General features: G+C 49.0%; 7 protein-coding genes across 13 annotated transcripts; 3 read left to right on the plus strand and 4 right to left on the minus strand.

Moving 5' to 3' along the window:
* Window positions 1-15,961: 15,961 nt before the first annotated feature.
* WIPI2 (WD repeat domain, phosphoinositide interacting 2) lies at window positions 15,962-43,877 on the minus strand. 3 transcript variants are annotated; one of them, XM_068146628.1, is made up of 13 exons: window positions 43,644-43,877; window positions 33,635-33,717; window positions 27,563-27,732; window positions 25,458-25,554; window positions 24,780-24,877; window positions 24,245-24,337; window positions 23,358-23,428; window positions 22,437-22,544; window positions 21,296-21,460; window positions 20,177-20,284; window positions 18,560-18,690; window positions 18,204-18,271; window positions 16,735-16,823 (listed from the first exon to the last, which is right to left on the minus strand). In XM_068146628.1, exons 1-12 carry the CDS (start codon window positions 43,715-43,717, stop codon window positions 18,231-18,233), a joined length of 1,239 nt encoding a protein of 412 aa, XP_068002729.1. In that variant the 5' UTR covers window positions 43,718-43,877; the 3' UTR covers window positions 16,735-16,823; window positions 18,204-18,230. The 3 variants fall into 3 exon arrangements, with proteins under 3 accessions (XP_068002728.1, XP_068002727.1, XP_068002729.1); XM_068146627.1 differs by lacking the exon at window positions 18,204-18,271 and having other exon boundaries at window positions 15,962-16,823; window positions 18,593-18,690; XM_068146626.1 differs by lacking the exon at window positions 18,204-18,271 and having other exon boundaries at window positions 15,962-16,823.
* Window positions 43,878-47,267: 3,390 nt separating this feature from the next.
* Window positions 47,268-66,887, plus strand: MMD2 (monocyte to macrophage differentiation associated 2). Its single transcript, XM_068146629.1, has 7 exons — window positions 47,268-47,684; window positions 61,821-61,902; window positions 62,569-62,729; window positions 62,822-62,896; window positions 63,180-63,281; window positions 63,885-63,954; window positions 64,357-66,887. Exons 1-7 carry the CDS (start codon window positions 47,638-47,640, stop codon window positions 64,558-64,560), a joined length of 741 nt encoding a protein of 246 aa, XP_068002730.1. The 5' UTR covers window positions 47,268-47,637; the 3' UTR covers window positions 64,561-66,887.
* Window positions 66,888-68,628: 1,741 nt separating this feature from the next.
* On the plus strand, window positions 68,629-96,735 carry RADIL (Rap associating with DIL domain). Of its 4 annotated transcripts, none has more exons than XM_068146630.1 (17): window positions 68,629-68,701; window positions 73,151-73,265; window positions 73,923-74,024; window positions 77,763-78,321; window positions 83,760-84,052; window positions 85,112-85,771; window positions 85,944-85,981; window positions 86,983-87,143; window positions 88,328-88,440; window positions 89,310-89,547; window positions 90,021-90,193; window positions 90,466-90,616; window positions 90,959-91,149; window positions 91,963-92,356; window positions 92,658-92,797; window positions 93,580-93,719; window positions 94,298-96,735. In XM_068146630.1, the coding sequence occupies exons 3-17, from the start codon at window positions 73,989-73,991 to the stop codon at window positions 94,401-94,403; spliced, it is 3,393 nt and encodes a 1,130-aa protein (XP_068002731.1). In that variant the 5' UTR covers window positions 68,629-68,701; window positions 73,151-73,265; window positions 73,923-73,988; the 3' UTR covers window positions 94,404-96,735. The 4 variants fall into 4 exon arrangements, with proteins under 4 accessions (XP_068002731.1, XP_068002734.1, XP_068002733.1 ...); XM_068146633.1 differs by having other exon boundaries at window positions 85,112-85,765; XM_068146632.1 differs by having other exon boundaries at window positions 68,674-68,701; window positions 73,158-73,265.
* AP5Z1 (adaptor related protein complex 5 subunit zeta 1) lies at window positions 96,494-107,275 on the minus strand. 2 transcript variants are annotated; one of them, XM_068146634.1, is made up of 17 exons: window positions 107,196-107,265; window positions 106,813-106,950; window positions 106,099-106,285; window positions 104,927-105,071; window positions 103,768-103,880; window positions 103,110-103,278; window positions 102,327-102,467; window positions 101,914-101,951; window positions 101,673-101,835; window positions 101,225-101,403; window positions 100,604-100,746; window positions 99,968-100,117; window positions 99,661-99,772; window positions 99,158-99,255; window positions 98,769-98,901; window positions 97,996-98,210; window positions 96,494-97,507 (listed from the first exon to the last, which is right to left on the minus strand). In XM_068146634.1, exons 1-17 carry the CDS (start codon window positions 107,234-107,236, stop codon window positions 97,243-97,245), a joined length of 2,430 nt encoding a protein of 809 aa, XP_068002735.1. In that variant the 5' UTR covers window positions 107,237-107,265; the 3' UTR covers window positions 96,494-97,242. The 2 variants fall into 2 exon arrangements, with proteins under 2 accessions (XP_068002735.1, XP_068002736.1); XM_068146635.1 differs by lacking the exon at window positions 106,813-106,950 and having other exon boundaries at window positions 107,196-107,275.
* A 5,165-nt stretch (window positions 107,276-112,440) lies between these two features.
* On the minus strand, window positions 112,441-169,963 carry FOXK1 (forkhead box K1). Its single transcript, XM_068146636.1, has 9 exons — window positions 169,572-169,963; window positions 142,894-143,091; window positions 130,864-131,020; window positions 128,992-129,138; window positions 127,033-127,226; window positions 125,734-125,900; window positions 124,747-125,028; window positions 121,416-121,640; window positions 112,441-119,155 (listed from the first exon to the last, which is right to left on the minus strand). Exons 1-9 carry the CDS (start codon window positions 169,961-169,963, stop codon window positions 118,935-118,937), a joined length of 1,983 nt encoding a protein of 660 aa, XP_068002737.1. The 3' UTR covers window positions 112,441-118,934.
* Window positions 169,964-198,956: 28,993 nt separating this feature from the next.
* On the plus strand, window positions 198,957-212,965 carry LOC137445154 (cytochrome P450 3A29-like). Its single transcript, XM_068146637.1, has 13 exons — window positions 198,957-199,092; window positions 201,996-202,089; window positions 202,526-202,578; window positions 203,685-203,784; window positions 204,390-204,503; window positions 204,784-204,872; window positions 205,870-206,018; window positions 207,634-207,761; window positions 208,436-208,490; window positions 208,887-209,047; window positions 210,416-210,642; window positions 211,759-211,921; window positions 212,340-212,965. Exons 1-13 carry the CDS (start codon window positions 199,022-199,024, stop codon window positions 212,436-212,438), a joined length of 1,503 nt encoding a protein of 500 aa, XP_068002738.1. The 5' UTR covers window positions 198,957-199,021; the 3' UTR covers window positions 212,439-212,965.
* A 35,331-nt stretch (window positions 212,966-248,296) lies between these two features.
* Window positions 248,297-263,434, minus strand: LOC137445157 (cytochrome P450 3A40-like). The gene is made up of 13 exons (XM_068146642.1): window positions 263,266-263,434; window positions 262,221-262,314; window positions 261,069-261,121; window positions 259,757-259,856; window positions 259,035-259,148; window positions 258,388-258,476; window positions 257,658-257,806; window positions 257,060-257,187; window positions 256,633-256,717; window positions 255,489-255,649; window positions 254,067-254,293; window positions 252,474-252,636; window positions 248,297-250,042 (listed from the first exon to the last, which is right to left on the minus strand). Exons 1-13 carry the CDS (start codon window positions 263,334-263,336, stop codon window positions 249,947-249,949), a joined length of 1,530 nt encoding a protein of 509 aa, XP_068002743.1. The 5' UTR covers window positions 263,337-263,434; the 3' UTR covers window positions 248,297-249,946.
* Window positions 263,435-274,089: the final 10,655 nt, after the last annotated feature.

The raw sequence follows: 274,089 nt of genomic DNA on the forward strand, positions 1-274,089 counted from the left end.
TCTTGCAGAAGGAGCAAACCCAGCTCCCACTGAGCTGGGTTGAGGGTCCTGGGGAGCCAGCCCTTGCAGAGCACAGGAGGATGACAGCAGTGGGAAGAAGGAGAATCATAGAATTGCCAGGGTTGGAAGGGACCTCAAGGATCATCTAGTTGCAACCCCACTGCCATGGGCAGGGACGCCTCACACCAGGTCAGGCTGCCCAGAGCCACATCCAGACTGGCTGCAAAAACCTCCAGGCTTCCACCACCTCCCTGGGCAACCTGTGCCAGTCTCTCACCACCCTCATGGGGAAGAATTTCTTCCAAACCTCCAATCTGGATCTACCCATTTCTAGTTTTGTTCCATTCCCCCCAGTCCTATCACTCCCTGACACCCTAAAAAGTCTCTCCCCAGCTTTCTTGTAGCTCCCTTAAGGTACTGGAAGGCCACAATCAGGTCTCCTCAGAGCCTTCTCTTCTCCAGACTGAACAGCCCCAACTCCCTCAGTCTGCCTTCCTAGCAGCATCCCTGCTCACACACCCTGGCTGCAAGGCACTGGGCTGTGAATGACAATCTCCCGGCAGTCGATAACCGCTGGGCTGTGGCGAGCAGCATGGGGCCGGGGGGATGCAGCCACTCACGCCAGAGGAAATCAGAGCCCAGAGTGGCTGTGCCTCTTCAACCACCTCCTGCTGGAAGCAGGGCTGGGCCAAGGGTCCCCTGCAAATCCTTTGCAGGGAGGAGGACAGGTGGAAATTTCCATCTCTTCTCCTTGGCTGAGCTGGTCTGAGTTTGGCTCAGAGCAATCCAGGCTCCGTGCCGAGCTCTGCCCTGAGCCAGGGGCTCAGCTTCCTCTGCTGCTCCCTGGATTGAGCACCTGCACAGCTCCATGCACTGCTGCAAGGGGCACTTTTTGAGCTGCTTGTTCAGCCTGAATTTGACAGTGCCACTGAAACAATCTCCAAGCACCTCACTCCTCTTGGGGAATGCCCCTTAGCCCTGCGCCAGGGACTGGTATGCCCTGCCAGGGACCCTGAAGTTGTATGAGAAAGGGGTTACTGTGGAGGGGGTCCCCTGACAGTGCCTGCTGCTGCTTGGCACCTAGAGGGTGGGAGTGCTGTGCCAAGGGAGCAGGAGAAGCTGCAGCATCTGTGCAATTGCCGTCTCACAGCTTGCCAGCAAAGCTCTGCTGCTTTGGCGCTCACCAGGCAGCATTAGCCAGCTCCTTCCACGGGGATTCTCCCCATCAGCTGATCTTCCTCATCCCAAAGGGATGGGGCTGTTGGGGGTGTGTGTGTGTCTTCTTAAATCAGCTGAACTCAGGGGAATATGAGGAACACCTCAGCTCTCAAATGTGCTTGGTGTTCTCTGAGCAGAAGGAGATGCTGCAGCCAAACACCTCGCACTGAAGAGCATCTGATTTTTACACACAACCTCTTGAGCCCCAGGTTGGGGAGCAAGAGGGATCCCTGTCTGCTAGTTCTGTTGTGGGTGCAGTGGCAGCATGCTGGGGTGCATGCTATGGCTTGGAGGGCTATGAGGGAACCACAGGGAGATGAATCTGTTGGAATGAGCTTCTCCAAGTCCTTTCTCTCTGCCTTCCCAATCCCCAAGGGCAGTATTGGACCCAAATGACACTGTTCACCTTCTCCGTGTGCCCAAGGTGCCCCCTGAGCATAGGCAGGCTGAGCCAACTCTGCCCAATGGGGCATGGAGGGGTGGTCCCTCGAGCTGGGCTCTCCCTGAGTTTTGCTGGGCTCTTCAATTTTTTAAGCTGGGCCTGAATAATTCATCTTTGATGTAGCTGGCTCGAGGTTGGTGAGCTTGGCTGCTCCTTGGGTTTCTGCTTGACCCACTTTGACAGCCACGAAAACCTGCCAGGCATGATGCTCGACATCTGCTGGGCCAAGGCTGGCCCAGGCACCCCACTCTCCATGGCAGGAAGGACATCCCCCCCACAAAACCCATCCTGAAATCTCCCCTTGCACACTGACATCCAACAGCATGGACCACAGAGCATCCCTCACCCAAACCACAGCTTTTTGGAGGCTTTTGTTTTTGCCTTCTTCCCTTTTCCTGCCTCTCCCACAGCTCCCAGCTCAAGCTGGTGCATCCCAGTGGCATTTGCTGGATTATGAGGAAGGATTTGTTCAGCTCCATGAACTGGCTAACACCCTGAGGCTGCCTTGCCACAGCTTCTTGCTATGCAGAGCCTTACCTTGCTCTCCTGGAGGCTGGTGGAACGCTGATGAGTCCTGCTGCTGGAGTGAGGCACTGATGATTCCTTTGGCTCAGAGATGTCAGGTTAGGGTGGGCTCCAGAAAGCTCCTGCAGTGGGGCTGTGCTTGTCCTTCCAGCAGAGTCAGGTTTTATTAGTTGTTGCTGCTGTGGAGGTGAGAGGAAGGAAAGACCTTTCAGGTGCCTGCACCCCACCACATTCCTGACAAACCTCAAGGCAGGGCTTTAAACTCTTGGGGAGTGCTGGAAGCCAAGGGGATGAGGGTCAACAAGGCCAAGGGATGGGTTCTGCACCTGAGTCACAACAACCTCATGCAATGCTACAGGCTTGTTGAAAAGTGGCTAGGAAGCTGCCTGGTGGAAAAGGACCTGGAGCTGCTGGTTGACAGCCAGCTGACCATGAGCCAGCATGTGCCCAGGTAGCCAAGGCGGCCAATAGCATCCTGTATTGCATCAGGAGCAGTGTGGTCCCCTGGATACAGCACTGGTAAAGCCACAGCTTGGATACTGGGTTCAGTTTTGGGACACTCACTCCAAAAAGCTATTTGAGGTGATGGAGGCAGTCCAGAGAAAAGCAGCAAAGCTGGTGAAGGGTCTGGAGAACAGTCTTGTGAGGAGCAAGGAAAGTGGAGCTGCTTAGGCTGGAGAAGAGGAGGCTTGGGGGAGACCTCCTGGCTCTCAAACTCCCTGAAAGAAGGTTGGAGCCATGTGAGAGGCAGACTCTTCTCCTATGTTAAAAGCCAAGAGGTCTCAAGTTGCACCAGGGGAAGCTTAAGTTGGACATGAAGAACAATTTCTTTCCCCCAAAAGTTGTCAAGCCCTGGAACAGGCTGCCCAGAGCAGTGTTGAAGTCCCCATCCCCGGAGGGATTGAAATGCTGCGCAGATGTGGTGCTGAGGGCCATGGTTTAGTGGTGACCTGGCAGTGCTGAGTTAACAGCTGGGCTCGAGGATCTCAGAGATCTTATCCAAGCAAACCCACTCTGCAATTCTGTGATTCCAAGTGTGCCCAATGCTATGTCCCCTCCCCCCCTCATCTTACCTGTGACTGCTGAGCAGGAAGGACCAGGCAAAGGGATGAGCCCCTTCCTCCCACACTCACAGAATCAGCCAGGAAAAGACCTTTGAGGTGATCAAGAAGATCACCCAGCACCATCTAATCAACTAAGCCACGGCACCAAGTGCCTCATCCAGTCTTATTTTAAACACCTCCAGGGATGGAGACTCCACCACCTCCCTGGGCAGCACATCCCAGTGGCCAATCTCTCTTTCTGTGAAGAATTTCTTCCTAACTTCCATCCTAAACCTCCCCTGGCACAGCTTGAGACTGTGTCCTCTTGTTCTGGTGCTGGTTGCCTGGGAGAAGAGACCAACCCCCAGCTGGCTACAACCTCCCTTCAGGTAGTTGTAGACAGCAATAAGGTCTCCCCTGAGCCTCCTCTTCTCCAGGCTAAGCAACCCCAGCTGCCTCAGCTGCTCCTCACAGACCCCTCCCCAGCTTTCTCTGGACACATTCCAGCATCTCAAAATCTTTCTTGCAGTGAGGGGCCTGCAACTGGACACAGGACTCAAGGTGTATTCCCTGTGAGCTCTGCACATCCATCTTTCCTGTTTCATGGGAAGAAGAGTCCATTCCCAAGTCTGCAGTTCCCGCTTGGAAAAGCTTCTTTAAACAGCACCGTAGGCTCCACAGCGCTTCCCAGGCTGTGCTGCCAGCACCAGGAGCATCCTCAGCAGCGCTGGCTTTGCTCACAGAGGGTGGGGATTAACCAGGGATGTGGTCTCTTGGCTGGAGTCACACTTGGGGGATTATCAGGGCCCACGAGAGGTGTGCAGCAGCCAGGGAATTCGTCCAGTGCAAGCGGAGGGGTTTGCTGCAATCGGATTGCAGGCAGACAGAAATCCCTGGTGGGGGCCGGGGCTCAGCCCTGGAGGCCATGGGGATTAACTGGGCTTTCCCCAGGCTTTGCACCAGCACTGGAGTGGGAGGAGAACTCCCTCTAAGCCCAAAGCTCTGGGTAGAAATGCTGCAGGGAGATGCAGGGGCCGAGATAAGCAGCAGCTTTGGGACACCCAGCCTTCAACCCAAGGCCAAGAACCAAGTTCTTCCACGTGGATGCTTCGATTTTTCCTGCTGGGGCTTGCTCTGTGCATCCCTCCAGCTTTCCACATCAGCTAAAGCAGCCTGGGAGAGCTGGAGAAACCCGGAGAGGATACCCACAGCCTTTGCATTTCCTCCCCCCCCCCCCCCCCCCCCTCCATTTCTTTGTTGGAAGAGATTTGCATCCGTCACTAATTAATCCAAGATGAGCTGCTAATTCAGCTCCTTGATTGCAACTTTGCATAATTGCTGCACGCACAGGCAGGATGGGATAAAAAAAGGAGACAATCAGCAGCGGCTGCAGAGGAAACAAGGGCCGGGAAGGGGCAGCTCAGCTCGCTCCCACTCACTGGGCTATTTAAAGACTCAGGTTGAGAGAAGAGAGATTTCTTCTCTTGTTTTTGCTGTGGAAGGAGAATATGGTGACAGCCACCCTTGGATGGGGCTCTTCCCTCACATGCTGGCTTCCAAAAGGGCTTCCACAAAGCCTGAACCACTCTGCAAGAGAATCACAGCACGGTTTGGGTTGGAAGGGACCTTAGATGCCACCTAGTTCCCAACCCGCCCAGAGCTAGCACTCCAAGACTCTCCCCCAGCCCTGGGTACATTAGAGCCCTGTAGCCATGAGAGCTGCTAACCTCCCACCCCCAAAACAAGGCTCAGGGAACAGCAAGCTGGTCCTGCCTGCAAAGTGCTACCTCCTCCCAGCGCAACCCAGTGGTGCGAGGGAGTCCAAGTAGCATCTCCCAGCACCATGGCAATAGGCAGAGCTGACCTAAGCCCTTAGTGGCAAAATTAAGAGGAAAGCCTCTACTTTTCCTGCCAGTGATGTGCAGAATTGTTCCCACAGGGTTATGGGGAGTGGGTAGGCACCCAGGAGCAATGCACCTGCACACCCAGTGCCCTGTGGGCAGGTGACATGCAAGCAAATTGATTCTCATACTGTCTCACTGCTCCTTTGCTCACATTCCACACAGAGACACACACACCCTCTCCTCTCCCAGTTTAACACCTCCCCCCCCCCCCCCCCAGCACCCCAAAAGCTGAGCGACAGAGCAGCAAACAGCAGCAGACAGGTCAGCCCTGCGCTCCCCCTCCCCGGCTCGCCGTGTAAAAGAAAAGAGCTACTTTCAGCTCCAGCCTTTTCACTAGAAAAATGCAGCTCCCAGCCTGGGGGCCCCTTCCCTGGCCCCATGGCGAGGGCTGAAAAGGGGGGAGGGGGGCTGGGGCAAAGCAGGCTGGCCCCGCCACCCCTCTTAATCAGGCAGGGCATGCATGAAGCCTAATGCGGTGGTGAAGATTTGGGCACCATTGACACGCAGGGCTCGTTAAACGCCTTACGGGGGATTTGCATAAGCTCGGGGAGGGAGGAAGAGTGCCGAGAAAAGTGGCGACAATGGGAAAGTAAATGCATTAAAGTGCTTAGAGCGGGGGGGGGGGGGGAATCTGATAAAGGAATAAACCAGTTAAGGGAATATATTACTCGTCGCCCAGTTATACAAATCCTGCCTTATAGGAAATCCTCTTAAAGCGATCACCTGATTGTGTGTTAAATTCCTAATTGAATAAGAAAAGAAGTCTGTATTTCTCCCCTAAAGGCGCCAAGATGGGAGCCCACGAGCACGCTTGCTACGGGGGAGCTGGAGGCAGAGGAGAGGCAGTGAAAGGGGTCCCGAGGCAGCACCATTCGGGAGGGAGGCGATGGGAAATCCAAGGCTGACAGCAATGGGAAGGGTGTCTGGGGAAGGCTGCAGTGCCTGTGGGGGCAGTGGGGGAAAAGCTCTGCTGGGAGCAGTTGAGGAATGATGGTGCTCAAGGGAAGGAAAAAGCTGGGATGGATCTCCAGGGCTCCTCCAGCCTTGGTGGCTGCAGCAGCGTGGGGCTCACAAAGGATGAAACCACACCAAAGAGGACTCCTGCCCTGAAGATGCAGAGAGCACAGCAACTGAAGCCACTCAGGATCCAGGCAAAGGACATTTAGGAGGTGGGCACAGCAGCTCCTGAAGCTGCTGAGAAGCAGAGAGGAGCCCATGTCCAGCTCAGGGTTAACCCCACTGCTGACACAGGTGCTGGACGGCCCCCATCTTGCCCCCCAGCCAGGGCTGAGAGCAGACGCCTGCATGGCCTCTCCTGCCCGCTGCTGCCCTTCCCCCCCTCTGCCTCCATTGCTATAAATAAGATTAAATAAATAAATAAAGAAACGAAGCAAGCATCACCTGGCAGTCAGGAGGTGAGGGAGAACAGCAGGACTGACATGCACCGAACCCACAGCCCGCATGGGGCGGAGAGAGGGGGAAGAGAAAGAAACAAAAGAGCTAAGAATAGCCCCGGGAGCTGCCTCCTTCCCGGAGATAATTTTTTACCCGGCTGTTTTCATTCCATAAACAGGATTATTTATTTATTTCTTCCTCATTTTACTCTACTTTTTACTCGTTTGGGGTTGTTTTGGTTTGGTTTAATTTATCATTACTTGATCCACCACCACCACCACCTTTACCCATCCCCACAGCTCTCTCACAAGCCAGTTAAACAAACAAACAGACAGACAAACAAACAAACCAACCCCCCAAGCAAAACCAACAACAAAAAATAACCCCCAACCCCGACACAAACCAGCACAAATCCAACCAACCAACCAACAACAATACCCAAAACCAAGATAAAAAGCAAAGCCCCAACCCCCTTGATGGCTCCGGCACAGGCTTGTGCTGCTGCAGCTCTAAGTAATTGAATATCCCAGAGTGCATCTGCTAATGCAAACTCCAATATAAATAAGAGGCAGCGGTGAGCTCAGGGAAGGCAGAGGCAGCAGCTGAGAAAACAAAGCCAGCAGTGCCCAGCAAGCCCCAACCCAGGCCAAGCTTGGGGCTGCCAGAGGCTTTTTATTAGGCAGAATTGAATTGGCGGGGGCCAGGCGGAGGTCCCGCTCCTGGGCGAGTGCGGGAGCTGGCAGGGAACAGGGAGGTGGTTATTGAGTTATCCTCGCTGCAGCTCCCCTTCTAGAGCCTAGCTTGCCTATGGCAATGGGGTGCAAAGCCCCCCTAATTCCCAGGGGACATCCCTGTCCCTCTTAGCACAGTTGCAGCCCCAGGAGCCCTAGAGCTCCTGGTTTTGCACCCTTTGCGTCTCTCCAGCAGTGCCTTCCCTTCAGCATCCTCCAGCGAGCAGCCAGGGAAATCAGGGCTGACAGGAGCAGTTAACTTGAGCCTGCAGAGGCCATCTTTCATGTGTGCCATGTTTTGTTTCCAATAGACTTCTAATACCTCATTTCAAGTGGTAAAAAGAAATAGGTACGTCCTGACCTCTTGAAATGCAAATTGCCTTTCAGCCTGGGAGAGAGATGAAGGGCTGGTTCCTATCTGAAACGCTAAAAAGCGGCGAGATAACATCTCCTGGCTCTGCCTCCTGCTTTCATTTTCAAAACTGTTTTGAGGAGAGGAGAGGAGAGATGCTCCCTGTGATTTCCCTGGGCTTGCTGCCCCACACAGAGCAAGCACAGGGCACTGAAAGGCCCAGGGGCTCCCCAGCGGCACCTGTACCCAGATGGTACCCAGGGAGGGGTCGCAGCACAGGGTTTGTATTTCCCTACAAACCAGACCTGCTCCAGACTTCAGAGCTGGGCTTCACCTGTCCCCACAGAGCTTTGCTGCCTTTTTCCAGGACTCAATTTTTGGACACCTTTTCAACAGTTGCAATATGATTTGTTCAGGAAAAGAAGGCAGAGGAGTGGTGGAGTCACTGGCTTAAAGACACAGCTGACACCACCACCTCTCTGCTATGGCCCGGCCCCACCAGTCCCACCAGCTCAGCAGAGCTGCAGATGAAGCTCCTTCTTCAGCCTCCCAGCAGCTTTCCCACACAAGAGGCTTGTGGCAGCCAAGAGCCCTCTGCCTTCCCAAGCAGCTTTGGCTCAGTGGCTGGGTGAGGGCAGACACAGACCATGATTATTGTTTTGCTGTCTTGTTCTGCTCTGAGTCACGGAGCAGCAGTGCAGAGAAGGTGCCCTGAGCACGCACCGAAGGTCTCTGCTGCAGAAGTAGCCAGAGGGATGTTCGTGGTGGGGGAAAATAGCTGGGATGCTAGTGGGGAAGGATCAGGGATGCTTCAGGGGCAGAAGGCTGGGATGCTGCTGGAAGAGCAGCAGGGATGTTCTGGGGACAGAAGGCTGAGATGGTCCCGAGAAGGGAGGAAAGAAGATGGATGTTCTAGAGGCAGGCAGCCAGGATGCTGCAGGCAAGGAGCAGGGACGCTCTGGGGGGAGAACGCTGGGTTGGCCCCAGGGAAGGGAGTTAAAAACATAGATGTTCCACAGGAAGAAGGCTGGAATGCTGCCGGGGAAGGAGTGAGGATGCTCCGGGTGCAGAAAGCTGGAATGGTCCCAGGCAAGGGAGAAAAGAAGATGGATATTCCAGGGGAAGAAGACTGGGATGCTGCCAGGGAAGGCGTAGGGATGCTCCGCGGGGGAAAAGAGGCTGAGATAGTCTCAGGGAAGGCAGGAAATGAGACGGATGTTGCAGGGGCAGGCGGCCGGGATGCCGCCGGGGAGCAGGGACGCCTCGCACCACCATCTAGCGGCTGCGCGGCGGCGGAGCGCGGCCCCCCCGGGCCCCTCACCCGCACTCGGGAGGCTCAGGCTGCCACAGGGACATCGATCCCGCTTCCATGAGCCGGAGCTGCCGAGGAGCGACAGCAAAGCACCAGGTTCTGCGGCCCTGAGCAGCCAGGAAGGGAAGGTGGTACCAAGGGAAGTGCTGAGCAAGTGCGTGTCACACTGGCACCTAAAGGTGCCAGGCTGTAGTTGTGGTGGGGACAAGGCAGGTCTGTTCCCCTGTGTCTCTCAGCACAGCCCCATCACAAACACAAGTCTGTCTCTCTCAGCATCTTCCTTGCCCCTGCAAAACAGTATCCAGAACATCTAAACCCTGTCACAGCCCTCCAGGCTGCTTCATGGCCTTCCCTGCACTTAGCCATCTCTGAATCCTTGATTATAGCCTTTAACTTAATCAAACTCACTGCTGAAAAAAACCAAACCCAAGCCATAACTAGATGCTGGAACAGCAGGGATCAATTTCCTCAACTCCAGTGGGCTGGGCAGCAAGGCCTCATTAGCTCACATCACACCGTTAATTAGTGAAGACTACTCTGCCAAGGACCTAGCTGCCACTTTTCCAGGGCCAGGTCAGCTGGGAGAAGTGCATGCCCGAGGACAAGGGAGCATCCAGCCAGCCATGGGTGCTGCAGGAGAACAAGCTGCTCCCAAATAGAGGAGCAGAGAAGTGCTGGTGCTTACCTGTGCCCGTGGCTCCCCTCTGCACTGCCCCAGCAGCTGTTTTCTATCTGTTTTGTTCTAAACCAAGCAAAACCAGCCCAACCCACCCCCAAACAAACCCCCAAACCCAAATCAAAACAAAATCCACAAACAACAACAAAACCCACCCAACAACAAACAAGAAACCCCAACAAACAAAATAAATCAGTGATGCTGCATCAAAGGAGGCTTGCTGCAGACCAACAAGGCTGAGGTGGGGGCAGGTCCCCTCCCTGCAGCACGCTCAGCACAGCCACAGCCCATGAAATTGGGTTGCTTACATCAGAGTTGGGCTCTTGTTCCAAGTAATTTCATCTTGGACTCGAGCCCTGCATAGCAAAGGGTCTCAGTGCATGATCATTTGGTAGGCAACCACAGCACAGCTAAAGCCCAAAGCCCACCCACTGCCAAGAGGACCCTGGGAAGGAAGATGGGCATGGGTCCATGTCTACACTTGTAATAAGATAAATAGCTGGAGATGAGATTTCCCAGTCCCTTGCCTGGGAATCAAGGCTGAATGGGCCACTGGGGAACAGCAGACACAGGAGACTGCCAGTCTGGACACAGCAGGGCTGGGTTTGACTCGATATTGGCAATGTCCACCCCCCCCCCCCCCCAGTGCTTACCAGGGAGCACTCTGCTTTGCTCTCCTAGGGCAGGAGAAGAGGAGCACTAAGACCCTCCCCACATCAGTGGGTGTGGATGACCACATCCACTCCGGGTATGGGGGACGGAGTTGTTGGCATCACCACTGCGGCTGGGAGTTGCTGCCACTCACCAAACCTACCCAGCAGCTCCTCTGAGAGCCTGAGTTTGCTCCAGGCAGAAGATGGCAAATGTCACCAGCAGCCCAATGAACAGTTTAGAGACACTCATCTGAGCTAACATAGCCAATTTTGCCTGAAGCAACTGGAGGCACACAAACGGCACTGACAGGGCAGCATTGCCCTCCAGAGCTAGATCAGGAGAGCAGTAGTCTGCAGCTTCACAGCTGTGGCCTCTCTGAAACAGCAGGCAGGAGAACAAGGAGAGCCTCCTCACTGTGTGCTCCACCATTGCCAGCAAAAGCAAAAAGGCTTTGTCCTCATCCACCCCAATCAAAGTGTTTGTCTTGGCTTTGCAGAAGGAAGGGGGGACACCGAAGCAGGAGATGCCTCCTCGCTCATCTGCACGGGCTCACTCCTGATCTCCTACTGGGCTTGAAGCTGAGAAGCAACAAGCTTGGAGTGACAGCAGAGCGAGGTGTCTGTGAAAGCACTGCTTCAGCTGCAACCCACGAAAGAGAGTGCAAAGCAAGTTATCTGAACTCACCTGAGGAGCAGGAGAAAAATGCATGAATGCAAGTCCTGAAAAAAGCAGCTTTAAGAAAGAACAAGAGGGAAAACTACATCTGCAAGCCAGATGTGCCAGGATCAACTCAGCTTCTGTTTTCCTGATCCCTGCAAAGCCCAAGCTGACAGTGCCTGTTGAGAGGAGCTACCAAGCACAGCTCAGACTGAGGGCTCATTATTGCTGCGTTTGGGCCAGAGTGGCAGCAGGCACCACCCTGCTCTTATCCAGCCCCATCTCCAAGCAGCAAACAAAAGGAAGAGGACACAGGATACTTATCACAACACAGATTTAATTTCTTAGGCAGTTATAAAATTACAAAGAGCAATGGGCTAGCAGTGAGAGCTGGACACTTGGTGAGGTGGAATGTTAAAGAGATTTTCCCACTTATCAGCACAGAGATTGACCAGAGTTAAGTGAGCACTGCAGGATGCAGGGGGATTGATTCTGGGTGGGGAAGCAAACACAAGAGCAAAGAGATCCAGGTTAGACAAAGGGTTGAGTCAACACCTGCCAGAAACCCAGAGCTACAGGTTCAGGAAGAAGTCCCCACTCCTGAGAAAGGCATTGGACACATGCAGAGGCAGTGCAGGGGAGGCAGCATACAGGTGGCTGCAGCAAGCCGCAGCACTGAGACATCTGGAGCCAGCACAGCAGGAGCTCTTTGCAAGCCAGAATAAAAGGTCCTTGGCCTTTATTTTTCAAGGCAATGTAAGATGAGATTTGCCAATTTGAAGAGTGTTAACATGAAGGCATGTCATGGTTAGAAAACCCAGGAATTGGCTGAATTCCTTCGGTTGTGCAGCTGGAATCTGAACAGATTTATTTACAGCCAGAGCCTTGCTGACTTCACTGCAAGCCTTGCAGTGACAAAGAAAGGCCTGCTCTGCACGTGTGGAGAGGACGCTCTGCCTTGCCCCCAGATGTTAACAGGTTAAACCAGGGTGACTGTCAGCCTCAACACAGCTGGAGCACAGAACAAACCCCTCCAAGCCCTCTGCAGCGATTAGCCCCCACCAACGCCGTGGGCAGGCACCTGCGGCTCTGCAAGCAGCAGCGGAGCGTCCGCAGGCACACCTGGCACGCCGAACAGCTCAGCCAGCTACCAGGAAAGAAGTTCTACATCTGACTGCACCTTGCTCTGCTGCTAATGTCATTATGAGAGCCAAGACAGCACAGCAGGGGCTGCAGCAGTGTGCTCTGCTGCTCAGCTTCTCGGGCCTCTGTGCTAACCTGCTCACTGAGCTGCTGGCTCTTCACTTCGTTCCTCCCTTTTTGCTGTTACAGGCAGGTCAGGTGCGAGTTTCCTCTGGGGAGACATCTGTTACTGCATTATGAGTCCTCTCAGAGATTTCTCTCTATTCAGGCAGATTTGAAAAGCCACAACCTTTACAGCAACCCTGGGCAGAAACAAGCCCCAGACTCGCTGGTGTAGGACCCGCAGCAGCCAGGTGCATGCACAGGTCTGATCGCAGAGGGAGCGCTCGCACCGAAGTCTTGCTGAGCAGGGCCTCAGAAGACCCAGCTTTTACCAACCTCTTTATGCTTTTCACTTCCTCCTCCTCCTCCTCTGCCAGGCCCAGCCTTTTAACTGCTAGATTTGTATCTATCACTCGTGTTTTGGAAACAGTGACATGAGACCAGGGCAGATAAAAGCTTTCTGCCTCTGAACTAGAAATATGAAGTAGGGTAACCAGATGTCGAGACAGCAGCACACTCACTACCTATTTGCACATCAAGAGAAACAGCTCCTTCCCTATGGAACTTGCTGGGAACAGATCCCACTGCAATCTAAGACCTGAGTTTAGGATTCCAAGTTTGTAAGCACTTCCTCCCTGCCCAGCTTTGGTTGTTTGTCTATCTCTGCCCCTGACCCTCTACAAAGCTTAAAAAGCTATGGAGAAGTACAGTCTGTACCTGGAGAGAGACAGAGCCACAGAACAAACACTGTCCTTCCAAGGAAGGTCAGTCTAAAATGAGAGGGGCTTTACAGGTGTTCCCATACCCTGATTGGAAGCCCATGGCCACAGCCTCCCTGGCTTCCCCTGAGGGAGTCCAGGGCTGTTAGACCATTGGGAGAGAAATGTTTCACCACCACCTGATCCATCCACAGAGTGTAACAGTGCAACTATCTGCTCCACACTCAGGTGAGGATGCAGCTGCAAACAGCATTTCTGCTATGTGTAAGATTAAAGAGCAAAACCAAACCCAAGCAAACATCTTTGTGTTACTGGGATGAAATCCCAACCTGAAAGGCTTCCAACTTTGGCAGCACACCACAAGAGGGTGGTTATGAGGGCCTAAGGCCATCAGAGGGAAATGGTATTAGTCATATTTTATCTGAGAAAAAGTTCATATCCTCATGCAATGAACTTAAGACAAGCTACTGTCACTACTCTTAACTGCCCTGTCAGTGGGGACCAGAAGCCACTTACTTCACCCTACTGGCTCCATGCTGGTCACTAGTCCCAGAATATTCAGCAGTTTTGCTCTCTACAAAGACTTTTCTTCCCCCCAGTTACAACAACAACAAAAAGATGCTTCAGCTGGTTTCCACCTTCCACTTAAGAGTGAACCAAGCAGGGCACAGCAGTTCCAGTCAGTGAGTGGTTGAGGAGCAGGCTACAGCATATGGAAGAGACAAATTCAGTGACCGTGGGATCCCCAGCTCACCTGTGGAAGGTAAGGTGTGGAACATTAAGAAGGTGAGATGAGCACAATAAATGATCTCAAGTTGATTACATGAAGGGCTATCTCTCACTGTGTAACCTGGCCTTTGTTACACCTGAGTTGTAAGACCTGTGTGCTTATCAGACCTGTGCTGCTTATGTGTGTTTACTGCTAACTCTGCTGGTGGAGTCTGTGCCAAGCCTCCAAGCATGTTATCAGGAGTGTTACCAACTTTAGACTGGAAGGAGCAGACATCTAACAGCTCCTGGGTGGTTCAGTTTGCCAACAAAGCTGACTGAGCTTGGTGTTTACTTTGAGACTTGCATTTTACTCTGCAGTCAGGAGCTCCACAGCAAAGCTGATAGCACTTGCAGTAAAAAACACAAGTCCAATCAAACAAAAGCCACCAAACCCCCAACCTAATTCCAGACTGGGGAATTTAGTTGTCAGCCAGAGCTTAAAGTCGAGACTGGAGGAGATTTTGCCATGGCTCAGTGGTTCGCTGTGAATGTGCTGGGCTCTGGAGAGGACACCATAAGCCACTCCAGCCAGCTCTGCACAGCCAAAGGTTTTCAGTGAACAAACAAGCCTGATCCCTTCTCTCCCATATGTGCTTGTCTAAAAGCATCTTCCACTTACATGGTCTAACAGGAGCTTCACCAATACAGGCAGCTCTCCTGGCAGGGGCTACCACAAGCTTCTGTACTTCTAGAGGAAGGGGAATCCCACCTGCCCACAGGGGGCCTTGAGAACAACGAGCACAGCCTGCTGTTCTCAGGAGACCTGTCAACAGTACCAAGCCCCAAAAGCACAGCACTGCCTAGTTGTGGCAGGGGGTTCACACACAGTTTCTGTCCTCCTCTCAAGGTCCACAATCTCCTTGCCTGTTTTTGCTTTTCTTTCTTTGCAAGCAGGCAGCAGAGGGAAAGGAAAAAAACCCACACTGCCACCCAAAAGGCGAAGCAGGCTCATTTTGGCAAAGGCAAGTAACACTCCCTAAGCACTCTGATAATCACTTGCTAACTGTTATCCAAGATTGAAGAGAAGGCACATTACAACCCTAAAAATAGTCTGCAGCACTGCTCAGCCTTGGTGAGCCCTTTCCAGGGTCAGGGCAGTTAAGGATTCATTCCAAAACTGCCAAAGACACAACCAGTCCTTGGAGGGGATCACAAGAGGTACTTGGATGAAAGGGGAAATAAAAACCCCAAAGCAAACATTAAAAGCAAAGCACTATGATCCATCAGAACAGACCCAGAAGAAAAATTAACCTTTCAGAATCATTTCTATTTACATAGGTATGTGGAAGATAAAACCATCCACCTTCACTCTCAGAGCAGTTCACTCAGGCCCACACTGAAGGGAAGCAAGAAGCGAGAGCTGAGCCTTCCAGCTGAGGGCCATCAGGCTGGGTAAAGAGCAGGGCTGCCACTCTCTGCAGGGCCTTCCCTCCAGCCTGACAGAATCCTTGCTTTGCAACACTTTAAAAAAGGTATAAGAAAAAAAGGTTATTGCTACTCTGCCAAGGAAATCAGACAATCTACAGGAGAGAAAGAAAGTTGCATTGCAAGTCTTCGCTAAGAAGTCCCCACAAGCTTCTCAGCCAGTGTGGACTTTGGGCACCCAAGCACTAGAGGTGCACACAGAGATCCCCACAAGCTTCTCAGCCAGTACAGACTTTGGGCACCCAAGCACTTGAGGTGCACACAGAGATCCCCACAAGCTTCTCAGCCAGTGTGGACTTTGGGCACCCAAGCACTTGAGGTGCACACAGAGATCCCCACAAGCTTCTCAGCCAGTACAGACTTTGGGCACCCAAGCACTAGAGGTGCACAGAGAGATCCCCACAAGCTTCTCAGCCAGTGTGGACTTTGGGCACCCAAGCACTAGAGGTGCACACAGAGATCCCCACAAGCTTCTCAGCCAGTACAGACTTTGGGCACCCAAGCACTAGAGGTGCACACAGAGATCCCCACAAGCTTCTCAGCCAGTACAGACTTTGGGCACCCAAGCACTAGAGGTGCACACAGAGATCCCCACAAGCTTCTCAGCCAGTGTGGACTTTGGGCACCCAAGCACTAGAGGTGCACATACACACACACATAGATCCCTACAAGCTTCTCAGCCAGTGTGGACTTTGGGCACCCAAGCACTAAAGGTGCACACACACACATAGGAATCCCTCCCAATCCTTCCTCCATTCCAGCTTTCTTCCTGCAGCAACTCCTTTTCTTCCCTGTAAAGGCACTTTCTATATTCTATATATCCTTCATGCAGGGCAACTCTTTCAGTTTTCCACCCCTCCCCCCCCACAGACCAGTCCCACAAATACACAACAACATTCAGAAGGAATTTTAATTAACAAAATGGTCCAGGAAAGGGGGAGGGGGGGAACCCCCCCAAAAAAAAAAGCCCAAACCCAAACCACCCCAACCCAAAAAGAAACCACCCCAGAAAATAAACCAGGCTGCTGCATTGGAAAGGTTGCATGTCAGTCGCCAGGTAATGCCTGCAAGCCCATGCACAGGAAACCATTTGGACCTTTTGTCAGTGCAGAACTCAGCTTCCAGAACCACTTCTCTGCTCCTTCCTTTATAGAGGCTAAATATTATATACATATATAAAAAAAATACAAACTTGGGGTTTGTTATAAAGTGGCTTCTCTCTCTCTTTCTCTCTGTCTCTCTCTCTCCTCCCCCCCCTTCCCCCCTCTCCTCTGCTTGCTTGGCACATGAATGCATGCAAAGCTGGTAGGCTCTGAGGGCTGCACAAACAGCAGGTTTTGGCAACAACAAAAAAAAACCAACCCCAACTCCAAACCCCAAAAACAAAAGAGGGGGGAAAAATAATAATTATAATAACCCACAGCTAAAAGAGATAAGCAAGATTAAAAGCCACTGAATTGAAAACCATATATTTGTCCAATGGTATAGAATTAGGACTACAGCTACGACTTAAAACTGTTAAGAGTCTGTCATCCTCTCTCCCAACTCATGTCAAAGTTCATAGCAGCATAACACGAGATTCCTCAGGAAACATCCAGCCAGTGTTCTCTGCTTCAGGAGTGAGTTCACACAGGGCAAGGCTCAGTCTGTCCGAAGGATCATGGGAGGATGCTCGCTGTCCTCATCCAATCGCAGCGAGTTGGTTTCATCTTCCAGGCAAGTTCCGCCCACGGCACCCAGCTCATCGGTATAGGCTGGGGAGAAAGGAACAAGCAGTTGGGAGATCAGCAGGGCAGACTAGGGCTTGGATCCAAAGAGAGCGATAAGGGCTGAAGTAACAAACACTGCTTGCAACAGTGTCACTGCCACCCTGAGACTGCTTTTATCATGACCTCCTTTCTCCAAGCCAAGAGCAGTTCATGATCAGAATTCAACTACCTCCCAGGCAGCCAGCACCAGAACAAGAGGACACAGTCTCAAGCTGTGCCAGGGGAGGTTTAGGCTGGATGCTAGGAAGAAGTTATTCACAGAAAGAGAGATTGGCCACTGGAATGTGCTGCCCAGGGAGGTAATGGAGTCACCATCACTGGAGGCATTTAAGGATAGAAATAAGAATAAGGATAGAAATAAGAATAAGGATAGAAATAAGAATAAGGATAGAAATAAGAATAAGGATAGAAATAAGAATAAGGATAGAAATAAGAATAAGGATAGAATAAACCAGATTGGAAGAGACCTTCAAGATCATCGTGTCCAACCTATCATCCAACACCACCTAACCAACTAACCCATGGCACCAAGCACCCCATCAAGTCTCCTCCTGAACACCTCCAGTGATGGTGACTCCACCACCTCCCCAGGCAGCACATTCCAATGGGCAATCACTCTCTCTGTGTAGAACTTCCTCCTAACCTCCACCCTAAACCTCCCCTGGAGCAGCCTGAGACTGTGTCCTCTTGTTCTGGAGCTGGTTGCCTGGGAGAAGAGACCAACCTCTGCCTGTCTACAACCTCCCTTCAGGTAGCTGTAGAGAGCAATGAGGTCACCCCTGAGCCTCCTCTTCTCCAGGCTAAGCAACCCCAGCTCCCTCAGCCTCTCCTCACAGGGCTTGTGTTCCAAGCCCCTCACCAACTTTGTGAGGACTCAGACTCAAGCTGTCCCAGGGGAGGTTTAGGCTGGATGCTAGGAAGAAGTTATTCACAGAAAGAGATTGGCCATTGGGATGTGCTGCCCAGGGAGGTGATGGAGTCACCATCACTGGAGACATTTAAGAAGAGACTGGACGAGGCACTTGGTGCCATGGTTTAGCTGACTAGATAGGTATTTTCAAAGGTCTTTTCCAACCTGGTTAATTCTACTCTATACCCTGTGTGTGCACAGTACAAACATGTGCTTTATGCAGGCTGATGCTCCCCTCCATCTCCACCCATGCACTCCAGGTGCAGCACTGCTGCTACACATGCAGGCTGGTCTTCCTCTGCAGCTGAAGCACTGAACTCAGAGCCATGCAAAAATGGCAGAAGCTCCACTAACAGCTGCAGCACTCAGTAAATTCTCCAGTTCTCATCCTCTCAATTTAACAGAGCAGCAAATCAGGCTAAAAGGTCCCAGAAAGGAACTGCAGGAGTACTTACCAAACCTTGATTAATAAACCCAAGGGGTTATAACCGAGATGCTCTGATGAGGTCTGGATACAGAACTCCTGTATGAGATAATTGTGTGAGGGCCCCTCAAGAACCACATGGCAGGTACTGCAACTTTCACTAATCAACCACAATCTGAGGCAAACTTCTACTCAGGAAGCAGCAGAAAAGAATGCTCAATCTCCAGCAGGCTACTGCACATCACAAGTGCTCTTTTCCTACTGCTCACCAACGCTCCACATCACAACCTGCAAAGCTCAGCGCTGAAGCAGACGAGCTCAGTCAGCCATCTAGAATGAAGCAACAGGCAGAGGTGCTCTCTGCCCTGTTTCCAGCCTTCTCCTTACCATGCCTTGTGGGTGAGGAAGGCACATATGTACCTTTAGTCACAGCAGCACTGTATGTCTGCACTACCAAGGGCCGGTCATGGGATGCGGACTCCAGAATTTCGTTGGCTGGCTCCATGCTGCCATCGAGCCTGGCAAGAAGAAGGGAGAGGTTAGCTGCAAGGGTGACCTGCCTGGGGGGTAATACAGCTTTAGCTGACAGCTATGGGGGAATATCTCATGAGAGGTGCAAACATAATGCATATATAACACATGCAACAGGAGGAACCTGGTCCCTCCATTCCAGAGGGCTGTCAAGAAGGCATCTGACAACTCTTCACGTTTGACACTGAAGACTCATTGGCAACATGCTTGCCTCTGACATGGCATCAGGAGCCAAATCCTAGCAGCTAACGTAAGGGAAAAAAGGACTCAAGAGGGTCATTAAAACCCCACAAAATCATTATCAATAATCAATATTATAGATAGTCTCTTGAGCTCTGCCCACAACAGAAGCAGTTGCTTCTCTTGGGTAGTGGTAGGACCAGGGGGAACAGAGCAACACTAGATGTGGGTAGATTCAGGTTGGATGTTAGGAGGAAGTTCTTCCCTGTGAGGGTGGTGAGACACTGGAACAAATTGCCCAGGGAGGTGGTAGAAGCCTCATCCCTGGAGGTTTTTGCAGCCAGGCTGGATGTGGCTGTGAGCAACCTGATCTAGTGTGAGGTGGCCCTGCCCATGGCAGGGGGGTTGGAACTAGATGATCCCTGAGGGCCCTGACAATTCTATGATCCATATATACTAAAAACCCTCAAGTGAAGGTATCAGACATTAAGAACTTGACCAAAAACCCTTCCCTCTGTGACTTCACTTCACCTACAAATGAAACCAGAGGTCACACCTTCAAACACTCCCATAACGGCATGATTTCTGAGCAGTATTACACTGACCAAGGCTGCAAGCCTGAATTATCATCAGAGTTATTGGCTTTAATTCATAACTGATCATGCAAGTAATTCAACTGTACTACCCCAGCCCTGCCTGCCAAACCTTATTAACAAAACTAACAGGGCTTTGTCATATTTTCCTGGAGTGTTCTCCAGTGCTGCTAGAGAGCCTGAGCTGGCTGGCCTATATGCAAGGAGGTTTAATAAGGACACCAGCACAGAGAGAATACAGAAAATTCAGTCAGAGTACCATCTTTATCATCTCTCTCTCTCTCTAACTGCTTCATTTATTGATGAAGAGGATGGTGTCAGACGTTTCAGGTTCTCCCCTAAGTGACTCAACTCCAACTGCCAAGTAAGAGGAGCCAAGATCAGAGAGATGACAGCGATTGATCCCTCGCTGCAATCAGACCCCGTTAAGTCCCTGCTGATAAAGCAGTGCTCAGTGCAGTAGGTACTAGAAAGGCAGGCACAGGGGGATTCTGAAGTTACTCATTCATGTCAGAGGTCTGGAAAAAGATCCATTTAAAGAAATGAACTATTCTAAGTTAGACTTTTGCAGAACAGAACTAAGTGTAAGAACAAATTGGATTTTGGGAGGGGGGGAACCCTTCAAATCCACACACCAAAACCCAAACTACAACAAAACAGCAATAAGAAGCACCTCAGCCCTAAGCTAATGTGAGCTTACTTGTGCTGCTTCATTAGTGTGCACTCTCCTCCTTCTTGGGGGTCTAGGTTGTACATGTAGAGATAGCCATCAGCAGCTCCCACCAGTAAACGAGGGATCTTCTGGATCCTAGAAAGGTTTTGGGGAGAGCAAGAGATCAGTAAGGACTTCAGTTCTGTCTCAGCACCCTCTGCTGCCCTCCCATGATTTTAAGCCATTATTTTCCCACTCCTGCTTGTCAGACAGGGAACACTGTTAACAGGCAGTGCACCTAGAAAAGACCTGTGCATAAAACCAAGCCAGAGTAAAGCAGAACCACACTCTGGGGCTATAACGGAGTACCACAGCAATCGAGCAACTCCTGTATAACCCAGCACAACAGGTCAAGAAGTTACCTTGCTGTCATCAAGCTTTGTGCAACTCCAGAGACAAAACATTTCCAACAGGAAGCATTTCCTCATTTCAGAAATGTTACAAGGCTTCATTATTGCTTAAAGGGTGCTTTGAGATCAGAGGAGTGACACCAAGTTGCTTGAGCATAAAAACCTCTAACACCTCCTTCCTCTCCTCCTCCCCAAAGAAGTTTACTAGCACTCAGCTTATGGCTTTGGTAGCTGTGCCAGATGGGATCTGCCTTTGCTAAGGACAGAATAAAGATCAGATTTAGGCCTCAAAAATTAACTGTAATGCATGCTGTGCTGGTTTAGAGACAAGCATTACACGAACTTGCCTACTTGAGTGGTTAGCCTGGGTTGCCTGGTTTTGCTATTCACTAAAACACAACACACTGCTATCACTGCCCCCAGCACTGACAGGAACAAATGCCACAATGCCAGGGGTTTGTTCAACATTCCTCTTTCACAACTAAACAAAACCCTTCAAAGCAAACACACTTAAGAGAGTCTATCCCCCTCCAAATATTACTCCTTTCCCCTCTCCCCTCCCGTGATGGTGAAGTGCTGGCTCTAACACGTTGCTCTTCAACTGGGAGAGGCTAGGCTTTGAAATGATCACAGGTGATCCACTGCTCCGTGCACTGCTCTGGGGCAGATGAGGTTATGTTCTACAGTGTCAGCCTCTCCACAGCCCAACGTGACAGCCCAGCAGGGTGGTGACCGCAGGCTCAGTTTCTTCACTCACGTGGCGAGCGCACAGATGTTCTTGTGCCCGCAGAAGGGCAGCCGGACTGTGGCGAAGGCTCTGCCCTGGTTGAACATTTCTGTCACTTGAGAGGGCAGATAGCTTGTGGAGGCCATCAGAACTTTTCCAAAGTAACCTGTCCAGGTTGTAGGCTCTTCCTGAGGTCTAGGAGTCAGAAGGAAAGAAAAAAGACCCAAACCACCTGTGAGTGACTTTGCCTTCATGTTCGAGAAAGCTGTGTCACCACTCTGAAGGGCCTCTTGTTTTACATAGAACCAATAAGGTTGGAAAAGACCTCAGAGATCATCAAGTCCACCTGCCACCCAACACCTCATGACTACTAAACCATGGCACCAAGTGCCACGTCCAATCCCCTCTTGAACACCTCCAGGGATGATGACTCCACCACCTCCCTGGGCAGCCCAGTCCAACGGCTAACAACTCTTGCTGTGAAGAGCTCTCTCCTCACCTCCAGCCTAAAGACATTAAGCAGCTATCTGCTTCTCTCCAGTTAACAGCAGCTTGGAGAACTCTAAATGCATGTCCTTTATGGTACAGGGCACCCTGTGTCCTCCCATACCCTCAGCCTGTTACTTAAGCATGTTTGATTGTAAACTGATACTTCTGCTTATAAAACTGCATTTCATAAGGTTCCTTATACAAGAGCAAGAGCTGCTGGAAGGAGCTACACTTGGAAGATTTTGTTCCCCTGTTGATCACCAAACAAATTACTGTTTCCAACAGAAATGTAAGGTAAGGCTGTCCTCTCCAATCATCAATAGAACCATTTTAGAACCTGGTGTCCTATGAAGCCCCACAGGCAGCTGGGAGGCCTTGCTGAGCTAGCTCTTTCCATTACGAGTGTCAGAAGAGGTGAGACACAAATGTAACTGGAAGTTGAAACTGCTCCACGTTCCTCTCCAGAGGATGGCCAGTTTCTCTTCAGGATCTTTTCTATTCACTGGGAGAAGAGTGTGCAGCTCAGTTACAATTGTTGATTCCTAAATGACTTCTGCCCTGCACAGAAGTGTTCAAAGGAAGTCAGTCCAGGCTTTGAAGAACTCATCTGGTTGAGTGCTATGAATTTTAAAGCCTTTTCCTTGGGAAAAAGAAAGAAGTCTAAGGCACCTCTGAAACCTACTTTTCTTTCACAGTCTCAAGTTTGAAGATGTGCACTGTCTCTGTGTTACTGGATGCAGACAGAAACATGCCATCCATGCTGAAAGCCAATGAACAGATGCTCACACACCTAGGGGAGGAGAAAAGAGAAAGGAAAACCAATTAAATGGCTCTTTTGACATTCCAGTACTGTACCAAGTGGTGTAGGAAAGCCAGCCTTAACCAGCTTATGGGAATTGGCTTCAGTGAGAACATTACTTCCCTGTTCTGATAGGCAGGGGCCTTTCTGTACATTTACCCCTAAGGAGCTCCATGCTGTTCACAGAAGCTGCACTTTGAGAGCTGTGGCTACATGGCAGACTCACCTGCTCCTCTTCTCCTGGCAGAGATTGCAGGTGACTCATAATTAGAACAGAATAGACCAGGAAAGAACAGAATAGACCAGGAAAGAACAGAATAGACCAGGAAAGAACAGAATAGACCAGGAAAGAACAGGTTGGAAGAGACCTTCAAGATCATCGTGTCCAACCCATCAACCAATCCAAGACCACCAACCAACTAAACCATGGCACCAAGCACCCCATCAAGTCTCCTCCTGAACACCTCAAGTGATGGTGACTCCACCATCTCCCCAGGCAGCCCATTCCAATGGACAATCTCTCTCTCTGTGTAGAACTTCTTTCTGACATCCAGCCTAAACCTCCCCTGGTGCAGCCTGAGACTGTGTCCTCTTGTTCTGGTGCTGGTTGGGAGAAGAGACCAACTTCTGCCTGTCTACAACCTCCCTTCAGGGAGTTGTAGAGAGCAATGAGGTCACCCCTGAGCCTTCTCTTCTCCAGGCTAAGCAACCCCAGCTCCCTCAGCCTCTCCTCACAGGGCTTGTGCTCCAGGCCCTTCACCAGTAAGAAATGGGCTTCAGACAATTGGCCCAGTAGAACTTTACCTCTTCACTCCCCTTCGGAATTCAAAGAGTTTCTGTCCCTCTGGAATGGAAAACACTCTGATTACTGTCCCCTGGAAATGACGGGGGGGAGAAAAACAAGAATTAATTTTCCCTTCCCAGTTTGTCCATTCTATTAGCTCTAGTGAGCAGAGCACAAGTGCAAGCAGCCAACCATTATGCTGTTAACTTATTGCTGCTGATGCCCAGCACACACCAGCATGAAATATTTATGGAGCTCCTTCGTAGGATGTGTTTGGAGAGCAGAGAAAACAAGAGGTGGGAGCTCCTAATGCAGAGAACAAGCTATGCATCAGGAACAGCCCTCCTTATCATCTCTGATCATGAAAATGACCACACCAGACAACAAGTGGCACAAGTACAGCCATCTGGATGTCTTTGTGCCACTATCAGATGCAATCAGCTACACCTTTCTAATCTAAGCTTCTGACTCAACCAGCTGAGGCTTCAGAGTTTCTAAGCTATAGAATTTAGATGGGCAATTTGTTCTTGTGTGCCAAGGGCTGGCAAGGCACTGCTCTCTCTTCTGCCTTTAACTGCCTTGTTTTCATTAGGAAGACAGCATCAGAACAAGACAACTAATTCAACTAATTTCTAATAAGAATCCTGCATTAAAGGGAGCAGCACTTAATGGATTGCCCTGATTACTGCCAGATTCTAAGGTCTTCATTAAAATAACCTTGTTATCCAACACTTCACAGCATGGAAATGGTGCTAAAGATCATTACCAGCTCTTCACTGAGATCTGCAAGCTGCCTGTTCTGGCACTTGGGTGTGGAATTGTGTGTGCTTAAACTTCAAGTGCTTAGAAACAAACACGTGTCCTTATTTTCTTGCTTTAAATCACAGGCAATAAAAAGCCACCTTACCTTTTCTGATGCAGTGGCAAGCTTAGTACCACTGGCATCAAATGCCAGAGCAGCCAAGGGGCTATCATGAGCTGGGATCATATTAGCAGCTCTCTGCAGGAGGGAATCAATAAAACATAACCTTAGTACATGAAAAAGCTACGTGTCTGCAGCTCAAAACTGCATCTTTGAGAGCATGCAAGGCAAATCTGGGCCTTACATTAGAGACAACAGCCTCAGTATTTGTTTCAGCAAAGGTTAAGAACACCAAATTATCAGTGAAGCATGTGCATGGAGAGTACAAGTAGCAGAAGGATACTTAAGAGACAATCTGAACAGCAATGACTTTGCTCTGCTCGTTTGCCTAACTCCACTCATCAAGTCTGAGTGTCTGTATTTCCTCTGCCAGCCTTCTGTGAAGCCTGGCTGTAAGGCATGCTGCAGACTGGGGCAGAGGAACCTAACTGAGTTCTAAGAATTCTTCTCTGAGGGATTGAAGCAGTTCCCAAAACCATGCAGCTTTAGAAGGGGAAAGAGCAGTCACAAGGATCCTTACCAGGTTGATGGTGTCAAAGACTTGTACTTCTCCAATAGTTGCACTTCCTGGGTAGGCCAGGTAGCAGTTGTCATTGTTTATTGACAGAGCACACAAGCCTAGAAGGGAAGCAGAAACTGAACTGGAGAGGGGCAGACTTCCAAGACTTAGGCAGCAAAACCTTCTGATGCTACCTTTGAGCATTACAAACCCAACTCAAATTATCCTCAGAAGGCATCAGCAGAAACAGAACTCTGGTGAGCAATCTCAGAGTCCATCTGCAGCACACTCAACTACTCCAGTTTCATATGAAGTAGGAAAGGAACACCAACAGAGCTACAACAGCTCATTAAGCAGCAGAATTTCCCCTTGTCTCTTGCCTTTAACCAGACCAAGTGCTGGCAAAATCCAGCCTGTGCCTCTGCTGCTTCTTTCTGTGCCTCTGCTGCTTCTTTGACATCTCAACACATCCACTCAAGGAGACTAAAGCCCTGGGAAGGCGCAGTTTAAGGCAGAGGCTGCTATTTGCTCTTCAAAACCTCACCTGGATTAACCAGGCTGGCTTTAAGACAACACTCATGCATTTGTCACTTTCATTTCAGAGTGGAGTTCAGAGCCTTACAGCTCCCTGCAGGAAATGTCACAGCTGACACAGAAAGCACTTCTCAGAGCTGGGCTGGCATCTGACACTACACTTACCTGCAGGATTGGGAGGTGTCTCCCTGATTGTGTGTAACACCTTCATGTCTCGGATGTTGTGGATATAAAGAGACTCTTCCAGGCATACTATCAGCCTCTAGACATGGGAAAGAGGATTAAAGGTGGCTATCAGACTGGGGGTTACAGAAACTTACATCAATCCTAAAACAAAAAAAACCTAGATCAAACAAAATGTGTAGCAGGTGCCTTTCAACAGAGAAAAGGTGGTGCCCACACAGAATCAGTCAGGGTTGGAAGGGACCACAAGGATCATCCAGTTCCAACCCCCCTGTCATGGGCAGGGACACCCCACACTAGATCAGGCTGGCCAGAGCCTCAGCCAGCCTGGCCTTAAACACCTCCAGGGATGGGGCCTCAGCCACCTCCCTGGACAACCCATTCCAGGGCTTCATCACTCTCACTTCCTCCTCACATCCAGTCTGAATCTCCCCACCTTCAGCTTCATTCCATTCCCCCTAGTCCTATCACCACCTGAGATCCTGAGCAGTCCCTCCCCAGCCTTCCTGGAGCCCCCTTCAGATACTGGAAGGCCACAATGAGGTCACCTGGGAGCCTTCTCTTCTCCAGACTGAACAGCCCCAACTCCTTCAGTCTGTCCTCACAGGAGAGGTGCTCCAGCCCTCTGATCATACTCATGACCCTTCTCTGGAGACCTTCCAGCACCTCCAGGTCCCTCTTGCAATAGGGGCTCCAGACCTGGAGGCAGTACTCCAGGTGGGGTCTCCCCAGAGCTGAGCAGAGGGGGAGAATCACTTCCCTTGCCCTGCTGGCCACACTTCTCTTGCTGCAGCCCAGGATCTGATTGGCTTTCTGGGCTGCAAGTGCACACTGAGAGCTCCTGTTGAGCTTCTCCTCCCCCAGCACCCCCAAGTCTCTCTCCTCAGGGCTGCTTTCCAGCCAGTCTCTGCCCAGCTTGGATTTGTGCCTGGGATTGCCTCGACTCAGATGATGGGAGGCAGTAAGAGAGTCTGACAGAGGATACATAAGAAACACCTCTTGAGAGGGCTTTAACAGGGCAACCCTACCCTCAGTCACTTGAGCTGACTTTTGCTTGTCTCATCCCCACCAGTGCAAACTGATTCCAATGAAAATGATTTGCATTGCTGGTTGAAGCCAGAGCCTTTCATTTAAAGCTCTTTCATTCTTATTCTGTACCTGCCCTGATGCACTTCCTCCCCTTGAGAGGCCAATTCACACGTGGAAAGAGCTGTTTGCTTTGGCTAAACAGAGAAAAAACCACACAAGAGTCTTTTAACCATTTCTAGAGCCTATTACTTGTGATTAGTTGTCAGGGGCTAGGAGTTTCTTTTAAACTGAGTCCTCCAGCATCTCATTTACACTTCTGCAGGCCACATCTGGAAGACTAACAAGATGTTACTCATTTAATGCTACCTCACTATGCCAGAAATCAAATCAGCCCCTGTTTCCCTTAGGATTTTAAACAGAAGTCTCATCCTGCCACACTTTGAGTTTTGACACAGGGATGGACACTAAGAGGATTTTTCCCCCCTCTTCTTTGAATGCCATTCTCTCTACTCTGCATGAGCTGGCTGAAGGCAGTTGTACTTGCCAAAAACCCCAGCAGCCTAGTGATGACTTAGTGACACAGCAAAGTATGGCTCCAGGTGTTTTGACAACCTCACCAGCCCAGGGATTTGAAACAAAAATGAAACACTAATTCCAATCTCAAACATACAAAAGTGGACACACAAGGTTTTAAGTTTAGGCCTGAACAGAACCTGCCAGTTCCACAAACTTCCCCACTTGGGATCACAGGATGATTCACGCTGGAAGGGACCCTGGGAGATCTCCAGGCCAGCTCAGCTTACTCTGGGAATTTCCTAAGCAGATACACAAACAGAGAACCAAAGTACTTAGCCAAAGATGAGCACTGAGGTGGCAATACAATCTAGATGATCCTTGTGGTCCCTTCCAACCCTGACTATGATACTATGAATACAGAAGCTACAGCAATAGCAATTCTGTCACCAAAAGGAAGAGAGCAAAAATCAGCAGAGGAAGTGCCAGAGCCAGATCCACAATCCCTTCCCATGTCTGACTTCCTTCTCACAGTTACCACTCACCTGTCTGTTGAGCTTGACAGCCAAGATGGTGTTGGAGTAACTGTAGTTGCAAATCTCTGTCCCCTTCTTAAAGTGACAAACCTTCAGCTTGCGTGGAGCTTTAAGGCTAACTATGGCCACCAGGCTGCTGGAGAAGAGCCTCTCCACAATGCACACATCCTCTGTGTCAGCTGAGGAACCACAACAAGGAGGGGGAAAAAAAACAACACAGAGGGAGATGTCAGGCAAGAAGTATCACAGTCTCACAGTATAACTTAGGTTGGAAAGGACCTCGAGGATCATTGAGTGCAACCTATCAACACAGACCTCATGACTAGACCATGGCACCAAGTGCCACATCCAATCCCCTCTTGAACCCCTCCAGGGATGGGGACTCCACCACCTCCCTGGGCAGCACATTCCAATGCCGAATGACTCGCTCGGTGAAGAACTTCCTCCTCACCTCGAGTCTAAACCTGCCCTGGCACAGCTTGAGACTGTGTCCTCTTGTTCTGGTGCTGGTTGCCTGGGAGAAGAGGCCAACCCCTTCCTGGCTACAACCACCTTTCAGGTAGTTGTAGAGGGCAATGAGGTCACCCCTGAGCCTCCTCTTCTCCAGGCTAAGCAACCCCAGCTCCCTCAGCCTCTCCTCACAGGGCTGTGCTCAAGGCTTCTCCCCAGCCTTGTTGCCCTTCTCTGGACACCTTCAAGTGTCTCAAAGTCCTTCTTAAACTGAGGGGCCCAGAACTGGACACAGGACTCAAGGTGTGGCCTAACCAAAGCAGAGTACAGGGGCACAATGACTTCCCTGCTCCTGCTGGCCACACTATTCCTAATGCAGGCCAGGATGCCATTGGCCCTCTTGGCCACCTGGGCACACTGCTGGCTCATGTTTAGGCAGCTGTGGATCAGCACCCCCAGGTCCCTCTCTGTTTGGCAGCTCTCAGCCATTCTGACCCCAGCCTGCAGCTCAGCATGGGATTGCCGTAGCCAAAGTGCAGCCCCTGGCACTTGGACTTGTTGAATGCCATCCCATTGGCCTCTGCCCATCTGTCCAGTCAGTCGAGGTCCCTCTGCAGAGCCTTTCTACCCCCTAACTGACCAACATCTGCTCCTAACTTGGTGTCATCTGCAAACCTGCTGATGACTGACTCGACCCCCTCATCCAGATCATCAATGAAGATGTTAAAGAGGACAGGGCCCAGCACTGATCCCTGGGGGGCGCCACTGGTGACTGGACAGTGAATGCTGACTTCCCCCCGTCCTGAGGTGCCCTGCAGGTTTGTGCTTCAGAGCAGAGCAGCTACTCCCCCTTGCCCAAGATTCCACAGAGAAGAAAAAAAAGGCACAAAGACACCAAAAATGTCCAACTCCAGAACTGTACAGTCTGATCTCTGCAGACCAGCAAAGGGGGTTGAAGTTCTGGGGCTCTGCCTGTGTGTGGGGTTTGATTTGTTTGTTCAAGCTCTACTGTGCATGGAAGAGTTTTCAGATGAACAAAACACCTTGGGGTTTCTGCATACCTTTTGATGAAGAAAGGCAGGCTGCTGCACTCAAAGCAGCTCACTGCTGTAAGACTGCTCCAGCCCCTGAGCAGCATTTTCACACACACTATGAAAAGGACTTGCCAGTCCCTAAAGCCAATCTGCAGGGGAACCACGAAGCCCAGCACGTACACACAGCCACAACCCAGCCTCACTTTGTCAAGTGTTCCACTAGGGAAGCACTGGAGGCAAAAGGAGGAACATGTCACCATTCCAAATGTGGGGGAGACAGCAGGAGGGAGGAGGGGCCAGGATTTCTGGCAAAGCAGCACTCTCAGAGCATTTGAGGAGAGTACGGTACAGGACCAAGCTGGGAGGAGTCCAAGTCTCACCACCAGTTTTTCTCTGGGCACGTGTGCTTTGCCCTCCCCACACCCTGAAGCTGCCCTCCAAAAGCCCCAGGGACACAGGGGACATAGCTTCCACAGCAGGAGAAAGCTGGGGAGAGTTTTACCACACTCTGCAGCTCTCCCACAGCTACTGGTTATGCCTGGCCTTACACTAGAAGACTGAATCAAGACAAGCAGCCTGGGCCTCTGGCCTTGGTCCATCAAAACAAGCAAGTTCTTCAGAAGTCAGTGTCTGGATTAGCTCAATGCTTAATACAATCCAAACCATAAAGCTGCCAGGGGGGTGGAAAAAACCCATAAAGCTTATTTCTGAAGGCTTCTGTTTTGTCCAAGAGACATGAAATAAGTAATGGGCACTGCTCTCATCACCAGGGCCAGAAACTCCCTGCAAAGAGCTCTGTCCAACATTCTCAGCATATGCCAATGTCATGGCTGTGGGACATGGTCTGTTTTGAAAGTGCTCTTTCTGGGCAGCTATTTCAAGGGGTGGAGGGGAAAGAAAGACCAGAAAATACTTAATCCTCCATGAGAAAGAGACAGAGGAACAGCCTCCTGATGGAAAGGGAGCAGGGCTACACTAAGCATTTTCAGTGCTCCACTCAGCATAACTGACTTTTATCTACATCTCCTATTTCCTGTGGTACTTCTCCAGAGAAGACAAAGCAGCTCACAGAGGCTTTGAAGGTTCAGCCTGCTCACACAAGAGGGATAATGCATTTCAGCAAGGACTTGGTTTGCAAGGAATTTCCCTCCATTTTTTCTGCTGCCTCACACAAGACATGAAAAGGAAACAAATAAATGAACTCTGCTTCCATAAATCCATGCATGGACTCCCAAGTGCAGGGGGTCTGTGTTCTTGGAGTCAGACTAGTAACATAAAAGCTTCTCAGATATTCTGTAGTGTAGGTTATCAGCTTCCCATCTAAGCCTGGAGCCCTTCATAATGATAGAATCTTTTTACAAGGCTCAGAAGACCTGCCCAGAGACCCAAACCCCACAGTCTGACTGCTCCCTGCTTCTGGGTGAGCACAGCTCCACTCCCCACACAGCTGCTGGGATTTGTTATTCTCCCAGGCAGGCAGAAGAGCTGGCATTCCAGAGGAGGAGCAGCAGATATTCAGATGGCAAAAGAGCTGTTCCCATGCTGCGCTGATAGGATGTGTAGGCACACAAGGAGGAGCACTTCAAGAACTAAGCAATCAGAAGGGAAAAAAAAACCCACCAAAACAACCTAAACAAAACCCAGACAACTTTCAGCCAGGAAAACACTTAAAAGGAAGAGAAAATCCTTCAGCCTCCCAATAAAAAGACTTACTCTAATACAGTTAGCTTTAGACAAAAGCATTATGATGGGCTTTTAATTAAATTCACTTTAACAATGCAGGATGCACCTCTGCTCCTTTGTCTTCTCCTAGCAGGAAGCAGTGATAACATCACTTCACAGCTGCCAAGTCATGGAGGCTTCCTAAGGAGCAACCATTTGGGTGCAACACCAGGCTGTGCTGCGCATCCTGCAGTCACCTGTCCCAAATGAATCATCTTGACCAGCACTAGGTAAGTCCTACAGGAAGAAAACCCCAACCCTCCTGTGATGAACAGTACTGCTGGTGGTGTTCTCTCCTTTACACTACACAAGTGAGCACTGCCAGAAACTCAGATTCAAAACACAGAAAGAAGAACTACAAGATGAGTTAAGCATCAGCAGGGAGGAGGGAACAGCAAATCCATAACAAGATTAACAGCTGCATAAACACAGGTATGAAGCATCACAGACAGGAGCTGGTTAGAACCAGCCAGCTGATGATCAGCTGTGCTCTCACTCCATTTTCAACCCAAGAACATGAAGCATGTTAGAAGCATTCATTAAACTTTAAAGCACCCTCCAGTCTAACAGTTATTTTTTCATCAGGGGATCAACTGAGCAGGGAGGTAGGAGATTGGTACAGCCACAGAAGTCAGTGATGGGAGCAGACAAAGGGAACTCTCAGACTGTTTCAGTTGCTCTCTCAACCAGGCAGCTGGGGCACAGTCTGTAGCTCACTTTAGATACCCACACCTGGCAAGTCAACCCTACAGAAGAGAGGGAGGGGCTCTCAAAAGCACTCACTCAAAACAACATCAAGTCTTTAGACCCACTGGAAGCAGTGGCACATATCTGGGGGGCTTCAAGACACCTTTCCTTGCAGAAAGGAGGCACCCAGCAGACAGGAAGCCCTCCACCTGCATATCAAGTTCTAGACAGGCATGGTTTGAGAGCCCAAGCCTGAAAAATGATTTAACTTCCTACAAGAAGAAAAAAAAGTAACAATTAATATCTTAAATATAGCCTAAATATTAAATATGCACATTGTCTGCCCCATGAGCAAAGGTCAAGGCAGCCTGCTGTACACAGGTCAGACCACTGAACCTACTGTTACCTCCTGCTCTGTGCTCTGTGTTTACACACTTCAGACCCATGGAAGAAAACTGACAATATCCAAGTGGTTAAGGCCATGCAGGCATCCCAGAACAGTCTGAAGACTGGAAGCAGCAGGTCTCAATCCCAACCTGGCCTGCTTTAGCAGTCAGTTGTAAGATTCTGAGCAAAGCACTTCATAGAAGGGCAACGAAGTTAGTGAGGGGCTTGGAACACAAGCCCTATGAGGAGAGACTGAGGGAGCTGGGGCTGCTTAGCCTGGAGAGGAGGAGACTCAGGGGTGACCTTATTGCTCTCTACAACTACCTGAAGGGAGGTTGTAAACAGGCAGAGGTTGGTCTCTTCTCCCAGGCAGCCAGCACCAGAACAAGAGGACACAGTCTCAGGCTGCGCCAGGGGAAGTTCAGGCTGGAGGTCAGGAGGAAGTTTTACACGGAGAGAGTGATTGCCCATTGGAATGGGCTGCCTGGGGAGGTGGTGGAGTCGCCGTCACTGGAGGTGTTCAGGAGGAGACTTGACAGGGTGCTTGGTTACATGGGTTAGTTGATTGGGTGGTGTTGGGTGATAGGTTGGACGCGATGATCTTGAAGGTCTCTTCCAACCTGGTTTATTCTATTCTATTCTATTCTATTCTATCCAACCTGCTCTTTCAAGGGCTGTCCAGAAGAAGCAGCCCTGCAAGCTTCGGCTGAGGCTCTCTTGGTATGTTTAGTCAGTGTCTCGTGTAACAGGAGTCATCTTCACTGAGTCTCCTGGGCTGGGATCAGGGCAGATACTGGAAGTGCCTAACATACTACAGAGGTCAGCTACCTAAACTCAACTGCACAAAATGGAGCTCAAGCCACCTATTAACCAGTACAACCAGACCATGACTCAGGCAGGCAGATGGAGCTGGAGCACAATTTAACCTGAGCCCAGGTGCCTAATTTGAACCTCCCAATGACTTCTCTCCATTGACTGTATCTAGGAGCAGGCTATCACCACAGGTTAAGAAGTGATCTGAGCCACGCCATTTTCAACCATCAGACATCACAGGGTCAGGTCACTTAGGGAGTTGAGTCCAAGGCCAGCTCTGTTGTGCTGCATGGTACACCAGGATCCTACTATAAGTGCTGACATCATAGCTACTGGTACCACCTGTTCACGGGGAGTTTGCACAAGAGCAAGGATACTCTGCATAGCATTCATAGTTCACTTATTAGCTGCTCAAAAAAGGGGGGGGGAGTCTGAATTGGCTATCACTTCCCTCCATTTCAGCCCATGTCCTGCTCAGCTGTGATCAGTCCTGGGAATTTGGATCAGTCAGACTTTGGGAGGTGTAAATCTGTTACTGTCACATTAAAAGTATTTTTCTGTAGGAGTAAAGAAAAACCTAAGAGTGGCTTTGCTTCCTTATTTGGCAAAGGTGTATTTGTGGCTGCCTGCCACAGTAACCAGTGTAAAAACTCCAAAGGCACTCTCACATCAGGAAATTTGTTTTTCTTAATGCCCAGCTGCTACCTAACCTGGCTGCTGGATATGAAGTTAGAAAAGCAAAGAGTTCTCCCAGCTGTTAACCAACTTTCACCACCTTTCCAGCTCCATTTCAAGCCAGAACACTAACATACAGCTTGACCCTGCCAGCAATCAATTGTTTTGTGTTTGTGTGGTATTTCATCGTACACTTAAGGTTCCTCTCATGTCAATTTCCAACAGCCTGTGAAAAAGCAAAGCAGGTCTCTTATTCTTCCCAAATTAAGCCAACTGAGGGGATTTCAAAAAAGAAAGAGGAAGAGATACTCACTGCATTCATAGATCTGCTCTAATTTGTCCACAGATGAAAGAGAGAAGAATTTGTAGCCTGATTTACTGCCAACTGCAAGGGACCTGCAAAACAAACAAGCCAGTCAGGAACACAAACCAAGCCAGCTGTGATTACCCTCTGACAGAGCCTTACCCTATTCCACAACTCCAGTGGGGTTAGCTCAGTGAGAAAAGCACCAAGAAGCCAGGCCAGATACAGAGAGCTTCCTCACCTCTGGAGAAGGGCAGCCAGCCTCTGAGCTACCCCAGGTGTGGAATCCTGCTTCATGCTGATGAAACAAAGAGTTCACAGCTTAACCTGAGCCTGCTGCCCAATTCCTCCTGGGGATTTCTCCAGGCAAACCAAAAGCTTTAGTGTGGGGAAAAAGATGATGACTGGAAGAAGGTAATGCAAACCAATTACATCACTGCCCCATCATTAGAGGTGACCTCCAAGACCTTATAAACTGGGCTGTCTGGGGATTTTCTTTGCTCTTTGTACTAGAACCTTCCCCTCAACCACCCCAAAAGGGCTTTCATATTGAAAATGGGGGGGGGGGGGGGAGCCATTAAAAGACTGCCAGCTCTGCTTTGCTATGGTTTTATTTGATGATGTTCTAGCACCTCCTCAGAACGTTGTTAGGTCTCAGCCTTACAAATACTCCTGCTGAATCTTTGATCAGAGGCACCCTCTTAAAAGTGCCAGGCACTGCTGTTAAACAGATCTTCACAAAAGCAGAACATTCAAAAACTGACTACAGAGCCTTCTCTCCTCCATTCCTCAATTTTCACACTTAGCTCACAGACCATTTAATTGCTTTTCCAGTCAGAGTCAAAGACAGGTCTTAAATTTTAAGCCCCCAAAAACCTTTAGGCTTGTCTTGCTGGTCTTTACACATCAAGGCAGCAGACAATGGCACATTCTTATTTCCCCCACCCCCTCCCCCCACCCCTCCCCACGAGGAGGATGATTTGATGCCACAGAAAAAGGAAAATTAACAGTCAGCTGGGTTGTGCAGAAATGTATTAGTCTGCTTCTGGTGCAGATATTTCTGGCTGCCAGGACATATGAAGAAAACCTAATTAAACTCCAATAAAATGTATTTCAACATGCCAAACTGTGGCAAGGCTCAAACCCAGCCCTGCCAAAATGCCCTTCTGAGCTCAGCAAGACCATTGTCTGCAATTCAGAAGCATTGGTAATGAGTTCTGCACTTAGAATACAATACAGATTCCTAGATTTCTTGCTCTTGCTGTATTTTCCTCTCATGGCTCCAAAGTGAGTCCTTTTTAAGGTCTAAGGGACCCAGAATAGAATAAACCAGGTTGGAAGAGCCCTCAAGATCATTGTGTCCAACCTATCATCCAACACCACCTAATCAACTAACCCATGGCACCAAGCACCCTAGCAAGCCTCCTCCTGAACACCTCCAGTGATGGTGACTCCACCACCTCCCCAGGCAGCCCATTCCAATGGGCAGTCACTCTCTCTGTGTAAAACTTCCTCCTAAAAAACTCTGTGTAAAACTTCCTCCAGCCTAAACCTCCCCTGGTGCAGCCTGAGACTGCATCCTCTTGTTCTGGTGCTTAAGGTAGTTGTAGAGAGTGATAAGGTCTCCCCTGAGCCTCCTCTTCTCCAGGCTAAGCAACCCCAGCTCCCTCAGCCTCTCCTCACAGGGCTTATGTTCCAAACCCCTCACCAACTTCGTTGCCCTTCTCTGGACTCATTCCAGCAAGTCAACCTCCTCCCTAAACTGAGGAGCCCAGAACTGGACACAGGACTCGAGGTGTGGCCTAACCAGTGCAGTGTACAGGGGCAGAATGACCTCCCTGCTCCTGCTGGCCACACTGTTCCTGAGGCAGGCCAGGACACCATTGGCCCTCCTGGCTGCCTGGGCACACTGCATGAGAAATTATTCCTCCAGGGGTTTATTCTCTGAGATGAAGATCCCCAGCTCTAAAAATCAGCTTCTGGATGATGGTATGACCTTCTCCTTCTAGAAGGAAAAGAAAAACCCCAACCAACCCACTGGCACAATCTGGTGAAGAAATTCTATTTGAGAAGGTTTAAACCTTCACATTAAAATATGCACCATCCAGGCAAGAGATGTTAAGCCTCCCCAGATTCAATCACCAAGGAATTAAAAAAAGGATATTAAGGGTAGAGAGAGAAAGAGGCAACTATAAAACAAAATTTGGTTGCTGCTCCTCTAAGTCACCTTAGAGATAGGGAATTTAATTTTACTCCAGACAAAACCCAGTGTGTTCAGCAGACTGAATCTAATTAGTGGCCACAAAGCTTCAGTGTCTTTCCTCAACCACTTTTATACCACACAGTGAAAATCCACATTTGGCCAAAAAAAAAAAAAACAAAAAGGAAGAAGGAATTGCAATTTGAACACAGCAAAACACAAAAGCAAGGAGCTGAGTTCTGCTGCTGGCCTCAACAGAAGGTTTAGCAAAGAATGACATTAAAACTGTCACTTCACAAAGGTAAACAAGCAGCCTGAGTTAAAAATAAACGGAGTCACACGACTCCTTGCAACATAAACCACCTACAAAAGGCACAGGACGACTCCCTCGCTGAGAATTCCACACAGCAGCTCTTGGTGAGTGTATTACTAGGCAGAACTGATTCCTGCACGGTCCTTACAGCTTTAAATACAGAATATTGCTGTATCACTGTTTGGCTGACTGTCACTGACAGCCAGAATAAAGCCCATTTTTCTTATCCTAGCCACAGCCCATCCCTCATCTAAATAAGCTTCAGACAATGGCAAAGGCGAGCTGGGCAGGAGATAAAAATCATTCGACTGAGTAGGAGCCAAATGAAGAAGCACAGAACAGACCTTTCCATCCATGGCAACTGCCTTTTGTTGTTTCTTTCAGGATCAAGGTGATGAAGCCACAAATCATTTGTTTACATAGAACAGTTCAAGCCAGTGTAATTAAAGCCAGTTCAGCATCCAAGCAGAACTGCAAAACAACCTATTCTTCCAGGACAGCATTCCTGGCTTGGAGGGTTTGTTTTCTTTGGGGGTTTTTTGTTTTGCTTGCCCTGGTTTGTGTTTTTTTTTTTTAAATGTACTCTCAAATTACTTATGAAACTGTTGGGAAAAGGCTTTTCCTATGTAAGAAGAGAACTCACTAAGCTGAGCTATGCCAGCATAATCACCGTGATTTAAATCCCTCCTCTTCTTCCCCCCCACACCAACATTACACTTAAGCCCTTGAGACACCCAATAGCTGAATGACCAAATCCTCAAAACAAGTCTCCAGCCCAAATTACCCCACCTCTGGAACACACAAAAAGGAAATGTGCAGCCATATGGGGATGAAATATGATCAATAAGCCATTCAGCTAGTGCTCTGACAGACAGTGGCCAACGAGAAGCTGCTGTACTTCATCAGGAGCTCCTTTTACGACGTGGGTGTTAGGCTTCATCATCACCAAATTTCAGAAGCTGAGGAGAGGCTCAAATTGAAAATAAAATCAATACCCTAAAAAGCAGCCTTTTCCCCCCCCCCCTTCTAGCATTATGCTACACACAGATGGATTTGTAGCTCTGTTATGTGTAGCCCCTATTACACACCTTAGACTTTGAGCTATTTCACCAGCAGGGTCGGCTGCTCAGTACAAAATTAGCGACACCACCCTGATTTATACAACTCTATTTACCCACTTCCCCCCCCCCCCCCCCCAAAGATAATACTGCAGTCTGAATCTAGATGCCATAAATCCTGAGAGTATCTCCAAGAGCAGCTGTCAAATAATTAAAACTAACCTCATCAAGTGAGGAGTCTTAAGAGATGTCTCACCCCCCCGTTTCAGGATGCTGACGCTCGCTGTGAGCAGCACTCACCTAGAGTGGGAAATCAGCTGCTTCTCAATCTCTCTTCTCAGAAACAAGTTTTTTTTTTCAGATGAGTTAGAATCATACAGCTTTTCTTTACCTCCTTTACTATACAGAGAGAAGGAAGAAAACCAGTTCCCCCCCCCCCCCCTTTCTTTTTCCCTTAACTATTCATCAGAAATATCCTACTGAGGGCAGCGCTCCCCAAGATTGAAATCAATTGCAGCTGCAGCATAAACACGACTCCTGAAGTCATTACTACTTTAAGCAACTGGTTAATTAAACCTACTTTCATTATGACCCAGTCTCATTACACTGATGTTCCACCTGGTTTCAAAACCAAATGTAAATTTCCAAAGACAAAACATTTTGTGAGTGAAGGCTTATGATGAAGAAGGGGAAAAGAAACAGCAGAGAAAAAAAATCAATGAAATGACTTAAAAGAAGAATTGCTAAGGGACTTTGCTTCATTTCCCCCCCCCCTCCCAAACCTCTGCTGAAACTGAAGCTGCAACATCTTACAGATCTAATAAATAAAAGGTCAAAGATGCCATAATTTTGGACAAGAGCCCCAAGTTCAACACATTTGTCAGCAATGCTCTGACAACCCACAGGAGATTTTTTTTCCCCCCTCACTGTTCTTATGTTAAAAAGAAAACCTCCAGAAATCTGCTACAGCAAAGGGAGACCTCACTTGCCCATTACTTAACATGCAGCAATGAACTGGGACAACAGAAAGTTCATAATCCAAGTAAGTATCACTAATTCCAGGCCAAATTCCTGTGCAAGTTGTTACAGGCTGAGGAACATCCTCCTGGCAAGCCCACCTTGGCTGCTAGCTCCACTGCAACAACAGCAAGCAGCATCATGTGGGACTCCTCCTCTCCACTACCTTCCCTGAGCACCACAGCTACACAATCACTCCTTCCTTCCTTTTCTTTTTTTTGGTGTCTATTTAGCTTTAAAGCCTGCTTGCAATCAAGAGCTCTCTTGTCCTCAAGGATCATGGGTGAATGACTCCTGAACATAGGGTGAATGACACCTGAACACAGGAGAAATAAAGGCAGAGAAGTGAATGCTCAGCACTTAACCCCTGTTCTTCTCACACACAGTTTGCCACAGAGATCCAAACATCACACAGTAAAGGCACTGGAACACAACTTCTCCAGCTGTACAACTTTAAAGCATCTGCTTAGAAAACAGAATGAGATTGATTTACGTGTGTGTGGGGGAAAGGGCAGAATTCAATCAGAAAGAACAGACACAAACTTACACCTGTCACATGTAATCCACACACAAATGAAAGCAGAAGCCTAAAGCAGACCCTGCAATTAAGGCACACATCAGGGTTTTCATTCCAAGTCCAAAGGCAAGGCTTCCTTTTGCCCTTCCATCAGCAGTCTGCTCCAAGAGTCCAGTGGCTATTGTGTTCCCAAGTGCTGTTACACCACTACTTGTGGTGATTAAAACTCCTCTGCAGTCTGCCCACCAGCACTATTTCACAAGCAGCTTCTTTGGGTCGTGTTTCTGTTATGTGTTTGTGAGTTGAATCTGAACCCCATCCAAGCTTCAAAGTTCTTCCAAAGGCATTTCTCTGGAACCATTTGTGTGAAGATGTAAAGACTGAAAGTTTTACCTATTTTATAGGCACACAGAAGCTTTCAGATCTTGCAAGTCATGCTTTGCTTCAAAAGTTACAAACTTCTGTCATATCCTGCCTTTCCCTTAAGGGTTTTAAAGCTTGTATCAGCTTGTGAGGAGAGTTTAATTTTTCATTAAGGTATCTGTGCTCAGTAGTTCTCCCAGAAGTAATATAAGCAGCAGTCAGGCTTAAGCAGTACATCTCACCAACTATCTGTTGTTACCCAGCTGCTAACACACAGCCAGCACTGAAATCACCCACAAGCTTCTGCTGCATGATTTTGCTGGGATACCCAAGTTCTAATCAGTTACTTTGCTCTCTGCAGGCTGGAGCTTCTGCCTCTCAATCAGAGAATGCCAGTCATGCTGAGTTGAGCAATGACTGATTCACTGGGGAAAAGGGCGAGCTCCAAACCAAGTACACTAACATCTTCTCAAAACGACCTTCCCTCTGTTTTTACTTAATGAAAACACACTATATCAAAGAGAAGCCACAAACCAACTGCTTCTGCTGCATTAGAGGTGGAGTGTTTTCAGGCAGAGTTCCAGTCCCAGCCAGTAACTCAAAACTCTCATGTAAATAAAGCTTAGGGCAATGTGGAATAAAGAGGCAAGACAACACTTGCCACAACGTAGACACTGTTCCAGGAGACAACGTCACCACATACAGCATCCATGAATGAACTTTAAATACATTAAAAAGAGAGGTATGTCTGGGGAAAAACAAACAACTACAGGCAAGGCAGAGGATAGCTGCTTCAGTCACCAGGGACTGCAGCAACTGGGAAATGGAACAGCAGCTTGGAAGTGCAACAGCAGCTCTTGGGTTGACAGCGTTCTTCTAACTACCAGCAATCTCATTTCCCACTGCTAGAAGATCATCTCCTTCCCATAGGAGACAATAATTAATTATCAACCCTTAATTAAGCCTAGGAAAGGCTAGCTTGTACCTATTTTTACCAGCAACAAGCACCAGCTTCTCCTAAAACAAGGCACTTGGCTCTGCTGTCTAGGCAAGCAAGACACATGGAGCACGAGTGGAGCTGGCCCCTTGTTAAGTTATGGTTACAAGCTTTAAACGCAATAACAAGGCACCCATGTCATTTATTTTCCAGCTTTGACTGTCAGCAACTTTTCTAATTACCAAAGCACACCTTAAAACTGACTGGGAAGACATAAACATAGCTTGCCTTTCATATGCTGGCTGCAAGAATATGCATTTGTTTACCTTGCCTGTCTGGAGAAAGATTCCAGCCACTTGTAATAGAAGTTGAAAGCAAGTTAAGTGCTCTGAGGGCCAGCATGGGAAAGTGTAATTCATTCCTAACCAGCTCTCTGCAGCTCTTCTCACCTGGTAAATGGTGACCTTCTAGACATATAGAATAGTGTAGGAATAAATCCAGAGAGCTGCCTTATTGTTTTCTCTGCTCAAACAAGAAACTAAGAGAGATTACAGGTGGGGGAGAAATGAAAAAACTCAACCACCTCTAACTCCAGTTTAAAGAACTTACACAACCACTACATTCTCCTCAGTTTAAGAACTACAATGCAACTTGGGGTTTTTTTGGTCACATACCTCATCAGAGAAGTGTTTTGGTAAGAAGTTGCTCGGAAAGACATCTAGAAACAAGACTTGGGGGGTTCTTATACTGCTTTTCTCAGAGAGATTTCTCTGAGACTCTATGAGAATGAAGAAGGTATTTCCTCAACATCATCTACACCATCTCATTTGTCTCCAAGTAAGTGGCCTTTAAAGCTATTCTCATAATTTTGAGGCCAAAAATATGAACAGAAGCCTGGTTTAGATTTATGCTGTTTCTCTAATAGATATCTGAGCAGGCAAAAATGTCTATTCCAAGACTCCAAACTGCAGAGACACATGGGCCAGGTCTGGCTCATGTAAAGATACATGACCAAATCAGGATCTCAGGTGGTGATAAGACTAGGAGGAATGGAATGAAGCTGGAGGTGGGGAGATTCAGACTGGAGGTGAGGAGGAAGTTCTTCCCCATGAGAGTGGTGAAGCCCTGGACTGGGTTGTCCAGGGAGGTGGTTGGGGCCCCATCCCTGGAGGTGTTTAAGCCCAGGCTGGATGAGGCTCTGGCCAACCTGATCTAGTGTGGGGTGTCCCTGCCCATGGAACTAGCTGATCCTTGTGGTCCCTTCCAACCCTGACTGACACTATGAAATCTGCTAATCTCAAGGTGCTTTGCACAGACAGAAATAATGCTAAAAAAAAGGAAATTAACCTCCCTGCACAATGGACACTAGAATGCTGAACACCAACACACACAAAACTCAGCTACAGCACAGAAAATGAAGGAGACACTTTAGATAGTTCTGAAAATGGAATGGGTAAAGCAGCAAAGCAGCACTGCACAGTTGAGGAAAAAGATAAATCCTTAGTCAGTTGTCTGGTTTTCCCCTCATAAACCACAAAGTTAAAAAGGACCATCACTGACTCTCTCCTGAAGAAAGATTTCAAGGTGGACAAGCCAAAGAAGTCCCAGACAGATTAATATTGCATTTCCTTTCATTTTACTTCTGTCTTGGGTTTGTTCTCAAGTCAAGCCTGCAACTCTCCTGTTCAAAAGAAGTTTCCTTTGGTCACTATTCAGTGATCTTTAATTCTACACAGCTCTCCACAAAGCTAAGCTGCAACTGAAACCAGGCAGTTGCTTGAAGGGAGGAGAAATATCCCTGCTTTTAGATTACCATGTTGGAGAGCAGAGGTTCATTTCAAAACCTCACATAATGACCTTTCCAAGCTGCAGAAGAAAGAGGTGACAGATTTCTGAGTTATTATGACTTGTGTTATCAAGTAAAAGGTAAAAAATGGCTGGGAGCTGAGCATTTCTCAGCACAATGACAGAGAGAGCTCTAGGCAGTGCTTGATGAATAAATGTGAAAAGCAGCTGCAAAAGTCTGTGGCTTGAATCAACATATGGATAATGATTTACTTACAAACACATAGAACACTACTGCTTCCCCCTCATCATTTACTGCAAGTTACTGTTAAAGTGTCTTGTCCCAAGTCTATCCAGCTCCACTTGTTCAACCTCCTGAACCCCAACAAAACCTAACAGAGTATTTCCTTCTGTGATGTGACCTTACTCCTCAATTCTGACAGTTCCCACAAATCATCTCCTCTTCACAAATGCCATATCAGAGTATCATAGAATCATTCAGGGTTGGAAGGGACCACAAGGATCACAACCCCCCTGCCTGGGCAGGGACACCCCACACTAGATCAGGCTGGCCAGAGCCTCACCCAGCCTGGGCTTAAACACCTCCAGGGATGGGGCCTCAACCACCTCCCTGGACAACCCATATGCTACAGCACGTGCTGAGGATAGTCAAAAGCTCTCTCTTGGGAGGACAAGACATTGTTGCACGTCATACAAATAAGTTGTTAAAAGCAAAACCACCACCACACTGGTGGGTTATGCTGTGTGATGCCAACCTGAGATCATTTCCTCTTACTCACTTCCTAAACAGAAACTACTCCTTTCTCAAGTACAAGTTCTTTTGGTCATTGGCCCTTAGTTTCATCTTTTAGGCATTTAAGACAGCCGAATCCCTCTGTAAAGGGTCTTTAGTGCTTCATTTTCACCTATTAGAGATGTCTTCAACTGAACACCCCCCCCCCCTGCTTTTTAATACTCTGTATATGCACTAAACTAAACACGTTGCAGCAGTTAAATTGTTTAAAAGGTGTTCAGCATGAACCATCTGACCATTTCTGGAACTGAAACATGAATAAATGCAATTTCACAGACTACCTGAGAAAGGCCTCTTAAAAAAGTCAAAATCAAAAGCAAGCATGGGCTCATAAAGATACCTTTAAGCCAAAGGCATAATGCCTCTGCTGTCTGGGCGAGTTTAACACAGGCAGCAAGCGAAAACAAAAAAGCTCTCTGAAAAGACAGCTAGAATGAGCTTTGCACCTCCTGGAAGACTTGGGTCTTCGTGTTACCTCAGGCCCTCCTAACAGCCAGACAGCGAGAAGCTGAAACAGCCCTGCCTCCCTTTCCCAAGGCAAGAGCGAGCAATGTCTCGCAAGCACAAGAAGGTAAAACTCCCCAAGGCACCAGTCTGGGGGAGGAAGAAGTCAATGTGCTGCAATCAGAGCTCAAGCCGCCCATTAACCCTCTGCTACGTGTCCCTACGAGCGCGGCCTCACGCCGTGCAGCTCCGCACAGAAGCTGGAGGGAGGAGCAGGGCTGTTCCCGCTCCTCTTCGCTGCGGAGATGAGGATGACCGCGGCCCTATTCCGGGGCAGCGAGGGCAGAGACTGCGACAACGCTCCCTACCGTAGGAAGGGATGGACCAGGGGGGAATAGGTGGCGGCAGGAGGGCGCGGGAAGATCCCGCCACGCCCCCTCCCCCTTCCCCAAGGCCCAGGCCTCCCCAGGGTCCCTCGGCGGGCCCTTCCCAGCCGCAGCCCCCTTCCCACGCCCGGTCCCCCCCCGCTCAGTCCAGGCTCGCCCTCAGGCCGGGCGCCGCCCCCCTTACGTGTTGTCCTGGTTGAAGTTGGCGAAGAGCAGATGGCCGCTGCCGGCGTCGCCGCTCTGACTGGCCAAGTTCATGGCGGGACGGCCCTCGCTACCCCCGTCCGGCGGGGGAGGAGGAAGGAAAGGCCTCCAGCAGGCAGCGCACACCTCAGCCTCGGCGGCCCTGGCCCCCGCCGCACACCCGCGGCCTCCTCATCCCCGCCAGCCCCTTGTTTACGCTGCGGGCATCGGAGGGACCCCCCGCGCCTGCGCCGCTCCGCCCCGCCCCTCCCGGCCACCGTACCGCCGCTGCGCGTGCGCCCGCCGCGCGGGGTGGGCGGAGTCGCGCGTGCGCTCGCCTGGTGGCGCCGAACTCGGATGGAGAGAGGCGGGGCGGTGGGAGGGGAGGGCAGCGGGGCATCTGAAGCTAAGCAGGGCCCGCTGGGGTCGGCGACTGGATGGGAAATGGAGAGTGCGGGCGGTGGTCGCCAGCTCAGCCGCGTCCCCGCTGTCCCTAGCCTCGAGCATGACTGCCGCCTTACTGTCACGGTCGCTCCAGACACGGCAGGGTCGAAGCCTGCGCCGTACCAACCTCTGCAGTTCCGCTTCGTACCACGGGAGGTCCCCACGGCTCAGCAGATGGCGCAGCGCCGCTCCGCTCCCGGACGCAGCTCGCAACGGAGTGCAAAGGCCGGGTGGTGGCCAGGGGAGCGTCTGCCTCTGGGTGTCCCCCGCTCGCAGGACAGCCGGGAATGGGCAGGAGGCAACTCCAGAGCAGGGGGCGGATTGTCAGGAGATAATGTAAATTGCAGGGGAAAACCCCAAGGCAACTCAGTTAGGAATGTCTGGGGAGAGGATGGAAATCAAGGGATTTGTCCTGAAATCAGCTAGTCTCAGGGAAATGAGCTGCCCAGGGTGCTTGAGGTCATACCTCCGGGGGCGTTCATGAGTGATGCACATGCAGTGGTGGGGAGTGATGGAGCTTCAGCTCTTCAGTCTGCTGCTCTGGGCTCCCCCACATTTAACCACTCTCTAGCTGCTCCAAAAGTCTTAAATCCCAGCAGCCCTGCCCAGCACCCCACTGCCTTGGCAGATCACTGGAACAGGCTGCCCAGAGGGGTTGCAGGGTCTCCTTCTCTACAGACATACAAAATCTGCCTGGCTGTCTTCCTGTGCAACCTGCCCTGGGTGAACCTGCTTTGGCAGGGGAGTTGGACTCAGATGATCTCCAGAGGTCCCTTCCAACCCTTACATTCTGTGATTCTGTCCACCCTGCTACAGTGGTCCACACCCCAGCTGCTCCTGCCCCACATGCTTGCCTCTGCCTCCACAACAGCTGTTGCCAACCCATCTGTGTCCCATAACTCTTTCTATCCATCCAAAGTTTCTTATGTTGTGGGGTGTTTTTTTCCTGCTAAGACAGGGCAGATCTTTATCTCAAATGATCTCTTAATGCACAGGCAAACCTTTCTCCCTAGGGAAATGCAGTTAGGGTGGGCACTGCCAGGGCTCAGAGCACTCAAGGTGCAAACAGTCAACTATTCACAGCTGGGATCCAGATGGGACCCACGACTGGGAGTAGCAGACAATACACAGAGGCATCTCCAGCTATGGAAGTCGTGCAGGGTTTGGGAGTTTGCAGATTTTGGGGAGGAACCAGTCCTGGGCTTCATGACCCATTCCTCCTCTTAAGAGAAACTCTGCAAGCTCCTCCTACCCCCTTTGGGTGCCATCAGAAAAACATCATTGCAGTCAGGTTACCCTGAACCTTGGAAACTCTCCTTAACATCACTAGAATTACCCAGATCTTTGCACCAGGAATAGAGGAGGAGGAGAAGGAAAGAAAAACAAGGCTTGGGGCCAGCCAGTGTGTGAAGGGAGCTGCCATGCATGGTGGGCACATGTCCTAGTGGGATACAGGTGGTGGGAGCGTGGACATCTCTGCAGCTCTCTGGCTGGCTGCTCCTGGCTGCCTGCAGCTCTCCAGCCTCGGGGTTTGGAGGCAGCACTGGGGCTGGAGCCATCCCCCAGCACCGTGAGCGAGGCTTTGGTTGCCATAACAACTGGATTCAGGCTTTAAAAATAGTAACTTATTTTTCATTCAATTTGCCTTTTGCCCTCTGAGGCAGATCTATTTCAGGACTGATGGTTCACTTCAGGAGTCCCTCTCCAGCACCCCTGGCTGCAGACTGGGGGCTCTGGGGGTGTGGGGGGGTTATTCTGCTAAATTAAGTGGTTTATCACCATTTTCTTTCCCTCCTCTATTTAGGCCCAGAGAAAAGATAAAGCAGGGCACACACAGGCAGCATGAAATAACCTTTGCCAAAGCCTCATCATCTAGAGGGCTGGGGAAGGAACTTGAAAAGAACCCCCAATCTTTCCAGCTACGTGGCAGAGCGTGGGAGAGGGTTTTGGAGATGATCTCACTCTGCATCTCAGCCTGGACCCTGCTGCTTTCACTCTTCCAGATAGACTGGAAGGTCCTACCAAAGGTGGGGTTGGTTTGGTTCCTCTTGCACCCCCTGGATCCCACTGTCACCAGCCTGGTTTCTGAAGGCATCTTCCTTCCACCATGGGAAATGTGCAGGAAGGCTGATCCTGCTGCCAGCCCTCGGCCTCAGGGAACTGGGATTCTTCTTGAGGACCCTCCACAATGCAGTAAGCACCTGGAGCATCACCCTTTTCCCAGCCCCTGGAAGGATGAGCTGCTTCTGGAAGAGGTTGCAAAGGGTGCTAGGATTCATTCACCTCTTGAATTAAGAGTTCTTAATTTTTTGTCTGTTTTGGCTTTTGGAAGATGTGTGTGTGTGTGAATTCCCATGGAAACGTGGCCCTTTGTGCTGAGATGTCATCAGCTTTCCCCCCTTCTTCCCACCAACCTTATTAGAGCATCAGCAAGGGGTTGTACTGGGGAGATCTCTCCCCCAAGGGCTCTCCTCCTTCAGTTGCTGCTGGGCTTATGTCACCTTTCTTGCCCCTCAGCTGCTCACTGAAGGTACCTGTAGCCTTTGGCACAGGATGGGCATGGATGATGCCCATCTGCCTGCAGGCAAGCTCTCATCATCCTTTACATCCCCTCTCTGATCTGTCTAACCTCAGATGTGTGTTGAGATCTCATTTCCCTGGTGGTGTAGAAGATGGAGAGGTGAAGACTTACGACGGAGATAGGGTGAGGATCCTGGTGTCTCCCGTCCTCGCCTTCCTATCCTCCTGCACCTCCCGAGCAGGGAGGGATGCTGGCGTGCTGGTGGGAGCCGTTTCCCCACCCACAGGCACCCTACAGCGCTGGGACAAGGGCAGAGCCTCCCGCCCCTGCCAGGGCCCCTGGAAAATAATGGAAAACAAAATAAAATCATTAAAATCAAATAAATAAAAGCTAAGCCAAACAAAGCAGCTCCCTGGGGATGCCGGGGTGGCCTGGCCCTGCCCTGGGGCAGGCAGGGATGCAGGCAGGGAGATCTCGGTGCTCCTCCTGGGGGGCCCGGCCGTGGGCAGTGTCGCCAGAGAGGGGCGGGCAGGCTGCCTGCACCCTCCCTCTCTCCCTCCCTTTCCTCCCCCCCCCAAAGTCTTTAATCACATTCTCAATTCCAATCTGCTGCTATTTGATCCTCCGGGGGTGGCGGCGGGGAGGAGTGGGGGAGGAATATTTTTAGCTGAGCTTAGAGCTGCCGGGGAGACTACGGGAGATCGCGCAGGTTGCTGTGGCCGGCTAGAGTTGGACGGGATCTCCCTCCCCTCCCCTTTTTCTTCCTCCTCACACATCTGAGGGCGGCAGCGGGGCTAGCCCCCCCATCCCGGAGGTCGCCTTTGTTTTTCCCTTGTCGCTCTCTCGAGCAGCCGGGGCGGGGTGGGAGGGGGCCAGGCTGGGCTGGGCTGGGCTGGACCAGCCGTCCCTTCTCCTCACCCCGCCGGAGCCTGCGGAGTTAGCGCGGTTCCCCTGGGCGCTGCTTTCCTCCCCGGCCCGGGGCTGAGCAGCCACCGCCCCCCAACCCGGGACCCCCCATGGCACCGCCGCGATGTTCGTGTCCCGACTCCTGGATTTCCAGAAGACTCGTTACGCCAGGTAAAACCCCCGGTGCCGGTGATCCCCGAGCCCTCCCCGGGGGCTTGCCGAGCCGCGGGACAGCCCCAGCCCCTGCCTCGACTCCGGCGGGGATGGAGCCCGAAAAGGACCTTCAAAACCTGCTGAGTGCCCCAAAGCGCAGAGCAGGTGCGGGGCTGCTCTGCTGGGAGAAGGTTACCTGCTTTTCTGCATCCCTAAGGGATTCTGAGCATCCTCAGGAGCCCTCGCTGCCTTTCTCTGGGTCTAACGTCACCCTTGCTCACCCACTGCTGAAGGACCAGGAACCCAGCTCCTTTTGGGGACAGACCCCACTGCTGGCTGCAAACCCTCCCTGGAGGGTCCCTCTGTGTCCAAGGTCCCACCGTACCCAGGTGAAGTACCGTCCGGGTGGGTCCTAACCTGGACCTGGGAGCTCCATGGGGCTTCCCATGGGATGCACGGGTGGTGGATCCTTCTGCCCTTCCAGGAACTACCCAGGGAGATTTTCCAGCAGCAGGGACTGGTCTTAAAAGCTCGAGGTGCGTTAAGGAACCTCCCGATGTTGCCTGCACGGGGCGGGGGAAACCTGAGGATCGCCAGGCACAGGTCAGAGGGCACTCGGCCACAAGCTGCTGCGGGATCAGATGTGGCCTCCAGCAGGGAGCTGGTGGGTGACGTGGGGACAACAGCTGCCTGCAGCTCTCCAGCATGCTGGGTGACCGAGGATGAGTCAGATCACACGGTGCTGGACATTTCATGGCCAGACAGGGCTGAAGGCAATGCTGGGGGGGGGAGCAGGGGACACGACATGCCAGTTGTGTACCAGGGACAGGCTTTACTCACAGCTCCCCATGATTGTGGTGGGGATATTTCCATGGCTGTGGATGGTCCCACAGGCTGGTGCAGCTCCTGGAAGCACTTGGCTCTGCTGCTGCAGACTCCCAGTGGTCCTGTTAGAGGCAGATAGCAGAGGAAAAACTTGTTTGAAAACAAGTGGTGATGGTGTTTCTTCCCTATTCCAGGCATGAGCATCCCTGAAGGATGTTTGCCTGAGCTGGATAAGGGGAGAAGACCTCTCTCCCACCCCCACAAGCTTGCAGCTCCTCTCCTCCTAGCTGTTCCATGGGAAGAATCCATACTTGCACCTCCAAAAGCTGCCTGAAATGTGTAGGCAGATGCTCAAGGACTATTTTGATGCTGTAGCTCCCTAAATACCTTTGCCTGGGAGAGATGCAGGAGGTACCCAGTCTGCACCATGCATCTGATGCAAAACTACTGATGAAAACAGAATTCAGAACTATACTTCCCCACTGGCATACAGAGGACAGGGCCAGGGGGAGATGGAGCTGGGCAAAGCTCTACACTCCCAGAGCAGGAGGAAAACCATAGCCTCTGCACCACTGCCATGGGGCAAAGGTTTCTGGGAGCTGGGCAGCAGAGCAGGGGTTGCCTCTTTGCTTCAATTCTACCCCAGCAGAACCCATCTGCCAACCTGTTGCTTTATTTATCCCCAATCAGCACATTCAAACCTTGTCAGGGTCCTTTCTGGGGATTTGCTGAATGAGGTGAGGTGTTAGGGAGTGCAGGGTGAGGGCTGCAGGGCACGGGAAGGGTCAGGTCCACTTGGGCATCCTTCACTCCTCACTGGGTGCCAAGGCTGGACAGTGAGCAGAAGGCAGGTACTCCCTTGGCTTTCACCCCAAGGCAGTTGCCAGCACGTGATGTCAACCCAGAGCTTCCTACATCACCACAGAGATCCTCTTAGCCTAGTGCTTAAAAATAACAGCTGCTAATCCCTGTCCCCCCCTGCACCCTGTACACACCAGCTCTTATCCCTGAGGAAATGCTCTGCTGTGGCATATCCCAAAGGAAACCCTAAAAGCTGCCCTTTCCTGTGTGCTGGGGAGGGTCTTTTGCTTCAACTGGACTGCAAGTAAATAGGAGCCAAGCTCTGTGATGGGGACTGGGGTGAGTAGGAGCCATGGGGCTCGCAGTGGCACACGTCTTTCAAGGCATCAGAAGCATAGTACAATATCTTCTGAGAGGATGAGAAACTCCTACTTGTGGTCATTCTTAAATAAAGAGGAGGCAGAAAGTTTACCCTGTGGTAGAAAAAGCCTGGAACAGCTTCACTTTTAATGTTGTTTTATCTAATTTTGAGCGAGGACCAAGAAAGGAGGAACTTGGCCATGCAGCCACCAAAAGGACTAAGTAAAACGAGGTGGTGATGAAAGACCTCTTGTGTGAAAGCTGCAGCAGAGGCACTGGGCTTTGAACAGAGAGATGAAAGGCAGCAATCAATGTGGGAGCATTTTGTGATCTGCCAGCAGAAAACTTGGGGCTGGAAGGGTACTGAAGTGTCCCCTCCTCCTGGCCGGGCTTCGAGAACGGAGCATCATAGCTGACGCAGAAGGGAAAAGTGCAAGGAGAGGAGGCTGTCCCTGGGGTGGGGAGGGCGATGCATGGCAATGCTGTTTGAGTAGGTTGTGGCTAAAAATGAGGCTCTTAGTGGTTTCTCCTCTTCTGTGGGGTCCAAGAGACTCTTCCACCACGGGGAAAGGGAGCTGAAAAGCACAGTTGCTGCAAGGCTTTCACCGTCACTCACAGCCTGCACACCATGGCAGGTGACATCCATCACCTGCCCATCAGGCCAAACTCACCCACAGTGCTGGCAGCAGTGACAGGGTGCAAGCAGATGTAATTCCTCCTGCTTTATCCACTTACTGGGCAGTTATCCATCCACTCTTTCTTCTCCTCCTCCTTTCCTCTCAGATTACCAAACTGACACTGGGTTCTCCACAGCACAGACTGGTGTACATAACATCTTCATCACTTCAACTCATCATCCAGGTTAACACCAAGCCAGTATCTGATCCTTTCCTTCACCTAACCACCAGCTTTTCCCCCTTTTCTGTTCAGAGGTGGTCTGCTGCCTCTTGCCCACACAGCTGCTCTGTGGCTACAGCTCAGCCCCAGCCTCCCTGTAGAACACAAAATACTCCCAAGACTTCAGCCACTCAGACCTGTAATTGAAAGGAAACATGATTAAGTGGGGAGCTGCTGTGTCTGGCCATCTTCAGCAGCTCTGAAACAGCTGGTGGAGAGGGGTTTGCTGGCAACTGCAGGCTGCACAGGACACTGAATCATCCTAATAAACTGATAACAGCTCCCAATTTGATCACGTAAAAGGTTCTATGTCTTAAAGCATTTGCTCCTCTTGCCCTGCGCAGAGCCACAGACTGGAGCAGCCAGGAAAAGCCACATTCATTTCTCAGTTATGGAGTAAAAAGGTCTCTCTAGGTGTGTGGTCCAGGCTTATCCTCACCTTCTCAGCATCTGCAGTGTAGACACTGCCACCAAGACGTGGAGATCTGAACTCTACACTTGCTCCCGAGATTGGGGGAAGGCAGCTGGGCAGACCTTCCTTGTTGCTCCCTGCAAGTACTAAGCAAGGAGACATTTGCTGACTCCTCCTCCAGCGTCTCCTGGCAATAAAGGGAGAGGAGAACCAACAGGAATAGGAGGGAGAGAGAAAACTGGGGGGACTCAGACCCCGAACACAAGAAGAACACCACCGTGTGTTGACAGCCTGAACAGAGGTACCCCACTGGGGAGATCTGGTCCCCATTTGCTTTGCAGTGAAAGCACAAGCAGCCCTTGCCTGCTCCCACACATGCCAAGATGCTTTCCAAGAGCTCTGCTTCCCCCACAACCCATGTGGGAAGAAGCACTGAGAAGGAAAAGGCTTTCAGCCTTGATGTTACAGCTCAGAGCTGCTCAAGAGACAGGGGCTCCTCACTGTGTTCCTCCCATCATCCCCACTAAGACCTGCCAGGCTGCCTCCAGCTGAGCAGATCCCTTTGCTACAAAAGGTGCTGCTCCAAGAGATGGAGATGGTATTTCTCCCCAAAACACCTAGGGAAAACCAGGCTCATCTGATGTCTCTGACCAGTTCCATGTTGTTTGCTCTGTGGGGTCAGGTTGACTCAGATACCCTCTTAAGATTCTCCTCACATAGGGGCAGCTCTCTCTTGAACCAGGTCTTTAGAAGACAGGAAGTATTCTGAGATCAGTTGCAGTGGGATATTTCCTAAAACTGCCCCTTTTCCTCCTTTGGGAGGGTTGAGGGACCTGGCAGGGCAGGCTGACATGGGGATCACCACATTGGAGCTGTGCAGCAGCAGGCAAGCCAAGCCCTGTGCCTTGTGCTTTTGGGGGAAGGACAGTCTCTTGGCTGTCTGGGGGATGGATACACCATGGTCTTTTCCCTCCTTCAGCTGGTGTTGGATGTCAGCCTGATGTGATTCTTTGGCACAGCTCACTGTGGCCAGCTTCATGAGGTATCAGCCAACACCATGCATGGGAAACTCGAGCTGCTGCCCAGAGTGGCAGTCAGTGAATGCACGAAGTGGGGCTCTGCCAGGACTGCTCCCAGGCTTGCCTTCCCTCCTCCTCTCTTCCCACAACCCCAGCTCCACAGTGAGACAAAGAGATGCAGACCAGCTACAACTCCTACAGAAAGAAAAGGACAAGAGCACAATGGCTATTTCAGTTCATTGCGCTTGGGGCGTGCTTGGCTGCAGCTGCTGAAGGAGGTTGGTAGAGTACCCAGGGAGATGCTGCAAGGGGATGGATGCTTAGGGCAGGGGCTGAGCAAAGCAGAGAAGACATGGCCAAAGACACAGAGCCCAGGTCTCCCTTTGGGGTTTTCCAGGTGTGATTTCACCTCAACATTCTCATGCAGCGAAGATCCAGGTTTGGATGGACTCAATATGATGCACTGCAGATTCTTGTGGTTTTCAGTGGTGCCCTGCAGTAGGATGAGGGACAATGGACACAATCTGGAACACAGTTTGTGGTCTGCTGCAGGTGACCCTGCTTTAGCAGGAGGGTTGGAGTCACCCTCCAGAGGTCCCTTCCAACCTCCAGCATTCCATGCTAACATGAATGCAGGAGCAGCATATTCCTGATGCCAGTTAGCTGAGCTGGGCACTGCTGACCTTCAAGAGGGTTTGGATCCAGGTCTGTGCTCCTGTTCAAGTTCCTAGTCCAGGCTTGCTGTGGCTGAGGAAAGGGTTTTATGCAGGGAAAGATCAGTAAGCCAGGGGCAAGGAGCTATCTCTGCTGTGCTGAGCAGCACCAGCTGGTAGCACAGCTCCAGACACAGCTCTGCTCTCTCTTGTAAGTAATACTGGTGGAAATCCTACTATGTGCTGGCCTGGCTGGTGAAATCCATGGCTCTCCCTCTGTGCCTCTGTGATCCAGAGACAGCTGCTGAATAATTTACAAATACCATTTGTACTTGAGTAGCATCCAGGAATCCCCAAGGAGAGCCTGGCTCTGTCTCTCAGAGGATGCTAAGGGAAGACCTTATGGACCTGAAAAAAACTGTGATGTGCCCCTGGAGTTTTACAGCCACAGTGGCAGCCAGGGATAGAGGCTGGGAAGGCTGCAGCCCCAAAACCTCAGCCAGCTGGCAGAGGGGCTGCTGGTCAGGCTCACTCCTGCCCACCTTGGGTGGTGGCAGAGTCTGAGCAGGCAGGATTTGTGCCACTAACTTCAGTGCTCAGGGCCATGCAGGCAAGGCAGCAAGGAACATTCACGATGACATTCCAGGCAAGCAAACAGTGAATAATAGAGGAATTTTAGTTCTGGAAACAGGCCTCCTAACATTAATGGAACACCTGGGACATCAGAGTCATTTTGTGACTAATCAGCTGCTGTTGGAGGTCTCATGAGTACCAAAGGAAACAAGAAGTCCCTGCTCAGAAAGTGATTTGGGAAGCACTCACCAATCCCATCTGCTGTGAATAAACAAACAGTTCTGCTGTAGTTGTCTTGGAAGAGTCAGAGATACCATCTACAGACAAAGTGGAAAGCCTGCTGGAAAGGAAAACAAATATCCCTTCATGAAGGATGGGAATGTGGACAGCTGTGGCCCTGCTGGGAATTACCTGCTGAGTTTCCACCCACCAGCTCTACATGGGCTCTCATGGGTGAAGAGAGGGTCACTACCTGCATCCAGTCTGGCCTGGAGCATCCCACACCTGTCTCTGCTAGGCTGAGAAGCAAGGAATGGGCTATGCCCTTGGTATGGTCAAGGAAACAGCAGAACACTGGAACAGGCTGCCCAGAGAGGCTGTGGAGTCTCCTCCAGAGGCTTTCAAGACCTGTGTGTGATTCTGGGCAACCTGCTCTGTGTGGCCCTGCTCTAGCAGAGAGATCAGACTAGATGATCCCCAGGGGCCCCTTCCAACAACCACCATGCTGGGATTCTGTGACATTGCCTCCTGCCAGGCTTGGCCCCTTGTGTACCCAACTCCTGTGGCAGCAGGATGTGCTGGGGGATGTCTTCCCTGTCCTCTCATGGGGGACATCTGTGCCTGGAGTTTAGAGCCAAGTACTGCATGGATGCAGCTGAGCACATGGTCCCTGTCTTGGAGCATCCCTAAGTTGGCAAGCAGACTCATTCAGCATTTCTCATGGCATGGAGGCTGTGTAGTGCCAGGGGATGGTCTACAGCCAGCCCAGGATGCTGCCACATGTTAGAGTGCTGGGAATGAGCAAAATCAGGGTGATGAATGATGCTCAATCTGCAGCTTTGTGGAAGCAAGGCTTGCACTGCAGCATCTGGACAGGCTGCTCCAGAAGTGTGGTGATCAGCTAATTTAGAACAGACTAAACCAGGTTGGAAGAGACCTTCAAGAGCATTGAGTTCAGCCTCTCATCCAACACCACCTAATCAACTAAACCATGCCCCCAAGCACCAAACCAGATTACCCACAAGAAAGAACAGAATAGAATTAACCAGGTTGGAAAAGAACTTCGAGATCACTGAGTCCAACCTCTCACCCAGCACCATCTAATCAACTAAACCACGGCACCAAGCACCCCATCCAGTCTTATTTTAAACACCTCCAGTGATGGGGACTCCACCACCTCCCTGGGCAGCACATCCCAAAGGCCAATCTCTCATTCTGTGAAGAACAACTTCCTCACCTCCAGCCTAAACCTCCCCTGGCTCAGCTTGAGACTGTGTCCTCTTGTTCTGGTGCTGGTTGCCTGGGAGAAGAGACCAACCCCCACCTGGCTACAACCTCCCTTCAGGTAGCTGTAGAGAGCAAGAAGGTCTCCTCTGAGCCTCCTCTTCTCCAGGCTAAGCCACCCCAGCTCCCTCAGCCTCTCCTCCTAGGGCTTGTGCTATGAGGTTTAGATGAAAAGCCTTTCGTGTTCTGTGCCTTACCCAAGCTGCCAGCTCTCTGCACAGTGCCAGGGAGCAGTGCAGAAAACACTGCCCTGCCCTGTTCCACCAGCCCTCCTGCTCCTTCTCAATGGGATGGGCTGGGGTCAAAGGAGCAAACCTCCAGAGCTGCCCCTTCTCCCTCAGAGCCCAGGAAGCCAACCCACGAGCTTACAGCACACACAGCTTGGCTTCCCAAACCAGGAGCTCCATGTGTTTGTGTAGGAACATTTGGGCCCTGAGGAGCAGGCATGGAAGTAGAGGTTTGAGCTCCTGCTGGGGTGCCACACAGCCACACACGTGCCCGTGGGGGTGGCTCTGCAGATGGCAATGCTGGGCAGCAGCAAGCTGAGCTGTTGCATTTCTGCTTCCCAGGGGCAAACACTCCCCTGCCGACAGGGAAGAAGGACAAACAGAATTCCCTGTGTGCTCCTGAGCTTCACGAGGCAGCTTTTGGGCACTATAGAGCCTGAGGGCTCTGCACTGGGACAGAGGGAAGGGCTGATGAACCTTTCCCATGTCACCAAATTGAATAATTGATGACCTGGAGTAGAGAGGGGACCCTGAGTGGCCCTACTCTGTCTCCTGTGGCTGTTCCCCATGAGTAAGCAACACTTTGGGTCCTGCCCCACAACACCACACACCACTCCCAGGGACTGAGAGCATTACAAAGCACAGAGGAACCCAAGGGGATGAAGCTTCTACCAGAGATTACCAGATCATGGGTCAGAGGCAGAGTACACAGCAAGCCCCAGCTGACAAGGGCTGCTGCTACCACAGCAGCTCACATGTGAGCACAAGCCTGAGGACCAAGCCCCAGCATCTGCACTGTGTGTGCAGCCTCTGGGCTCATTAGGGCAAATCCAGACCATGCACTGGAGAGGGATCTGGAGCCAGCCTGCTCTGCAGGGACACATCTGCTCCATCACTGTCACCCCAGGCATCACAACATTTGCTCTACAACCCAGAGGGCCCTAGTAGGACTTACCCCCACTGCCAGTCAGCATCCAGCAAAGGCTTTCTCCTTCCTTCCTTCCCCTCTGACAGGAGCCATCACGAGGATACAATCCTTCTCTGTTACTCTAAAAGCAGTTGTGACACCCAGGCACAAAGAGAAGGAGAAATCCTCTTCTTTTGTAGTCAGATTCCTTGGGGGCAACACAGCCTGGAAGTGCCTCAGCATCCTGGGCAGGAGAGTAGACACCCAGCAAGCCACCAACCCCCCTGCAAAGACAGCAAGCAGAGGCTGGCCAAGCCCAGCACTTTTATAAGCCATTTGCAGGTGAAACCTGTAGCCATTAGCTGGCCTGGGGAGATTCACATCACCTGGGAGCAACCTTGGCTGGAGAATCACAGAATTGTTTCGGTTGGAAGAGACCTTCCAGCTCGTGGAGTCCAACCATTAACCCAGCACTGCCAGGTCACCACTACACCATGGCCCTCAGCACCACATCTACACAGCTTTTCAACCCCTCCATGGATGGGGACTGCCCCACTGCCATGGGCAGCCTGTTCCAGGGCTTGACAGCCTTTCTGGGGAAGAAATTGTTCCTAATGTGCAACCTAAGCCTCCCCTGGTGCAAAATGTTGCTGTTTCCTCTTGTTTAACCACCATGCCAGCTGCTCCTTTATCCCCACAGCACTCAGCCTGTGGTGCAGCACACAGCTCTGGTATTTAGTGCTTCAGGGTTGTGAAGGGGATGTGTTGTCTCTTCAAGTGCCCTGGCCACAGCCTCAGCACTGTGCAGGGGGAGCTCAGTTCCTCAATGCACAGCCACACAGCCACGTGTGGCCTGACTCATAGCATGGTTGGGTTGGACCAGCTCCTTCCAAGGACTGGGAGGAGCTGCTTGGTGGGAGCCCGACTCACACCTCTCCATCCATACCTTAGTGGTGATTTTACACCTTCCTCACATTGTTCTTCCACTGGCTTGCCTAAAGGATGTCACTTGGAGGAGGGGAAAGGGGGCAAGAGAGAAATGATGTACCAAAGGCCAGCCAGAGAGTTGGTACTGAAGGTAGGACTAAACACCCTCTCTCCCAACTTGCAGACTAGCCTGGGTGCCCATCAGGGCTGTTGCCCCTCCATGTGTGTGGAGGACAGCTTTCCCCCAAAGTGCCCCAATGGCTCTGCCCATGTGAGTACTTGGTGCCCAGGGAAGGGATGATGGAGGTTGTCTTGGTGTCCCCAGGACACCTCAGGTGCTCACACATGGGCCACTCCCAGGAATATTTCAATGTATTTCCCTTCTTACCTTCTTCTGCCTTGCCCTGGCAAAGCATCAGCCAGGCAGATCTCCATGATTTTTGAGGTCAGAACTTTGTTCTTGGATAAAAGTCTTAAAGAACCTCCAAACTCTAAAAAAAACCCCACCCCAAAGTCACAAAAAGCCACAAAATCCCCCAAATAACCAACAAAACCCCCCAAAACCACCAAAAACCAGGGTGGGAGAGGGAGGAGGAGAAAGGAACAAGCCTGGGAAGCTGGCTCTGCACTTTGCCCTGGCTGCCTGGGACAAGGGGCTCTTTGTTTCCCTGGCCAGAGCCCGGTGCACTGGCCCTTTTCTGTCTCTCTCCCTGGGAAAGGGGCCAGGGGGAAGCAGGCACAAGCAGGGCAGCAAAAACCCTGGGGCTTCAGTGAATAACCCCTGCTTGGACTTCCACCTTCATATAGCCACTCTGTATAGCAGCTGCCAGAGCTAACCCTGGGAGAGGGAGCCTGGGAGCTCCTTGGGTCACTGCTTCCCATGCACCATCCCTGAAGATGCACATAGAATCATAGAGTGGTTTGGCTTGGAAGGGAACCTTTAAAGGTCACCTAGTCCAACCCTGCTGCTGTCAGCAGGGACACCTGCAGCTGGAGCAGGTTGCTCAGAGCCCCAGATGACCTCACCTGGATGGGGCATCTGCCACCTGGGACAGGGACTCACCAACCTCAGTGTGAAAAATTCCTTCCTCAGATCTGGTCTAAATCTCCCTCTTGCACTTCAAACCCATCACCCCTTGTTCTGCCACAACAGGGCCTACTAAAAAGTCTGTCCCCATCTTTCTCATTGGTCCCTTTAAGTACTGAAAGGCCACCAGAAGGTCTCCTTGGAGCCTTTTCTTCTCCAGGCTGAACAACCCCAACTCTCTCAGCCTGGCCTCACAACCAGAGGGGTTCCAGCTCTCTGCTGATTTGTGTGGCCTCCTCCAGATGTGTTCCAACAGCTCTGTGTGCTCCTTGTGTTCAGGAGTCCAAAGCTGGACACAGCACTTCTACAGAATACAGAATTAACCAGGCTGGAAGAGACCTTCGAGATCATCCAGTCCAACCTCTCACCCAGCACCATCTGATCAACTAAACCATGGCACCAAGTGCCTCAGCCAGGCTCTTCTTAAACACCTCCAGGGATGGTGACTCCACCACCTCCCTGGGCAGCACATTCCAATGGCAAATCTCTCTGTCTGCAAAGAATTTCTTCCTAACATCCAGCCCAAACCTCCCCTGGTGCAGCCTGAGACTTCCAAACCTGCTTCACTCCTGATGTGCAGGAGGTTTTGAAAGGCTCTGTGTCTTTTGGACTTTGCAGTCCTAGAGCACCTTCCACAGTGCTTTGGAGCACTCAGCTGCTGTGTAACCACCTGCCTGTGGTTTCACAGATGGAGTGGGTTGAGTGAGCCACATCACCATAGCTTTGCTTGGTCCCTGGGCAGGTGGCAGCATAGGCTGGAGGCTGTTTGGACAAGTTGCTCTTGTCCCCTCCCACCCCAGGGACGTTGCCAAGGTGTCCCCAAGCATATGAGCACAACACAGAGCTGGCAATGGTTATGAATTCAGCCAGCCATGGAGGAGACTTTTGGAGAGGTGTATCCCTTCTTCTCCTTATTTTCCTGCTTTGAAAACTCCCTGGAGCTCTCGCTGGCTGCTAGCAATTCACCTTCTCCCGACCCCAGCCACACAGAGCTGGGGCTGGGAAACACACAGCAGCCACTCCCAGGGCTCTTGGCTTTCATCAGTTCTAATAAGAGCTGCAGGTGCCCTCTCCAAGTGTGTCTGTCCCACCTCTCTGGGAAGGAGCTCAGGTCTGAGGCTCATTTTACACACTGATAGGGAAAGCTTCTGCAAGCTGGGGCCGATGCAGAGCTCCTTGTACTCTGCCCTGCACCCGTGCCAGCATGCACAGGGATGACATGAGCTGGGTGGTCACTTGGCATCCCAGGATGGTCACTTGGCATCCCAGGATGGTCTGGGAGTTGAGGTCTCTGGAGAGAAGAGAAGGTGAGGAAATGATTGCCTCCTCTCCCCTGAGGAGTGAGGGGCTGCAGGGAGCCAGGGACTCATCCTGCCCTGCCAGATGTGCAGACACTGGCTGCTCTGTGCCTGCTTGCACAGCACTGCTCTTGAGCATAGAGGACCACAAAAATGTGTCCAACTAGCCCCCAAATGGGGCTGCTCCTGGAGGGCCCTGCTCTACCCGGGCTGGCTCAGCACTTCCAGCCAGCTCCCACATCTGTGATGCTCCATTTCCCATCCTTCATGGGATGATGCTTGCTAGAAAGCAGGGCTGGAAAACCAGAATGATTTTTTCCCCAGCTCAGAAAAAAAACCCTTCCTTCTGAAGGCTACTTCTCCCCCTGGGAAAATCAGGTACCAGGCCTGGGGGCACACATGCTGTTTGACCTCATCCCTTGGAGGCAGCTGGGGTGGCCCTTCCAGGCTTCTCCATGCCTGTGCCAGAGCTAGGGAGCATAGTTGCACCCCAGGGACCCCTTCCTAAAAGGTCTGAGTGTTCCTTGTTCCTAAGAGGGAGGTGAGGGAGGGAAGCTGGCCCCACTGCTGCTCTCTATTACTGCTCTGAACAGCACCCAGCAGGCTGGAGAGGAGATGATGCATGGCTTTGGGAGAACAAATAAATTCAAGGAAAAGGCCTGGAACAGGTTTCCTCAGCAACCATGACGTCACGCGGGGGGGCTGGGCCCCCCCTCCCCAGCACCTTATCGTTAAGGGCAGAAGGAAGGGAAGCAGAAAGCGGAGGGGAGCTGGGGACAGTGTCCTGGCAGCCCAGGGGACGGTGATGTTCTCCTGCCAGGGGGACGTGGCTTCAGCACTGGGAGCCTGGCCAGCTCTCCTGGCGGGACGGGGAGGGCATCCCTGGTGTCTCCTGGGATGGAGGTGGCAGCATGCTGGGCACCACTACATCCCCGGGGATGCCTGGCTGCTTCCCAGCCACAGCAGCCTTGCTAAGCTTTGGTTCCCCTCGATTTGCAGGGCAGGGGGAGTTTGACCTCTCTATTTGCCCCAACTGAATTCAAGACATTTGGGGTGAGGATGACCATGCAGGGTCCAGCAGTGCCAGGGTCCAGCAGCGCCAGGGCCCAGCAGCAGGCAGGGACTGGGGAGGTGCCTGTGTGGGTTGTCACTGGCTGGGGAGCACCTCACACACCTTTTCCTGCTGTGGCCACACTTCTCTCCACTCAAACTCTTGTCATTTGAGGGATTCAATCCATCCTGGCTCACTTTCAATGGACTGAGGGGCTCAGGTGGTGGGGCTGAGCATGCAAGGGGAGACAGGGGAGTCCCTATGGATGTGGGTGGCTTGTGGATGGGGAGAAGGGACTTCTGCTGCCTTTCTCAGTGTCCCAGACTGAGGGGTCACTCTGTGCCCAACAGCAAGGTCCTGCCAGACCTCAAACCCCTTCACTGGGCACAGCTCAGCTGTGAAACATGCTGCAGATGGTGCCAGGGTGAGAGCAAACAAGGTCAGGAAACAATTAGCCCAGGTCCTGCAGGACAGCCCCATCAGTGCCCACTGAGCTTGGCTGTCCTGATCTGAGCCACAGCAGCAGTCTTCAACCCCCTCAGCCCCAGGAGCAGCCAGGGCAGGATCATTCTATTTCCCCATTTCTTTCTCCCTTTCACTAAGGCTGGCCCCTGTCAAAAGAGGACACTGGGTGAGGCAGCACTCAGCTCCAACCTGTTATCATGGATGCACACTTAATCTGGCTCTTTACAGAGCATTATGTACCCAGCAGTGTCCAGCCAAGCCCACACTATTTTTCACTGCTGTGTGTGGATCTGACAGGGGCAATCAATACGTTCCTCTGAGTGCCAAGAGCAAGCTGATGCCACAGGCTGAGAGAAAGAGAAATAAAGATGCAGGTGCCCCCAGCACCAAGCCCTGCTGGCAGGAGGTAGATGCAGGTGGTACCCAGAAATCAAAGTCATCACAGGGATACAGTTGTTGGAGCCAGGGATGCTACTGTGACATAAGGGTGTCACTGCTGGGTGGACTGGGGACAAGCAGCAGGTCCTTCCACTACCCCTTGTGATAGTACAAGGAAGCAAACTGGAACACAGGAAGCTCCACCTCAGCATGAGGAAAAACTTCTTGACTGTGAGGGTGATGGAGCACTGGAGCAGGCTGCCCAGAGAGGTTGTGGAGTCTTCTCTAGACTTTCAAGACCCATCTGGACATGTTTCTCTGTGACCTGCCCTAGGTGATCCTGCTTTGGCAGGGGGTAGGACTTGATAATCCCTGGAGGTCCCTTCCAACCCCTACCATTTTGTCATTCTGTGGTACCCCAAGTGCCTCCATCCACTTCTGGGGCCCTTCCCACCACTGCTGTTTCCTGTCCTCTCCTGCTTGCAGCAGTGGGCAGAGCTGGCTCCTGTCTTCTGTTCAACAAGCAGCTGCTGGGAAAAGCTTCACCCTGAGATGTAGCTGAGCAAGAGCAGAGGTCCTGGCTTTTAGGGCCAGTCAGGTGGACAAGCCGTGTCCAGTGCTGGGGTCACATCTGCAGGGCAGCTGGAGCAAAGCTGAGCTGAAGTGGGGACCACTCTGGGGGGCTGGTGGGTGTTCAGTGCAGACTCCTCCAAAAGGACTTTCCCCCACCCTGGTCCCTGAGAGTGTTTCTCTTACTGCTTCTTGCTGCAGGTTTATGAACCACCGTGTCCCCTCCAACTGCAGGTACCAGCCAACCGAGTATGAGCACGCAGCCAACTGTGCCACCCACGCAGTGAGTCCCTGTCCCCAGCCCAGGGAGAGGGGGGATGGTGTTCAGCTCTCTGAGGATCCCCTGAGGAATCTCAAGAAACACCTAAAGTGCCTGTGTTCAGCCATGGGGCAGCTGCTGAGGCTGCTGGGGCTGCGATGAGGCAGATGTGCCCCAAGGGCTCCCCAGGGAGTGAGGATGCTCTAAGCCCTCTTCCTGCCTTGGGCAGCTGATGTTCATCTCCCTTGCTCTCACCCACCATGGGCCTATGTCCCCAGAGGTGCTGGCTGTGGGCTTAGTGGTGCAGGAGTGTTTTGTAAAGCTCCCTGAAAATGGAGTGTTCTTCACAGGAGGAATGGTGGCAGGCACCCATGGGGCTGCCTGTGTGGCAGGGGAAATGAACACTGCCCACATCAGGGTTTCCCTCAGGAGCTGGCAACTTCCACTCCAAGCCCTGGAAGATGACTCACAGGTAGACTCTTCCTTGTGCCTTTCTTCTCCTCCTGGAGAATCGATTTTGGAGCTGGAGCATGCAGTGAGAGACCCCTGCCTGGCCAGTGCAGGTGGCCAGCCTGCCCCTTATGGGTGGGAGCTTTGACCAGAAACACCTAAAAGGAAAAGCAGAAACTGTATGGCAGCTGCTCAGTGGAAACACAGAGAGTCAACAGCAGATTTGCTTCTCCCTTCCAGTTCTGGATCTTGCCCAGCATCCTCGGCAGCTCCATCCTCTACATCCTCTCTGATGACCAGTGGGAAACCATCTCAGCCTGGATCTATGGCTTTGGCTTGTCCAGCCTCTTCATTGTCTCCACTGTCTTCCACACCATCTCCTGGAAGAAGAGGCATCTCAGGTACCAGCCAGGGTCACTCAGGGCTTGGAAAGAGGGAGAAGGTCTGGAGGGCCTTGGTGCCACAGGCAGTGACCCTTCTGTCTGTCTCACAGGACCGTGGAGCACTGCTTGCACATGTTTGACAGGATGGTGATCTACTTCTTCATTGCTGCATCATATGCTCCCTGGTGAGTTGCCAGCAGGTGGGGACCGTCACTTGGCCCCAGTGGTGGGGAGAAGATCAGCCTGGTTCCAACAAATAGGGTTTCCTTCTCTGCCTTGGAGCAGTACCCTGCCCCTTGCCACAAAACCTTCCTATCCTATAGACTTCAGCCCCTTTAAGCTGAGGTTACCAGCTGGGAAGACCCATGGATGGGACAATCACTGGGGTGAGGGCAGCATCTCCTTGGCTTGCAGCCTGGACCAGGGTGCTGCCCTACACCTACCTCACCACAAACACGGGTCCTGCAGGCTGAACCTCAGGGAGCTGGGTCCTTGGGCCTCCCACATGCGTTGGATCATCTGGATCATGGCTTCTATTGGGACTGTCTATGTCTTCTTCTTCCATGAGCGGTGAGTATCTTCACCTGGCCCCATGCTGGGTATTGCAGAGCCCAGCTCAGCTCTGCCAGCCCCTCCTGCTGTCTTGAGAGCAAGAAGGATGGCGATAGACAGACAGATAGGTGGGCATGTAGGCACAGCCTCCTGGTCAGCTGGCAGCGGCGAGCTTCCTTGGACCACGTCTTTCCCCATCTGCACCCTGGGTTTAGGAGTTTCAGTGGCAGGGATGCGGGAGGAGGGATGCGGGAGGAGGGATGCGAGAGGAGGGATGCGAGAGGAGGGATGCGAGAGGAGGGCTGTGGGAGCAGGGACGCGCTGCCATGAGTAGCTTCTTCCACACGGTGGCACCAAATGGAAAGCCAAAGGCCGCAGATGTCTCCCCTAAGCCCCGAGAGCCTGGCCCTGAGCTGGCATCTCCCAAGTCAGGGTTGGGGTCCATCACCCTCGGAGCTGGTGCCAACTTCACAGCGGTGGTGTGGCTTACACATGAGGACATGCGACCTGCTGCGCTGGCACCTCTGCCCCTTTTCCTGTCGTGTGGCAGTGGGCATTATAAGCACAAAACTTGACTCTTCCTCTGCATCTGCCTCCAAGTAGCTTTGCTGTCCACTGCAGGTACAAGCTGGTGGAGCTGGTGTGCTACGTTATCATGGGCTTCTTCCCTGCCTTGGTCATTCTCTCCATGGTAAGCCACTGCTGGGAAGCACATGGACTCAGGATGAGGGACAAACCTCAGCAGGGTTGGTTTGTCTCTAGTGCATTGGTGTGGTCCAGGCTGTGTAGTGGATGAAGCCATCCTCAAATATGATGTGGCTCAGCTTGGCTTTGCAAGCGCTTTGGGTGCCCAGCAGATACCACCTGCATCTCCAGCAGACCTCCTGACTGGGCTCCATTGCACTGAAATCCTCCTGGCAAAGCTGGGCCGCTGGGCCCTCGCTGCCTGGCTGGAGGGGAGGGCGTAGCAGAAGGCAAAGCAAAGGTCTTGCCCAGGGCCGGGGCCACGCTTCTGGTCTTGGTGGAGTGGTGGTGGGGGAAAGGCAGGCATGCCACGGCCATCACTGAGTCCTGCCTCCCTGCCTGCTCCCAGCCCAACAGGGATGGCCTCCCAGAGCTGGTGGCCGGAGGACTCTTCTACTGCCTGGGCATGGTCTTCTTCAAAAGCGACGGCCGCATCCCCTTCGCCCACGCCATCTGGCACCTCTTCGTGGCCATCGGGGCTGGCATCCACTACTACGCCATTTGGAGGTACCTCTACCGGCCTGGCACGCTGGAGCCCAAACCATCCTGGTAGAAGCCTTACAGACTTGTGCCAGCTGGCACCTGGGGGCATGGAGAGGAGCGGGGAGCCAGCCAGAGCCCCTGGGCTCACCCTGAACCACCCACGCGCCTCACGGGCAGCGGTGCCTTTCCCGCACAGCCAGAGGAGCCTGGAGGTTGATTTTAAACAGATTGTCCTTTTTTAACCTGGGGAACTGTTTATCTCTTTAGGCAAAGGTTTCAGGTGGTGGTGGCTGACTGATGGACTGCAGGTGATGGGAAGTGACCCCTCGCTGTGGGCCTTGGGGAGGCTTCACTCACCTGCTGAACCTGAGCATCCTACTGGAGCAAGGGTCCTGGCTCACATGCCTCTGGCTAGTAACACCCTGGGTTTGGCTACCTTAGTGAGGGCCACCCAGGGGTATGGAGGTGTTTGGGTAGGGGCAGAAATCCATCCCCTTTTGCCCTGCCTGGTTGTGTGTCTGCCCCAGCTTGGAGGGGGGCACATCAGTACCCCCATACCACCCAAAATGGTCCTAAGTCATGTCAGCATCAACTGCCCCCCCCCTCAAATTCTTGATGGAAAGGTCCAAAGTCGACAAAGCCTTACATGAGATTGAAACTTGAATCTCTTCCAGGGCTCCACAGAGTCTGGGAAGCCCTTTCTCTAAGCCAGTGTTCAGTGCACAACTTGGTACATCCCTCCTAGATGAGCCCATGGAACCCTCGTGGACATTATCTCCCTGGGGTGTTTTGTTTTCATCTCCAGTCCCAGGGCCAGCAACAGCCCTGAAGCACAGCCCTGCTTCCAGGCTCTGCCACATGTGTGCCTTTGGTGAGGAGCAGAGCAGGGACCTGGCTCCTGGCCAGATCCTCACTGGGATCAACCCATTGGCACCAGGGGATTTTCTCTTTCCTTTTGAGGGAGGGAAGTGAACCTCCTTGGACTGGGATCCCAGGGCTGCCTTCCTTCTCCACTCCTGTTTTGATAAGGATTTAAATCCACTTTTGGGAGGAATTCTGACATCCCTGGGAACACCACAGAGAAGGGATGCCTCTGTGTGATCTTCAGAGGAGAGCTGTGGTGGAATGTCCCTGTCCAGGGCACCACAAAGCAGCTTTTGGGCTGGGACATCTCTCAGGGTGAAGGGCAGTTTTAGGGACAGGGAGTAAAGGACTCAATGTGAGCCCAGTCTCTGCTGCTGCCTCTGCCAGGCCCTCAAGTCCCAGTCTGTGCTCTGTCACCTAGTGCAGGTGGAGGGGTGGAGGAGGACAAACTGTGAGTAATGAGCAGTTGGTGGAGTATACCTGGGGTTAGAACAGTGAGATATGGGATCCCAGAGCAGGAGATGCCATTTTTTCCATCTGGCAGGTCATGACCCTTCTCCGTGCCTCAGCTTTCCCACCTGTAAAATAGGGATGAAGACATTGACCTACCTCACAAGGCTCCTGTGGGGACCCTGGGAAGCACTTGGAGGACAGCCAATGCTCTCAAACAAGTGCTTCAATTTTCACTGAGTCTGGGGGACCAGATTCCCAGAGCCACCACAGGGTATGGTGACAACTGCAGCTTGTTCTGCCTGGGCTCCCCCCCAGCTTCTCCATCACTGAATTCCACTGGGGAACCACCCTGGGCTCAGACCATGCACACAGCAGTCCCAGTCACTGAGCAAACATCCTCTATCAGGGGCTGAGGATGCTCAGGGTCCACCATCATGTTTTGTCCATGGGCTTCATCCCAAGGGATTTTTCTTAGATGCCATTTTACCATTGGAGGCTTTTGGCCCTAAATCCAACCTGGGGGCTCCTGAGACTCAGGGAGGTGCAAGAAGAACCTTTCTGAGGCCTTTTCATCTCATCCTCCTGCTGAAACCCAGGGCAGGGCAGGTGGGAATGGGTGGCCAGGCTCTGTTGGAGACATCACCACCCTGCCTTGAGCCCAGATTTGCCAAGTGGGCTCCTCTGTGATTACAAAGTCCCCACTCTCCTCTTGCTTCCTGAATCCTTCCCTTGCAAAGCAGCAGCGGTGGAGGGGAAGCACAGGGCAGGTTGTCAGATTGTCCTCCCTCTTTTATACTAATTTCAAATGACTCATAACATTCAGGGTGTCTGTGGAGGAGGGTTTGAGGGATCTTTTTAGCATCTCATGTCTTTTCAGCACCCATTCTGCTGGGGTGAGTATTTTGTATTTAACAGAGTGTTGGGTCAAACAGAAGCACCCGTAAGGATAACCCTAGTGAACGTCGCTTCCCGTGTGACTAGGACTGAAATAAAACCTCGAGATACCTCACTGTTGCCTGCTCATTGAATCAAAACCAGTTTTCCCTGCAGCACCTGGAAATAAACTCATTTCCTCTCTGCCTTGCCTCTCCTGGCATCACTCCCCGCTGAGGAGAGGAGCCACTCAACAGCTGCAGCGAGGCCCCGCTCGGCGCTGAGCACCGACTCTCCTCAGTGCATGGATGGCCTTGCCAGCTGCTGGCTCATCTTGCCGGGGGGCCCAGCACTGTTTTGCCCTTCACACCAGCTGCATGGTGGAAATTCAGGAGGTTGGGGGGGCATGGGGGGATGGGTTAAGCTCCAAGCTGCAGAGTTTCCTTAAAAATAAAGGAATTGGTGAGTCTGCCCTCAGCAGCCCAGTGCTCGGTGCTGGATGAAGGCCTTGCCAGCATCTCCCCAAAGGGCTTTCAGCATGAAGCCCTGCTCCTTCTGGCACTGCCATTTTCTGTCCTGTGCTGGTCCAGTTCATGGCTGAGGTGGTCAAGCCTCAAGGCTGGCACTAGGGGGGAGGAAGGATAGACCCAGGGAGAAAGAAAACCTGTGGTGGACCAGGCAGAGGATAAGAACTCCTTACTCTGGCCACAGAGGGTAAAATCCCTCCTCACCACCCATCCACTCTCACCAGCCTCTCATGGGCACTGGCTTCTCTTGGAGAGGGAGGATTTGTCCCCATCCGTGGAGTGCTGCCTGTCCCAGGCTCTGCCCAACCCCAGCCTGCTCTCTGGCTCACACCTCTCCATCATAGCTATGCCGGGGCTGGGCTGTTCTCAGCTAAGGCTGTAATGATCGGCTGCTTTCCCAGAGAGCCAGAGAAGGTTCCCTGCTTCCAGGGGCAGCTGAACTCATCCCAGAACCTGACCCACAACTTCCACCTCGTTCATTATTTCTTTGCTGCTAGTGATTGGTCTGGCCTGGGAGGCCTCCTGACTTCACTTTGCTTTTACTCTGTCACTCCCAGAGGGCGTCTGGCTGGCAGACTCACCTTCCCTCCCAAAGGGAAACCCATTGGGTTAAGAAACATTGCCTTTAACCAAGAGGAGAAATCAAGAGAGCATCAGTGCTCACTTCTTCTTGAACAACTCCCAGGTGCAGCCATAGAATCACAGAATCGTTCAAGTTGGAAAAGACCTCCAAGATCATTGAGTCCAAACATTAACCCAGCCCTACCAAGACAGCCACTAAACCATATCCCTCTGCAACACATCTACATGGCTTGGAAAGCCCTCCAGAGATGGGGACTCCAGCAGTTCCCTGGACAGCCTGTTCAAGGGCTTCACAGCTCTTTTGATGGAGAAATTTTTCCTAATATCCAACCTAAAAGTTGCCTGGTGTGACTTGAGGTCATTTTCTCTTGTTTTATCAGTTGTTTGGGAGAAGAGATCAACCTCCACCTTGCTACCACCTTCTTTCAGGCACCTGTAGAGAGTGATAAGGTCTCCTTTCAGCCTCCTTCTCTCCTTTAAATCCATCACCCCTTGTCCTGTCCCAACAGGTCCTGCTAAAAGGATTTTCTCTCTGGTTTTCCTCTCCCCGACAGGCTCAGACGATCAAACCTGTTCAGCCAGCGCCAGCCGCTGCCTGCACAGCGCTTCCCGCCTCTCTCCCCGGCATTTTAACCGAACACCGTGCCCTGGCCCCTTGGGAAGAACCGGCCAATGCCACTCACAAGGGCCGGGGAGGCGCAGCCCTCCCCCGCCATCCGCACCTTCTCCGCCCGTGGGCCCGTCCCGGGGTGGAAGGTTCTGGCGGCTGGCCGCAGGGGGGCGCCAGAATGCCGCTTCGCTGTGCTCTGCTGCGCTCCGCCCCGGCGGCGGGACCAGCCGCACAGCCCCGGCGGCTCCGGGCGCTGCAGCCGCCGGGGGCCCCGCCGAGGCTGCCCCGCCGAGCCCCGACCGGTGAGTACCGGGGCGAGGGATGCGTGTCGCGGAGGGTGGCTGAGACAGACCCCACCACAGGTAGCCACTATTGTTTTTTGTTGAGGGGGGGTGATGGTGGGGAGGGCAGATCTCCCCTGTACCTTCCCGAGACACCCCCGCCGCTCGCTCCGCGCTGACCCCCCGCACCCGGGAGCGTCTCCCTGGGATGGGGCCGGCAGGTTTCACCCCACTACCTTGCTTGCTCGGACAGGAATGTTTGTTTCTTGTCCCCGTGGAAAGTAGAGCCAGGAGGAAAGCGGCAGCTTGTCTGGTTGCCGTTGGCGACCCAACCTGCCCTGCTGCCTGCCGAACCGCACCGGGCTGCGCTGGGGGCACGCTGCACCTCGCGATCCTTGTCCCATTGCCAGACACCTGGGGATCCTTCTCCAAATGACTTATCCTTAGCATGCTTATCCCATTGTATACCCCCTGGGGTCCTTTCCCCATCGCACATCCCTTGAGATCCTTCGCCTAAGTGCATACCCCTTGAAATCCTTCTCCCCGTTGCATGACCCTTGGGACCCCTGTCCCATCGCTCACCCCTTGAGATCCTTGACCCATTGCAACCCCCCTGGGATCCCACTGCTATCCTACAAACGCTATTTCACCTGTATTCAGCGGCTTGTGGCTGTGGTGGCATCCCAGGCTTTAGCGAGGAGTTGCTGGGATGGTCCGTCCCCGTGAGGCTGGAGCCGTTTCATGCTGAGTTGTAACTTTAGTAGAGAAAACTCAGGGGAGTTTGCTACTTGCTGGGGAAGTGCTTATTTTCAGTGCTCTCCAGGATCAGTTAATTATCCCTGGAAAAAAAAAAAAAAGAGAAGAAAAGGGAAAAAAAAATTGCTCAGATCTTATAATTAGGCAACCTACAGAGACTCTGCTGCTCAGAAGGCAGCAGAAAGCAAATGCTCTTTGTGAAATGTTTCTCTGTGTGTGTGTGTGTGAATAGAGCTGCCTGGGCAGAGGGCTGGCATTTGTGCTTGTGCATTACCGGAGAGCTGCTGCATGTTGGCAGCTCAAAAGACCCTGTGAAATAATGGGGGGAGGGAAATAAGGCAAGAAAAGAAAACCTGCTAAAAGGACTCCTGTTGTCCTGGCAGAACTGGGTCTTCAATCATTATAATCTGTTTGTGGAGCTATAACTGCCTTTAGGACAAACTGTGAGTTCATCTTTGCAGGACCAGGACTGACTTTATATCCTGTTTGAATGGTCCCTGAGCCATGGGGTCCAGGGGGCTCCTGCACGGTGCCTGCTGCTAATAATAACTTGGTAAGGAGTTTAGTGGCTCTGAGCTGGCTAAAGACGGCACTGGGGCAGGCACTGACATTATCAGCCTCTGATCTGCCCCTAGATTAGGTGGATAAAACTCCCACAAGAAGATGTCAGGCTCTGAAGTGGAGACTTGATCCTGAATGGAATGGAGGGGGACTCTGATTCAGAACAGAGGCTTTGGGCTCTGCCCTGGCAGCCTGAGCTGTAGGGACAGGATCTGCAGAGGGGCAGGATTTGGAGCTGAGGAAAGCACGTCAAAGCCACCGTGTCCAGGGTGTTCTCATTTCCTTTGCTCTCTGAGTTATAATTTGTTCCACATTGCAGTACTGGGCTGGCCTCTCCCTCCACCTCCCAGCATCCAGGCTGTGGCTGCTGCCATTAGTCTAAGGCTGCCACTTGAGTGGTTTCCATAAAAAAAAAAAACCAAACCCAAACCAACAACCCAAACCAAACAACTCAAAAGAAAACCTAAAGAAAGAGAAGAAGGGAAAGAGAGGAAGGGAAAGAGAGGAAGGGAAAGAGAGGAAGGGAAAGAGAGGAAGGGAAAGAGAGGAAGGGAAAGAGAGGAAGGGAAAGAGAGGAAGGGAAAGAGAGGAAGGGAAAGAGAGGAAGGGAAAGAGAGGAAGGGAAAGAGAGGAAGGGAAAGAGAGGAAGGGAAAGAGAGGAAGGGAAAGAGAGGAAGGGAAAGAGAGGAAGGGAAAGAGAGGAAGGGAAAGAGAAAGGAGAGGAAAAGAAAAATAAAAGAGGAAAAAGAGAAAGAAAAAAAAAGAAAGGGAAAAAAGAGGAAAAAGAAAGAAAAAAAGAGAAAAAAGAGAAAGAAAAAAGAGAATGAAAAAAAGAGAAAGAAAAAAGAAAGAAAAAATGAAACAAGAGCAAGAAAAAAGAGAAAGGAAAAAGAGCAAGAAAAAAGAGAAAGGAAAAAGAGCAAGAAAAAAGAGAAAGGAAAAAGAGACAGGAAAAAAGAGAAAGGAAAAAAGAGAAAGGAAAAAAAGAGAAAGGAAAAAAGAGAAAGGAAAAAAGAGAAAGGAAAAAAGAGGGAAAAAGAGAAAGATAAAGGAAAAGAGAAAGAGGGAAACATTTCAAACAGAGATCTGGGGAAACAGATTTTTCTGGTTGCTGTTCTGGGACGGTTACTGTTGAAATCTCACCACCCATCCACGCAGAGCTCTGTCTGCACCAGGACAGGCCCTAGGGAAATTCCAGGAGATTAAAAAGTGTGTTAATAGTGTTGCTGCTCTTCCCAAAAGGGAGTGAGATGACCTGGTAGCTACAGGTTGATTGGCTTGATAGCATCCCTTGGGGGAGAAGAGGGAGAAACCTGGCTCAGGCTTCAATTGATTAAAGACTTCAGCACCAGTGTGGCTATATGGAAAATAACTCCTGGCAAGCAGAAATGGTTTCAGCAAGAGGTGACTCTGGCTGTAATACACTTCTGTGAGGCATTTGAGTTATGTGAGGTGATTGTCTTGTAAAAAAGACAATGCACTTTCCAGTATTAAAAAAGTCAGTCCAGTCCAGTATTTAGAGCTGACATTAGACAGTGTCAAGAAAGGCAGCATTAAACAAACCTGATTCATTTCAAAGGCAGTTATCAGAGGAGATTATCACAGCTGGGCACTGCTGGCTGGTAGCATGCCCTCAGTGTTTCACTGCTTTTATCACTAATCTGAAAGGAGATAGAAATGATTTCTGGAACAACCTGGGGCTGCTCCAGAGCAGCACCACTGCTGATGGTTTGTGCAAGTCTGGGAGAGCAAAAGCCATCCTAACTGGAGCAAAATGGAAAGTGGAAATCTTTCTGCACCCAAAAATAATAACTGGAGTTGCCTGTGCTTTCCTGTCCCTAATCTGGATGATAAATGTTCAGCTGGAGCTGCTCACAGATGCTGGGAGAGGAAGCACAAGGGGCTCGGCGGCTCCCTCCTCCAGTGGGAGCTGCCTGGAGGGGTGGGGGTGTGTGTGTGGCTCTGTGTTTGTCCTGATTTCTGTGCTGAAGAATTGCAGGGTAATGGGAAATTTTCCTGTGAAAAAGAAAGAGAGAGAGAGAAAAAAGCACAGTGATTTGCATTTTTGATTAGGGCCCTTTCAGAACTGAATTTGGGCTTGTGAGAGCCAAACCCAGCCTTGCCTTTTCACTGGAGGGAATGAATAGAATAGAATAGAATAGAATAGAATAGAATAGAATAGAATAGAATAGAATAGAATAGAATAGACCAGACCAGACCAGACCAGGTTGGAAAGGACCTTTGAGATCATCAAGCCCAAGCTATCACCCAACACTATCTAATCAACTAAACCATGGCACCAAACACCCCATCCAGCCTCTTCCTAAACACCTCCAGGGATGGTGACTCCACCACCTCCCTGGGCAGCACATTCCAATGGCCAATCTCTCTTTCTGTGAAGAACTTCTTCCTAACATCCAGCCTAAACCTCCTCTGGTGCAGCTTGAGACTGTGTCCTCTTGTTCTGGTGCTGCTTGCCCGGGAGAAGAGCCCAGGCCCCACCTGGCTATGACCTACCGTCAGGTAGTTGTAGGTCTCCCCTGAGCCTCCTCTTCTCCAGGCTGAGATACCCCAGCTCCCTCAGTCTCTCCTCACAGGGCTTGATGTGGGAACTGAGGGGCTGCAGAAAGTACCTTGCAAATGAGAGCTGAGACAGGCATCCAGTTAATAAATCAAATCAAAGAGGAATGAGGAGGGACTTGATTTAAGCATCTAAATACACTCATAGAGGAGAAAATACATGGTAGCCAAAAGCTCATTAATTGAGGAGAGAAAAGCATGACAAGAATCAATGTCTGGCAGCTGAAGGCAGACAACACTGGAAATAAGGCATAAATATTTAACTGGTGGGAGCAATTAATCATGGGAAGAAGCAGTGAGCAGCAGAGGTGGCTTCAAACATTTCTTTGCCTTTCCCATCATGCCTCGTTGCCTTGTGGAAGTTTCTCCTGTATCCCCCAGCAAGAGGGGCTGGATTGAACCCACCCCAGGACCTGATTAGTTGATTTAATCACATGGTGTGGTTGTTGTTAATCATGGTCAAGCCAGGGGGAAAAAAAAAGTCTTTCTTGTGCAGTGCCAGCTCATTCCAAGAAACTCCCTTGCAATCACTGCAGGCCCTTTGCAGGTACTTCATTTGGCTTTCTTTTTCAGTTCCCAGTGGTCACAGCCCCACAGATCTGTGGTGAAAGGGCCAGGGGATGGTGCTCTTGGTGGCTCTTCTGAACATCCAGCAGAACAGGCTGAGATTCAAGAACAACAAATCTTGGTGAGCATCCCTGCATGATGTGGCTGCTGGGGGAAGGAGCTGGTGCATGACTTGTTGGCCACCCATGGACAAGAGAGTCCCCAGCCTGGGCTCAATGGGGTTGGGAGAGGGGGGTGATCACAAGACAGTGTGGGAGAGAAGAAAGGAGATAAAGGTCATGTGGTTGTTGCTGGTCCCATCTCCTCCCCTTCACCTTTCCTTTACAGTAGTGTTTCTTTTCCTACAGCTGTTCTCTCCCTGCCTCTTTATGGTGGGATAGATGCTCTTGGTGGCCATCACTGTGATTGGGTTTCCTCCATCTCTCTCCCAAGGCTGTCTGTTCCTGTTGTGATGGAGCCTGTACTTGGTGCCAGGCTGTTTTTCCCCACCTACAGCCTGTGTCTGGCTGAACACGTGCACACACACAACCTGCTGCATGTCCTCTGTGGATGATATTCTCCTTCCATCCTGGGTGTCAGCACCTCTTGGGTTGAGGCAGGAGGAACACAGTGAGATGCTGAGCTATAGAGGGTATGTGTGTGGCTTAGTAGCCTGCATGCAGACCTGGTGCACATCAGGAGCAGAGTTGCAGCATCTCTGAGCCCTCCAAAGCCACTGCACTGTGAGCAACTGGTATCTGTGAGCAGCCCAGAACCACTTCTCCTCTTCCTCTTGCAGAGACGTGTCAGACAGCCAAGCAGGACAATGCACAACACGTGGGAAGGTCCTTTCTGAAGACAATGAATGGAAGGCAAAAAAGCCCATGAGAAGAATGGCAAGGTAAGGGCAGGCTTTGCATGGTAGGAGCAGGAACCTTGGTGCTCTCAGGAAAGTCCTTGGGCATGGCTGTGGTAATGGAAGGACACGTGGTGGCCATGTGAATACCAAAGGCATTCATCATAGCTCTGAAGAATGAATACAAACAGCACTGGCCAGGGGAAATAACAGGTTTTGGTGTGGTGAGGCAAGGCATGTGAGGAGCTGGAGGATACCTGATGGAGATCCTGCTGGGAGGCAATCACAGGCTTTTGGATAATCACCTTGGAGTCGTTAGCAGAGGTGTCACTGAGTGCTGATAAAAGAGACTCTCTGGGAAGTCTGGACCTGCCTCCCTAGCTGCAGGCATATGACACAGCTGGGGAATGGGGCTGCCTGTAGTGAGGAGAGGGCTTGGCCAGGCTGGGGAAGTCCAGGAGCTTGTGTCCCACTGACCTGCAGGTAGATGTACCCAAATCATTCGTGCCTTTGCAGGCTTGTCCACAGGTAACTGGGTCCATCTGGAGCATCCCTGCCCTCACAGCAGGACCAAATAGTATAGCACATTGCCACCAGTCTCTCCTTCGCCTCCCCAGAGCTGCCCACCACGGCCAGTGTGCCTGAGTGCACGGACGCAGGGAGAGCCAATCTCGTTATCATCTTATCACATCCAGTAGAGTCCTCAGGGGGATTAAGACCCTGGGTTACACTCTCTTCAGGAGAAGGTTGTGATTTCCCATGGGACCTGGGCTGATGCCTGGTGAAATCATATCTGTCTTGCTCCAGAGGGTGAAAAATGGAGTGACCAGGCTGGAAGCTTCTCCTGATCCAGGCTTCTTCTGTTTTCCCCTTGAAACACCTTTGCCCCTGCACTCCCTAGAAGCTGTGTCTCATAGAAAGAGAAGCAGAATAGCTGAGCTATAAATAACACATTCAAAACCAGGCAAGGACCTGCAAGAAGCAAGGATGGTGTCCCCATCTGTGATGTGGGCTTGGAGAATGTTAAAAGATTTCCCACCAGCAGATGTTAAAAGGCTTCTGTCTGTGCTGGAGATAGTTCAGGGCAGAGCAGATTAAACCCATGAACTGAAAGCAGTGATTTGATGACAAAGTGTTATCTTTTGCATCCTTGATAGCAAAGTCTCATAGGGACATGGGGTAGTTTTACTTCTGGCCAATGTTAATGAGGGGTGGTGGAGCCCTACTAACAGCCTGAGGAAACTGCTCTTGAACCTGATCCTCTGCCAGTGCCCTGACCTGTTCCCCAGGTCAGGTCTGCCCCAGTGCTCCCAGGAGATGTCACACAACAGACACCGAGGGATGTCCCCAGCAGGAACAACATCTCTAGGTTCAGCTGGAGGAGGAGCAGCAGCATCAAGAGAGCCATAACTCTAACCACATCCCTGCTTCAGTTTCCCTAGTTGCAAGGTGGAAGCACAAAGAGCCTTCCCCAAACCCAGTTTGTTGCAGTGAAGATCTTGGGGGGCAATGCTTGCCTGGTGAGATACTTGGCTGGCTTAGCAGCAGTGGTGGGATTGCAAGCTCTAGGCAAGCAGTTGGACTTGATGATCTCAAAGGTCTCTCCCAGCAGTTCTCAACAGTTCTAGGGTTCTAAATCACAAGACACTAAGCTCTGCTTTCCAGGTTGATGGCTAAGCCCAGTATCAGTAAGCCAGGCAGAAGCGATGTGCTGGGGCTGGGGGGCTGCCAGATCCCCTTCCTGCCCCACAGCACCTGGGCAGTCAGGTTTGGAGGCAGTGGGTTGGGGAGAAGGACAAACTCCATCATTTTCACACTCCTGGTGGGCAGAAAGGGATGACTTGGGGTGTAGCATCACTAGAGGATTGCAGAGTTCCCATGAATGTCCTGCAGCCTTAGGGTTTGCTGGTGCCTCAGTTTCCCCATCTGCAGCCTCTGGTCCTGGGATGGGGAGATGCAAGCCCTGCAGAAATCCTCCGTGCATAGCAGTGAGGTGGTTTCTGGGTTAGAAGGTGACCTCTTCCATTAGCACCAGGGACGCTGCTGCTTCTTGAATTAGATGGTGGTTTGGAGGCTTTCCAGGGCCAACATCATTCTGCCTGATAGTGCTGGGGCTGCTCTGGTGGTGAGAACCTGCCTGGGATCTGCAGGGCTGCGGCTGCAGAAAGCTGCTGGCACCTTGTGTCTTCCTGGCTGCGCACAGCTGGACCGTGCCAACAGCTGCATCCAAGCACTCCGAGAGCTGCTGATGGAACATTTTGGGTCATCTGTGTATGCACCAAGTCTCTCACCAGGCCTTTCCCCTGTTCATGTTGTAAAATCTGGAGGTGAGGGAAATTCCCCTCCTGCCCATGCCAGCAGTGCTCAAGTTCTCCTTCCGGCCCTTTCCCAGCAGGGGTTGGTGGTGCAGCCGGTGGCGTTATCAGCACCGAGCAAGCCCTGGGTGTTTGTGCATCCAGGATGCGATTTCAAGGCTGGCCCCAGATGTTGCCAGTGACATTAAGCAGGACCACTAGCTACCTAACAGGACCATTACCTGCCCAAAGCCAGGAAAGCATCAGACCCCACCTGGAGCACTGCATCCAGTTCTGGAACCCCTAGTACAGGAAGAATGTGGATGGGCTGGAGCATGTCCAGAGAAGGGCCATGAGGATGAGCAGAGGGCTGGAGCACCTCTGCCATGGAGACAGACTGAGGGAGTTGGGGCTGTTCAGTCAGGAGAAGAGAAGACTCTGAGGAGACCTTATTATGGCCTTCCAGCATCTGAAGGGGGCTACAAGAAAGCTGGGGAGGGACTTTGTAGGGTGTCAGGGGGTGATAGGACTGGGGAGAATGGAAAAAAAATAGAAAGGGGTAGATTCAGATTGGATATTAGGAAGAAATTCTTCACCACGAGGCTGGCACAGGTTGCCCAGGGAGGTAGTGGAAGCCTCATCCCTGGAGGTTTTTAAAGCCAGGCTGGATGTAGCTCTGAGCAACCTGCCCATGGTAGGAGGGTTGGAACTTGATGATCCTTGAAGTCCCTTCCAACCCTAACAGTTCTATGATTCTATGATCAGGATTTCCATCCCATTCCTGGGGACTGAGGGGCACTGGGAGCTGTCGCACAGCCGTGACCACCTCTCCTCTGTTGGGTGCCCACCCAGCACAGCTGTGCCCTGGCTGACACGACAAGGGCAGCCTTGTCAGCGATGCCACCACGTGCTTTAACATCCTCCACAAACTCGCAGCAGCCAAGAGATTTGCCAGAGTCAGGACATTTTTAGCAGGGCTAATTAAAGCCTGCTTGCACCCCGCGCCTCTCGGTGAGCAAAAGCATTTAGCGGTGACCTCAGAGTGAATTTGCTCTTCAGCTTTCTGTTTCACCTCTAAAAACAAAATGGGATTGCTCCATAAACTCGTTAGTGAAAGTAGCTCCTGATGTCTTGGCTCCCATCCAGGATGGGCCCCGCCAAATCCTGCTGGGCTCTGCTCTCCTGCTGCTGCGTTTTGCTTGGGAGTGAGGGACCTCTTGGTACACCGAGTGGAGAAATTTGGGGCTGCTGAAAACTACCTTCTCAGGGCCAAAACCCTCCAGGGGGGACAATGCTGATGCCAAGGAGCCCAGCTGAGCTTGGCCACCGGTGTTTTGGGTTGCACAAGGAAAATGGCCCTCCCTTGGCGCTGTCCCTTCCTACCTTGGAGGTGACAGTGGCTCCTTCGCGGCCACCAGCTGGTTCCTGCTCAGCACAGCTGGCCTCCAAACTGCTGATCTTCTCCTTTTGCTCTCTCTTCCCTGCCCAGCTGTGCCTCATGACGACCTCACGCACAATGTTTTATGGGTCCTCCTCCACCATGGCTCCGCCATCCAAGAACCGTCTGAAGCGCCAGAGCCGGATCCTGTCCCAGGTCTTGTACCGGACTCTGAGCTACAAGGATCGGAGCTCGGCCTCCGCTTCCCCAGCGGCCGGTGAGGATGACCCAGCTGAGCTCTCCACCCAGCTCTCGGCCCCCGGTGTCCTGAAGATCTTTGGAGGCAACATCTGTGCGGGCACCAACTACAAGAGCGTGCTGGCGACGGGCAGCTCGGGGGCGCGGGAGCTGGTGAAGGAGGCCCTGGAGCGCTATGGGCTGAGCCAGCTCAGCGCCGGGCAGTACGCCCTCTGCGACGTCATCGGCAGGTTCGAGGGCCCTGAGAGACGGTGGCAGACGGAGGGGCTGAGGGTCCTGGGTGACCACGAGAAGCCACTGCTCATCCAGGACCTCTGGAAACCCAGGGAGGGCTTCTCGCGGCGGCTGGAGCTGCGCAAGAGGGCAGAGGTGGAGGAGCTGGCGGCCAGAGATGTGGACACCACTACCGCAGGTCAGAGCCAGACATGGGGCAGGGAGAGAGTCCAGGGAGCTGCCACCTCCCCAGGCTGCCTGTGGGAGATGCACCCCACACCAGCAGCTTTTGCATGTGTTTTGGCCGTGGGGAGTGGGGTGTGAGTGGGAGAGGAGCCACAGTTTAGCTGCAAGGCTTCTGGGTAGAGTTAGCACTCAGCCCTTTCCTGCATCACTTTGGTACCTGCAGCCTCAAATATTTCCCCCAGCCAGTCTTAGGTGTCCAGACCAAATCCCCACTTGCAGCTGGGCAGCAGCAGGCAAGACCATCAGCATTGCTCACTCTTCTCATCACTGTGAGGCAGCAGCGTGGTGTCCCACACCTCAGCACAGCTTTGTGTCTGGCAGAGCACTGCTCCACTCCCCTGCACCCCCATCTCCCTGAGGGCATCCCCCAGGCCAGACACCTCAGGCAAATTAGCAGGAACAATTAAGTGAAATGAGAAGCTAATGAAGAGAGAGAAAAGTAGGGCAGGAGAGCTCCCTCAAAGGTGTCTGACAGGAACCAGCAGGTTAATAGGTGACCCCAGTGCAGAGAAAGAAAGTTTTCCTTCTCCCACCCCCAGATAAAAGCCCCACAAGAAGGAGGGCAGAAAGGTTTAAAATCATGTTTTGAAATGTGTGATGGTCTTGGTGGGTCTTACCTGCTGCTGGAGGAGTCTGGGTCAGGCTCTGGAGGTGTTATCTGGGAGGCTTTGCTGGGATGAGCTCTGGGAGGTTCCTCCCACCTGTAGGAAAGGGCTGTGATTGTCATGATGAAGGTGCTCAGCAAAGGAGAGCCAAGGATTCCCCTCCACCAGCAAAGGAGCAAGTCACCAGTGGGGGCAGGGCTCCTTTCCTACCCACTCTAACGAGGGCTCCTTGTGAAGGAAACCAGCCATGGGCATTTCAGGGGAGAGCAGACACTCCTGGGGTCCCACCAGCTGCAATTTGCAATTGTGATCTTGCCTGAGTGCCCCAAAATCTGAGTGTTGACTTTGCAGCTTTGGAGGGTATGGGCAGGTCTCCATCAGTGCAGGGAGTCAGGAATGGGCTCACCTCCTGCCTTGAGCTGGGAAGGATGGAGCAGCAGTGGAAAACAGCCCTCAGCCCTGGTATTAATGCCGTGCAGGGTAGGTCCATGGGCACTTGGTGGCAAGACAGGGCCTCCTCCATCCCTTGCTATGCCCAGTCCTTGTGTCCACGGAGAGGATGCTACAGGATCAGTCCCAGGCTGCTGCACCTGTGATGCAGAGGGAGGGAAACGGGCTTGGAAAGGATTTGCAAAGGTAGATGACCTGCTCTTCTCTGTGGCTCTTTCTCCAGCTGGGATCAGAGAGCCGTAAGCACTTTGGGAAATCGGTGACTAAAAACAGCTTCTTTTGAACAGAGGAAAGGGCAAGAGCCAAGGCTAATGGTTATAGCACACAGTGGGGAGGAACACGTGGCAGCTCCCTGCCTGAGCCCAAGGTCACAGCAGCTCTCAGATGCAAATACTCCCTCTTGGATGCAGGAAGCAGCATTCCCACCCATCACCTGGGTCCTGGGTGGGCTGAGGGAGCAGCAGGCTCCATGCTGGCCTGAGCCTGGCACCCTTCAGTCATTTCCGATGGAGAACCAGCTCCTGATGGGATTGCATGCCCTGCATCTGGAAATCAGCCCATTATGCTTTCAGTGTAGATATCACTTCATTTGTTTCAGCACTCCTGGGTGGGGTGGTGGAAATTCTTCATTTTTTAACCTTTGGGCATATTCCATAGCTGACTAAGCTCTTCCGAGACACAAAACCTACACCCACGTTTGTTTAGGCTGCCTGCTCTGCAGACTGCACAGCCCTCAGATCTCTTACCTGTTACAATCTCACCCCTGAAGCCCTTTGCTTTAGTGGCATCAGGGCTTCTGCCACCCTGTGCTGGTGGCACTGCTGCAACTGGCTCCACCACTTCCAGCCCCATCTGCAAGATGGATAGAAGTGATGCAACACATCTAGAAGAGACATCTGCTCCCCCCTCATCCAGCACTCAGAAAAGACATGACACACCTGGTGTGAGGGGCACTGAGTGCCCTCCACTGGGTTCACCTTTGTCATCAGCCTTGAGCTGGCAGAGGTCCCCTTGCCAAGCATCAGCTGCCTGCCAGGGCTGTGGGGCGCTGGTGTGGAAAATGCAGCATCTGTGCAACAAAAATAAAGAGGCTTTGGGCTTATGGCTCCCTGGAAAGGAAAAAAACCTAAAGTAATACAAAATCCAGGGCTGCTGCAAAGCACAATCAGCAGGGAAATACCTCCAGTACCTCTCCCCATGCAGGGCATGATTGGAGCAGTATGAGTGGGCTCACTGCTGTCAAGCAGGCTGGTGCTTTGCTGCCCACCCTGCTGCTGAGCTGGTGGCTGAGGGAAAGGCTCCACACCCGTCTGTGACCTGATAGCAAATAGGTTTGGAGTTCTAGCTGCAGTTACCCATTATCCTAATTAGTTTATTATCTGCTTCCCGCTGAGGAGGAAGGTGCTCTCTCCACATGCCACCAATTAGCAGCACAGGTAAGAGCATCTCTGCAGCAAGGAGGCTGATGTTCTCTCTCACTGCTACCCCTAGCCCTGCTACTGTTGGGCAGCAACAAGGCAGAGGTTAGGGAGCATCTGGGGAAAGCACCCACAAACTGGGGGTGCTGGGACAGAGGCACAGCACTTGGCATCCTTATGGCACTCATCTTCCCAACCAGCCTCATTTTATACTCTGTCCTGAGCTTGCTGGATCTTTCCTGGAGGCTGAATCCTGTGCACAGCTTGAGAAACATAGGAGTTAAGCTTATTATACTAAAAGATGCTCTGGCAGGTACCCCTGAGGATCTGGCTTTGATATGCCTCAGCATGACTGCATCCTTGGAGGGCTCCCTGCAGGGTCTGCAGGACAGTTACATTGGGAAGGACTAGCACTCTGTTAGCCCCTCCTGGGTAAATTCAAAGTATTTCTTCTTTCCTGGGGCCACTGGAGTTATTTTTTGGTTTTCTCCCAGCCAGGAAAAGGGAATCTCTTCCCTAGGCTGAAAAAAAGGCAGATCCCAGCCAAGATCCCCAGTGCCACAACCAGCAAGTTTCCCAAGTGATGCAGGACAGATTTAGAGGCAGCAGCTTGGTGGGGTCCAGTGGGTGCTGGCCAGAGGGGTGCACAGTGCCCCTGCTTAGGATTCCCAGCTCTCCCTAAGGGACAGGGCATGATCCTGTCATAGAATGGTTTGGGTTGGAAGGGACCTTAAACATCATCCAGTTTCAACCCCCCTGCCATGGGCAGGGACACCCCCCACTAGCCCAGACTGCTCAAGGCTCTGACCAACCTGGCCTTGAACACTTCCAGGAAGGGTGCATCCACAACTTCCCTGGGCAACCTGTCCCAGTGTCTCACCCTTCCCCATTTCCAATCCTGCCCCATTGCCACCTGCACTGGCATGTGGCTTCAGCAGCCGCCAGCTCTGCCCGGGCTGTGCTGGAGGTGCTTGGGCAGTGTTTGGAGTGGGATAACTTGCATGCACTGGGGAGGAGGAAACAGTACCAGGGGACTGAAAAAATCCTACCCCAGTTCGTGGAGGGACTTTGTTATGCTCAGGAAAAGAGCTGTGTTTATCTTTCCAGTGCAGCTCCGGGGTTAGCAGGGAGCCTGTGACGGGGGCTCTATCAGCAGTCAAAAAGCAGATTTTTCCTACACAAAATAAATACAGAAGCTTCCTTTCCCCTAGATAAGGGACCAGTGATGGCATGTCTCTCTGGGCAATGGGACCCCAGTCCCAGCAGCTCCTGCTCCATCCCAGTGCAATGAGCTCCAGCAATAGCTGCTTCCCAGGATCCAAACCCTCTCCTTCTCCACTCCCATGGGCTGTGCTGAGATCTGCATTGTCCCAGCTGCCCTTCATCCCTTTGGCTCATTTCCCTGCTGTGGGTTGGGGATGAGGCTCCTGGGGAGGGCCAAGGCCTTCTGCTGAGAGGTTTGGGGCTGGCCTTTGGCATTCACAGTGTCACAGCCTAGGCAGGATTGTTGCACCCCCCCAGATTTTCTCTCTGTGGGGCACAGGCATTCTGTGCCGTGCCACTGGCCGTGATGGGAACACGAGCAGGGCCCATTGCCTTTTTAAGGAGGATGTGTAACACTGAACTGCTTGGGGTGGCTTGGCCATGCCTTGCCCTAATCCCAAGGCATGTAAACAGCAGGGGCTATTTTCTCCCTCTCCCACCCTCCTCTTCATCCTGGTCTCTTTCATTTTCCCAGCAAAGGAGAGCTGGGTTTAAAACAAACAATCAAACAAACACAAACCCGGGTGTTTCAGAGCTGGCAGCCCATTCCTCACCAAATAAGGCAGATGACATTTTTGCTCGGGTCTGAACTCGTGAGTGTCCCTTTAAGCAGCCCTGGGCACTAGGCTCTCTGCTGTCACCAAATCCCGCCGGCTGTCCCCAGATCCCGCCGGCCGAAGCCTGCTCGCTGCTCGGCCGAGCTGTGCCGTGAGCAGGGCTCTGGCATCCTGCTGTACCGACCTTGCTGCAGTGCTGCTGCTCCCACAGGCAAAGCCTTTAGGGCTTTTCTTCCTTCTCTTCATCCTCCCTGAATGCCAGCGACCTGCTCCCAGGAGGCTGCCCACCCGAGGTACGAGCATCTCCCACCGGACCTGCAACTTCTTATTCCTCCTGCAGAACTTGAGCCACACTTGCAGCATGATGAAGGGACCCGGGGACCCCCAGGGATGAGGATGCCTCAGGAAGGGCTGTTTCTGCAGCTTGGCCAGGCCTATTGGCTCACTCCAGCTCTCCCGTCAGTCTTGCAGGCAGCATCGCCTGAACTGATGCTTGGGAGAAGTTAATTACAGCTTGCTCTTGCTGCAGGCAGGCTCCACTGCAGCTCACAGCTCCCATGCCTGGCTGATGCTTGATGGGGGCCAGGGGGAAACCCTCCCTGCAGCTCCTGTTTCCAGCCACTAAAGGCCTCAAAGCAGCATCCAGGCTGCTGCTTTTTTGCCCCCTCCCCCCTTTTTTCTTTCTTTCCCCCAAAGATTGAGTTAAATTAGTTTTTTAGCAGATATTTCCTCCTGCCCCCTCTAGACCTGGTAGTGTGGCTGTGGTGGGTGGGGGATGCTGGGGATACCAAGTCTGGCCCGGCTGCCCCCACAGTCAATGGGTTTGGGGGACAAGGAGGGCTGGCAGCACCCCCTTATTTTTTTGGTGGTGTCATTGGGACAGAAAACTCTGCGCCTTGGTGTCCTGGTGTCTCCCTTCAGGGAGGGCAAAGGACCGGGGGACATCAGTCCAGGCAGGGTGTGTGGTCCTGGGAAAGCTGCAGCATCCCTCTAGCCGTGGGGTGCTGGGGCTGCGGGGGGTCCCGGGGTTTGGGGGGGGGGGGGGACGACGCTGAATGCTGTTCTCCCCCCCTCACTCCACCCCCCAATTCTCCGCAGGCATCAACGCCCAAGCGCGGAAGCTGCAGCGACACCGGGCGCGGGGGGCTCGCCGGCCACCGGCGGGGGCTGAGCGCCGCGGCCCCCCCCCAGCCCCGGCCCTGCGGCGCAGCCTCAGCGAGACCAGCCTGGGCAACCCGGTTCGGCGAGGTGGGACCGGGAGCGGGGAGCGTCTCCAGCGGCACTGCTCCACCCTGCCCGGCAGCCCGGCGGCGCGGAGCGGCGGCAGCATGCGGTACTCCCTCTACCAGTCCCCGCACCTCCTGCTCTTGCAGGGCTACAGCCAGCAGCATGTAAGCACCGCGCCTGCTCACCCCTCCACGGCACCCCCCGGCACCCCTCTGCTTTCCTCCCATCACTCCCAAATTCCCGGGAAGGGGGGCTGCTTGCATGGCCGGAGCTGCTGGGGTAGGAGGGGGTGGTGGTGGGCGGCTGGTATGGAAGGAGCATCCTTTAGAAAATGAGCAGTACCAGCTTGGGACTTTGCAGCCTTTTCCCCAAGTCTGTCCCCCGAACCTGTCTTCAAGCCCAGGGGGTTGCAGAGACTCCCGGGCAAAGCCACAGAGGGGCAACGGGGAAATCCCCGGAAGAATGCAGGGAAAGCCCCCGGAGCAGCACCCCTCCTCGGGCAGAAGGGACGCCCGGTTTTGCAGGTGATGGCTGAGCTGCCCCATCCCTTATCTGGCTGCTTCGTTAGTGGCAAATGTTAATGAGAAGCAGCAAGGAGACAGTGTGTCTGGGAGTCTCTGCTCCCCAGCGCTGGAGGCACTTGGAGAACTGGAAAGGACTGGGATGGCCCTTGTAGTTAATACTTACTTTGTCCTCGCTGAGCATCTGGCTCTTCCAATCTGTCTGGCAGGGTGACACTGGCACTGCAGCCCTCAGCAGGCATCCAGTACAGCTGGTGAAACTGAGGCACGGGGTGGTTATGTGAGCTGCCTTGGGGCGGTGTGGGCAGGCTGGGCAGCAAGACTTGGGTCCCACCATCATCACCCAGGCAGAAGGATGCAGACATTGCTGAGGTCTAGGGAGAGAAAGTGGGCAAGAAAAGCATCTGTGGTAAGTGGGGGGTGAAAGGTGGAGGGAAGGCTCCTTCTGCCCAAAGCAGCCATGTTTACTGCATGCCCAAAGTTATTGTGCCTGTTTATTACTGCACCCAAAGCTGGGAGTGCTGCCTTGGCACTGGGCAGCGAGGAAAATCGAGAGAGAAACGTGGCTCTGCTGTGCAAAGGTGCAGCAGGAGGGTGGGTGGCCGGGGGACAGAGATACTGCAGCACCCACTGCACTGCAGGGAGGAAGGTCCCTCTTTCCCCCCAGCTCCGTGGTTCATGCTGAGTCTCCCCGCTTGGCAGGACAGCTTGGTTTACCTGCTGAACCGTGAGCAGCACACGGTGGGCCAGAGGACGCAGGCCAGCAAGCCCAGCATCAGCCTGTCAGCCCCTGACATTCTGCCCCTGCACTGCACCATCAGGAAGCTCCGACCTTCCCGGCACCGCTCGGAGGAGAAGCTGGTGCTGGAGCCCATCGCCGGTGCCGGCATCTCCGTCAACTTCGCCAAGGTGGCCCGGACGGTGGTGCTGCGGCACGGGGACCTCCTCTCCCTCGGCCTCTACTACTTGCTCCTCTACAAGGACCCCATGAAAGCACAGCCGCTGCCGGCGCAGACCCTGCTGAGGCTGCGAGCCCTGCACCCTGCTGTCCCCGAGGGCCCCCCCGTCTGCAGGGCTTGTGGCAGCCTGCTGAAGGAGAGGGACCCTGCCGCCAAAAAGCGGGGGCCCTCCAGCGGCCCCAGACCGCCTCGCAGAAAGCTGTTGCTGGAGTTTGATCCGGCAGCTGAGGACGTGCTCCTGCAGCGCATCATGACCCTGATCGAGCCGGGAGGGGATGACCACAAGCTGACACCTGCCTTCCTGCTCTGCCTCTGCATCCAGCACTCAGCCACCAGCTTCGAGCCCGGAGACTTTGGGCAGCTGGTGCTCAAAGTGGCCAAAATGATCCAGAGGACGGTGTGGGTCAGTTGGTGGTGGGCTGGGGGCAGTGGTGGTGCGGGTGTACTGCTGGATGCCCCCGAGGGAGCCTCCCTCTGCTTGGCTCCCAGCAGCAGTGAGTGCTGGCTGGGGTGATGCTTGTACTGCCCTGTCCCTGCTCGTTTACATTTTGCTTTCTCCTTCTCTCCCTGCCCAGGAGCGGACACGGGAGCTGGCCGAAAAGCAGTCCCAGCAGTAAGTGCAACGCACCACCCTTCCCTGTTTTGGCTCAAACCAGGGAGGATTCAGCTCAGATCTTCCTCCATGAGTGAGGGCCATCCAAATCTGGCTAAATCCACCCTCCCAGCCTGCTGGCATGGCTTGCATGCTGAGTTCTTTTGCTCAGTCCCACGTTTGGCTCTCTGCTCCGTGCTTGCAAGGCTCCTGCTTGGGAATGTGTGAAACTGTAAGAGCAGGCATGCTCAGAACCTGCAGCACCTCTGGGGCCTCCTCCAATCCAAGACCTGGTCAAGACTTCATCATCCCCAAAGGATGTAGTGGGGATGGTCCTGGTGTGGGCCCCCAGTTGGCCCACACTGAAGACTTACCTGTGGAGTGGGAACGGGTCCGGTCATGCATGTGTGCATCCAAGGATGGTAGTAGAGGGTGTTCCAGGGTGGGGAACACCACTAGGACCATCACAGAGGTGCAGGGGACCTGGCCTCCCAGCCCTTTCCAAAACCCAGGCTCCAAAGCAGCATCTGGAGAAACAGTTGGTGCTTGTTGTGAGCTCTTTGGGGACAAGCTCTGAGGATATTTCCCAGGCCTCTCCTGCAGCAGGAAAAAGCAGTTCAGCAGTTGAGAAACTTCCCAGATGCTTTTTATTTATTTTGTTTTATTTTTGAACAGCTCAGTGCAGGCAGGCTGGGTTTAGCCATCCAGAGCTGGCAGGAGCAGCACATACTTCTTGGGGACAGCTGCTCTTCAGCCACAAGTACTTACTGCAATTCAGCCGGCGAGGGGGAGTCTCACCCTAAAGTGGCACCCCACAAAGGACAGGTGGCCCTTTGCCATTCCACAGAGCAGGAACCACCAGGCTGCTGCTTGTAAAGGGTTTTCCCAAGGGCAGTGCTGGTCTGAAGGGTGAAGGGATGCAAAAGCTCTCTGGCCTTGCCCCAGGATGGTTATTTTTCTCCCCAAAAGCTTAAGCAGGGATGCTGAGGAGCGCAGTCATAACTCCTGCTGTGTCTCCCCAGCCAGGACCCTGCCACCCTGTCTCGCTTCACCATCACAGACCTTCTCCCAGATCTGCAGCACATCCTCTTCTGGATGGCCAATGCCATCGAGGTCCTCTACTTCATCCAGCAGAAATCACCCACCTACATCCAGAGCATGGAGGAGGAGCTGGACGTCAGAGGTAGGGCTGGGTGCAGCTCCCTGCTTGTTTCTCCAGCCAGAGCGACTTTGCTCTGCTAATCCCCAGGCACAAGCTGGGGTCAGTGCCCCTGAGACACTCCTTGAACCACCTCCCCATAATCCTCACTAGCAGGGACAGCTGTGAGCTGCAGGCTGGGCTAATCTGTGCAGGAGGAGCAGCCTCCTGTCCTGCCATGGTGCTGCTTGGCTTTGGGGACAGGTTTGTTGGGCTGTGTTTGAGTTGGGTTGTGCTTGTGTGGTGTTTGCAGCCAAGCCTCCCCTTTCCACCGTGGCATCTTGTGGGTAATACCTTGGGGGTGGCTTTTGGCCTGCCTCCATCTAGCTGCAGAGCTGGGGCTTGGGTTTGCAGCCAGCCCTGCAGAACTGCTCACTGGTGAGCCCATGTTAATGCCAGCAAAAACCAAAGAGCTCAGCAAAGAAACAAAGGGTATTAAATTGGCCTCAGAAACCTTCTGGTTGATGCAGCAAATGAAAATGTTCACAGGCCAGCCAGCATGGAGGGCTGCGGCTGAGGCCACCTTGCTGTGCTGCCAGGGGTGCTGTGAGCTGTGGGAGATGACTGGGGGGTGGTCTGGGATGAGAAGAACCTCTTTGCTCCTGCTGGGGGGGAGGCCAGGGTGGTGATGCCAACCCAGGAGCACTAATAACCCCCACTCAGGGGATGGTGTCCAGCTCTGGTGTCCTCAGGACAGGAAAGATGTGGACCTGTTAGAGCAGGTCCAGAGGAGGTCACAAAAATGCTGCAAGAGATGGAACCCCTCTGCTGTGAGGCCAGGCTGAGAGAGTTGGGGTTGTTCAGCCTGGAGAAGAGAAGGCTTCAGGGAGACCTTCTGGTGGCCTTGCAGTACTTAAAGGGACTGATAAGAAAGATGGGGAATTTTTTTTCAATGAGGGTGGTGAGACACTGGCCCAGGTTGCCCAGAGAGGTGGGAGATGCCCCATCCTTGGAACCTTCAGGTTGTTTGGGAGTCTGAATAACCTGCTCTAGTTGCAGATGTCCCTGCTGACTGCAGGGAATTGGACTAGACACCCTTGAAATCTCCCTTCAGACCCAGTCTATAGTTCTGTGATTCTATCCTGTGATTTGGGGAGCAGTGAGTTTGGCTCACCTTGCTGCTGCAGGCTTACTTCCTCTCCTTCTCCTCTCTCCTCTCCTCCCCCTAGGCTCCAAGGAGTCTCTGTTCTCCTCGACCATCACCGCCAGCGAGGAGGCCATGACAGTGCTGGAGGAGGTGGTCATGTACACCTTCCAGCAGTGTGTCTACTACATCTCCAAGGTAGGTGCTTCCTGGGGGAGGGCAGCAGCATCCCACGGGGCCAGCACATGCATCCCCAGCAGCTCTCAGGCTGTGCAGGAGGTTTGAGCTTTCCCTCTGGCAGCTGCCTCACACGGAGGTGTTTTCCTTTGGGCTGAAGCGCCCTGAGGTTTGGTCACAGACCAGGGAAAGTATTGAATTCCTGCGGTGTGGTTCCCTACCTGCAGTGCAGCGGCGCAGGGGAGGCGTTTGGGGAGAGCTGCTTGGCTCTGGCCTGCCTGGCAATAATGGTGCAATTCAGGGCACGGTGGAAAGGGGCCCCTGGACCGTTGCCGTTGGACCACGAGAGCCGGGAGCAGGGAACAGAGCAGGCAGTGTGAGGCAGGAGAAAGGCTGCTGTGTGCACTGCTGCTGGCATGTGGGGACGCAGGGGATGCTCCTGCGCCGCTCTGCTGGAGCATCCTCCTCCTCCCCAGCACCCCTGCCTCCCCTTCAGCCTCCCCCCAGCTGGGTCCTAGGTGCTGCTCTCCCATTTAAGCAACAGGGAAAGATCATCCCCATTGTTCCTGGCTTTTCTTTCACCCTCACGGCCAGCTGGTTGGCCACCACCCTGGTTCAGAGCAGTTTTCAGATCCCTTTAGCTGAACTATCCCACACCACCACCTCCAGCTGCTAAAAACAACAGATATGCTCATCCTTCTTCTTCCTTTTCAAACACTTGTGCTACACCAGAATGCACAGAGGCAGGGGGTAAGCAGGATCAGCCCCTTGCTGGAGCAGCACCAGCAAGCTTTACTTGGCTTGCGGAGGTGAGGGGGTCAAAAGGCTTTGGCTCATGCATAAAATCCAACTGAAATCAGTCTGCTGTGAACTTGCTGCTCTCCCTGCAGTGTCTGTACGTGTCGCTCCCTGCCCTGCTGGAGTGTAACCCCTTCCAGAACGAGTGCCGGGAGAGCTGGCGAGCATCGCCCCCGCTGCCCGAGGAGCTCCGCAGAGTGGTGCTCATCTACCAGGCAGCTCTGGACCTGCTCCGCCAGTACGAGGTGCACCCAGAGATCACCTCCCAGATGTTTGCTTACCTCTTCTTCTTCTCCAACACTCTGCTCTTCAACCAGCTCTTGGATAAGGGTCAGTCCTCCTCAAACACCCACCTTAGACTGGGTAACCCACAGGGGACTGACCCTTAGGGAGACATTCCAGTGCCACCTCGGTGGGTACAGAAGGGAGGATGCTTCAAAAGGGGATGGAGAGCGGGGCTCCAGGGTCCCCAGTCCCAGGAGAGGTTTAGCTCTGCCCACCCTGTGCAAGAGCACTGCCCTTTTGAGACTGAGCAGAGGAGGCTGAGAATATTTGGAGAGCAGCTCATGAATAAACTCCAGCCTGCTTTGTGACTGAGGTGCTCCATTGCCTGCTGTTAATGCTAGGCCAGGTCCAGCCACCAGCAGGAGTAACAGCTGTAGGATGCTTGGGACATTAACCTGGATTTATTTTGTTGCCCTGTGGCAGCCTTACCTCTTGGGCAGGTGTTGAGCTCTGGCTGAACAACTGGGGGCTGAGGGGCTGGTCCCCAACACATGCTGACGGATGCTTTGCCTCCACAGGCTCCTCTCTTGGCTGCTTCCATTGGTCTCACGGGGTGAAGCTGCGGGCCAGCGTCCGGCTGCTCCTGGAGTGGTTGCGTGGAGCAGGCTTTGAGCAGCTTGCCCAGCAGTTCTTTGCCAAACTTGCTAGTGTGGCCAACCTGCTGGCCATGCCTGGCTCCCAGCTGGTCCAGGTGAGGGATGCTCACAGCATTGAGATGGGCACTGGCAGGAGAGGCCCTGCTTGGTGTTCGGGGGTGTGTTTGTCCCTGCAGTGATGTCTCTTCTGCAACCTGTTGCCAGCCCCTTCCTGGGGTGGTGGGTCTGTGGCTTGGCAGTACTGAGGAAAGGATGCTCAGGCTCACTCCCTCTTGCCCAACCCCTCCCTCCCACCATCCTCCTTGTGATCTCCCAGGAGAGAGCAGCTCCTCACCTCTGCCCTTTGCCTTGCTGTCCCCCTGCTCAGATGACCTGGCCGTCCCTGCGAGCCGAGTTCCCGGCGCTGAGCCCTGCGCAGCTGCATCGGGTGCTGAGCCAGTGCCAGGCGGTGATGGATGTGGGCTGCATTGCAGCGTGGCAGCCCGGCGAGGAGGAGAGCCCAGCCACCTTCCAGCCTGGTGAGCCCCTGGCGTCACACTCAGTGCTCCAGTCACCGGCAGGCTCCCTCCAAAGATCTCATGCATAAACCCAAGGGGCAAATCCCTTCTCCTCCCTGGGGTTCCTGCAGTAATGGCAGCGATCAGGAATAACCACAGCCCCCTGATGCTGATACTGCAAAGGATGCAAAGTGCCCTCTGAGGGCTTGGGCCTCTCTCTGTGTTCCCAAGTGAGGGATGCTGCTGCCTCACAGCTTGCTCTCTCCTGGATCCTGGCTGGGAGACTACACATGGCTGAGAGCTGGGAGGCAGCAGTGGGGTGCAGCCCGGGCCAGCACTAGCCACCCTCCCTCCACCTTCCAGAGGAGATGCTGGAGTCCTTTGACAACCACCCTCCCATCATCCTGCCCAGTGGGGGCTTCAAAGTGGACCTGGAGATGGAGACACTGGATGACAACATCTACCGCCACCTGCTCTACATCCGCCACTTCCTCTGGAGCCTGCAGAGCAAGACCCCCAACCCCAGCGAGGGGCCAGGCTCAGCACCCCAAAAGGTAGCCTGTTCTAGAAAGAGAGGCTGTTACTCTCTTAGGTGGACAGGAGGGGCTTGGCTCCCTCTGGAGACCCCCTCCAACTCAGTGCCACAGGCTCACTGCCTGGAGCTGCAGCAGTGCCCTCAGGTAGAGCTGAGGGAGGGATTAGTGCTGCTAATCCGCCAGCCCGGGAGGTGTGGGAAGGTGAGCTGGAAGGACAGGCTGGTCCCAGCAATCCCATTAGTGGGTAGAAGGGAGAAAGCATGGGGGGATGTCTGCAGGCAGCGCTCCCCTTCTCTCTGCACCTTCCCCTGTCCTCCCTGCCCTGCACCCTGCCTGTCCCCACCGTGCAAAGCACTCATCAGCTAATGCCTGTGAAACACAGGCGAGACGTGCTGTGGCTGCTAAGCTCAGGCACCATTCATCTCCAGCTCACTGGGGAGGACATCCCTCCAGCAGGTCCCCTTCTCCTCTCCTGCCCTGTCCCCACAGGCACTGCTACTTCCTCCTGTCACTCTGGGGCGACATCAGCCAGCTCTAGGGCCCCAGGTGCTCTCCCTGTCTCCCCTTCCAATGGGATTCCTCAGCATGGATGTGACCAAGAGTGCCCTCCTGGCTAGCTGCAACCATCCCCAGCATGGCCCTAGCCACAGAACTGAGGTGTGGGAGCTGTGCTGGGAAGCCAGGAAAAGCCCTGGCAGTGTCCAAAGTGCCAAGGCTTTGACTGGAGCCAGCAGCTGTCCTGGCTGCAAGGCAGACAGGGTGCTGGGGTGCAGGTAGGGTGTGAAAAGCACATGCAGAGGGGGCCCACAGAGCATTTTTCTCCATCTGAAGCAAGAGACATCCACGACAGCAGATGTCCTGGAGGTGAGCGAGAACCTGGCTGTCACCCTGGCGACCACCACTCCCCAGGAGGACTACTGCACCTCGGGGGGCTGTGCTGAAGCAGAGGGGAGCCCCCCACTCGGCCTGGCCACCAATGGCTGCTCCTGTGAGCACCCCACCAGTGAGCCCCAGCTCCAGGAGAAGCTCAAGCAGCTGCAGCTGGGCAAAAGTCCAGTTCCCAGAGCCAGCATGGCACCTACAGACCCCTCCTGCCTGCTGACACCACCAACCACGCCCCTGAACTTCGACGCTGGGAGCCCAGAGTCCCCACAAGGCACTGGCAAGGGACTGCAGGACCCTCGGAGGAATGGGATGAATGGCACCAAAGGCAGCACCCCTGAAGGTACTGAAAAGTGGCACTGCCTTGCTTTAGGGGGGGCAGGAGTGGGGCACAAAGGTGTTTGCTGCCATTCTGCATGGCCCTGCCTCTACACATGGTTCCTGTGGGGACTTGCCAGTGCTTGGACAGGGCAGGTGGGAGCCAATGAACCTTCTTATCCACCTCCTGCCCAGGCAGAGAACCAGCACCTGGGGCTATCTGAGGAGGGCTCCCACGGGGCTTTAGTGGGTGGTTTAGGGTGGGAGGTTGTGAGGCTGGGTTTGGGCAATGCCAGAGCAGTAAGCTGGTCTCTCTCCACTGCCAGGATGCTCACCGACCCCCTACGACTACCCCACACCAGAGTCTTCCAGCCGCAGCTCTGCCACTGACGACTTCTGCTATGTCTTCGTGGTGGAGCTGGAGAGAGGACCCATTGGGCTGGGCATGGGGCTGATTGATGGCTTGGTGAGTGCTCACCAACCGTGGGACAGGGCTGATAGCTTTTCAGGCAGCTGGAGTGGGACATGTGGGACGTGTTTTATACCCCAAGAAAAGCCAGCAAAGAATCTGTTGGCTTCTAGGCTGCTTCTCCTGGGGAAAATGGGGCACAGAGTGATCTGTCAGGAGGAGCAGAGCTCTGCTCCTGGGTTGCTGTGCATGCAAAGTCCATCACAGCTGTCCTGCAGCTGGAGGGAGCAAAGAGGCTCAGCAGTCTAATGGAAGGAAAATGACTCAGCTGAGGTCTTTCCTCCACCCTTCAGTGGGTGGCAAGGGAAGCAGAGGGGAGCAAGGAGGTGCCAGAACCACCGGGCCAGCAACAGCTCTTGTTCCATAAGGTGGTGTTGCAGCCTGGCTCAGCGTGGTAGATCATCTCACTGAGTGGCCTTTCATGGCTGTGCATTAGTCACTAGGAAACAGAGCATCACCGAGCCCCTGGGAACACTGAGAGCAAAGAAGTCCTATCCCAAGGCAGCTGCAGGCCAATGATGCTTTACTCTTAACTAAATGGAACAAGAAAAGATTGCCCTTCCCTCTCGTTTCTGTGCATAAACTGATATAAGACTCAGCTGTTAGCAACACTGTCCCCAGCACCCTTCCATCCTGTTCCCCACTGCCTTCAGGGTCCCACCAGGCATCAGGCTGGGAGCCAGCAGGGAAAGTCACCTGGGCCTGGGTCCCTTTGGGACTGCCAGCCTTGTGTGTCCCCTCTGCCCTGGCTGGTCTCTCAGCACCTTTCCCTCCACCAGCACACTCCCCTCTGCTCCCCGGGGATCTACATCCGCACCCTGATCGAGGACAGCCCCGCGGCCGCCGACGGCAGGCTCTCCATCGGGGACCGCATCCTGGCCGTCAACGGCACCAGCCTCATCGGGGCAGACTACCAAAGGTGAGTGGCACCTGCTTTGGTATCAGCACCACGGGAGTTCCTGCTCAGCCCAGGGTTTCAGCTGCTTGGCAGCAAAGAGCCTGAGGCTGGGCTCTTTTCAGTGCTGCCCAGCGGTAGGACAAGAGGCAACAGGCACAAACTAGACCATGAGAGGTTTCACTTAAAGAGATGCACTGGAACAGGCTGCCCAGAGAGGTTGTGGAGTTTCCTTCTCTGGAGACTTTCAAAATGCACCTGGATGTGTTCCTGTGCAACCTGATGTAGGCAGACTGGCAGGGGACTGGACTAGATGCTCTCCAGAGCTCCCTTCCAACCCCTACCATTCTGTCTGAGGCAGAGCTCAGCTTAGGGCTTCTTTGCCCTTGTCCTGGCAGCACTTGTGTGCAGACTGGGCTCTCTGTAAAGCTACAGGCAGAAGAGAAACAGACCCTGCTCCTAGGGGGCACAGAGCAGAGGGTGCACATGCTTGGCAAATGAGGGGTGCTTTGCCAATGCTCATGACCTGCCAGGGTCCTAGGGAGCTGCCAGGGTCCTGGGGAGCAGCCAGAACTCACCTCTCTCCCTGTTGCTCTCTGCAGTGCAGTGGATCTGATCCGCTCTGGAGGGAAGAAGCTGCGCTTCCTGGTTGCCAAGTCGGACATAGAAATAGCCAAAAAAATCAGTTCCAGCTCCTCTTCCTCCTAGTCCCTGTGGTACAAGAGTCCTTCTGCAGCAGCTTGCAAGTGCAGCTCTGGTTAAGGCTGACCTCAGGGAGCCTGGAGTACAAAAGGGAGGACCAAGACGCCACACCTGCCCTGGTTTTGCTTTTCAGCACCTAGCCCCTGTGTTGCAGTGGATGGAAGGACACACAGGGGTGGTGCATGCTTCTCCCACTGCCCCAGCTGGGAGCATCGTTCCTGATCTATTGCCTGGTCACCTTACATCCTGTGTCATCCTCCTCAGGAGCTTTGCTGGTCCTCTGTCCCCTCTGGAAGGGGACAGGAACAGGATGCTTCCCCCACTGGGACTGTAAGGCAGGCTCCTCTGTTCCTACAGCCTGGCAGCCCTGCAGGATGTCTCATGCCAACAGGCAGAAGGCTTGAAAACACCTTTTGGGTTTATAGATTAGCCTGTGGGGCAGGCCTGGGCTTTACTGTGGCAGGGGCCACTTGAGGTGCTGGCACATCAGGCTGGAAAAAGGTGCTCAGCTCTGGGGGTGAAGCCAGCACCTACAGGCAGGACTCCAAGCAGGATGCATTGCTAGGAGTTGAGTTCCCTGGTGCCATCCCCAGTCAGGTGCCTTTCTGCTGCTGAGCTGCAATCACACTGCCCTCAGCCCTGCTTCGGGATGGGAAGCAGCTACAGCAAAGGGCTGACACCACCAGCAGCTCCCTGTGAGTCTTGGGAGAGCCCCCTTGAAGAAAGGGACTCTGTCACCCTTGCTCATGCAGCTATTTATTGCTTGGCTCTTGCACCATGATCCTGGCAGAAGGCTCCCAGGTGCTCAGGGCATGCACAGAATTTCCCCCACACAGGAGCTGTTGCCCTCTGCAAGGGGCTACAGCCAGCTTAGTGCTTCTGTGTCTGCTCCTGGTCCCTGCAAGCTGGGAATGATGGGCTTGTGCCACCAGGAACCTGTGCAAGCCTTGGCAACGTGTGGGGCCAGACCCCAGGTGTGGCTGACACTGGCCCAGGCAGAGGAGGGACATCTTGGCACTGTGTCCTGGTACTCTCCCGTTAGCTTTGCAAAGCCATCCGGTTTGCTGCCCAGCACGGAGCATCTCAGAAATGCATGCAGCTGACATGCCCACGGGTGATGGCAGGCAGCAGAGGTTCCCTTTGGAAGGCAAATCTTGATCGTCCCAGGAGCAGCTCTGCTGGAGTGGCAGCTCCACCACGCGGCTGATGGCTCCCTTGCACACACGACCTGCCTGCCAAGCCCTCCCGGTGTTTATAGCAACGTGGACCGGATAAACCCGACCTGATTTCCACATATAGACAGATCTCGAGACCTGGTTTAGCTGAACCCTATTAAAAGAGCCTGCTGCAAAGCCCTGCATCACCTCCTGCACTTAAACCAGCACAGTCTGGGCTCCAGCAGCAAATCAGACATTCACAAGGCATCTCACAGCAATTGCAAGCTGAGGATTGTGAGGCTGAAAAAGGGATGGGACAGGGCTGGCCTGCAGCAGACCTCACTGGAGTTTTGGTTCCTGTACTTAGTCTTGCACTTTGCAGAACAGGGATGGCAGAACAATCCACCCAAGGGGAAACACTCCACGACTGGATTTGAATGCAGCCTGGCCTGCAAGATGGACAAAGCAACTTTACCCAGACACTAGTGCCTTGCTTCTCTGCTAGGCCATGTTCATGCCAACCGGCCTGGGGTGCTGCCCCAGCAGGGACTGGGAAGAAAGCATCCCTCCTGCTGCTGACTCAGCCATACCAGGCAGGTGAGCAAAGGCTCAGGGCCCCACAAGGCTCCTGGTGACTCACTGGACTTAGAAGCAAGCAGGTATGCTGGCCTGTCATCTGTGGAGCTCAGCAGGTTTGTAGGGCAGGAAATGGGCTGCCTGGAGCTCCTGGGAAAACTGCATGTACTCCTTACTCCCCTCAGCCTGGGAGGCAGGGTTTGGGGGAAGCTTAGTTTGCACTAAACAGGACTGGGGCTGCACCCTGGCAAGTTCCAGTGGCACCAATGCAGCTCTCTGCTCCCCCCTGAGCTTGGCTCTCGGGAACCCCTGTGGGTGTGAAACAGCTCCAGAGTTGTGTGTTGCTCACAGTGCAGTCAGGTATTGAAACAGACTGTAAATAAACTCTTTACTAGTGTGCATGAGGGCATGCTTCTCCTGGAAGGAGCAGCAGGATGTACTCACTCCCCCCCCACGTGTTAATACTGTACAGTTCCAGTGTGTACAAACTTCTCCAGTGGGTAGAGAACACAGCATGGCTCCTGTTTGACACCAGGCTGATGTATATTGAGAAATGCTCTTGGTGTCAACAATAAACTGGATCAATAAATCTCTCTAAGCTCCTATCTGGTAGCTGTCTCTTGGATCTTGACATGTTCATTCTGATAGGAAGACAGAAGAGCAGTGAGGGCTTGCAGCAGACTTAATGGAATCACTTCTGCTTTCTCCACCACACACAGGCCTTCGCTTGGCTGATCTGCTGCAAGGAGGGGCAATGAAACCGGCATGTGCAAGGCCAGGGCCTTGTGAGGGCAGAGGGGAGGGAGAAAAGTCAGAGGAGGGAAGAAGCACATCTCCAAAGGGGCATGGCAGAGTAGTAAACTCATGCCTTCACTCTCCTGCCACATTCCCACAAACCCATTGGGATTCCCAATCCATACTGGCAAGACAGGCTGAGGAGACAGAAATACAAAGAGCCTCACACCGAAGAGCAGCCTCAGCTCTGCTGAGTCCTGTTCTGTTTCATTCACAAGCACTTGTTCCTCATTCCCAGAGCAGGGCCTCGGCCTCGAGTGTCAGCAGGGTCCAGTGGGTTACCACAGAGGCTGAAGCCTCTCAGCAAGCTCATGCCCTCACCCTGGCATGAAGCCAGGAGTCGGCTCTAGGAGGCGGGTGACCATCCTGAGGGCACAAGGGAGGGAGTCGTTCACCTCCCTCTGGAACCGTGTGCTGGCCACGGGCGGTGTGAACACCACCTGAGCCACGCTGGGCATCTTCAGGAGGTTCAGGAGTTCAGTTGCTCGGATGAGGATCTCCTCGAGGTCCTCCTCCTGGTACACAGAGGTGACAGCAGGGTTCTGCACAAACGTCCTCATCTTGGACAGGAACATGGACACTCTGCAGGAGAGAAGGACATGGGAATCAGCTGGCAAAACCTCTGTACTCCGCAAGGTCACAGGATCATAGGGTGTCAGGGACCCAAAGAGATCATCCAGTCCAAGCCCCCTGCCAGAGCAGGACCATACAATCTAGCTCAGCTCATAGAGGAACACATCTGAACAGTCCCCAGAGAAGGAGACTCCACAGCCTCTCTGGGGAGCCTGCTCCAGTGGTCACTCCTTCAGCCTGTGTGTTCCAAAAGACTCTGCTGTAGGTGACACCAGATGCTAGCCACCCCCTTCCCCTCAGGCACACAACATTAGTCAGCAGATGAGTTCCACTTCCCCCAACTGTGCTCCTCCACAGCTTGCTTCCTCTGTCCTGTCTCAGTTTCAGGCTCCACCGGTTGCCAAGCGCGATTATTTAAGGCGAGCAAACATCTGTTTGGACCTACACCACCACCTGCAAATTTCAACCCTTTGCCTTTTCCTGCCATCCCTCCTGACCTGGGGATCAGGTCCTGGCTCCGAGCTGCCAGCTTGGTCAAGGTGGCCATGAGGACGCTGATGGCGCGGGGCGGGTAGCCGGGGGTGGCGGGCAGCGGCCGCAGCTGGGTGACCTCAAAGAGCACAGCCTCCAGCGCCTCGAAGAACCTCATGATCTGCTCCACCGTGCAGCGCCTGTCGTAGCACACTGACAGGTACTCTCCAACAGCCCACACCTGAAGGGAAGGCAGAGGTGCTCAGGGTGAGGAGAAATCCAGTGCTTTCTAGGGGACAGCACATCAGAACATAGAATCGTTAGGGTTGGAAGGGACCTCAAGGCTCAGCCAGTTCCAACCCCCTGCCATGGGCAGGGACACCTCACACTACAGCAGGTTGCTCAGAGCCACATCCAGCCTGGCCTTAAAAACCTCCAGGGATGAGGCTTCCACCACCTCCCTGGGCAACCTCTGCCAGTCTCACCAGCCTCATGGGAAGAACTTCTTCCTAACATCCAATCTGAACCTACCCATTTCTGTTTGTTTTCCCATTCCCCCCAGTCCCATCACTCCCTGACACCCTCAAAAGTCCCTCCCCAGCTTTCTTGTAGCCTCCTTCAGATTCAGGAAGGCCACAATAAGGCCTCCTCAGAGCCTTCTCTTCTCCAGACTGAACAGCCCCAACTCCAGGTTGGAGAAGAGGACAACTAATGCTAGCAGAGGAGAGGAGGAAAGGGAACCAAGAGGTGACTCCACAGGTGGAGCACCATGAGGCAGAAGCAGGCAGACCCTACTTACCACATGGGTGAAGATGGCCTCCTTGCTCTGGATGTTGCTGACTGCTCCTGAGAACTCCAGAATCTCTGTGGATAGCTCCACGATGAGTGCAGGGTGCAGCTTGCAGAGCACCACCAGCTGTGAGCTCAGCACCCTGGAGGAAGGATGGGCAGAGCTCAGACCACAGGCAAAGTGGCCATCACCAAACTGAGGAGGTGGTGGCAGCACCCAGCCATTGGCACAGTTGTTGTACACTCAGGATGCTTCCTGCTGGGCTGGAGATGCAATCCCTGTTCTGCACCCTCCAGAAGTGTGTCACAGCAGGGACTGGGCCCCACAAGTGAAAAGGCTCCTGGGCTGCAACCAGCAGAAGAGCTGTGAGCTTGGCTGGGCCTCCTGTCCCACCTCACCTGTACACATCATCTTTGAATGCTGGGATCTCATAGAGCTGGTCACTCCTCTGCAGCAGCAGCACCACCAGCTGGTTTATCAGTGGCCCATCTGCAAACTGAAAAAGAGCTCTTGTTGCAGCAACACCAGTGACTGCCAGCAGCCCAAACCCAAACTAACCAGCCAGGTAGAACAGCTGTCACAGGCACAGCCTCACCTAGCAGGAGGGCAGCAGTGCACACAGCAGGCACCAGGGGCTCATTCTGCTCTCATCCACCTCTTTTACAGCTGGCTGAAAGAACAGTGTGAAGCCCAACACTGCACCAGGGAGCTTTTCTGCTTCTCTGGATGAAGTAGCCAGCTGAGTACTGGTTCATGCCAGCAGTAGACCATCCCACCCTCCCCTCATGATCCCCTCTGTTGAAGCTGTAGTGTCTTTAAGTTTTGCTTTTGCAACTGCTCTTCACTTAACAAGACATCCCTGTGGTATGACTGGGAGCCAAACTCTCCAAGCAGGGCCTACCTCTGCCACCACCTTGAAAAAGAGCTCCAGTAAGACAGGGACAGTCTCTGCACACTGCACAACCCTTGGGCTGCTGGCCAGGGAGCCCAGCAACTGGCGAAGTGGAATCAGCCTGTGGGCAACAGAAAAGTTACTGCTGAGGGCCTGCTCCCAGCTGCTCTCCTGGCTGCCCATCCCTATCCCCCCACAAGGCCTCTGAGCACAGGGAGGAGAGCAGCTACACCTTCCCCTGCAATCCCAGTGCTGCATCCCAGAGCTGGGTGGCTGAACCAAACCCTCGTGGCAGTCTCCCACAGCAGCTTCCTACCTCTCTGGGGCATCCTCTGAGGTAGACTTGGCACGGAGAAGGTGCTGGAACATGCTCCTGTAGAGGGGATGGCGAAAAGCTTCCAGGCAGGTGCCTGGCTGCACAGCTGGGTCACTGGCAGCCTTCTCAGAGGTAGGAAGGGCAGCTGACCTGGCAGGAGACACACACAGAATGAGCTGCATTGTGAGAATGAGCCAGGGCATAGCTGGAATCCTGGACAATGGAGTAACTCCCTTTCCATGGAAACAGAGACAGCAATTTGGTCCAATCCAGGCCCTCTAAAAGCCAAAGAACCAGGATGACAGAAAATGATCCCCCAGGCTCAGGCAATAGCTTCATCATTTCTTCTGTGTCACTCCTAGGAAAGGAGAAAATGCTGCTCTGTATCCCTTAGTCATTGAAGCCCACCAACATCTTGCCTTTAGGATGACTCTTTTCCAAGCACTCTAGAGAGAGCTGCTCATGTTAGGGAAGACAAGGAAGAGTAGAAGGTACAGCAGTGAGAGCTAGACCCTGTCCTGTCCTGTTGTCCTGGAGACTCACAGTTCCTAATGACCTCTGCATGCCTCCAAGATATCAAAGCCAGAGAAGCTGGCTAAGAGCAGGGAAGAAACAGGGAAGAGAAGGTAACATTACCTCAGCTGCACATCCAGAGCTGCTGTCAAACAGGGCAGGTCAAGAAGCAAATGGAAGATCTCAATGGCTGTGCCTGCATCCAGCAGAGATGGGAGAAAGTCCACAAACTCAGAGATGAGGGGTGGGCTGTTCCATGCCAGGAACTGCAAGGAACAAGCACAAACTGCTGCAGTATCCCTGCTACTCCACCACACCCCCAGACAGTTCTCACACTGTGAACATAAGGCATGGGGAAGGGATAGTCACTTCTGAAAAGCAAAACCAGAGTGGTCTGAGGGTTTGGTCAAAACCTAGGAGGCTGCTGGAAGCTCAACACAGGCATCTGGCAGCTGGATTAGTGGCTGGCAAGCTGTAACTTATTAAAGTTTTCCAGAAACAAAGTGCTGTGTCCTGTGTTCACTCTGTCCCAACCCACTGGCAGCCACACTGGCAGTGCTAATCAGACTCAGAGCCCTCTTCCCTCCTCAAACTCACACTTGCTTTTCTAACAGCTCTTGGTCATGCTCTCCCCAGCACTGCCACAGAGGAACACAGAGGGCTTTGGGGTGCAAAGAGCAAGTTCTGGGGCACAGAAAGGAGCATGCAGCATGTTCTCTCCTGAGCTGCTCCAGCATGGTGTACCTTGAAGAGATTTGGGAAGCTCTGCCTGAATACACTGGAGGTCTCAGTGAAGAGCTGGCTGTTGGCTTTGCAGAACTGGACAAACTCGAAGGCCAGTGATGCGTTGTGGAAGAGCTGAGCAGGGATATCAGTGAGTAAGTGTCTGTAGATTGCATCAGAGTCCACAGCTGCCACTTTGCCTGGGAAGACACAGCATGCTGCTGAGCACAGCCCACCCAGCAGCTCTGCCAACGAGGGTTCCAGGGGCTAAGCCAAACCTGGGTTATGCTTTTCTAAAGAGCACAGGATAGCACAGCCTCTGGGTCTCCTGGAGTGGGATCATCTACCCCAGAGTACAGCCAAGGCTGAGTTACCAGCTCTGGCAGCTAGCAAACTGCCAGGAGAAAAGGCTGTGCAGAGAGTATGCAAGACTAGGTGGTGGACAAGGGGGTAAGAGGTGATGACTTACTGTGGTTCAGGAAGAACTGGGCAATGGGCAGCAGTGCCCTGGCATAAGCAGCATCCCCACAGATTCTGCCATGCAGGACTTTCAGGAAGGAGACTGCACGGTGCACGTAGGAGGACTCTTGTTTGCAGATGATGTCCATGATTGTCACTGCTTCAATGAGACACTGCAAGGCAGCACAGTCAGATTAGGTAGGGGGGAAGCCACAGCTCTCAGAGCTTCAGTATAACCTCTGTGTACTTACAGCTTTCTGTAGGTCTGCATCATCCTTCTTCAGGGGTCCTGTCAAAGAGAAGAGTCCCAGTTAAAATCTGAGACCAAACAGGAACATCAGGCTGTCAGTTTGAGCTCCAACTCAGATTTCAGGACAGGTGGATTAATGAGAACTAAGTTCCACAGCTTCCCCATGCAAGTCAAGGACAGGAGGCAAACCATGACCCTTGCCTTCAGAGTCACAGAATGTCAGGGGCTGGAAGGGACCTCGAGAGATCATCCAGTCCAACCCCAAGCTCTTCCAGCGCCCCACTTCAGGGCTCATTGATGATGTGCACCAGCAGCTGGGAGGAGTGAGCTCCCAGCCCAGAGAGGCAGTGAAGCAGAAACATTTTCAGGAGCACTACCAAGAGAACTGCAGGGAGGGTTGAAGGCAAGACTCACGGCGGTGGCTCTGCTCGAGCAGCCGCTGGCAGTACTCGAAGGCTTTCTCCCGCAGACGCTCCCTCGGGGGCGGCAGGCGACTGGGCGTGGGCAGAGTCGAGGCCGTGGACACCACAGACTTGGCCAGTCCTGATTTGTCATCTACAGAACAAAGGTTACCACATATCAATTCTCATTATGGGCAACCTAACCCACACAGCTGCCCAGTGACAGCAAGGGAGCTGTCTGCCCCTAGCAACACTGTGAAGAAAAGGAGGCTGGGGGAGAAGGGGGGGGTGACAAGAACCCCATCACCCAGGGCTTTTTTCTCAGGGGCCCATGGGGCTTTGTTTGAAACCAGAGGCTCACTGAATCATACAATAATAGAAATATTAGGGTTGGAAGGGACCTCAGGGATCATCTAGTTCCTACTCCCCTGCCATGATCACACTAGATCAGGCCACATCCAGCCTGGCCTTCAAAACCTCTAGGGATGAGGCTTCCACCACCTCCCTGGGCAACCTGTTCCAGCCTCTCACCACCCTCATGGTGAAAGACATACTAACATCCAATCTGAATCTAGTCATTTCTATTTTTTTGCCACACAACCAACTGCTCATGGAAGTGTTAGTAAGGATCAGTTGGGTGGGTTTGGAATACTCCTTCCTCAAATTTTCCTGGCTCCTAGTCCCAGACCTGTGAATTCTTGCCCACATTCCTGCACTTGCTGAGCCATTGGTGCAGCCACCTAATAATTTCAGAGCACATACAACCCATGCTGGCCTGTAGCCTTCCAATTCATACCTGACTTGGGTGTCTTCAAGCCCTTGTCCCCATAGCACAGCAGCCAGCTTCGCAGCATGGAGAAGGCTTGGACGTTGAGCCACTGGTCCTGCGTGTGGTACTGACCCACTGACAGCACCGTGAAGAAGTCTGTGGCAATGGCACCATCCACCTCTGTGACAGGTCCAGGCTGTGAGAAAAGATGCAGCAGGTCATACTCCCAGGGAAAGCCCACATGAGAAGGCAGGGAAAACTCCATTGTGCTCACAGAGACAAGTAGCCCTCGTCTGTACCTACTGTGGGGGCTGCAGGGGGGCAGTTATCCAGGGAGAGAAAGCTCAGCTGTGTTGGATTCTCTGCTCCAGCTGAAGCATTCCAAACTGTCCCCCTCTCTGATAAAGGCCTCACTTCCAATTAGCTTTTACTCCAAGGTACATGGTGACTAGAAGACTCTCCCCTCAAAACTACTTCAAGGATCAAAGTCCTGGCTCTACAGCAGGACTCCTAAATCTTGGAGCTGTAAATCCCTCTGCTTTGCTTTCCTATGTATCTTGACCACTTATCCCACAAAAAGAGGCAAGGAACAACAGCACTTCCAGGTCACACTGATTCTGGGAACCCAAACCAGCAGGCAACTAACAAATGCACCACAAGATGACCATGGCAACCCAGCACTTACCTGCTTGGTTCTGGGACTGGAGAAGAAGCCTCCAGAGGGCTGAGCCACTCCTTGCTGAGTGCTGGCATACCTCAGCCAGTCTGCCATCTTTTTACTGACTACATTGACCTGTTCTGTACAAGAGAAGTCACAGGATCATTGCCAGACTGGGCAGGAAAGCAGCCTCTGCAACACACCCCTGCTACCCCTCAGTGGCTGTGCTTCTCCTCCAGCCTAGATCACTGTCTCTCTGACACAGCAATGACTACACCGAGGTGGATGCCCTATACTCCTCCTCATACTACAGCAGGTCCAGGATTGCCCACCCTCATTTCAGACTTCTGTGTCCTGTGCTGACTCCCAGCCACTGGGTCAGTTTAATGATTGTTTTGCCTGTTTCCTCAGACAAAAAGTCAGAGAGTGAGTGCTGGAACCAAGGACTTTTGGTGTGAGCAGAGTCAAGAGGTATTTGTTCCTTTGTTTCCATCCACAGATGCTATTAGAATGAAGGTACAAAACCACTGCCCTTATCTTCAGGCAGTGGCTGGCTTCAGCTCTGCAGACAAAGGCATGAACCCCCTGCAGAGGACATGCAGAGGCTGAGGCAGGTGATCCTGCCTGCTCAGGCAGCCCATACACCCTGGCCCAGCATTCTCCCCAAAGCTTTCTCTGGCCTACACACAAACCACCCAGGGAAGCCCCAAAACCAGGCTCTTGTTCAGAACACAACCTCTCACCATTGTAAGCCTGGAATGTCTCCTGTGGTTTACACACCAGTCCTGCCTCTCATGAAGAGTACCTCTAGTTGTTTTTGTTGCTCTTCTGAACAGTTCCACAAGCATGTATCTCTGTTTCTGTCTCTCACTTTGTTTGAAGCTCTTCAGGATAGCTACAACTTCACACTCCTACTGCATCTGGAGACCTAGTACACATTACACTGACACAGATCTATACAGAACAGAGGCTCTAGACACTGGAAAGGGCCAAAGCAGCTAAAGGGCCAGTTCATTTTCCAGTGGTGAAAAGTATCTTGCCTAAGAAGTCTACTTTCCTTGTGGCAGCAATGTCACTTTTAACAGCAGTTTCCAAGTGCTACCCCTAGCCAAAGACTTCAGAGAGCCTTCTGGTCACTGCACAGATCACAGGCAGAAGGTAATCTCAAGCCTTCCTCTCTATTTACCTTCAGTTAGAGATTCTGGTGAAAGACTGATGACATGTGACAGGACAGGAAGGAGGTACCGAGCACTCTGACCCTCAGGCAGCCTCCTTTCAAGGACTTTTACAATGCGTTGTCCCACAGCAGCCACTTCACCCTTCTTGTTTCCCTTAAAGACAAAGCACAAGTAAAGCTAACTAGATAATCTTTGACTAGTGCTAGAGACCAGTACCACACACAAACTCTTCCATCAGGCATCAATAACAATGTCAAACATAAAAAACACCTCACAGCACAGGCTGATTCTACAGAGATCTGCAACAGGAATTCACAGATCCCAGGAGGGCAGATGGAACAACAGGTTTGTGGACAACCATCATCTGAAGTGGAAATTAACAACCTCACAAGGCTGAACAAGACCAAATGCAAGGTTGTGCATCTGGGTTGAGGCAATCCCAAGCTGGGCAGCAACTGGCTTGAGAGCAGCCCTGAAGAAAAGGACTTGGGGTGCTGGTGGATGAGAAGCTCAGCATAAGCTACCAGTGTGCACTTGCAGCCCAGAAATCCAACCACATCCTGGGCTGCAGCAAGAAAAGCAGAGCCAGCAGGTTGAGGGAGGTGATTCTCCTTCTCTACTTGGCTCTGCTGAGACCCCACCTGGAGTACTGCCTCCAGTTCTGGAGCCCCTGGAACAGGAAGGATCTGGAGCTGCTGGAAGGTGTCCAGAGAAGGGCTACAAGGATGAGCAGAGGGCTGGAGCTGCTCTGCTATGAGGACAGACTGAGGGAGTTGGGGCTGGTCAGTCTGGAGAAGAGAAGGCTCTGAGGAGACCTAATTGTGGCCTTCCAGTATCTGAAGGGGGCCTACAAGAAAGCTGGAGAGGGACCTTTTTATGGTGTCAGGGAGTGATAGGACCAGGGGGAATGGAACAAAACTAGAAATGGGTAGATTCAGATGGGATGTTAGGAAGAAGCTCTTCCCCATGAGGGTGGTGAGATTGCCCAGAGGTTGCCCAGGAAGGTGGTAGAAACCTACACTAAACAATTAGGCTCCTCAAATGAACACAGAAATGCTTCTGCTTTTTCCTAGATACTTTCAATTGATTTTCATGCTCCTTGAGCTCAGCAAACAGGGAACAATCAGAAAGCAAATCCATATTGACAAGGGGAAGATGTTGGACTTGGCAGATCACTTACCTGAGCCAAAAGGATGGAGGATACCAGGCTCAAGAGCTTTGTCTCTTGAATCTGATCGCAGGAGAGGATCAGATCATTACAAGGTGACATCTCCCTCAGGATGGCAGCACATAACACCTGAACCTGCTCAGGGCACTTGGGTGAACACAGCACTGTCTGCAACAGTTCCACAAACTTGCCATCTAGCCTGCAAGAGTCACAAGAAAGCATCACCACAAGGCAAGAAACGACTCAGACATTTATTTGCTGTATATCCTTGGGATGCTCTCCCTTGATGCTAGTGCCATTTTATCCCCTCCACTTCTGAGGTTTGTTTCTTAGCACAGCTTCAAAGAGCACTCAGTGACAGAAACACCTGGAACTTTCACTGCAAGAGGGGGGAGGCAATAAAGGGGGTGGGGGGAGGGCAAAGAGAGGTTTGAAATTTATCTAGAAATCAGTGTTTTCAAATCAGTTTTTTTTGTTTGTTTTTTTTTTTGGGGGTTTTTTTGTTCATTTGTTTGGTTGGGGTTTTGTTTGTGGGTCTTTTTTTGTTTGTTTGTTTGGCTTTTTTTGTTTAGGTTGTTTTTTGTCTGGGTTGGTTTTGTTTGGGGTTTTTGTTTGTTTGGGTTGGGGTTTTGTTTGCTTTGGTTTCAAGCACTAAGGTTTGTTCGGTTGTTTGTTTTTCCCTTTCATGAAAGCGATGCTTTGCTCTTGGTGCACGAAGCTGCTCACCTGCGCGGGTATTTGGTGGCAGCGACGGTGAGGTGCAGCCTCTGGAGGCAGTCCGCGGCCTCGGGGCCCAGCTCCGGGCCCTGCAGGAGGGAGGCGACGCGGGAGGCGAATCTCCGCAGCTCTTCCTCTTGGATCTCCCTGCCGGGGCAAGCGGCCGTCGGGACCCCGGCCACGGCCCCTCTTTAGAAACCCTGGGGGGTCGCACCTTTCCCCCCCAGGCTCCCCACCCCAGTGGAGCAGCGACGCGGCCCGGCCGCCCCTCAGCCCCGGCTCGGCCCCTGCCAGCCCCAGGCAGTTCCGACAGCACCCCGACCCAAGGGCGCCCTGCCGTCCTCCCTCGGTCCCTCAGCAGCCACCCCGGGATGTCAGCACCCCTTCCGTACCTCGCCTGCTTGAGGAAGCTCTCGGCCGCCGCCGTGAACATGCCGACAGCTCCGCTGCTCCTGCCGCCTCGGTCCGCGGCCAAAGCGGCCCCCCAGAGGCGGGCGGTGCGCAGCGGCCAGCTCCGGGGGGACGCGGCCGCTGCTGCACCAAGGTTCCGCCTGAAGGGGAGGTTCCGGAGGGCTGGGGCGCGGTTGCCCCAAGCCCTGGGGAAACCGGGCCCAATGCCCTCAGAGAGGAAGGAAGAAAGGGTAATGGCAAAATCCTCTCCACTGATTACTTCAAGGTAGTGCTGCTGTTATTCCAGAGTTTGAGGTGAAGCTTGTCCCTGCTGCCATCCCACAGAGCATGGAGAGCAGCTCTTGGGACGCAGACCCCTGGAAAACATCACCCCATGGCAGAGCCAGGGCAGGATTCAGGTTTCTAAGAGCATGATGATAAAAGATGCCATATTAGCCTTTCCTGCAACCCATTCAAAGAACGCTTTCCACAAAGGGCAAGAGGTGTTAAAAATAGCTTCTCAGCAAGTGGGCTTCAGAGCTTCCAAAAGGTTAAGAAAGCATTAACTCCCCTCAGAAACGTCTCTCCTCCTGCCTGCTAACACACTTGAGCCTCTCACTGCCATGCTGTTCATCACCCTGCAGGGAGGAGGGCATGTCATGAGAGGAAACTTGGCGCTCTGCCCTTTGTTACTTCTCTGCCCTATGACTCCCTGGCAGAAGAAGTTAATTAACAGCATTCCCTGGCAATTAGCCAGCAGAGCATCAGCTCCTTTTTGCCCTCCAAAGATACCCCGGCTATGAACAATCAGAGGTGTGTCCAGGCAGCAGGCTGACATGCATTCAGGTTTCTCCCTGCACCCTTTCTCCTCTGGCTGCGTTGAAGCCATGTCTGATGTATGGGGGGAGCCAGGGATGTGACCATTTCTCAACATGTTACTCAAAGGCAGCTGCTTTACATTAATGGAGGTCTTAAAAGATATCCCTACTTCTTTTTTGGAGCTCTGAATGACCTTCAGTTAAAACAAACCCTGAATTCAAAGTATAGAATAGAATAGCAATAGGAGTGGAATAGAACAGCAATAGGAATGGAATAGAATAAACCAGGTTGGAAAAGACCTTTAGCTCTGTTGGGAGCACAAGGGAAGAAAAAACTAACTGTAAGGGAGGTGGCTAACCAACTGTCTTCTGACCTCATGTACTTAAATGAAACTATTATACATTACAGGGAAATGGACTGAAATAATTAATCTTTCAGAGTAACAACCTTTCACTTCATGACAAAATGAAAGCTAGAGCTGGAGGAATGGTTTATAGTCCCCAGGAGAAGCATTAGGGATCTGAACACACATGTACTGATGTTCAGTCTGCTGTGAATTATCAGCTTCCCAAGGAACAGGAAAGGGATAAAAAGCAGGGTATCTGTAACTCTAAAGCAGTGCCTGGTGTCCAGACATGTACTGCTCTCCTACAGCATTTAATCAAAATGGCAAAAGGGAAAGAAAAAAACAAAACCCCACAACTAAACCACTCTGTCTCCTCACATTGTGAGGAGGGGAAGCTGCAGCAGAATCTAAGCCCTATGCTGAATAGAATAGGATGGAGTAGAATCAACCAGGTTGGAAGAGACCTTCAAGATCATCGTGTCCAACCTATCATCCAACACCACCCAATCAACTAAACCATGGCACCAAGCACCCCATCCAGTCTCCTCCTGAACACCTCCAATGATGGTGACTCCACCACCTCCCTGGGCAGCCCATTCCAATGGGCAATCACTCTCTCTGTGAAGAATTTCTTCCTAACATCCAGCCTAAACCTCCCCTGGTGCAGCTTGAGACTGTGTCCTCTTGTTCTGGTGCTGGTTGCCTGGGAGAAGAGACTAACCCCCACCTGGCTCCAACCTCCCTTCAGGTAGTTGCAGAGAGCAATGAGGTCTGCCCTGAGCCTCCTCTTCTTCAGGCTAAGCAACCCCAGCTCCCTCAGCCTCTCCTCACAGGGCTGTGCTCCAAACCCCTCACCAACTTTGTTGCCCTTCTCTGGACACCTTCCAGCAAGTCAACCTCCTTCCTAAACTGAGGAGCCCAGAACTGGACACAGTACTCAAGGTGTGACCTAACCAGTGCAGTGTCCAGGGGCAGAATGACCTCACTGCTCGCCACACTGTTCCTGATGCAGGCCAGGATGCCCTTGGCCAAGAGGGCATCACTGGAAAGATCCAAGCCTGTCACTCGAAAGCAGCAAGGAATCTCAGGGCAGTTTTTTTCTCTTTCATATATAATAATTTTATTTCTGGTTATAGAAATAAATGCTAAGAGGAGAAGCAACATTCCCCAACCACATACATCAAATGAAGGTAACAGAACAGTTAAAATAAATGGGGGAGGGAAAAAAAAAGGGGGGGGGGGGGAAAAAAAGGGTAGAAATTTAAACCTTTGTCATAGCTTTAAAATATTAACGCTCTTGGTACATTAGAACTCACATTCAGATCTCAAATTACTTTAAAAGTAATAAAATAAAATGTATGGCTCCATATTTAACCAAAAATAATAATTAATAATAATAATAATAATAAAATCCAAACCCACTGTATCCCATCTGATGTGGAAATGCAGGTCCTGCTCCTTGGATGCTCTTACACTTGCCATCTCCTCTGGTGAGCAGCAGCCTCCTCACAGCGTGACCAGGACACCCTCCCACCCCTTGTGGGAGCCAAGCCACCGTCTCTGCCTGTGCAGCTGAGCATCTCACAGGAGCAGTGCTGCCACATGGCTGGATAAAGATCAACTTCCCATCCCTTGCCCCAGACACAGCTTTCCCCCTTGGGATACACACCTGCTTTTTAAAAAGCACTGCTAACACAAACAAGTCTCACACACAACAAAACCCTTTTGATATCAGCTGTAAAAAAAAACAACCAACCCAACAAAACAACAAAGCCCAACAAACACAACCCCCCCAAAACATCTGGCTGGATGTGTCTTGTACAGGCAACACCAGGAGCTGAAATGCAAGCATGGCTTTAGTTCTCCCTGCCCTCCCCCCCCACCCTGCCCATCCTTCCCTATATTTAAGTGCCAAATCCAGGTGGAGAGGGTAAGGCTCTCCCAGATCTCTGTAGCAACACACTTCCATTGAGCCAGTGAGGTATTCCAGGTCCTTGTCTGACTCCAGCCTTCCCCCAAGGCCTCCATGGGAATGTGTCCCTGCAGAGCAGGGGGAGATTCCAATCCTGAACATCTGCTTTTGGTTATTTTTTTAAAGCAAATCTTCAGAACTGGATCTGAATTTCCACCTTTCCCATCCATTGCTCAGGTACATCTTTAGATTTCTCTCTTGACAGCTTTCAACAGTCCTTTGGATAATGACAGACTCTTCAATGCTCTCTTTAGGGCTGCGTGGAGGTTGGGCTGGGCAATGCCAGTCTCAGCATGGTACAGACAGCACATCCAGAGCCCAAGACAACACAACCTCATGAGATTTTCATATTTTCAAGCCATCCCATCTTCTGCATCACTATACTTGAATGAGTGTTGTTGCTGTTGCTTTTTAACATTCTCTGTTTTCCTTTCCATTACAGCAAAAATATCTTACCAGCAACGCTCTGGCTCCCTCTACTTCAACCCCACTTGCAGGAGAAAAAGAGAGAAAACAAGCTTAGGTTTACATCTTCTACAGAGCCAACTTGCCTACTTAGCAGCCTGTCCACCTCCAAAGAGTGGCATATAAATCAGCAGAACATGAGGATGTTCTGCACCGTAGACTTTTAGCAGCAAGGCAGCACACCAAGAGGAAATCTCACCTTTCCTGCTCCATTTAAATCTCATTATTCTTCAGCTAACAGACCAATTGCTCCTCAATTTCTCCTTAGTTTAAAGAAAGGCTCTGTTTCAGACTGTTTTAAGTGGAACTGAGGTGGAGTAGAAGCAGGGCTGAAAGGTCTACATCACAGCAAAGGTGCATTGCTTAGTTCAGCAGCAGACAAGAAGCACCAACCAAATACTAGGGCAAGTCTGGTTTTCACATGAGCTGCTCTCTGCTGAGGAGGAAAGCTGTTTCCTTTCACTGCTCCTGTTCTGGTTACCCTTCTTACCAGCAGTCCTGTCCTCCCTTAAGTATACCTGCCTGACCACCAGAGAGCAAGTACTGGTGTGAAGCATTCACTCAGGTCCTTAGAGAGAAAGAAACTTCTACCTCTGAAAGAGAAATTTGGGTTAGGAGGACAGGTATTGTCTGTTTGTAGGAATAATTCTCAAGAGGCCCAAGTAGGTCAGAGCAGATGCTTCTCTAAATTTAGTGATCCTTGTGGAGTTAAAACCATGACTGAAATTTGGCCAGCTAAGTAAAATTTACTCCCCTTTGAGTGGGATCATTAGGAAAACTCTTGTGCATTTGTTTTAAAGGGGACATACACACACCTCACACCCCATGAAGAGATAGAAGCACCATAAAGAGGAGAAAGATCTCGCCACAGAGGAAAAGAAACTATTTCCACTAGTGCCCCAGTGTTAATTTAGCCACCTGACAGACAGAAAGGGAGGAAGTCCTCAACTTTACAGCATCCTCATGGCTGCCCCCTTAGTTTCCTCTTAGAAGTAAGGTCCCATTAGTGACAGAGCAGAATCTGCAAAGAACTCCCTGACAACACATTGAGAGAGAATTTGAGACAGGATTCCAGCTTTCTGTAGTGCTATTTGGGGGGGATTTTCTTGCCAGCAAAGGAGCATGGAGTAGAGCTGCTGAAAGCATGACAAAGGCAGAAGCAGGGCTGCTACACAAGGAAGATGCAAGTACCAAGTAATCTCTTCTGCTCTGTGAGGGGAATGAAAGCAATCACTGAAGTAAAGCTGCTTCTCTATGGGCTGCTCACACTCCTTACAAGCACAGCTGCAGAGTTCTTTGAGAATCAGTGCCTGGGTGCAGGAATTTGCCAACATACTGTATAAAAGTCCTTGTAAAGTACTATTGAAGAGAAAGGAACACATGGACTACTTATATGTCTATATTCTCTCTCTCACACACACACTCACACATTAATAAATATAAATCTCATGTTTACACAGATCTAATGTAATATTCTCTGGGGGGTGGGGAAACAACATGAAAATGTGAAGGGTTTCTTCCTTAGCTGCCACCCATGCTTGGCTTTTTTTTTCCCACTCTCTTGAGAGTCAAGGGGAAGACACAGCACAACTCCCCCCCCAGGCTCAGGAAACTTAGCAGTGACATGGAAGGAGAGGACCAGCCATACATTCTGAAGGCTTTTAATTCAGTGTTGGTAAATGGAAAAGGTATCAAAAAGAATTGTCTGAACATATAAATACAAAGCTTCAAAGTTGATTACAAATTGGGAATTTAAATATAGTGCTCCAAAAAACCAACCCCCAAACAAGCCAACAAGTCTTTCTCCAAACTGCCTTGCTCAGGCCGAAGTAAAATGCTCGCTGCTGAATTACTGCCCCATGAAAGAGGTCTGGATGGAGAGAGCCCACCAGCACAGCTAGGCATTTCCCTCTGCTGGGTACCATGTATGCACATACCCACACCTGTGTGCACAAACACATCCACTGCCCTGCAAACAGCACACTTAGCAGCAAGAGATGCTGCTCTCATCACAGCCCAGTGGTTGCTAGGCACTCACAGGCAGGTGCTCCAGCACAAAGTCACAGCTGATCCTGCATTTTGGTCTGCACTTGGAGGCATCACTTCCCAACCCCATCAGCTCCAGCAATCCAGATGACCTTGTAGTGTAACTGTGTTCTGCAGCACAGCTGGCTCCTTGGTAAGCTACACCTTACAACAGTAGTGTATGCTATGGTAGTAGCAGCTTTGGCATAATTTTTCACCCAGAAGGAAGCAAAAAGTTACATGGTTGAACAATCTGTTGCATAACTGCAACTGAACACTCAGATTCTCACCAGATGCAGACCTCCAAGCAATGGCATTAAATTAGGAGTTGGATTAAAGAACTCTGGAGCTGACAGAAGCTACAAGCAGAGGGGGAAAACTGATGGGGAGCAGAAACAGGAGCTTCCTGAGAGACCAGCTGACAAGGGAAGGCAGACCACATGCTACAGGACAGCATGTGCAAACTCAAAAGCTCATTGTGCAAGGGCAAAGTTGCAAAGCTAGTCATGTTCCTTTGGAGGTTTATTCTTAATGCCCTTGGTCAACTTCTTAGCAGCAAGACCGAAAACCCTGGAAGATTTTGCAGCAAGGCGAGTTCCACGCTGGATTGCAACTAGTATTTGATAAGGTAAAGCACAGGTATTTTAAAAAGTTAGCAAGACCCTTCCAGGCTGCCTCCTCTTCAAAAAGCTCCAAGACCTAAGCTGCCACTCTTCATTGGAAGAGAGGGACAAGATGGTTGCATGTGGACAAAAGCAATCCAGAGTGCTTCCAGTTGACTCTTGCGACTCTCATTCCTTATGTGTGTCTCGCAGCAAGAAACCAAACAAGCACTGGGCTGTACTTGCAGAAGTGCAGCTAGCAGGCCAAGGAAAGGATTCTTCTTCCACTCCATCCAACATCTGTCAGATCACATCTGTAGTACCATGCCAGGTTTTTGAGCTCCCCACTACAAGACAGACAAGGACCTTCTGCAGCAATGCCACCTGATGTCTGAGGGGATGAGCATGCGATGCACAAGAAGAGACAGAGACAACTAGGTTGGTTCAGCCTTAAGGAAAGGAAGCAAAAGGGGAGGGGGGGGGAAGTCCTACTGATGTCATCAACTACCTATTTGGAAGATGCAAAGAAGGCAGTGCTAGGCTCTTCTCAGAGGTGTGGTGTGATAGAACAAGAGGCAACAAACACATGCACAGGAAATTCTTAGCTGAGAAAATATTTTCACCTCATGGGTGGCCAGTCGCAGAGTCTCTTACCTCTGGAGACAACCAAACCCCAGCTGGACAAGATCACCACAATCTGATCTAGTTAAACTTGCTCACAACAGGAGATTATAGTAGAGACCTCCAAAGGTTACTTTCAGACCAAGTTATTCTGTATTTTTATGCAGCTACAGCTGGCCAATGGCAGAACCAACAAACAGAGAAGTGATCTCCCCTTACACTGCAGTTTTATGTGCTCTGTGTTTATCACAATGCTAAACTGTAGTTTACATAATGGCCTAAACCTCAGAAACAAAGATGGGACAGCCAACCAGGTGAAATTTAATACTTACATGCAATAAGCTTGAAGAAACAGCTTTTGATTCTCTATGAAAAGGTACAGAGCTATTGCTAGACTAAATCCTTGTCATCCAAGATCCTCAAACCTAGGATGGTGGTGAAACATCTCTCCTTTCACCCCACATTTTGACATTCACTTATGCTCTGGCACACAGAGTGATACCAAACATTTCACTGGGAAACCCTCTTGCTAACATAGATGGAAAGTTCTAACATCAATTTAACATCCCCCAGGGGTCAGTGAAAAGTGCTCCACACCACGTGAAAGCTCAGGTCACACAGGTCCCCAGCCTTCTGTGCTGCAAGTTTTATTTTACTGCTGGCATTTCTCTACTGGAAAAGGTTAAAGAAAATGTTGAAGTTAACTCTGAACAACAGTTCTAAGTCAGTACACAAGACAGTTGCCTGAACCACATAAAATACAGTCTACTCTCCTCAAAATCTGAAGCCAGACCATGACACTGATTGCAGAAGCACTGTAAAGGTTTTTTTCCTCTTAAAAAGCTCTTTCCTCTTAAAAAGCTTTAACCTGTCTCTCAAACCACACTCCTGAACAAGCTGTGCTCAACAGTAACATGTCTACAATAACAGCATGAAAAACTAAGTGCAGGGTAACCACACTGATCTTTCTCAGCCTGCTCTGGGACTCCCATGCTTCCAAGAGGCATCCTTGAATCCTTGTGCAGAGCTTAATGTAAGGTGCTGCTCCCATCAGTGGATAAAAGCAGCTGGATGTGCTACAGGGGACAGCATTATTAGCATGGAGGAGGGAGGAATACAGGAAGGAAAAGGAGTTGAAAAGAATACCTGAGCTAATCATGAACTTCAATTTTGTTCTCAGCACCGTGTTATCACTAAACCAAATTAAACTGATCTCACCATAAACAGCTTCCTGTATCACAAGAGCCAAGGTCAAGACAACACAATAACTAAGGAATTCCAGTGGCATAAACCCAAGAACAACTGCACCCAGCTTTGAACTGAGGCAACAAAAGGTTCCTATGAACTGACTTTAATCAAAGCAAAATTTGTCTTTGCCACTGCCAAAGATGAAAACAGATCAACAGGGAACGGCAAAAAGTAAATTCACACATTCAGAACTTGGTTTTACTTTTTCCCCTAGGTTTAAGTTCAAGCAGGTTAAATATTCAACATGCCTTGACTTTCCTTATACAGAGAGCAGAAGATTCAGTGAAGTCTCCTAACTCCTCTTCCCCCTTTTTAGACAATAAAACCAAGTTAAATGACCAATTTAAAAGGATCCGAGTACCAGACATGACCATTAAGGGAAACATTTTCTATCTAGTTGCAGGCTTAATTTTACCATCACATTAACTTTCATTCCTCTGCAGTGCTCAGAACTGAAAGCCTGGGGAATCAGGGCTGATATGTAAAAAGAGTCAAGCAGTCTTCCAGACTCAGCTGTGTGTGGAAAGAATTCATCTGATGGCATGAAACAAGACGTCGCCATCTCCTGTGTTCCAGATGCAGACCACATTGATCCACAGCTCTCAACAGGAGCTAGTAAGAACTGTTATTTTAACTAGGAGCAGGAAATGATACAGGCAAACTTACAAAGAAAAAGTTTCCAAGTGGCATGGCTGCTTCCTACAGTAGCAGGGAGCTGCAGCAGACTGAGAAAGCAAAAATCCCCTGATGGAGCAAGCTGACAAACTGCAGGCACCTCAAGCAGAGTAAGTGAACAGATCAAAGATATTTGCTTGTCCTCAACTGGCATTTTCAGCAGCAGGCATTGTGAGCCATAAAAGGAAGAGTGAGAAAGTGTTATTCTGTTCACAATACTTAGGAGAGATCTATACTTGCAACCTGAGGATGGGCTTTCAAGAGGTATCTAGAAAGCAGCAGCTGGCATATGAGAACTGTCATTCAGCTGATGTACTTCTATGGTGCTGGACTAGTTTACAGAAGTTTAGGGCCTAATTATTTAGACTTTCCAAGAGAAAAAGCAGCAGTAAAGAAAAACCCACAAGACCCTGGCAGCTTCACCCCCTGAACAGTATTCCATTGGTTGCTCATCTTGCACTGACTCACCCAACGTACTGGAAACCTCAAGGCTCCTCTGTTTCAAGAAAGCTTCCCAGCCTGAGGGCCGTTTCAGAGGCGTGCCTCTAGCTAAGCCTGCAAGTAATGATTAATCACACAAACTCTGCTGAACTTTCACTTGTTCATTCCTCCTTCAAGTCCATTTTATTGAATTCTGGCCTTGACAGAGAACAGAGCTAAGCCCTGTGCTTTCCTGCTATGCCACACCCAGCCTTCCCAGCAAGAAAGGTGACAGCTGGAGGCCAGCCTGCCTCAGTTACTTTGTGGTCTGTAACATCCTCCCTCACAAAAACCATTTCAAAGTACTAAAATCCAATCACTAAACTTGTCACTAAAGGGACACATGCAAATTATGGCAGCCTAGCTGTAGATAAATGAACTGTCCTGAATACCTTGTGGGCCTGTAACTGCTGAAGGTAACCACGAATCATGAGTCCAAGAAATTCTTTCCCTCTTTCAGAAATACTGCTCCCAAAACAATTGGCTTGAGACTAAAACATGGCTGGGTTTTATTCAAGTGGTGGGACTTGGCTGTTGAACAGGATTTGGCAATGAGGAAGGAAACCTAGAAGGGAACAAGTGATGCCAGCTGTTACCTTGTGGATTTCCTCCCCAGATTCCAGCAGACACTGAATGGCTGTGCCTTACCCCCTAATCCCCACAGACAGACTGACAGGATCATTTACTGCACAGTGGGGAAGTCTTTTTGAAACATTTTCTGCAGTGGGCTTGTCTCTCTGCTCTGGGAGAGTGTTGTCAGACCATGCAAGACAATGACCTGACAATAAATCAGGACAAATGGGAGACAACCTACCAAAGGCAGATCCTATTCCTCTTAAGTCTCTTTTGCCATTACCAAAGCTGACATTTTCCTCAATTAAAAGATCTCTGCTGTGCTGCCAGAAGACACATTAACCAAGGTGACTGCAAACAGCCAGAAACCCAAAGGCTGGAGGTATGCAGGGGTTGATTTGCCAGTCACAAGGCATCACAAGCACCCACTGTTTCATGTGGTTGAAGTGACTCAGAGCTGCTTTACTTGCAAGTCATACTTGTAGCATGTGAAAAGCCTGGAATACAGTCTGGGTAAGAGCCTCCTCCTACTGGCCAACCCAAATAGCCCTTGAGGGAGGAGAGATGGGAAAGGCAGCCAGGCAATGAAAGGAAACTCCAAATTCCTTTTGGAAAACCTGTTTAAAGAAATCCAGTGACTTTTGCCACATGGAAAGTAAAAGGCCTCTTTTGCCTTGGTCTCTACACTCCTGCAGAATTTGCATTAAACACTGTTTGAAGCCTGCTGCCTCTCACCCCAGCTTTCAACCTCCCTCTTAGAACTACACAGGAGCTTTGCAGTTAGCCATGGCAGAGGGTCAGTGACAGGGCTCCTACCTGGCCCTGGCCTCCTGACCACTGTCCATCTAGTTGAGGACTCCACTACCAACAGGAGGTGAAGGTGGACTGCTTTAGTGCAGAGGACCAAGTTCACAGAAACAATGGCAATGTCTTCACCTACAGTGCTATTTTGAACAAAACCTGGTGCTCCAGCACAGGATGTGATCAGACACACAGAGAACCTCTGGGAGACCCTTCCCCGTGTGATCCTCAGTCATCAGGATGCTTTGGCTGTTGTCCAGAGCAAGTGATGAATAACTGTAAGAAATCATTGAAAGTACAAAAGCCTTTGTTTTTAATATCTTTACAGGAACCAATTTAATACAGCTCCTCTGTCATCTTATTCTCCCTCAGAGGGAATGGAGAGAAATTGCATCTGGAAATCCAGGTGGCTGAGCCCTGTAACTCTTCCTCCTGAATCCCCACATAAATAAACGTTCATTCATACTCAGGATTTTTCTGGTTTAACACACAAAACAATTGGCCTTTTTGTTTTTTTCCTCCTTTAAGCTTGGTACCATGTTTCTTTAATGTTGCTGCTGTGAGATCCTGCACCCATCTTTCAGCATCTGATTGCCTTAGGTGGCCTGTTTGCAAACGGTCCTCTGGTTCGAAGCTCTGAGAAGCACAGGATTAAGGCATAGAAAATGAGGAGTTTTCTTTCCAGGGAGCAGATTGTATTTGTGTTACATTCCTTTAGATGCTGAACTGCAAATCCCATCCCCTTGGAGCCAAAAGGGGAAAAAGACAGTTAAAACCATCCCAGCAGTCATACAATCAGTTGTCTGTAAAATTTTCTTTTTTTTTTTGAATATTTAAAAAAAAAAAAAGGGAAAAAAAATCCTATCCCAGAAGTAAGGACAGGAGAGAGTTCCAGAGATGGGTTCTTGGGAGGGATTTTTCCATTCTTTTTGGCACCTTGTGGTTCTAACAGCTGTTGTCCTCCCATTAAAAAGAAACTGACTTTAAAAAGAGCTCTTTATCCGTGATGGTTTTTGAGCTGTTAGGGCTGTGGTTTGTTTTCTTTGAAAGCTGCTTCAGGGCTCTTGCCATCCCATGCCCACCCCACACCGCTCCAGCTCCTCCCACCGGTTCTTCATTCACTGGTCGCCTGTCCTTGTGGCACTGCGGATGTGATGACTCCGGTTTGGGCTGGGACTGCTGCACTGGACTCTTCTACCCGGGGTCTCTTGACTTCAGGCTCACTGGAAGCGGCTGCCGCTGTCTCTTCAGTCCCTGTCTCGCACACCCGGCTGACTACAACGGGAGTGGACGAGCTGGCCTGGGCTGCAAGAAGCTGCAATGGGTTTGTAAGAGCTGGCAAGCAGGACAAGAGAGAAAAAGAATTAATGTGATGAAGTAGCACAAGTGTTTGCTCTTCCAGAAAGCAAGAAAACAAAATACCACATGTAAATACATGATGTTTTCAAGCCCATTTTGAAGGGCTTGCTAGCCTTGTCCCTCCCTCTTCTCCCACAAGCTCAGCTTTGTGCAAGTTTACCAAATTAGTGAAAGTCCCTTTCACAGCAGAACTTTCTTCTTCCTATCCACTGTCAAACAAGGCATTACCAGCTAAGCATTTACCTCCAGAAAGAGAGGTTCAATCCCCCATTAAAATCACAGCACATCTCCTCTCTGAGGGGCGGTAGTTCTCTGGTCACCTACAATCAAAACTTGGAAGCTACAACACCCATGTGCTGTATCTTCAGTGTTGAGAGCATTCTTTAGCCCTGCTAGCACACTAACAGCAGCCAGTCTGTTGGGAAGCTACATTAGAATCCAAATACCAAGTGTACTGACACCTCACTTGTAAAAGGGGCAGGAAAATGTTCACTCCAGACAACCAAATGTGTTCCTATCAGAACACAGGAATTTCTGGCTCCCAATCCAGTATTCCAGTACTGACAAAAGAACTCAGCCTCCCTCCCATTAATAAAAGTGGTGAGAAGAAAAAGACTATTTAAGTAGTGACCCTCTGTAAAAATGTCTACAATTCCTAGTTCCAGACAGAGAATGTGCTTACACACTGGCTTTGGCCCACAGCACTGCTCAGAAAACAAAACACATGCAGTTTTTGGAATCTACATCAATCAGAGAGTGAGCCAAAAGGGACTCAGGAGACAGCACATCCTCTGCCCTCCAGACTGATTTGCAAAGGATGGAATGACAGAACATTAGCGGTGTGTTTGCTGCTAAGTGCGTCAAGAAAGGAGCCCTAGGATAAATAAACAAAGCAAAAAGAACAAAGGCCTCCAAAGCCCAGCAGCTTCTACCACAGCATGGGAAGAAGGCTGCACAGTATCAGGAGGATGAAGGAAAAAAACACAGGGAAAGGATGAGGGCAGCCATCAATTACAGTTCAGTGATTCAGAGAACCTAAAGTATGCAGCTGAAGTCAACTTTGTACAGAGAAGTAAAGGCTCAGGCTCTGTTTTGTGAACCAGAACATTCACTATCACTTACAAAAAACCCCCACTCCTCAGATGCAACTAGAATGCTTTCCAGTTTGATGAGAACACCAGAAAAAAATTAGCTAGAGTATCTTAACACTGAAGTGATAAAAACCTGTCTGATTCTACATAGACAGACACTAACGCTGGGTAGCAGCAATCCATTTAATACCTTGGTAAGCCAGTTGCATAAAAACCTTATCACTGACATTTTTTACTGATCCAATAATATTCTTGCAATTCAAGTGCAAGCCAGGTGATAGTGCAAGTGGATGTGGCAGAACATCCTGTAGAAACATTCCTGCCTTCGTGAAAGCTACCAAAATCCCACCAGTGCCCTTGATTTCAAACACTCCCATGAGCAGCAGCCTGGCAGAGCAGAGGTGCTTCTCATCTCGCTGAAGAGGGCTGCAGGAAACCTGCATATTACCCAGTCATCATCCTTAACTGAACAAAACCTGAAGGGCTGAGCAAGCAATAAGAGGAGGCTGCCAAGATACAGCTAGCAGGGCATTTGAAAAGTCAGGCTTGACAAATGACTAGAACACATCCTGTACATAAAAAAGCCCTACATCTATTCACCTGATAAAAGAGATCTTTTTTCTCCCAGGCTCTAAGACCTTAAGAGGGGAAAGTATGTTATTTTCCTAATACTCTATGGAGTCATATTTCACAAGATCTAAAGAGCACCATGGAAATGTTATTATTTGGCATGCTGAAAGCAAAGGCTGTTTGTCAGAAGAAAACAAATGAAAACAGGCTACACAAAAGAATCACTAACACTTGCAACAAGTAACCCTCAAAAGGTTATCAAAAAACCCTCTCAAAGGAGAGGACAAGTAGTAATAAATACACAACCAAGGACAAAGGAAAGACTGAACTTTCCAGAAGCAGTGCTAGATAGCAAAACTCTGCCACTAGGGAAAAAGCAGACAGAGGTGGACAGAAGGCTATCTGCCACTGACATTTCCAACCACAGAAGCTGAAGAACTGGAATACCTCTGCAATTGGACACGAGGAATAACTTGCTATATACTAAGAAAAGAAAGCCCTTGCAGCTGTACAACGACCCAAGGGCTAAGCTCAGGCAGCAGTCAAACCCCAGAAAGCAAGGGGGAGAGGCCTACCGTAGGCGCTGCTGGCGATGCTGTTGGTGGGGATGGCGTGCTTCCCGTTCTGAGTGACGGCCCTCACGGGCAGCTGGTGCTGTCCAATGGCCACTGGAGCTGCCTGCTGAAGGATGGTGACTGTCTGGCCCGGAACCCCCTGTGCCATTTGACTGGCAACTGTCTGAATAACACGGCTGGCGGTGGGTATCGTGGCAAACGCAATCGTGGGCTTTTCATCCATGCCTGCTCAAGAGGAGAACACACAACCATCAAGGAAGAAGTTCTTTACTGTGAGAGTGGTGGAACATTGGAACAGGTTGTCCAGGGAGGTGGTGGAGGCCCCCATGCCTGAAAACACTCAGTATCAGGCTTGATGGGGCTCTGCGCTATGTGCTCTAGTTGAAGATGTCACTGCTCACTGCAGGGGGTTTGGACTAGATGACCTTTAAAGTTCCCTTCCAACCAAATGGATTCTATTATTTCCCTACCCTGGCTTAACAGCAGGCTTTATTCTCATTAACATTTTAGCAGTGATACATTCCCTAGCCTTATGGGTGTGTGAGGTGCACAGGTGATCCTGCTCTGGCAGGAGGGTTGGACTAGATGATCTTTTGAGGTCCCCTGCAGCCCCTACCATTCTGTGAAAAAACCTCAGCACCACAGGGTCAAGGATGAACATGTGAAAACACTGAAATATTTTCTATTACACATACACTCTATCAGTATTTTTTAAACCCCCCCATTCTTCTTCTAGCATAACCCACTCAGCCACAAAGAAAAACATCTACATTATAAACTTGACCCTCTGTCCTAAACAGGCATCATCTTCCTTATTGGCACATTACAGCTCTTATATGGACAGCAGTCACTGCAAATCTCATAGCTCACTTTGTAATTACAGGCAGATTGGCCTGAGTCTCAATACCACACAGCAGGAGCAGGCATTAAGATCTTAAACAATGCCTGGAGCAAAGAGTCTGCAACAGCTTGCTGTCAGGGCTGCACATAGGTTGATTTACAAGGAGGTCTTACAGTTTTGTCAGCTGTGCAAGTATAGGAAGAAACAAGGAGGGAGGAAGAAACAAAACTGAGGAGGAGGAGGGTTGAGTTCCTGAACAGAGAGAACTGCTTGAGAGCCACTCAGCCACTTATCTCACTGCCCAGGACAAGTAAGAGGTCAATTCAGCAGATATGTAACAGGACAGCCTTCTGCTGGGCAGGCAGGAAAGGAGACCACTCTTCTCTTCCAAGGCCTCTGAGTGTCTCATAGAGGAGGCAAGCAGGAAGCACAAACTCATTACTCCTGCAGGAAGAGAAGGCTTCTCCCATTTTAAGATTAGTAGACAGCAAGAGTGGAGTTAGACAGGACATAAGCATTGAGCTTACCTGAAGGTAAGGTGATGGTAAGCAGGGAGAGAAAAGGCAAGGAAAGCAGGGAGATTAGGAAGGAAAATAGAGAAACCAGGAAGAACAAAGGGAAAATATTATGAGTGGGAGTGAGAGAGGAACAAATAGGGAAAGAACAAGTGACAACAAGAACTAGTGAATGAAAGAAGGGGGCAGCTGCCAGATAGGCAGCTGCAACTGTTAGTACTTCAGGAACATGTATGGGATCCAGACAGGAATTTGTAGAGAATGCAAGTGAAACTCAAGCAAGATTACCAGTGCTGAACTAAAAATGCCACTGGTCCTGCTGCTGTGGTAGGGGAAGGTTTTTGTCTTCCCCCACCCCCCTCCTCTTAGAGACCACTGCCTCAGTGCCCACATAAAAGCAATCAGAAGAACAAGTCTTACTGCTGGTACAACACCCATCTGTGCTGTAGCACCAAGCTCTTCTGAAACGGCAAGCAGACAAGGTGGTGTCTAGATTACAGCAAGAGAACATTTAACTCAATAAATCCCCCCAGGCTGGAATTTCCATCTTAGGGGAAAAAAAGAGACCTTTGTTGTAACTGGTTTTTGAAGACTGCTTTAATGGGGCACTGGCTGCACTTCCAGAAGTACATGCTTTCCTCTAGGAACCCAGGCCTGTCAAAAAGAAGGGCTCAACCATTTCTTTACAAGGCCACTCAGAAGCAGACAGTTTCAGCCTTTCCTAAGCCTTCTCTTTTGGCTAGGAAAAACAATACACACTTCCCTAGCACATCCAGCTGACCAATACACAGGCATAACATTTGATATTGGGGATAATAGAAGTATTTCAAGTAGTCCATGTTTTAGCAGCCTCCAAAGTGTGTTAAGAATTGTTACAGGAGACAAGGGAGCACAGTTGTCCTGCTCCCAAGTGGAGACAAATGGATGAATACTTCTTGGGTTTAAGTTTGACCTGGAGAAACATCTTTTATTAAGGGGTAAGCACCCGTGGCAGTTTTAGGCTGTGCCTTGAAAATTTTCCAGAGGTCCTGAACAGGAAGTGGCAGAATGCAAATAAATCACCATTGGATGTAAAAAAGGAACCTAATGATAAATTCTACATGATTCCATCAGACAGGTAACAAACAAAAGCTAGATAGGTAAACTAACTTTCTCTCTTTTCAGTTTCCTCACTCTACTTGTGCTCTTCACTTCCTCACTCTACTAACTTGTGCTTCTGCTGGCTTTTGCTGACCTTGAATGCATTCTTGTTGTGGCTGAGTATTAACAAACTCCTCTCTGCTCTTTCTCTTGTCCTGTGTACATGGGGGTAAAGAAAGGAGCAGGGAGGGGGAAGCTAGTGGTAGCCCCTGGTTTGTCCAGGGGTGTTCTTCTGCTGTTTATAAATGGTATGTATATGTAAATATTGTATATTCCAGGCTGGATGTGGCTCTGAGCAACCTGATCTAGTGTGAAGGGTCCCTGCCCATGGCAGAGGGGTTGGAACAAGAAGTTGTTCTTCATAGAAAGAGTTGTTTGCCATTGGAATAGGCTGCCCAGGGAGGTGGTGGAGTCACCTTCACTGAAGGTGTTTGGGAAGAGACTTGATGGGGTGCTTGGTGCCATGGTTTAGTTGATTACATAGTGTTGGGTGATAGGTTGGACTTGATGACCTCAAAGGTCTCTTCCAACCTGGTTTATTCTATTCTATTTCTATCCCATCCTATTCTATCCAATCCTATCCGATCCTTGAGGTCCCTTCCAACCCTGTCAATTCTGATTCTATATTTTGTACATACTCATTGCATTTCATTTTAGATTGTAGTTCTGCTTGTAAGTACAGCTTCATTTGCTTCCAACTGAGCTGGTCTGGCCTGGCAATTTTATCTTGGGGGGAATTTTCAACCCACCCCAGCACCCACCGTGTGAAACAGTGTTTGACCACCCACAATCCTGCTCAAGATTAGAAGAGTAGGAAAGGAGAGGAAGAAGCTACCTCGATGGTCACCAGCTAAGTCCAACACCGCCCCTGCAGCCTCATGAGCTCCTCCTGCCGTGCCCTGGTTTGTGAGGATGTATCCGTTGGCAGAGTTTGCAGAGGAGGTCACAACTCGGACCATGGTAACAGTGGGAGCTTGCTGAACCACGTGAATGGCGTGGCAGGGAGGCTGTTGGGAAGTCACTATTGACGCTGGCATGTACGCCACTGGCTTTGCCACCAGGGTAGATGTTCGTGGAGGAACAGCCATGATCACCGGCTGGGCACTGACTGGAGATCCTGGACACAGGAGAGGAGCAGACATTAGCAGGAGAGGCAAAAAGGCTTCCATTCATCTCACATGCACACTTCCAATCTGCAGGACTCAGACCTTCAGCGCTGGCAGAAGTGGGAGTGAGGAACAAAAACGAGGGGTTCAAAAATACTCTTCTCTTTCCTAACTTACCAAAACCTTGCCTTCTATCTCAGCACATTTCTGTGGTCAAAAGTACACACACACACACACAAAAAAAGCTTTATCTAATGAGCTTTGCCTTCCAACCTCACCAGGAACACCCGATACATCAGGCCAGTTACAGCACAGCTGACAAGCAGATATTTAACAGGGCTGAACAAATTACCAAAGCCTTGGCCACAGCACCAGAACTCTGCATAGCCAAGCTGATCTTATCCAGAAGACTGGAAAAATCAGTGTGAGCAAGCTACACACTGCCATGGCTACTGTGCTGCCAGCTCTTCAGATCCACCTAGTTCAAGGTTAGCTCACGTGTTTCTACACATTCCTTTATCTCCTGCCCACTCATCCAAAGAGTAGTGAGAAAAATGGTCTGAAGCTGCATATGCATCATTAGTCTCTAACAATGGAGTGGGAAGAGAGACCTATATATTCCTCTAACACACTGGCAGAAGCACTCCTGCAGTGCCCCCAGCGTGGCACTTGGTGCCAACAAGCAGCCACCCTTCTGTGGAACAAGAGCTACTCACCAGGTGCACTCTGTGAGTACCGATACTCTGGAACTGAGGCTAACTTTGACCCAAAGTCATGATCATGTGGAATGGGTGAGCCCTCCCGTGACAGGCACTCTGGAGTCTGTAGGCCACTAGAGTGAGGGGACAGCAGGCCAGGGTGAGTAGGGGAGGCAGGAGCACTCCTGAAACACCAGAAGGTAGTGTTGGTAAACGTAGGTGCATTTTGACCACAAGACAGCAGCAGAGACCATGAGATATAGTCAGTACAGGATTCTCTAGCAGGAGGACAGTCTTTCTTCCACACTACCCACTACAGCCTCACTGAGAGGAGCTGAAAGCCCCACAGTAGCCCCACAAATGCTCTGGCACCAAATACTACCACGTTACTCCTGACTGAAGGAAATGAGACCCTTCAGATTTGTTTAACATGTCATTTTATGACCCACTGCTGGCAGAGAAACTCTGAGTGTCTCAGGTTCAGATCAGTTCAATAAGTTCAGTCCATCCTCAAAGGATCTTAGTAATGAGGAGAGGAAGGGAAAAAAGATGCAAGTGTCTGGCCTTATATATGCCCACAGAACAATTGCTCTCCCTTCTCATTGCTTCCCTCACCAACCACTTCATTCCCACCTCTGGTCCCTCACAGCCAAACACATGAGGAATGAAACACTTCTTTAGTGACAAACAAGAGAAAAGCTGAGCAGCTGAAAACCTCTCCTGTTTCCCTGCCTGTTTTAACAGAAAATAAGAGGTGTGGGAGGAATGCTACAAGAAACTGCTGCAGCTAAGGCTGAAATGCAAGTCCTACCCTCACAGCTACAGGGCTTGGAGAAAGCTGTCACTGCACACCGATCCTCTTTTGCACTTACACCGCTGACTGGAGCGGCTGCGCTGAGCTGAACGTTGCTTCACTGCTGACAATCGTGATCAACCTGATCTTCCCTATAGGAGAGGGTTTTAAATACCACAAGATGTATTCCCACTATGATCTAATCCACATCTAAACACAGCTTTCCTGAAATGTGAGATTGGCATCTAAAACCACTCACTCTAGTGATAACTGCTCTGAATCCCTTTGAAGCGGTGCCAAAACCTATCTGCCATTTGATGCATTTTTGTAGGTTGGGTCTGGATTAATTTTTTTCCTGTAAACCCTTCAGAAGTCAGAACAATCTTCAGATGACGCCTCAGGACTACTTGCATTACCTCTCAAACCAAAAACACAAGTGAAGTTTGCTCACTGGACTTCAGGAGAGGTTTGCTTGCTTTCTTTGCGAGGCGTTTGGCACAGAGATTAGAGGAGGTTGAAGTTACCTGGAGGACAGAGGCCCGAAAGGTGTTCGGAAGCAGGACACTCCTCTTTGCCTTCGTTTCCTAAACGCTTGCTCTACTAGTTTGGCTTCAGAGGCAGGGTCAATTCGCCAAAAGGAGCCCTTGCCAGGCTCCTCCTGGGAGCGTGGGACTTTAATAAAGTAGCGGTTCAAGGAGAGGTTGTGCCGAATGGAATTCTGCAGGAAGCAGGGGAACGAGATGATTATTTTGTCAGGAGGAAGCACGTAACAAAGGTGAAGGGGGGGTTGCCACACAGCTTGGAAAAATAAAACCCGTGCCACCAGGAGCGGTGCTGAAGACACAACAAGTCACTCAACTCACACAGCTCCAAAGCCAGAGGAGAGCTGCAAGAGGAGAACTGGGGAAATGTGTCAGTTTCTACCAACAATGCTGAAAGACTGTTTTGCTTGGTCCTACCCCATCACTTCGATACATCTGGAGCCAGGCAGTGCAGTGACTGCTCTGTGGAAAGCAATGAAAGCAGAGCTTTTTGCTGAGGCAGGGGGAAATCACTCTAAACCACATCAGAACTCTCTCAGAAGACAGGCTTTATTCTAGGCAAGTGGAAAAAACTGCCTGAGCCTGTGCTAACTGCCTACCTGCCAGATGATTACCAGAGTGCCCAAACATGCCCTAGAGGACACTGCACCTCATGGCAACTGCAATGCAAGCCAGCCAACGTGCCCGCAGAGAGCTATCTCTGAGAAGAATCCACTACCTGTGTAGCACTAGACTAGCACAGCATGGCTCTCCAGAGATGACAAGGCTATTGATCCTTTACACTGCAAAAGCCCACCTCTTGCTGGCTGTAAGACTGTCTTTTGGGCTAAGGGAAAGGCTCAGCAAGCCCAGGTGTGCACAAACCCATTCCTCTTCCACTTTCCAAACAGAACAAGAGCTTCTGTAGCAGCTTCAGATGAGCTCTTTGCTAGTGAATGAAGCCTTACAATGCTACTGGGAGGGGAGGGTAAAAGGCAACTTGCCTCTCTACTGAAATGTAGCTCTCTTTGAAGCAGGACACAGCGACTGGTTTGCAAAGCCCAATTCTGCTGAGCAGGTTAAGGCAGGAAGTGAATTCCACAATTAATTAGAACTGCAGGGAAAAGCCAGGGAGGCAGAAATGTATTTATTCCAACTGCACTCAAAGTGCACCAAGCAGCTCTGCTCCTGCCAGTTGATCACAACACAATCAGCATCTGTGAGAGGCTTTCCAGCTGCATTAGTGTATTATATTCAAACGACAACACCCATTTAAAAGGTGTGATGCCAAGAAAAAGCCTGAAAGCAGGTGGAGCTGAGGTTTCTTGAACTTTGAAAACAGCCCTCAAGTGAACATTTAAGCTTGATTTAGCATGTGTTAACTACACCCAAGCTCTCCTATGAAGCTGGTCAGATTTCCTTCAATACCACAAGGAAGGCACAGACTCATAGTTTCCCAAGTTCTCATTCTGAGACTCAAAATTTGCCAGCTGTAACTTGCACAATGCACTGGGGAAACAAACCAATTGTGATTGGAAGTTATTATAATTAAAAAAACTGAGCCTCAGTTTGAGGCTGGACATCATCTGCTTGGAGGGATCACACCAAACAAAGACAAGGTGGAGGATTAGGGAAGATTCAGGCGAGTATCTGGACGGAGGAGTAACCGACAGCAAGGATGTGGAAGAATAAAACCAAGCAGAAATGAAAGACACATGACTACAGCATTAGAAAGGTTTCAGAGGCCAGAGAGCCCAATGCTAACACACTGCATTGCCCTAGAAAGCATTTTAAAACACCAAACTCATCAGCCACAAACAAAGTAGTTAAGTTAAACAAATTCACTCTGGGAACAGACAAAGCAGCTCTATTCCCAGTGCCCCAAACCTTTAATAAATGCATTTCAAAGCAGATAAACCCTCTCAAAGTAGTTTAAGAAGCTTGTCAGTATCCAGAACTCACCTGCCAGCCTTTGTCAGCAGTCCTGTAATATGGATAATGCTTGGTAATGTGGGCATAGATTCCACTTAGTGTTAATTGTCTGTCCTGTGCTGAAGATATAGCCTGCACAATTAGCTGAGCGTAAGAATAGGGTGGCTTGGACTCATCCTAAGGAAAAAAGAGCAAACAGAAGTTTAGTCACTATGGGGAATTCCTACACTACAGTGTACCAGCAATCCAAACTAAAAACCACATTGGGCTGTAGTTTCTACAGATATTAAGAGAGCATCAGGGGCAAAGAAGAGCAGCAGCATCCTCTTCCCTTTCACACCTCTTGTAGAACTGCCAGCTCCCAAATTTAGCACAACCATGTCTGTGCAAAGAGGACTACAGACTGAGCCAGAGAGTTTAATCTCCTTCCCCCTCCCCAGAAACACACACAAAAAGCTAACTTCAATCAGATTCTGTTTCACCCTGGATTTACCACATGTGCTTACACCAGGCACAAGGACCAGGATAAGAACAGGCAACTGGAAGCAGACTTAGGAGGTGCAGGGAACGGTCACTGCAAACTGGAGCCTTGATTCTGCCCAGCTACAACTACACTTTGTTAGAAAGGTTTCATGCAAGCATGCTATCAGCTCTCCTGCCAGCAACCAGCCCAATATGAAACTTGATCCTGTCCCTTCCCCTCTCCAGCAGGATTTGTTTCATTCTAGGAAGTTTAATTTGTTTGCCAGATCTTGTATTCCCAGCTCTTCATGTTACTCCATCAAGAACAGCCCTTCTTGTCTCAAGGGAGAATTCAATGTACAAAAAAATGCCATTTAGTGCTGTGCTCCTCCACCCAATCCCAAATCAGGTGGTTTTGGATCTAAACCTCTAACTTTGATCTGAAGATCAGCTCACCAAAATTAAATTTTAGCATTATAAGTAAGTTAGTTTTTAATCTGAATCCCATTTACTGCTCTCCTCATTTAGTGCTTGCTTGACAGGCCTTTGGGTTTGTTTTAAAGTCAGACTACAGATTTCTAATGACAAGGATCTAGTTTCCTTCCTTGCTTCCCTTTTCTCCAGCTTGTGTTTTGCAAGACACCACTCAATTAAAAGGAGAAAGGATGGCTCAGAATGTTGATGCACCTCTTCAGAGGGTCTTGGTTTATCAAACAAAAAAATATTACTCTTGCTTACCCATTTTTGTGAATAACTGGAATACATTTTGGGCAGCTAAGCAAGCAGATTCACCATCATAGAATCAATAAGGTTGGAAAAGACCTCAGAGAACATCAAGTCCAACCTGTCACCCAAGACCTCATGATTACTAAACCATGGCACCAAGTGCCACATCCAATCCCCTCTTGAACACCTCCAGGGATGGTGACTCCACCACCTCCCTGGGCAGCACACTCCAATGGCTAACAACTCTCTGTGAGGAACTTTCTCCTCGTCTCAAGCCTAAAATTCCCCTGGCACAGCTGGAGACTGTGTCCTCTTGTTCTGGTGCTGGTTGCCTGGGAGAAGAGACCAAACCCTACCTGGCTACAATCACCCTTCAGGTAGTTGTAGACAGCAATAAGGTCTCCCCTGAGCCTCCTCTTCTCCAGGCTAAGCAACCCCAGCTTCCTCAACCTCTCCTTGTAGGGCTTATGCTCAAGGCCTCTCCCCAACCTCGTTGCCCTTCTCTGGACTTGTTCAAGAGTCTCAAACACTGACACTAGTAGGAGGCTGGTTTGAAGGCAGGGTCTCAACCCCCTGGAGGACACTGTATACAACGTCCTTATGGCCAGGGTATTCTTAGCCCCCTTTTAACTGTATCCAGCACTGGCAATAAACTGCCAGGTCTTAATAACCCTCCCAGTGAGCAGGGCTGGGTAAAGTAATGTTTCTGTGAACCTTTGGGCTGTCCCCGCCAGATGCATCTGCCTGCTGTTCTGAGGCTGCTTTTGCAGCATACTCTGCTGCCAGCTGCAGATCCGAGGTAATGTTGTGAACAAAACGATATCCTGAGGATCCAGCACCACGTGGACTGGCCGGGCAAGAGTTGGGAACACTGGAGACACAGAAAAGGAAACACAATTATTCATTATGTCATTTATTAGCAAGGCACACACTTCTTACTCTCTAAGGTACAGTAAAGCTCACAGGTCACAGAAGCAGGCAGGCACTGGACTTACTTTTGTCCCTGTGGCTTATCCAAAGCTGAGGGAGACTGAGAAAAAAGGAGTAGGAGATAAAATTGGATTTCCTAGAAAATCCTGACACCTGCCACACACACACTTTCTGCAACCACAAGACAGAGGAGTCTCAAAGTATTCAACAGCTCCTCTGTGTTCAGAGAAGCAAAACAGTGCAGAACTTAAACCAACATGCACTGTGTCAGGGATGAATGCTTTACTTAATAAATAGCTTGCTATTGTAACTGGTGAACAAACACTACTCCACTCTCCTTGTACCACAGGTAATGCTCAATCAATCCCCACAGATACAGGCTATGCTCTTTTACATCAGAGTTCAAGCCCCCAGCACAGGCATTTGCTGTGAAAGTCCCTGTCTAACACAACACTTGAACTTTGGACGCTCACATCCTGCCAAACAAGCCAGAGAGAAATATTTCCTGGGTTCACCAGCACAGAAATGCAGCTATCAAAAAGGAGTTGTAATCACTAGACTGCAATACAGAAGGCAGCTCACTCATCAGCTTCTGGGAAGAAGACACTCTTCAGAGTCCCAGGGCCACCACAAGATGGCATGACAGGAACAGCTACCGAGGAGGACAGCCCTGCTAAAGCCGATCAAAGGCTGCACAAGCAAATAAAAGGTGGCTGTAATTTGCAGCAGCGCTCAGGCACACAGAAGTGAATGCTGCGAGATGAGAGCTAATCAGAAAGGCTTGTCCGGGGGTCACACATCTTTGATTTAAAGGGTGAAAGGATAGGAGAAGAGGGATGATCTGGGAATTGTCTATCTCTGTTCAGTGCTGTCCAGCATCCGAGGGTGCCACACCAGAGCAGCAGGACAGAGCTGAATCCCAGGATGAGATGTGTCTTCTGCGGAAGAGCAGAGAAACAGTGAACAAGAAAGCAAAACAATACACAGAAGATTTACATAGCCAAGCAAGCAGTTCAAATTGTATGAGAAGATGCAAATTGAAGCCCACAGTTGGGAATTATAGAGTTCAGTAAAACTGCCACAAACAATCCTACAGCAGTGCTAACCCTGCCACAAATAAACACAGTCACTGACGCTCAGCGAGCGCTCTGCTAACTGCTGCACAAAACAACCCCCAGAACTTGGCCCCTTCCTCAGAAAGGTGACTGGTTAAATAGCTACCCCCACAAGCACCTACACACGTGGATGGCCAACCTTTGTTTGCTCACTGGGCACAAGCACTCTGAGAAGGGAAGGAATGACCTGTTTCTCAGCAGGGTCCAGCCTGTAAGCTGAGAAGCGCTGCTTCTCCTTGTGGCGTCTTTGCAAATGGCTGCAGCGCTGAGCTCAGCACAACACAGACTAGTTTCTTTTAGAAGGGAATTACAGGATGTGGGGGGGAAACCAGGGGAGAGGGAAAAGGCAAGAGAAAATATTCAGCCACAACAAACCCTTGCAGTAGGAAACACAACCTCGCCCATCACCTCTATACCAGCCATGCAAAGCGTTGCACAGCACCCAGTAACCCTTTCAGCACCCACCCATAGTCCCTGGCATTAGGGGGTGATGCTCTTCAGAAGGGCAGCAGGAGGTGCAGCTTCCAGGAGGTGCAAAGCATCTAACTGTTGATGAGCCCCTGTCTGTACATCTCCCTCTGCCAGAGATAAAGGCATTTGGTACCTAGGCTTTCAAAAGGCAGAAACCTGTTTGCGCAGGAAAATGAATCAAAGTTTGCTCTTACGCGCTTTGAGCTTGCTTTGGAAGTGGCTAATGCTAAACCACAGAAGACACTCTTGATGTCTTAGTATCCACATGGGGAGCTGGTGTGAATTTAATTATTCTGCTGTCATTTTTCAATAGCTCCTCCACATACACACTTCTTACACTGTGTAGATAATTACAAAGGAAAAGCCATTTTCATACATGAAACAATGACAAACCAAAAACACAGCCAACTCTTTTTTATCTTTGTGCCTGGCACTCCAGCAATTATTGTAACACGAGGACTAGGAATGGAACAGGATGAAACAGAGCTTTCTGATTTTGTTCTTCAGCTGCAAAAACACACAAACAGCAAATCACAGAGCTGCAGCCAAAAAATCGGGTCAAAGATATGGAAGAGGAAAAAAAAGTTCTGCAGTATTTCTTTGCCTTTATTTTTGTTTAAATAAACAAACCTACTCTACTGGTGTGGCTTCAAAGACTGTCCCATGCAGTTCAGATAAAAGAATTGATGAATGTTTTCATGATCAGCAGAGGAAGTAGTCAGGTTTCTCTGCTTGTTCAAATTTTAGCTTCTGAGGCTGATAATGAGTCTGAAGTGTGGTTTCTTGACCCTCCCCCCCCTTAAAAAGAAAAGAAACAAAAGGAGAAATCACAGCCTGGCAGGGTAAAGGCGCTCTTGAGCATTCACCAAGCCCCTCCAGCCTAAAGCACTGTCAGCTTGCAGAAAAGCCAGCCTCTCCCAGTAGACAGACACCAATGAACATCACAGTCCCCTAAATAGGATAGGATAGGATAGGATAGGATAGGATAGGATAGGATAGGATAGGATAGGATAGGATAGGATAGGATAGGATAGGATAGGATAGGATAGGATAGACCAGGTTGGAAAAGACCTTTGAGATCATCAAGTCCAATCTATCACCCAACACCATCTAATCAACTAAACCATGGCACCAAGCACCTCATCCACTCTCTTCCTAAATACCTCCAGTGATGGTAACTCCACCACCTCCCTGGGCAGCACATTCCAATGGCCAATCTCTCTTTCTATGAAGAACTTCTTCTTAACATCCAGCCTAAACCTCCCCTGGCACGGCTTGAGACTGTGTCCTCTTGTTCTGGTGCTGGCCGCTCGGGAGAAGAGACCAACCCCCCTCTGGCTACAACCTCCCTTCAGGTATCTGTAGACAGCAATAAGATCTCCCCTGAGCCACCTCTTCTCCAGGCTAAGCAACCCCAACTACCTAAAAGAAACATCTGTAGCCAAAGATTTGGAAGGAGTATTATTTTTTTTACCAGAACAGAGAACTTTTATCCAGGTAGATTTGCCCCTTCCAGCCTGGATCAATGGTCACCTCAAGAGACATGGGTTGAGAACTAATACCACAGACTTTTAGCCACTCCATGCAAAGAGACATGGTAACACACACACACACAAAGTGTTCAAGCTCTCAGTCAGCTATCAGAGAGCACTTCAGAGAGAAGGGAGAAAGAGCTGACAACTGGAAAAAACAAGGAGACACAATCTGTTCCACTAAGTCCCCATGGAACAGAAGGAGTGAAGAAACAGTTTTACTAAAAATACCTCTTCTGAGGGTTAAGTTAAAATTAAACATTAATGCAGTCAAAAGCAAACAAGCAAACACAATGCAGTGACATCAGTTTCCTGGAGTTCCTGGAATTCTCCTCGCCACCCAGAGCTGGGGATGCTTGCATGCACTCACACCCCCTGGAAGAATATTATGGAACAAAGAGGTTTTTATGCTTGCAAACACCTATTTGTGCTATAAAACACAAATGAGGTGTGGGGACAGCAATTACTATTAGTTGGATATTAACACTGCATCAATATTTGGTGATAACTTGATCCATTTTGATACTATAACCTTCTACTGAGAAAGGCATAGCTAGGTCTGCAATTCCACCCATCTCTCAGACCCCCTAACTCGCTGCTGGGATCCATGTCTTCTCTCTGTGCAGGCTTACAAGCAATCCAAACTAAGTTGGGCTAAGCTTGTCTGTTATGGAAGGAAGCATTCTGTAAAGGAATCAAGTGGTTTATACTATTGGAAGACTCACAGAGCACACAGACAAACCATCTGCAGTTGAAGGAGTTGGGGCTGTTCAGTCTGGAGAAGAGAAGGCTCCGAGGATGACCTTATTGTGGCCTTCCAGTATCTGAAGGGGGCCTACAAGAAGGCAAGAAGGCTGAGGAAGGACTTCTCAGGATCTCAGGTAGTGACAGGAGTAGGGGGAATGGAATGAAGCTGGAGGTGGGGAGATTCAGGCTGGATGTGAGGAGGAAGTTCTTCCCCATGAGAGTGGTGAAGCCCTGGAATGAGTTGTCCAGGGAGGTGGTTGGGGCCTTGTCCCTGGAGGTGTTTTAAGGCCAGGCTGGATGAGGCTGTGGCCAGGCTGATCTAGTGTGGGGTGTCCCTGCCCATGGCAGGGGGGTTGGAACTAGCTCATCCTTGTGGTCCCTTCCAACCCTGACTGATTCTATGATACTTATCTATTATCTTAATTCTACGGCACCATGGCTAATGCCCCAAGTCCCAGAGATCTTTGATACCACTGCAGATTCAGCATCTCAACTGGAAACACTGACTGCAGGCAGGCAGTGAGCTGCAGTTCCCTAAATACCAGGCTGAGACTCAGCTTTTGAGTCAGACTACAACCACGTGCTGAATCAGATCAGCCCTCTGCAGCATGTTCTCCATTTAACACTTCACCCTTCTTCAGCTGCGAGGCCAGAAAGAGGAGGACTGAATGCAGTGCTTGCAACGCACTCACCCGTGTAAGGAGCAGGATGTCTTTTAAACACAGGACTGAACCTCTGGCTATTGAAAACGAAACAGGTCTTTGTAGCATCACTTTCAACTCTTGCCAAAAGGAATCTAGTCTCTTGAGCTCAAAGCACTTTCTAGCAACAATTAAATCTTTAACCACCAGCTATGGGAGAGGATGTCCAACTTACTGCTGCAATGTCCAAAAGCAGTTTGTTTCAAAGAATCACAGTGCAAAAAGAAGATGTACCACACTGTGTGTGTGGTGTGCCCACACCCAGGATGCTGTCAATTACTTGCCTCTTATTTCAAAACACTGAAGGATGAAGCAGAGCCAGAGAAGGTACTGACAAAGATAACCAGGACAATCACAGGTATGGAGCAGATTCCATACAGGAAGCAAATGGTTTAAGACAGAAGCTGAGGAGCAAGGGGACTGAGCCCATAAAAACAAAGCCAAGAGGAGGTGTTCAGCTCCTGGCCTCTTGAAACAGAAGATAGGGTCACACACAAAATGAAACTCAGCATGTCCAAAACACCAGAAAGTGCTTCTACATTTGTAGTGATGCTGCTGTAAGACAGGGCTGATGACAAAAGTCTGTGTGAATGCAAGAGGTCTTGGGGAAAGGAAGAAGACAGGGAATCCATCAAGGGCTTTATGAGACAGATGGTCAGGAAGTCCCTGCTCCTGATCCAAGAAAATGGAGGGGGCAGACTGCACGTAAGTTAGCATTACACAGTACTTTTTGTGTTCTTGCATTGCCCCAAAGACATCCATCTGAGGCAGAACACTGGTCTAGAGGGATTTGCTGCCTGAGCACATATGAGATTATGTAAAACACTCTAGATTCCCTCAATCCTGGCCACAGACTGGGGGAAAAACAAACAAACAACAACAACAAAACCCACTCCATGAATCAGCAAGTGGTTAAATGGTTTATTTATGGTCACATTACAAGTCTATGAACAAGCTGGGAACACAAAACACTTCCAAACTCCAGTGCCAGTTTCCCCAGAAGGAGAGGCAGTACAAGAATGCAGGAAGGTGGCCTCATTACTGAATTTCATTCCTTTCTGGAAGCAAGGTATCTGTAGGGATCAAGCTATAGAGGCTTAACATAAGCCAGGTATATGGATAGAGCACCTCTATGATGAAGAGGAAAGATTACCTGGGATCTCACATACCATTGCTCACCTGCATTGGAATCTGCATTGCTATAGAGGTAAAAGAAAAAAAAAGTAATAATAAAATAAAATAAAAGAATAAAATCTATTTCCAGCTGTGTGGCTTGAGGTGAGGAGAAAGTTCTTCAGAGAGAGAGTTGTTAGCCACTGGAATGGGCTGCCCGGGGAGGTGGTGGAGTCACCGTCCCTGGAGGTGTTCGGAAAGGGACTGGATGTGGCACTTGGTGCCATGGTTTAGTAGCCGTGAGGTGTTGGGTGACAGGTTGGACTTGATGATCTCTGAGGTCTTTTCCAACCTTATTGATTCTGTGATTCTATGGTGAGCAGTGCCTCTGCAGAACATCTGGGTGCACATCTGTGAAGCAGGTACAAGAGACATAGCAGGGATAAATGTTGCAACCCTGGCAGCACTGCCAATGCACAGACTCCTGTCCAAATAGGCAATTTTTCTGAAGGCCCTCTGGAGTACAAAGGAAGAATCCCTACTTCTAACATCTTCCCCACTCTCCTCCTCAAACACAAATTGGAGGTGTGTGGCCCTGCGCAAGAGGACTATAGTTAGACAAATGCCACAATCCTCAGACTGCCTCTACATCCCCTTTCAGGAGGCTACAAAAAGGGACACTGAAAGATCCAGGGATGCTTTTTATGTGCAATAGGTAAGAATCAGGTCAAAGTGCAGCACTTCAGCTTGCAAAACGAGCATTTCCATGGGACATCAATCAGCAAGTACGGGTGAGAATCTCTCCTTCCCCAGCCTAGCCCCAAAATCACAACTCAAAGAAAGGCAAGTCCTTGCATGTTTTATGTTTCAGGTTGCAGAAACAATCACAAGTGGTGAGACTGCCAAACCGAGCTGTATTTTGATGTGAAAGGAGCAATCTGAGAGCTACCCTGCCTGCACAACGCTAAAGAAAAACAAAGCTGTCGAACGAGTCACGGTGAGAGAAAGTTGAAATCCTTGTTACTTGTCTCTGCTCCAGTGGTTCCCCTCTTTGAAAGGAAGTGAGCTCACTCCCACTGTGGATTCAGTGAGCATTTCATACTGATCTGGGGAAGAGGAAGCGCTCGTGTAGCGGGTGACATCTGCAACCTTTCCTCCAGCACATGGCTTGGCACATCTCCTCCAGCACATGGTCCATTATCAGACGTAAGTATGAGTAGGAACTCCCAAGCCCAGTATAGCCTGCTGCTTTCCGTACATGATGTGTGTGCATCACACGAGTTGGCTTGTGGTTTGGAGACAGGGGTGAGTAAAAATAATCACTGGTCTGTCCAATTGTGGGAGTTACCCAAGCCATATATTCTACTCGCATGCAGGAAGTAATGGATAACAGAGACAATGCAAAAGAGCCTGCAAAAAAACCCTGCCTTGGAGCTCTTCACTGGCTTCTCAGTTAAACAGCTAAGAGGGCTATGTGAAGCTGGGAAGCTGGAATGAAACAGAGCAGGCAATATTCATGTAATCCTGTTCCAGTGAGTGCATGCACCCGCTGAAGTCAAGGTCCAATCAGCTTCCCGCCACATACCTTTAGAGGAAACATACAAGTTCAGATTAAATCCTCAGTGCTCTGAAACAGTGCTGTTAGGCTGTCCTACAGCCTATTAAAAGAAAAAAAAAGCATTCCCTTTTTCCAAGCCAAGTCTGAATCAAAGCAGAGCCAGAGCTTGCAGGTCGACTGCAACACGGCTCAGACACACACATCCTGTCACGCTTTATGGAATAAAAGCTCAATACATAATTTATCTACTACACACTCTTGGAAAGTAGTAATTACACTATGCATGCATAAAAATCAGACAATGAATTTAAATGACCTGTTAAAGGCCACAAAACAAGTTGGTGGCTAAGCCAAGATAACTGCAGCTCCCAGAGTGCAGGCCTCTGAGTAATCCGCTATCGGAGCGTGCAGTGTGCTACTGAACTAATTTTGCCCAGTGAAAGTAAGGAGAACAGGAAATAAGGTTTAGAGAATACAGCTCATAAAAGCATGTCAATGCAGCTCATATCTTCTGGTTTACTAATCAAGCTTATAAAAAAAAAGAAGATGCAGAAGGGTATCAGCTGATCTTTCATGGAAGGCTGAGTGAACTGGGTTCGTTCAGCCTAGAGAAAGCTTAGGGGAGACCTTATTACCATGTAGCAGTACATCAAGGGTGCCTACCATGAGGACAGAGACTCCCTTTTTACAAGGAGTTACATCAAAAAGCCAAGGGGTAATGGGCACATGTTATTCCTGGGGAGATTCCCATTGGACTCCAGAAGAAAATCTTTCACCATGAGAACAGTTATGGCATTGGAATCATCTCCTGAGGGAAGCAGTGGATTCCCCTACGCTGGCCAGTTTTAGGACTCAGCTTTGAGAGGATGCTGGGGCAGCTCATTTAAACTACACTATTACCTGGAAAGGTTGGGCCAGATGATCCTTGGGGTCCCTTCCAACCTGGCATTTTTTGATTCACAGCATTAATGTAATTGTGAATCAGGTGTTGACCCTTCTAGCAACTGCTGGACATTGGCAGGCACGTGAAGTACGAACAATTAAAACACAAACTGGGGTCCACCCACACACCTGTACCAGTGCCACCATTAGCACTGAAGCTCACCACTTTTCAAGCAGAGGTTTCTCACAGGGCTCCAGTGGCTGCTCCTCCTACATGCCAAAGAATTTTTTCTTTCTTTTAAACTGATAAAGACTGTGTGTGAGCTAACTATCTGGTGCCCTTTCAGTGAAAACACAAAGGAGTACAAGACAAAGTGTTCAAGCCCACAGTTGTTCTGGTGCAGAGATAAGCCAGCAGTAGCAGCTGTAAAATATGAATAATGACACTGACCTCCACAGTACAGCATTTAGTATTCCTTTGTAGCTTCATATATACATATATATATATATACACACACACCAGTGAGAACTAACTGCTGTTTAGAACAGAGAAAGAGATACAGGAAAATAATTTAATTCTCATAAATACTAAGAAAACCAACCCTGAGGGGCAGTGCTGGAGAGAGATGCTATTTGGAAAAGTGAGTTAAATTGCTACTACAGGGGCATTAGCACCAATTGGAAGATAATAAAAAGGAAACTCAAACACTGTAAATCTAAGCTCCAACTCAGCATGACTTCGACACCAGGAATAGGCTCCTACATCACATCTTGTCTCTGTGGGTTTGTTTCACAATCCACACACAAGCCACTCTGGGAACCAGACTGCACAACATATTCACATTGGTATCATGAACCTAGAGCAAATCCAGGCAAAGCTAAGTGTTTCTAGCAAAGGTGAGGAATGTCACGTCACTGGTGGCACCCAAAGAGCACCCTCCAAAGGCCAGCTGCAGAACCTTAAAGGTGAGGAACATCATGTCACTGGTGTCACCCAAAGAGCACCCTCCAAAGGCCAGCTGCAGAACCTTAAAGCCATGCACCAAAAGATCATCTTTTAACTCCTGAAAGTGCGACTCAGTTTTCTCTGCCAAGAGGCAGAGCTGACAACCAAGCTACACGAGGATTTTCACGCAGCATTTCAATGTCCTGAATCCAGTGTGAAGAGATTTGGTGCCACTCTGCCCCTTGTTATGTTGTGTGAAATGGCAGCCTGTTCCTACTGATTTCTTACAGCCAGAGTGCCTTTTACTTCTTGGAACATGCAAGTCTGACTTTTTTTAAAAGGAATTTTGAACTCAAAGCAGGACAAAATAAGCCATGCCTGTGTGTAATCCTCACAGCATGCTGCCAGACAACATTTTCTCTTAAAGCTCTACAACAGCATTCAAAACACATCTACAAAGGGCCCCTCCTGGAGATAAAGCACCTAGCTACAAAAAACAGTGGACACATTTCTCCCTAGGAGTAAGCAGGAATCTTGCTTTGCAAAGCTGCTGAGGGTGGCAGGTTTGGTTTTGTTTAAACAAAGCTCATTCCCTCTCCAGGTGGTGCACTTTGTGGAGGGAAAATAAATAGGCTGAAAAAGGCCCAGAAGCTTGCAGGGGGGAATCTGCAGGGAAGCAAGCTGCAGTGTAAACAAGGAGGTAGAACAGGGCTGGGGGTCAGGAGGGCAGGGCTGGATCTGATGGGAGCACAGGTACAGCCCCTGCCCTGCAGCAGGGTGGAGGCAGGAAAAGGGGGCCAGGAGCCATTTTCCAAAAAGGAAATTTCACCCTGCCCAGGATTTCCAAACTGCAATAATTTTCCACGGGCCAATCAGGGAGGAGCAAGGCAAACGCACCAAATTAGGAAAGTAAATACTAGAAGGGGGAGAGGGAGGAGGAGAGCCCAGCTCATGCAACCACCTCCCAAAGCCAGCAATGGGAGAGGGGTGTGGGTCCCACGATGAGCTCCTGTCAACCCTCCCTGCTCGCCTCTTGGGAGAGGACAACATTCCAGTCTCACCCACCACTGTGAAACCACCAAGACAGAAGAGAGCTGTTCCGAAAGACAGCTGGTCAGAATGTGTGGCTACATGCCCCCCAAGAGCATTCCCTTTCTCCAACTGAAACACCCAAATCACTTCCCAAAGCCTGGCCCATGGGGGTACCAGGCTTGCAAGACCCTGCTAGGGGAGAGGGGAAGGCTGAAGGGGCCGAGCAGGGATGTTTACAAACGTGTCAGCCCCTCCTCTGCAAGAGGAACTTGGAAACGAAAGGGGTTTGGCAAGTGAAACCTCAGATGTCTTTTGAGGTTTTCTGCAGTCTTGGCTGGGTTAGCTCCTGCTCAAGACAAACGGATGCAATCATTAATCATCGTTAGTAAACACGCCGTTAGGGGCTGAGCACAATTCAACACTACTATTTCCACTTTCTCCTTATGCAAAAGAAACATTCTCGGGGAGTCAAATATCAGTTGCAGGCATATGCCAGAGTCGAAAGATACAGCCTCTGTTAGTAACACAAACCACACTGCGCCGCTTTGCGCAAGATGACTGAATGGAAACTAACTACCATATGTTGGCAAAGACACCATCCCCCTCTCCTCCCAGCAACAAGCTTCATCTAAAAAGAGAAGGTTAAATATAAACTAAAAGCAGTGGCTGAACAGAGGACTAAAACCACAGCTACCTCCAGCCCCCTCTTTCTCGAATATCTGCACTGCACATCTGCGCAGCTCCGCAAGATGGGTGGAAAAACCCAAACAAGCAAGCGCCTCCAGAGCTATGCAAAACCAAACTGGCTTCACTTGTGACACTGAAGCAGTTCTGAGCCACCTAAATTTGAATACTACTCCCTGAATTAGTGCTGTCACAGGGTATTTGTGTATAGTACCTTTCTACAGACAAGCAAGCAAACCAAAGGCTGCTGCTGCTACCAGGTACACTCTCACGGCTCTGAGGCCTGCACGTTTTGTAACTCATCCTACACACGAGTTCACTTTCTAAAGTTTATTATACCTCAAGTGACAGCTTTAATGTTAAAAGAGATTACCCTGCACCTCTGCCACATCAACACTCTGCTGAGAAAACCAGAAAACACTGCAGACACTAACTTGGCGTTCAGGTTATTTCTGCCGCAGGTTTGTGAATCAGATAATTCACCAAACAGGATACTCGCCCAGATGTACGTTCAGATTGCTGCAGCCCCTCAGTACACGGTCAGCATCCTACCCCCATTTCCTTCTATTCCCAGGAAACCACGTGCCAATGGCCACCCTTGTCCCTAAGTCCAGATAACACCGGCACCACCCAGCAACAACAGAATATTATTGAGATAAAAATAAAACAGGCGGCCTCCCCATAGAAAGGAAGAATCTGCCTGCTTTCTTTTCCCCATGCATATAGGTAGCTCTTGATAGATATTTCTAATTCCACTGCCAAAGATAGACCAGTAATTCTATAGCGTGAAACTAACACTCAAGTTCTCCCTTAAACCCTCTGAGCTCTTAAAAGTAGCCCAGATGCCCTCCTTCCAGCCACCACAGCAGATTTTTTGTAGCCTTCCATCATTTTCAGCATTAGATATCTAACTTGCATTTCACGGTGCACATTATGCACCAAGCCTTCCAAACAGAACAGGGCTGACAGATTGATGGCACAGAACACAGATGGGAGTTTCCAGAAAGCACTCTTTGGATAGTTGATATCTTACCTGATGGTGCCTGTGGGGGACGGGAGGGGACTGACCACGCTCCGGAGATCCGGCTCCGGGATGTGGATCTTCAGAGGCGATATTTGAGGGTAAAGTGGCCGAAGGGGAGGCGATGAGGCTTCCTCTTTTGCTTCCTCTTTATGGTATAAAGATGTGAACTGAATCTTTATAACCGTGCTAGGGAATCGGAAAGTACATCTGCAGGGGAAAGAAAGGGGAAAGTCAGTTCCACACACAACACTAAACATGTTTCAGTGCATCTGGGTGCAACTGTTGAGTCATTCATTCACTCCTAGCACAGAAATCCGCCATTCTCTGTGGCATCTTTCTGCTCAGTGTCCTGGACAGAATTACTGATCGCTCATAAATCTCTCTAAATGTATCATTGTGTATCACCTGTGACCTAGTGACAGGCTGCAAACTAAAGATTTGAGTAAGTTAAGTGATTTCCCCAAGGCCATGCATTCAGTCAATGACTACGCAAGATGCAGAGCTGTAATGACAAACACTTGGGTTCCTGCTGGATCAAGGACCAGGATTTATCTTTTATTAGCTCTTTGCACATAACTCAGGAAGATAAAAGTTACTAGAAAGAATCAAACCACAGGCAACACGGAGCAAAAGAGCCATAAAGTCCAGACAGAGCAATAAACAGCCTCCAGGTAAGACCAGGCAGCACTATTGACAAACTGGCCTCTGCATATTGTATATGTAAAGACTGAGTCTGTACATATTGTGTAACTAGCATCCATTTATACCCCCCTAGATGATGCTAAAGGATTGTCTAGCAGGCCTCAGATTAAAATCCATTCATTTAGAAGTGCCTCCCTTTAGAGAACATAGGCTATAGCTAGCAAGCAGGGTCAAAATGGGACCCCTACAAGGCTACAGGGCCTCATTTCTTCCCTAAGTAACACTTTTTTCCAATTGCTGTTTAGGAATAGAAAAAAAAAAAAAAAAGAAATAATCACACCTCTACAAGTACAGCCCTCAGAAGATGCTGGGAAATTCAAAAGGAAATAAGCACTGCCACTTTCCATACCTGAACAGAAAGCGTTCTCATTTCTGGTGCCTGCAACAGGCACAGGGCTGTAAGAGTGAGTGTTCTGCAATTCTTATTGCACTTTAATTAGACAATAATGTGCAATCAATAAAAGCTTTCCAGGGATCATTTCACTGACACTAAGGTTAAAGCAGCAGGAAATAAAAAGCAGGTTTCACCGTGGGAAAGGCCAGCAGTGCACAGTAATTGTGCTGGCCTCCAGCGTCTCGGCTAGAGAAGGCAAAGCAGAGACTCAGCAGTGTTGGTGTAGCGCTCTAAGTGCTGGCGTAGGCTGAACTCAAGACTTTTAACCAGTGCAGCACTGAATCCTGCCAGGTGACAGAAGGTGGGCAGCAAGTAAATCTGTCTTTGTGACCACCTCACCTTAATGCCGTGAGTGACAAAAGTGCCGAGAAACACAGAATTGTGGATTGCTTTGGGTTGGAAGGGAACTAAAGACCATCAAGTTCCAACTTGTACATCCCCTTCGGGTACTGGAAGGCTGCTCTGAGGTCCTCCCAGAGCCTTCTCTTCTCCAGGCTGAACAGCCCCAACTCTTGCAGCCTGTCCCCATAGGGAAAGTGCTCCAGACCTCCCCACCTCATTTCTCCAATGAGCTGGCTCAGCATTCAGCAGCCTGGACTCACAACGCCAGCAGCAGGCACTCTGCTTACCAAGGTGAAGCTAAAGCAAGGCTGTTCAGCCGCTACTCTGGATGGATTTCATACTGCTGCATGGATTTGCTTATAGGAAAAAAAGCAGAGAATGCATAAGCATCACACAGATCAAAGCTCAATACCAGTATGAGCAAAGCTGCATCATTTCTCAAGCCCTCAGCTGAGCTTTCTTTCACAGAGTAATGGAATTCTCTGCTGTAACCAGGTGCTCAGCATTTTTCAGCATCTGAGTCAAGGACAAGTAAGTCCTTGTTTAACAGTGTTCAGTGTGATCCCAACCTGCTGTTGATCCCAACAGGTCTGACCACACCGAGCCTAAGGCTGTTTTGCAGCACTATTGAAGCCCGAAGATTCCCACTGCAGGAGTATGGGGCTCTATCCCAGTGCCACTTAAGTCTTCCTTTTCACAAGCACCCAGTAATACAAGATCCACATCTCCCCCAGGCTACTGCCTCCAGGTCACGAAGCAACTAACTCTTCAACTCCACTCCACTTACGGATGCTGAAATGTTAGATAAGAAGGTGCTATCTGCACCCTAAAGCCATGAGGCAGCCCCATCAGTCTGTGAGTAGAGGCAATCTGGAGAAGAAGTTGTTACTCTTCCAAAATTGTGACTCAACCTGAAATATGAAGTCTAAACTAACCCAGCAAACGTGCACTGCAGAGGCCCATCTAACAGTGCTTTTCCTTGAGAGCCTCCCACAGCTATCTGATCCAGCCATGTGACTTACCCACAATCTCAGCCTGGAAGCGGGAAGAGGAACAGAGAAGCTGGGCTGGGCTGACTACACAAGCAAACAATTTGTTGGCTGATGTGGTTTTGTTTGTAGAGACAGGCTTCCCAATCCACTGAAGCAGAACCCAGGACATACAACCAGCTTTCACAAATGATGCCAGCTAGCATGTACATGGCCACTTTATAAAGAGCCAGAAAAATCAGAGTTAAAACACACAACGCTGCTCCGAGCTTTAGAAAGCTTTTACAGCTTGGTTTGTGCCAGCTTCCACTGCTGACACTGCTGGCAAAGTCAAGGTGGGGGTGACTTACTGGAATTTATGCTTTTATTGCTGCAAAAACCTGGGACACAAGGAATGGAAATGTAATGCAAAATAGATTGTAAATTCCTGCAGAACTCCTCCCCTCCCTCAGGGGTGAGAAGGTGCCTGGGGCTAGCGTTATTGTTCTCGTCTCTATCACAACCACCACAGCAATGCAAACAGTGACAACAGCACAGCCCTGGACACCGCTTCACATCAGCAGAGCAACACTGGAGAACTGTGTCAATGAGAAATCAGAACAGCATGATTTCTGACTCATCTTGTCCCAGGAAGCCCACTTTTCATTACAGTGAACCTGAATGCAGTTTTAATGAGATTAATTGTTCCCTTAATTAACCTCTTTCTGGCCAAAAGGGGAGAAAAATCAAATCGTATCAGGCTGTTCCTAGTGAGGAGTGAGACACATCTGCAAAAGATTTAAGCCTGTGAGAATTCTACTTCCAGAGAAAATAAACAGGACAGACAGCCCAAGCCAAACTGAGCACACATTCCTCAAGATTCCTGTGTGTATTTTGAGTTATTTAAACTGAGTTAAGACTATTTGATCCATGTTGCATGATCCCTATCAGAGATGCACGGCAATGGCTACCACTGCTTAGCAATTCCATCATGAGAAAAAGATCCATCTGAAAGGACAGATTAGACTCAACACAAAAAGCATAATGAAGTTAACTGGTATTTCCAAGGGTGCCCAAGAGGCAACTCTTTGTAAGCACTTCTGAATGTTGCAGCTGATTAGAGGGGTAAGGCAATGGTCTGCAAAATCTCTTGGTCTTGAAGGTACAGGCAGGAATCTTCAGCTCCAGAACTGCTGAGTTTTGCTTGACAACCTGCTACAGACAGGTACATCCTGCACTCCCTGGCTATATAAGCTGCATTATTGTAGTATGTTGCAAACATTAATTCCTTATGGCAAAAGATTCCCAGTTTTTTAGGATGCCTTGCAAGGCAGTGAAAATAGAAAGAGTTTTTGGTGGGTTTTTTTTTAGTTTGTGTTAAAATTAAACCACACAAAATACCTCTCCCCATCCTCCCTCAGCTACATAGAAACAATTCTTGCTTTATTACATTACAGGCAGGAGAAAGGAAAAGAAAATGGATTGCTGGCTCCCTGCTGCATGCTTGGGTTCATAGAGCCCAGAGCAGTTGGTGAATGCATGCTATATATACACTGGAGACCATGGGGAAGAGGAGGAGTGCACATGCCACACATGGTTACTCCCCCTCTACTCCACTCTTCTCCCCCTCTACTCTGCTCTGCTGAGACCCCACCTGGAGTACTGTGTCCAGTTCTGAAGCCTCTATTGCAGGAAGGATCTGGAGGTGCTGGAAGGTCTCCAGAGAAGGGCCAAGAGAAGGGCTGGAGCACCTCTCCTGTGAGGACAGACTGAGGGAGTTGTGGCTGTTGAGCCTGGAGAAGAAGGCTCTGAGAAGACCTTACTGTGGCCTTCCAGTATCTTAAGGGGGCCTACAAGAAAGCTGGGGAGGGACTTCTGAGGGTGTCAGGTAATGATAGGACTAGGGGGAATGGAAAAAAAATAGAAATGGGTAGATTCAGAATGGATGCTAGGAAGAAGTTCTTCCCCATGAGGATGGTGAGACACTGGCACAGGTTGCCCAGGGAGGTGGTGGAAGCCTCATGCCTGGAGGTTATTAAGGCCAGGCTGGATGTGGCTCTGAGCAACCTTATTTAGTGTGAGGGGTCCCTGCTCATGGCAGGGGGTTGGACCTAGATGATCCTTGAGGTCCCTGCCAACCCTGACAATTCTATGATATAAAAGATATTGCTGGAATTTTGGGGGTTTAAACAAAAGTTCCCTGGGCAAGCTCCTCACACTGACACCACAGCACCTATGCTACTGCGCATCTGTCTTGTGGTCAACCAGGGACAGTGACCACAAGCATTGCATCCACATAAGGTCTGCAAATACTGCTAGGAAACACTAGACTTTGTGTAAACAGTCAACCCAAAAGCAGACTTCAGGAAAAATGTTTAGGTAAAAAACCCACAAAAAACAACAACAAACAGAATGACTTCATGCCCTGCATGGCTCTACAAAAAGCAAGTATTTGGCCCCTCCTCAGAGCACCTTTCACTCAGTAATGCAAAGGGCACAGAGATGTCCAAAACACAGCACCAGCTTCACGAGAAGCTATTACAGTCACCGATTTCTTTGTTAGAGCACCCTGAGTGCTGTTCAGCAGCAAATGAATTCTGCTAAGATCTGCTACAGAAGAGAAAGTAAAGGCTATTTAAAGATTTTTTTTGACAGGAGACAGCAAGCTGTGCTGGATTTATGGCTTTACTTTTACACTGTGGTAAAGCACAGTGACAAAATAGACAAATCATGAAAAAGCCAAGGTGAAATATATGAAATGTATCACACACATAAAGCATATATAAACCCTGGCATAGCTTTTATGGATTATGCAATATATAAAATCACAAAATATAGTATAAAACATCAGCTTACATTGCACATGATCATACCTTGACAGGTTGGAGAGGTAGGCACAAGCCAACCTCATAAGCTTCAACAAGACCAAGGGCAGTGTCCTGCATCTGGGTTGAGGCAATCCCAGCCACAAATCCAGGCTGGGCAGGGACTGGCTGGAAAGCAGCCCTGAGGAGAGGGACTTGGGGGTGCTGGGGGAGGAGAAGCTCAACAGGAGCTCTCAGTGTGCACTTGCAGCCCAGAAGGCCAATCAGATCCTGGGCTGCAGCAAGAGAAGTGTGGCCAGCAGGGCAAGGGAGGTGATTCTCCCCCTCTGCTCAGCTCTGCTGAGACCCCACCTGGAGTACTGCCTCCAGGTCTGGAGCCCCTATTACAAGAGGGATATGGACATGCTGGAACGTGTCCAGAGAAGGGCCACAAGGATGAGCAGAGGGCTGGAGCACCTCTCCTATGAGGACAGACTGAAGGAATTGGGGCTGTTCAGTCTGGAGAAAAGAAGGTGACCTTATTGTGGCCTTCCAGCATCTGAGGGGGGCCTACAAGAAGGCTGGGGAGGGACTTCTTAGGATCTCAGGTAGTGATAGGACTAAGGGGAATGGAATGAAGCTGGAGGTGAGGAGATTCAGGCTGGATGTGAGGAGGAAGTTCTTCCCCATGAGAGTGGTGAAGCTCTGGAATGGGTTGTCCAGGGAGGTGGTTGAGGCCCCATCCCATGACTGGTTTTGATCTTGGTCTTTTACAACCTGAGTGATTCCATGACAGTATGTGAAGGGACAGCAGCCCAACTCTGTGGATGAGGCAGTTATCTCTACAACCAGCAAATGTCTTGGGTACAAAGGGGAGCACATAGATGATGAAAAACCGATGCCATTTCTAGCTAAAGTTTGACCAAAGGGGCCCACATCAAAAGCCTTGTAAAGAAGATCCCAAACAACAAGTCCCAGACAAGGGCTCTTTCCTCGTGACCTTTGTGGTCTCTGAAACCAACTTGTTTTGTGTCAATTACATATAGCTCACCCAGAAGAATGAATACAGAGTTATTCCCATGCCCAGCATTCCAAAACCACATGGAGTTTCTCAACACAAGTGAGAATTTGCTCTCAGACATCTTTGTCAGGCCATTACCATTACCAGTTATTTCAAGGTACCTGACGTGATTTTACTGGAGGGCAAGGTGGTTACTTCTCACCTTTTCAGTCAACATGTAGGCTGAATACCAACATTCCAGGCCACAATCAGTGCAGCAGGTACTGTACACAGCAGCTCTTACAGAGAAGTGCCTAAATTACCTCCTGTAACTGATTTTCTTTGCCTTCTGTAATCAGCTAAGGGAAGAAGCACATGCATGCACCTATGAAAATTAAGCCCCCATTAAGTCATAAATCCACTCCCTCTTCCCATAATACTTTGAAGCAGTCTGAAAGGAGGTGCCTCAGCCAACATAAAAGACTCACTGGGAAAGTTTAGGCACTGGAGCACCCAATAACAAACTAAATTTGGTTAGAAAAAGATAAGAATTTGCTTCACTTAACCAAACAAGTATCTAAGCCCTGAAGGTCTGCCCATGGAGAGATAAGCAAACCCAGACAAGAACAACTACCTCAGATTTCCATTTCTTCAAAAACAAGGCTGTGATAACTGCTGTGGCCACTGGGAATCAGCTGAGCTGGGAACATTCACTAACCAGGCTTTGTTGCTTTGTGGTGCTGCACTCTGCCCATGGACACCACCACCCTTCCAAACTTCTGCCCTTCTGTGGCAAGCCTCCCTGCAGGACCCAGCACAAATCAACACAATTCCACTGCAAAATATTCAGAAGGATTTCCCCCCCCTCCCCATTTCAGTAACCAAAACAGCCAAATCAATTTCCTCCATCTTCACATAAAAAAAACCCCACAACAAAACAAACAACAGACCTTCAGACCCCAGGAGGAATAATCACCAGCAGCCTTGTGCTCAAAATGGTTGTTCTGCTGGAACTACAGATGTTTGGAGCAGCAAGGTGGGCAAAAACATGAGTAACAGAGCCACCTTTCAATCAGAAGTGAATGAAAATGAATTTCAGTTTGAATGAATGTCATAAACCCATACAAGCAGCGCTGAAAGCTGTCTGAGCTGTCACAGGAGATTAGGTACTGTTCACCCCTCCTTCATAATATAATAATAATAATAAAATCATCCAACATTTCCTGTTCCACTCCCTTCTCCAGGTTTTCTTTTCCCCTAAACAGCACTTTGTACGAAATACCAATACAAAACCAGTTATATCATCCACTTGGCTAGGGCTATCTGCATTCCAAATGAAGAAGTTAATTGCACTGAGACTACAGAAAGAGTTCTGCAGGAGAGAAGACAAATAGATCTTATTCTCTTAAGTCTAAATACACATTGCAAAACAAGCGTGTACCTATCACCATGGCAATTTAAGAGTCATTACAATTCTTTTCTTTACACATCTCCCCAGGCTGGGGACACAGACAGCATAACTGCCAGGTTTTTAAGAGTGCTTTGTTCATTTTGGAGGTTACCACAGCCTTAAAAGTAATGAGTTTTCAACATTTGCTGTTTCCTTTTCAATTGCTCTGCTGATCTGAGCAGATTTAACACAGAAATCCTACCGAAGGCCTACCCCTAAAGTCCTTTCTCAAACAAGAAATACCTGTTACAAGACGGTTGGCAAAAATCATTTGGTGCATTCACAAAGAGATAAGCAAAGGGCCTGCAAGTAAATGGTGAAGCACACAATCCACATTTGTTCTTCCTGCTGCAAGGAATCAACTCAATCTGAAGACAAGCAAGGCAAGAATGTTGCCAGGCATCAGCAGGACAAGGAAATAAACTGCAGAGCGCCCTGCAACGACGCCTTTGGTATTATCCACTATTGTTTAATTAGAGGAAAAGCTGTAAAAGCTGCCGTTGGTGTCTGTAACAGCTGAAGGAAAACTAGATTTAGAAAGCACTGAGATGATCTGCAAACAAAGGAGCAGGGCAATCTCTGTCGCTGCTGAAAAGACAAAGCGACCCATTGAAATGTTTGGCCATGTTTGCTCTCTTAAGTCACAATGGGAGTTTAGATCAGGAGGACTGGTTTCTAACCTCCCAGCTCCCCTGAGCTCACAGATGACTTGCCTCGCATGCTTCCTAAACTCAATCACTTTATTTGATACATACTGTTATGCCTAACGTGGCAGGTACACCAAGAAGTGCACACACCAGCCCAGACTGAACTGAAATTGTCTGGGTGCATATGTGAGCGAGCTCAGGTTTGAAATGGTTAGCTGAATCCAAGAGAGAGTGGTCTGTCTTCTACCTCATGAATTTTCATTTTCTTCTGTAGGGAACCTTTTCCAGAAAAAGGATCAGCAACTCTTTCCATTTCCCTGTTGCACCAGATGCACAAACAGTTCAACTTCAATGTACTGGGGTCCCTGGAGTTAAACACTTCCTAGGCACTGTCCCTGGACTAGAGCTAATGTAAACTGGGTTTTAGTAAAGGCAAACTCACACTGAAGCCATCTGGAATGCCTCATACCCTACTCAGTGGAATTAGTATCAACTAGCCTGTGATTCCACACTACTGCAACAATTTTCTGTCCATCCTCTCAAATGCATCTGAGCTGACTGGAAATCCTCCTCTTTCCATGGTCGCCCTGAACTCACTGGGATGAGTAACTGGACAACTCTGCAGCTCATGCAGACTGCCCACTGGTTTCCTCTTCCTCACATCTTCTCCACAAAGAGATAACAACTGCATCTTCACACAGATTTATCTTAACACAATTTAAACCTATTTCTCTGCTGTAGGAGGCATTTCTTTTACCCTCACCACCACCCTTTCCCCTTAGCCATTTCCTCTCAGTGCCTGCCAGTAGTACCATCCAGACCACTGCATAGCAAGTCAAACCAGGGAGCTGAAATAAGTAATTTCTTTCTCTGTTGGGAGTAAGCTGTCAGGTAATCAAATCCCTTATCTTGCCTTCCACACGGCAACACAAACACCAACAGAGAAGGTGGAAGGGACAAGTCTCAAGGGGAGAAAGGAAAGGAAGGGGTATCAGCAAAAATGCTGCAGATTTGTAAGATCAGGAGAAAACAGAGCTGGCAACCACAGACTGGGATTTAAGCATCACATGATCCAAACACTACCTTCTCCTTTCAGAAGAAAAGGAAATGCATCTCATTCATTCTGAGAAAAGCTCTGGGTCTTCCTCAGGTAAATCACATCAGCCATCACGTGCCTAAAAGATGGAAATTTTCTAAAGTTCCTGAAATGGAACAGTCACAGTTCTGGGGGATTCAGCATATCTCAAGCCCAGAGTCGCTCAGCTGTATGCAAGAGGACCAAAGACTGAAAAACGTTTCCTTCATTCCAACAAGTGTGTCCTGTGGTCCCTTCCCCATGGCAATTCTCCCATAGCAACAGGCAGGTCAGTCAGCAGGAGTGGGTTTGTGGTCATCTGGGATGTGATACACAGGCTCTGTATGCTGCAAAGTGCTTTTTAGTCCCACCACCCTCTCAGAGTTTATTTGCTGTCTGCCCTTGAGAAAAGCAAGCGCGGCAAGATGGCTGAACAAGGACAATGCTGCTGAAAAAAATTCAAATTGCCATTTCTCTGGCACAGACAAGATCTTTTCCTTAAGCTCCCTGATACTATTGAGGTGGAACCATGCACAGCATAAAGGATTTTTCCTTTAATGAGAAGGCTCCACAGGTTACACCGAGATTTGCCTAACATGGCATATTCCTGTGTTTCAAACAAGGCTTCCAAGACAGCCTGACAAGATTTCAGATGGGCAAAGAGCGTGTGCAGGCAAGTGTATCTATTTAAAACAAATACTACCAGCAGCATCAGGCAAAACCACAACTTATGAATAGCTATGTCTCTTAAAAAGCACCAAGTAAATTAGCTGTAATGAATGTTTCTATTGAGCTCCGTTGCACAGGGCTTCCCTTTATGCCATTTCATCAAGGTTCTAACACATTGAGAAACGCTTCCACGCACAGGCGGATTCTCAAATAGGTATTTTAGCAAGCTCCTTTGAAGACAGCAAGGTTCACAGAAGACTTTGGGCAGACTCCAGGATTTCTCTCCCTGCCAGCACCATGCACACACAGGCACACACACAACTTTTTTCTTTCTTCGGTCTCTCCAGTCTCTGCAAACATCCCACCTCAAAATGCTGACAAACAGCAAGGTCTCAGCCACTGCCCATCCTGGAAAAGGCAGTGAGTGAAACTGAGCCAAGGAGCTGGTAGAGGGGGAAGAGCATAAGCACCCCTAGGCTGATCAGGAAGGCTAGAAAGGTAAAGAGATACCAGAAGCTCAACCCAAAGAAGAGCAGAATGGTGGTTTGGTTCAATTGGTACAATTTCTTACCTAACAAACCCTTTAATTGCTGTTGCAGACCAAACCGACAAACCGATCAACCACCACTGACAGAAACAGTTAATTGTTCAGTCAAGTGAGAAGACTCCAGGCTGTTTCACACTGGAGAATTAGTAGTGAAGACTGAAGAGCTGTATTTTTATTTTTATATACCTTGCATCTCTTAAATATTGTTCTGGTTTTACTTTTTGAATGGAGACTGTCTCAGCTTTCACTTGCAGACTCTCCCCTTTGGGAGCTAAAGCACAGGAAAGGGGGAAAAAAAAACAACCCCAAACACCAAACCACATAAGATATTGTAGTTGTAATTTTTTTCAACGTAATGAAATACCACAACAAGGTCCTGGAATAAATTCAGAAATAGCATCTCACAGAAGAACACGAAAGAAAAGACCAAATTGCTGAGAAAGGTGTTTCCATCAGCTAATGGGAGAGCCAGCAGGAATGGTAGGAGGTTACTTACAACAAGTCACCACCCTGCCTGGGAAATTCACTTTATGGACAGATCTTTTCCACATCCCCAGCTTTGGAGAGTGGGTCTGTAGCAATCCTGCTCACTCCAGTGCAAAAAATAAAAGGCTACCAGAAGCTGCTCTGGTCTCCCTCAGAAAGCTACTGGGAGAGCAAAGGGCCTGGAGTGTGCAGCTTCAAAAATGATCTTTCTGAAACTTTGCAGGCAGAAAGCACTACAAGCCAGTCAGTAGAGTCTTTTCATTCTATTAATGCCTAAAACAAAGCAGCTGAGGGATACCCCTGAAATATCACTATCACCACTGATTTACAAACTCAGTGGAGCACCGTTCAATCCACACTTGACTAGGGATTCATTCACCCCTCTATTTAAAACAGAACCAACCCCTCCAACTATAAACACTTATGTTAAAGCTAATCCAGAAAAATCCTGATAATTGTTGCCAGACAGATTATAAATGTGTGAGATGATTTCAGAAACCAAGCCTTGGTATAATCAAAATAGTATCACTAACAGGCTATTATTGGCTGCAGAGGGAAACAGTGACTAAGGCACTTGGTGCCATGGTTTAGTAGTCATGAGGTCTTGGGTGACAGCTTGGACTTGATGATCTTTGAGGTCTCTTCCAACCTTATTGATTCTATGAAGGCAGAGTTTTGATACCTTGATCAGTGACTCTGTAAAGCCCACCATAAAGGTCATGAAAAGACAACATGTTAGCTACTTGGTGCCCATCAACCAGGCATAGAGAGACAAAGAAGTGCTGCTATGATGATACCTCAATTAGCTTTCTGTTTCAAAACAGTGGAGCCAACTTCAAAATATGCCATTCACTCCAAACCTGGAGTGCTAGGCACAGGGCTCACTATCAAAGACAAATTCTTCTTCCCCTCCTGAGCACTCCTACTCCTTTACAAACAAGCAAGCTGCAGTTCAGCAGCACGTAGGGCAGAATACATGGAGTACAGCCAACCTGAAGCATCACAGGCTCTAACTCAAGTCTGCCAGCGTGTGAAACACCTAAGCCTTGAAGATCTTACCTATACCCACAAAAATCAGATGCAGTTTTACATCTGCAGTATCAGTGACATCTATCTTTTCCTCAATCTTGGTTGAGGTTTTCTTTGGCTGAATTAAATTGTATTTAATTAAAGTCTCCTGAAGGTGAATTCTGGCCCTATTTCTACCACACCATTACAGAAGCTGCTCTGTTCTCTTGTGTAGACCTTACTATAAACAACTTCATGTGTCTGGGCAAACTTAAGACACAGTGAGCTTTTTCCTGTGCGTCACATGGTAAGCCATGTCATAACCCAACACCACTCTGCCAGTCAATTAAAGTCCATCTCATTTATCAGCCCTTGCAGTAGAATGACAGCAGAGAAAAAACCTTGCAGTTGCATTTCAAGGGATGTCAACAGCTAGCTCCCTGTGGCGAACGTTTAGTAAGCTGTCCTTGAAGCCTGAAATTAACCATAAAGCTATTGTTTATTTTGAAGTTTGGGAACAGGGAGGTGTTTTAAGCACCAGAACGAGTGGTCTGACATTAAAAACTCGATATGAAAGTTTGCTGCTGAAGAAGGAGGCTGGCACAGAGCAGACGATGCTTTTGTTTAAGTGATGTTGGCTGCCAACACAGAGAATTTCGCTATCAGCACTGCAGGTGCCTGATAGCATCTGTAACACACAGCAAGCCCATTATCTTATTTTGTTGTGTGTGTGGTTGTATACATAAAAATAACAACAGTTAAGAGCCTCTGTAGCACACAACAGGCTGTGTACCACGGCTGCTCTAATCAGGTATTCGAGCCTGCAAAGGTCTTAACCATTTCTTCACCAAGCAGCAAACATTTGATCATCAGAGAAAATGCAAATTAAGTGCACCATTTGTGTGTGTATCTCACTTTCATCATCAAGTCTTGTAACTGCAAAAATCCCTTTCCATATTAGGATGATCAATCTGTTGATTTTTGTTAGTATATTGTCAGCATTCCATTTTTTCCCCCCCATCAAGCCCGAGATCATCAGTATCTGTGATTTTAAAATAAGCAAGCAAAACCCAGCACACTGCATAAAGGCTAAACAGTTATTTAACATCTCCAGTTTGTATGTAACTAATCAGGGCCAGGAAACAGATTTCTTTAGCTTTGGAAAAGATGGAGGCTTTTTATAACTTACCTTTTTGCTAACTCTGATTCATTTGAATATATTCTCCTAAATGGTGCTCACTTTCCACCTTAAAACCATTGAATCACGGAATCAATAAGGCTGGAAAAGACCTCAGAGATCATCTTGAAGCTCTTTGTCTTCCATATGACACCTTTTAAGGTGTCTGCCTTATTTAAAAGGATCCCTGCTTAAAAACTCCTGTAGGTCATAACCCTATTACCATGTTTCAAAGCCTGATCGCCCTCCTCAGTGCTGTGCAAGCCTCTCCCACTGAGAAGAATAGTGGTCCTTTGCTCAAGAGCCATGGGATGTTTTCAGAACCCCAAGTTCCAGAGGAAGCTTGGACATCACCTATATATACTCCTTGCTTGAGCTTTTCCTATGTTGAACAAGGGAAACAGGACTGCTGACAGGGATCAGTTTCTTGCTGCTGTGCTTGTGGGCCCAGTATGGCAGCAGCAGGAGGCACCCAGCCCAAACTGCCACACAGCCTGACGCACCACAGCTGTTGCACAAACACGTGTACAACCTCAACATCATCACTGTAGCTGGAAACAGACACAGATGACCAGCCAGCAACTCCCTCCTCCCAGCCTCCTTTGTGTCAATAATTCTCAACCTGGTTGTTTGAGCACTGTTTAATTATAAACAGTTTCGAACATTCTCCAGAATATAAACAAAGGTGAGCAGAAGAAAAACTGAGAGTCCAGTTCTGAGAACTGCTTGCCACTTGCTGCTGAACCAGGTAACAGAGAGCAGAGCAAGAAGGAACTGCTAAGGAACAGAATACAGGCACCTGGTGTTAATTTAAAACAACCACCATCCAACAGCGTTCAAGTATCCAGAATTGAGACCACAGAAGGATTTCAAGGACTAACTGCATTAACATTCTTGGTTCTCCCAAAAACAAACAGAAAAGGAAAAATTCAATTGCTCAGAACACCCACTTAGATACATGGAAATAAACTCCCCTCGTTGATCTCATCCCACTGCCATTTACAATGCAGTCATCTTGATTCCCTTCTGTGGTGCTAATCAAGCTAAAATTACCTCCTCTCCTGCTTACTGCATGTGCTAGCACCATGAAAATCAACACAGGGGCAGGGTCAATTGTCCTTCTCCACAAGTGCAGCCCACCTTGCTGCCATGGTTGATGTACACTTAAGACCTGCAGAACCTCTCATGAGGGGCTAGATATGCTTAGACTGGGTGGCAGAGTAAGTACCTCTTATAAACCCAGTTCAAATGCTTCAGAATGCCTAGTCATTCTTGACTTCTACAGACCTCTGTAAAATGGGCTCCCTGAAAGTGGGGATTTCAGTCCTGTTCAGCTAGTGTCTGTCTTGAAAGAATCAACACCACACTTGCCACCCCTGCTTTGACAGAGCAAAGATGTATCTCATGCCAGCACTTCCACAAAGCTCTGGGGGACTCTTCATCAGCACAGCACTTAGCTCAGTCTGGGGCATATTTAAAAGACACAGAAATTCATTTCATGTGCTTGCCGCTCTGACAACACTGGCAAAGAACTACATACCATATCCTAGTGTTCAGTTTTCATAACCAGCTCCATTTTAGATCCTAGTGAGATGTTTCAAAGGAAAAAAGCCAAAGCAAAACAAAATCCCAACCCTACCAGAAAATATACATTAAACAGGGCTAAAGTACAGATTGAATTGGCACATGCATGGAGTGGAACAGAAGAAAGGGGGGAAAATGTAGTCTGTGGAGATTAATATTCCTCAAGTGTGTGCCTGACAGCAGCCAAGGTTTTATGCTATTGAAAAAACACAATACACACCAGAGTGACAAGCAAGGTTATTCCATCCACCCCCTCGCTAACTCCCTGTCCCGCTAAGTTAATTCAAATGCACAACGCAAGGCAACTTGTATGAAACAAAGTGGGATGATACTCATCTCTACATTCTGCTGCCACCACCCTCGTCCTACACTCAACCTTCAGGAGGTGGTGGCAAACTCTCCTCTGGCAGACACTGCATAAAGTCTTGGACCAGGAGTAAGCTTTGCCTGGCCTTTGCCAAGTGCTCATAGGTATAAAGCATCTCACCTTCCTGTAGGGCTTCTCATGTCCTGCTTTCCCCAGTCCCAGGGGAGTACTGCCAAACCACAGCACTCAGCCTCAGTTATGACACTCGATCCCTGGACCATGACTATTCTGTCAGCAGCAGGCAGTGAGCAGTCAGTCTGACATGGAGTTGGTGTTCAAGAGATGTCACAGCAATGACCAATACATGTGCCTCTACAACACACACATTTGCCCACAGTTTCTGCACCAGAATAGGCTGCCTAGCCCCCACTTACAAGGCACTGAGTATTTACCCCCTCCAAGACCAACTTTAAGATAAGAGCCTAAGTCTGGCCTCTATTCTACCACAGCAGAGACCACAAGAAGTGACTCAGCAGAGCATGGCCATCACCAGCATCACTCATTCCTCCCTTGCTTCAGTGAAATTTGAGAGGCCTTCAGAGAAGCTTTCCAAGCTTCTGCTTCTCACACTCATCTCGGTTAAAATGAAAAAGGTCAGTATTAACTATTTTCTTTGCCCATCTTGGTAGAAAAATTTACCTAAGTATGTTTCTCCTTCGATCACAAACCACAATTAACACCTACCTCAGTGCCAAAAAAAGCACCACCTGCACCCACACTCTGGGCAACTTCCCTTTAACAGCCTCTACAAAGAGTTCCATTTTCAGTTAAGGCATTAAGCAGTACACCGAGAACTAAATATGTAGTGACAGCATGGAACTAACTGCAGTGCCACAGTTGGTCTCTGCAAGTAGCACTGGTTATTCATTTCCACACCTAACTCAACATCAAGCATTTTAAAACTTTGCTCAGCACAGGGGGAATTTCCAGCTTGTGGCAGACCCTGCCCCTTCCACCACAGAAATGTGGCCACAGCTGCCACAGGCAACATGCAGCTTCAATTCTAATCCTCTTTTCATACTATCTCCCGTCTTCTCGGGAAGACTCTTCCTTTATTACCTCAAGTATTCAGAACCCTGAGAATTTTTTTATACTCTGGAAGAGGAGGAGAAATTAGCCATTTGAAAAGATCAGTTCATTAAAAAAAATCAAGCATCAAAGGGGGCCATTTGTTTCAGCATCTTTGTTGGATACACTACAACAGTTTAATTCTCCTGTAAGCCTCATTTGCAACGCCATCAACTTTCTTCTAATGGGCCATTCGCCACCATAGGATTTGCTTTCAAGGAGCCAGTCCATCTCCTTGAAAGGTCTCAGGAGCTATCTAGAAGACTTTCCCTTCCAAATCTAAGTAATTACCTATAAAGACATTAGCAAAGGCCATGCAAAACAAAATCACCTCTGTAAGGCTCGGGAAAAGATCCTAATTCCCACATACATATGCCAGAAAAAGCTTGCGTGTGGGATGCTCCTAACCTTTGAATTCAATCAGACGCTCTAAGAGGGCTCGAACATGCAGAGCATGACTATGATGTATTTTCCTAGGAGGCTGGTTCAGTTCATTTAGAAAGTGATTTGAAAGAGCTAATGTACTATTTATGTGCGTTATAAAAAGTGATCCATATGGAGTCAGGCTTTGCGAAACGTTCGCTCAAGTCCGTTCCACTCCCTCTGAAGACATTTCACAATCCATTCAATACCCAGCAGAGAAAGCCAGGATGACTGTTTTAAAAGTGGCTCTGAGGGCAATTTAAATGTTTTAAGAGCTGACATCTTCTGGACTCGCAGCCAAAAAAGCATTTGGGATCAAGGGGCATCTCTCACAGAAATGTCTACAAAGTGACATCTACCTACAGCCTCCAAAATACTGACACTGAAAAGAAAGGTTAGAAGAAAACAACCAGGCACAATCTTCCTACTAAACAAGAGGAAAAGCAAATCATTTTGTTGTGATTCAGAAGATGGGCTGGACTGGCTTATGAAAGGTCCACCTAGCAGGATATGGCTAAGATTGCAAATGATGCAAAACAATCCCCAAATTCTAAAGACATTTTCAATCCTGCCAGCATCTACAGCCACACCGAGGGGCTGCTTCCTGGGAAGGAGTTTAGCCAACTGAAGTGACAATGACTTTTGCAAAACAACTACATATGGAAGCTGCTGCTACAGCAGACTCATTATTTTTAAACCAGGGAATTTCAGATAGTTAACTTGTTGTATTACTGGCACATCCTAATGCTCCCCTTCCTTTGCTTCAGGACAGTGCACTGAATTATGGAAATGTTTTATTTTAACAGATGGACCTTACCCAGAAGCTTCATACAAGCTTCATAGTTTGCAATATCAACATTTTGGGGACCAGGAGTCTACCCCTTTTCTGCTACAGGTTTTCTTTTAATAGGAGTTCTCATACTTGCAATACTACCTGGTGGAGCAGAAAACAGGGTGAAACCAAGAAGAAACTGCGAACCACTTGGAAAAAAGGATGCAACTGCTTGTCACTAAAAGACCTCAGATCTGGCCGCGCTGTCAAGCAAAACAATTTTGTTTCCCAAGTTCACTCTGTGGTTCTGTCTGCAGGGAAGCACTGAGCTGGGACACTCAATTGTAAACAGACCCTGTGCAAGTCTAAACTACTTGATTGCGCCTATTTCTACCAGCCGGGTTGCATAGACCTTGTTTATACAAACAACAGAATGCTAGCAACACTTTCATTGAACCACTACACATTAGGAATTTTCTCCTAAGAATGCCTGGGGAAAACTTCAGTCCTTGCCTTAATATCCCATACAGGAAGACATTAGCAGCAAAGCATGTACCAGCCTTTGCCTTCCTCTGCAGGTCTGCCCAGTGCTCATTAGACAATGTCTGAGGGATACACGGTAGGAGAGGGAATAATTACACAGCTGAATGGACAAGGCAGAAGGAGGAAAAGCCACCCAATTGCCAGGCTTGTTGACAGTCACCACCCCTTTACGCATGGTGGGCAGGCAGCCAAGCCAAGGTACACCAGGTTATGCAAGCCCTGAAACAATTAAAAAAAGAAAGAGATCAATAAATAAATAGCAGTTGGCACATCTCCCACACCAAGAGTCTACCCTTAGTAGTTTGGGCTACACCTCAAACTGAATATGAAAAGCATAAACATTTTTTGGGCTACCCATCAGGTGGAAACACCATTTGCTTTCTGGTCTCGTCCTTTTCTCCTCCCACACAATCAGGATTCGGAGGGTTTAAGAGTCCATAGTTCTTATGCCCTCGAGAGAGGAAAGGCCTTAAGTTGCTCAAGAACAATTCCTTTAGCAAGTGCACAAACTGGCTCTGCAGGGAGTCCACTCCTGCTTAGTCAAAATGTTGGTGGCTTCTGTTTGTGGCCTTGAGGGAGACAGAAGATTAAAAGAGTTTGTGTGGGAACACTTCCTAAGGCTCTCTTTAAAGTGGCATGAAGCACAAAAAAGGGTCCAACTATGATGTTATATTTCAGAAGGGGAGGGAGGTACTTGACCATAGTGCTTAGAAAACCTCTGCAAGGCTTTTTGTCTCCTCATTGTGTTCTAAAAGAGAACTTACCCTATTCCAATCATGCAGTGTATACTAACAGAACCAGACAAAGTCTGTCCATCTTTGCTCCTTCAGCTAAGGCAGAGCTCCCAATTAATTTCTACATTATTTTTCCCCAAAGTGTCAAGATGTCCTCAAACAACATGAAAATTACATATCTGGTACATCCAAAAGAGGGAGGAAAACCACTGAAGTAAATCACGCATACATAACAAATGAGAACCCAAGAAATTAAACTCGCTTTTAAATGCCTAAAAATAGATTGGGTAGGGAGGGAAGGGACTATCAATCAAATCTTACTTAGAGCTGCTGAATATTCAAAGAACAGGCTTCTAACAGGCTGCTCTCTCAAGACTGCTTGAAATTTTCATGATGAAAAATGCAGGAGGACATGAAAAAGGAGCAGCAGGGTAACAAAGAGCAAAATACACAAGACAGAAGCGGATAGAGAGTATTAATTAGGCCATTAAGATGCTTAAATGTTTTACTGTCCAATAAAACATGTATTTCATAAAAATTAAGTGCCATGCAGAAGGAACGCACACATGCATTTTATTGAGCTGTTCTAAAGAAACTGAAGATGTGAATTACAAGCCAAAAACATTTGTGGGCAAGAGTGAACACACATTAGTGGAACTGTGTCTGTGCTACGAAAACAAGGAATATGCTATCAGGTAGAAAGGTTTCCTCATATTTACCTAAGTGAGAGATTCATCTGCTCTGTAAGCATCTCAATCTGCTTTTATAAGGAGTCTGCAGTCAACTGAAACAGGCAGACCTACAAATACCTGACAAAACTGTTCAGTGCTTAATACTGAATTGTTGACTGAAGCGAACATATTAAGACCACACAATAATTTGTACTCACAATCAGTCAATTAACTGAGTCTGGAAGTACATTAAGATGGCTTTTCATAGCCTACATTCAGAAGACACACACCAAAAAAAGCTTCCACTTTTTCATCTTACAGACTTGTCCAAAACAAACTATTGCGAAATGACAGCTAGACCTCTGACTCTCCCTGTTTCTTGTGCCAGTCGGTTATATCACTGCTCACCAGCCACTTTAAATGCATAAACCAACATTTAAAAGCTACCAATTTCAGCAGTCAGAAAGCACTGCACAAGCTCAGTGGGCTTCTTAGGCATTTACTGCCTGTCCTAGACATATGCAATTTTAAGACAACAGGGACTTGAACCACCCATCACACTATGGACTATGCCCTACAGCATATTTAGCTTTCCTACTTTTCTTTCTTTCAAGTAGGAATCCTGAAGTGGATATTCTAGCCATGAGTCTATAACCTCTAGAAACTCCTAGAAGCAACCAAAGATATATAAATCAAAGCTGGTGTTAGGTATGGCTCCATGTGAGAGAGGCTTCTGTGCTCTGAACTGCTATATTAGAAAGAAGAGAGGAAAGAATCTGTAATAAAAGCAAGTAAGATTATTCCTCTCCTTCTTCATTAACATTGCCAGCTCGAAGTACATGAGTTTTCTTTTTTGAAACCACATTTCCACTTGGATTGGGAAAGGAAAGCTGGCTCATCCACATTTAACTGGCAGTGAGGTGAAGCTGGGTCTAATCAGCATTTCTGGTTGTGGTGCTTTTTGGCTCTGGCAGCAGAACACCCAGATGCTCCCCGCTCATCAGGAGAACTGACACAGAACTGAGTGCTAGCAGAAATCCACTCTGAATAAGAAAGCCAGCTGGAGTCAACTGTCAAATCTCAAAGAGTGGTTTAACAGCCACCTAAGCAGCCTGTGTACCCTCTGTTACTCCAGTATCAGTGCAGCCCCCCCGACAAAGCACACACATGAAGCTCCACATTCTGCAACTGCTTCTGTCAATAAGAGAAGTCAACACTGAGTTACTACACATGGCCGGTAGTAAGACTTTATTTGCATGGCATAAGTAGCAAATTCAAGTAGTTTCCTGTTCTTTACCAACATCCTGTTGCCACATCTACTCCTCCAGGAAACTGCAACACCGAGCAAGAGAATTTGGCATCCCACATAACAGCTCTGACGCCAAATGGCTATCAAAGCACAGCTACTAAGAGCTTGCTTACAAAGAAAACAATCACATTAATCTGGTTGTCATTCATGCTTTCAGTTACTCAGTGCAAGAGTGTCCTGTTTTCTGGAAAGGGGGGGGAGGAAATTGTTGATTTGTTACCAGAAGTCAAAAGAGACACTTTGCAGTGAAGATGCTCACACAGCTGGCACCAAAATAACTGAGATATGAATTACTACATATTTCATCATTTTTATTCCTCTTTTCATAAAAGGAAAGACTCACACCCATTCATCTCACACAACAGTACCAACTGAAAGAATCCCACAGTCAGCTAAGCATACATGCCATGATTGAGAGTGTGTTAACACAAAGAAGTTACACCAGCACAACCTGAACCTATATTTAAGCCTTTATAGCTGAGACTCTGCACAAGAATGCACAAGTGGGGCATGTTCTGGTTAGATTAATCTTTTCACAATCAGCACATCAGCTACAGTGAACTAAGCTTGGTTTAAAAGATCACATAGGAGAACACACACTGAGTTTTGCATAGTTCAGTTTATATTCACAATGTGACTTACAGCACAGCTATTTTTGAATCAACAAATCGAGCAGCAGTTTCACATAATGAGGGAAACTCTCCTTAAACGTTTAATATAACCCATGACAAATTGAGCTGCTTTGCCAAAAATTATTACTTGACATAAATTCTGCAATTAAAATCAAGTAATCCTTTATCACCATCTTGCCATGCACCCAAAAAAAAAACCTGTTCTCAAAGACAGTCTCTGAAATCAAATAAGAGCATGAAAAAAAAGGCGAGGAAGCGCTAAGACGGCAAAGCTTTCACACGAGTTTCTAGCGAGGGCGAAACGTTCATCCACAGGTTGTAGCAAAGAGAGAATGATGCATTTCAAACAAAGAAGAGGGGAATGGTTGCAAATGCAGATTATGCAACATTTAAGAACTACAGGAGGGGGTTCAGGAGAGTTAACAGACACAGGCAGCATTTCAGAAACAACTCGTTTTGTAGTCGTGGTTATGTGGTTGAAGTATTTCCTTAGTATGTGCATGCAGTTCCCTCCCGAAATGTAAGGGTGCCCGCACACACACACACCCCCACGCCACGCTCACATCATTCTAACCACAAGAATGGGGACCAAGTGGTTCCTGAGGTCATCAAAACACCGCAATACGATGTCCAGATCTCCGTTTGCTTTGATGATGTCCATTTTTTGAACTTTAGTTTGTACCTCAAATTACTGCCTCACAGACTGCGCAATCTCCCTTTGAAAGGGAAATGAAAGGCTGCTGGATCTAGCTCTCAGGTTTTTTTCTGCTTGGTTACTAAACCCCAACTGTGGAGACACCCCAACTACCTAAACACTGAAGTGAATGCATGTACTCACAAAGCAGAAAGATTAATACACACAAGATGTTGGGGGGGGGTGGGGGGGGTGTGTCAGCCCCTTGATACGTGCTCAGAGTACTGGATTAGTTTTGTCAAATTCATTAAGCACCCAGGAAAATCCCATTAGAGGTAAAGCAGCAAGCTCTTAATGAAACTTCACAGGCATAGGAAGTTTTCAATTTATAATGGGGCTCATATGCATACATTAAAACACAGAGTTAAAACAGTTGGACTCGATCTTAGAGGTCTCTTCCAACTGAAACAATTCTATGATTCCAGGGGGAAAAAATTTATTCATTTCATATATCCATATATTTACTTCCCTTGTATTTTATGCTTAAACTAAAGAACTCCTCCATTTTTTTTCCCCCTTCCATCTCCTAAACGTTAAAAGAACTGCAGGTTTAAACACTTATTTTTGCACTTAGAAATCCCATGCTAGAAGTATCTACACAGAAACCCACCAGCTTCAGGCTCCATTAATAGCACTACTGCAAAATTACCAAACGGGCAGAGAAGCAACATGAAAATATCCCAAGAAATATTCCCTGAGAAGCACCATTTTCCAACCTACTGAGTTCCAGTTCAGAAGGCTCAAGTGCTATTATCAGGCCACGCTCAATCAACATCTGCAGTTTTTAGTCAATAGAACTTTTGTACTTAGGACCATTTGAAAACCTGATCCATAGCTGCTTAAAACTGGGGTGAGCAGGCTTAACTTTCAGCTGGTTCAAGTCCTTTGATTTGAGGGGAGTGTATGTCTGTGTAAAGCGGAGGCATAGTTTAGTTACTCTTAAGTCTCTATCTTGCTATTGTCAATTAGTTTTTTTAAATGGAGTCAGTCTTGAAGGTAACAAAGAAAACCTTAGTAATTCAGCATTAACCTGACCCTGTAAACATCAGATTACACTGGAAATCTGAAAAAAATAATGTCTTCAGGAGGAAAAGTGCTTCAGCTAATAGTTCCTGATGCATCTTATGCTTTCCCCCCCACCCCCCACTATGAATAGTTTTTCAAATCTTGTGCCTATCCTACTGATAGCCTTGAGTTTCTGCTGGGTGTTTTGTTTTGTTTTAATAGAAAGCTACCCAGATATTTATCCACAGATTTCCAGCTCCCAGTAGCACAGCCAAAAAAAACAAAAGTTCCTATCAATTCTTCATTTAAAGCACTTATTTTTTATGTGCTTCCACCATTTCATCTTGATTTCTATTTGCAATGTCTGCTGCAGCATGGCTCTCGCATTAATTAGACAAATTAAGGGGTCTTGAGCTGTATTGCAGACCTTCCACTCTTCCACCTATTTTGCTTCTGTCACTAACTTCCAGGAAGTGCCCTTCTTGTTGGTCATTACTGTTTAATTACACTTCAGGGTTATGTCATCACACCTGTGAAATACAATCTTCCCTAACAACACAGGTGTGAAATAGAACAATCCTGCCCAGCACTGGAATTATGGTTACAGCAGATTATTGATAGAGGAAGTGATAGGAAATTTTTCAAAGGCCACTGATTTTGTGTAAGGAGGTATACAGAGTGTTCAAGAAAGGTCTCAAAGACTCTTCCTTTTTCCTCCTTTCCCCACCCCTCCTGACAAAATCCTATGTAAATGTCAAGAATAACTACATCTAAATGTAGAAGAGGGCTTATAGCAGAAAACTTTCATCCAGGAAAAGAGAAGTGAGAAGAAATCAATAAGCCCAGGATCTATTCTTTTAACAAATAGTATGAATTATAACCAAAGGACACTTTTTTCTCCCCTGTAACTTTCTGTTTCCATTCATGATCTCATGATGCACAAGCTTTGTAACAGCAGCAGTGACTACATTGGTGCAACAGAAACCAGACTTTGCTTATTTCTGCTCTTAGAGACGGGGGAAAAAAAGGGGGAGAGCTACTCAAACTCTTTGAAGACTATCAGCAAGAGCTCCCCATATCACAAGGGCCTCTCATCTGAATCACTCAATGGCCATCAATTCCTGACATTTAAGAGACTCTGTGTTCTGCTGGGACATGGAAAAGCTGTGGCTGTGTCAAACAGCCTAATAAGCATTACCATAAAATAATATTCAGAAATAAACTGTGGCTGGTGAAGTCTGTGTACCACAACCCATCTTCATTTTGTTCTACGTGTGGCAATTGCAGTGAGGTTGGCTGTAAGCAAATAGGCTTCTCTAAGGAAAAGAAACAGCACCAACCAGCACCTTGTTTTGTTTACTGAGGGTGGAGGGAGGATTTGTGTACGTGTTTGTGTGTGTAGGGGGATGACTGGAAGGGAATTGACTGATTTTTCAAGAGTGGAGATAACAGCAGACAGAACAGTTTAAAAACCTCAGGCAAAAGTATGTATACCAAGCTTCAGCAGGATTTTTTTAACCCCCTGGTGTGGGTTACAAATCCTTGACCGACCAGCAGAAGGGAAGGAGTTGTTTACCTGTTAGAAGCAAGGGGGCAAATTCCTTTAGATTGATGCAAAACATTTTCCTAGTCTGGAAGTCAGAAAGGGAGGAGCATCGAGTTTATTTATGTAGCTCTAACAGTGGCCAAGCAAAGAGGATGCCTTATTGTGCAGAGTTCATAACTGTACACCAAACTCCTCCCTTTAAAGTGCTGAAGGAAAATTGCCAATCCAACTCCAGAAGTCACGAGCAAATGGAAGGGGAGTGAAATATGTAACCAAGTTGCTGCTTGAGAGAGTTTCCAAGCACAATGCTTATGATTAACCAACTGAAGAAGCTGAATGACAGGGAGGAGAGAGCTCACAAAGATAAACCTAGAGCCCGAGGGAGCGACAATAGAAATGCCTTGGGCTTTGGGTGGTCTTGTTTTACAAAGCAATATTAATTAAACAGACACTAAAGGACATCTCTTTTAGAAAGTGAAACACGTTACAAACCAAAATGCCTAAGAGAGTGAGCGGCTAGGGAGTTATAACTAAATTACTAAGTACAAAATGAAGCAGCCTGCAGAGGAAATGAGTAATTAAAAAACCCTCCCCTGAGCAACAGGCTGGTGGAAAAGGGATAACTCCAGGACCGTGGTGCAGGAGGTAAACAGTACCAAAGCCAAAAACTGCCAGATGAAAACAGATGTTTTATACAAACAACTGAAAGCCCAGTGGAACATCTTAAAAACTCAATCTCCTGCCTTTACAGCATGTCTTCCCTCAGAGATGGCATTAGACACAGTTAGGTATGACCTGAAGAGATGCATGCTGGAATTACATCACCCACCGCTACCATGCTGCCGCCCCCGGGGTGAAGCTCTGGAGACGTTAGACAGCAGTCAGCAACCATAAACCATGTTTTCAGAGGAAGAAAGAGATTAAAGTCAACCTCATTCCTCTTTCTGAGGAGAGTTTATCTGAAACACAGCACAGTCACCACCTTGATAGCACAGAAAACTCTTTGGCAGGCCGCTCCCTTTGCTCAAAGAAGAGAAGGCACCTTAACACCTGCTTTCTGGAGGTAGTGGAAAGCAAGATCACCCCTGGCCTGGCCCACTGCCTTCTATTTTCTCTTGCTCCAGAGAGACATCAGGAACAACACCTGTCTTGCCAATCCTAAAATAAGCACTCTGCCAAAGTGCTTTCCAACTTTTTACACTAGATTTTTTCCAAGGAAGCCAAGCCCTAGGTAAGGCAAGTTTTGCCCCACTAATGAGAGCCCTCCTTCTCTCGTTTATCCTTTTGAAACTTCCTTAGGGCCACCAGTTGAACATGAGTCCCTTGGCAGGCCAGTATGGAGGATGATGACCATAGATGACTGCGTGCTGGAGCAGCACCCTGAGGTGTCGGGCTCACACTTTTTCCCCGGCCATGGCTCCCTCAGGAGCAGCAGCCACAGGCCAAGCCCTGATGAACATCACCCCCTTTCTCAGTCGCGGATGGCAGGAAGGTGAGGACATCCCTTGTTGATGCTGAGGCAGGTGGACATCGCTCACCACCAGCGCTCTCCACCAGGTGAGGGTCACTCTGACACTGTGACCAACTTCAAACTACACCATCCTCTCAGGCTGTGATTTGAGAAGAGCCTCAAGGCCACCTTCCTCAGAGGCTGTCCTTCATCATCCCCTTAGGCTCTCTGTCCAGTGGGGAGGGCCTCAAAGCCACCATCTTCGGACACAGTTCCTCACTGTCTCCTCCATCATCGGTGGGCCCTCACCATCACCCCAGGCCCTCCTCCTGGCAGACCCACGTCCCCTACGCAGTGCAGAAGCATCTCACTGCCTACTCGATGGGGCCGACAGATCTCTCGCCGTCTCTTTTCTCCCCCTCAGCCCCTCACCACCCAGACCCACGCTCCCTCCCTGGGACGGAGGGGTCCCACTCCGCCCCTTCAGGCTTTGCCCCGGGTCCCTCCCCACGGGCCCGGGCTCTCCCCTCTCTTTCGGAGCCGGCCCAGCCCCGCGAGCCCCGCCAGCTCCTGCGGTGCCGCCACCCCCGCGCCCCCGGCCCGCCTTGGCGGCCACTCACTGCGGCGGTAGCTGCAGGGCCGGGCCGCCGCGGCGCTGGAAGGCGCCGTCCACGAAGACGCCGTTCTTGCCGAGGCAGCGCAGGTAGAAGTGCGGCTCCTGGAAGCTGAGCTGCAGGTGCCGCCGGGAGATGAAGCTGGAGTGCCCCATGTTAACGTCCACCGAGCCCTGCGAGGAGTTGCGGCCTATGGTGACGGCCGGCTGCCGCATGAGGAACTCGAACTCGCGGCCCTGCAGCCGCGCCAGCACCGGGCCGGCGGTGGAGGCGGCGGCGGCGGGCGGCCCGGCCGGGGGCGGCGGCCCGGGAGGGGGCGCCGCGGCGGGGCTGCAGGGCGCCGAGCGCAGCGCCAGCAGAGCCCGCGCCCCGCTGCTGTCCTCCCCTACTTCGGCCATGTTCCCAGGCAGGGAGCGAGCCAGCGTGCCGGCCTCCGGGGCGGAGCCGGCGGGGGAAGCGGGGCGGAGCGGGAGCCGAGCCCGCCGCCGCCTTCCCCGGCAGCACCACCGGACCCGGCCGCTCCGCAGCGGTTTGCGACGCGGGGCGGGGGCTAGCAGCGGCTCGACGGGGCCGCTGCGCCGCCTGCAGGCCCAGGCGGAGGGCGCCGAGCCCGGGCCCTCGTCCCGTTCCTCGAGCAGGTGGTGAAGGAGCGACACCGTCTGAGGGAGCTCCCGCCGCCTCGCCCCTTAGCCCGGCAGGGCGACCGTTTGCGCCGGGTCCTCCAGCTCATGGCCTCGGGAAATGTCGCCACCCTGAGCCGGAGAGGTGTCCCCGCTCCGAACCCCTTCCTGTTCGAGGGTCTCTATGGGGCACATCCAACAGAAACCCGTCCCTGCTCGGGGATCTGCATGGGGCGCTTCCATCCCAGACCCATTCCCAGATGGGACTCTCTGTGGGGCACTTCCACCCCAAAACTCTCTGCTCATGGCCCGCTGTGGGGCACACCCACCCCATGGCCAAGCCACAGACCATCACCCACCTTTTGGGACAGAGCCATCATCATGGTTTCAAATCAACCCAAGCCCAGTGAGAAGGCATTTTATTGCCTCTTCATATCGTCACACCAAAACCACACTACCTTGTTAGGCAAGGATTTAATCACAGCAGGGCTTCCAAATCCCTGGACTTTGCAAAGGCTTGATGAAGAGGGGAGGGAGGGGTCATCATGTATCCTTATACATGTGTGTATACACTCATGTAGTGGTTTTGTACTCACATAGCTTTCTCTTAGAAGGGAATGTGTGTGTTTGGCTTGTATTGCATTATTTCTCACTTCAAATTACTTTTTGTAACTTTTTTTTTTTCTTTTTAAAGTAAAAGTTACTTACCCAAATGATAAAGATCATATTCTTTGCAACAACAGCAAGTTTAACAAACACAGAGATGTGGTGCTGAGTGGCATAGTTTAGCACCAGACTCAGCAGAGTTCAGTAATGCTTGGACTCAATCGTCTTTCCCAACCAAAATGAGTCTCTGAGTCTTTGTCTTTGGATCATGTACTACTGCTTAGATTATCCAGATTAAACAGAAAAACTTCTCTGTGTAGATGAGCCATTGACACTTTGCAGAGTCCTAAATTGTTAAGTAACCAGAAAATACAATGGGTTTGAGGATCTTTGTAAGAGGGAGCAGCAGTAATTGCTTCTTGCTTCAGCTCGTGTGGGGAATGCGGCAGCTCATAGCAAGGCTGCTCAACATCTTAGAGGAGGAAAAAAATCCCATAACTGGTCAAAAGTGCAAAGCAAATTTCAGCTATGAAGACTTAATTAAATGAGCTGGAATCAGGCCAGGACCATGAGGTTAACATCCCTGTTCCTGGAACGTCTTCCCTGAGATGTTTAATGACTGCTGAGCAGTCGAGACCTGAGTTAGACATCTCAGCCGAGACATCATCTACAGTAAGTGTGCTCTTTGCCACTACAGGTCAATACCAACTGAGAGGAATAGAGAAAAGTACTGGCTAATGAAACACCATTGCCACTTCCTACACAGCAGTGTCTGCTCTCTGGTGAGACTCAGCCAAACCAGGCACAGCAGAAGATTGCAGTCCCCAGGGCAAGAGAAGAAAAGGCATCCTCACAGGGGACATGGGGAGGAGAGACATGGTCATAAGAGTGGCCATCCTGGAGGCCTGGAATTAACTTACAGCTGAAATAGTGCTCTCAGATGGTGTGGAACAAGTTAAGTATGGTCACAGGACACAGCAGCAGCATACCCTGGGCCCTGATGGGGAGCTCCTCTGCTTCCTCAAATCATTCAGCATCAGCAAATGCTCATGGCCAGAAAGTAAAATACGGCCATCTGGTAGGTGAGAGCCAGAGTTGCATGCTGCCTGACAGGAGAGCTAGCAAAAGCCTTTTGCCTGTTCACACTGACACGAGAGGGGTGTTAATGTGCTTAAAAAGGGACCCAAGTGGTAGGCAGGTATGTGGGAGCAGGCGAGGTGAGACCTCAGAGCAGTGTGTGACCTGTCAAAAACAACAGCAAAAATAAAGAATGCCGCTCCAGAGAGATTTGACTTCACGTCTTAAGGCTTTTCTAAAACCTGAACCGGTGTCATTTGACCAGAGGGACCCCAAAACGATCAGAAAGAGGGCGAGGCTGGTACCAGATGTTGTCAGTAAATGTTTCCCCAGCTGCATGGGAAAACAGGCTGCAGACAGGAGCCAACCCCGCATGGGCAGGAGCAGGGCGGTGGTTCTAAATACAGCAGTTGCAGGCAGCCCTGTGGACCTGTCTGATGTGGAGCCAAGAGGTGTGTTGCTGCCAGGGCTGGGTCCCATTACCTCTCCCACACTGGATACAGGCTACGGATTTCTGCAGCTCCGGTCAGGGAATAGCCCCAGGGCTGGCACGTGAGGTTGCCTGCAAAGGTCCTCACGCCGCTCAGAGGCTTCCTGGGCGCATAGGGTGGACACAGCCTCACTGCTTGAGGGCTGCAGAGCTGGAGATGCCAATGGGCACGTCCACACGTGTCACAGTCACTCTGCAGCCACCAAGACACTTTTGCTGTACCAATCAATGAGATTCTTCCTCTAACAAGTCTTTTGCTTTCTGTCTGGAAATTTCTTCTGGGTGGAATTTGCTGCTTAAGCCAGCACCACTGCCAAGATAAATCCCAGCTTCATGCAAAATGTGATCAAGCGGTGTACAGAAACGGGATTCCTCCAAGCCGCTTGATGGGTTGTGCTTAGCATCGTGTCTCACCAGCCCGTCCGCCTGCGGCATCCTAAGCTCCTTGCACTGCGAGGAACAGAGAGCTCTGCTCAGCAGCCTCCAACGCTCCGCTCGCCTCTAATCCACCCTGCAACAGCATCAAACCAAGGGCCCTTCAGACAAGGAAACGCTTTGCGCTCCTCCAGTCAGCTAATCCTGCTTAAAGTCAAGCCAGCTGCCCCAGTGTAAATGCTTGATGTAAATGCACTCAAAATTGTTTGAATTAAATTAACCTCATCCTGTATGGCTGGATTGACTTTAAAGTGGTTCATTTTCTTCGGCAGGGTTTTAGATGGATACAGCTGCAGGTGTGGCCAAACTTTCTGACTCTACACTACCTGCCAAAATATTTAGGTGGCTGGAATCTGCCAGCCAGGTACTATGAGCTGCAGGGAGCTGAGGTGGGGAGCAGCCCTGGTGGGAGCTGTGGGCAGGATGGGGGACACACCAAGTTCCATGTCCCGTCCCCATGATGTACCCAGGCACTGGTGCAATGCTTAGATGTGGGAGCATCACCTTGGCCATTCCTGGCTGTCTGAACTGGCCAGCTGTCAGCTTGCTCTAGCCAGGGCCATGCTTAGCCTGGTGACACCAAGACCCTGTAAGAGCACAGTGTGACACCAAGACCCTGTATGAGGATGGCTGCCTGAGCATAGGTAGAAATTCTCTCTCCTTGCACCTTCTAGAGACACCTTGAGTCACTTCAAGATGCTGCCCTGCTCTGTTGCATCTGTGCAACAGGACAACCTGAACTGGGAGGAGAAATATAAACATTCAAACAAAGCAGCTGGAAAGGGGACAGGAAGAGCAGAAAGTAACTGGGGTAAGAGTTGGCACTGCTCAGAGAGCAGTGCAAAACCTGACCGTCCTTTGTCAAATATTTGTTTGGCAGTGTGTCGTTGCTGACGGTTTCAATACAGTGATAGACAGCAGGAATCTATTTTGTGCTATCAGTTCTGGGCAAATGAATGCAATGGGTTGTTACAGTCACCCAGATACCACTGCACTGGGCAAACACAAATCTTGCAAAAACAGTGATAAAAGGGTACATTTCTGCATTTATCTGCTGGATGGTGTCTGCTTAAAGCCACTTAGTTTCTGTAAGCGAAGCGCTGTGTTTCTTTAGCCTTCCATACAGCTGTTGCTCACTATTCTGATGTGTGAGGCTGAATACATATTTATCAAGCCTCAATTTAGCAAAGAAGCCGCTTGGCTTCCACACCACAGGAAATCTTTTCTACCCCTTAGACCAAAGCATAATTGAAAGGCAGCTTCAGCAGAAAGGAACGGTGTGAGCTGCACGCTGAATGTGAGCCGCTTGATGTATTTACCCAGCAGCTAGACAACACATTGGTGATCACAATGAAAACCAGCATAATGTGCACAGCCCTGACCTGGAGAAGGAGGAGGAGAAGAGTGAAGGAAAGCAATTACTTTAAGGAAAAGAGACTCTGCTGTTTCTGTGCAAGCTCACTCTTGGAGAGTGGTGCCAGCCTGATGGGGTTGAGGGCGATAGGGCTTCCACCGGTGTAAAGTGTTCATCGCTAGCAAGCAAGCAGAGATGTCAGGACCTACATCAGATACATAATTAGCTAAAATAAAAGAGAAGATGGCAGTGTTCCCTCAAATTCCTGCCCCAGCTCCCCACAGTGCTTCTCCCTGTCCCTTTCCTCAGCCATCAAGTAGGCTTGAAATGCTGTTGTGGTTTTTGTCCAAACTGATTTGAAGCAACGTAAGTGATGAACAATTTGCCCTGTATCTATGGAGCTACTTTCTCCAACGCACCTGTGCTCGAGAGCAGCCTCATTTCTCTCTCCAGCTGGGTGGGTTTTAATTCTGCTTCGTGTCTCAGGGAAATCACAGTGCTGTGACACAGAAATTAAAGAGGGTTTGCACTTGCACATGGCTGATAGGATTTGCTTCCTAAGCAAGCAGCTGCAAGAAGTTAAATAAAATTTGTTGTTTTGAAACATATTCAGGTGCAGGATAGTATCTGTCTCACACACACTCCCATGGGATTTTTACCTGTTTTCCCAACTCTGTTGCACAATCTGAGCTTTTAACCCCAATGCTTACATCTCTCCAGTGACAAGCCTAGGTCCTGATCTGGGGCAATTTGTGTACATCTGCAGAGGCAACACCCACCTCATGGGTCTGTGACCCAGGAGAGCACCTGTAATGCTCGCAGTGGTATCGAGGATGTGAGCTGCTGCTGAGGGTCTGGGGAGCCCTAATCTTGTCTGGGACACCCATAAATATCTCTCCTCAATCAGAACAGCTTTATAAATTGTTCACAGTGGCTGTGAGCCAGGTTTGAATCCAGATGGCCTGATAAGAAGGGATTGGCATGTGAAGGAGGTGATACACTGATAGAGGAATTCTTTCTTCTCCCGCACAGCTTTTAATCAAAATGAAGGCTGAAGAAAGCAACACCACTGAGTCAGAAATGTGGTGGGAGCAGTCATGGTACCAAAAGCTTACAAAGAATACAAACCCTCCATTTTTCACTTTTTTACCCCCCCCAAATAGCTGCTATGCTGAAGGGAGCAAACAAAGGCATGCAGATGGTGAGACTGAGCACTTAAACCCTGCTCAGCGAGGGCTGCCTCCTGCAAGGCGCTGCCTACTTCGTGCTGGGTGCTGAGCAGCAGCCCCAGTGCCTGGGAGATGGGGGCTAAATGAGATGCTGCATCTGTTAGCTCCCTCTCAAGAGCAGCACAGCCTGAGAAGATTGTTCTTTCTGTAGCAATGATTTTTTTTTTCTCCATTTTTAAATCAGCTGTGATTTTGTTTACTGTAAACTCCAGTATGCTGGGAATGATTCTATCACAGTTTATTCAGGTTTCACAGGGATTTTTTTTTCCTCCCCCTCCCCCCCCCCCCCAAATCACACTTACCAAGAATATATTTTCACAGCGAGTTCTCTGAAATACAATAAAGACTTTAGGAACATCTGATGCCCAGACTCTGTCATCCCCTAAGATATTATATGATCTGCTCATTCCCTGTGCAGAAACGCTGTCGCTTTCCTAGAAGCCAAGCCAGAGGCTGTCTGATGTATGAGAGCCCATTTTGGAAAGCCTTGAACAAGACCATTTGTTGTCGAGATAATTTCACAAAAGCAATACCATTTCATGGGCTGCAGTTAAAATAATTCATAAAATTTACACTGGCCTCTGTGTGCTTCGAGCTTTAAACCTGCTCAGCTAACTTACTTTCATTTTGGCTCGCAACTTAGGCCTGGGTGAAATACACAGCGCGAGCGAGCCAGGTTTGAATTGTTTCCTTTAGTCATTTTTGAATGATCTCATTTTCTCACTTGCCATCGATGTGAGCAGAAGAAAAACAACCCATACACTTTCCAACAGCTAAAAACAATTGAGCCTCTAAGTATAAAATCTGATATCAAACATGAAGCATTCCAGCCCGAAAGGAATATGGTTTTGGACTTTTATGAGCATATACTGTAGCATATACTGCCTGTTGCTGCTGAGAACAAGCTCCATTTGTTGGCTGGAGGGTTGGAAGCAGCTGAGCTTAAAGATTTTTGCTTTATGTCTTCCCTGAGAAGCCAGTAAAGCTACAGAGTTTGCCCTGTATTATTACAAAGCATTTAAACCAAAACCACAGGACCTGTGTGTTTACTATCTGAAGCTTTATATCATGATTCACATCTCTGATCATGTATCTATCATGATACACCAGCAGCGTAACGTGCTGCCAAAACCACAGCACTCGTGCCTGATCCTGACTTCCTTCCTGTATTTTCACAGGCATAAACCACACAGAGAAGGTCAGGGCAATCAGAAATCAAATCCATCACCAGCAGGTTATATGTGTAAACAGCCTCCTTGCTACATCACCTCTATCTCATGACCCAGCAGGCTGGAGCCCCCTGTTATTCTGGGCATCAGAGATGGCTGTGTTCAAATGCTGCTTTAACAAATTCCCTCTCCATAAATGGGCATTCTCCTTTCCCCTTTTAATCAGCTATCATCTATCAACCTGTTGGATAACAAAAGCTTTTGTTCCAAGTAGGAAAAAAACTCTACTGGGCCAAGCTATGTCAGGAAAAATGGAAAAGGTCTGGGATTAAGCCTTTCTTGCTCTGCTTAGGGGTCCTGGCCTGGAGCATCCCAAGGGTGCATGTCCACAGCAGAGACCCTCACATCTGGGTTAGACCTAGAGGAAGGATGTGGTGGCTGGTTTTCATGTGGCTGTGGTTTTTTACAAGCAAGGCACAGGAGACTGAGGTCAGAGGCAAACAGTACAGTGCCCTAACACAGACCCAACCAAAACTCATGTGGGAATAGCCCTGGCCTTCATTGACTGCACAGCATCCCACTGGAGGAAATTTGAAGTTGCTGTGACCTACTTTTGGCTTTGGCCATCAATGGATTATCCTTGAAGCAGGGATGAGCAAAGGCATTTGTAAACCATATTTGCTTTTGGTGGGTTCTGAGCATCCTTGAGCCTCTCAACAGGGAGCAGATCACGGAATCACAGGATTTCAGGTGCTGGAAGGGACCTCAAAAGCTCATCCAATCCAACCTCCCTGTCAGAGCAGGATCACCTACACCAGATTACACAGGAATGCATCCAGGTTTGTTTTGAATATCTACAGTCAGGGAGACTCCACAACCTCCCTGGGCAGCCTGTTCCAGAGCTCTGTCACCATCACAGTGAAAAAAATGTTCCTCATAGTTATGTGAAGCTTCCTATGCCTTTACTTCCCCCACTGCCCCTTGTGCTGTCATTGGGCACCACCCAGCAGAGCCTGGCTCCAGCCTCTCGGGACTCATCCTGCATGTATTTATACATATTGATGAGGTCACCTCTCAGTCTCCTCTTCTCTAAGCTAAAGAGCCCCAGCTCCCTCAGTCTCTCCTTGTACAGAAGAATGCTGGAAGAAGGACTCTAGGACTCTGCTGCTACTATCCTGCTGTTTCGCAGAAACCTCTAAAGCGCTGAGCAAACCTAACCTTGGATTACACCTCCAGCACTGCTTCCCAGCAAAATCCTGGATGAAATGTGAAACTCTCTTCCTTGCCCCATTCTGCACTCCAGTTTCCAGTTGGTGGCATTAGGCAGATATGTTAGGGCTGAAAGTGCTGGAACCCCCTGGATTTACAATCACCGTGCATCACTTTAAGGGCACACTGTCAGCTTCAGGAAAAAAAACACATCTGCTATAAACAGTTTTACTTACATTACTAATAATACCAGACAGTATTAAAGGGGAAGGATCTTAAAAATCCAATTTACTTGTCCTTCATCTTGGCCAGTGTGTGTGGGGGGTGGAAATAATAATCAATGAAATGTATCTCACTTTAGTTTGGAGTAGTTTTCACTTACCAGTTCCTCCATGCTAATGCTCTTGCTTTACAGGCAGAAGGGGACATTACCTGCTTAGAAAAAAACAACCCACAGGCAAGTGTTGAGCACCCTGGAAACTGGAAAAGAAAAAAGGGGGAAAAAACCCCAAAACCTTCCAAAAAGAGGAAGAGAGAAATAAAAAGCCATAACAATGTGTCTATTGAATTACATGTGTATATATATATTCACAGATACATTGCTCCAGCTGATGGCATGGACACCACCCCTGGCAGCATGCTGGCTCGGGGAGTGTGTTGCAAGACCTTGTTGCTAAATGTCTGCCAGGATAATTTCTTTTTCTCTTTTGATTTTTCTCCTGTGTTCTGGCCCTGCTAAATCGGAGAGATGCTATCTCACGCTTCCTCCCTGCTCCTCCTGGAGCTTCCAGCTGAAATTCTGCATTAGCAAAATGTTCCTCTGGAATAAGGCCTCATAAAATATTGTTGGGATTGCTAGGCAACCTGGAGACATGTTGGGAGCTGAAAGGAGCCTAAGTGGGTGTAGTGCTGGAGTCTCAGATGAAAAAGAGAGGGTATTCTTTGTGTCTCCATGCTAGAAACACTTGGCCTTTGATTTTCCTTTGGAAAGAGGTTGAGATACACTGCTTCCACAAGACATACCTGTGCAATTGTTGGTGTGGTAGCCTCTAACCTCAGATTAATCATCTGGATGAGAAATGCACCTACCCAGGGCTTCTCAGTGGTGACAAAAGGAAGCGTTTAGGGTAATGAAAATACTCACATTTCAGCTGCTTGAATCTTTAAGAGCTCCTTCTGCCAGAAAGAGGGGTCATGCTCACTAATAACTTCTTTTGTGTGGCCACCAAGCTGTTGCCTCAACTCCTTCTGCACACTGCAGTGGTTCTTAATGCAAACTGACCCTGGAAGGAAGGGAAGCCAATAGCAACCACCCAGTTTTATCAGCAGGGTCTAACACAAGCAATCAGCTATTTGCAGATACACACACAAGGAGAAAAAGAAAATTGACCTGGGCTTGCAAGAACGAGGAGAGGAATCACTGTAGGTGCAGACAATTGAGGTTTACTGCTGATTGTGCTAGCAAAGAGGCTAAAGTGAATCTGCACCTCATCTCTCCAGAACATCTTGGCTTCCTCAAAGGGCTTTCACCCAGCAGGTTCCAACCCTTCCCTGGGCAAGCTCTCTGCTTCGCTTCCCCTTCAAGCCAAGCCTTCAGCAGTCAGCCCCATGCCATGTTTTCCTGGGAGGAGAACCTGGGAGAACACAGCAGCTTTGTCAGGACCCAGCTGGAGCTGCTCTTGCTGCCCTTTTGCTCCATCTGTCCAGCGCTGCTAAAGGTAAATGCTGGTGGCAGGTCCTGCCAGAAGTGGATGTGAGAGCTGTCAGTGCCAGAGGCTGGCCTTCCAGCCAGGCTGGGTGCATGATCTGTTTTTCAGTGCTTGATTTAGCATATAATTTTCTGTTAAAACAGCTAGTGGCCAAGCTGATTGATGCTTCCATCTGCTCAGAGCCTGCCCAGGTCCTCCACACGAAGGGCTGCTCTCACCAAATCCTTTCCAGAGGTTATGGATGGCTCGCTGTCAATGTCCAGTGTTCTTGGGTGGCTTGAAATCCCTTATTCAGGAGACCTCATCCTGCTTTCTTCCCATATCTGCACAGGGCTTTGGCTGCTCTGTGTTCAGATGATTTTGACCTATCAACTTTTCATTTTGTCAATGAAAATATTGTCCAGGCATCCAATGCTCCTAGCTATTCCCATATGATACAGAAAGGGGCCCTAGTAAGCTAGGCATGCACTTCCCAAGATCATTAATGAACGTTGCTGCGATCAGGCATCTTGTACAACCTTTCTGTTGGAAGCTTCTTTGGAGCTGGATCCTGAGAAACAAAGAATTGAGAACAAGCCTTGGATTTCTGCAGTCTCTTAGGTAACCACATATGGTGTGCATATGATAGTAACTACACCTTTTCTTTCTCATGTCCCTTTCTAGCTATATTAAGAGGAGGAAAGCTGCCAGTGAGATATTTCTCCATTCCTGGTGGTGACCTGGCCGTGCTCTTTTTCTGCTCTGTTGGCATCACAGGATTCATGATGCATATTTCAATACCAAATGGCCCAGGCCGAACCACTTGGCACTGCTGTGGCATCCCTCTGCCCTCCTACCAAAGGATGCTGGTGTGCTATGAGCAGCACAAGTGGATTCTCCTGATTTAAGATTCCCCAGCTCCTGAGACCGACCTCTTCTTTCCCAGTTTCACAAGTCAGTTTTGGAAGCACACGAAGTTGGGCCAAACCTGGGCTTTTTCACAGCTTTCTCAGCAAAGCTCCTTCTTCAGGCTGTGCCAGAGGTGAGCTGCTCCTCAGCACTATTTTAGCAGTTATTTTAATAAAAAATGTGGCAGCTGCAAGTGTAAGAAGGATGGGAGCCAGGCACCTCAAGAAATGATAATTGCAGACTTGGAGCAGTGCTAAGAGTTAACAGAGAGATGTTTAATCCAATTCTCAGCTTCTATTTTAGGATCCTTTTAACTTTTTAAATCAAAAAAAAGGAAGGGGGGGGGGGGGGGGGAGAAGGAAAAAAAAAATTATAATCTCCATCAGAGTGCAATTTCTTAAGCTTGTTCTCAGCCCAAAGGTGAATTTTTGTGCGTGAGGAGTTTGAAGAAAATCCATTCAGCTGTTTCAGAGGTTTCAGAGCATGAAAGCAACATCTGGTTTAAAAATCAAAAATAAAGAGAAATTCCCCTTGCTCATCAGACTCAAAATGGGTTTTGGTTTCATGCCTCTGGTTTAGGATATTTTGAGCTGCCCCCTGGAGAAAGCTGGTCAGTGCTGTATTGTTTTGGAGGGAACAAAATTGTGTTGCCAGCACGCACGCACAAAGAAATTTGCAATGCCTAGACAGGACAGGTGGGACTCAGCCCCCAAGCTCCTCCATGCGTGTCCAATCCAACACCACACAAACCATGGTCCCTAAATTGCCAATTTAATCGGTTGCACTGAGGTTTCTCACAGCCTGCTGCAGCCTCTTGGGTTTGGTAGGGTGTTGGTTTTTTCTGTCCTCTGGTCGGGTTTTGGCAGTGCTGTTTGCTGTACTATAGATGGCAGTGCAGGATGGAAATTGCAGACCCTTTGCTCTCGGAGAACAACCCTGGGCTGCGATGGCTCCTGCAGCTTGTCCCGGTGGAGGAGCCCAGCCTCAGTTCCCTACTTACTGCAGATCTATCTGCAAACTGCACTACTTTTATTTATCTACCTACCTACCTACCTACCTACCTACCTATTTAAAATTTAACCTCATTATTGACAGCAACACAAAATTCACCCCCAGAATTTAGAGTGGACAGAAGTGACAAGGAAGCTCTCTCTCCAAATCAATTGCTGCTTCTAAGAAAACACCAAAAATGCTCAAAACCCACTGGCAGATTGGGCCGTGGTGTTGAGAAGCAGGGAGAGTTTGCATTTCAAAGGGAGCAGGCTGTTGATTTCTCAGTGTGAGATCACATCTATGAAAAGACCTTGCTGGTGTTGGAGTTCTGCTGCTGTAAATGAAAGTGTGCACCTCCTCACCGTCCCACCAGTTTTTATAACAACACTAAAATCCACCCAAATGTAACCATTTGCAGCAAATTTTGCTCTCATGTCTGCTCTTCCTTCGTACAATTCCCTGGGGTTCTAGGATTAAAAGTGAGGAAAAGGAGAAAAAAGGAGGCTCAGGGGAGATCTTATTGCTGTCTACAGCTGCCTGAAGGGTGATTGTAGCCAGGAGGAGGTTGGTCTCTTCTCCCAGGCAACCAGCACAGCACCAGAACAAAAGGACACAGTCTCCAGCTGTGCCAGGGGAAGTTTAGGCTCGAGGTGAGGAGAAAGTTCTTCGTTGAGGGAGTTATTAGCCATTGGAATGGGCTGCACAGGGAGGTGGTGGAGTCACCTTCCCTGGAGGTGTTCAAGAGGGGATTGGATGTGGCACTTGGTGCCATGGTCTAGTCATGAGGTCTGTGGTGACAGGTTGGACTTGATGATCCTTGAGGTCTCTTCCAACCTTAGTGATTCTGTGGTTCTGTGAAAATCCAACTCAGTTCTGCACTAGGAGATGCAATGCTGGCAGGAATAGGGATGCTACCAAAGAGATCATGATGGGAAGTGAAAAAAAAAACATATAATAAACAATTACAGCAAGATGCTTTTGAAAAAATCCCTCCAGGTACCCAAGCTGCATCTGTCGATACTTAAGCACCTCCAGAAAGCTGGCCAGCAGCCCACTGCTCAAGATGTTAAGAAAATAATAATGAATTAAGAGAAGAGTAAGAGGTGTTAAGAAAGACAAATTCCTTTTTGCCATTGGCAAGATGAAAGGAAAACCACAACTTTTTTTTTCTTGATTGGGGTGGAGGAGGAAACTGTAAACAATAAATGCCACAAGAGTTGTTCCTCTCTTCCTGGAGAAGAGGAGGTTCAGAAGGAGACCTTATTGCTGTCTACATCTACCTGAAGGGAGGTTGTAGCCAGGTAGGGGTTGGTCTCTTCTCCCAGGCAACCAGCACCAGAACAAGAGGACACAGTCTCAAGCTGCACCAGGGGAGGTTTAGTCTGGAGGTTAGGAAGAAGTTCTTCACAGAAAGAGAGACTTGCCACTGGAATGTGCTGCCCAGGGAGGTGGTGGAGTCACCATCACTGGAGGTGTTTAAGAAGAGACACTTAAGAAGAGATGAGGCACTTGGTGCCATGGTTTAGTTGATTAGATGGTGTTGGATGATAGGTTGGACTTGATGATCTCGAAGGTCTTTTCCAACCTGGTCTGGTCTATTCTATTCTATTCTATTCTATTCTATTCTATTCTATTCTATTCTATTCTATTCTATTCTGAAAATGAAGCTGGATCAGAATTAGTTACCTTTTTTTTGTTTGGTTGGTTAGTTTTGGAGTTTTTTTGGTGTTTTGTTTTGTTTCACCTTCTGCAAATGGTGCAAAGGAGAGCTCTCCTCCACCTGCACTGTCCTGGGGCTGGCTGGCTGAACTGGTGTAGCCCTCTCTGACAAGGAGATATGCAGCCCTTTTCTCTTACAAGATCTTAATGTGATCTTACACATCAAGAGGATTCAAATGACAAGAATGAATGGCAGTGGCCAACCTCATGGCTTGATAGTCTGATGAAATGATGCCCTGGCACATCCATCACACTGTTCTGCTGTCAAGAGATCTCCCAAATCTGGAAGATGAGTGTGTTTTTCTTTTACAGTGTTATAAAAAAAAGAGATCAAGGAGGGAAAACGAAAGCATCTGTCCTCGAGTCTGACTGCTACATAAATGGAACTGTGAGATAAGAAGTAGCCAGAGACTCAGGATCTGTGGTTCAGCTCCAAACAGGGAGGGCACCACTGCACCCAGCTCCATCTGAAGGCATGTGTGTGGGGTGAAGCCCACGCTGCCTGCAAGCACAGACCCAGGACTTTGCAGAGCACAGCAGGTGAGACAAGCTGAAAAACAGAAGCGAGATTCGTTTCTTGCCGGCGGCATCTCTAGACAGCTTGTGCCAGTCCCTGCACATTCACCTTGGAGAAGCAGATGTGGATGTGAGTGAGAGGGAGCAAGGTGTCAACCTGAGCCTGCGTGGAAGACCACAGTGAGGATATTTGCTAAGCACAAGGCTGGGGAGATGCAGGGACCCAGGTGCTGATGTTTCCCAGGCAACACTCACCTTTGCAAGGTGCCCCTTTGTCTCTCCTGATTTTTAAGTACGGCATCTTCTCTAAAATGCAGCTTCTCCAAGCTGTAAATGTTATTATTATCTCCTACTGCTCTTTCCTCACATCTTTTCAGAGCTCATTACCAGCAGCACTGCTTGTGGCCAGGTTAACTCGGGAAAGTAAGAGCAGCTCCCCAGCTGTTACTTGCACAGGGCGGGAGAGGAGATCTTAGGGGAGATCTGCCTGGAGTAGGACATCCTGAGCTGCATTGCCCACCCTGCAGAGCAAGCACAAGTCAGCAGGAGAAGGATGAGCCTTCACAAAAAGCCTTGAGTTTATCCTGCCTAAAGCCCTTATTGCAACTTTGAGAGCCCCTGATGAAGCTGCAGATCGTGTTGCTGCTCTGTTCTGTGCTGACTGCAAGGATTCATACCCAGTGTAAGATTCAGTGCTGCACTTCCTACAGGCTGCATTTCTGTGCAGCAACCAGCATTTATCCCCTCCACACTGCTTTGAGACTTCAGGGCTGATATCTCCCAGGAAGCACTGGGGACAGTCAATATTTTCCCACTGTCTCTCCTTTCCCAGGATGCAGCACCATGGTTCACACTAATTAGGAGACACTGATCCCATTATTATAGAGCAAAATCACCAGGCGCTGGAAAGAGCACAGCAAAACCTGATGGAGTGGCAAAGTTGAAATGAGGTGGAAGTAATATGTGCTGTGTACAGGAGGACCAGATTTCCTAACTGGTCAGTAAGGTGGAGTGGGGAGAGGATCAAATTATCCTTCCTGATGAAGGGACAATGCAGGATAGCTACAGGATAAATAGTCACTCTGCACCTCACAGCTAGAAAACAGGACTCAAATTCAGTGAGAGAGGAATAGCAGCAAGCATGAGACCTCTTCTCTGAGTGTGAAGGGGGCACAAGAAGAACTGGGGCATGTGGAGAGCCCCACTACTTCTTGGAGGAATGCAGAGCAAAGGCACAAGCTGCACTGCCTTGTATAAAGCCGCAAAATGTCCTCCTTACTGCAGACCAGGCAGCTGCCACAGTCCCCAGGAGTCCCCAGAGCCCCTGCAGGTAAAGTACCTGTCCTGAGTGTGGGGCAGAGCAGGCAGCAGCCAACTCCTCTTTGTTGTTACATAGCATTTGGTCACCCTATTTTATTGTCTTCCCTTTGATTCCAGAAGCCTGTGGGGAATAAAGCTCCGTGGGAGATTGCTGACGTGGTTTCTAGCCCATTAGCTTCCTCTGTTGGTTGTTCCTTCAATAAAACCAAAAATAATTAAAAAAAAAAGACAAAGAAGAAGGAAAATAATCAAGGGAAAGTAGTTCAAAAGTGTGAAGAATTCATATGGAAGGAAAATATATAAAATGCTATTGGCACTGGGCCCCCTGGCTCCAGCCTCAACTGTCTGACCATGCTGTGTGTTTATCCTTCTGTTACTATACATAACGACAGGGAAATTTTAGCCAGTCCCATGCAAGAAGGCAGCCTGCTCCTTCCCCACCCCAACAAGAACGACCCTGGCTTGAGCTCACGTCGCTTGGCATCTGATTTCAGCCTAGCAGGGTGTTTCAATGCCAATAAACATCTTGTTTTCAAGTGAAGAGCTGTTTCAGCTACATTCTTTCCCATCTTTTGTGAGCATCCAAGGCTCCGTGTAAAACTTTTTATTGATCACATAAAGAGCAGCTCTGCTTCCCCACAGGCCCTCACTTCACAAAGTGTTTTGATATCTGGAGAGTGAGAGGTTCAACAGAAAACAAATTCCTCCAGCTTCCCAGGACTGTGAACCCGGGGCTGCTGGTTTCTCCCCTCCTTGGCAGAGTGTGGTCCAAGGAAGAGAGCAGGCAGATGCATGTTTGTCTTGTCCTGGGTGTGTTTAAGAGGGTTTGTGCATGAGCGGGCAGCTGGTCTGCAGAAAAGGCAGAAGTGAAGCCACTGCACAGTGCTGAGAGGCAACCATTAAAGATTTAATTGGTCTGAAAGCTTCCTGAAATGCTAAGGAGCGATCTAAAGCACAAAACTTGGAGCAGAAAACCTCCCAAGTTGGAAAGCATGGGTGGTTTTGCTGCTGGCACTCTGCTATTGGTGTGGTGGGCAGTCATCTGCACAGCTCTCATGCTAAGGAATTCTCCAGGGGTGGGATGCCCAGGCCCCATGGGTGAAAATAGGTCCCTTCCTCCCTGGAGGAGCTGTCTCAAGCCACCACATCCCGCAAGCACGGACTGGGACCTCTCTCTGCAGCTGTGTTTCTCCAAGGCAGCGTCGGGAAGTGACAAAGGACCATTGTGAAATCCATGGCCTGAAACCCAGGCGAGATCCTTCCCATCCCTATCCTGTCAGACTCGTTGCACTATCACCTTTTGTGCAAATGAGTGGAGAGCAAACACAAAACCTCTTCAGCCGCGGCCATGCGGAGCTTGCGGGGAGGAAGATTAATGTGAGCTCGGGGGGAGCCTCATCAGTCCTTGTTCAGGAATCAGAAATCCCAATCGAAGCCTGCCGTGACTCATAGCTCCGCGCTGGCACACATTCGACCTCGTTTGGATAACAAAGGGCAGATCCTCTTCCAAGCCGTGTTATAAAACCTTGCTGACTGTGTTTTTATCACAGCAGGCTGACCTTGCTGCTTGCAGATGGCACTACCTGACAGCCGTGAGGCTGACGGGGTGATGGTGGTGGCTGTTGGAAGAATCATAGAATTGTTAGGGTTGGAAGGGACCTCAAGGATCAGCCAGTTCCAACTCCCCTGCCACAGACAGGGACATCTCACACTGCGGCAGGTTGCTCACAGCCACATCCAGCCTGGCATTAAAACCTCCAGGGATGAGGCTTCTACCATCTCCCTGGGCAACCTGTGCCAGTCTCTCACCTCCCTCATGGGGAAGAACTTCTTCCTAGCATCCAATCTGAATCTACCCATTTCTATTTTTTTTCCATTCCCCCTAGTCCTATCATTACCTGACACTAAAAAGTCCCTCCCCAGCTTTCTTGTAGGCACCCTTAAAATACTGGAAGGCTACAAGGTCTCCTTGGAGCCTTCTCTTCTCCAGACTGAATAGCAATGGCACAGGAAATGCCTGAAGCTCTCTTTGGATAGAGGGTCTCAGCCCAGACCACCAGCCTGGTGCTGAGCCACCACCGGATGCCCCAAGTCAGCAGAGCTCTGGGGTGAAATAATGCTGTCTTCCTCCATCTGAAGGTCTAGCCTGTGGTGACAGCAACAGAAGGCACAACTGTGAGCTGGGTGGGAGAAAGAATCCTTTGCAGACATAAAGTCTCCCCTGACCTCAAATGCTGTTCTCTTGACTAATGCGAGCAATCTGAATTGCAGCAATTACTTGAGACCCACATGCCTTGAGAGAAGGGAAGTTGTCAGGCATCTGTGTTGAGCTCTTGGAGCCACAGGGTGGGTTTGTCCTACCAGATCCTCTGTGGGCATCTACTATGAAACTCTCATTGTGCATGAAGAAAAAGATAGAGATGAATTCGCAGGCTGGAATTTGGTGGCCAAGCCAAAATCCAGCGCCTCTTTCAACTCAAGTACCTGACCCTGAGTGCTCAGACAACTGCTTTCTAAAGCCTCACCTATAGGAGGTGACTGTGGTGGCTTATGGATTTTTGTGTGTTTCTTGTTTTGCATTACTAATTTTGGAGATTTTCAGTACTTTTTCTGCCAGGGGAAGTCCGCTCACAAGCGTGAAGGTGAAGCCTGTTTCCACACCAACGTTCTCCCTTCTCTGCTTCTCATACAGCTTTATTTGTAGGCTGGTTGATAATGAGAACTCCACTGCTATTGATTTTATTTTTTTTAAACATATATAACTTTGAAACACTGTAGATATTGCATGGACTTTGGAACAAGATAAGAAGAGGTAATCACATTCACAGCCTCTCCAGCCCTTTAATTAATCCAGACAGCCAACCCTAGCTGTACTCCTAGAACAGGCTGACTACTTCTCCTGAGTAATCTCATTTGCCACAAAAAATGTGTAGCTACTCGAGGTAAATCAGCAACCCTCAGGGATCCAACTCCTGACACAATATTTTGATAACTGACAGGAGAATTGACGTGGCCCTGCTTCTTTAACACCAGCTGCTGCACAGCTCTGTGGAATGGGCTGAAAAAACAGTGCCTTAACTTCTGCTACAACTGCAAATGCTCTTCCCTTTCTCAGTACAGCCTTAAGATGGAGCAAAGCAGCTGAGCTGTAAGAACAGCAGCAAGCAGAAAATGAGAGGGTTACACTCCAGCTTCCCAATGACCTGGTTTAGGGTAAAATCTTTTGTTCTGGAAGAGCTCATCCCAGTGTGCAGGTCCTGGGGGTTTGTACAAGACGCTGGGGCCTGAAATCCCCTGCGTTATCTCCTGGGGATGATGCAGGGAGGACGAGAAGGTCGAGCTGAGTTGGTGACCTGAGCTCTGGTCTGCAGAGCTCACTGCTGCCTTCCTCCTCACCCTTAGCACTGGCAAAATCAATGGGATTAAATGAGCACAAATGAGACAGGAGCTGGCTCCTTTGCTGCTGTGGTAAGTCAGCGTGGAAGCTGGCCTCAATACATCTATCTAAAGCTCTGTATTGAATCTCAGCTGACAGCTCCAATAATGGTAATAGATATGGCCAAAGCTGCTTCGTATTTTCTTTGGAGGAGGCCAGGTTCCTCCTCCCTGCCTGCAGACAGGCTAACAGCTCTGCCAGCTTGGATCTCACAGGCATTTTGAGGGTTTGATATGCAAACAGCTCTCCTCACACTGCCAAAGACCAAAAGGATCACAGACTCATAGAATGGCAAAGGTTGGAAGGGGCCTCTGGAGATCTTCTAGTCCAACCCTTCTGCTAAAGCAGGTTTGCCTAGATCAGGTTGCACAGGATCACAATGTGCAGGCTGGTTTTGAAAGTAGTCACAAGAGAAGGCAACTCCACAACTTCTCTAGGCAGCCTGGTCCAGAGCTCCATCACACTCAAAGCAATGAAGTTCCTCCTTAAGTTCAAGTTTGTACTCACTGCCCCTTGTCCTATCACTGGCCACCACTGAGAAGAGCTTATGCCCATCCTCATGATCTCTACCCTTTAGATATTGATCAACATTGAGAAGATAGCCTGTCAGTCTTCTCTTTTCTAGGCTACAAAGCCCCAGGTCCCTCAACCTCTCCTCATGAAACAGACATTCCAGTCCACTGTTGGACTCTCTGCAGTAGTTCCCTGTCCTTCTTGAGCTGGGGAGCCCAGAACTGGACATGGGGGTCCAGGTGTGGCCTCATTAGGGCAGAGCAGAGTGGGAGGAGAGCCTCCCTTGACCTGCTTGCCACACTCTTCTTAATGCACCCCAGAATACTGTTGGCTGCCTTGGACATGAGGGCACATATCAATAGAATAGAATAGAATAAACCAGGCTGGAAGAGACCTTAGAAATCACCGCGTCCAACCCATCATCCGACACCACCTAATCAACTAATCCATGCAACCAAGCACCGTATCAAGTCTCCTCCTACACACCAGTGATGGTGACTCCACCACCCCCTCCTGGCAGCCCATTCCAATGGGCAATCACTCTTTCTGTCTCTGTCCACAAGCACTCTCAGAGCACCAGCACTCTGCTGAGCTGCTTTCCAGCACACACTGTCCATGCACACATGCCAGAAGCCACTGGTGACACTTTGTCCCTGCAGCCAGCCATGCCTGGTTTACTGTGCCCGAGCAGCGGGGTTTAGCAAGGCTCAGGTTTTACCCCATCTCACAGCCCCCGCTGAGATTGGCTCTGCGAGGGATGCATCACAAAAGAAGCTGGGTCAGGTTGCAATAGAGTAGCTCAGGGATGTTTATAAAATCAGGGGAGATGAACCCTAAAGGAGAGGGCATCCCGTGTGTGTGGGGAAGCTAAGTCAGCGGGGAATAAATTGGCTGCCTGCAAGAAGCGGTGCTGCGGGGAGACATAAAGCAGGGAAGCAGGCGGGGCACGTGTGGCCGACCCTGCACGGGGTCTCCAGCACGTTCTGTCGTCTCTGTGTTTATGGTGGTGACTGCAAGCTCTCCAGAGCATCATCAGGTTTTATGGCGTGTACACATTATTAGTGCTTCCCGAGTAAATAATGTCATATTTCACTGCTTACGGCTGGAAACGCGCAGCAAAAGGCTAAAGCCTGAAAAGTGCAGAAAATAATTTATGTGGGAGGAATGAATTTCCCATCATGTCAGACCACTGCCAGAATTTATCACAGTGCCCTTCAGTTTGGGTCTCTGTCCAACATTTTAAAGGTCTGTCTTTGTCATACATTTAGGCTGGGGGGAAGCTGAAGGTTATCGGGAAGAGTGGGAACTGAGACGGAGTGGAAAGCATATTGTGGGAGGTCCAAAGGGCCCTTCCCTCGCTTCACACAGAAAATGAACGGCACATTGGCCACCAGAAACCGTCCTGGTGAACTGGCAGGAGGTCCAGCATCAGCTCCAACATGTTATTTTCTGCAGTTCTTAAAAAGCATAAATCAGCATGAGGGTGGACAAGGGCCACAAGCTGAGCTGTTTGTAATGATCATAGACTCATGGAATTGTTTTGGTTGGAAAAGTCCTTTAAGATCATAGAATCAACAAGGTTGGAAAAGACCTTAAAGATTATCAAGTCCAACTTGTCACCCAAGACCTCGTGACTACTAAACCATGGCTTCAAGTTTGGGTTGGAAAGGACCTGAAAGTATTCAGTATTCAGTATTCCTAAGGTTGGAAGAGACCTCAAAGATCATCAAGTCCAACCTGTCACCCAAGACCTCATGACTACTAAACCATGGCTTCAAGTGCCACATCCAATCCCCTCTTGAACACCTCCAGGGATGGTGACTCCACCACCTCCCTGGGCAGCACATTCCAATGGCTAAAAACTCTCTCTGTGAAGAACTTTCTCCTCACCTCCAATGTAAACTTCCCCTGGTGCAGCTTCAGACTGTGTCCTCTTGTTCTGGTGCTGGTTGCCTGGGAGAAGAGACCAACCTCCCCCTGGCTACAATCACCCTTCAGGTAGTTGTAGACAGCAATAAGGTCTCCCCTGAGCCTCCTCTTCTCCAGGCTAAACAATCCCAGCTCCTTCAGCCTCTCCTCGTAAGGCTTGTGCTCTCCCCAGCCTTGTTGCCCTTCTCCAGACACGTTCAAGTATCTCAATGTCCTTTTTAGATTGAGGGGCCCAAAACTGGACACAGTATCATCAAATCCAACTATTATCTAACTCTACCAAGCCTGATCAATTCCTCTTAATTAGGGTCTGATCCTCACTCCTCACTCAAGACACTCAGCCCCAGTAACTCAGGTCACAGATGTAAGGATTTCTCAGGTCTGTGAAGATTACAGGAAGAGGCCAAGAAACTTCAGAAAAAGGTTCTGAAACTGCTTTCCCCATCACTGCTTTTTCCTTGAGAACATGCTGCACTGCTGGGCAGGAGCATCAACCTAAGGGAATAATTGTGTTTTAAAGCCACTATTTCTGGCCTTGCCATTTATAAATGTCTTGTCAGATTTGCACCTGAATTCACCTTCGAGGCATCAGCACCACCCAGCTCAGAACTGCAGCTGCAGGCAGCGAAGGCACCGCAGCTCTCCGATGAAAACACACTGAGCTATTTTCCAGAACACACTTCTCTCTAAATTAAAACAGTAGCAGGAGCAGCCTACAAAGCTGAGAGCAGTCCAAGTGTCCTTAGAGTAGAGTTAAGCTCTCCAGTCCTCAAAGCTCCCAAAATAGTTGGGGCTTTGGGGCTGGAGACATCCTCATTAGCCAAGCCAAGCATTTCTACATACAGCCAAGATACCTCCTACTAAGGAGGGGGAGGTAGAGTGGACAGGCCAGAAGCCAGAGTGGCACAAAATTATGTATAAAGGCAGAAAAATCAAATAAAAATCCCTTTGTCTGTCTGGAGAAATTAGTTATCTAGGGGCTTTTAGGAGTGGTGGAACTTTTGGTGGGATTCATCCTCCCCCACACAACAGTCAGGGATTGCCAAGCTGAGCCATTTGACTCTCATCACACAGTCTAGGAATTGGTTAAACATTCAACAGGGTAAACTGCAAGGGCAAATCAGGCAGAGAGAGATGTTTTTACATGCAGATCTGAGATCAGAAGTTGTGTGTGCTTAAGTCCTTTGGGACATCAAGCTACTGAGTTCAGATAAGCCAGTCCCAGGGATCCTTTGACCTGGGTCCATGCTACTGGGTACTTAAAAGTCATTTGACCTCTCAGACTCATTGCCAACCTGCAAGAGAAACGACAACTTTCTCTCTCTCTCTTTTCTTTTACAGTGTAGCTATCTTAACACAAGTGCATACTAAAAAAGACTTACTGCAGAGTGATCAGGCAAGAGCAAGTATAGCTGATATGACCTAAATGCCCATGCATTTTTGCTCACATAAGATGATTTTGGGGACTGGTTCTCAAAATAATCCTATTTACTTCTAACAAAAAGAAGGTGTGACTTAAGGCTGAAACTTTAGACCCTGAGGAAATGGTATGCAGAAAACAGAGGAGAAAAAAGGATCTATCAGGATGCACTGACATGTGATGTGAAAATAACCTCAAGATAATCCTTTTCTGGCATTACAGGTAGCTGGGAGCAGATCAGGTGGCTGACCAGAGGGAGTGAGGATGAGGGAACAGCCATTTGGAAACACTCCTGTTTAGGTGGAATGCATTAAAACTATCTTTGTTACTAAGTACAGCTGTGAACCTCCATGCATGCCAGTCCTGACATAGAATCATAGAACTGTCAGGGTTGGAAGGGACCTCAAGGGTTGTCTAGTTCCAAACCCCCTGCCATGAGCAGGGACACCCCTCACTACATCAGGTTGCTCACAGCCACATCCAGCCTGCCCTGAAAAACTTCCAGGGGTGGGGTTTCTACCACCTCCCTGGGCAACCTGTTCCTGTCTCTCACCACCCTCAGCAGCACAAGCATCAAACACTTCTGCACAGCTTCAGTGTGAGAAGTTGCCTCATCTATCCCCAGTCCACCAAACACAGCAAAGAAATCAACCCCCTCCTGGTGAGGCATTGGAGGGGCAAGCGACCTGTGGTCTAAAAGCACACCAAGAAATTATTCTGGTTGTTTTTATTGCAAATGCTGGGGTCTCATGATCCTTACCAACTAGTGTAACTGCAACCATAGAGAAGCTGAACCTGCTGAGATACAGTCAGAGCAGGTCACCCCATGGAAAGCTGAGTTGGTGGCAGGGACCCTGACTGAAGGCATGACATTATTCCTGCTTTAGGCACAATCTCACGCAGTGCTTTGCCTAACAAAATACACTCCAGTTTGATTTGCCACCCTTTACAAGACCCATTGCTCTGAATGAGTCAAGTATTCTGACTTCACCAGGCTGTGACGTACCATTGCAGAAGTCTTCTTGGGAAGTGATGTGCACAGACACCTCTTGGAACGACTTGTGCAAAAATTATGGCACATAAGGAAGCATCACTCACAAGCACCTGCCCCATCAAGGTGGGGTCCCTTTTGGCCCTCCCTAAAATATCCAGGAAAGCACATGAGCTCACACCTGAAATACACCTCCCCTAGTTTGCATTTGGCCAGGATTACTGTTGCTGCTCCCATGTGGGATGCAACCTTGACTTTCATTGCATCACACATAAGAAGTCATGCGTGCAGTGAGCAGCATACTTCATTCTTAACCCATAAGGTTAAAGTGAGCTTAGAACCTCAAGCAGTAGGATAGGATAGGATAGGATAGGATAGGATAGGATAGGATAGGATAGGATAGGATAGGATAGGATAGGATAGGATAGGATAGGATAGGATAGGATAGACCTGACCAGATTGGAAGAGACCTTTGAGATCATCACATCCAACCCATCCTCCAACACCATCTAATCAACTAAACCATGGCACCAAGCACCCCATCCAGTCTCCTCTTAAACACCTCCAGTGATGGTGACTCCACCACCTCCCCGGGCAGCCCATTCCAACGGGCATTCACTCTCTCTATGAAGAATTTCTTCCTAACATCCAGCCTAAGAAGAAATTCTTAGGAATTTGTTTGGGGTTGGGCAAAAGAATGCAGTGCTCAGAGTTAATTACTCCTCCAGATATCACAGAGCTTTTGTAGCTGTCACTTCTTAGAATGAAAAGGACTATAATGACATAAAGATCATGAAGGAAGATCAGTATGTAGCAGGGATATTACTTTATCTGAGTAAAAAAAAAACCATCAGAAAAAAAAATGTCCTACTTTCTGTGTGGCTCCAAAGCTCAGTATATGGAACAAAGCATCCAGGGGAATTAATTACTTTTTTTTTGGGTAGGTTTTTTTTTCCCCCTTTTTCATGAGCTTTTTAAATCCCAGAGAAATCTGTGTGCAGGAAGGTATCAGTCATCTATACCCAGAACTACATAAAGTATCATTAGAGACTCCTCCAAATACATTGATTTTTTTTGCTTGCTTTTTTTTTTTGTTAGCCAGCAGTACTGTATCAATATTTTAACCACTGACAACAAAATGTAGCCTTCATTATGAAGTATTTTCCTGTGGGTAACTAATCCACTGTGTATCAGGGAAAACAAATAGTTGCCTCCCCACATCTTCTGCCTATGCAGTAAGCGAAAGGCAGAGGAGCGTTGGTAAATGTAATGTATTTCTTCCTCCTCCCACCAGTAGCTGGCTTATCTAGTCCCATTTTACATTATCTGGGCTTTTTTTTGTTGTTGTTGGTGTTCCTTTTAACCTCATGATGAGAAGTCTCCTGAGCTTTCCAGGCCAGGACTGTGCTCATTTCCAGCCTAGCATTTATTCATGGCTGGGTTATACCCATTTGTCTCTGCGCCAACATCATAATTTGATTAAATAGCTCTTCTACCTGGCATTTATCTCACAGCAACCTCCTTCCAGCCCAGCTATCATTTAGCTAGACTAAACAAACAAAAGGTTTTGGGGGCATGTCTCCAAGGAGGCAAGAAGTGCCACTGATATGCTGGACCCCAGCGAGTCACGATGTTGAAGCACTGGGCTGCTCCGAGTCCGGCACAGAAATGAGCTCACATCCCAGAAGATTTTACAGCCAGGACATATAACAGTATACTCTGAGCTACAAAATCATTGTTTGTTTGGGTTGGGGGGGTTTTGTTGTTGTTTTCTCTACCTCCTGCCTGGTTTATTTATTCTGAGCATCCTTCTAAGCACAGCTGTTCAGGCAGGTGGGTGCAAAGACCCTTCCTGCAAGTCTCTTGGTGTATATATACAACTAGTTGAGAATACTAGCACTGTTGATTTCAGAAGGAGGTTAGACAGACACATTAAAGGCCCTGTTTTGTGTCATTAATTTGTCCTCTCAAAGGAAGAGAGCCTCATTGTAAGCTTATTTTTGTTTATACTTCCACTACATTAAACTGAAGGAACACAATTTGTTCAGTCCAAGGCAATTTTACTCCTAACTGTACTTCTAGGATATCTTCAATGGCTTATCCACACTGAAGCTAAACCACTTCCACTGCTTGCCAGTTTAGTGTTTATCCAGAGCAGAAGTCTGCTGTTTCTCATACAGATATTGTCTGAGCTCTGCATGATTAGCAGCAGCTTTTATGACCTCTATCTCCAGAGTTTAAAGTACTCCATGATGATACACCTCCCCAGCAATATTTGCAACCCTGGTAGCACTGCTGAGTCTCTGCCATGACCGATGCAACCCTGGGAATCTGAAACAAATTCCCCAAAGTATCTCAGGAGAATCTTTCATACCCTACTACTCAAAAGTGAGTTAGACCTAAAGATTCAGGCTTACCTGGCCCTCCTATTCCTGTGCAGTCCTTTTCATTGTGAACACAAAATGTTACCTACTGTGGCTTTTCTTTTTGCTGCCAATAGCTCTTTCTCTTGTGAACTGCTCTTTCCTCTCCACACCTGTGCCCCAGTCATAATTGCTATTTTACAGTGGGTTTTCTCCTTACCCTACATGATTTGGTTTCACAGCTTGTGGAAGAAATACATGCTCTTCCATTTTGCTGCCCAGTCCCCACTCATTATTAGACTGAAATCCCTCCTGCTCATCACACCTTGTTCACAACCTGGATTAGGAGCACTCCTTTCATTATGCTGAAAATAACAACGTGGTGTTATTTTGCTTCCCTGAAAGCCATTAATCCATTAACCTGAGCTACTTAGGGGCTTTAGAAATGGAAAATCAGCTCAGTTCTCTGCTGAATTTGCTGCAAACTTTAGCTTTTTAAACCTCTTGCCCTCAGTCTGTGGCTGTCTTGGATGTGTGGTGGCACCATGGGACTCACCATATGGCGCGGCAGCTTAAACGATGATGGTGACCATTGCCTATTCACCATGCACTGCACATTGTATGTGACATTGTCACCCATAGGATGAGACTAGCTGTGTCACTAGCAGAGTGTTCCCAAGAGTATAATTGCACCTCCATCTTGGCTTGCACCTTCTCCTGCCCCTGAGCGCTCTGCCCTCCACTGCAGACATCTAGGGTGGTGGCCTCACCAAAACCCATGATGGGATACAGTGTATTTCAGGAGAACCTCCAGGAGAATAAGAGGATGGGCCAGAAAGCCCATGGTGGTAAGGAAGAAGATCCATCTAAAGGATTTGGATAGGGTGAAGGGACAATTGTGATGGTTTGGTGTAGCTGCATCCAGGCAGGCAGAGGCCTTGGCTGGGAAGAGGAAGGGTAGGTTGAAGCTTCGGCCATATGATTCTGCTCCTTTCCACCATTTCTGTGAGGCAGGGGTCAGCCTTAGCTGAAGATGGTGCCAAACAGCTGATGTTTCTTCTTCCTGCCAAAGATGAAGAGTGGGAGGAGAACTCTTCCCTGGGTTCCCCTCTGAAGATGGCCAAGGCACTTCTCAAACATGAGCTCCTAGCTGGTAATGTTTGTCCCTAACAGTTATGGGGGCTTCAAGCCTAGAGCTGGAGGTTTATAGTTGTAATATTGGGCGAGTCAGGGTGGAAACCCAGCTCTGACTTGCATGCTATGTGAGAATTGGTCATTTGGCTCTGAGTCATTGATGTCCCTCTGGCATAGATTAACCACATGAGAGTTTTTTTTTGTGTGTGTTTGTCTATCACCTTTCTCAAGAGTCTGTTTGGCAGAGATTGTAAGACCACAGTACAAAACCAGTGATGAGACTTTGCACCTATCTGCTTTTTTCACAAGTTCTGCCAGAGATTTTTCTTACCCTTAAGAAATGACCTAAAAAGGACAAGGGATTGAGGCTGGTTTTCACTGAGGGTGGAGAGCCTCACAGCAATCCTGTTTCATGAATAAACTGTCTGAACCCTTTCCCCAACACGGTGAGTCAGCAACATCTGATGCCTGTAAACTCAGGTTTCAAAGCTCTGTCCGAATGTGGAAATCACAGAGTCACACATTGAAAGGGGACCCTTGGAAGAACAGCCACTGCTGTGACAAGTTCCTGAGTAGGAAAGCACCTAATTTAAACACACAATCTTTCATCATCTCCAAATCCAGCAAGGTATGATGCAACACAGGCTTACGTAACTGTATCACGATGTCTCCTCTTTGTGCCAAACCAGAGTGAACCGTGTTTGTTATGCCTCTGAAGGTCAGAGCAAAGGCCAGGCAAAGGTGAAATGAGATAAGTCTGCTGCTAAGTCAGAGGATGACTCTCAGAATGTAGCTCTTATCACCACATGGACCACGATTCACTTATCAGTCAGCCTCCTTAGAGTACCAGGCATTTGATGTGCTGGAGATTTGGAACACTGTTACTTGCACCCAGGGAACTTCCTGTCGAAGATAGCAGCTTGCCAATGGGAGGGGAGTTCTGCTGATGCTGCAGTACATATTGAGACTCTTGAATATGTCCAGAGAAGGGCAATGAGGCTGGGGAGAGGCCAAGGGAGCTGGGGTTCTTTAGCCTGGAGAAGAGGAGGCTCAGGGGTGACCTTATGGCTCTCTACAACTACCTAAGAGGTTGTAGCCAGGAGGAAGTTGGTCTCTTCTCCCAGGCAACCAGCACCAAAACAAGAGGACACAGTCTCAAGCTGCACCAGGGGAAGTTTAGGCTCAAGGAGAGGAAAAAGTTCTTCACAGAAAGAGTAGCTGGCCATTAGAATGTGCTGCCCAGGGAGGTGGTGGAGTCACCATCCCTGGAAGTGTTCAAAAAGGGATTGGATGTGGCACTCGAAGCCATGATTTAGTGGTCATGAGGTTTTGGGTGACAGGTTGGACTTGATGATCTTTGAGGTCTTTTCTAACCTTACTGATTCTATGATTCTGTGATATCTGGACACCTCACACAGCCTCATGCCCTAATGTTATGGCCACTACAAACACCATCCCACCAGCCCAGTTTCCTCCACCGTCATAAAGCTTCTCTTAGCAGGTCCTTACGCCACTTTTCTGCACCATCCTTACAGGAGCTCATGACAAGAAAAAAAACAAATCTGTGTTTTCCCTTTGCAAAAAAGGCTTTTTGCCAGAGGCTGCAGAGGAGGGGGTGTTGGTTTTGTTCATGAGTGGTGTTCTGGAAAGGGTGGCATTTAAGTGCTTACAGTCGTGGAGCAACAGTATTTCTCCTACAGATCACCTGGCCACAAGCCAGCAGACAAGGTGGACCTCTAAAACCTTTACAGGAGGCATCTTCCTGCCCTTGTTTGAAGCTGCTTCTGACCCACCACAGAGCTTGCTCTTCACAGCACAGAAAGAGATTTTAAAACAAAACCCCTTAAATTCTGGCAAAGTTAATTCAGCTGCCAGGAAAGATCTTGTCACACAATATATGAATAACCTTTTCACTTCCCGTTCCCTTTTGTAAACCAACTCTGACACCTGCTTTGGGATTTACCTTTTCATTGTAACTTGGTTTTATTTATTGTGGTGGAGCAGCCCAGGAGCACTACTCGGTATGAAGTCAGGTGTTGCTGGTGGAACAGAGAAGCTAGCTGAGTGGTTTGTCAACAGATGCATTAAAGAATTTGAACCTTAGACAGCACAACAGTTTCTCTACCACACCAATTGTGGTTTTCAGATTAGCATACTTTGCTAATTAGCATACTTTGCTACCTTTGCTTTCCACTCCTCCTCCTCCACGACAGAAGGACAGCCCATAAATCATCTGATTGGGCACAGAAGATTGCACACTGCAGACCGCTCCTTTTTCTCACAGACCTGGGACAAGCACATCAAGAGAACTCAAAGCCAACCAGAGAAGAGCCAAAATGAACCTTCTTCCCTCCCTCTCTCTGGAGACATGGGCCCTTGTGCTTCTTTTCATAGCCCTTGTGGTGGTGTGAGTAAAAAGATTCTTTACTGGGTGGGGTTTTTTTTTTGGTTGGTTGGTTGGTTTTTTTCTTGCTGGTGCAATTTCCCTGTTCTTGCTGCTGCTCATTTTCATGCACCTAGTCTGCTGAAGAGAGAACAGGTAGGTGTGGTTCCTATATTTTCAGCCTCCACTGAAACTCCAGGAAGTAGCAGAGGAGCCAGTACAGACACAAGATCTTGCTCTGAGGTTTGGAGTGCTCCCATGCTCTGTTAGAAACCTTGCTGCTAAGTATCAGAGCAACAATCAGATAGCAATGGTGCCAGGCACTGGGTACCAGCAGGGTGCTGGCTTCAGTGAGGATCATGATCCTTTAGGCTGATTGCCCCAGAACTACAGTAGAAGGAAGGCTGTGCCTCCCCTGACTGAGGTTGCCTTATGGAGTAGATGACCCTAATGCCTGACCTGCAGAGATGGAGAGCAGCAAAAAGACACCAGAAAAAGAGCATTCATAGGATCAGTTCTTACTCCTGCTAAGGTGCCCAGGTAAGATGCTTCATGTACGAGCAGGTGGACCCAGAGGGATACTTTGCAGCAGTTGGATGTGCAACACACCTGCAGGGACAGCATCCTGTGCCTGTCCCCGCAGCCCAGCCTTGCTGGGGGAAGAAACAAAATGCAGAGCAAGGTCATCTCCCTGCTCATGGCTTTTCAGACAAACTCCAGCAGGCAAGAGGATACCCTGCTGCTTCAGAGGAGCCATGCTAGTGAGAAAATGCTTTTGTCTGCTTTGCTGATGCCTTTCTGTGCTGTAGCATAGCGGGGCTGGCTGAAAACCTCCTTCTGCTGGGACATACAGCATCTCTGCTGGCAGCCCTTGCCAACAAGGCTAGGCTGACAAACTTTGTAGTGTTGACAAGCCCTTAGGCAGAGACAGCATGTTGCTAGCCATAAACCTTAACGATTAATGTGGTGCACACGAGCACAATCCATTTGTCTGCCCTGGCACTGCTCCAACCACAGCAGTTCAGGAAGCTCTGAACTTTTAGCCCTGTTTTTCAAGCCCTTTCCTATGATTTGGATCACTCTTAAGGGGAAAAAAAAGCCTGTTTGGGATATATTCTTTAAAAACAACACCAACAACCAACCCTAAACAACTCCAAAATCTCCACCTCATTATTGATCCAAGCCCTCCTGTTTCAATAACCATCCCTGAAGGTGTTTAAGCCCAGGCTGGATGAGGCTCTGGCCAGCCTGATCTAGTGTGGGGTGTCCCTGCCCATGGCAGGGGGGTTGGAACTAGCTGATCCTTGTGGTCCCTTCCAACCCTGACTGATTCTATGAGGCCATCTAAGATTGCTGCTCCCCAGACTCCCACCTTCTGCAGCCACTTGCAATTTTGTTGTGACAAAAGGGATGGAGCCTGGATATTTGGGCTCTGCTTTCTGAGCTAACACAGAAATTTCACTGCCCATTAGCACAGGGAAGTTGTTCAGATGCTTCTTGTCTGTCTGGGGCAGTGCTGTGCCAATTCACACATGAAGGGATATCGGATATTTCTGGTTCACATCCCTGGTAAGAAGCAGTAATGATTATTCTCTGGCTTTGCACTGAATGGTCCTTCTCAGCCTGCAGAAAACCATGTCACGTTTCAGTCGTAAGAGCATTAGACTGTGTTCTCCTGGCCATATTTCAGATGGATTAAGCCTAGCCTACGTTCCCATAGTGCTCCTAGGCTTTGTAGCCAAACCAGCCTGGCATTTCCTGGTCCTCCTGCAGCCCTGGCTGCCCATAAACATTACAAATGAGAATCCACAAACATTTTATTCCTAGTACTGAATTAACTTTTGACAGAGAAGGTTAAACATTGACAGACTGAGCTCTGTGAAACCTCTCTGCACCTGCGAACACCTTGTTCCCTGGCTTCTGCCTGCTTTGATTGGACCATAAAATGAAGTTCACTTTTGTGCTCTGGCAGCAGCTCTGCTGGGGAGACTGATCTCATCTGCATTGCCCCAGATTTAGGGAAGTATTATTTAATTGCAAGGAAATCCTCTCTTTGGGTCTCAGTCTAGACTCTGGCATTTTCAGGAAAGCATCCCTGAGATGCTGGCTGAGTGGTTGCTGACACAGGGCCCAAAAAGGATCTCTGATAGCATCCCCCTGCCAAACCTTTGCAGTTTTACATGCCTTCTGCAATGAACTGCTCACTTGGGAAGCTGCAGCCACTAACTAAAAACAAATATTTTGAGGAGCTCTTTCAACACAGCCAAAGCCAAGCTTCAAAGGGCTGCAGCCCAGGCCCTTGTTGAGAAACAGAAGGCCCTGAGGTAGCAGCAGCAACTATACAGCTGCCAAAAAGGGTGCTTCAGAGGAAAGAAATCTGCAGAGCTGTCAATAAAATCTAAAGAGAAAACCATCAAGACAAGATTTCCTGATGCACCACTGAGCTAACGTTGGGCTAAGGGGAGGGAGAACAGTAAATGAAATTAAAGTGCAGCTTGACAACAGCCCTGTTTGGGACATCACTCCTGGCACTGCTTTGATTTCTGCTCAATAAAAACATGCAAGCTTGGTGGTCCTTCTTCCACTTCCCTTTTCTGCCTCTCCTTTGGTTGGCAATGAGCTCTTCTTTTGACTTTTGCTAAAGGCTTTAAGGTCCTGTTTCCACCAGAGTACCTATGCCTTCAGGAGACAGCTGCTTCTACATCAAAGTCATGCTTCTGAAGCTCTGTGTGGCAGCAGTGAGCCTTACCATGTTTACTAAGTAGTTTTTATAGGGCAATTTTCTTCTGGGCACCTTTTTTTTTCCAGCTCTTGGATCAGCCTCCTTGTAGAGCCAAAGGGACCTTGCTGCAGTCTCCAGGTTTAGGAGAGCTCACAGCCCCAGTGCCACAGCGATACAGCATTCAGTTGTCTTTTCTGCCCCACAGATATGGGACCTGGCCCTTTGGCTTGTTCAAGAAGCTGGGCATTCCGGGGCCCAGACCTCTGCCTTTCTTTGGGACATGCCTGGAATATCGCCATGTAAGTGAGTGAAGCCCTCCTGGCTCCAGCAACACAGGGCCTTTGCTCATGCAGATGTAGATAAACAGATACATGGTGGTGATAAGTTATATCCAAGTGCCAAGCCTCACTCCAATGAACAGCCTGGGCAAAAGCCATGTGGGACAAGGGCTCAGTAAACACAGACCACAGGGCCTTGCTCAATGTCATGGGGTGTCTTCAGGTGCCATGGGGCATCTCCAGACAAGTACTCAGGGGTAGCTGATTTACAGCTGCCCTTAGACAACATCCAGGCAAACAGCTCATTCACAAGCACCATGTGTATTTATGCCATCCATGAGGTTATGGAGAGGAGGAAAGCTCAGGAAGCAGTCCTGACAGTCAGTTTACAGATATTCACAATCCACCATCTCCAGCATCCTCCCCTCTGAGATGATTTCCAAATTGCATTCCACAGGGCTTCGTGGACTTTGACAATAAGTGCTTTGAGAAATATGGGAAAGTCTGGGGGTAAGTATGAACCACTGATCTCTTCTTAAATACACAATCCTTACAAAGGGGAAGGAAATATCACTAGGGAAGCTCCCTCTTCCTCTACCTGCAGCCCTAATGGTCCCAGCATGACGAGTGCAGCAACAGGGTGCTTGAGATGCGTTACACCAAAGCCTGAGGATTGCAGGGCTGTGCCCCTGCCATGCTGTATGACTACTCTTTGACCTATCCTACAAAGGCTATTTTAAAATTGATAACAAAAGGCCTTCACCTGCTCCTAACAAAAATCAGCACATTATTTACTTAAGGGAGAATCTGGAACTAGAAGCTCAGGTTCCTCTGGTTTACCAACAGCAGAGGAATGTGAGCAACTCCCAGTACCGAGTGAGGAAGCAGATCCAAAGTCCACTTACTTCCTTGGTTCCTGGCTTGCTGTGGTGTAGCTGTCACTGATCTGCTCTGGGTATCTCCCATGGCTTTTACCACTGCTGTTGGAACGTGGGCTACAAACTTACATATCCTCTGGGACGCGCCCACTGGTCCCTATAGCAGCTTCAGAAGATGGAGTCTGGAAGAGATATCTTTAACATAGATGGAGAAAGTGCACAAATCTGCTTAATCTACATCTGTTCCAAGCAAGCATTCAGAGCTGGCAGCTTTAAAAGACAAAAACAAGGACTGAGTTTCATCTCCAAGGATATTTCAGTGCTGTCAGCCCAAGTCTCCAGACACTCAATTCAAGAGCCTGAAAGGGGTCGAACAAGATTCCTTCTAATACAGTAATGTGTTTAAGTGTCTGGAAAAACACAGAGAGTCAGGGGAGAAAGTGAAGACACTTGCTTCATTTACTGTCTGGTCTTTTGAGGAGCTGAGCCTTGCTCATTTCCCAGTGAGTCTGGAAGGTATTTAGCCCCCTTTATCGTTTACAAAACCAGATGGGAGCAGATCTGGAAGTCCTTTACCACTTCTCCTTTCCATGTTTCTGTACTTGGGCACCTATGGAAGAGCAAGGCTGCTGATGGAGGAGGGTTTGTTTAACGTGCTTTGTTTCATGTGCATCAGCCAAGCCTTGCACTTCAACTACCTGGGGGTGTTTATCTGTCTCCTCTCCTCCTCCCCTCCAGGATTTATGACGGCAGGCAGCCTGTGCTGGGTGTCGTGGACCCTCAAATCATTAAATCTGTGCTGGTTAAAGATTGCTACACCACCTTTACCAACCGGAGGGTAAGAGAAGCATGGTGATGTACCAAGGAGTCCAAAAAACAAAGTAGAGGAGACAAGGCTGCAGCAGGGTTTCCACAGGGGATGTGTCTGTGCTAGAGGGACTACTGTAACTGGCCACTGTATGTCACTGTTCCCCTGCCTTACAGCCTGGGGACTGCAGACCCAGGCTGGCAGAGAGGCTGTCTGCCTGCCTGCACAAATTCTGCTTTCCCACCTATGTATTTATGGATGAGTTGGGGGCTGTGTGAGCATGCAGGAGACTGCAAGGGTCCTGTTAGCACATGTGCCACCAGCTGGGCAGCACAGCTAGGTGGGGGCACACACATATGTAGGGGTGTTGGGCTTCTTGGGCTATTTGTTCTGGATATGGAAATGACATCTCACAGCTGTCTTACTGCAGAAAGGGGGATTATATATATATATATATATATATGCGTGTGTGTGTGTGTGTGTGTGTGTGCCTTGAAAGAGGCTGTTTTTAACTCCTCAGCCTACTGCCAGTAGCCCTGAAACAACCTTGGCAGGGACTTGCATGCATCATTCCCATCCTTGCAGGGAAGCTACCCTCTTTTCTGGGATTAACACCTTGCCTTTCCTCCATCTAGCATACAGATCTAGCAGGGGTGCTGAACAATGCTGTCTCATTAGCTGAAGACGATCAGTGGAAGAGGCTTCGCACTGTGCTCTCTCCAACCTTCACCAGCGGGAAACTCAAGGAGGTAAAAAAGCGAAGCAGGTACCAGCTAAATCAGAAAGTCAGCAGACAGTGTTTGTCAGGCTGAGATTGCCACAAGGGTCTGATTTCTTAACTCAGATCCTGGCAACTACACTGGCCTGTTTAATTTATGCCTAATTTAAAAGGAAAAAGGCTTGAAATAGAAGTTTAGCAGAAAGATCTTATCTGTAAATATTCATGAAACTCCCTGCAGCCTCCAGAAGCCTATCTGAGAGGAGTAAAATGTACTATACTTAAGTGACCATATCTGGTTTGTGTTACAGATGTTCCCTATAATGAAGCACTATGGGGAAGCTTTGGTGAAGAATGTTCAGAAGCAAGTGGAAAAGGACAGTGCTCTGCCTGTGAAGGAGTAAGTAGCTGCTAGGAGCAGCAGGCTGAGCTGCCAACCTTGTTAGCAAGTGCTGAGGTTCATTTGTTACTGGCAACGCAGATGGCTCTCTGGGTAAACCAGGCCCCTGAAATGAGGAATGGGGATAGCTGAAAGCCTGGCTGGAAATTTGAAGAGGAGAAAAATTAAGCTGGAATGTCAGTGAAATTTTCTAGAGGCAGAAACCCAGAGAGAAGTCTTTTCTTTCCATCTAACTCCCTGTAAAAATGCTCTGGCTCAGCTTTGTGAATCCACAGACCTAACACAACCACAAATGCACCAGGAAGACCCAGGTTTCCTTACATACAGTCTCTGTGCAACACTTTCTTATGCCACAGGACACTGACCTCTCTGCCCACCCCAGCACTGTGGGATGCTCTTCTGCCACTTGCCCCATTGCTGGGGATACTGGAGGGGGAGGCTGTGGTGTGGCCCTGGATGTGCCATCCTCATCTGTGCCTTCAACACAGGCTCTGAAACAAAACCTGTGTATTTCACCTCCAATTTCTAAGCACAGCTGCAGAAGAGGCAGCTGCACACCAGGAGTCACACACTAGCAAAGCTCTCCCCTACCAAGGAGAGAGCTTAAGCAATTTGTAATGTTGTAGGGCTGTGCAGAGACCATTTCCATGGCACGTTCGAAGCAAGGTGTGTTACCACCTCTCTCCAAGAAGCTAACGTGTTCAAGAGCCACATGCTGTCCTTGCTCTAACCTGTTCACGTAGCCACATGCTGTTCCAAAATCCTCAGGAAAGCTGTCTGATTTCAGAACCCACACAGCCTTGGAAACAAAGCTCTCTAAATTCTACCCCTTTCACTGTAGGTGCTTTTCAGTTACCATTTACCCAATTTCTTTACCAAAACCAGGGCAGGAGGTCTTATAAGAATTTAGATTTGGATGTCACCTAGGCCTTAGGGAAAAATACATTCACTTGGTCCATAGTTTTAACCACAGTCTGTCTCTTCCATCTTTCCTCAGCATCTTTGGAGCCTACAGCATGGACGTGGTCACTAGCACTTCATTCGGTGTGAACATTGACTCCATGAACAACCCCAATGACCCCTTTGTCAGAGAGATGAAGAAGCTGGTCAAGTTTGACTTCTTTAACCCACTCTTCATCGTGGCATGTGAGTGCCTTTGTTGTTGAAAACCTCACCCAGGTTATAACAAAGTTACAGAATCAACCAGGTTGGAAGAGACCTCCAAGATCACCAAGTCAAACTGATCACCCAACCCTATCTAATTAACTAAACCATGGCACTAAGTGCCTTATCCAGTCTCTGCTTAAACACCTCCAAGGACATTGACCCCACCTCTTCCCTGGGCAGCACATTCCAATGGCCAATCTTTCTCTCTGGGAAGAACTTCTTTCTAAGGTCAAGCCTTAGAAAGTCTTAGTCCCCTTGCACAGCTTGAGACTGTGTCCTCTTGTTCTGGTGCTGGCTGCCAGGGAGAAGAGACCAATCCCCACCTGGCTACAACCTCCCTTCAGGTAGTTGTAGACAGCAATAAGGTCTCCCCTGAGCCTCCCCTTCTCTGGGCTAAACACCCCCAGCTCCCTCAGCTGCTGCTCATAGGGCTTTTGTTCCAGATCCCTCCCCATCTTTGCTGCCCTTCTCTGGACACATTCAAGCAGCTCAACATCTTTCTTGAACTGAGGGGCCCAGAACTGGACAAAGTACTCAAGGTGTGGCTTGAGCAATGCTGAGTACAGGGGCAGAATGACTTCCCTGCTCCTGCTGGCCACACTATTCCTGATACAGGCCAGGATGCCAATGGCCTTCTTGGCCACCTGGGCACACAGTACTACTGCAGCGTGGCTTTAGGAAGCATTGGATTGGTGCATCCTATACATTAACCAGCCAACTATTGCCCAGATAACTTCACTAGCTAGGATGGAAGCCCTAATGGCTCATCTCATGCTTTCCTCACTGTTACCTTCTTGCTGAAAGTCTGGGAAAGAGATGGGTAATGGCTTCTTCCATCTTTGGCATCCACAGTGCAAGAAAGAGATGAACAACCAAGACAGTATCCAAATAAGTGATGGGAATTATTTGTGGGTTGTAAAGCAAGTTCAACCATGAGGCTTGAGGAGAATGGTGCTGTCTGAAATTGTTTTTCTGAGAGAGAGTGCTGAGTGTGGACTGTAATTAGATGAAATTTCCTAGCAGTGCAACAGTTTAGCAATGGACCTTAAATCACTTGCAGCCTTAAACCAAGGCTGAAAACATGGGGAAAGGTGGTGATCTGCTCACAGAGGTGTAGGTTTTATGGATCCATACAGGAGCTCAAGATCCAGCCTCTGTGATGAAGGAAATGCTCTGAAGAGGACTTGAAAAATGTTTGTATGAGCACAGCATGGCAGTGGATAGCTCAGCTTGAAAGGAGAAAAAAGAATTCAGAATCTGCAATATTTCTCTTCTGAGCCACAATGTACTGAAGTAACCTGTCCTTAGAAAGAGAAGGTGCATCAGGCTTTGGTCATCTCTTAAAGCAATGACTATAGCCAGCTCAGTTGTGCCCATTTGACAGAAACTTGGGAGGGGATTGCATCAAGAAAAACTATCCCAAAGAAAGGAGAAAGAGGAGGAAAAGGCAAAATCCAATCTTTTGCCAGGGAAAGAAATCAAGCAAGGAAATAAGTTCTCAGCAGCATCATCACTTCCTCAGTAGCACTGATAGCTATCTTATGAGGTGGGGCTTGTTTACACTGGGTGATTTTATCCTCTGTTTGTTCTTCAGTCGTGTTCCCATTCCTTACTCCTCTTATGGCCAAGATGAATTTCAGCTTCTTCCCCAGCAGTGCTGTAGATTTCTTCATGAGATCCCTTGCCAAAATTAAGAAGGAACGTGAACAGGAGCCCCACAAGGTAAGCAAGCACGAATTTGCTGGCAATTGTGGAAGAAAATACCCCCAAGGGGAACATAATTAGGGTGATGGTATCAAAGGTGAAGCCCATGTAAAATGGCTCCACAAAACCTTGACTCCTCTTAAGTGTAAATACTGTAAATGCCCTCAGAAAGGCCTCTCCTGTCCAACCCTCACCAAGGAGCAAGTGGACTTTGTACATTCACGATCTGAAGCTAAGTTCAGATGAAGGCTTGGTAGGATTGGACTAAGCATGGGTCTGCAGAACTTGTAATAAATCAGAAGGAAGAGACTCTGAAGATTAGGCAGAGGATGAGGGAGCAAATAACGAGATCAGCACAAAAGCAGCAACACCACTTTGCAGGGTTATTCCTTTCCTTCTCACTTGTCAAAAATTGAATCTGCTTCCCAAGGGAAAAAAAATAATAAATAAATTCTCCCATTTAGAGTTTGGCTCCCTTGGAATTAATTCCAGACGCTGCTTTCCCACCAAATGGCTCAAAAAGGACAAATAGTTCTCAAAACAAAGAGCAAGTGCTTTGTTTTTGTCAGTGGGGAAGTCATCTGCATTTTGGGGAAGCTTTCAGTTTAAAAATCCTGCTTAGGTTATGAAATCTGCTTATCTGAGCCCGCCAGGGGACTCCTCACCAAAACCCCTCCTGCTTTTCTTCTTAGGGCAGAGTAGATTTTCTGCAGCTGCTGATCGAATCCCAGAAGGGAGGCGATAAAGGTAACAGCCTCCAAATACTCATCATGGGAACAGGGGTTGTGGGACTGGGGAGAATATGGGGAGCTGTTTCCCACAGAAAGGCTCAATGGGTCACCACCTTTTCGCCCGACCAGCTTCATGCACAAGTCTCTGTCCCTCATTGCCAGCACCAGGGTTAAGGGGAGTGCCCCAGGATCCTTTGCCAGGGAGAACTGCCATGCCAACCATTTATAGCCAGGGATCATCTGGCCCCTTTATCAAGTGACTTTTCCCATACAATTAGCAGAGAAGCTATAAATGTGTTATCAGAAAACAACCACAAGCCTCCTTGAAACCCACACATTGCTACCTGCTCGTTGCTAAGAGCATCAGCCAGCGCTGGTTTTGCTTATGTCCCTGTGTCCTCTCTCCTCACAGCCCTGACTGACACAGAAGTCCTGTCACAAGCATTCATCTTTATCTTTGCTGGGTATGAGTCCACCAGCAACGTGCTTGGTTACCTGGCCTATGAACTGGCCCTGCATCCTGACGTGCAGCAAAAAGTGCTGGAGGAAATCGACAGAATTTTACCCAACAAGGTAAGAGGACATTGAGTGATGGTGAAGACCCTCTGACCCTGCTGTTGTCTCAGTTTAAGCAGCTAGATAGGCTCTCTAACTCTTCTCAAAGTAGTTAAATGAAACTCCACACAGGATTGGATGAAAATACAGACCATTATTGGAAGTCTAAATGGAAGTGCTATTTATAAACTACATGCTACAGTAATGCATATAAAATACACAAAAGCCATAGCCTGGGCTTAACAAAGCAGCCCATTAAGCCACAGTTTTCCCCAACTTCCACCAACCAGGCCAAAAATTCAGGGCTCAAATGCCACCCTCCCCATGACTCTCTGCAACCCCCCCATTACCAAACCCATGTGATGCAGCTAAAATTCATCTTGCCAGCTCCAGGCTTCACTCCCCCACAACCACAAAGACAAGGGAGCAGCATCAGGAAGGAGAGAGAGGGTGAAAAAGGGGATTGCAAGCATGTGCTGTCCCCTTATGAAGGCTAAATGAAGGCATTCTGGGTATGAAATTACAATTTCCTGTGTCCACAAACTTTTTTTAAAGGCACCCATATCAAACCATGACAGCTGTCCTCCTTGTTCAGGGAAGATAATGAGAAATCCTTAGATCCTAAGCACCTTGCCCCTGGGATTTTCCAAAAGCTCCAAGAGACACACACTAAGACATCTCAGCCTTGCAATGATTCTCATTTGACAGCTGAAACCTTCCAGGCCACCTCACTGCACAGACCCATTTCACAGAATCACAAAATCACCAAGGTTGGAAGAGACCTCAAAGATCATCAAGTCCAACCTGTCACCCAAGACCTCATGACTAAACCATGGCACCAACTGCCATGTCCAATCCCCTCTTGAACACCTCCATGGATGGTGACTCCACCACCTCCACACATTGTTAGCACATTCCAATGGCTAACAACTCTCTCTGTGAAGAACTGTCTCTTCACCATGAGCCTAAACTTCCCCTGGCGCAGCTGGAGACTGTGTCCTCTTGTTCTGGTGCTGCTTGCCTGGGAGAAGAGACCAACCCCACCTGGCTACAACCACCCTTCAGGTAGTTGTAGAGAGCAGTAAGGTCTCCCCTGAGCCTCCTCTTCTCCAGGCTAAACAATCCCAGCTCCCTCAGCCTCTCCACGTTCATGCACGTTCATGCACGTTCATGCACAACTGGATGTGGATTTCCAGGCATTTCCCTCACTTGGGGGTGTAAAGCGAAACAGAACACTCAGTTTCTACCTTGGAGTTTGTTCCTCAGTGAGTCTGAGTCATAACTGGGGGAGTAGGGATTGGAGACACTCCAGTCTCAGCAGTCATTTTAGGACAAACCAATCCTCATGCCAACGTACCTGATCACCATCCTCCTGTTGCCCTCCAGGCTCCTCTCACATACGAGGCAGTGATGCAGACGGAGTATCTTGACATGGCATTGAACGAAACCCTTCGGCTCTACCCCATCGGGGGACGGATCGAGAGAACCTGCAAGAAGGATGTAGAAATAAATGGAGTGACCATTCCCAAAGGAGCAGTTGTTATGATCCCAGCTTTCACCCTGCAACGCTGCCCTGAGTTCTGGCCAAACCCAGAGGAGTTCAGACCAGAAAGGTACAAAAAGCAGCAGAGTGAAAGGGAAGCAGTATCATGCTGCCTTTTTTTAATTAAGTATTAATCTCTGATTAGCTTCCTAATGGGGTACTTCCTATCTTTTTACAAACAATATCCATGGGAAATTGCAGGCTCTTGGGAATGCCATGTAAGAAGAAAATGAGCTTTGCACTTAGAGCTTTGAGCGTAATCTGATGGGCAGGGCAACACTGATACTTCAGAGTATCTTGCACCATTTTTTAGGCTTGCTGACAGAGGGTGGTTGGTGACTTTCTGTAGCTGCCATCCTTTTGTGTAATCTTCACTGCTCAACCTGTTCCTTTCACAGAGGCTTTGCTGCCAAATATACCACAGTTAATCCTCCCAAAGTTGCCTGCCCTGTTTTCAAGGAAGTGATAACGTTGCCCTAGTTGATTACTTCTATAACTGATATCATAAACTCATAGACTGGCTTGGGTTGGGAGGGACCTCTAGAGGTCATCTAGTCCAAACCCACCTGCAGTAAGCAGGGACAAGTCCCAACTAGAGCAGGTTGCTCAGACCCCCAGCAAGCCTTACCTTTAATGTCTCCAGGGAAGGTGGAACACCTGTCCCAGTGTTCCACCACCATCCTCATAGCAAAGAACTTTTTTCTGTTTGATCTAAATCTACCTTTCTCTAGTTTTAAACCACTGCCCCTTGTCCTATTGTGACGTGCCCTTGTAAACAGGCAAACCCTTATAAGCCACTGCATCTGGAGTCACAGAATTCTATGATTCTACCTCACATTCCCAGCAAGGCTGAACCAAACCAACTGCTGTTTTCTCTCTCTCCAAATACAACAGACAGGAAATGTCAGTCACTTTGGGAAAGCCTAGTCTGGACAGGCAGAATTAAAAGAAAACACCCAAGTAGTATGCCATCATGTCCTGGACAAGGGCCCAGTCAGAGTCCTTGGTTGCTTAGATACCTTAGTGGGAAAAAACCAAAACCAAACCAACCAACGAACCAAAAAAGAAGAAAAAAAAGGTTCTGTAGGACACCAGCAAGAGATCTCTGGCTAAGTAACACAATATGTAGCTTCTGGGGGGTTTTTCCTTGCCTTCATTTCTTTTCCCCAACTGTATCATTATCCAGGTTCAGCAAGGAAAACAAAGAGAACATAGACCCATACACATTCCTGCCCTTTGGGGCTGGTCCCAGGAACTGCATTGGGATGCGCTTTGCTCTACTGACTCTGAAAGTCGCCATCATTGCCCTGTTGCAACATTTCACCTTCCAGACCTGCAAAGAAACTCAGGTGAGGAGGAAGTTCTTCACCATGAGAGTGGTGAAGCCCTGGGATGGGTTATCTGGGGAGGTGGTTGGGGCACCGTCCTTGGAGGTGTTTAAGCCCAGGCTGGATGAGGCTCTGGCCAGCCTGATCTAGTGTGGGGTGTCCCTGCCCATGGCAGGGGGGTTGGAACTAGGTGATCCTTGTGGTCCCTTCCAACCCTGATTGACACTATGCTACATTGTGATTTGAAACTCACATGAGGAGAGCCAGAAGCCTGGTTTCTCACCATGGGTGCCTATACCAAACACTTCACACTTTCAGGAGGTCCCCTTCCAGATACTATGGATGAAGTCTGTCCAAACCACAGCCAGGTGTCTTCCCTTTAATCTCTACTTACATCATTTGTCTATCTCTAAGCATGTTTTTCCTCTTATTGTTGCAGATCCCTCTCAAGATGAATTCAAAGGGATTCTTCACCCCAGAGAAACCAATTGTTCTGAAGTTTGTCCCCCGGTCCAACACCTCACGTGCAGAGGCATAAACCCAAGACACATCTGCAACATTCTGCAGCACCTAGTGAGTGCTAACAAAGGGATCACACATTGCAGCAGATCTCTCCTACACGTACAGGCACAGAACAGCAGCTCTAGTTAATTCTGGAAGCAATTACTACATATTTACTAATAAACATAGCTGTCAGAAATGTAATGTGGCTCACTGGGCAGCGACAATACACAGCCCCCTCAATTCTGATTGCAGAAAGCAAGGGATAAATCCAAATGAGCAGCTGATCACCCACGTGCTTCTAAGGGGGCTTCTCCATCTGGAGAGAAGGAATTATTGCCTCATCCAAGAGGAACAAGGTGTGATGGCAAATCCAAATTGGCAGACCTTGCTGGGTGGGGGTGGGTGACTTTCTTCTTGGTGTATTGATGCCTGAAACTTCCTGTGCTCTAATTGAGACGCCCGGTGTGAGACTACATCCTAGTTACCAAGTCTCTCTTATGCCATGTGTTAATTAAACTAAAGTGTGTGCAAATACTGCCATTAAAAATGTTTGAGAGCTGCTCTGTGTTGTGTATAGTGGCTGATCACTTCCTATTTAAAACCTGTATTCAGCCTCAACCCTTGAAATTATCCATGTACACTGCTTTCCACTTAATGAATCTGATCCTTCATTTAGTGTGATTAAACCCTCCCAATTTGTACAGTATTTTACAAACACTACAACTCCCACCTCTTACTTAGATTAAGAGGTTGCTTTCAGTTCAGCACTGGTCAATTCTTTTCCATGCTGGAGTGACAGAGGATGGATTGCAGAGAGCAGCAGGAGCAGCTTGCAGGAGGTGGTTGACAGCACTGTTGGAAGGCTCCTGCTCCTGGAGAAATTTTCTGGACACAACTTGTAGCTGAGCCTTGCCCCCAGAGCCATGGATGTGGTTTACACTCTGCCTGTGGTGGGATGTTGTCCTGCTGTGAGCTGCTTTGCTCTTGAACTGCTCCAGAGCAGTCTATGGCTTGGAGCCTGTAGGCTGCTCTTGCATAGTGCTTTGACCAAATACTTTTGCCATCCCTGACCATCGAAGCAAGGAATATAAAAAAGCAGATCTCCCAGATCTGAATTTCACATGTGGTTAACCCTTGCATATTGTGCTGGTCCTGACACCTACAAACCAAGAAGGAAGCCAGTAAAATGGGAAAGGTTTTTAGAAGAGCTGCAAACGTTCTCAGGTCACCTCTTAACCTTCTCCTAGCATCCTCCACTTCAAGACAGTATTTTCCAAGTCATGGTCTGTAATTTTAGTCCCACTGCCACATGCTCTTCTCTCCAGTCTAGCAGACCAAAACACAACATGACCCAAATGCTACAATTCAACTCAGTACAAATTTATTCAAGAACCCATGTCCATTCTTTAACAGCAAAGGCCATTAAGGACTTTGGGAGTGATAAGCCACCAGTGCCGTGGATCCCTGATTACTGGAAATCCCCACATCAAAGCTGTCCATTTTCCAGCAAGATATAGCAACGTTCACCAGGCTCTAATTCAAGAGTAAGCAGCTTGTGCTGTCCCAAAAGGCAGATAAAACAATTGTAGTGCTCCCTTCTGATTCATCACCTGTGAAAAATGGTTTGGGTTTGGCTCCATACAAAGCAAGGCAGTCAGAAGTGCTGCCAATAAAGCACTTCCTCGGCTTAAACTCATGCTCATGAGTCTTACCAGGGGTTAAAAACCATCAGTGGTAGAGCTGGGCTTGTCTTACTGCTGTAAAGTTGGAGCAGCTCTGATGGAGGGAGTGCAATGTCCCTACATGGGCACACTAGCTAAAAATGCCTTTTCCCAGTCAAAAGCAAAAAGAAAAAAGATAGTGCTAGGCAAACCCAACTCCAGATTCAAGAAAAGGGAAAAAGGAAGGGGAAACCACCATGAAAACAACAACTCCCTCCAATTCCAAACTGCTGCTTTGAAGTAATTTTGGAATCTAATGAGGAAAAAAAAAAAGAAAAGGTCATAGAATCAATAAAGTTAGGAAAGACCTCAGAGCACAACCGGGGACCACAACCGGCACAGCTCCAAACACAGGACTTCAACCCCCTCCCCCAGGGTCTGCTAGGTTATGCCTTTAAAATTTTTCACAGGTCTTGAGCAGAAAAGTAGTAAAATGTAAATCACAGAATCATAGAATCAATAAGGGTGGAAAAGACCTCAGAGATCATCAAGTCCAACCTGTCACCCAGCACCTCAGGACAACTAAACCATGGCTTCAAGTGCCACATCCAATCCCTTTTTGAACACCTCCAGGGACAGTGACTCCACCACCTCCTTGGGCAGCACATTCCAATGGCCAATCTCTCTTTCTGGGAAGAACTTTCTCCTCACCTCAAGCTTAAACTTCCATTGGTGCAGCTTGAGACTATGTCCTCTTGTTCTGGTGCTGCTTGCCTGGGAGAAGAGATCAACCCTCACCTGGCTACAACCTCCCTTCACGTAGTTGTACAGAGCAATGAGGTCTCCCCTGAGCCTCTTCTTCTCCAGGCTAAACAACCTCAGCTCCCTTAGCCTCTCCTCCTTTGCATGGTGCTCAGAACCAGGAAGGGTTAATGCAGTTGTACCCCAAGGCAGGCAGTGCCTGCCCAGCACGTGGCATCTCCGGGAATGAAGTCATTAGCCTAACCGTACAGATCATTCTTCCCAATGTGAAAAATGTGACTAATTCTCCAGCTTCAGCCAATTATGACCTGCCAGGACTATCATAACAGCCCATAAATAATGTGTAACAAAATCATGATAATGAGTCTTCTAGAAGAAAATTAGATCCTCTGTGTCTTAACTCTATAAAATTACTTTGCTTATAAGGGCTGCCTCCATCATTACCAGTGGATGTGACCTGGCCAGGAGTCTGCTGGTCCTGGTAGGTGTGCATTCAGCAGGTTTGTTTTCACTGGTTTGGCTGCCTCTCTTTTAAACCACACACATCACTGCTTAACGTGATTTCCAAACGGTTTCTCTGATAAAACATATACTTTATGGAGACCTTGCTGATTCATAGAATACCAGGTTGGAAGGGATCTCAAGGATCATCTTTCAGGGTAAGAATATAGAAGAGGAATAGAAGAGGAATAGAAGAGGAATAGAAGAGGAATAGAAGAGGAATAGAAGAGGAATAGAAGAGGAATAGAAGAGGAATAGAAGAGGAATAGAAGAGGAATAGAAGAGGAATAGAAGAGGAATAGAAGAGGAATAGAAGAGGAATAGAAGAGGAATAGAAGAGGAATAGAAGAGGAATAGAAGAGGAATAGAAGAGGAATAGAAGAGGAATAGAAGAGGAATAGAAGAGGAATAGAAGAGGAATAGAAGAGGAATAGAAGAGGAATAGAAGAGGTTGGAAAAGACCTTTGAAATCACTGAGTCCAACCTATCACCCAACACCATCTAATCAACTAAACCATGACACTAAGTGCCCCATCCAGTCTCTCCTTAAACACTTCCAGTGATGGCGACTGGACCACCTCCCTGGGCAGCACATTCCAATGGCCAGTCACTCTTTCTATACTTTAAATGAGATGGCCCAGCACCCTGATTTGCTTTAAATGATTCAAGAGATCCTTGGGAGGCCTGGGACACCATGTTGTCCCAAGGTAGCTGGGTCTTTGTTACAAGAAAGGGCTTCTAAACGCAGCACAAGGTAGAAGTTAATTTTGGGGATACTTCTGTTTCACTTCCTTCCCTAAGTCATCTCAAACTCTAAGTAAGAAGGAAAAGAAAACAAACAAAAAAAAAAAAGAACAAAGAAAAATCAATATCACATCAACAGTAGAAAACCCAACCAAATAAACAACAAAAAACCCCCAAAGGAATATCCTTCTCTCACAGATGTCACAACGGTGTCTCATCAGAGAAGTCATCGTCTCATTGCCATGCAAGCGGAACAGACTCACTCCCTGGTAAAGCACCAGCATGGCTCAAGAAGGCTTCTGTAAGTAGGCAGAAATATATTCCCCTCAATACAGAAAGGCTCTCTGGGAACTTCCCAAAGGAGATGGATACCCTATGATAAGAGAATGGTCGTAGTGTCAGTCCTGATGAAAGACAAAGGCGGGTTATGTGTTGGGGAATTTGTTTTCCATTCCTCAGTTAACCACAGCAGAATAACCATCAAAGCTCCAGTAACTTGCCTAAGTGATGTAATACTTCCAGTTGATTGCAATGATCAAATGGATTTTATGAAAAGCAGGTTTTCTGCTTACAGCAGAGGAATATTTCATGTGCTTCACCAAGTCCGTTATTAGCTGTTGCAATACCAGGCTGAGCCCTGACAGATAGAAGAATGGTCTGACTATTACCAAACTAAGTGTCCCTAAAGTATTGAAGTCTTTTGCTATTCCACTTTGCCTTTAAAGTGAAAAATGAAACGTTTTCAGACATATTTCACCTGAAAGGAAGAATAGGCAGTATTGCTCCTTTTGCCTTACCCTCTACTGAGATGCAATTTCTCTATTGATACTGTGGCATCAGAAGCTTACAAGTCAGAAGACACACAAATGAAAGAGCCAGGATGCAGGATTGGCTTAGCTGTCATGGTCCCCTCCTTCCTCTCTCCATCTCCCTTTAGAGAGAACAAGCCAGCGAGGGGAATTGCCGTGGTATGACAGATAGCTTGGAAACATGGAAAACCTGTAGCTGAATGTGTGCACTGACATCACCTTTGTCTGCTGTAATGGAGAGAATTAGGCTTATTGAATTGCTCACCACCCAGATATGGAATTTTGAAACCCCTTACTGTTGCACAAATGCTGACAGGTTATTTTATTTACTGCATCATTAAAGGTTAAAGAGACTCATTCTCCAGAGGATTCATTTTTTCAGCCCTTTAATATCAATTAAAGCTAATTTCAGCTCTACCCTAATGATTAACATAAAATATGGAAAAGCTTTAACTGAGCATTTCTGTTCATTACTTCAGTTCTCTTGTATTGCTGGAGCACTTCATAGGTACTGAGGCAGCTTTATATCACCCATGGCACAGTTAATTTTCCCCTCAGAGCCTTTTTTTTTGTTGCTGAACACTTGAAAATGCTGCAAAGATGCACAAAATGCCTTTGATGGTATGGATGAAAGTTTTCATTTAACCAGTTCATGGTCAATGATCAGTGACATTCTCTATGGGCTTCCCTACATGGCTGAGTACAAAGCCTAGATACAGATTTCTGCTGTTAGGTGACCTACAGCTTCCCTATCATACAAGGCATAAGTGTTCTTTGAGGTGTTTAAGAGCAGGCTGGATGAGGCTCTGGGCAGCCTGATCTAGTGTGGGGTGTCCCTGCCCGTGGCAGGGGGATTGGAACTAGATGATCCTTGTGGTCCCTTCCAACCCTGAATGATACTATGATGCTATGATACTATGATATTTGTGCAGCCAGAGGTTCACAAATGGAGTGGGGAGGACAAGAGAACTCCTAAAGGGAAAATGAAAAACTTTGCCTGCTACTTGTGAGCTGAAGCCAGACCAGTCCAGCTGGATGCATTCATCTTTGATTGGCAAAATAATAGTTGCATCAACACACCACGGAGTGCCCAGAAGAACCAGTTAGAGTCCTTTCCCTGGGTTTTCAAGGCTTTGTGCAGACCTGAGACATCATAGAAGAGTCTGGGTTGGAAGTGACCTCTGAAGGGCATCTAGTCCAACCCCTCTGCAGTAAGCAGGAGCATCCTCAACTAGATCAGGGTGCTCAGAGCCCTGTGCAGCCTCACTTGGAATGTCTCCAGGGATGGGGCCCCAATCACCTCACAGAATCACAGAAGTATCCAAGTTGGAAATGACCCTCAGGATCACCAAGTCCAACCTGCTCCATAGGTGCCATACTAGAGCTTCTCCATCCTGGGGCTGTCCAGCTGGTTTTCCTCTGGAATTGTAGGTAATAGGACTGGAAAACATCTTTGGAAAATAGATCACACAGACCAACCACCAGCATGGTGAGCAGAGCCTTGCTCTAACTTGCCCTGAGCTTGTCTAACCTTTTCAGAACTTGTCTACTTGTGTCCTAATTTTGGGGTATTTATTGTTAACAAACACTAATCCAGGATCGATCTGTATCCAAAGGTCACAGCAAAAGCCAGAGGGAAAGTGAGCAGTGATACAGATGCTCCTAAGAAGGTCAGCTGCTGCCACTCAGGCTGCTCTCTGGTGGTAACCACGCATCAATCAGCCCACCAGTAGCCTTAGCAACATCCATGGAAGCAAGCAGATGTCTGATGATCCCCATAATTATAACAGACTCCAGAAGAAATCAGCAGGCTGTAGAAGTGGGGGACATGCATTTGCACAGTCCCCTTGCCAAGAAATGAAGTGCTTCCCATGCTGGCTGTTCCACACCCATGCCCCATCACGTAGAGCTCTGGCCCAGGACTCTGTGCTGAGCTATGTACATCTACTCAGCCAGCTCACTGAAGCCACCATTCTTGTTTTCCCTCATCTTTCCAATACTACAGCAGGATTTCTGCTTCTCCCTCCTGGATTTTCCCATTTAGCTCTCGATGACTGGAATTCACTTGGCTGGGAGTAAATGAAACTGCTCTCCTAAGTGGAAGAGCTACCTAATAAAGTTTTAATGGAAGATATTATTTCTGTTCTTTACATTACATTAAAAGCCAGTCAGGAAATGAAAGCCCAGGAGGATTAGGCATGCTGGAAACACTCAGCAAGTTAGTCTGCAGGGAGCTCACAGTCTAAATGTTGCCCTAAGAAACAGAATGTGCAGCAAACACAGACAGCTTGTGCTGTAACAGCTCTAGCAAATGTGTGTAGATACATATATACACACACACATATATGTGTGCACATACACACACAGAGGACAGAGGGGTATCTATTTTGTCTTTGGTGTGATTCTTCAGTCCCTCCTCTGGCATCTAGCTGAGAATTGTCTGGGGTGAGAAGCTTAGTGCCTAGCCCATGGCACAGGGCATTTTTTTGCTCTCCACCACCAAGGGACACAAGTGCTTATTATCAGTGACATACCCCAAACACTACCAGCTTCAGGGTTTTGGTCAGTTTGGGCTTGTCATAAACTCACAATCTGACTTTAAGAAACCTTCTCACCAAGCTGTTACTTTCTTGCTGTGCTCCACTTCTGTGCAACAGCAGCAAGAGCAGCTACAGAAATCCGTTTGCAGCAGCAGCAGCACTGAGCAGTCCTCAGGCTCCCCATGGAGGGGCAGTGACATTCAAGGATGTATTAGGAAAGACAATTAAAATGGGTCAAAAGAGTGCTAGAAACTTTTGAAATGTTTGCCTTAGAGTTGAAGAAGTCAACTTTTCAAGTTTTGGTTGACTGAGAGGGAGCAGTTTTAGTTATTGATGTTCAAGATGGTTTTGAACCAACTTAAAAGGGAGACTATTTTTCCTCCTGAGATGAAAAGCAGAGTTTTAAACTATCAACAACACTGAGAACTATGAAGTGCTAACACCTCAAAAATCTTCCTTTAGGTGAAGTATCCAGGTACTTTCTTGGGATCTGGACTATGGCAGATCCCACCCTTACAGGTGCATGATGGGTGCAACTCAGCACAATATGCTTGTCCCTAACCCGGGTTGCTAACCTTGAAAAGATGGATCAACACATCCAGCCAGAACTTGGGTGGCAGTGTTCTCTGATGACACCAGGTTGAGTGAGAGTGTTGATCTGCTTGAGAATAGGCACTACAGAGGAATCTGTACAGGCTGGATCATACAATTCAACAAGGTTTAACAAGGCCAAGTGCTGGGTCATTGTCGGCTCATTCACAACCACCCCATGAATGCTACAGGCTCGGTAAAGAGTGGCTGAAACTTTGCCTGGTGGAGAAGGACCTGGGACAGTTGTTTGACAGCTGGCTGACTATGAACCAGTGTGTAGCCAAGAAGGCAAACAGCATCCTAGCTTGGATCAGCAATAGTGTGATCAGCAGGATGTGGACAGTGATTGCCTCACTGTACTCAGCACTGGTGAGGCCACACCTTGAATACTGGATTCAGTTTTGTGCTCCTCACACCAAGAAGGTAGTTGAGGGGCTGGAGCAGGTTCAGAGAAAAGCAACAAAGCTGGTAAAGTGTCTGGACCATAAGTCTTGTGAGGAGCAGCTGAAGTAACTGGAGTTATTTAGCCTGGGTAGACCTTTTCCCTCTCTACAACTCCCTGGAAGGAGATTGGAGCAAGGTGAGGTTTAGCCTCTTCTCCTGAGTAACAAATGGTAGGATGAAAGGAAATGGTCTCCATTTGTGCCAGGGGAGGTTTAGGCTGGGCAGTAGGAACAATTTTTTCCCCAGGAGGGTTGTCAAGCCCTGGAATAGGCTGCCCAGGGTGGTAGTGGAGTCCCCATCCTGGATGTGGTGCTGAGGGACATGGTTTAGTGGTGACCTGGCAGTGCTGGGTTAACACTCCAATGAGTGAAGTTGGACTCAATGACCTTAAAAGTGTCTTTCAACCCAAATGATTCTGTGATTAGATTCCCTGAATTAATCCAGCCCACTGACTATTACCCTCTGATGGTAATACAGGCTGGGAGTGATGAGATTGACAGGAAGGGCACTAGGACAATTAAGAAGGAATTCAGGGCCCTTGGACAATTGATTGATGGGGCAGGAGCTCAAGTGGTGTTCTGCTCAATTCCTTCAGTGTCAGGGGTGTACACTGAGAGGAATGGGAGAACCCACACCATCAACAATTGGCTCAGGGGATGGTGCCAGCGGCAGAACTTTGGGTTCTATGACCACGGGGCAACTTTCACTGCACCTGACCTGCTGGGTCCTGATGGGGTGCATCTATCTAGAAGGGGTAAAAGAGTCCTGGCACTGGAGTTGGCAGGGCTCATTAGGAGGGCTTTAAACTAGGTCTGAAGGGGGTGGGTGAGGCAATCAGTCCCTCTGCAGAGGTAAGAGTAGGGCGCAAGGTAGGGTCAGTTGAGAAGTCAGGAACCCAGCTGCGATGCATGTACACCAATGCACGCAGCCTGGGCAACAAGCAAGAGGAGTTGGAGGTCCTAATCCATCAGGGCGACTATGATGTAGTCGCCATCTCAGAAACTTGGTGGGACAGCACCCACGATTGGAGTGCTACACTGGGGGGTTACAGGCTCTTTAGGAGGGACAGGCGAGGGAGAAGAGGAGGAGGGGTGGCTCTGTATATTAGAGAGTCAATCTCTGCCACACAACTTGTGGTGGAAGATGAGGTAGTTGAGAGCCTGTGGGTCAAAATCAGAGGACAACCTAACAAGTCTGACATCCTGATTGGAATCTGTTACAGACCACCCAACCAGGATGAGGCGGCTGATGAGTTGTTCTACAAGCAACTGGAGGCTGTCTCAAGATCATCTGATCTTGTCCTTGTTGGTGACTTCAACCTCCCAGATATCTGCTGGGAACTTAATTCAGCAGGGAGGAGGCAGTCCAGAAGATTCCTGGAGCGAATAGAGGACTGCTTCCTGACACAGCTGTTAAGCGAGCCTACCAGGGGACAGGCTCTGCTTGACCTGCTGTTCTGCAATAGGGAAGGGCTGGTGGGAGATGTGATCGTGGGAGGCTGCCTAGGGTGCAGTGACCACGAGATAGTGAAGTTTTCATTATGCAGGGAGATTGGGAGGAGCACCAACAGAACCTCCACCTTGGACTTCCGAAGGGCGAACTTCAGCCTATTTAAAAAACTTGTCTGCAAAGTCCCCTGGGTACCAGCCCTCATGAACCAAGGGGTTCAGGAGGGTTGGACCTACTTCAAACAGGAGCTCTTGAAGGCACAGGAATTGGCGGTTCCCATGTGCCGGAAGGCAAGCCGGCGGGGAAGGCGACCGGCCTGGATGAGCAAGCAGCTCCTGGAGGATTTAAGGGGGAAGAGGAGGCTGTATCACCTTTGGAAGGAGGGGAAGGCTTCTCGAGGTATGTTCAAGGAAGCTGTTAGATTATGTAGGAATAAAATTAGGGAGGCTAAGGCCCAGCTGGAACTGAAGCTGGCCACCTCAGTCAAAGATAATAAAAAGCATTTTTATAAATATATTAACAATAAGAAGAAGGGCAGGAAGAACCTGAACTCCCTAGTGGACCTGGAGGGGAACACAGTTACTGAGGATGAGGATAAAGCTGAGGTCCTGAACACCTTCTTTACCTCAATGTTTAACAGCAAGGCAGGAGTTCAGGACGAGTGGTCTCCGGAGCTGGGCGTTGGGGTCGGGGAGCAGAGTAATACCCTGGAAATCCATGAGGAGTTAGTTCGGGACCTGCTGAGCCACTTGGATATCCACAAGTCCATGGGACCAGATGGGATCCATCCTAGGGTGCTGAGAGAGCTGGCGGATGTGCTAGCTAGGCCACTCTCCATCATTTTCCTCCAGTCCTGGCTCACTGGTGAGGTCCCAGATGACTGGAAACTGGCCAACGTGGTCCCCATCCACAAGAAGGGTCGGATGGAGGAACCTGGAAACTACAGGCCAGTCAGCCTGACCTCAGTGCCAGGGAAAGTGATGGAGCAGATTATCCTGGCAGCAATAACTGCGCACCTGAAGGATGGCCAAGGGCTCAGGTCCAGCCAACATGGATTCAGGAAGGGCAGATCCTGCCTCTCCAACCTGATCTCTTTCTATGATCAGGTGACCCGCCTGGTGGATGTGGGGAGGCCTGTGGATGTGGTCTACCTAGACTTCAGCAAGGCCTTTGACACCGTCCCCCACAGCAAACTGCTGACTAAGCTGTCAGCCTGTGGATTGGACCACTACACTCTGTGCTGGGTTAGGAACTGGCTGGAGGGCCGGGCCCAGAGAGTGGTCGTGAACGGTGCCGCATCCAGCTGGAGGCCAGTCACCAGTGGTGTCCCCCAGGGATCAGTGCTGGGCCCTGTCCTCTTCAACATATTCGTTGATGATCTGGATGAAGGGGTAGAGTCAGTCATCAGCAAGTTTGCAGATGACACAAAGTTAGGGGCAGATGTTAGTCAATTAGAGGGTAGAAAGGCTCTGCAGAGGGACCTCGACCGACTGGACAGATGGGCAGAGTCCAATGGGATGGCTTTCAACAAGTCCAAGTGCCGAGTGCTGCACTTTGGTTATGGCAATCCCATGCAGAGCTATAGGCTGGGGTCGGAGTGGCTGGAGAGCTCCCAGACAGAGAGGGACCTGGGTGTGCTGATCGACAGCCACCTGAATATGAGCCAGCAGTGTGCCCAGGTGGCCAGGAGGGCCAATAGCATTCTGGCCTGCATTAGGAATAGTGTGGCCAGCAGGAGCAGGGAGGTCATAGTGCCCCTGTACTCTGCTCTGGTTAGGCCGCACCTTGAGTACTGTGTCCAGTTCTGGGCTCCTCAGTTTAAGAAGGACATTGAGACACTTGAGCGTGTCCAGAGAAGGGCAACAAGGCTGGGGAGAGGCCTTGAACACAAGCCCTATGAGGAGAGGCTGAGGGAGCTGGGATTGTTTAGCCTGGAGAAGAGGAGGCTCAGGGGTGACCTTATTGCCCTCTACAACTACCTGAAGGGTGGTTGTAGCCAGGAGGGAGTTGGCCTCTTCTCCCAGGCAACCAGCACCAGAACAAGGGGACACAGTCTCAAGCTGCGCCAGGGGAGGTTCAGACTCGAGGTGAGGAGGAAGTTCTTCACCGAGCGAGTCATTCGGCATTGGAATGGGTTGCCCAGGGAGGTGGTTGAGTCATCGACCCTGGAGGCGTTCAAGGGGAGATTGGACGTGGCACTTGGTGCCATGGTCTAGTCATGGGGTCTGCGGTGTCAGGTTGGACTCGATGATCCTCGAGGTCCTTTCCAACCTAAGTGATACTGTGATACTGTGATTCTACAATCAGCACCCTAAGTCAAATATATTCAAAAGGCTGCTTTAAGCTAGCAGAAAGCAAACTTTGAAATGCCAGAGTGTAAATCTTCCCAGGGACCCAGCAGGCCCTGAGGTGGAAGCAATGAAGTGACTGCAACAAGAAGGTAGCGTTCCAAGAGACACAAATCTGCAGCAGTGTCCCAGAAGAAGCCATCACAGGGAGTGCTTAGACCCCCTGCTGGGCTGACCCAGCAATAAGGACAGCAAGAACAATAAGAAATTAAAATGCATGGTCACAAACCCCAGTGCTCAACAACTCCTGGCACTGGTTTGGTTTGTTTATTACAAAGCCACGGCGGCTTTGTATTGGGTTTTGTGCCTTGTGCCTCTCTCCTTGCTGCCAGCAGCTCCAGAGAAGATCTTTGGCATTTTGCTAAGAGTTTCAGATATTGGTTTCCTTTGCAGTGCCTACTCCTTTGGAAGATGATAGAAGCTACCTCCAGGCTCCCTCCCTGAATAGAAGCTGCAGCTGCACAGTTTATTTTTTGCTGCTTTTACTCAAGCATTGAATTCCTTGGGGTTTAAACCTTATTGCTTCTGCCCATCTCTGTAGCAGGTTCCAGGTAAGCTCTGAGACCCAGCAGCTAGCCCCGCTGGGAACACGATGTTGGGGAGAAAGACAACAAAGCTGGTGAAGGGTCTGGAACACAAGCCCTATGAGGAGCAGTTGAGGGAGCTGGGGTTGCTCAGCCTGAAGAAGAGGCTCAAGGGAGACTTTATTGCTGTCAACACTACCTGAAGGGAGGTTGCAGACAGGTGGGGATCGGTCTCTTCTCCCAGGTAACCAGCACCAGAACAAGAGGCCACAGTCTCAAGCTGCTCAGGGGGAAGTTTAGGCTTGATCTTAGAAAGAAGTTCTTAGAGAGATTGGCCATTGGAATGGGTTGCCCAGGGAGGTGGTGGAGTCAACATCCCTGGAGGTGTTTAAGAAGAGACTGGATGAAGCTTTTGGTGCCACAGACTAGTTGATTAGTTAGGGTTGGGTGATCAGATGGACTTGATGATCTTGGAGGTCTCGTCCAAGGTCCTGGTTGATTTTGTGTGATTGGTTCTGTGTAATGGGGACCAATCCCATTCTCCAATTCCACAGACAAAGACAATAAAATAAATCCCTTGATGAGCCTCTCCTTTCCTCAGTCCACATGTTCACAGCTGAGGAGCAATGCAGGGAAGAACAGCAGCCCCAACGGCGCTTGGCTGGACACGCGTCTGAGCGCAACCTGCACGTGCCTCCATCCCAGGGCGGTAATTGCCCGGGCAGACTAATCTCCAAAGTCCTAAGCTTTTTCCTGACAAATAGCTGCTGAAATTGTTGTCCATTTGAGTATTCATCTTTCATTTGTAATTTCATTTTAAATCCATTTTTGCAGGGTTTGCTGGCCTTCAACCAAAATTGCTTTCAGAAATATGGGAAGGCTGAGGGTGACCATTTTTCCCTTGCGCGCCTTATCTCACCGCAGCCTCTAAAGCACAGCCAGCCAGCCAGGTCAGAGGCTGTGATCCCTGGGAAGGTCCATCAGAAGAAGAAATCTTAAAAGCACATTAAGGACTTGCTAACCTGGCCTGCCAGGTGAGAACCCCAAGCAGTTCACGTTTGATGGCTTCCACTGGAAAAAATCAGTAATGAAAAGAATCTGGTTGTGAGATAAGTGGGGTACAAGAGAATGCACAACTCAGGTGGTTTCTCAGTTAAAGTTTTTGGGGAAGAGGGGCTGCACAGCCAAGGCTGTGCCAAGACACAGGGAAGACAGCAAGGCAGGGAACAGCATCCAAGCAGGCTAGAAAGGATCTGCAGCTTCAAACACCCCACAAGCAGTAGGTGGGCTTTTGGAGTGAGGAGAAAATTCATTAACTGGGTGTCAAAGATCGGCCAGAACTTAACGAAATCCTTAAGTAAAAGATGCTAAGCATTTCTTAGGCCTCCTGGATCTCTCCTTGAAGATCTGCAAAGAAATGTGAAGGAACTGCTCCACTTTTAGTACCATGCTGTGAGATTAGATGCTATCCTGCTATACATTCTTTTTTTATAGCCCACTTTCTATTTTTATTCCTGCTCTGCCGTGGAAGTGTTTGCTAATAATGTATGATAGGATGCTTTGTCATGGAAAAAAAAACCTTGTATCATTTATCTGTTTCTGAAAAGAAATTCTCAGTACAAATCTAATAAGGGGGGGAAAAAAAAATCCTATTCTAGCTCCTGTTGGAAAGGGATTGATTTATGGAGAGAGATGAAAAGCACTAAGTATGTATTGCTTGGCAAAATGAGGAATTGTAGAGAACTGTCTTTATGCATTTGAAGGGTGTAAACATCAAAGAGGCAGAGGAGCTATTTAGAGCATTAGGAGGAGGCACATCGAGGAGACAAGAGCTGAAATTAAATGAACATCGTTAACTTAAAAATCATACTTCTGCCTGCAAATCTCTTTCCTGGTATTATTCCTTGTAGCACTCTAATGAGGATAAATGAAGCTTATGGAAAAAAAAATAGCTCATCTATTTTTCACATCCGAGCAGCAGACCTTACTGTAAAAAGTTTATAAACCCCAGATCCTGCAGGTGTGCCAGAAAACTGGAGAGAAGAGCATCCTTTAGCTCTCCCCCTCACCTGTCTAATTGCCAACAAGGCTTGAGGAGTATGATGGGTTACTTCCCTCCCTTCCTCCCCCTGCACTCTAGTTGCAGCTTGTGTTGGCTATCTGGGATCTGACTCACCGGAGCTGTGCAGCTGTAACAGCTTTTATCCCAGTGCACAGCTGAGGTCCCAGCTATTAATAACCCTTCTGAGAAATAATAGCTTCCTTGCAGCCCATGCATGGTCCTACAGGATGCTCAAACTCATCTGCCTGGCATTCAGTTGACTGCCCACTGTCCTCACCTAAAGCACCAGAGGAGGAAAATCTCTGTAGGAAATCTCTTTGCTTTTCATCAAGGCTTTGGACAACTCTTGAAAGAAAAGAAAACATCTACTGAAGAGCACATGGCCCAATGGTGTGCAGAGAGGTCAAAGACAAAGCTTTGCTCTCCCCACTAAATCAATCTTCACAATGCCTGTGTGTGGTAGTGTTAGGCTATGCCTTTAAAATGTTGTTACAGATTTCGAGTAGAAAAGTAAAAGAATGTAAATAAATCACTCTTGGGTGTGAAAAGGAAAACCAAAGATACTTCTAAACAATTTCATTGGAGAAATATCTGCTATAAGATTGGCTGTACCAAAACAATCTTTCCTCTTCTGATGTCTTCTCTGCTTTCTTCGTGTGGGGTTTGGAGCACAAGCCCTAGGAGGAGAGGCTGAGGGAACTGGGGTTGCTTAGCCTAGAGAAGAGGAGGCTCAGGGGAGACCTTCTTGCTGTCTACAACTACCTGAAGGGAGGTTGTAGCCAGGTGGGGGTTGGTCTCTTCTCCCAGGCAACCAGCACCAGAACAAGAAGACACAGTCTCAAGCTGCACCAGGGGAGGTTTAGGCTCAATGTTAGGAAGTTGTTCTTCCCAGAAAGAGATTGGCCATTGGAATGTGCTGCCCAGGGAGGTGGTGGAGTCACCATCACTGGAGGCGTTTAGGAAGAGCCTGGCTGAGGCACTTGGTGCCATGGTTTAGTTGATCAGATGGTGTTGGGTGATAGGTTGGACTTGATGATCTCAAAGGTCTTTTCCAACCTGATCACCAAAGGTCTTTTCCAACCTGGTTAATTCTATTCTATTCTCTGAAGGGATACTAATCTGCTTCTGCTTGACCTTGGCTGCATTGTTTTGGTGAAGTCTAAGAGCTACTTACTTTTTCTCTGCTCCTTTCTCCCTTTTGGACAGGGGGTGGGGAGGGAGAGGGACAGCTCTCCTGGTCCCTGACCAGGTGGGTTCTTGTGCTGCTTATTAATTGCAAATACCTGTGAATATTGTAAGTCCTGTACATTTTGTACATATTCATTGCATTCCACTGTAGATGGTAGTTTTGCCTGTAAATACAGCTTTCATTTGCTTCCATGTGAGCTGGTGTGGCAAAGTTAATGTTGGGGGGAAATCTGAACCTACCACGCTGTGCCCATTTGTGGGAGTGAGATGGTGGCAGAGCAGTGCCAGGGTTGGTTTCATCCAGGCTCTCCAGCACTGTGGAGGCACAGAGCACACCAGCGCTGCAGGAGGCTGCACATCCATATGGATGTGCTTAGATAATTGGAAATGTCATGCAGCTGGAGGCTTGTAGCTGAAAAATATCTTTTGGTTACATACCTCCCTTTTGATTCCCACCAGCCAGCCCAGGATACCAAGACCTGTCCCTCTCTATGCCTTCATTTCTCAAGAAGCATTTACTGCTGACTGATACCAAGGTGACAGGGGAGGACTCCTTGCCCGCAGCCTCCCCAGGGAAATCCTCAAATCCTTCCAGAATTACAGATTCCTTTTATGTTCCTTTTTTCCTCCCCAGTCTAAGGGGGATACTGGCCTTTGCTCTTGTATCAGCCATGAAAAAGAAGAGAAGAGGCTTTCTGTGTTACCTTGCTACCTTCACCAGAGGGAAAAGAAGCAAAACCCAGGGGAGCAAAGGCAACTGCATTGCAAAGTCAGAGCACAGAGACCTTGCAAGCTCAGCTTCCCATGCACCCTGATCTCTTCAAGTCAGAAAGAAGAACTCATCATTAACCCCAGCATCTCATGTGTGCAAATAAAAGGAAAGTGATTGCAATAAGCTTCTGCTAATAGCCAAGATTCAGCACTAAACGTGTGGCATTTTAACAGAAAACATGCATTAATGTAAAATAAATGTGATGGTTGTGAATGACAAGCTCTGATTTATATTCCTGATGTTTCCAGCCCTAAAGCATCATAAGGACATTGTAATGAAAAATGCTCACAAGTAAATAGGAAAGGATGAACCTCTGTGTGTAAGGAAGGAATTACACATTGCTTCCCATGTCTCTGCCTGGGGGCAGCAGGGTCCCACGTTTGTTCATGTCCAAAAACATCAGCTCCTGAAGGAACTGAGTTTTTGATGTAGTCCCAGCTCTGGGTAAAGCCTGTGCAGCAGGCTGAGAACAGCTCATCTGATGCACAGGCTGAGAACTGCAGCACACAGGCAAGGTTCTGTGGCTGGAAAGGGGACCCAGAGGGCTGGAGTGAGGCTGTCACAATCCTTCCCTGGGCTGATGCCACGACCATGAGCATTCTGCTCCCCTACTGTAACCCTTGCATCATGCTCACACACAGAGTATGAGTCACAAACTCCACCACTTTGAACCCTCAAGCAAAACAAGGTTTTAACATGCTGGTGCTAGGTAGAAAGGTTACCTTCTGAAGATGGATGATGGAGGTCCACAGCTGTGCTTGCACTGAGAGTCCTGCATTCCACCAGCTGAGCTCAGAAAGAGGACTGCTGGTCCCAGGCTGAGCTCAAGTAGGCTCTGTGGTTGGGGTGGAGAGTCCAGGTGAGGGTGGTCAGGGTTGTTACAACCTGCCAGTGCTTGAGCAGGTTCATGCTCTGCCCAAGGCTCTGAAACTCTGCTTGCTCCCACACAGCTGTGCTAAGGCTGAAGGAGACTCTCTTCCATCCTCAACAGGAGGAAATCTTTGCCTGGCAATTTAGGGCCTGCCTAGTTGAGTTTTGACTGTCTCCAGGCTTGGTGCATGGGTAGAAAGCAGAAGATTATAAAGGCCCATTTATGGCCTTAGGCACAAAATCCTATCTTTTCTACCTTTTTTTTCCCTAGTGTGTTTGGATCTGACAGTCTGGATGTGGCACTAGCACTTCAGAATGGGCACTGAACAAAAAAGACCAACCCCAGCAACTCCTTTGTTAGAACAACCCCAGTAACCCTTTTGTCAGGGTAAGGAGCAAGTAACTAGTTAATTTTGAAGTTACTTTTTCCTTTATCCTCTCAGAAGCAAGTAGTGGGGAGAAAAAAATTAAAGTAATACTTCAGCTTTCAGGTGACTGGGATGGACTTTTGATGATCAAATTCTATGATCATTCCTACCCAGGCTCCTCTTGCTGCTTCCATTTAGCTGGGGAAGAGATTAACTTCAGTAGTCAGTGGAATCAATGCACAGAAGAACAAAATCAGAACCATCTAATGTATAGCAGGTAGGAAAGATGGTAACAGAGCAGTGGTTTGGTAGTGGCCCCTACGGTGTGGAATGGGAGAGATGTAGGAAAATTCAATATGGTCAAAGAAAGGGAAGGAGAACATCCAATACACCAAGCATTTTCATGCTGGGCTTCCCATGTCCTTTCACCTCCCCTTAATGTGAGCACAACATTTTCACTGCAGGCTTTCATAAACTGCAGCAATAACTGGAGCAGAAATGTAGTAGCCTGTAGAAGGGCCAGCATGTAGCTGCACTGCCTGCAGGAGAGCTGCACAAGACATCAGCCTGCTGTGAGCTTCCTTGATGCCTCAGGCCGCCACACAAGATGCACCATGCCAGGGCATGTGGCTTTGTAACCGAGAGGAGTCCATTTACTTCAGGAGCAAATTTGGCCTGAGGCTGGTGCTATTTAGGATAAAGTTGGACTCAGTGACCTGTGGAAAGCACTTGTTCAGCACCTGGTTCAGCTAAGAGCCCAGTTTACAAACAGCAAAAATCTAGATGCTCTATCAAGCAGAACATGTCCAAACACTGTCAGTTTACTGTTGAGGGTAGGATTTTCCTGTCTTCTAATGAAAAGGACTTTTGTTCTCAGGGCATCCTATCCATTTCACAGCACACTTCACTGGCTTCTAGATGAATGTCCTTTCCTCAGTTCTTTCCTTAAAAGGGTGAGTGTGAATGTCCTCCCCAAATCTCTGAAGCTCCTCTTGTGACCAGTTAGTAAAGCAAAGGTTTGTACAAGAGACACCCTCGAAGATGAGGAGATCACAGTGGAGTAAGGAAAGTCTGGATGCAGATGCACCCAGCAGAGAAGAGCTGGAAGAGGAAGGTGTGAAAGGCTGCCCTGTGCTGCTGGTGGCTGTGCTAGCAGGTTCTGGAGATCACAGTGGATCCCATGCAGGGCACCCGGCCCAAAATCCCACTGTATGCACTAACTACACCACAGGCAAAAGGAAGGGCAGAGTGATGAATGAAGCCATTACAGGTGATGGGGACAGAGACACAAAGCAGAGGAGTTGAAGTGTTGCTTAATGACTTGTGTGGGTGTGTAGGAGAAGATGAAGAGACAAAACATCCCAATTATTGTCAGCTCCTAATGGGGACAAAATGCTCATCTGAAACCCAGCAGAAGGTTGATGGGTCCAGGAGAGCACAAGGAGGAGCCAGGAGCCAGCATCCCTTGTCCTCTGTGCCACCACAGATAATCCTGAACCATCAATGGTCAGGTTTTGGTGCTGGGGAGCATGTGGGGCTGTCAGTGAATGAAAGCAGCTTTGTTCCACAAGTTCACCTTCCTCTACTGCACTGTCTTGAGCTGAGGTTTGCTGCATTAGCTGGGTCATATTGTAGCATTAATTGCCCCCCAGGAAATGTATGATAGGGATTTTGGAATCTCACTCACCTCTGTTGATCTCCTCACCCCCAGTGACTGTGCAATCATGGGATAGGGATGCATGGCAGGACTGTTTGGGATGGCTTCACCCTCCAACAACTATGCTCAGAGACTCTTGCAGGAATCAATCTGTGGCATGGCTATGGGGGGGTGAGGGGGGTGTTGTTGCTCTCCCCTGCCCAGGGGTAAGTTTCTTCTAGTTGATAACAAAGTCTATGGGCTTAAAAGTGAGACAGCAAAGTAACAAGCTAAGATGTCCTCTAAAGAGAGCATCACAAAAGGCTGCTTCATCACCATGCTACTGGAGGGAGGGCAGCAGATGTGCAACTGCTTACCTAGGTTGATTGCAGAGAGACTCTTCCCTTGCAATGTGTGCATACTCTTGCATGAGGCATTCTTCTAAGAGGAGTAATCATAGAACAACGTGTCTGCAACCTAAAAGAAAAGGGAAGAAAAGAAGAAGCATGTATGACACCACCTGGGGCCCACCAATCAGAGCAGGCCAGTGAAGAGAACAAGCTGGATAAACTCTTCATGGGACCTGCCAGCTGTTTATCCAAGTTGCATTCCTTGGCACTGCTGAGAAACATTCCCCTTTTTCAAAGGAGAGGTGAAAGTGGCATTCCTGTGATGTCTCTTCCCCTCATCCCTTCTCACACCTCCTCACCCATCTGGGAATTACTTTCTGCTCTGGGAGCCCAGCAGCTGCCTGTCCACCAGCCCACCTAACACAAACCAGGCTCTTCCCTTAGGACCAGATTTGCTGCTTTGGTAATTCCCTGGCCTCTTCTTTGGTAGCAATGGGCTAATTTGGGATCCAAACACAACTCATTGCCTTTTTAACCCTATTCCAGTCTTGCACTGGATTTATAGCATCTGGGGGGGGCAGGAGGACATGGGGGATACGTGCTCCACATCATCCCCTTGATCAGTTAGATGTGGAGCTGCAGAATGCAGAACTGCACTCTATCCATCCATCCATTCCTCAGACCAAGAATGTTTCACCAACTGATTTAATTACATGAAGCTTATGCAGGAGTTACAGAAGGATTATCTGGGTTTTATCATGGTTATTACAGAAAATGATTATATTGTTACTATTAGAGAGTTACAAAAAGTAAAGAGGAATCGCAGAAAACTTGGCAAGAGCTCATTAGCAGTGTGGTGCAGTCTGCAGGAGCTAATTAAAAATGCCTATACCTCATAATAACCATTTATCTCATCACAACCTCCATTCCCTATGTCTGTTTCTCTGGGTAGAGTGAGAGGGAATGATTGCCTCTCACTGCGGAATGTACCTACAGCAAGACAGGCAGAGCACAGTGTTAATACAAATGGGTTTGCCCTGGGATGTGAAACCACCACCTCTGTTCCTGCCTGCCTGAGCTGTGGGCTGCCTGTCCCTGCCTCCTGTACAAGGCCACATGGGGTGCTCAGGGATGCACAAGTGCAAGGTCCTGCACCTGTGTCAGGGCAAGCCTTGGTATCAAGACAGGCTGGGAGATGATGGGATTGAGAGCAGCCCTGTGAAAGGGATTTGGGGGTGCTGGTGGGTGAAAAGCTGGCTGGACATGAGCTGGCGAAGTGTGCTTGCAGCCCAGAAGACAGCTGCATCCTGGGCTGCACCACAAGAAGCATTAGCAGCAGGGAGGGGATTCTGTCCCTCTGCTCTGCTCAGAGCCAACTGCAGCGCTGGGTCCAGCTCTGGAGTCCTCAGCACAGGAGAGACATGGACCTGTCGGAGCAGGTCCAGAGTGTGCCACAACAATGATCCAAGGGCTGGAGCCTCTCTGCTATGAGGACAGGCTGAGAGAGTTGGTGTTTTTCAGCCTGGAGAAAGGAAGGCTCTGGGGAGACCCTCTTGTGGCCTTTCAGTATTTGAAGGGGCTGGTAAGAAAGATGGGGACAGACTTTTTAACAGAGCCTGTTGTGACAGACAAGGGATGATGGTTGGAAACTAAAAGAGAGTGATTTAGATGGGAGAGAAGGAAAAAACTACCACAGTGAGACACTGGCTAAGGTTGCCCAGAGAGGTGGTAGAAGCTTCATCCCTGGAAACATTCCAGGCCAGGTTATTTGGGGCTCTGAGTAACCTGAGCTACTTGAAGATGTCCCTGCTGACTTCAGGCAGATGGAGATGGACTAGAAGCCCTTTAAAGATTCCTTCCAACCCCAAGCATTCTGTAATTCTATGATCTCCTAGAGTCACATCAAGTATTTCAGCCAACCATGAACTGGTTGAATGTGAGAAGATGGAGGCACTTACCCTGGAGAAGGAGATGCTGGTGGGGAGATGTGAAAACAGTATTAAACCAGCACAATAACACAAACATTTACTGTGCTCAAAATCTTACTGAAGTTGCTGGTACTTCTGATGTCTCTCTTTCCAGCCATACCTTGGTCAGAAATGCTCACCACAAGGGCAGGATTTTCCTAGACACCAACTGTATCTGTAGGATTGCTCCTTCTGCATGCCTGCAAAGCAAACAAACAGAAAGCAGAATAAAATACAATAAATTGGCACAGCTCCCAGTTAATCTGTGTTATCTGGAAAGATGAAATCAAGGTGAATCTCAGTTTGTCAACAGGGGTGTGAGTGCTGACAGGAGATGGATCGGAACAGCTGAGCGCTGCCTGTTGTACTGCCCAACAAGTCATTTCTCATGCTCTGCCTGGATGCAGATGGATATCTGGAGATGACATTTGATGAACTTGTTTTCCTTCAGAGTCTGAATGGAAGAGGTCTGTAGGAAAAGCAGCAAAATAAATCCAAAAAGCCATGATGATTGTGACACCGTTTTCTGTTCTGCTCCGTGGTAATGGGCAGCACGGAGGAGACCAGAGCTGGGAGGCAGAGTCAGCCTGTCTCAATCTCCAGGGAAAGAAAGGCACTTGCATTTCTTAATCCATCCCAAAATATCAGTCTCTTGGAAACAATTTCCCTGTCATGTTTAATCTTTGCACAAGTTTTCAGCAAAGGAGATGGAGTGGATGCTGCACAGTGAAATCCTTGAGCTCTAGCTGAAGGCAGAAGTAAAATCAGCCTCAGCGACCCTGAGATGATGATTCTCAGGACAGGAAGGAGCAAGTCTGAAGTCCATTGCTCTCCAATGCAACCTGGCTGGTCCTCAGTCCTCCAAGACACTACTCTTCTGTGTATGATCTTGTAAAATCTCTTGGCTCTACTCCTTCCCAGCCATCTCTTCGACACTAACTGACTATGGTTTTACAGCGTTTCTTTGCCCACACAGAGTTCATGCCCAGAACTTCAAGCAGAAGTCCAGCCTAAAGAGAACCTCTGTTAGAGCTCCTATTCTTATTGTTGCTATTCTTATTCTTGTCTATGCATATGAACACAGATGATCAGATGAGTAGTGCCTGCTATTAACCAGCTCCTGGCCTCCTCGGCAACTGGGAACGCTTCTACTGAAAGCACATCAATTAAACCTCACCACTATGCCCCGTGGGCAGGCCTGGCTGACACTCCAAAAAGAAAACCAGGTACTGAAACTTCTGGAACCTCCCCCTCCTCAAATCTCAATCCTCTTTTTGAAAAGAATATATAAAAATTAGGATTTTGTTCTTGTGACTTCCTCTCTCAGCTTTCCGTGCCAAATTCCATCCTCGGATGCATTTCTGCCTGAAACCGTGTTGTGTCAGCCTGTCTCCCTGACATCCTCTGCTTTCACAGGCAGTTTCTACCACACACAGTAGTCTAGCTGCTGCATCAGATGGGGAAATCTCTTTTTGCTGCAGCAGCAGTCAGTAAAGGTCTTGATGGATGAAGCAACTCAAATAGAATAGAATAGAATAGACCAGACCAGACCAGGTTGGAAGAGACCATCAAGATCATCGCATCCAACCTATCATCCACCACCACCTAGTCAACTAAACCATGCAACCAAGCACCCCATCTAGTCTCCTACTAAACACCTCCAGTGATGGTGACTCCACCACCTCCCCAAGCAGCCCATTCCAATGGGCAATCACTCTCTCTGTGTAGAATCTCCTCCTAACATCCAGTCTAAACCTCCCCTGGTGCAGCTTGAGACTGTGTCCTCTTGTTCTGGTGCTGGTTGCCTGGGAGAAGAGACCAGCCCCCACCTGGCTACAACCTCCCTTCAGGTAGTCATAAACAGCAATAAGGTCTCCTCTGAGCCTCCTCTTCTCCAGGCTAACTCATGACTCACTTCCATGGCTTTTGCAAGAGATGCTGGAAACAGAGGCAGGACATGAATGGAGATTTCCCAACACAGAGAAGATTCTGAGAGCTGTTGTGTTGTTTGGGTGGCCAAATGGGAGTAATTTCTTAACTGAGAGCAGGCTTTTCTCCCCCCTGAAATCAGATTGTCTATTGCAGAATCACAGAATATATCTGATTGGCAGAGACCTCAAAGATCATCCAGTTCAACCCTCAACCCAGCAAACAAACCCAATAATTCCTGGTGAAATTAAAGCTGGTCAGCTTTCCTGAAATGAGGACAGCTACCAGGAACATGAACTTATTTCTCCTTTATCTGTCCTCATAGCTGGGACCAGGCTGACAAATGTGGCAGGAGAGAGCATACAGTATCACAAAGGTTGGAAGAGACCTCAAAGATCATCGAGTCCAACCTGTCACCACAGACCTCATGACTAAACCATGGCACCAAGTGCCACATCCAATCCCCTCTTGAACACCTCCAGGGACGCTGACATATGTCTCATCAGATCCTGTCCTCTGAGAATGACCCTGGGAATGGGACAGGGATGGAATGTTGCAAAATCTCACTAAAAAAAAAAAACCAACAGCACCCCAAAGCAAAAACCAAACCCCAACCCTGAAAGTCTGATAAAAAATAATCTAGATTTTCTTTGTGGTAAGTTACAAAAATAGGAATTGGAGAATCACAAAATTGTTTCAGTTGGAAAAGACTTCTAAGATCATGGAGTCAACCTGTTGACCTAACAGCACCATGGCTGTTAAACCATGCCCCAGACTAGTCATGTCTACATGGTTTTTGAACATCACCAGGGACAGTGACTGCCTGGGCAGCCTGTTCCAATATCTGGCCACACTGTCAGTAAAGAAATTGTTCCTAATAGCCAATGTAAGCCTCCCCTCCTGCAACTTGGAGCCATTTCCTCTCATTCCATCACTTCATACATGGGAGAAGAGAACAACACCCACCTCACAACAACCTCCTTGCAAGCAGTTGTAGAGAGCAAGAAAGTCTCTCTTGAGCCTCCTCTTCTCCAGACTAAACAACCCCAACTCCCTCAGCTAGGTGGTGTTGGATGATAGGTTGGACACGATGATCTTGAAGGTCTCTTCCAATCTGGTCTGGTCTGGTCTGGTCTGGTCTGGTCTGGTCTGGTCTGGTCTATTCTATTCTATTCTATTCTATTCTATTCTATTCTATTCTATTCTATTCTATTCCTCATAAGACTTGTTCCCCAGACCCTTCACCAGCTTCATTGCTCTTAAATCACAGACTCACAGGATCAACCAGGTTGGAAAAGATGTCAGAGATCATCAAGTCCAACCTATTACCTAACACCTCATGACGACTAAACCATGGCTCCAAGTGCCACATCCAATGATCTACTGAAGTTGTTTCAGCATTATAGCAGAGAGAAACACAGGGATGGAAGCTGCAATCCAGACTAGGGAAGGTAACAGCATAATGTGCAGGGTTTTACACTTGTCAGTGCCTGGAGCACACAGTGTCCTGCCACACACCACGGTGGAAATCAGCTGCAGGGAAGAAGCAGCACTGAGCAGCGAGAAATTAGAAGACAGAAAAGAGGGAGGGGGATTAATCAGCATTAGTGCAGCTTTCAATCACTGGATTCCCTATAGAAATTAAATTGCTTGACTCATACCAAGTTTCCCATTATCAATAGAGGCTGTTACTTTCACTCCTCACTTCCCTGGGCTGTTGGCAGCAATGTCCTTGAGCTGCAGCCTTGGCTATAACAGAAAGGGGTTAACCTGCTCTCACTCCCAGTCTCTTTAAATATAACTCATAAATTTGCTTGTTTGCTTGTTGGTGTTTTTTTTTATTACAATAGCTGTAGCTTGTCTGGAGAAAATATACCTTGCACCAATGCACTGCAGTTTTGCAAAGTGAAGTTTAAGCTTCCTTCAGCAAAGGTAATAGTCTTGGGTTTTAAACCTTACGATGAAGGCAATAAGCTGTTATTGGCTGTGGCATAAAAGCAGAATACAAACCCCCAAGCCCCACAGCTCCAAACTATGGATGTAACAGGACAAAGATGTATATATGTAACCCTTTGTATACCTGGCTTCTAATACATGTGGTACTTGCAGACATCTAAATACCTGTCCATGTACATTTAGACAGATAGGTGAAGTGGTCACAAATGACACCTGAGAAAAACAAGTCTCTGGTTTGCATCACCACCTGTAATTCCAGCTGGGCTCATCACTTCTTTCACTGAAGTAATGAATAACAATCTTTCTCCCTAAAATCTCCACTGCGTATCTCACTGCTCGAGCACCAGCCTGGCACATCAGTGGAGGGCTGGGATGGCCATGAGGAGTGGTTAGAGTCTGGTATAAGAGCTGAACTTTCCTCTCTAACCCAAATTAAGAAGGAACCCAGCAGTTTTAGGAAGTTTACATTTCTTTTCATGCTGTAAACCAGACCAGCCTGGATCTGGGGTGGGGCTGGAAGCATCTGGAGTTCTTCATGAAGCCAGAGCTCAGCACAGGTTGGAAACTTGGCCTTGTGTCCCCGAATAAGCCAAAAATAGTTTGTCCACAGGGCCTAACTGACCTCTGTGCTCCCTTCCTAACTGTGTACTTTATCTGATGGGCTTCAAGGGATTTCCTCTGATTATTTCAAATGCCTCTGGAGATACATTCAAAAGATCCTGAATGCCTGCAAAACCTCTCCCTGTGAAGTCAGCCCGTGGCGAATCCTCGGGGAGGCGACGTAAATCTTGGGAGGTTTTACAGCAGCTCCTCCAACATCTGTAATTCCTGTATCAGCAAACACTTTACATGTTGCTCTGGGAGCAGGCTGTAGAGGAGGGAGACTTATTTCAGAAAGCAACCACTTAATATCTACAGCTCTACATGGCAGAAAAAAAAAAAATATAATGTAATCCCAAATAGCTTTTTTAATTCAGACTGTGTTAAAATGCACCTACGGGTAAAGTAACAGCGTCTCACTCACATGGGCATTTTCCCCTGGCTGGTCATGGATAAACTCGCAGTCATGTCCAGCCCCTGATGTGCTGCCACAAATGTTGCAACACTTAAAGAATTACATGTTTCTGCTGGCTCTCTTCGTGCAGTTTTCCTTCCCCCAAAGCAGGAAACGATTGCCCCAGCCTGCGTGCAAAGGAGTTTAAAAGCGCAGAGCTGCACAAGGACTTGAACTGAGGGACAGCAGGCAGCAAAACGTGGATGAGGAATGAGGGAGCAGGAAGGGGGTTTGGTGCTTGCTGGTGTTTTGATAGCACACTTGAGGCTGAGGGAGCTGGGGTTGCTTAGCCTGGAGAGGAGGAGACTCAGGGGTGACCTTATTGCTCTCTACAACTACCTGAAGGGAGGTTGTAGACAGGTGGACGTTGGTCTCATCTCCCAGGCAACCAGCACCAGAACAAGAGGACACAGTCTCAGGCTGCGCCAGGGGAGGTTTAGGCTGGATGTTAGGAAGAAGTTCTATACAGAGAGAGTGATTGCCCATTGGAATGGGCTGCCCATGGAGATGGTGGAATCACCATCATTGGAGGTGTTCAGGAGGAGACTTCATGGGGTGCTTGGTGCCATGGGTTAGTTGATTAGGTGGGTTGGATTGGTTGATGGGTTGGACATGATGATCTTGAAGGTCTCTTCCAATGTGGTTATGTTATTCTATTCTATTCTATCCTATCCTATCCTAATTTTATTCTATTCACACCTAATATGGGCCAGAATAAAGCCTCAGGCTGCTTTAGTTGAAGCAAGGTTCTGGGTTTGCAGCCTATCCTCCAAAAGCCAAATGTGTTTTGTGTGAAGCCACAGCAATAAGAGGAATCAATACAGAGATGCCTCTCTGTGCATGCTTTATATTAAGACTTAGTTGATGACTTCTCATCGTTTGAAAGAAATGTTCAGCCTCAGTGCTTGAAATTATCCAGCTGCAGCATTTTCTATTCAATCCAATCTCCAGTTAATTTGATCCTTCATTTGTCTTGAACAAAGCCTCCTAATAAAAACATTTGTATTACAAATGATACACTTGATCAATGGGATTGCTTCAGGCAAGTATTTGATAATTTGAACACTAGCTATAAAAAGTTCTCATTTAATCAATGTAGCTGGCCAAAATTTAGAGAGAGAGAGTCCCAAATCTGTACATCACCAAACAAGCCAGGCTGTAATTAAATATCAGGTTATTTAGATGTCCTTACCAACATTATTGTTAGAACTGGCTACTATAATCTGGGTGATATTAGCCCTAATTATATCCAGTAACATGATTAATTATTTAGTTCAGTCAAAGTGACAAGAATGGAATGAATCAAAACAAGAAGCTGGCTCGGCAGGGAACTAATAATTTTCTCACAGTCCTGTATTTCCTTTGGTCAAATCAGTGAGTTAATCACACAGATGGAAAAAGCCCATGGACATACATGAAAACAGTATCCAGGTCCCATGGAGGTCCAGAGGAGACATTATTAGGGGCTGGGAAGTCAGGCCTGGGAGCACTCAGATCTTCTGCAGTTCTGAGATAGCTTTTCAATCGTACCAGCACTTCAAGGTCATGGGCTGCTCCACTGTAGGTGGTGTTCTCCTTACACAATATAGAATTAACCAGGTTGGCAAAGACGTTTGAGATCCAACCTATCACCCAACACCATCTAATCAACTAAACCAGGGCACCAAGTGCCTCATCCAGTCTCTTTTTAAACACTTTCAGTGATGGTGACTCCACCACCTCCCTGGGCAGCACATTCCAGTGGCCAATCTCTCTTTCTGTAAAGAATTTCTTCCTAACATCCAGCCTAAACCTCCCCTGGTGCAGCTTGAGACTGAGTCCTCTTGTTCTGTCACAGGTTGCCTGGAAGAAGAGGTCAACCCCCACCTGGCTACAACCTCCCTTCAGGTAGTTGTAGATGGTAATAAGGTCTGCCCTGAGCCTCCTCTCCTCCAGGCTAAGCCACCCCAGCTCCCTCAGCCTCTCCTCCTAAGGCCTGTGCTCCAAACCCCTCCCCAGCTTTGTTGCCGTTCTCCAGGCTTAGGTCTGCAGTAAGAAATATCCCCTGGCAGCCAAAGTGGATTTCTACTGCATTGCATCTGTGGCTATCCCTGAATGCTTTGAGAAGCAATCCTGGTGCCTGGAACTTTAGTTGGTGTTTATTTTCATTAATGTTGGTGTTAATCAACACTTTCCTCTGGTCTCCACAGAGTGCTTAGGGATGCTCTTGCAAAGCAAAGACAAATTCCAGGTCAAGATTGCTGTTGTTAGCTATTATTGTATCTGAAAACTGGAATCATTCCTATTTTTGCTCAGATTTGTGCATGAACGCACCAAAAAACTTCTGGTGTGCCACTTCCATGTCCTGGTTCTGGGTTGCCAGCTGCACTCAATGATCTGAACAGGTCTTTTCCAGCTGAAACAGTTCTGTGATTCTGGTGGTAACTGCACCTTGGTGGAAGAGCTTTCTTTTGACATGGCTACCAGCAGCTGTATTATGAAACAAGTTCTTAAGGGCTAACAAAACGTTCACAGTGCACATCATCCTATTTTGTTTTGTTTCCTCAACCCATTTTAAATCAGCATTCTTAGGACTTAATTTAAGATGGAAGATCAGGAAGCAGCACAGTGAGAACTCTCCCCTGCCACATCATACACGGAGCTGCACAACCCAACAGCCTCAAATCTCTTTCAATCCATCACTTATTTCCCTCTAGAAACTTTTTCCTTGGCTGTATTGTCTTTGTTATTTATTTATTTGGTTAGCTGACTTCAAGGGACATTTCTCCTGGCTGGATAAAGACATTTTGCAAACAAATGCATGGAAACATTTTTGATAATGCTGCAGAAAGAGCTGGGTCCCCGTGGGCAGGTAATGCTTTGTGTCATTCAGCAGCCACTGCTCTGCTCGATTAAGGAGCAGCATTTTTCACAGCCGGCGCGGCTGCTACAACAGCAAGCCCCAAGCAGCGGAGAGGACCAAAGCAGGAGGAATTAAAGGGCTGCTCCAGGTTCCACAGGGTTCTAAGGACTCTCCTGGGGAGGATAAAAAAGAATTAGAAAGGGCTTTTATTGGCGAGGATGTGTTGCTTGTGCTTTGATGCACACACAAAAGAGAGTAATTGTAAGTATGGGGAGGAAGGTTCTCCATGGCTCAAACTACCACTTTTACCCTGTGGAGTGTTGAAAAACTCCCTCAGCTAAGAATTTGGGAAGGCACTCTACATCTTGTAGTGTTTTACAAACCTCCCCAAAAGGCCCAAGGCCAAAACAAGGGTTATGAAACAGGCAGAAAGGATTTACAAAGCAGCATCAGATAACAAGTAACTTTCCCCTCTCCCCGTCTCAAAGAGCTCACAGAAGCATGGAATGGTAGGAGCTGGAAGTGACTGCTGGAGATCACCTGGTCCAACCACACTGCCAGGGCAGATTCAACTAGATCAGGGTGCACAGGAATACATCCAGGTGGGTTTTGAAAGTCTCTGGAGAAGCAGAGTCCACAACGTCTAGGCGCAGCTTGGTCCAGTGCTCCAGCTCCACAGCTCCTGTGGCACCATAGAATAGAATAGAATAGACCAGACCAGACCAGACCAGGTTGGAAGAGACCTTAGAGATCATTGAGTCCAGTCTATCATCCAACACTATCTAATCAACTAAACCATATCACCAAGCACCCTATCCAGTCTCTTCCTAAACACCTCCAGTGATGGTGACTCCACCACCTCCCTGGGCAGTCCATTCCAATGGCCAATCTCTATGAAGAACTTCTTCCTAACATCCAGCCTAAACCTTCCCTGGTGCAGCTTGAGACTGTGTCCTCTTGTTCTGGTTGCCTGGGAGAAGAGACCAACCCCCACCTGGCTACAACCTCCCTTCAAGTAGTCGTAGACAGCAATAAGGTCTGCCCCGAGCCTCCTCTTCTCCAGGCTAAGCAACCCCAGCTAAAGCTTGAGACACTGAGAGGAAGGAAAGATGTGCACCACCATTGGCAAAACTTGTTCTGCAAAAAACCACTGAGTCTGCAGCTGCTGAAGGAGAGGCAAACACAGTGGAGGCATCCGTTCAGCATTCGGAGAGGAAAGCATCTGCTTTGAGACACCCTGACGTTTACTTTGAGTGAGAAATGGTTGCTCCAGTTGTAATACTTCACGAGTGAGACATATCAAGTGAATGGAATCCACACAAATGAGGTCGTTAGCATAACACAATACGCTCTTCATTCCTTCAAGAATGAAAAATATGAGTAATTCCCTGGCAAGGCCCAATTACAGCCTGCCAGCACTCACACATGGGTTATATCTATTATGAAATAATAAGATAACATTAATAAGATTCCCAGAAAGAACATTAGACAGCCCATCTCCCAACCGCTTACAACTGCTCTAACGATCCAGGCTGTCTCCTGCCTGCACAGCTCAACACTCATCAGGCCTTCCTTGTCATCTTCAGCAGGAAAAGTGCAGGTCTACCAGCTTTTAAGCAAGAGGCTCTAAATGGGGAAAGGGGTGAGGGCTCTGGGAGTGCTGAGAAACACCAAGCAGCTGCTGTCTTTTAAGGAGCTTCAGTAGCAGGTATAAATGTGAGAGCTACAGCAAACAATCCCAGGGCTCGTGAAATGTTATGGTAGATACGGAGCGATGCGGGCAGCTGTATATTGGGTTATTAACCTGAGTGCACAGCCACAGCTCTGCCAGCTTCTTGCTCCCAGAGTGGCTGAATCATCATTTTCCATCTCGGCTCCTTTGCATCCAGAGGCTCACAACCTACCTGCACACACAGCATCCTGTTTCACAAGCCTGTCAACTAAGGCAAGGCTTATGGCCTGTTATAGAATCAGTAAGGTTGGATCACGATCTAAGATCAGGTTCAACTGTCAACCCAACACCACCATGCCCAGGAAAACGTGTCTGAAAGTGCCCATGTCTACACACTTTCAAAGCCATCTCCAGGGAGGGTGACTTCACTACTTCCCTGGGCAGCCTGTTCCACGATCACTGAAAAAAACCCACCCCAAAAACCCCACAACAAAACACACAAACAGAAGAAACCCCAAGCCTAAAAGTCTGATAATAATAATATTTAAAAATCTAGATTTTCTTGTGCTAAAACCCTAATTGTAGAATCATGGAAACATAGAATTGTTTCAGTTAGGAAAGACCTCTAAGGTCATTGAGCTCAACCATTGACCTAACACCACCATGCCCAGTAAACCATGTCCCAAAGCCCCATGTCCACACAGTTCTAGAACACCCCCAAGGATGGTGACTTCACCACCTTCCTGGGCAGAAATTGTTCCTAAAATCCAAACTAAAGCTCCCCTGGTGCAATTTGAGGCCATTTCCTTTTGTTCTATCACCTGATACTAGGGAGAAAAGACTGACCCCCATCTCATTTCATAGAATCAATAAGATTGGAAAAGACCTCAAGGATCATCAAGTCCAACCTGTCACCCAAGACCTCATGACTACTAAACCATGGCACCAAGTGCCACATCCAATCCCCTCTTGAACACCTCCAGGGACAGTGGTGCTACCACCTCTCTGGGCAGCACATTCCAATGACTAACAACTCTCTCTGTGAAGAACTTTCTCCTCACCTCCAGCCTAAACTTCCCCTGGTGCAGCTTGAGACTGTGTAGTTGTAAAAGTGAGAAGGTCTCACTTGACCCTCCTTTTCTCCAGGCTAATAATCCAAGTTCCCTCAGCTACTCCTCCTAAGACTTGCTCCAGACCCTTCACCAGCTTTGTTGCCTTTCTATGGACACATTCCAGCACCTCAATGTCCTTCTTGGAGTGAGGGACCCAAAACTGAACCCAATATTCAAAGTGCAGCCTCACCAGTGGTGAGTGTAGGGGCATGAACATCACTCCTCTTTCCTGAGACACCTGTGGAAGGAAGCTTAGAGGGGTAAAAAAGACCAAAGGACATGTTTCTATTTAGCATAACAGCACACATGGCTCAGGAGCCTGGTGGGGCAGGAAGCAGCTGGCTCTTCAGGGGGGCCACAAGAAAGCTGGGGAGGGACCTTTTAGGGTATCAGGTAATTATAGGACCAGGAGGAATGGAACAAAAATAGAAATGGGTAGATTCAGATTGGATATTATGAAGAAATTCTTCACCATGAGGGTGGTGAGACACTGGCAGAGGTTGCCCAGGGAAGTGGTAGAAGCCTCATTCCTGGATGTTTTTAAGGCCAGGCTGGATGTGGCTGTGAACAACCTGCTGTAGTGTGAGGTGTCTCCACCCATGGCAGTGGGGTTGGAAGTGGATGATCCTTGAGGTCCCTTCCAACCCTGACAATTCTATGGTTCTATAGTTTAGAAAGATGCATATCAGATGCCTCTAAGGAACATCCAGCTCCCCAGGTCCAAGGACACGTCGATAGCAGCAGTCAGACACTGCAAGTTTGGCAGGTGACTAAATTGGCTCCACAGCCTCAGCAGCACTTGGCGGGGAAGGGAAGATGCAGAGGCTCAGCACAGAGGGCTGTAATGAGGATTAATAAGGCGTGTGAAGACGCCCTGTAATTGTCCGGCTGGCTGTTTCCTTTGCACCTTATGTTATCATTTATGCTCGTGCAAAGTGGCTGTAAAATGCTCCAGGTCTGATTCAATATAACTCCACAGACTCTTTGTGCAGGTGTAAATTGCTCTGTGACGTTCAGGGCAATGTCTAATCTGATCATCTCTGTTGTCTCTTCTCTTTTTCTTTTTTTTTGATTCTGTAAACTCCTCTGCAGCCAATTGAACAATTTTAATGCCCAATAAGCTGCAAAACAGCAGGTACTTCATGCATGAGCTTACTCCCCAGAAAGAGAATTCACAATATTGGCCCCAAGGAGGGCTGGAGCTGCATCAAGATGGCATGGCTGGGCCACCAGCACCATGCTCCTATGGGCTGGCCACGGCCCACAGCTGTAAGGCCAAGCAGAGTAATGTTCACATCATAAACCTTGGAGGCACACTGAGTGAGCCCAAACCCAGGAGAAGCTGTGAAAAATGAAGTAGCGACGTAACTTCAGAAGGAACAGGCAAAACACAATGCCTGACCTTGCCCAGACATAGGAAAAGCCCACTGCAGACCTGTGGCAGTTATAAAATGAGTCTGAACTAAAATGTATGAGCTGGTATGACAGGGAATAACCCTGAAGAGATGGACAGCGGCTTTGATAGATGCACTCCTACAGGTAGCTTCAACCTCTGGCATCTGCAAGGCTTCAGTAATGAATGTCAGACTGCTGGCCAGCTGTGAGGGGAATAAACAGTTATTTGCCTTCAGTAGAAGTAGCATCAGTCTGACATATGACATTCAAATGATATGAACTTTAAAAGTGTGCTTAAATGACTGCTGTTTGACTTGAAACCTTGAGTCCACCAAAGCTGCCTCGTGGCCATTTACCTTAGCTCTGGGGGGGATTGAATCACAGAGCTTAAAAAATGAAAGATCAAAGTGTTCCTGCAAATTCATCCCATGCTAAGTTGTGTGTCCAGATGATACTGTAGTTGTGCCTGAGTGAGGAGAGATGAGTCCTCCCATCGTGTCCTTTCATCCTTCTGGGGGTGACTGCTGCTGGCAAACATGGAACTGACAAACCACAGAGGTGCCACTGTGTGATGGATGGGGGAGAGGCTGGAGGTATGAAATGTGGGATGAGACAAAGGTGTCGTCCTCACCTGTTCCTTTCCCATGGTCTGGCTTCTCCTTCTCTTGGCATCCTCCACCTCCTCCATGCTGGTAGGCTTCTCTTTGAGGCTCTTCTGCATGTTGCCTTGCAGGATGCCAGCCCAGCCTGCACCATGCCCATCGCCAGGGCGTTTTTGTGCTGCCCATGAAATCAGTACTGCAAAGAATTTACCTCTCTATTTTAGGAGACCTTGTTATGCACTTGTTCCATTAGCCTGTCAGCTTAATACCAGCAGTCATAACACTTTTATGACCTACCTGCTGATGTGCTCTTGCTTGCAATCCTCACACTAGAACAAGAGCTCAGGACCAAAGCTGCTGCAGGAAAAAAAATCACTGCTTCCTGACCTTTGGGCAGACTCTGTGCTCTGATTATTCCATCGATTTTAACTGAATCAAGCATCCAATAAGGGTGTCTGCAGGCCTGTCTCTCTTCAGCAGCATGTCTAGAGCAGCACCACCAGCAATAATAGGGACAACTTCTGTGCAAGCCTAGGTCAGGGACAGGAAAACTCCAAGCATTTTGACTGAACCTCTCTCTAGTGATGGTAAATCTATTCTCTAAGGATGGCAAAACCTAAAGACAAGTGGGAACCAGCAAAAGTGTGTGCTTTCTGCTCTTAAACATGACTGAATTCAGTGAAGATTGAGTTTTGGCAGACCCCAGCATTGCTTTGTTCCTTGCCAGAACCCCAGGCAGGTGCTGGCAGATAAAGCCATGCTGTGCCTTCACTGGCTGGTCTCTCCATGGCACATCTGCTGCTGGTTGCAGCTCCTGCTCACCCACTTCATCAGCGTGAGATGCCAACAGGTCAAGATGCCTTTGAAGAGAGATGAGAGAGGCTGAAAACCTTTGACACCCGCAAGCAAACTGTGTACTACCAAAATGTTAAGCAGCTTTGTGAGAGAGATTATCCTGAAGGATGTTTTCTGTGGTGTTGACATTCGTACGCAAGTGATTAATTCTCATACAGGCATGGAGTGACGATGCAAAACCTTCCTTACTGCCACCGGCCAAGCTGCAGCCTTTGCTCCAGCAAGGTTATTAATTCATCCCTGACCTGTGATGCTGCCTGTGACTTTTTCCCCCTCATCATCTCTGTCACCTCTGAAGGCAGAGACCCAAGGATTCTCCATGCCCCTTTTTCTGAACTGCTGCAAGGACGCAGGCACTTTGCGGCTGTTTGCTCTCCAGGGGTCTGACCGCTTCTCTGTTTTGTCCTTCTCCCCTGAGAGCTGTCAGCACAGCCAAACACAGTGCCACGGCTTTAAGAAAGGGCACAGGAACAGCTGAAAACGAAGACAAATTGTCACTTTCCTGCATTGGCAGCAGAAGGGAGCTGCACTGCAGCAGGTTACAAAGGCAGAAGGAGAAGCTGTGGCTGCCCAAGCTCCTGGGAATTTTCTAAGCCTCTCACCCAGCTCATTGGTGACTCTCTAGGGAAGCAGCCTTACTCTTTCTCTACACTTCCAGTCAAGGGTGTCTTTCACTGGGGAACTTAAATCTGCTGAAGAAAGGTTATCATTTCTCCTTTGGGGTTTTCTACCCAATTCCTAAAACATAAAGGATGCAAGTATAAATAGAACATATCCTAATGGATGCAGAATGGACTTACACTTTTCTAGCAGAGAAAAATAAAACCTGCCACGTAGCAAACAGTGCACCCAAGGCAAATTTTGCAATAGGAGAGACTGCACAACAGCATTGACTCTGCTCAACCATTTATTTTGGGCTGCTATTATCTTAAACTCTGCACCTCCAGCAGCAGCTCTTCCCCTTGATGATACACAGAGAGATTCCATTGGGATAAAAGGTTTTCATCTCCCGGCAATCCAAGCAGCATTAGAGATGGTAGTGACTGGGTTAGACGTATCCAGATACATGCAAGGGATTTGACACCTTGGAAGCAGGAACCTGTGGAAGGGTACAGCAAAGCAGGTGCATGGAGAGCACTTGGAATCCTGCATGGGGCCAGCTGCTCTCGTGGCTGCAAGTGCAGATACTGCAATCAAACCTTTCTACTTTCACAGAAAGGCAAATACTTGGCTGACACTAGCAAGACCACACCCTCAGTAACTTGTGGTGCTACGAGGTGACAGTGGAAGAATGAATTCTCAAAGGCATCTTCTATCGCTGTGGCACTGATTTTTTTTGAGGATCCTTTTAGGATCCCACCAAAGTAGTGAGGAAGGTGGGAGAGGTGATAGGGACCACACTGTTGTCTGGCCAGTGGCTTAGGAGATTCACTTCTGTATGGAGGAAAAACCAAGCAGACTGGCATCAGCTGGTTACAGAAGAGTTAAGTGAACTTTACATTGCAGTTAGCCCTCCAGTAGCACTTTCTCGAGGAACAATATGAACTGTGAGCATACAGGTCTTCTGGAGCCTAAAAAGTGATAAAGTCTAGCAAGACTTCCCAGCCCTCAATAGCCAAAGGCAATACTTTTCTTCCAGACTAAGCTTCTCTGGGACATCTGAAGGATCTCAGTGCTGCACCTTGCCTTATTATTAATTCAGTAAAGTTGGCTTTACAATGGCCTAATATGAATCAGTGACTGAAAGATGTCATGGTACCAGTAGAGATGGTGCCTGTGTTGACAATGCCTTCTATGAGAGCTGGCTGCACGCCTGCGGGAAAATAAGCAAACAATTGGGAAACACATGTGGGGCACTCCTCTCCCACTCTGCAAATATCCACTCATTAGGGGTAACTGCTTGTTTCTGGGCTCCTCCAGTCAACTCATCTGTGCTCTGAATCATGCCAAAGCCATCTAAAAAATCACAAGAAAAATCTAAGTAAATCAGCATCAGAAAATCTGCCGCAGGCGCTCGTTCCTGCAAGGATGTGACCATTATAACACTTGTCAGGGTCACAGCACACAGCTGAGGAAATAGCCCTGGACAACTCTGCATTCCCAGAAGAATAAAACCAGGAGACTTAGAGAGTCACCCCAGCAGGCAGCAGGGACAGGAGCAATGGCAGCATTACTTAACTATGTGCAATTTGTTCTCCCTATCTTGATTTAAATTGCACTGCCAGAAGAGACTGACAGTGTCTGGAATCAAATTGCTTAGAAAAGTGCCTCTTCAGAAGGAGAGAGGGGGAGAAGGGAAAAAAAAAGCCCAAATAACTCGAGTGCAATTGGTCTTGCAAAATGCCTATTGTGATGGGGGACAGTGGCATCTGGGGCTCGTTTTCATTAGGATGATGCTCGTGTGATTATTCTGGGCCAAACCCCTTGTGCTCTGGTTGAAAAAAGAGGGGGTTGCAGCACACACACCAAGCTGGGTCTTCTCTCAAGAGTTGACAGTAGGCATCATCAAACAAGAGTCTCTGATCTGCTTCTGCTTTCTTCACTCCTCCACATCAGCATGGGATCGAGGGACCATCTTCAGCACAATGGGATCCTTTGGTTGCATGAAACCTTTTGAGTCCAGAACAAGTGGGATCTGAGCAGGAGGGAAGAAACAAACACAAGATAGCCACGTAAGCTGGGAAAAGGGACAACCACGATACTAAGAGGACTCCTACAGCCCACATACATCTCAGCCACCCCTTGCTTCCAATGCATTTCCTAGCTTACAGGTGTACTTACAGCAGGACTCCCACTATCTGCTCATGCAAACAGCTACAAGCTGGGATTTAATAGCCCCCACCTCTTGAAAAAGCTGGTTAGTGAATTCTGCCTTTCACATGGCATGGTCAGATGAGTTGCACTGATCAACATGCCAGCGTGGAGAGGAAAACCAGCCAAAATCTATCTGGTGAGCCACAGCTAAGGAAGTGCAGGCAGTGCCATTTTGTTTAACGCTGAAGCCAGTGCTGAGGGGAGTGAGATTGGAATGGGAGCTGGAGGAGCAATAAGCACTCCTGGAAGAACCAAACTGAGATTGCTGCTCAGACTATGTACCAAAGGAAAAGAATCCTCACAGAGAGGTGATGGGCCCTGATGAAGTGGTCTGGAAACATCAGTGGAAAGAACCTTTAAATCTGGTGCCAGAGGAAGTCATCTTGTGTAGGAGGGAAGAGTGTTTTACCAGGCCTCCTCCATCAACCTGATGCTACTCATATCCCAGCTCTCCTCCCCAGCAGGACAAGGGTAATATACCCCCAGCCCAACAAGCTATATTAAAACCTTACATCCAAGTAAGATTTGTTTCAGGATATTTAAGCAATGTGGTTTGGAGCCCAGTGTGCCATCAGTGGAGGAGTGAGAGGAGGCTGCAGCTTACATATACATATTCTAAAGGGATGCTCCAGCATGATTTCCTCCCCCCCACCCCTTCTCTGATCTGATGTTCATGACATCTCCTGCAGAAAAACGGGCCGAAAGAGCCCCATAAACCTATGGGCACCAATAATACAATACATATTTAACTTGTCTCCTTTTAATTAAAGGCAGTTATAAAAAGAATCAATTTTATGGATTGCAGAGGACTAGAAAAATGTCATTAGACTTGGGGGAGGGTGGATAGGTCACTGCATTGTTAATGGACTATTACAGTCTTTCACCTCCAGGTTACTAGTTGAGTTGCAATCTGAATCTGCAGAGATTCCAGCTGAGCGCCCATGCCAAGCAATAATTTAATAAGGACTTTTCTGTTTCTTACAATAAATGTCCTTTGAATACACTTGCTGCCCCCTCTGCTCTGATTTCCCAAGCTCATCTCATGAACAAAATGTGTTAATGGCAATGACTTCCACAGCAGTCAATCCAGAAAATCAGGTCGAGGGTGGAAGCTAACTCCCTGGTGCTACCTGCCTCCGAGCCACGGGGAGTTGCCGTGTTCTCAGGAGGGTTTAACACAGGATTTCCAACAACCACTGCCTTTACTTCATATCAAACACCCCCCTGCCTGACTCATCAGCACTGCATATGTTGCTCACAGAGATCCTGGGTAAAACCCAGACCTGTATGGATCTTGAATAGCCCCAAAGAGGGAGAGAGTCACCAAGCTGAATTTAGCTCAGATTGCATTTGCTTGAAAATTACTATTTTGGAGGCGGCCCAGGGGCCCACAGGAGACAAATTTTGGTATTGTGGGATCTCTCACAGGCATCTTTATGTTGCAAGGTGCAGCATTGGAGCAGGCTGGGTTGGCTGGAGGGGTACTTCTCTTGCTCTCTGGAGCAGGGTCTTCCTAGGCAGACTGATAGCCCACCATGGAGGAGAGAACAACCCACTGCATCCAAAAAGAGGCAGAGGACTTGTTATAAGGGCATCTGGTGATAAGACAAGGGGCAATGCTTTTAAACTAGAGCAGGGTAGCTTTAGATTAGACATTAAAAAGAAGTTCTTTGCTATGAGGGTGGTGAGACATTGGAATGGGTTGCCCTGGGAAGCTGTGAATGCCTCATTCCTGGAAGTGTTTAAGGCCAGTGGATGAGGCTTTGAACAACCTGTTCCAGTGGGAAGTGTCCCTGCCCACGGCAGGGGATTGGAATGAGATGATCTTTAAAGTCCCTTCCAACTCAAGCCATTCTATTATGAATCTATGACAACCACAGGGATTTCAGCCTGACATATTCCACCAACATTAAAACTGCATCTGTAAAGGCTTTAAAAAAACCCCACTACATATATCAGTAACTTGTGGTGAAACACTTAAATTAGCTGAGAAGATTTAATTACAGTTATTCCCATATGATTCTCTCCTCCACAGTGAAATCTTCCTCCCTGATCTCTGTGTGAAGTAGTTAACACCTAAGTCTGCAGACAAGGTTTAGTGGGCCTGAAGCTGGCAGTCTCTGAACTCCTTGGGGAAGAGAGGGATTTAATGGGCATGAGTTTGTCCTGAGATGGAGGAAAAAGAGAGTGGCCTGGGCCATTTCAGGGGGACTCAAAGGCAGACACTAAAACACATCCTCCCATATCCTCACCGGAGTGTCTTTGCAGGTCCTGAAGGAGAAGTTTTGCAGCAGGACAACCACAGCCATTTTCACGACGAGCAGAGCAAACCTCATGCCTATGCAGTTCCTGGGGCCAGCTCCAAAGGGCAGGAAGGTGTAGGGGTCAATACAGTCTTTGTTCTCTTTACTGAACCTGATGAGAACCAAGAACCAGAAGTTAGAAGAAGCCACTGCTTCAGGATGTGCCACCCTTCAGATCTGAAGCGATGAGGTGTCTGGAAAGGTAAAAGCTTTTCATGTTCCTGTGCATATTAGAAGAACCCAGCTCAGTCCCTTATTTCTGTCTCAACAGCTACCTTGTGCCTTTGCTTTTATCCTGCTGCATGCAGTTGGCTGTGCATCTCCAGATGCATCAGGTGTACAGGGAATACCTGAAATATGCTAATGGATTTCATAGCTACTCTTTCCTCAGAACTTCCTCTTGGCTCAAAAACTGAACCCAGATTTCAAACCCTAAACCACACAGGTCTGCAGCTTCACGTCTTCCCTCTAGATCAAAGAAGTGAGTGAACACAAAGATGATCTCCCCCTGTGTGACTAAAGGCAGGGCTGCTTTTGAGACATGCCAGCCATTCCTCTCCTCATCATGAAAAACAGGGGAGAACAATCAGCTTCACAAAGACATTTGCCACTGAGTGTTTTCAGTAATACTTCTTAGTGATCAGTGAGTTTTCACGCCAGAAAGCTTTCCATTCACAGGACACGAGGTCTAGGTACAAACCCCAGCCATGCTAAGCCAGCAGGGAAGTCTCTCACTCCTGAGACACCAGCACATCTCTGTTAAACTCCCAGCAAGGCCAAGTGATCCCTAAGGAGCTCCTTAGCTTGAGCTTTCAACTGGAGTAAGAAAGGAGCTACCGGAGTAGCTGGTATGAGATGTCCATTGCCAGAGTACCCCAAATGGGGTGTTTCCTTCTTCCATCAATACAAGGTGACCACAGAGGTCCAGAGGTGCACCCATCTCCCTTCCTAACTTCTGATACTGCTGCTACAAAGCTCATGTTCCCACACTGGGGGTTAGCTTCCAGGGGCATTTCAGCACCTGTTCCAAGGGCACACATCTGGTCCTGCTCTCTCTGGGCTGATCCTCAACATCTTCATGGCCACCTGAGACTATCAGAACCAGAGTCTCTCAGGTCTGCCTGGGGCTGTTGTCTCCTTTCACAGGGTCTGACAGAGACTCCTACAGCAAGGACTGTTTCATAACCCAAGCTGGAAATTCAGTTCTATTTCCTGCCTTTGTCCTTCCACTGCTGGCTTGCACGGCATCGTGCCAGTCACCCAGTGGCTCTTGCTTTAATATCTGGCCATAAACCCCTGAGTGTTACAGCTGCTGGGAGCTGCTCTCACTGTCGCTGCCTTCAATGCAGTTAATTAAATTCCATGCACAGTTTATGGATGTAGATCATAAAACTCCCCTCACAGTAACGCTGGGACTAGGATGTCAGACAATGATAAATGCCTAATTTCAATGTTATAATCATGCATTCCCCACTTTTGCTGCCATTTCCACTCCCAGGGCCGGGGTTGAGGGTGCAGCCATTCCCCCTGCCTGGCCCTCACCTCTCGGGCCTGAACTCGTCCGGCTCTGGCCAGTAGTCCGGGTCCCGATGCAGCACGTGGGCTGGGATTATCACCACCATGCCCTTGGGGATGGTCACGCCATTGATCTCCACTGTCTGCTTGCAGACCCTCTCGATCCGGCCCCCGGTGGGGAAGAGCCGCAGGCATTCGTTCACCACCATGTCGAGGTACTCCATCTGCATCAGGGTGCTGTACGTCGGCGTAGCCTGGGGAGCACAACCGGCACGGCTACAAACATGGGGCTTCAACCCCCACCCAGGCTCTTCTGGGCTAAATCTTTAAAGTTTTTCACAGGTCTTGAGCAGAAAAGTAGTAAAATGTAAATCATAGAATCAGTAAGGTTGGAAAAGACCTCAAAGATCATCAAGTCCAACCTATCATTCAACACCGCAGGACAGCTAAACCATGGCTTCAAGTGCCACGTCTAATCCCTTTTTGAACACCTCCAGGGACAGTGACTCCACCACCTCCCTGGGCAGCACATTCCAATGGCCAATCTCTCTTTCTGTGAAGAACTTTCTCCTCACCTCAAGCCTAAACCTCCCCTGGCACAGCTTGAGACTGTGTCCTCTTGTTCTGGTGCTGGCTGCCTGGGAGAAGAGATCAACCCCCACCTGGCTACAACCTCCCTTCAGGTAGTTGTAGAGAGCAATAAGGTCTCCCCAAGCCTCAAAAAGGAAAATAAAGATAATTCTAAACTATCCTCTTGGAGAGATAGAATAGAATAGAATAGAATAGAATAGAATAGAATAGAATAGAATAGAATAGAATAGAATAGAATAGAATAGAATAGAATAGAATAGAATAGAACAGAACCGAACCGAACCGAACCGAACTGAACCAGGTTGGAAAAGACCTTTGAGATCATCATCTACCATAAGACTGGTTGTGCCAGAACAATTCTCCTCTTCTCACTTCTTTGCTTTGGAGAGATACTAACTTGCTTCTGCTTGACCTTGGCTGCATTGTTTTGGTATTAACATTCCTCTGCTTCTTTCCTCCTTCTTTTGTACATGGGGGTGGGGGCAGAAAAGGAGAAGCTAATAGCTTCCCCTGATCTTTGACCAGGGGGGTTCTTGTTCTGTTTGTTAATTGTAAATACCTGTAAATGTTGTAAATCCTGCATATTTTGTACATATTCACTGCATTCCATTGTAAACTGTAGTTTTGCCTGTAAATACAGCTTTCATTTGCTTCCAACTGAGCTGGTCTGGCAGAGTCAATGTTGGGGGGGCAAATTTCAAGCCACCCCCAGTGCTTCCCTTTTAGACATCAGAGACCAGAGGAGGGGAAATCTCAGTGCCTCCTCTGCTCTGTTTTGTTCCCAAGATGGCTTTAGGCTCAAAGTCTACAAGGCATAGGTAGAAACCACCCCAGCATCTCCCCACACTCCCCACACACCTTGTTAGGCAGGTTGGCATCAATCTCATCTTGGAGCTGCTGCTGTACATCAGGGTGGGTAGCCAGGTTGTATGAGATGTAGCTCAAGGTGGAGCTGGTGGTCTCATAACCAGCAAAGACAAAGATAAGAGCCTGGGCCAGAATCTCCTCATCACTTAATGCTGAAAAGAGGCATAAAAGCACATGCAAGAAAATGAAATCCACAGTGATTAACCCTTGGGAATTCATGATCCTACCCATCCATCTAGGCAATGCTGTTGATAACTAGATAACAGTTGGTAACCCTCTGGTAACACAAAAAGGTGGATCTGGTACTGTCTATAGCCACACAAACCTCTGTCAAGATCAGCACTGCTACATTGCTTTCTTGAAGAGCAGACTCAAGCAGCGTGCAGCCTGAGCCTGATTCAGAAAGTCTCTGCTATCTTCTAGAGCCACCTTTTGAGAATATGCAACTCAGCCAAAAGAACCCAGGGGTACATGCCAGGAAAATTTAGAGATGAAGAGATGTCCAGCAGCTCCTCAAAGCCACGAGGTGATCCTTGTGCTGCTGAGGGATTAGTAGCCCTCAGCACAACGTGACAGTGGTAAAAAGGACAACACAGGATTTAAGGCTGGGACTGCAGCAGTGTCCAAGCACTGCCAGGATGCAGCCTGCAGTGCAAAGTGTCATACAAATGTCCCTCTGCAGGTATCTCAGAAGTTTACAAGCATCCTGCCTTGACTGAGGTTGATGGGCTGGGACTATGCCTTGGCTGAGGCATTATTGTCTAAGTCTAAAAGTTAACCTATGGTGAAGAACAGAGAAGCAGCTCATAGGCAAGCAAAATACCTGCAGCATATGTGCTCTGTTTGCTTTGTGAAAGACAGCCAACATCACTAGCCTTGAGAGAAGATAAAACAGAAAGCTGGAGTAAGGGGATGTTCACTCCATTTGCTCTTTGTTGCACAAACAGACCTCAGGATTTATCCCCAAAGATGAGGTAATACAAAATGATTGCTATGCAAGAAGTACCATTACAGCCTCACCTCTGAGACCTTCAATCTTCTGCAGGATTATTGACCAAAACCCTCTTCTACTGCCTTGAACCACACAAGGAACTACCCTGCTTTCTGCTTGAGAGGAGGACAGATCTCAACATACTTTTGTTCAAGTCTTCCTCATCAGGCTTGGAGCTGTCTTGTGAGGCCTGCGAGTCAATCATGAGTTGCAGGAAATCAACCCGGTCCTGGGGAGAAATAGAGGCAGTCAGAGAAGATGTGTGGGGAGGAGACAAACCTTGTGTCCAGCACAAGCTGGTTGCTGAGGTATCTGCTCTATTCACAGCCCCAGAAGCATGCTCCTGGCTTCAGTGCATGCTGGGGTTCAGACTGGAGACCCTCTATGAACACAGATACTTTCTCCAGCCAGAATGCCAGGCAGGGCACGCTTCTGCCCCTCCCTAGCTTTGATGAGCTGCCAGTTGCTATGGAGAGCAGGCAATACACCACAATGCCTGAAGATGCTACCAGGTCCCTCCTGCACTCAGAACAGCAGAGTGAATTCAAAAGGCCACCTGGGTCAGGCTCACCGTGGTGTTGCCCTTTCCTCTTTCCTTCTTCAGTTTTGTGAAGACACCCTTGAAGAATTCCATGACCTCGGAGGGTAACAGAGTCACATTCATCTTTTCCAACACGGGGGTAACAAAAGGGAACAACACTAAAAAGAGATTAAAACACAACATATTTTAGCTCAGAGGGGCCCAAGAAACTAGAATTGGCACAAAGTACAGGAAGGAGAAAAGTGAATCTAGACTCTGACCCAGAAAGTTGCTTCTTGTTGTCTTCAGCTCTTGTTTAACCTAACCCCGGCTGGCATGCAATAGCAATTGAGAATCTCTTCTTATCACTGTAAGGCCATCATGCCACACTAAGTGCAGCTCCCTATGACAGGGTTTCTGCTTGTGGGAGGGAGCTGCAAAGACCCACATGGGCTACAGAAACCTTGACTCTGGTTTCCTTGGAGAACTATTTCTACAGATGTCCCAGGGTGAACCTAATCCTGCAAAGTGCTGAGCATCAACTGCATGGCAAAGAAGAATCAAAGCCACCAAGGAAGCTACCAGGAGCTGCAAGTGGTTGGCACCTCTGAGACAGATTCAGGGCTGGATGAGATGAGGTGTATCATACCTAAGACCATGAAGAGGGGGTGCAGGAAACTGAATTTGAGGAATTTCTTAATGTTGGTGACAAAGGGGTCACTGGGGTTGCTCATGGAGTCAATATTCACACTGAAGGAAGTACTGGTCACCACATCCATGCTGTAGGCTCCAAAAAGGCTAGGTAGAGAAGCAGAGACAGTGAATGGAATGAGCTCAACCAGAATAGTAAAGAAGAATCCCTCTAGGGAAAGAGGTCTATTATTTTAATCAAGGACTCAATGCAGAGTCCTCACATCGTAGGACCTGACCTGATTTGATGGTAACCATCATTGTATTTTCCCAAATTTTCCCTGTTGCATTCATCCCCCAATTTTTCTCAGGATTAAAAAACCTAGGCTGTGGTTGGAAAGCACTGAAGTGCAGCCTGGGGTAATGAAGGCTCTACATTGATTTCCATCTGTAAGGCTGTGAAAATGACATCCAAAAATACCACATTTTGCAGGGCTTCTGGAACAGGCTCTGCACCTTCCTCAAAATGCATGCCCAGTAAAATGACACAGTGAACAGAGTTACTCCATTTGAGCAGAGCAGAACACTGCAAGCCCACTGCTGAGGAACAGACCAGGCCCATGATCACTATAGTTTGCATCAACAGTTGACAAGGGATCTATGCTGCAGCATGCAAAAGGTTCTCCAAAACGGCCCCATCCCCACAGTGAATACAAATTCTTTCCAGTCAGCCCCACTCAGTTACTCACTCCTTCACGGCCACAAACTCATCATTAGCCACCTTCTTCTCAACGTTCTTCACTAATTTTTCACCATAGAGTTTAATTGTAGGGAACATCTGAAACACAAACCAAAGCAAAAGGCACTGCTGGCGGTTTCACCTCCACCCAACGAGGCTGGATAATTCCATGCTGCCATCTGTGACTGGCCAAGGCTTTGGCTTGTGGAAAAAGGGCAGGCAAGGGGAAGGCCTCATTAGCAAGCCCCAGACAACACTTTCTCTCATCTTACAGAGAGCTCATGTGACCTTCTCCCAAAATCCATATACAGCTCACGTTCCAGCTAAGCACCCACTCCAGCTAGGAGTGAACATGGAAAATGGGCATCCAAGGGCTGAATGATGCACTTAGCAAGAGGCAAATACAGCTCATACAGTCACCAGCTTCAGCTTGCACTGCCTTTTGTGCCCCTTCATCCCCCATCCCCTTCTCCTGACTCCCTGCCCACAAAGGTAGACAACCACTGTGTAGCTGAACTGTACCCAACAATGCAGATGATAATGGATGTGGTGGTGACCAATGGGGGGACCTCCCCATTCGGGGGGAAGCTCTCTACTCGGAAATGGCTCAGTCCTCCTCCAGCTATTGATGTAAAGTACCAGGGGCTTCTGCTTTACCTCCTTCAGCTTCCCACTGGTGAAGGATGGAGAGAGCACAGTACGAATCTTTTTCCACTGGTCATCCTCAGCCACGTTGAGGGCTGACCCCAGGAGCCCATTCAGACGGAAGTTCTGCACAGGGACAGTGTTACAGCAAAAAGGGACATGGTGATATGGGAAGATGGAGGAAGGTTTCCAAACACCTTCCACTTGACAGATACCAAAAAAACCCCACCACAGAGTGTTGACTTGACCCCTGAACTCATAGAATCAATAAGGTTGGAAGAGACCTCATCAAGTCCAACCTGTCACCCAACACCTCATGACTACTAAACCATGGCACCAGGTGCCACATCCAATCCCCTCCTGAACACCTCCAGGGATGGTGACTCCACCACCTCCCTGGGCAGCACATTCCAATGGCTAACAACTCTCTCTGTGAAGAACTGTCTCCTCACCTCAAGCCTAAAAGTCATAACAGCTCTACCTCAACCAACACACATGGAAATGAAAGTGTAACAGTCAAAAAAATCCACCCTAGGGTACAACCAGGCTGATGTCCCAATGTCCCAGTGGCCTCTACACCTCCATAGCAGACTTTCATTGTTGGTCCCATCAATAAATTGGGGCACAATAGAGAGCAATTACTTGCTGAAGGGCCAGAAGAGAAAAACCAAGAACAGAGTCTTTGTTGCTGTATGTTCTGCATCATAGAGCAAAGCAGGGGACAAGATACCTACCCGGCGGTTGGTGAAAATGGAATAGCACTCTTTCACCAGGATGTTTTTGACAAGGATGGGGTCCAAAACAGCCATCACAGGCTGCCTGCCATCGAAAAACCTAAGCCAAGAGAAACCCCCAGTCAGCTGGAGCAAAAGCAGCCTGCTTTGTCTGTGGGCCAGTCCTCCATGTTGACTTCTGGAGCCCAAAGGGTTTGGGGCAGCTGAGGCCCCTCTTGAAAAAAACAGCTGGAATGATGAGCCTGAAACTGGTTTATTATGTAGTAAAAATGGAGAGAGGGGAAGTGTGTGCCCAACAGACAGTGTGAGCATTTCTAGCAGTCATCTGTGGTATTAAAAAGTTGACACTGCAGTGTGGGTTTAGATAAAACACAGTTTTTGCCACAGAACTGATCCCCTGCACTTGGGCTGCCTGAGCTCTGCTTCCATAACTGGTGGCTGGAGACAGGAAATCCACACCAAATAGTCTGCCTGCAGAGTAAAGACTTCTCTGTGTGGCCTGTGAGGCAACAAGAGGGGAAAAACTCATCTGTCTCCTCCATTTTCCAATCAACAGAGACAGAAGAACTTCAAAGCCATGGTGGGGGCTAAAGGGCAGGGAGCCTTCGGCCACAGCTGAGGGAAGCTGCTGCCTTCAAGGGGCTCAGGAACATTTAATCTTAGAAAAGAAAAAGAAAAAATGCTGGGTTTCATGAAGTCTCCCAGGGTTTTTTTGTGCAACACTTTTGCTGCAGTTTGAGAGGTTCTCTGTGGGAGCATGATTAAGAGGCCCCTGCACAAAACCAGTGCTGTGCAGGAAGAAGGGAGGCAGGTTGAAAGGTAGCTCATGCCCTGGGTCTGGGAGAAGCAGGGAGCCAGATAAAAAACACTGTGGCAGCCTGCAGCTTGAGTTCTGCTCAAGACAGACAGAAGAGCAGCTTCAAAGGTGTGAGGCTCAGTTTGACACCAAGCAGTGGAAGGTCTTTTCAAAGCTCATGGAAACAAATGACCCCTCAAACTGGCTACCATCATGCCAGCCCTGCATTGCACTGAAATCCCAACAGGAGGGAAGCCTTGGAGAGATGGCTGGAGACCTTCCCAGTGGTGAACCTGGATTTTCCAAGGCTGTCACTGCTGGAATTGCCATGCTGAAACATGGTGATGATAAACCTTTTCTCCCCATTCTATTTTGGAGTCATGGAGTACCTCAGACAGTTTACTTGACAACTTCACAGACTGCATTGGGTTGGAAGGGACTCTCAAAGGTCATCTTGCCCATGCCCCCTGCAGTGAGCAGGGACACCTCCAACCAGAGCAGCAGAGAGAAACTCACCCCCAGATTTTGCCATACGTTTTGAAGCACATCTGATCAAAATTACGGATTCCCTGCAAGAGACCAAAGGCGGAATGAACACTTAGCCAGCAAAGAGCCATCAAAGCAGGTCACAGCTGGCAGTGTGGTACATCCCACAGACCCAGTGTAAGTGGCAGAAGTTGGGGGGTGCATGGAAACTCGCACAAGCCATGTAGGCACTTAGGGGACATTTGAACTGAAGGGAAAAAAGAGCAGAGATTAAACAACAACAAAAAAAAAAGCAGCACTTTCAACTTCTGCTAGCCAACCTGAGCGACAAATGTAATGAAGACAAGGTATGACAGGGTACATTGCTGTAGTGAGGGCAGAGTGAGCAGGCAGAACTAAATCCCAGGGTGTCCTTTATCTTCAGCTCAACAAGTTAAGAGCTGCTACTGCCTTGCCCTCATGAGATCTTCCACCGCAGTTACTGAAGTGGAGTGATAATAGCTATTTGGTTTTGCTTTGTTTCCATTAAGGATTGAACTGATCTTACATCTAAGGCTGAAACTTAGGGGACACACAGCACTCACCATGCATCAGCTAAGAGACCATGTGGATGCTGTCAGCCCAGCAAACACAAGCTGAAACACCTCTGTTGTTGAAGCCAGTATTCTGTGCTGTGCTTACAGTCAGTTACCTGGGACCAGCTCCTACCCAGTTATTTGGTAGGGTTGGTGCACAGAAAATGCATTTGTCTGGCTTAAGTCTCAAGCTGGACCAACAGCAAGTGGCTGGATATGGCATTGCTGGGGCTAATTCAGCCTCTTCCTGGGGATGACACAAAGCACACAATGACGTGCAGCTCTCAGAAATTAGCAGTCTCTGGCGTTTCGCCTTTTTTTGCTCCTTTGTTTCCAACAGAACTCCAGCTGCTGGGAAGCAGGTAGAAATCCAGGGAGAAACTAACCACTTAAATTGCAAAGGAGCTGCAAAGCACAGCACACCCCATTCAATTCAACCTGAACTTGTGTGTTCTCTGTGTGTCTGAAGAGCTTCCTACTGAAGGCATCATTTTTCAGTCAACCAAATCAAAAGCAGAGGAAAGAGATGCACAAAGGGTGGGAAACCCAGCAGCAGCTACAAGGAAGAATCTAAGGCAGCTCCAGAGAAGCAGCAGTCATTACTCACCTTCTTGTATCTCAGCAAAGTTCCAAAAAATGGCACAGGCTGTGGCCCAGGAATGCCCAGCTTCTTGAAAGTCTGGAAAGGCCATATCCCATAGCTGCCAAGCAGAGAGCATAGGAAATGCGTTTATGCAATGAGAAGAGAAGATTCTTCATCCTGAGCACAGCAAATAGCTCAAATAACTGGTTCCTGTCACCAAGAGAAAGCTGAAATTATGGAGCAGCAGACCTGCTGAGGAAACCCTTCCTGCAGTAAGTGCAGGTTTGCTTGAGGTTCAGGAGACCATTTGTGGCACACTTTGATACAAGGGCTGATAGGAGCTGCAGCCCAGACTAGGCAAAGGGGATGTACTGGGCACCTCAGGTCTTTCTTCAGGGGCCTCATTTCATTTCCTGAGTTGAGACAACTGAGACTGAAGAGAGGTCTCAGGATGACTCAATTCTCAAGCTGAGACTTGTCCGTCTGTTTGACTTTGCAAAGACCTCCACACCTCCTGCGATGCTCAGGTGGCAGAGCTGCAGCAGCAGCAGGGGGGCAGCCGAGCAGGGACATCAATTACTACAGCAAAATGAGGCTTTTGCCTGTACAGCTCACTACAGCTCCCCTGAGCCACATCAGCAAAAGGGCCACTTTGCCAACTGTTTGAACAGGGGCTCCTGCAGGCACCTGGGCTGACATCACCGACTGCCCTGAGCCCTACCCCCCTTGCAACCAGGCAGAGCACGCTGGGGATAGAGCCACTGAAGCTATTTCTCCTTTCGGTTCTGCTGAGAAAAACATATCAAATCAATAAATAGACAAATTCCTTTTTATTTCCCTCCTCGCTCAGCCCAGCTTCCTCCTTCGCTTCCAGCTGGCACAGGGAGGGCACATGGAAGCCTGCAGCCTCCCTTCACCAGCCCTTGGCTCTGCCCTGAAGCGCTCTGTCAAACACCAATCCATCTGCTTGGGCACTTCCCTACCGAGGGCGTCGGTCCCAAGCCCTCCCCAGGCTGCAGGAACAAGGTTTTCCCTCCTTGGTCTCTCCGCAGGATCAGCCTCTACTTACAGGATCAGGAGGCTAAAGAAAAGGACGAGGAGCAGCCAAGTGGCAGAAGAAAAGTTTGGCAGGAGATCCATCGTGTCCCCCCAGGCTCCGCGTAACCCCTCTCCGCCCTGCGCAGCCGCACTCCTGCCTCGTAAACCTTCCACTTCCTGACCTTTATGTGCAACCGAGCTCACAAGAGAGGAGGAGGAGGAGGAGGTGTCTTCTGAGCTCGGCTGCTCAAACTTTAACCCTTGGGCAGCTTCCTCCCTGGATTGAGATGGCAATAAATTTCCCAGCCCCACAGTCTTAAGATTGGAAACTGCTGATAGGACATTTTGCGGGAGAGGAAAAGGTAGCAAAGGGCATCCACTCCCTTCACCCCATCTGCCTGCCTCTGTAGTCCCAAGAAAGGGTCCCTTACCCAGGGTGTGAAGCTCATCTGCACCCAGTCCAGATATTTGCTGTAATTTGGTTCTGTGAGAATATCACAGCTCTAGCATCTGCTTGGCTCAAACAGCAGCAGCTCATATACTGTACAAACAACAAAGAAACTATATGTGACTGGGGTCACCATTTTACATCACAGAAAGCTTTGCACAGATGCTCCATCAATTACCTAATCCATTATACTATCACCTAAGCCATCATTCTACCACCTGAGCCATTATTCTAAGGTGGTCCTACATGTACATTTAAATTCTCCCCCTAGAAGTGGATCAGCTCTTACTGAGGGGTATAATCAGGAGGGACAAGGAACTGCTGCTGTCTCACCCCCCAGCTCCTGGAGGGTTTCTGGCTGCATGGATCCCGTGTGCTTCCCTGTTCCACGCCAAATTATCTTGTCCTCCCAACTCCTGTTTAGGGGCCAGGAGGGAAAAGGCTGGAGGAGGAAGACTGGCCAGGAAACACTTGCTGATAGGGGTCTGTTATCCTCAGGCAGGACCTCACACTTGGTGGGGAGAAGGATGTGGTCCTGTGGTGGCAGAGCCTGTGCCCACACCTGAACTGATGGGATATTCTGCTTGATGGCTCACCACACGAATCAGTGGCTGGGCTGACTTGTGTACCCATGGTTCAGGCCCTAGCAAGCCACCAGAGCATGGACATGTGGGCAGGAGGCAGTGAGGACCAAGCAATCTGCTGGCATGCTGAGCACCATGCCCATCTGGGAGGGGTTCCCATTTCCCTTTTGTCCCAGGCTTTGTGTTTGCTCCTAGGTGTGGGGGTTGCACAAGATGACTTTGTTGTTTGGCTCTAGGAAACTTAGTGTCATCCCATTTCCAGGCACACACATGGGACTGGCTGCTTTCTGCCAGAGAAACAAGGCAAATGGGTTACAGGCAGGCTTTGCAGTGGAGCCTCTGGCCAGTTTAGCTACAGCATATACAAACTCTTTGTGCTGGTGGGCAGCTGCAGGGATGGGTCAGGGCATGATCTCCTTTGTTCCTATCAGGCCAGGAAGGGCCACAAGTCTCCTCCTTGGTGCATCCAGCGCAGTCCCTTCCTCTTGCTACCTGAGCCCACCAATAGAGCCACATAGACCCAGCTAAGGACCACACAGGTACACCACACTCCCTTGCACCTCCTTCCTTTGGCACACTCAGCCTTGAAGAAACCTTCTGGAGCCCAAAGGGTTTGGGGCAGCTGAAGCCCCTCTTGAAAAAAACAGCTGAACTGCTTCTGCAGTTGTCTGCTAGTCAGCACGTGCAGATGGTGCTGGCCTACAGCCCAGGTGAATTTTTGGGGTTTGGTGAAACATTTATTTCACCTCATAAAATGTGTGCCATGGGTGACCAGCTGCTGATGGGTCTAAGGGTCACCTCCACACCCACATGGGAGAGCTGAGCAGCTCTACTCAGGGAGCACAGCCACGATGTGCTTCGTGGTTCATGTGACTGGTGATTGACAGTGGTCAATTATAGTTTCATAGTTTCATTCAGGGTTGGAAGGGACCACAAGGATCATCTAGTTCCAACCCCCCTGCCATGGGCAGGGACACCCCACACTAGATCAGGCTGGACAGAGCCTCATCCAGCCTGCTCTTAAACACCCCCAGGGACGGGGCCTCGACCACCTCCCTGGACAACACATTCCAGGGTTTCACCACTCTCATGGGGAAGAACCTCCTCCTCACATCTAGCCTGAATCTCCCCACCTCCAGCTTCATTCCATTCCCCCTAGTCCTATCACTACCTGAGATCCTGAGAAGTCCTTCCCCAGCCTTCCTGTAGGCCCCTTTCAGATACTGGAAGATGACAATTAGGTCACCTCGGAGCCTTCTCTTCTGCAGACTGAACAGCCCCAACTCCTTCAGTCTGTCCTCATAGGAGAAGTGCTCCAGCCCTCTGATCATCCTTGTGGCCCTTCTCTGGACACGTTCCAGCACCTCCACATCCCTCTTGTAATAGGGGCTCCAGAACTCCTCAGCCAGGATTCACTGTATTTTTTTGCCTCACAAAACCTCTTTGATTTTCCAATAACCTCTGCTAAGAGCTGTTGTGATTTCTCAGTGGGAAGCAGGCTTGTGCTTCAGTATTTTCCTCCCTCAGACAGAAACTGAGGCAAAGTCAGACCTAGAGGAGAACAAAAGTGCTAGTTACCCCCCTGAAAAATAAATTAAAACTGTGCAGCAGATCCACATGTGAGGAAATTGCTCTTTTGTCCAAAATAGGCTGGCATGGGAGCAATGTACTGATCTATAGGTGACACTAGAGAAGAAGAAAGGCTGCAGAGCCCCATCAAACCCACAGTGCTCCATCAGGCAGCCCAGTGGGGCACACAGGGACCCCTGAGCCATTTCACATCAGGAGCACTTCTCTTCCCAGCAGTGACATGCTCTGCTGAGCTCCTCCTGACCCTACATTGCAAACACTCCAGAAGAGAAACCCAGGCAGATGGTGGCTGGGATGTTCCTGCACAGGGCTCCTGCAGCTGGGAACTGTATGTGTGGCTGGTGAACTTCTGCAGACTCCTTGTCCACCTGAATTTTGGTTTGGTTTTTGCACTGGAGTCTGTCCAGAGAAGGGCAATGAAGCTGTGGAAGGGTCTAGAGAACAAGTCTTACTAAGAGCAGCTGAGGGAACCTGGAGAAGAGGAGGCTCAGGAGAGGCTTTCTCGCTCTCTACAGCTGCCTTGAAAGGAGGTTGTAGTGAGGTGGGGCTTGGTCTCTTTTCCCTAGTATCAAGTGGTAGAAGGAGAGGAAATGGCTTCAAGTTGCACCAGGAGAGATTTAGGTTGGATATTAGGAGAAATTTCTTTCCTGAAATGGTCAGGCCCTGGAACAGGCTGCCCAGGGAAGTGGTGAAGTCACCATCCCTGGTGATGTTTAAAACAAGGTTTAGACATGGCACTGTGGGACATGGTTTAGTGGTGGTAGGTTGACAGTTGGATTTGATCTTAGAGGTCTTTTCTAACCTGAATGATTCTATGATTCTGTGTCTCCCTAGCTCCACAGATTTGAGAAAAATCATAGCCAATAGCTGAAAATCAACTCTCAGTCCACCTCCCAACCAAAACTGCTACCACAACTCAGAGCTGCAGGTGGGGTGATCCTGAACACTCATTGTTGCATAATTTTGTACAAGTTGAATGCATTAAAGTGATGCTTTTGTACTTGCACAGCCCTTTGGACCAAATATGATGGCAGAGTGTGTACTTACTGAGGCTATTTTTTTGATATGAATGGCACTGAAATAGCACCCAGAAGGGACAACACAGTGGGGAAGCCTCTCCAGATGATGTTTCCTGGCAACATTAAAAGATTTTAGCATTATTGGCAAGCAAACCACACAAGAGTGCTGCAGCTGAGGCTGCCATGCTGTCCCAGCACCTTGTCTAAGAGAAAGAAAGAAAGTTGCCTGAATTTGGGCTACACAACTTTTGTCTGTCCAAGCCTGGTGGCCCAGGAAAAATGTCTTGTGGTACCAAAAGGGAGAACAATGAATGCTCCCCACCATGCTCATGCAGCAGATATGCTAAATACAGTGACAACAGCAGCAGAGGACTGTGAGTTGACATCAAAGCTCCTTCTAATTTCTCCTTTTCACAGAATTGTCACTTCCCTCCCCCCCTTTCAGATAATAACTTCCATTGAACAGGAAATGTCTCTGAGAGAGCTGTTAAATCCCATTGCTAGAAGTCACATCAATGACCAGTGACCTCTTCAGTGCCCTGAGCTATGGCATGGTTATGTTTCATAGTTTCATAGTTTCATTCAGGGTTGGAAGGGACCACAAGGATCATCTAGTTCCAACCCCCTGCCATGGGCAGGGACACCCCACACTAGATCAGGCTGGACAGAGCCTCATCCAGCCTGGGCTTAAACACCCCCAGGGACGGGGCCTCGACCACCTCCCTGGACAACCCATTCCAGGGTTTCACCACTCTCATGGTGAAGAACCTCCTCCTCACATCCAGCCTGAATCTCCCCACCTCCAGCTTCATTCCATTCCCCCTAGTCCTATCACTACCTGAGATCCTGACAAGTCCTTCCCCAGCCTTCCTGTAGGCCCCCTTCAGATACTGGAAGGCGACAATTAGGTCTCCTCGGAGCCTTCTCTTCTGCAGACTGTACAGCCCCAACTCCCTCAGTCTGTCCTCATAGGAGAGGTGCTCCAGCCCTCTGCTCATCCTTGTGGCCCTTCTCTGGACACGTTCCAGCACCTCCACATCCCTCTTGTAATAGGGGCTCCAGAACTGGACACAGTACTCCAGGTGGGGTCTCACCAGGGCTGAGCAGAGGGGGAGGATCACCTCCCTTGCCCTGCTGGCCACACTTCTCCTGATGCAGCCCAGGATCTGATTGGCTTTGCGGGCTGCAAGTGCACACTGAGAGCTCATGTTGAGCTTTTTGTCCACCAGCACCCCCAAGTCTCTCTCCTCAGGGCTACCCTCCAGCCAGTCACTGCCCAGCCTGTATTTGTGCCTGGGATTGCCTCGACCCAGATGCAGGACCCTGCACTTGCTCTTATTGAACTTCATGAGGTTGGCTTGTGCCCACCTCTCAGCCTGTCAAGGTCCCTCTGGATGGCCTCCCTTCCCTCCAGCGTGTCTGCTGCACCACACAGCTTGGTGTCATCAGCAAACTTGCTGAGGGTGCACTCAATGCCACTGTCCATGTCCCCCACAAAGATGTTGAATAAGATAGGTCCCAGGACTGATCCCTGAGGGACTCCACTTGTCACTGGCCTCCACTGGGACATGGAGCCATTGACAGCCACTCTTTGGGTGCGGCCATCAAGCCAGTTCCTTATCCATCTAGTGGTCCACCAATCAAACCCATGTGTCACCAGTTTGGAGACCAGGATGTGGTGTGGGACAGTGTCGAAGGCTTTGCTCAGGTCCAGGTAAACGACATCAGTTGCTCGCCCCTCATCTATTAATTTTGTCACCTGCTCATAGAAGGCCACCAGGTTGGTCAGGCAGGATTTGCCCTTGGCAAAGCCATGCTGACTGTTCCCAATCACCTCTTCACTATTCTTTTGAGCGAGTAGTGACTCCAGGAGGATCTGTTCCATGATCTTTCCAGGCACAGAGGTGAGACTGACTGGCCTGTAGTTCCCTGGTTCCTCCTTCTTGCCCTTTTTGAAGATGGGGGCAATGTTTCCCCTTTTCCAGTCTGTGGGGACTTCACCAGACTGCCATGACTTTTGAAATATAATAGAGAGGGGTTTAGCAACCTCCTCTGCCAGTTCTCTCAGCACCCGTGGGTGTAACCCGTCGGGTCCCATGGACTTGAACACTTTCAGGTTCTTCAGATGATCACGAACCTGATCTGCACTTCGTGTTATGTGTTAGAGGCATTTTACAAAGCTAGTGATGTTCCTGGGGTTGATGACCTGTGGAGCACCCAGAGAGGTGCAGAAGGGACCTCCTCCTCGGGGTCATGAGTGGCTTTGGCCACAGCCTCTCTGACATCACTGACACTAACACAGTGCCACTGCTTTCTCCATTGATAAGAAAACCCAAGGACTCTAAGGAAGCTGGTGGGAGCCCTGGTGATATGCACAGTGCTATCAGAAGGATCAAGTATCCTCATACCCTGGTGAGAGGAGAAGTCACAGTGTCACTTTTCCCCATGGCAAGGTCTCCTGTAGCAGTCCTGGACACTGCTAAAGCCATGCCCTTGTTTGCCTTCCAAACTTATCACACTGCAGTGGCTCCTGGTGTGTTTGCTCCTGCCACCCCACCCCATCAGCAATCCTGGTTCAATATTAACCCCTATGCTATCTATCCCTCCTTATCACAGCAGTGCCTGGCTTTGATGCATCAGATACTTGCCATCTGTTTGTGCTACTGTCACCCTGGAGCACAGCACGCTCCTGCTGGGGCCAGCACCCTGCAGGTAACCCAGCAAAGTACATATGTGGGGACTCAAAAGCTGATGGTCACCATGGGTAACACAAACAGAAGGTGACTGGAGCTGCACTATCTGGCTGTAGTCATTGATAGTGTCACAGCTACAAAAATGGGACAACACATCTTAACAACTGGGAGATGATAACTGAATTGATGGGACTTAGAGGAGGGTATGAAGCCTCATGAAGAACTTCAGAGAAGATGCAGGGCTGGCAAACAAAACAAACAAACCCCTTCTGTTTGTAAAACCTCCCTGAGAAAGAGAGGTGCAAAAACTATCAACCCACAGAATCCTCCCCAGAGGAGAGGTGATTTTACTGGTTGGTGGCACTGAACTTCCAGACAGAAGTCCTGTGAGGACGCAGACCACTGGGGTAGAAGAGCACCTCCACAAGAAAGATGCTCTGCTGCATCTCAGGCTTTCTCTCTAGCTGCTGTATTGTAGACTCAGAGGTTTTTCTTTCCTCCACATGCTATGGAAGAAGTCATGTTGTAACACACAACAGCCTTCTAATAGGCGTAGCAAGATGTCAGCCTTGTTAAAAGCCAGGCTTTTATTCACTGATTGTCCCATCTTTAACAATTTTCTTCTTGTATTGCTCTCATCCCACAAATGGGATCATGAGCTGTTTATTTCTGGCTCTTCCTCACAAACCTTGCTCTCAAGTGAGCCTCTTGAAAGGACTAAATGGGAAAGCACCAGATGTACGACTTCCTCGAAGAGCTCCAGCAGGCAGGGAATGACCGAGGGCTGGCACTGCTTTCTGCCTCCCTTCTCACCAAGCCTGAAAGCACACGCTGCTTCATGCCTAGGTATTTCTGAGGCCTCCGCAGAGCAAAAACACCATGTTGCTCCTTTCATCCAGCAACGCTGCCGAATGCTCCTGAAGCATCAACAGCTGAAACCCATCTCCCGCTCCCTCCTCTATAATTTCTGAGCGAGGATGGAAAATTATAAGCCACAGTCAGCGTTAGAGCATCAAACCAATTACAGAAAGCAGGGAGGGGGCAGTGCTGTGTGCACTCCCCACGTGCTCGGACACCAGCTTTGGCAGCCTCTCCCACACTGTACCAGAGAAGAACTTCTCTGTCTTTTCAGACCTCCCAGCTGGTAGCTCAGGCTCGCTTGATGAAGCAGCCGGTGCTTTCCAGAAAGTGAAGTGGCATTGCCACAGTTGCAGTGACCTCAATTTCTGATGAGCTGCTTCCAAATCAGAAGTCAAGCTAGGAAAGAACAAACATCATGACACAGGCCTGAAGACATCCTCTCTAAACATGTGACATAATGCTCCTTTCCACCATAATCCCCTTACCTCCAAACCTACCCTATCTGACAATGACACATGCTAAAACCAGCCCAGTGGGTGTAATGCCTTCTAGAGCCAGGATCTCAGCTCCAGAGCCTGCACTCAGAGCAACATTGCTTCCCAAGGGCAGAGTTTGGCCCATCACTTCTGTCTCTGCTGCCTGGCCTCTGGTGACTTTTTGCTGGGCACAGATTTTTTTCTGGGTACATGGTGTGCATGGACTGAGGGCAGGAACAAAGCTGTTTGGCTGGTGATTCATACAGCCTTGTGGGCTCCCTATCAGCGGGTGCTGGATGCGAGCCATCCTGAGCGTGTTAGGGCATGTTCCTTCCTGAGAGCCCAAGCAGGTATGGCTGGAGGCTTCTCACTCAAACTCACCAGCAGGATTTTTCTGTAGCTGCTAGAGGTGTTAGGGTGACTGGATTAACCCTTACATGCTTCCTGAAGTGGGCTTCATGGAAAGCTGACATCTTAAGTCACAAGTCTCACAAATCAATCTGGAAATTAGAATCATAGAATCAATAAGGTTGGAAAAGACCTCAAAGATCATCAAGTCCAACCTGTCATCCAACACCTCAGGACAACTAAACCATGGCTTCAAGTGCCACGTCCAATCCCCTCTTGAGCACCTCCAGGGATGGTGACTCCACCACCTCCCTAGGCAGCACATTCCAATGGCTAACAACTCTCTCTGTGAAGAACTTTCTCTTCACCTTGAGCCTAAACTTCCCCTGGCGCAGCTGGAGACTGTGTCCTCTTGTTCTGGTGCTGGTTGCCTGGGAGAAGAGACCAACCCTCACCTGGCTACAACCTCCCTTCAGGTAGTTGTAGACAGCAATAAAGTCTCCCCTGAGCCTCCTCATCTCCAGGCTAAACAACCCCAGCTCCCTCAGCCTCTCCTCATAGGGTTGTGCTCGAGGCCTCTCCCCAGCCTCATTGCCCTTCTCTGGACACATTCAAGAGTCTCAATGTCCTCCTTAAATTTTTCCATAGCTCTTCTCCTCCCCTGCCTCCCACCTCTGGGGTGTTTACCCCTATCAGATGCATTGTACTTACATAAAAAAATAACCCAAAAGTTGGAAAAAAAAAAGAAGAAGAAGGAAAGTTTGTTTTACAAGTTGAGTCTCACACTGTTGGAATTAGACTCTAATTAGGTCAGTCATGTTCCCCTGGTAGGGTAAGAATGATAGTGCTGGAAAACAGACAATTTTTATAGACCCAAAAATAACTCAGCCTGCTGGTCTGTGAGAAAGCTGTGTTTCCTTCAGCCTCTGCTGAGGACTTTCGCAGCCAAGGCCACTCAGACACACTGATAGCAGTCGCAGCAACTGTGGCTGATCCCACAGGCAAAGCTGGCCTGTGCCTCAATTTCCTTCTGCCAGAGGATGCTGTGGTGAGGTCATCTGTCTTTGTAAGGCATTTACTCACTCTCAGTGTGAGACTCCAGGCTAGATTGGAGAGGTTTGTTTTTTTTCCAGACTTGCCTTTTACCCTTATCTGTGCTGCCTGTTCAGTGTACAAAGTGCAAACATTTGCATGAACTCAGCTTATCAGGGCTTAGAGTGAAGAACATGCCCACGGCTTCACCACTGTGTGCACTCTTACTGTGAAGCAGATCAGCATGAAAGGCAGTGCACTGAACCTCCTGGAAGTTGCACAATGGGGGAAAGTACCTTTGAATGACATCATGGCCGTAGGTTGCTGCTTCCTCTGCTGGACTGCTGTCACGCAATGGTTTGCAGCTTCCTCACCCAGGTGCACATTCTGTCACCCTGCAAAGAGCTTCAGTAGGGTTGAGCAATTTGCTTTGTAAAACCTCACAGAGTGACTTCAGTGACAGAGTGATGTCAGACTCATCTGAGGAGGATTATCTTAACTCATCAGTGAATGGTGATGAGCATGCCATTTGCCTTCTTAATGAAGGTCTCTGCCAGCCTGGGAAGTCAGTGGCCACTTTGTTTTGGCTTTAGAGGGGCATATCCTGCATTTCCAAGGCATGAAGACAGCAAAGCAAAAGGACTCCTCCTGTTGGGGCACCATGGAAGTGAACAAAACCCCAGAAAAAAACCCCATGTGTTCAGGTAAAGTTCCTTTGGATTTTGTGGGAAATGAAGGTTTGAAATGAAAATAATTGGTGAGGCAAGAGGAGGAGAAAACAAAACAAAACAAAGCAAATCACCCAACACAAAACCATCACCAAATGAACAAGAGCCTGGGTTAAAAAAAAAATATGCAAATAAAAGGAGCAAGGGGAAAAATAAATAACCCTGGAGCAAAAACACAGAGGGAAGAAGAGGAAACAAATGAGACAAATAGCAGGAAAAGGGTCAGTAATGAAAGCCCAGATTACTCAATTCAGTCAAGCCACTGCTTGTGCAGTTCAGGGCAGGGAGGGAAGCCAATCTGTTTTCTGTGGTGTTGTTTAGGCTGTGGCAGATTTCCCATCCACTCCCGTGTTTATGTCCATGCTCCAGTCCTCACCACAAAAACAGGCATTGAGGAAACATGTCCCGAGAAGAGCAAGGGCTGGAAGCTGGAGGATGATGCACTTCAGAACTGAATGGCCTTGAAAAAGCATTTCTGCATCATAAGGCAATTTTGCAGAATTATGCCTTGTTCACAAAATTCTACAGTGTGAGGATTTTCATCTTCAGGATGGGTACGTTGATACCTCTGGGTTATTACAAGCTCCTAGCCGCAGAGGGCTGCCTGTATTTATACAGCACTGCATTATTTATAATATCCCTCCCAGAAGCAAGGGGATACCAGTTCTTTCCTCAGCAGTTTGGCTTTTATTTTTTTACCCCTGTTTCCTCCCCTTCTCCCACTTGAAAAAAATTGATTTCTCACCCTCTTTTCTCCCACCAAAGCTGTAGAGCTGACCTGACTGTGTTTAGTTTATTTCTCAAGGCCAGCTGGCCCAGTCACCACCACAGAATCATAGAATCAACCATGTTGGAAGAGACATCCAAGATCATCCAGTCCAACCTATCACCCAGCCTCATCCAATCAACTAGACCATGGCACTATGTGCCTCAATCCAGGCTTTTCTTGAAGATCTCCAAGGATGGCAACTCCACCACCTCCCTGGACAGCACATTCCAATAGCAAATAACTCTATGTGAAGAACTTCTTCCTAATATCCAGCCTGAACCTCCCCTGGCAGAACTTGAGACTGTGT

This window comes from Melanerpes formicivorus, unplaced genomic scaffold (genome assembly GCF_026170545.1).
Source record: "Melanerpes formicivorus ecotype bairdi unplaced genomic scaffold, bMelFor1.0.p_v2 SCAF_14, whole genome shotgun sequence".
Taxonomy (NCBI): Eukaryota; Metazoa; Chordata; class Aves; order Piciformes; family Picidae; genus Melanerpes; species Melanerpes formicivorus.

What these genes read in the sequence shown, in the direction of transcription:
- AP5Z1 (XM_068146634.1), bottom strand. Translation starts at nt 107,236, where the DNA reads ATGTTCACGGCGGCGGCCGAGAGCTTCCTCAAGCAGGCGAG. An exon ending in GCTTCCCAAATCTCTTCAAG is followed by an intron (nt 100,747 to 101,224) that starts GTACACCATGCT and finishes TGTTCCTTGCAG; the next exon opens with TTCCTGGCATGGAACAGCCC. An exon ending in AGCCAGGACCTGATCCCCAG is followed by an intron (nt 97,508 to 97,995) that starts GTCAGGAGGGAT and finishes TCTCTCCTGCAG; the next exon opens with AGTGTCCATGTTCCTGTCCA.
- MMD2 (XM_068146629.1), top strand. Translation starts at nt 47,638, where the DNA reads ATGTTCGTGTCCCGACTCCTGGATTTCCAGAAGACTCGTTACGCCAG. An exon ending in CAGAAGACTCGTTACGCCAG is followed by an intron (nt 47,685 to 61,820) that starts GTAAAACCCCCG and finishes TTCTTGCTGCAG; the next exon opens with GTTTATGAACCACCGTGTCC. An exon ending in CCTTGGTCATTCTCTCCATG is followed by an intron (nt 63,955 to 64,356) that starts GTAAGCCACTGC and finishes GCCTGCTCCCAG; the next exon opens with CCCAACAGGGATGGCCTCCC.
- LOC137445157 (XM_068146642.1), bottom strand. Translation starts at nt 263,336, where the DNA reads ATGGATCTCCTGCCAAACTTTTCTTCTGCCACTTGGCTGCTCCTCGTC. An exon ending in CTTTGCTGAGATACAAGAAG is followed by an intron (nt 261,122 to 262,220) that starts GTGAGTAATGAC and finishes GGTCTCTTGCAG; the next exon opens with GGAATCCGTAATTTTGATCA. An exon ending in CCAGTGGGAAGCTGAAGGAG is followed by an intron (nt 258,477 to 259,034) that starts GTAAAGCAGAAG and finishes TTTGTGTTTCAG; the next exon opens with ATGTTCCCTACAATTAAACT.
- FOXK1 (XM_068146636.1), bottom strand. Translation starts at nt 169,963, where the DNA reads ATGGCCGAAGTAGGGGAGGACAGCAGCGGGGCGCGGGCTCTGCTGGCG. An exon ending in CTGGCGGGGACAGCCCAAAG is followed by an intron (nt 129,139 to 130,863) that starts GTTCACAGAAAC and finishes TTTTTTCCTTAG; the next exon opens with GATGAGTCCAAGCCACCCTA. An exon ending in CTGCTGACAAAGGCTGGCAG is followed by an intron (nt 127,227 to 128,991) that starts GTGAGTTCTGGA and finishes TGCTTCCTGCAG; the next exon opens with AATTCCATTCGGCACAACCT.
- LOC137445154 (XM_068146637.1), top strand. Translation starts at nt 199,022, where the DNA reads ATGAACCTTCTTCCCTCCCTCTCTCTGGAGACATGGGCCCTTGTGCTT. An exon ending in CCACCTTTACCAACCGGAGG is followed by an intron (nt 203,785 to 204,389) that starts GTAAGAGAAGCA and finishes TCCTCCATCTAG; the next exon opens with CATACAGATCTAGCAGGGGT. An exon ending in AGTGCTCTGCCTGTGAAGGA is followed by an intron (nt 204,873 to 205,869) that starts GTAAGTAGCTGC and finishes ATCTTTCCTCAG; the next exon opens with CATCTTTGGAGCCTACAGCA.
- WIPI2 (XM_068146626.1), bottom strand. Translation starts at nt 43,717, where the DNA reads ATGAACTTGGCCAGTCAGAGCGGCGACGCCGGCAGCGGCCATCTGCTC. An exon ending in AGAGCAGATCTATGAATGCA is followed by an intron (nt 27,733 to 33,634) that starts GTGAGTATCTCT and finishes GTGGTTCCTCAG; the next exon opens with CTGACACAGAGGATGTGTGC. An exon ending in TTCCTCACCCACAAGGCATG is followed by an intron (nt 16,824 to 18,559) that starts GTAAGGAGAAGG and finishes CTTTCTCCCCAG; the next exon opens with CCTATACCGATGAGCTGGGT.
- RADIL (XM_068146630.1), top strand. Translation starts at nt 73,989, where the DNA reads ATGGAAGGCAAAAAAGCCCATGAGAAGAATGGCAAG. An exon ending in GCCGAAAAGCAGTCCCAGCA is followed by an intron (nt 85,982 to 86,982) that starts GTAAGTGCAACG and finishes GTGTCTCCCCAG; the next exon opens with CCAGGACCCTGCCACCCTGT. An exon ending in GTGTCTACTACATCTCCAAG is followed by an intron (nt 88,441 to 89,309) that starts GTAGGTGCTTCC and finishes CTCTCCCTGCAG; the next exon opens with TGTCTGTACGTGTCGCTCCC.